The sequence below is a fragment of the Aythya marila genome, assembly GCF_965140915.1.
Source record: "Aythya marila genome assembly, chromosome: 5".
Classification (NCBI taxonomy): Eukaryota; Metazoa; Chordata; class Aves; order Anseriformes; family Anatidae; genus Aythya; species Aythya marila.
Window position 1 is genome coordinate 53,210,957 of NC_139046.1, and position 202,698 is coordinate 53,413,654.

At 48.6% G+C, this 202,698-nt stretch overlaps 10 protein-coding genes and 1 pseudogene across 35 annotated transcripts; 4 read left to right on the plus strand and 7 right to left on the minus strand.

Moving 5' to 3' along the window:
- Nucleotides 1-2,992: 2,992 nt before the first annotated feature.
- MADD (MAP kinase activating death domain) lies at nucleotides 2,993-69,097 on the minus strand (the record flags this gene model as incomplete). Of its 13 annotated transcripts, none has more annotated exons than XM_082761867.1 (36): nucleotides 69,025-69,097; nucleotides 56,197-56,386; nucleotides 52,242-52,856; nucleotides 49,266-49,569; nucleotides 48,787-48,918; nucleotides 47,477-47,590; nucleotides 46,670-46,750; nucleotides 44,838-44,894; nucleotides 43,907-44,085; nucleotides 43,190-43,425; nucleotides 42,449-42,605; nucleotides 41,342-41,448; nucleotides 40,286-40,479; nucleotides 39,336-39,616; nucleotides 38,569-38,708; nucleotides 37,241-37,342; nucleotides 35,391-35,450; nucleotides 34,828-34,930; nucleotides 33,609-33,795; nucleotides 33,280-33,430; nucleotides 32,693-32,899; nucleotides 25,259-25,356; nucleotides 24,823-24,906; nucleotides 23,055-23,213; nucleotides 22,227-22,335; nucleotides 21,582-21,644; nucleotides 21,092-21,212; nucleotides 20,218-20,323; nucleotides 19,001-19,111; nucleotides 17,962-18,069; nucleotides 17,713-17,877; nucleotides 16,300-16,372; nucleotides 15,805-15,911; nucleotides 11,026-11,095; nucleotides 6,161-6,207; nucleotides 2,993-4,506 (listed from the first exon to the last, which is right to left on the minus strand). In XM_082761867.1, exons 2-36 carry the CDS (start codon nucleotides 56,256-56,258, stop codon nucleotides 4,399-4,401), a joined length of 4,998 nt encoding a protein of 1,665 aa, XP_082617993.1. In that variant the 5' UTR covers nucleotides 56,259-56,386; nucleotides 69,025-69,097. The 13 variants fall into 13 exon arrangements, 12 of the variants coding, with proteins under 12 accessions (XP_082617993.1, XP_082617994.1, XP_082617988.1 ...); XM_082761868.1 differs by lacking the exon at nucleotides 69,025-69,097 and adding an exon at nucleotides 68,071-68,207 and having other exon boundaries at nucleotides 41,342-41,445; XM_082761862.1 differs by lacking the exon at nucleotides 69,025-69,097 and adding an exon at nucleotides 68,071-68,207.
- Nucleotides 69,098-69,774: 677 nt separating this feature from the next.
- On the minus strand, nucleotides 69,775-99,600 carry NR1H3 (nuclear receptor subfamily 1 group H member 3). Of its 8 annotated transcripts, XM_082761336.1 has the most exons (10): nucleotides 99,464-99,575; nucleotides 88,729-89,120; nucleotides 82,468-82,715; nucleotides 79,552-79,818; nucleotides 76,450-76,658; nucleotides 76,027-76,206; nucleotides 75,534-75,633; nucleotides 73,014-73,127; nucleotides 72,107-72,201; nucleotides 69,775-71,707 (listed from the first exon to the last, which is right to left on the minus strand). In XM_082761336.1, exons 3-10 carry the CDS (start codon nucleotides 82,583-82,585, stop codon nucleotides 71,561-71,563), a joined length of 1,230 nt encoding a protein of 409 aa, XP_082617462.1. In that variant the 5' UTR covers nucleotides 82,586-82,715; nucleotides 88,729-89,120; nucleotides 99,464-99,575; the 3' UTR covers nucleotides 69,775-71,560. The 8 variants fall into 8 exon arrangements, with proteins under 8 accessions (XP_082617462.1, XP_082617461.1, XP_082617468.1 ...); XM_082761335.1 differs by lacking the exon at nucleotides 88,729-89,120 and having other exon boundaries at nucleotides 99,464-99,600; XM_082761342.1 differs by lacking the exons at nucleotides 88,729-89,120; nucleotides 99,464-99,575 and adding an exon at nucleotides 99,205-99,224.
- On the plus strand, nucleotides 99,492-109,175 carry ACP2 (acid phosphatase 2, lysosomal). The gene is made up of 11 exons (XM_082761334.1): nucleotides 99,492-99,764; nucleotides 99,847-99,942; nucleotides 100,015-100,101; nucleotides 101,651-101,803; nucleotides 102,141-102,239; nucleotides 102,384-102,473; nucleotides 104,517-104,649; nucleotides 104,725-104,813; nucleotides 105,438-105,544; nucleotides 105,767-105,942; nucleotides 106,021-109,175. The coding sequence occupies exons 1-11, from the start codon at nucleotides 99,636-99,638 to the stop codon at nucleotides 106,155-106,157; spliced, it is 1,296 nt and encodes a 431-aa protein (XP_082617460.1). The 5' UTR covers nucleotides 99,492-99,635; the 3' UTR covers nucleotides 106,158-109,175.
- Nucleotides 109,176-109,494: 319 nt separating this feature from the next.
- Nucleotides 109,495-117,231, minus strand: VPS51 (VPS51 subunit of GARP complex). The gene is made up of 10 exons (XM_082761333.1): nucleotides 117,011-117,231; nucleotides 116,238-116,367; nucleotides 115,994-116,140; nucleotides 115,281-115,503; nucleotides 114,222-114,963; nucleotides 113,451-113,669; nucleotides 112,601-112,822; nucleotides 112,023-112,144; nucleotides 111,446-111,533; nucleotides 109,495-111,025 (listed from the first exon to the last, which is right to left on the minus strand). Exons 1-10 carry the CDS (start codon nucleotides 117,224-117,226, stop codon nucleotides 110,765-110,767), a joined length of 2,370 nt encoding a protein of 789 aa, XP_082617459.1. The 5' UTR covers nucleotides 117,227-117,231; the 3' UTR covers nucleotides 109,495-110,764.
- Nucleotides 117,232-118,401: 1,170 nt separating this feature from the next.
- Nucleotides 118,402-118,983, plus strand: LOC309878622 (ciliary microtubule associated protein 1A-like; annotated as a pseudogene). Its single transcript has 2 exons — nucleotides 118,402-118,597; nucleotides 118,889-118,983. The product of its transcript is annotated as a ciliary microtubule associated protein 1A-like (transcript).
- Nucleotides 118,984-124,798: 5,815 nt separating this feature from the next.
- INCENP (inner centromere protein) lies at nucleotides 124,799-149,241 on the minus strand. Of its 3 annotated transcripts, none has more exons than XM_082760821.1 (18): nucleotides 149,086-149,241; nucleotides 148,883-148,987; nucleotides 146,949-147,745; nucleotides 144,737-144,788; nucleotides 144,518-144,551; nucleotides 142,301-142,379; nucleotides 141,694-141,745; nucleotides 141,247-141,364; nucleotides 141,026-141,160; nucleotides 137,537-137,646; nucleotides 136,582-136,702; nucleotides 135,731-135,853; nucleotides 135,144-135,316; nucleotides 134,774-134,864; nucleotides 131,892-132,005; nucleotides 130,524-130,683; nucleotides 129,546-129,761; nucleotides 124,799-124,868 (listed from the first exon to the last, which is right to left on the minus strand). In XM_082760821.1, exons 1-17 carry the CDS (start codon nucleotides 149,211-149,213, stop codon nucleotides 129,547-129,549), a joined length of 2,607 nt encoding a protein of 868 aa, XP_082616947.1. In that variant the 5' UTR covers nucleotides 149,214-149,241; the 3' UTR covers nucleotides 124,799-124,868; nucleotide 129,546. The 3 variants fall into 3 exon arrangements, with proteins under 3 accessions (XP_082616947.1, XP_082616946.1, XP_082616948.1); XM_082760820.1 differs by lacking the exon at nucleotides 124,799-124,868 and adding an exon at nucleotides 129,273-129,294; XM_082760822.1 differs by lacking the exons at nucleotides 124,799-124,868; nucleotides 131,892-132,005 and having other exon boundaries at nucleotides 129,310-129,761.
- Nucleotides 149,242-149,765: 524 nt separating this feature from the next.
- Nucleotides 149,766-167,891, plus strand: LOC309878623 (inner centromere protein B-like; the record flags this gene model as incomplete). Its single annotated transcript, XM_082761371.1, is given in 18 exon segments — nucleotides 149,766-149,896; nucleotides 149,987-150,097; nucleotides 152,682-153,106; nucleotides 154,249-154,300; nucleotides 155,029-155,062; nucleotides 156,238-156,334; nucleotides 156,770-156,860; nucleotides 157,930-158,059; nucleotides 158,135-158,269; nucleotides 159,432-159,507; nucleotides 159,510-159,540; nucleotides 159,925-160,036; nucleotides 161,293-161,403; nucleotides 161,745-161,875; nucleotides 162,096-162,174; nucleotides 163,441-163,548; nucleotides 166,974-167,130; nucleotides 167,686-167,891. Coding segments are annotated over 18 exon segments (2,217 nt in total).
- Nucleotides 167,892-173,530: 5,639 nt separating this feature from the next.
- LRRC55 (leucine rich repeat containing 55) lies at nucleotides 173,531-175,853 on the plus strand (the record flags this gene model as incomplete). Its single annotated transcript, XM_082760694.1, has 3 exons — nucleotides 173,531-174,073; nucleotides 174,577-175,531; nucleotides 175,618-175,853. The coding sequence occupies exons 2-3, from the start codon at nucleotides 174,883-174,885 to the stop codon at nucleotides 175,851-175,853; spliced, it is 885 nt and encodes a 294-aa protein (XP_082616820.1). The 5' UTR covers nucleotides 173,531-174,073; nucleotides 174,577-174,882.
- Nucleotides 175,854-181,447: 5,594 nt separating this feature from the next.
- Nucleotides 181,448-182,762, minus strand: APLNR (apelin receptor). The gene has a single exon (XM_082762465.1). The coding sequence runs from the start codon at nucleotides 182,693-182,695 to the stop codon at nucleotides 181,583-181,585; it is 1,113 nt and encodes a 370-aa protein (XP_082618591.1). The 5' UTR covers nucleotides 182,696-182,762; the 3' UTR covers nucleotides 181,448-181,582.
- Nucleotides 182,763-185,788: 3,026 nt separating this feature from the next.
- Nucleotides 185,789-195,611, minus strand: TNKS1BP1 (tankyrase 1 binding protein 1). 4 transcript variants are annotated; one of them, XM_082761595.1, is made up of 13 exons: nucleotides 195,555-195,611; nucleotides 195,135-195,215; nucleotides 194,399-194,526; nucleotides 193,568-194,213; nucleotides 192,746-192,821; nucleotides 190,715-191,980; nucleotides 188,468-190,284; nucleotides 187,718-188,054; nucleotides 187,383-187,515; nucleotides 187,152-187,291; nucleotides 186,816-186,982; nucleotides 186,286-186,360; nucleotides 185,789-186,144 (listed from the first exon to the last, which is right to left on the minus strand). In XM_082761595.1, exons 3-12 carry the CDS (start codon nucleotides 194,481-194,483, stop codon nucleotides 186,300-186,302), a joined length of 4,728 nt encoding a protein of 1,575 aa, XP_082617721.1. In that variant the 5' UTR covers nucleotides 194,484-194,526; nucleotides 195,135-195,215; nucleotides 195,555-195,611; the 3' UTR covers nucleotides 185,789-186,144; nucleotides 186,286-186,299. The 4 variants fall into 4 exon arrangements, with proteins under 4 accessions (XP_082617721.1, XP_082617723.1, XP_082617722.1 ...); XM_082761597.1 differs by lacking the exon at nucleotides 195,555-195,611 and having other exon boundaries at nucleotides 192,746-192,818; nucleotides 195,135-195,302; XM_082761596.1 differs by lacking the exon at nucleotides 195,555-195,611 and having other exon boundaries at nucleotides 187,718-188,051; nucleotides 195,135-195,302.
- Nucleotides 195,612-196,268: 657 nt separating this feature from the next.
- SSRP1 (structure specific recognition protein 1) lies at nucleotides 196,269-201,922 on the minus strand. Its single transcript, XM_082760823.1, has 16 exons — nucleotides 201,734-201,922; nucleotides 201,295-201,480; nucleotides 200,994-201,099; nucleotides 200,307-200,497; nucleotides 199,990-200,220; nucleotides 199,792-199,895; nucleotides 199,570-199,698; nucleotides 199,257-199,478; nucleotides 199,107-199,179; nucleotides 198,493-198,631; nucleotides 198,296-198,341; nucleotides 197,754-197,877; nucleotides 197,371-197,541; nucleotides 197,075-197,166; nucleotides 196,761-196,944; nucleotides 196,269-196,674 (listed from the first exon to the last, which is right to left on the minus strand). Exons 1-16 carry the CDS (start codon nucleotides 201,785-201,787, stop codon nucleotides 196,606-196,608), a joined length of 2,121 nt encoding a protein of 706 aa, XP_082616949.1. The 5' UTR covers nucleotides 201,788-201,922; the 3' UTR covers nucleotides 196,269-196,605.
- Nucleotides 201,923-202,698: the final 776 nt, after the last annotated feature.

The following is a 202,698-nucleotide window of genomic DNA, read 5'->3' on the forward strand; positions in this document are numbered from 1 at the left end:
TTTCTGCTATTTTATTTCTACTATTTTATTGAATATCAGCACTAGGAACAGCTTTAGGAACTCAAAGCTCTAGCTCACACTGAACATCTTATAAGAGCGTTATAAGACAGGGCTGCACAAAAAGTCATTGCAGCTAGCAGAGGCAAAATAACCCCACTCAGCTGTTTAGAAATGTCTTGTCCTTGTGAGAAGCAAGGCTGGCTAAATTGTAAATTCTGGAAGAGTGAGAAGCTTTTTGGCATTGCCTTGTGTGGCAAGGTCCCTTGCATAAAGTGGCTGCTTCTTGCTTCTACTCCCACATCTTTAGGAGCTAGGAGATGTTTTTCACCAGAACTTTGCTTGTCTAAGAGCAGTGACTTGGAGTTCCTAAATATCACTGCTGCAGTGCAGAAGCCATTTTTCTCACAGAAGCAGGAACTCATTTCACAGGCAACTTCTTCTAACTTCAATCCATTTGGCAATCAAGGGGAAGTGGGATCTAAATATTGCTCTCTTTGTGAGAATTAGATATTAGATGATCTTTAAGGTCTCTTCCTACCCAAACTCTATGCTCTATGAAGCTGAGCTTCTATTTTCATTTAGTTCTGAATTCAGTGGTCAGGGCAGTCTATGCCTGACCCAGTGGCTGGTTTGCTTCCATTCCTTATAAGCAATATTAGCAATTGCTTCCTTATTGGCAGTACACTCAGTGGGAACCAAAAGCCCTTGTCTGGCATAAGTAGCATGGCTCTAGAAATATTTTTATCTTTAGTATATTTATAATATAAAGGCTCCAAAGATGGCTTAGAATCATAGCCACATTTTCCCATCCACTCTGATCACTAAGAATTTTAGTTGTAAAACAAATTCTTCATAATTTCCATCTTCTAGCTATTTAGCTTTTGGGTGCCCAGGAGAACAGCTTATATTTTATCCTACAAGCTCTTCTGTGGTGAAAGTGTCGAAGTAGGATTGCCAGGTGTATCTGAAGCTAGAAATCAGGGTGTAGGAAGTTTTTACAATAGATTTCTTGAAGCAATGAACCCTTTCCTCAATGTTCAACTTCACAATTTTTACCACCACTGTGACACTGACCAATACTAAAACCTTTAATCTTTTAAAATTTAGGTCTACTCATGTTAGAAATCAACACTGCATTTACAAACAAAAACAAAGGTACCTTCTTTTTGGAACACCACAGTGAAGATCTGCAATCCCAAAGAAAGATAATTAGGAACTCCAGCTCCACTTTGAAAAACTGCCAGGAAGACCAGTCACAAACATTAATATTTGCAGGGAATGGTTACTGGTCATTTTGAAAACCAACTTCCACGAACAAAGAATTGTAACAGAGAAAGAAATTTGTTCAGGACAAGCAACTGCCTTAAGGTTTAAGGCAAGTTCATCAATCTTTGTCACATAATTAACGTATTTGCTATTTGTGTAAGGGCCTTGGAAATATCACAAGTGTTAAAATAAAAAGGTTGTCAGCTTAAAATATTGTAACACTAAATCACGAGCTCCTCCTAGTGGTAAAACCGGTAGCTTAAGCCATTTTGTTCCATGAGTATTCTTGCACTATTTGTTATTACCAATATTCAGTATTCCATTTAATTTTGGAAGGCTTAGAAGCCTCTAAGTGCTTATGGCTGCTAAGGAATTCTTACCTAAGGATCAAAATAAGTAGGACATGACAAAACACATGGAAATTGCTGTAATTATTCTTTTCCTACAAAGAAAAGTTTACATACCTTTCAACATTTAGGAGTGATGAAGCTAAGGTGGAAAGGGTAGAAGACTGCGTTCTGAAAGACTTACACTCTTAGGCCAGTTTTAACTGTAACCTCCAGAGCTGTATTAGATTTCCAGGGAACCACAATGAGTATTTAGCAGTGAAAACACTGTACGGCATGCCTTTATCTCAGATGAATGTGCTACATTCCCTCAGTTAGCAGAACAGAACACCTGCCAAGCACAATTACACATCATCAAGTTCCAGAAAGATTTCATACATTTCAAGAATTTCTTTAGTTGCTCTCACCTGAAGGCCAAAAGCCCCATGTCAGCCCATTTGCAGAGTTACTGATTCTTGCCTGTGAACAGCAACGTCTGCAACTTTAGCCACAGCCATTCTGTAACAAAAATGCTGTTGAAAGGGACAGGAGGCGATTTTTCTTGTAAGGCCCATTTAAGTCTTACTTGGGACTTAAGTTTTTCATGAGTCTATAATGCATAGCTCTAAAAGATTATACTTCATGGTTTTCAGTCACACAGAAATACATCCACACAAAGACAGCTCTTAGAGGGAAAAAAGGGTGCTGTAGATAACAATTAAATGCACATCATCAATTGTTATTTAAAACCTTAATCTTCTCTTTATAGCGAGTTTGAGTATGTCAATAGGCCTGTTAACATAATATTTAAAATTTAAAAATTAATATTGTTTGCCTAAGTGGGACCCAGCATTGCAGTTAGTGGAACATTTATGCAGTCTAACATGATTTAAGTCTTAACTGAAGGATTTCAACCTGTAGTACGGTAATATAAAGAATACAACATTTGCTAAAAATTCCAGTATTGCCATAAGAAAACTTAAAGTCTCAAAAGATCAAAGAAAATAAAAAAGCTAAATTCAAGGTTTGTTAGTTTTCGTTTTCTTACTAGCAAAGTGTAAATGATTTTTCATACTTGCTTTCTATTTGTACGTCCACAACCAATATATCAATAATTCAGACGCGTATGTTATTCCTATGTTTTTCACTTTTTTTAAAATACATATTACATGGATGTTACGAAAGAAGAAAACAACAACAAAAATATAAGTTTCAACTACTGATGTGGAAAGAAATGTAATTTTCCATATATGGTTTGCTCTTTTTCATTATTTCACGTATGTGTATGTTGTGTTTTGTATATAGCTACATTAATTTCAGAGTAAGCTGCACGAACAGAAAAGTTAAAGCACAGAAGGATAAAAAACAAGTTGCTGGTTGAATGACATTTTATTTTCACATTCAGACAGCTGTACAGTTTCTATAAATAGATGTGGTACTGTAATATTTACATCTTTTCCTCACGCATTACTAGTTTATTCCATTCAAAACAGTAGAGACCCTGACCAAGCCAAAACAGGGTTATATCTGGGTTCATTTACTCAGAATCCTACATCAAAACATACAATACGTCAGTATGCATCAGAGCATTTTTCCAGGTATTTTACATGTAACATTATTTGCTCCAGACAGTCCCTCCTCGCAGCATCCTAAGAGCTTTCCATACAAGTGCAGTACATTTCAATAACAAAATCAGGATGCAAGAAACATTCATATTCAGTCTACTTAAAATAAGGAATGTGATGGATAATTTTAACTGAAGGAGTTTCATTGCGCATTAACCCAGTATTTGCGAGATTCCTTGATATGCAAGTAGAGATTGAAAAAAAAAGCAATAGCTTAAAAATTTTGGAGACCAGATAATCCTTTGAGCTTCTGAGTATGTTCTGTACATTGCTATAGAAACATCTTGTATAGAATACAGTTACGAACCCAGAATTACATTGGTTTGACATGTGCTTCTGCCAATAATGTTTCCAAATTTTACATTTCCATTTTCCGCCCTCTGTGATTAACTGCTTTCAGTAGTGCTATATGTATCTATTAACTATACTGCTGAGATGTCTACAGATACTATCTAAACTCCGATTTGAAAAACCACATAATTCATGGGGTGCCAGGGTTTTTCACAATATACTACCTTCAGAGTTTCTTTCTTTCTGTCTCTCTCTCTTTTTCCCACTTGAGAAGCAGTCACCTCCACAGACAGAGCAATTTAATAGCCAAACTTCAATTGTCACGTGATATTTTCAGACTACAGTAGCTAAAGTGTTCATTTCTACCAAAAGGGTTTGAAGAACTGTGTGACAAGAACTCCATGTCGGTGGGTAAAAATGAACAACACAGAAGGAAAACAATAAAAACATTACATTTAAACAACATGCAGGACCGGACTGCTTCCACTGTGCACAATGAGAGAATCTGAAAGCAGAAGCCTGCAGTTGTAAAGTGATAAATTTGGAACAAGTACCACTAGAAACAAAAAAACAACTGAACTCAGGCTATGTTAGCCACCTTAAGAAAAAGGGAATTCCAAGGAACGGCCAGAGTAGGTCACTCACAGCTGGATGCTGATGCTCAAAATTGTCTGATGAACAGCTCATATAAAAACTCCGTTAAAGATGAATTCAGAAGGAGACTGAGCAATGAAGTCTTAGATTTTTCTACGGGAAAAGACTTGCAGGGTCATACATAAATAATCAAGTTCTCATAGAAGACAGCAAAGTGAGATCCAGTAACTGCAGTAAAAATGGGAATACTGCAGCACGTCAGTGTGCCGAAGGGTAGGTACTTCCCAATATCATGATCAACTGGAAACTGGCCGAGGTGGTTTGCTTTTGTTTTCTGCCTCTTTCCCACGAATGGCAGCCACATAAGAGAAGAGACACAGCACGGAGTAGCAGATCTCATGAGCCTACGAGGTTAGAAATGGAGATAACAAAATTCAGATGATTTAGCATTTTATAAAATCCACTGCACATTTTGTATTCTGTTGTATGCCTTCATGGGACAAATACTCTTGCTACATAAAAAATTTGGAATAAGTGTCTGATGCTATTTTCTAACTGAAATAGAGAAGACAAGCCTTATAACAAACAAAACACCTTGGGGATAAAAGTGTTAGTTGCTTGATAGTGTGACTACTCATAATTTTTAAGACTAGTACGCTAAGTAAGAAAGTTGGACAGTGCTTTAGCAAAAACATCCTACATAATTGCTTTTGGCCTGTTGCATGAAGTTAAAATCATTTTTCTTGGAGGGGTTGAAAGAATTAACAAAAAACACCTGTAAAACTAAACATCCAATACTATACCTTGACTCAATGAGATGGAAGGATTCTTCCGTATTCACAATGGTAATCTTTTTATGCTCAAAAGTACAAGGACTGGTAATCCCTGTTATCTGTTAACCAAAGCTAGTGAATCCATGGCTAACAAAAGTTGGGATTTTTTTAAATTTATATATATATGTGTGTGTGTGTGTGTGTGTGTGTGTGTGTGTATATATATATATAAACAATACCCAACATTGCATGTTTCATACAAAAAATACCAAACATATTTGTCACTGTCTTAGAGCAGAGGCTTTCACAAACCATTAGAAAGATTTACAAATAATGTTTTTAAATGATTACGTGTACTATTACTTAATAGAAAATCCTTGTCTAGCATGCAACTGGCAGCACAATTCAGTGAAGGTAAGACTAACTCAGTCTATAACCAAGTTTTAATACTGGCTATTCTGATGATCTGAAAAGTTCTTGTCCTGTATACCGAGGCTTATATTTATCATCTTTGTTATACGTGTATGACAGCATGCTTTGTTGTATTGTAGGACAAGCTAAAACGCTTCTGTAAATTATCATTCATTTTCATTGAAATGGCTTGTTAAAAAATATAGCTATCTGCTTCTTAAGTTACATATATTCTAGGAATGTTGTTTATAACACATTTCTTGCTTCTTCAAGTATCTTACTTCTTTTCCCCTTAAAGGACTGTCAGCTTCCATGTAATTACCAAATGTATACACCATACTTCAGAGAAAATAACTGAAGAAATGTCAGTTACGATGATAATCATTGGTGTCTCTTTCTTCCTCCTAAGTACATAAAAGCCTGATTATTATCTCTTGTCTCACTGCTCACTTTTGTGAAGAGAATGGAATTATTCACAAATTCAGATAGCAACCACTTTATGCCCAGAAATTAGTTTCCTTTTCCATCTGATCTGTGGATTATGGATTGTGTTCTGCACTGTCTTCAGTTTAACAGTTTCAATAGCATATTGTGCTGAAGTTAAAGATGCAAGCTAGCTGGTTTGGCTTATCTATTTAATGAAAGAGACCACACTTTCTACATTACCTGCGAGATTCTCTGGTGTCATAGGAACAAGAATCAACAAGTTTCACAAGGGTTTTAATTAAGGGAAGGCTTTAATTAAGAGAAGCTTGTACTTCACTGCAGTGTTAGCATTGCAAATCCTGCAATCTCAATGCATTTCTTTTCTCCATGTGACAATATAAAGATATATCCTCTAAAGAACTACCAGAAGGCATCACAGTTGACTCACCATTGGCGTCTTGTACTTGTGGCTCACCACTTCTTTAGTTTCAGGAACTAAAACCGGACGGGCAAGAGACAAAACAAAAAGTTCAAAAAACGAGAGGAAAAAGGGAAAGAAATAGCACAATGTTCCCATAGGAAAGGGAAGCGATGCACACAGACAGCAGGTGCAGGAACAGGGCATCTCACTATCCCTCACTTCTAGATACTTTTTTTTCCTCTTTTCTTACATTACACATCCTTGACGATAGTGGTAATGTCATAATGAATTACTCAGGTTGGCAAAATATTTCATTGTCTCTGTTTGGAAAATCACAATAGATATTTGATGGTTCTTAAAGACTCTGGCTTTTCTAATAATATTCATTCCTGCTAGCCAGCAACATTAATGGCAAAATATCATTAATGTTTAGTGCAATGAAACAAACCAACAATTCCACAGGAGTTTGTCAGTACTTGATTCCCAAAGATTTTACCCTTTAGACGTTTGAAACCTTCCCTGCTGACTGAATAACAAATCTCAAAACAGCTGTTGGACACTCTGGTAGTAACCTAGTGAAATCCAGAGGGTTAAAAAAAAAAAAAAAAAAGGAAATTAGGGAGTTGTTTTTTTTCTAAACTGGAAGACTGTTTCCCATCTGTCTTTCAAGAGTTTCTCAAAATAGTCTTTTTCCTGTTTAGGAGGTGTGTGTTTGTTCCTTTTAACTTGACATACTCACTGAAAATGTTCTTTGCTTTTGAACAAATTGCCTTAAAGTAAAACATGGATTTCAGTTACATATCCTCATAAAATACCAGGCTTTACTTGTTTTCCAGATTTTATACAAAAAGAGGATTAGGGCACTGATGAAAAATCTATTATCCTGAAAATTTCATGTTGCTCCCTTGCACTGCCTCAAACTAACGGTAAGAAAGAACATAATAAAGCTAAAGAAAAAGTTGTGTTTTGCTCTCACTGTGGAATGCATAAAGTGAGCTGTAACCATCCCATCAGCGTGCACTGCATCCGAACTGTGCCTTTAACCTCACACTTGGTCTACAAATATTGTTGTGAACAGATACCATGGGAAATCACCAGGAGAGAACAAAGACCACATTAAGAACATACAAATGGCAAATTTTAAATGTTAAGATCAGCATAATAACAAGACCAACTCTGAATACTTCCCTTCCAGAATAGCTGAAATTTGCCATGGGATTTCTGTATCACAACAAAAAAAAATTTAGAAGCAGTAGTATAGAAATTATGCAAAACCAAACCATACCAGGTTCATAGAGGAGGGGTAAGTGATTTATTACACACTGTACTAATGACGAGAAAAGAAACAGAGGCAGATGAGTTCAGTATGAGTAACTAGGAAAAATCCACAACAGAGCCTATCCATGCAGATGTCATCTTTTCAACTATATGACACAGCTAAATGTTGGAGAGGGAGACGGATCACGCTCTAGAGGGCCAAAAGTAGGCAGTGCAGACTGGGTTTGGAAAGGTACTCGAAGTACAAACCCGTGCCTACCAATTCTAGTATGCCATGGTATTGTCATTCCTGAAAAAAAATCTAGTGAAAACTACAGAATATGATTTTAAGAAGTAATATAATATTTGTTTGATTTTTCAGTTCTGTTTTCTCGGACAGATGGCTGTTACATTAATGACCGAAAAACGGGAAGTGCACACCCAGGCTGCACTGCCCCAGTGATACCAGTAACTAGAGTTGGGAAGATAAGGAGGTGCACATCCAAGCTACCTTACCCATTGGCACCAGATGTTCCAAATTAACTCCATGTCACCAGGGGGTAAAGGTGGGAGTGAGGCTGGTGCACAGCCAAATAGGGTAGGATTTTTACAGCTGTGTAAGTCTCACTGCCCACTGGATAACATATAACTGTTCATATACTCTTCAAAAAGCAGGAAGGGAAATCTGTAAGGACCTTGGGCCACAAGGGAAGGAGAGAAGGGAAACTGTAAAGTCTCGTATCATAACTGATAACAGGAAGAGAGGGAACAGGAGAGCACCTAGGCAAGGTACCATCTCACTTTGCAGTCAGTAAATTGCCTTTTCTTTAAGTACAGTACTCCTTCACAGCCCTTTCAGTGTGAAAAATTCTCCTGAGAGGACTGGGTTAGGAAGAATAAAAAAGTGGGCTTGGATTTACACCCACAGAAGTCAAAGCACTACCACTGCAGAATACAGAAGGAAAAAAAAAAAAAAAAAAAAAAAAAAGAAAGGCAACCCCACCCAAAACTCAAATTAAGAGATTAGCAGAAGTACTTTTCTTCTAACATTAAAACTTAATCCTAATGCTGTTAACCTAAGTGGATGAAGGGAGTATATTATTAAGCACCATCCTGCAGCCTTTGGTCCTGTGAATGAAAATATGGCACTACCATAGAATGAGTTCAGGGGACATCACTTTACCTGCTGGAGATTGAAGGTTTTCATAGTAGCCGCGATGAAGGGGCCACAAGAAAGTAAAGCACAAGTACACAGCAGTAACTCAAATTCCAGAGGGAAGAACCTCACATTTCCTCACCTACTTTAAATCTCCATTTCCAATTGTGGGCAACAATTCCTGAACTTCTCCTTGCACCCTGCTCTGAAATCATTGTTCCAATTTTCATGCTGTGATATAAACCCAGTGTTACACCAACTGACCTTTCATTTCCTGACATTGTTACAGTTGGAGCACTTACGCTTCACAGAATAACATAAAATCCTGTACTGAAGTATTTCCCATCAGACTGGAGTACCTGTTTAGCACACTCCACATTTCTAAGAGGAGGCACTACTTCAGTATACTCTATAGTGAAATCACATTGCAAGGTTCACAATGTTTAAACACAGCTTTATAACTTCATTTTTAAGAAGGCCATGCAACCTTTTGGTGAACACTATCGATTCACTTCTAAATTAAAATGTTGATTTCTTTTGAACAGATAAGTCTTCTCATCTTTTAACAATCAAAAGAGCAGCCCTCAGATAAACACTCAATTCTGTACTACAAGAGAGCTTGGCTTTTCTGCAACATCTGTCTTCCTTTCTTCTTTTTGTTTATGGATGGCCAAATTGTAAATCTCATTTAGTATCTTTAAAATGGTTCTTGTCTCTGACCTCTATTTTGGGAGTAGGGTATTTTTACTTTATAAGTTATTTAATTTTTCAGCTTTTGGTTGTAGCATTCAGCTCCCAATTTCGTTTCTCTTACTTCTGAAAAATACCCTTCCATAAGTTCCTTATCATACATCTCGATTTTACAGTAGCTCCTTAATTACAAATTTTTCTGTAAAACAACTTTTCTTTTTCTTCCTTACAGTTATTATTTAGTAGCTAAAAGTTGTATCACAGAGTCATCAACAGAAGTTGATTGGGAATACCTAAAACAAACATTGTCTGTCTTCTTGAGCAATTTAAATACATTTTAAAGAACACCTAGAGTTAAGAGAGAACTTTGGGTCTCCAAAAATGACCCAAGATTCATTCCTGATCCAATCTCTTCTCTTGGAAAGGCTGAAGCCATGGTTTGAGCTAATTTTTTGGCTTCTGAACTCTCATATTTGTAAAAGCCATCAATAAAGTTTTACCATCTTAAGCAGTTTGTATGGAAAGTAAAATCAATCATGTCCATCAGGGTAAAAACACAATACTAAAGGAATATGCAACCATATAATGCAGACATCATCGATCATTTAAACTATTAGAAAATTTTCTAGTGGTTACGTTCATTAATCTGATTATTTGAACCATGCATATTTTCAGACAAGGGGAAAAACTGTTCACAGTTTGAAATCCCCAAATTCTGGGAGATTAAATTCATTTATGGAAAAAAACAAGCAAATAATAAATGTCAGAAAGGTTTTACAATTTGAATACCTTATAACTTTGTATCACCAAAAGGAGACAACATATTATTAAGGATGAAGACATTAATTCCAGCACTCTCATACTAAATTTCTTTTACATCGTGAGAGAGAATCCATCAGTCAGAACCTTCTATTCACAGCACCAAAGAACAATCAGTCTTGGTAAACGGAGCTCCAAATATAGATTTTGATTAACAGCCAAAGTATGCTGATCTAGTAAGGAAGCAAAACTGTAAATTGTATCGGAGATGGGTGGAAGAATAAATCAATCCAGGTCTGGGGAGTATTTCAAGAGAACAGTATGTACGGATAAATATTATGGAGAGCCGCATCTACAGTCACTCTTTCTTTTTTTTCAGACAACTATTTAAGTATAGACTGACTGACACTGAATAGAAACCCAGAACTTTCTCCAAACTAGACTGTAGGCAGATTATAGGTAACGGCAATAGCGCGCCTAAATAACACAAATTCTCTATTCTTCTTAATCTTTACCACTCTTTACTAGTTATGCTCTGAAACAAAAGCCACAGCCTAATGTGCAACCTTACAAAAGATGATCTACAACAAAAATTAAACTCCACACAAAGTGAAGAAGAAACTTGTAGCAATGCTTTTTTTTTTTTTTTTTTTGCAATGAAAGCACAGTATTGAGAAAGATCAACTGCAAGTCTTGCGCAGAAAAAGATGATTTCCCAGAATCATAAAAAGGAACATACCAAAGAAAAATCTTAAACAGATCAAAGATAACTGCTGTTTTGTTTGCTTCACAAAACTCAGAACATCTTCTTTGTCTATTAACAAAGAATACCTAGGCCACAAATCTTAATATGATGAAAATGAACACGTAAATTTTTATGCTGTCACTCATCTCCCTGTTAGGCAACTTCTTAGTGCAATCTACATTCTTCTTCTATCTTTGAAACTGCAGTGTAACTCTGAATCTGAAGATTGGAAATTTGAGTTACTGCCATGTGAGTACAGACCTAATATCAAAATAATGTAATTACCAAATTCCTCCAGGACAAAGACTCCTCGCACAGTATTGCACTTTTTAATGTGATTCAGCTCTATGAAAACCTACAAAAACAGGAGAAAAATAACACAAAATTAGTAAGTTTAAAAAATAAATAAATAAAACCCAAAATTAAACAAAAACATCACCACAGCAGATACAACCTGAAGTGTTGTAGCATACACTACCAGTTCATTTACAGTTTAATATATAAATAAAGGGTGAAATAAATATTCAAAAGACAAACTTGCCACAATGCTAGAAATCAACAAATAACTTAAAAGTGCTAAGAAGCGAAGACAGCAGAAGATGAAGTACCTTCCGCTCCTTGCAGGAGGAGAAAGCATGGAAGAGAAACGAAGGAGTTAGTAACTCTGACATATCCAACAATGCTACCCCTTCAGGCACTCAAATGAGTTATTGCAAAAAAAGAATACCAACACACCTGAAATACAACAGAAGAGGGGGACGAGAAAAAAAGCCAGCTCCCAAATTTGACATCATTTGTAGCCTCTGATCCATCCCAGTTTCTGCCCCTCCATGCATCCTCCTCCGGCACAGAGGGCAGGTTATGGACACTACACCTCCCACCCTGACACTGACCCTCCTAACCTATCCAGTAATCAAATTTAATCCAACGAGAAATCAATGAGAAATTACTAATCTCCCTCCTCCCTGACAGCCTTGCACCATTTAAGATTTTACTGCTGTTTATGATATTTAACCTGCTTACTTGCTCACGAAACTGTCTCCTTTAGAAGTCAGCATCAGTGTTCTGCTTTAAGAAGCATGGGAGCATTTCGGCCCTTCTCTATCATATGCTCATTTCACAAATGGCCACTGTCAGCTGGGCAGTCACTTAGAAAACAAACCTGCTTTTTAACTCTTTTTTTTTTTTTTTTTGTACAAACATGAACCCCAAAAGACAAAAAAAAGAACTACACAACTAAGTTTTCCAGCCTAGAACCTAAATGACAAGACTGCATGAATAAACAAGTTCTGAGCATATTAAGTTTGTTCAAAATCCAGTATGTTTCACAACATAAAACAGTCCCTTCACGTATGCACAGTTCCAAAAGGATCAGCAAATACACAGACAAAAGAAGCTGTAGAAAGTGCCATAAAGAATCAAATCCACACATCAGATTCTAATACTTTTGCTTTTTCAAGGCAACAGAAACACCAAGACTAACATTGGCCTAACACTCAGAGTGAGTCTATTTCCAGTACCTTAAAGATGCACTTACAGGACTATATTACAATAGCCTGGACTGACACTTCCTACATGCTTATGAAGCCATAACCTTAGGACCTCATTAAAAAAATTACTAGGTACACTACATTGTCTTGGGAAAAAAGGAAAGGAAATCACTGCAACGCTTCCTAATCCAATAGTAACCAAATGCACGTAGCCCTAGACGATATACTACCCAGGAAAAGCAAAGGAAATCAACACCAGAAACCTCACCAGAAGCCTTTTTTTCTTTATTGAACAGACTTATTTGTATCAATAGAGGTCAGTAAACATGATCACCATATATTTGAGACAAGTCAGGTTATCAAGTCAGGTTTTCAAGTTATTTTTACTACCAGAGAGCTAACAAATAGTCCAAGGATGTTTTCTGATCTGTATCAAAAACTAAACTTCTGATGTACCTAAATAGAAAATCTTAAGCTTGCCTTCTATTTATATTCACACTCTCAAGGAAAGGAGAACTAATCCTATCTTTTTTTTCCCTTTGTCAGTTTTCACCATGTCTGTATCAGTTCAGTTGGTCAAAAACATTTTTTTTGAGGGATGGCAATAAAGAAAACCAGACAATAACAAAACACTTACTTTATTGTACTTAGTTTTCTCTTTCTGTAATATTTTCTGTGAAAAAGTTTTTGCTAGTAGTCAAATTTCAAAAATTAAATAGAAAGGTTCAGGTGAAACACTGCTATTTAGTCTGGTAACAGTAAAGTTGGATGAAAGACTTGACTGCCCCAGATTGTCATAATGTGAGCATAACACTAAGTAGTGCAGCAACAGGAGTTATGGGCCATATGAGAATTTATTTGTCAAAATTATATTAAGTTACCAATTTTCAGAAGACATATCAGTTGACAGGCAATTTGTCACTACTTTAAGGGACAGAGATGCTCTTCTCTCAGTCAGAAAACAAAAAAGCGTGTAAATGAAAAAAGAGTTACTCACCCTGGGGAAAATGGTTCTTCAAGACAGAGCATTCAGTGTGGATCCTACTGTAAGTGGGCATATGCCTGCTACATATTAAACTTCCATTTATTTTTGACACAGACAAATTCTTAACTGGGACAATCACCCAATATTACAACTTGTAGATTTAAACTTGGAATTTTGTGAATAGCCTGCCAATGTCACAGGTACACCTGACTCCTCCTTATTAGGGAAAGACTTCCTCTGACCTGCAAGGCTCAGACAGACTTCAACATTTTTTTCTTCTTAAGCTTATTTACACTGCCAGTATGGTGAGACAATTTGCAAATGCCAAAGACAGCTATCATGCGTCAGTAGTAGGTTGGCCCACCATTCATCTAAAACATTTCCAGAGGAATTCATATGAAACAGTGATAACATACACAAGCTACAGATCAAGAGCCTTAAAAAATAGTTTCACGAAATCCAGCACCATTCTAACACTGAAACCAACTGTATTATTTCTATGACTTCCAACCAAGAGGAGCAACAGAAAACCCTTCTTTTTCCAAGATGTCTTGACAAAAAAGAGTACTTGGAAAGAAGGCTGAAATCAGGGTCTGGATATGGAGTAAAGAACTAAGACAAAGAGAAAGTTGTGTCTGATGAGGTCCTGTAGCCATTGCTTGGTCAGTTTCAACAGTTTTCAACAAAGAAATGGCTATAGGTTCCTGGTTTTAATCATATATGTGCATACTCTGAAATTAACTGCCTTAAGGAGCAATCCATTTAATTTATATGAGAAATGAAAAGGACAGTTTATCTAAAACAGCAGACTTTTTATTAAATCAATCTGATTGACGAGTATTAGAATAAGAATGCAAGCATCCTTCAGCTCCAAAGATGATGGAATTGAAAAGGATATTTTTGTATGGTACAACTAGTAGGAGTACTTTACATAAATGCTGCAGTTGTGTATTCTTTACAGACCCTCAACTGGCAGATTTTTTATGTCTATCTAGACATTATTTTGATATGGAGGAAAACCAGGATGCATCTTACATACTCAATTCCCTTGCCCACTGACAATGTAAATCTAACAGACTCAGGAGTTCAACATATTCAATATCCATACTAAATAACGAGAACTCATCTGGCTGCAGCCTCATTGGAAAGTGGAGGAAGAGAAGGAATAATTTTACAGGTGGGGAAGACAGCTGGCATATTTCCTGGGTCTTATCTGTCAATTTGCACAGACCATCCTTCAGAAAAGATGTACTAATTTTCATCACTGACAGCAAATTAGAACACTGTCAGCAAGGACATGATGAAGCTACTACTCTAGGAGTACTGCTGGTAACACAGGACTCAGTGACTGTAATGCTAAATTCAACCATTAATGGTCCCTTCAGTCCCATAGTAAGAATCAGCACTAGGTTTCCCTAAGGCTTCTTTCAAAATGTCATTCCAGTCTTTCAGTAAAAAAATAAAAAATAAAAAAATAAAGCCATAGAGGCAGACTGTTTCATCACAGAGCAGGTTTGCAATACTACAACAGTAGGTCAGCTGTAGTCCAAGTTCTACCCTGGTAATAGGAAGAAAATTTAAGGAGGCTCACAACACTCCAGTCCTTATACTGCCATATATGAACATGACGATGCCGTGATCTTGAGAGAAGTATTAAATAAAGATTTTGAGATGGACGTGCACTTCCAGTGGGATCTACACTGATGTTTACTCAAAGAAGAACAAAGCTTGTGTGGAGAGAAAAGTCTAGTCAAGAGGAAAGGAAAGGAAAAAGCACTCCACAGAGGACTGACAGAAGCTTTTATTACTTACACACACACACACGCACTCTTTTTCTCCTAAAAGAGGATTCTACCGTCTAGCACAGCATGCATTTAATATCATATGCAAAACAAAAAAACACAAAGCAAAATAAAAAACAAGGATCAAAGGAAGCAACAGAAACTACATCCACAAAAATGAAGAAATGGCAATTCTAGTTGTGTTTCCTCTATGCCTAGAAGATCTGCTCTTTGGAGGGAAAAAAGAATCAATAATTCATTCTTATTTTTGTGAATTACAGCAAGAGCTACTTTCTTGTTCTATTCTCATACTAAATTCTACAGATTCCTCATTTTTTAAAACATGACAGACTACATATAATGTAAGTCACCTTTTGCATCTGCAGTATTCAAACACTGTATCTCTAAGGCTGACAGTTTACACCAGCAGGATATGTTCACAATGTGAGCATTATGGCAGTTTAGATTACCAGTGATCAATTTTTCTCTCCCTTGATATGCCGCTACCATTTGCTTTGTGCTTACACAATTCTGACCACCAGAAACAAGAAGTTGAAACCTGTATCAACTTTTTTTTTTTCCAGTTCATTACAGTTCTCATGAGGATCTCATTTCAGTGTGTTTTTACATATATGTAAAATGTGCATGTGTGCTTTTGTATAAATATACACATCTACTTTTTATTCCCATCAACATCCATCACACTATCCTTTGTTCTTCCTGATACCATGGCAAGAGGAAACACAGATGTAGGTGTGCTGCAAAAAGCTTCATGCTCACATAGTCATCTTATGTATTTCCCTCATACCTGACTGTGCATAAATTTCAGGTTAATTCCTTCCAGTGTGACCTGCAGAAGACCTCCTTCACCAGTTTTCATATCCTGCACAGGAAACTCACCACCCAACTCAGGGCCTGTGATATGTTAAGAAAGAAAAAGAAACACAAACAAACACACACACACAACAGAGAGAGGGTATGGGAAAAGGGGAAGAAAAGAAGAAACAGAAAGCAGTCAGCCAAGTCGTGATATGTTCAAGTATTTTCAAGTATTTTCAAGTTCTGATTTGACTGGTAGTTACTCCTCTTTAAATATGACACTATGCAGATGTTTTGCTTTTGCTTGGATCCAGAGTGAGATATATGGGGGCAAGCTAATGGTAACATTCTGTGCTGTGTACACACCGTACAAAGCTATTCTCAAATTTCCAACTAAAGGCCCTTATATTTAAAGAAATTAGTAATAAAGCCTAGATGATTGCAGATTAAGCAACAAATATTCCCAACAAGTAAGATCTTGTACCTGGTTTAATGCTTTGCTGTCTTGCTGCTGCTCGCTCCATGCTGTCTTTTACACAGTAGTATAATTCCCGACACTAACATATAAAAGAGTAAAACAGCATTATTTTCCCACATTACAAGGGAAGCAAATAGCAAGATTCTACAAAAAAAAAATAAAAACAAGCCTCATGTGGTACACAACAACAAAACCCTGTAAAAATTCAACCACAGCTAATTACTTGATTGTATTTATATATTATTATTATTTTTTAAGTTGACGGAGAAACTACTTCATAGCTAAATTGCCCAAGCTACAGTTCACGCCATGGCACATGGTCATGGAAAATATAACCAATATAACCAAGTTTACTCATTTTCCTAATGCAGAAAAAGCTTAAAAACAATATCACAATCCCTCCCTTTCTCTCGTTGATTCAGAAATCAATGTCACCAGTCATGCTCATTTACATTATCTATTCGTTATTTATGTCAAATAGAAAAATATGGCTTAAGGAAATTATCTAATTCTAACTCCCCTCTCTAATATCAAATAATAGTTAAGCCATAATCTCAGAGTAAAATTTAGGAGAAATTTCTATCCAAGGCCCAAAATACATACAGTTAGCTTTCTGAGTAACTTCTGTAGTGTACTGATTTTGTCATTCTCTTTGTATTTATGCCTGCATTACGATTACCTGGTCCATGTAAAATTATTTTTTTGAAGCAGAAATCTAATTCCTTTGCCTCAGAAATAATAGCTTTTCAACATATCACTTGCAGTTGCAAATCTTTATCTCTTTCTTGCTGGTCATTGTTCAGGCATTACTGGAGTTTAAGAGTGGCTGGATTTTTTGTAATAGGTTTAAAGCTATTTCTTTATATTTGCAAATAATTCTAAGGAGAAGAAAATGGCCTTCAAATCAGTGGAGAAAGTAGACATGCATGAAATCAGCAAAATCATACATGGGCCAAGGAAAAAAAAATCATGTTTTGTCAGTTTGGATTTTCCGTTAAAATCAACGCAATTAAATCCATTACTAAGGTAAAGTATTATTTAGCTTTACCCCATGAATCTACCACAATATTTTGAATATCTTTGTAAGCCTCCATGCTCACTCAATATTTGGTAATTGAAGTGTTTTCCCTCATGGATCGGAATTCAATCAGACACTAGACTCTCTCTGTATTCTTCAAACCAAAAAAAAAAAATCAAGTAAAAGCTACCCTTTTTTAAAATTACATCCTGCTGTACTACTGCCTCCAGGTAAATGACGAAGCATAATGCCAACTTCAGGTATCAATGCTGTTAACAGCCACTGCAGTTTAATAATCAGTACTGGAGAGGGAATACAATTATTTGATTAAAACATGGAATATGACATACCAATATATTTGTTCTGCACTGACTTATCTCATTATTAAATAAAATGTGTACCTTCTTTGTGTAGAACTTGTTCAGTTGCGTCTCCTGACCATTCCTCCGCCAGAGGCACAGCACTTTTGTTTTGGGACAGTAAGTCATGTTTATGAGTTTCTCATACCACCAACGTTCATACACAGTTCCAATGTTGCTTCTCAGCACAATGCAATCATCACACACCTGGGAGCACAAGATGTTAGATGAGATTTCTAATACTATTTACTGAATGCTACTAGTTGCATTATTATTTGTTCTTGTCTCTACCTCCATGAAAAATATGTCTCCTGTTGTGTCTGTCCCAGCATGGACTACAAAAGTCTGCTTCTTGATGTGGCGGCTGCCGCTGGGTCTCACAGGGAGTTCCCGTCCATTCTAGATAAGAAAAAATGCCATCGTGAATGAATTTTGAAAACAATTTTCTTGAAAAATGTCCAGTAGGTGACACTAGAAGCATTTTCAACAAACAATAGAAAAATAAAAGTTTTTAATACAGCTGATCAGAGGCAATTTTGGGCAAAGCCTTAGGCAAGATACTGCACTAAATTCAATTTCAAAAAAAGTTACTATGAGAGTTATCACAGCATAGGAAAACCTTCAAGCCAGTACCACACTCAGTATGTGCTAGTGTGTTGTTTGGGTGCCAACTACTGTTAATATTGCAGTAAAATGGTCTGCTTCTTCCTCCAATTAACTATAAGAGAATTACACATCCTTTCTGTACAGAAAAAAAAAAGTTCCAGAGTTGTAGAAGTGCTCTGGAAAATTAGCTCTCAGAAGGCTTATCATGCATCTACCCTGGTGAAAGCTGTGTTCAAAGCTCTCTAATTTTATTAACTTATCTGTTAGCCTATATTCTTAATGAGCAACACAGAATGTAAAGTTTACTCTGCATTGTAGCTGACAATGTGAATAGTTTTGAATAGAAACTGATCCAGACAAACCTTACAACCTGGTGACCCATGGAAAACTAAACACTGGCTACAGTTTTAGTAAGAACAAAGGTTCCCCTCAATAAAAGTGATATTAAGAAAACATTAGGGTTGCAAAGAACTCTAGTACTGAAATCTCATGTTTATACATATTTATATCATAGTTCCATTTGATTACTGCATATAAGATTACAAATAGGGTCATATCATCATAGTCTTTATGCTGTACTTATAAAGGCAGTTTTTAATAATCCAGTTTGGTTTTAATACTTCTATCTTAGTATTGCAGAGCATTTATAGAAGAATTTTGAGGTATCTTTTTCCCCTTATACTGGAACTCCCACAGATACATCACTCATCACTGTATTACCTACCAGATTGGCAAGCTTGTCTAGAATATCATTTATTTGCTGGCTGTGCACCAATCCAATATGTGATTTTCCCATTAGACGACGCACCTTTTTCCTAATATCATTCTTATTCACCTGGAAAGCACATATAAAGACAGTTACTTTTCTGTAATCACAGACAACTCCTCACGTCTCCCAAATTCAACATATTTTGGTTTCCATTGCTAAGACTACTCATTGCAGCTCAACCATGCTAGGTTCTCTTTAACCCAGCAGTACCAGCAGAAGTTGCACATGCCCAGCGACTGGGAAAAGTGGTGTAAGTGGTACTGTGCTAAACAGATTTCCTGCCTACTCCTGCACAACAAAGCAGCAATTCCATTATCCCCCACTTCCAACTATTGGTATTCCAAATACACTCAAATGCCATCTTAAAACTTACCTTCACATTCCCATTTATATCAGGAAAAAATCAATACCTTGCTTCTCTTTCCCCACCCAAAAATTTAGATAAAATAAGTTTTCAAACTATCACCTGCGTACACCTAGTTTAACTGTCAGGCTGTTGCACAGCATAGTGCATCAAAACTGTTACAAGACTGTCCTGGTAACATGATGTACTACAGGCGGTTCCAAACATGATAAAAATTTTAGAAGATTGATTTTCCAATGATTTTTGATGGAGAATTTGCATTATCTAAGAAGTAACACAAACTAAAAGAAAGATATTATTAGTAGCCACCTACAGTATTAAGGTCCACTGAATGAGAAAAAAAAAAAAAAAAGGTTGCTTAAAAGTCATTGCAAATAATATGTTGAGATGCATATTGATGTGCATATTTGCAACCTGCCCATACCCTCCTTTCACCTCTGACTTCCCTAAGAAGATCTGGAATTTGCAGTTCTAAGGGAATCTGATTAGATGATGCTCTCTACCTATAACTCATGCCCTTGATTGTAAGAATGTCCTCTTAAAGGACATTCTTAAAGGTAGGGCTAAAAAGTTTCTATCTTGAATAGAAGTGTATGTGCATACTCATTGCATAGAACTACTTAAACTCAAACGATGAAACTCAAAGAATCTCCACGTTCTGAAATAATTTCTTCATTAAGATCAGATGTTTTATAATATTATTTTTTACTATACTGTTCTGATCTCTGAAAAGAGATGTATGGTTTCCAAACACCACCAACAAAACATACTGCTTAAATATGAGGAGTAATCTATTAAAAAAAGTTACCTTTATCATAAGCATATAAGCAATCATATTATGTAGCAGCGTAGCCAACAAGCGGTCCTCATCATCCTCCAAACGCTTTCGATCATGTTCTCCCAGGGAAAGATACCTGCAAGAAGAGCTAGAGCTGAAGTAGGCTCACAGGCACTCTTCATCCAACTCACTACAGCACTGGCAGAGAACAGAACACTATTTGTAAAAAGTGCATGGTAAATAAAACCTCCAAATACACTAAGTCAAATGGCCATTTTCCATTAAATTGCTGTGATCACTTTAAACATTGCCATTATCATCTAGTGCAAGTAACTAATATATGCTCAGTGGTAAAGTTCTCAGTGGTCTACTGGACTTACCCATATTCTCTTTTCCACAATTGTAGCTTCATGAGAACTGCTATAAGAAGAACATTCAACTCAAACAACAGCTACCCCCTTTAGAGCTTTACTTCTGCCTTGCAGCTGCATTTAACTCATGAAGGAAGCGTGCAGGCACTCTCTTTTTCTAGTAAGATAGATTTTAAACTGTTTATTTTTCCAAAAACTAGCACCCCGCACACTGGTATCTTTATTCCAGAATACAATCCAAATAAATCCTATGCTTTATTAGTGATCCGGCCTATTGCATCTATTCATAGTGTGATCACGATTACATGACCTATTTCCCTGGAAATACCACCTCTCCATGAGCATTAAGAAAAACTTATCAAACCTGAACACAGTATTTCAGTAGCAGGAGATACTGACCAGCAGAGACAAAAGCCTCCCTTTGGAATTGTCAGTTACAGTAACAAGGTTTACAAAGTGGCAATAGCATTTGCAACAGAACTTAAATTATATTCTTTTTACTGCTTAAGCCCCAGGTCTACTGAGAACTTCACCTGTCAATCATCTCCTGGGGTCCCTGGTCCATCCCCATTCCTTCTCTCTCTAACATCACAGCATCCAAAAAAGCATCTTCCCAGAACTGCATCTGGTCCCACAAAGTTGAGCGCTCTTTACCTATGCAACGCATACAAAAATTGGGCATTTATTCCAGTCAAATACTTTAAGATCAGTTATATTTCCTTCCCACACCTTGAAAATACTATAAGCCAGCACACAAAAAAATCTATTATTAAAATAAAAAAGTAACTTTTAAATCACAAGCAATATCACAACTGAAGTGTACAGTAGAAGAAAAGACATCTCTCATTCTAATTCACAGCATAATTTTTTGAAAACCTTAAAGAAAAGAACCTCTTATCCCTGTTCTTTAAGGAGAATGTTTTCTTCCATATATTGTTAACACTGCCTGAAAGCGACAGGAATATCTCACACAAACACAGATCACAGCAAACACACAGAGAAGTGGAAAGATGAGATTATTACTCATAGAGAAGGTTTCCATTGCAGCATCCTCTAACTGGTCCCAGACAGATCCTTTATCCCTACCTGCACCATTCCATGCAGGTAGGAACAATAAATGGAAAGGATGAAAAACAGAGGAAGAGAGAGCTCTTGATTAACAGCAAGTCAAGATATACATTAAAAAAAAAAAAAAAAAAAACACATAAGAAGCCAATACACTGCTAATTTAAGGTCATGCTCAAAAGCCATGAGTTTAGTAGCCCTCTATTTGAAGACTTAAACTGAACGGTCTTTTGTAAAAGCTCAGCAATACTCAGCAATACTCAGAAAAAAATAATTTCAGCCTTATGTGCATAACTAAGATCTTTCTTCCCTCCTTCCAACAGTTTAAAGAACTAACTCTTATTCAAGAACAAGTGCATGGAATAAGCTACATTTTATGCAAACTAGTCCAGTCACCCATCTTCTCTTATTCCATCTCCCCAGCAAATCCTTTGCTTTACCCTGAATGGCCTGATGTACCCTCCTATTTTATCAGCATGGACAAACAGGAGGTGGTTAAAATGGTCTCTGGTAACACGTAAATTCCAGTCTGAGCCAGACATGACTCCCCTTGAACTTCAGTCTAAACAATCCCCTTGCCCTCCCTCCCCCAAAATAGTTTACCCAAAAGTCCTTCATAGAGATAGACACGCTGGTTCCCATCCTCTTGAACTCTCCCTGGAGTACTGCCTTTGTTATCCTTTACGCTCTGCTTCAGGTTATGAGACTTTGCCTGAAAATGATACAAGAGGTGTCAGACAATTTAATTCTGCAACCTGTAGGGGTTTCTTGCAGTCCACTGCAAGTTTACTTAACAGATAGGGTTCGAAAGTTATATTTCGTAAACACTTCTCCCACAAATGTTGATAAAACAAAAAAATTACTCTGTTAAAAAAAATGAATTGAATTTTACTGCACACATATCTTCCAGTTAGAAGAGGATATTTAAATGCTATGACTACACTTCAGATAGTTTTAAAGTACTGTTTAAAAAACAAAACAAAACAAAAAAAAAAAACAGAAGAGCTGCTAAACCTATGATGATGGGTCATCACTTTCCTGTATCAAAGAGCTGCCAAGATTCTACCAAGCAGGGAATCAGTTCCTTTTAGTTAAGTAAATTCAAACACTATCACCTGAAGCTGTTTCATTTCTGAAGGGTAATTAAATGACAGTTGGGTTGAGAGTAATATTGAATGAGGGTGGTAGAGCCTGTAACATGGCGTGAGATGTGAACTGACTATTCTCAAAGAGCCACATATTGCACAGGGTATGAAGAAAGGTACGTGGATCCATACAAAAAGTAATTAATTCTTTAATATCTTGTTATTGTAAATCATTGTTGATTAACCCTTAGAACAGAATCAAAAAACCTCTTTCACACATTCACTAACATCAACATGATTACTGTACAAAAATTAAAATAAAAAGGAAGGTATGCAGCATCCTTACAAAAATAGAGCTAGTAGCAGAATTTGTCTCAATTTCACTGTCTGACACAGTGCCCCTGGATCCTGTCAGATTGCCACCATTTTCCACACTTGGGCCATCACCAGCATTGCTGCTCAAGTCACTGTCAGCTCCTAATGTCTCTCCAGAGCTGTTACTAACCTGTGGAGAAAAATAAAGCTGTTATCTTCACAGACAAGACACTGTGGAGAGAAAAGTTTTAACATGTTTCCTCTTAAGGCATAAAATAATAAGCTGTGCAACCAAAGGCCACATTTGCCTTTTCTCTTTCAGTGATACTATTCTTGCACAAAATCCCCATAAAAAAATGAAGATATACTCAATACAACCTTCAGAAAAAATACAGAACTGTTTAGTTTGGAAGCAACCCATCAGGATTCTCTATAGTCAAGCCCCCTTGCTCAAGCAGGGTCAGCTAGTGTATGTTGTTGAGAACCATGTCCAAACAAGTTGTGAAAATTTCCACACACAGCAATTCTGTAACCTCTTTGGACATGCTGTTCCAGTGTTTGACTGCCCTGAGAATAAAATAAGTAAGTGTCTTCTTGTGTTCAGATGGAATTTTCTGTGCTTTGACTTTTGTGTTGATTGCCTCTTGTCCTGACAGCAGGTACTACAACTAAGAAGAGTTTGGCTCCCTTATCTTCATTCCCTCCTGTATGGTATTTATACACATCAGTAAGATTCCCCCTGAGCCTTCTCTTCTCCAGGCTGAAGAGTCCCAATTCTCTCAGCTTGTCTGTGTTACGGAAAATGGTGTCAAGAGCTTTACTAAAGTTGTAGTAAACACATCCACTCCTCTCCTCTCATACATCAAGCTAGCTATCTCATTGTCTGAAGTTATCAGCTTGGTTAAATGTGATTGCCTCTTTGTAAATCCACATTGACTTCTCCCAATCACTTTTTCTTTCGTGTATTTGGAAATGTTTTACAGGAGATTTTCTCCATCAACTTCTCTCTTTGCCCTCTTCCAGTCTTCAAGAACCTCTCTCAATCACCATAACTGTTCAGAGACGATCAAATGTGGCCTTGCAGCAGCATCAGCCAGCTCCTTCAACACTCGTAGCTGCAACCCATTAGACCACATGGACTTATGTCAATCCAGTTTGTTGAAGTGCTCTCTAGCCTGATCCTCCTCCACCAACAGTAAATCCTCCTTGCTCCGGACGTTTCCTCTGACTCCATGGGCTGGGAATTCCTGATGGTCAGTTTTACCAGTAAAGATTTGTCTTGGCTTTCCTAACTCTACCCCTGCCAGATGGTACAGCAAGTGCACAGTACAGGTGATCAGTAGAGCTGTACTGGAAGCAAGCAGACGTTTTCATATGGTTCAAACACTTAAAGGTAATACGTCAGAGGTTTTTTCTTGCTTTTAATGCATCAAACCATCTGCATTTTTTGCTCTCAGGTTACATTCCTTTATAGATGGTTTATACACAACTAAGCCATATTTATAAAAGGATTGCAAACCACTAGTTCCACAAATACACCAATATGTACGAATATGTACCAGCAACAAGCATCACATATGATGAATACAATCTGCTAATAAAATAGTATGTATATCCTGGCAGACACACATGCTTGCTACACAGTCAGAGGCTCTGGAGAGAGCACACATCATAGGCACACTACTATGGGTGTGAGATAATATGCAGGCATACTGTACACAAAATGTAGGCATGAAATGCCCTACCCCGCTTTACCAGGAAATGAATTACATCAAGTTTTCACTTTGGACATATCCTACCACTGTGCTAACTTCAGAATCCTGACTGGTACTTCGAACCATAACTGCTGGTCCTCCACTGGGAAGAGAGTCGAAATCACTCTTCTGCAATCAAACATACAGAGGATAGGAAGCAAAGTCACATCAGTTTAGTTTTTATCATCATGAGAACCCCACTTCCCATTCCCTTGGGATCTTAAATCACATGCCTTATACTTCACTGGTTCATGAAGCCAATCAAATAAGATACTACTGCCTGCAAGTCAGAAAGGCCTTGGGGTCCTACAATTGAGGAGCTAGCAAAGACCAGTACCCTAAAGAAAGTGGGGTAAAGGGGAGGGAATTACTAGATGAGCCTATCAAGTATTCTCAAAATCTAGTTTTCCCATAGTTAAGCAGCCAACAGAAGAATCTTCCATCTTACCACATAAATAAAGCAAGTGTAGGAGCAACTCACCTGAGAACCTGAGGCCAAGCTGAGGCCACTGTCTGCACTGATCTGGGATTTTTTCTCATCTGTTTCTCCCAAATCAAAATGTTTCACACCTTCTGGCCCTGAGTAAAGGGAAAAATAAACCGTTATTGTATCAAGAAAAAACAGTCCATCAGAAGGCAGATGACAGACTGAAAGCAGGAACAGTACCAAGAAAACAAACTTGCTTTCTTGTTCCTTGTTTTTTATTCCTTGGTACTGTAAACAACAAGGCCAGCAGGACACATCTGCCATTCTTCAAATGTTAGTTTGAATTTCAAGTATTCAAAAGGCATAGCCCAACAGTGACTATCACTAAACAGTACCTTTGTTAGCCATTCAATAGAGAAAAGAGGACAGACAAAGGTCAAGTAAGCTTCCAGTTACAGTAACACATGCAGAGCAGTTGCCATTCAACTCTAGGAAGCCACTTCCTTTATTCCTGGCAAAAATAAGGGATACCTAATTGCTTGGAGTCATTATCCTTTTTAAAACAGCTAATTTGCTCAATGTCTCACAGTGCGTTTGTTGCTCTGAGGTTGCCCACAGCAACTATCTCGGCAGTAATCAGGCAACACTCTACAAGAAATAATCGGTGATTATCAGTGTCACACTAGTAAGAATATCAAGGAAGAAGCTTGTATGATGCTGTACTTTGTAACGTTTGCCAATTATACAACAAATGGCTCTCCAGAGTTGGCAATCACACAGGTCAGTAGTGAGAGAAGGAAACAGCAAGCCTTTAGTCATGCATTTGTTAACCTGCTCAATTGAAAATAAAAGAGAAAAAAAAAAAAAAAAAAAGAGAAAAAACTTTATGTTCAACTTCCCATGCAGTTCTAGAACCATATCATCTATTGTCCTCTGATGGGATGGCAGAAGGAAAAGAGAATGATGGACAGGTAGAGCCTGAAAAGAAATTTGGATAAGCACTGCATGAAGTAAGTAATGAGGCAGGAAAAGAATGCGTTATAGACTGTACACAGATTATGACTACTCTCAGAAAGGGGAAGAGACTGAATGCAACACTTCTGCCATATCCATATCTGCCAACTATTCAGTAACAGGAAGGCATGATCCGCAGCTGGAATAGTTGTATTAGATACCCATGACTCTATCCAGTATCTCTAAGCAAACAATGCCACAGTCTCTTATAACCACTAATCACAACAACCTGGGAATTATGAACATGTTTGTGTTATGTGTAATATTAGAGAGGGCAAGACAGCGAAAAGGAAAGAAAAAGGGAAGGGAGGCGAGAGAGGGAGAGAGAGAGAGAAGGATAATATACAAAGATTTGTGGGAGTGAGCTTGAGATGGTATGTAAACTCATGAATAGCAAAGCCGTAGGCGGGCTGTGCAGACCATACTAGCTTCCTAATCAACCACAAATTTTCCACGTGAAATGTTTTACAGAAAGTCAATTCCTCATTTATTATAGTAGTCTGCCTATAGAACCATATGCCCTAGTTACTGTAAGTCAAATTGTAAGACCAATGTCAAACTATAAACAAAGTTATGAAAACTAAAAATATCCTTTATAAAATTTGTGATCTTATTTTCCACTGAAACATATATTGCTCACTTCTAACAGCCATTTTTTCTAGTCCTGAATAATCCCGCAGCAAAAACTTTAGCATCTCATTAGTACAGCAAGAATACTAAACTTCAGTTGCACGCTTTAAGCAATTTAAAGAGTTCCCTGTCCCAGCACAATTCAGATATATTTCCAGCAGTTTGATTTTTAACACAAGTGAAGCTGACTGATGCAGTTTAGGTGTTTGACAATTGTGAGCAATAATGGTAATTGAGTTTCAGAAGTACAATAACCACAATCATATTGTTGTAACTGTCACTTTACAGGCACTTAGGAACCTCCCCTCCCCTTTTTAAAAGGTTGTATATCCATTAGACATTTTTTAAAAAAATCTTCCAGTGCAGCCACCTAACTGAAAGGCCTGGTTTGGGAGCGTAGGTGCGTGCATGTGCTGTGTGTCTGTCACACACTCTCCCACCTCAGCAGAAAGCAACTCAGATCTTAAATGCAGTTTGCTGTACTGCAGAGGTATCCCCACTTGCTTCAGAAGCTCCATGCACTTAACTGAAGTATTTAACTGGGGAGCCTGAAAGGAAGGTACCAAATCCAGGCCCAGCCACAATGGCAGGAATTATCACCCGTTCATCTTAGCTGTTAGTTCTCCCCAAACTTCAGTCTGCAAAAAGGGACATTGGGTCTGCAAAGTAGAAATTACACTCATGGTTAGGAAACACCTACTACATCATGGTTTTTATAAACGACCTGTTGTCCTTATGTCATATGTCCCTTTTTATAACAGTGATAACCAAACCAGAAAAATCTGGTACTACAACTGCAGATAACACACATGCATATTTCAACAGATGTTAAGATTTGTGTCAATTTAGACTTCTATTTAGACTCTGCAAACAGACTCAGGTCATTTCACTCCTCCCTTAATATGGGATATAAAAACCAAAATCTGGTTGATTCCTTATTTTGAGGCTGCTCTCTGACAGCCTTCACTAAATACAGTTTTTCACATCCACCTTCTCTCTCCCCCTCTGAAGTGCTTTTTGTTGCACACTGACTGTGGTCAGAAACTGTTCATGGTTGAATGCCAAATAACAACAGTTGCCATTCCAAGACTTGAAAGAACATTGACTTTTTCATTCCAATAACATTCAACCTATATATTCATGTCAAAGACTTGTTAAGCAAAAGTGGTCTTTAACTTGTAAGAAAGGAGATGGAACACCTTCAAATTCTATCTATTTCTGATATGGTGACAATGCAGAGTATCTGCTTCTCCTTCTTTGTAGAAGGTAACATTCAGGGGAAGAAAAAAACAAAGAAAGAAATAAAAAAAGACAAAAGACATTTGAACACAATTTCCCCAGGGCAAACTGATCTGTTTGGACTCCTCTATAAAACAAGATTTCCTGATAAACCTTTGTTCTTATGGGCATAAAAACTTATGTGCCATAGATGCGAGCTCACTCTGCACCTGGGGAGTTGGCAGTTATGGGGAGGCTGGGAAAATCAGTTTTCTATGTTTTATCATTTCCTTACTCGTTTTTTCCAAAGATTTTTGCTTTTTCACTTCCTGGTGCTTGTTCCACAATTCTACCCAAGATGCATTGAAAGCAGGAGAGAAAGAGAAAGAGTCAGTGGCTAGTCAGACAGGTGAAAATGGGGAAAAAAATGAAACAAAAAACCCACCCCCTTCATATAAAAAAAAAAAAATATATATGAGAACTACTGAGTGAAGAGTTAGTTAACACACTTTACAAGAAATCAAAGTCAGGATTTGAGCACTGTATCATCTCTCATTTACAGAATTCACATTAGAGATGACTTCATACAGTTAACCAACTAAGCAAAAAGCAGCTATTACGAACATATACAATGCAATTCATCACCGTTCCTGAGAAAGGCCTTTAAGACTGTCAGATATTTCATCCTCCAAAACATGTGCATCACAATAGCTCTGATTAACATAAATGTTTTCATGTTTCTAGTTTGTATCATTGAAAGGAAAGGCACAAAAATAGCAGCAGCAATTATAAGATAACCTAAACTGTAGGTTAACACAATATTTAACCAAAATAATCTTTTGAAAATTATCACAAAGTTTACAAGTTACTTTTGACCTCACGGTATTCTCAATAAATGCTTGGCTCTGCCTTATCAACTAGTATCTACACACCAAAAAAAAATGAACTTCTTTTCATCCATTTGTTCCTATCAGGGTATGAAGAAAGGAAAACGGAGAAGAAAAACGCACAAAATATTAATCATGCTTAATGCCAACTTCCAAAAGCCTACTTAAGTCCTAACACCCTAAGCTAAGGGATTCCATAACAAGAAAAAATGCAGAGACAAAGGAAAAAAATATCTGGAGTCTGTATGCACTTTCTTCATTTGAAGCTTATACATAAGAAGAATTATTGATGAGACACTTGCACATTTCTAGCATTCTCACTTCTCAACCCTCAGAAATGCACTTAGCTTTTCCGCTTAGTAGCACCAGATCATTCCAAGTGCTGACCCGCTGGAGAAAGGAAACATTACAAGCCAACATGCTGAACTAAGTCTCAATGCAGGGGACTGTCCCCTCTCACTTGAATGGTTAAAGCTGAGAATGCTACAGAGGTAGATAGGCCGAGAAAAGTAGCTAAGGCAAAGGAAAGGAAAAAGCAGCATGATGTTCTTCTATTGCTCTTCAAGGAAAATTCCTGAGGAACTAAAAGGCCACTGAAAGTGTGTCAGGAATCCATCCCGTCCTACAGATGGCAGAAATTAAAGACAGGCTCTAAAAAAAAAAATAAATCTGTTAAGCAATCTATCTACTAAAAATAATAAAAAATGGACTGTTTTACAGTTGTGGAGAAAGGCTCCAAACTATTATCATTAAATGTATCAGGAGCAAGAAAAGTTTAGCAAGGAAGAAGAACTAGAAAGATGGCTGTTGGCCTGATTTCTAAGTCTGCTTCAAGATTTACGGATATTCCTTCAACTTTCATAAGCACGTGGTGGATGAAAAAGATAAAACTGCCTATGGATCCAAACAGCATCCTGTAGGCCTACCTAGCTGACCACACACTGACATATAACAATCTATTCAGAAGTCGTACCAAATCTATTTGTAAAAAGGCTCTTGAATTCTCAGCCTATATGGTTCTATACTAAAAACCAGCAGGCTGAAAGTTACAATACCTGTCATTAAATGACTTTTAGTTGATGTGTCTGTTAATTGATCATTACAGTTACTCAAGTTTAGCCTATGCCATAGGAACATTTGAGAGCCTACAGTATATCCTAGCACATTAAAAACAGCCTAGATTTTACTCTCATCTTCTCTGTGAAAGAGGAAAAGAACAATCTGGACAGCAGGTCCAGAAAGGATTTGATGCAAACAACGTAGGTAGTGTAATCTTTTCTGTTTCAAAAAACAAAAAAATATAGAGTGATCTGCAAGCATTAAACAATTACTAAAAGAGTAGTAATGGAGACTTCAGTAAATACTGAAATTTTCATCAAGATTTACTACAACGAATCAGTAAAACCAAACAAATGACTGACATAAGGTGGGAAACTATTAGCTATCAATTTTAAGGCCACTAGTATCCAAATAAAAAGGTCAACGCTACATTAATAACCAAGGACCCTGGAAGCAAGCAAATAACTGATGAGCTTTTTGGAAAGAAAGGATCAGGAAGCACTGTCTTCACAACAAATTTCCCAGCTATGCAATAAAAAAATATCTGTCATCGTTCACCTTAGAAATACGAATATTGCATACGAACAGACTTCCCTGTTATAAGGAATTATCTTACATACTTCAGATGTACATAAGTGGTCGACAACTTTCTGAAAGATGAACAAGAAAAGGAGCTCAAGCAGGAACACATCCACCCTAAACTTCTGAAAACGTGGTGAAGCTCCTGACCATGGTTCCTCTAGTACAAGAAAACCACAAACATTCAACTACTGTACCTCTAGATCCCAGAGATCCAGTTTAATTACCACATTAATACATACTGCAGGCATGGCTATTGCACACAATGTTGTACAAGATTTTACTCCTTCATGTTGATTACTTACATTGCTATTTCCTCTGTCAGACTTGGTCAAAAGGGTAGCAGCTGAATTTGTATTTTGTCCATAGAACACCAACAAGTTCACTGAGATTTCCATTTACATATCTGCAACCTGAGGCTGTAAATACCTTCCAGATTTCATTGAATCAATGAATTGCTTAGGTTGGAAGGAGCCTCTGGAGATCATCTAGTTGAACCTCCCCACTCCAAGCAGGTTTCATATGAGCAGGCTGCTCAGGACCACATCCCAGTCAGGTTTTGAATATCTACACAGATAGAGCACCCACAGCCTCTCTGGGCAACCTGTTCCAATGTCATCTCATCTTCACTTTAAAAAAAAAAAAACACCATTTTTTCCTCAAGTTGTTTAAATGAAGTTCCTTAAAAATACTTTGTTATTTCAGCAATATATAAATGTTTACCAAATGCTTCTTCCCTAAAGAAGTTAGTCTGGCATAGGAAAGCCTGCATTTCGCTCCAGAAGGAATTCAGTCTAGCCATGACTAACTCTGCTCCTGAATATCCAAAGCATTATCTTATATGAAAGCTTTATTTTTAGTTCTGTCAGCAGCATACCTCCTTTCTTCTCTTCTATGGAAAAGAAAAACACTTAAGTAACCCAAAGCAAGCTAAACTGAAATGCTGGAAATTTGAATCTCATAGCTCCTTGGGAGATTTCCAGATAGAATGTAAGATCAGCTTCTGAGCATTTACCTCAACAGATTACCTCTTGAAACAAGAAAGCAAAGAAAATCAGAGGTGATTGCTATCAGCTCTGAAGGACTTAACACCACTCAGCCTGCAGCTATTATTATTGACTGCAGCCTGCAGTCAGTATAAGAATGTCTGCACCCTTTCAGCCACATAACTACCCAGTACACTCATTCCTGTTGCTTTATGCCACATACTGGAGGTACAGCCTCACAGCAGCACACTGCTTTCAGAAGACTAATATTTCATGCTATGATTTCATTAAAAAGTTCTTTTAAACAGGCTAGAAGAAGCAATGGCTGAAATTTAACACAGAATATTTGTGGAGCTGATGAAATATTTTCCTCATATGCTGATTGTACATCTATCTTGCTAACAATCCACAGCAGGTTGGATCTAACCTAAATATTTTTTCTTTTTTCTATTTAATCTATAAAGCCCTTTTAATGTAAAACAATCTAATGTTTGTCTTTTTTTCCCAGACATGGACAAAAGCCATTCCGGTTATGAAATAAGAGTGGGAAAATTTCTAGAGACCAGCCTAGCAGACACTGTAAAGAAGGACATGAATTCCATTTGCTGTTGCATAGAAGGAAGATCCATCAGTACTGCTTACTGAAACTATAACACCACAATTTAAACCTTTTGTCAGTTCTTATTACTAACAGTTAGCAGATCCTTGGTCCCACTTCTATCAATCTATATAATCCAGATGTAGTAAGCAATGATTTAAAAAATGTTTGTTTCATGTAGTCCCTTCCATGGTTGCCCTTTCCAAAGTCCTGCTGGCCCTGTTTCTCTTGACATTTCCTGTTACTTGAAAACATCAATCACAGCAAAAAATGAAAGTTGACTGAAGTGTAATGATATTCAGAAAAAATTAAGATTAGAAAGCTTCTCGGAGAAAACTGTCCTGGACAGTTTAACCAAGAGCAAGTGAAAACACTTATGATTGTTCCTTGGGATCCAAGGTGTAAATGAGGCATGTTACAGCAGCAAATGTATTGTGTTAAAATGGAGACAATGCAAATAGAACCTAATGCCAAAACAGAAGCCCCTCCCACACCTCACATGTATCTCAATACACACCAATGGAAGCGATAAAATTTTCTTCCTTTAGACTCCTTGTGTCGAACTCCCTTGGCCCTTTGCCTGCAGGGCCCAGTCCCTTTGACATCAACTGAGGTACTGGCAGCTGCATCGCAGGTTTCAGCTCCACTCTTGGAGATGATGCAGGATCCTTGCCAACTGGAGTAATGGATCCATCTGTTGGACTTCGTTTTCTCTTTTCTGGTTCTTTAGAGAGAAAGAACAAAGAGTTGCCAAAAGAAAAAAGAACAAAGAAAAAAAAAAGACATAAGGAAAAAGGAAATGAAAGCAGCAGACCTCTTCTATCATTCTCTGAGACTTCATCTAATCATATGTCCCCAAAGGCAGTTTGGATTATTTTTCTGCATCAAACTGCATGATTTGAATTACAGTTAAACCTTCAGAAGAGAATACTTAAATTATAATTAGGTTCCCAGTAAAGAACCTTCTGCAATTCTGCACAAACAATTCCAACAGCCGATTAAGCTTATAGTGAAAATTTCATATCCAAACGATATGAAATCCGGACTTCAAGAGCATACAGTGATAAAAGAGTCACTGCGTAAAGCAGCAAACACTTTTCTTACCTTTGTTGTAATAGTGAGTATGTGCTATTTCTAGAAGGCCAAAAACACTGGCCATGCCTCCCAGGCCAGCATTTGCATATGACTGCTCCAGGCTCAACACAGTACACTTCAGCAAGTCCAGCATGCCTTTATAAACTTTGCGGCTGATCTCCTGCAATGAAAATCCCATTAGTGTCAATATTTCAGAAGTAAGAAAGTAATTCGAGAACATAATATTCTAAAATTGCTGTAATATCAGCCTGTAGAAAGTAATTTGATAACAAAAATCTTCTATGAATTGAACCTAAGCATTCACTAGGTATGAAGACCCTGCTGAGTTCAGCACTGACCACATCCTGTATGACATCCTGCCGCGCATCTTCTTCTGACTGGATCGTGCGATTTAGCTTGCTTAGTACAAAGACTCGGAGCTGCTCACTCTCCAGCAGGCGACGGACTCTTTTCATGTTCAGCCAGCCGACACCTTGCCCGTCGAGAACATTGTGTACCACCTCCTTCAGGAACTGCTGGTTCTCACTGATGGATTTTTAGAAAGGAAACAAGAAGGCAAGAGTTAATGTTCTGCTTACCTTAGCTTGCATGGGTATAGAGGTCTGGCCAGGACAAACCCATAGATGCATTTCCAAAACTAAATTTACAAGAAAACCTCAAATCTTGCTAGATTTGCTGCTAACCACTGCTCGCAGCCCAAGCTGTGTTCTAGGGGTGTAGCATCAAACATTTTTGTTTGTCCCTTATTTCCTGTAATAAGCTGTAATCAGCTTTTTCTCTAGTCCCACTATCTACCACTCTACGGCCCACTTTCATAGCACTCCTTAGAATCCATCGGAAGTCTCTATGCCACAACATTCTTCCCTTGGCTGCCTTGTCCCACCTGTAGACTTTCTTTGCATTCATAGCACTAGTGCTGCAGCCCTAGCATGCATACTGTTTCAGCTCATTTTGCTACAGGGGAGGGAATGGTAAAAAGGGAACACCTGTGCAGCCTGCTGTATCCCCAGTCTGAGCCATGCTTTTTGTCCTTAGTTATCTCCTATCCCCTTAGCTCAAAGTAAATTTTACTCTACATACAGCTGCTATGCAAGAAGGGAGGAGAATGAGAAAGCACAGGTCAGAAAATGTTTACTTCAGCATTCCAAGTCCATTTCCAAGCTTGAAAAAAGTTCATGATTTCTGATGAACTCATGTAATCAAACTGCTTCACATGACTCAGCTGATCCCCCGCTTGGCACACTAAACTGCTGGCTAGACTAGCCTGATCAGATTAGACTTGACTACAAAGAATAAATACTGTGTAAAGCAGGGTCTTTCATGAGCTGGAATATTTTGGATCTCAGACAGGAAGAGGAAACATTTTGAAGGACAGAAAAACACAAATATGTGCTATTAACTGAAAGGCCGTCTGTACCAAATCTTCTCAATGTGTGCAAGCTTGGGGCCATAGAGAAGTACTATGCTATTTTCAACAGCTAGACTTCTAAGGGAATGTTTGACAAGTATGACACCACTAACACCACTCTATGCTCAGAAAGCAATTAAAAATATTACCTGGAATTGCTACTTCGTCCCTGAGGTGATGGAGATTCTCTCTTCACTGTTGGGCTGTGCTTAATGACTGAAGACTTTTGATCTACCAGGGCTCGTCTGTTTCCTAAACAGGAGAGGAAAAAGGATGAGAAGAAGGGGGTGGGAGGAAAACAGTCTGCTCCCAGGACAGTAACAAGCAATACTATGGTCGGCTAACACACCTATTCAGGTTACAAGTAACGAACTTCAAACAAAATGGAAACTCCAAAAAAGCAGCAGCATATATCATATTCTAGCATCACACATCGGCAGAAAACAGTAATGGGAGTAATGCGGAGAGAAAAAGAGAAGATGGTAATGGGAGCAGAAGGTGAAAGGCAGGAAAAATTTGGCTGCTCTGCATGCAGTTGGACAACAAGAACCATCTTCAAATTAGTCACTGTATGTAAAAGCATAATGCATCGGGGGTGACTAGTATAGATTAGGTGATACTGGTTACCCAATGAGAAAGGGAGCCCAAAGTCAGGCATAGGGAATGCTGGAAATTGTTACATCATGCACAGCTCATGCTGTAGGGAACCCACCTTCATTGCTTACTGGGCCAGCTTCAGTAATAATCTCCATTATAGTATTTAACCCAAATACTGGGACACAAAATATACAATTAGTAGTGTACTACAATATCTATGCTCCCCACCATCAGCATCAAAAAATAAATAAATAAATAAAAATAAAAATAAACTACCAGCTTTTTCCCAGCCCTCCCTCAAAACAAAACCCAAATGACGCTAGAGCAGGAAGGATGCTTGAAAGCCCAAGACAAGGGCCAGCGTAATTAATCTAACAGATAGTGCTTGACTTGAAATTTGGCATCGTGGAACCACTGTACTGCATCTTCATGGATACTATTGCACATATCGAATTTCAAGGGCACTATCAAAAACATCTGCATCACTGAAGAAAAACAATGTAAATGGATGTGCATGAAATAAAAACTAAAAAGGAGGATGGAGAGTGATAAAACAGCAGCAATGAGATGGAGTCCCAGCATCATTTCCCATTACAGTTACAAACACAGAGTACCACACACACTTGGTAAGAACGGGTTAACGCAGCAATTTTATACCTGTACAACAGAGACAAAAACATTTAAAAAACAGAGAAGTGCCCAGTGGAAATCCCAATGAGCCAGCATGCACACACAAATGAACACGAACACACACGCACACACACTGGCACATGCACAGAACAAACTGAGCTACTCCATGAATATCAGACCCTCGTATGCACACAGTAACACTGAAGGCCCTGCACAATTACAACCGTCAAGAAAAGAACACCAAAGTGCAGAAGATGAGGCGCAAAGCACGAACATGGAATGGCAAACCCCATCACTGTTTTCTTCCAATGTATGGAATTAATCGTTAAGTTTACCCATGGAAATAACCCTGATATGAAGCATGTTTCGTATCCTGCACAATTGGACATGAGAATGTAACCAACTGGTAAAAGGTTGTCAAAAACAGCTGCGCAGAATCTCTGCTAGTGTTTTCACCATACCAGTCCTGTTCCTCCTCATTTTACACACAGGGAATGATTACTTGTCTCAAAAACAAAGTCCAAAGCAGAAACACAAAAACAGCTTTTGGCCTTTGTTTCTACAAGGTCAAAGGTCAGCAAAACATCATACCAACCTTCATCCACATCCCTTCCCACTTCCAGATTAAAGTAATCTTTACCGATGAAAATGATGAGGAGGAAAAAATAAATAAAATCAACATATTAAAACAAAAGCAGCAACTTCTAATTAGATAGAGTAACTCAAAAAATTTTATGAAAAGAAACCTTCCCTGATTTAGCAACTATTACCACATCCAGTGCAAGGATGACCAGGCTGTCTAATTTGAATGTAAGAGGGTCATTTCTCTAGTCCCTGGTTCAGTCATGCTATCTAACAAGAGATGTCCCAATTGGAAGATTGTGCACCTAAGTTAAAGATGGATCTTTACTCTCAATGAGCTGAAGCATGTTTATAATTTGAGGCTGATTGGAAAATTTCCATATAGTGAATTGAAAGGAACCCAAGTTACCGAGGGTTAATCATGAAGACAGTGGCAGTACAACAGTAGAACCTACCTCTTAGTTCCCATTCCATAAACTAAGGACTTAAAAATAATACAAAATAAAACGCAAAACAAAACCAACATTCACAGCATACCCATTAACACAGGGTAGACTAGCTATTTTCCCAACCCAACACAGTCCGGTTGTTGGGAGGAAGTCTGACTGAGAAATATCAAGACAAATTATTGTCTTGATAACTAACCCAAACTACCAAAAGGCTTCACCACCAGAATTCCTTTTAGGGATAACACCTCAGACTGCCCAGTAACAAGAATAGTAAAGGCTGTAAGGCAAAGGGAAAAATGGTTACCTTTCAAGCTGGGAAAGGGGGTATTCTTGTCTCTCCCAACTTTGGTTGGTAGGGCTAAGTTGGACAGACTGAAACTTGTGCTGTGGTTTCTATACAAGCTGCCTATGACAAAATGGAAAAAACAACAACAGAAAACACAATTAAATGCCTAATACTCATTGCACACATCCAGCTTCCTGTAATTCACCTTCTTATTCAAGATCCATAATGATGGGAGTACTTTTTTTTTAATCCAACAACATTACAAGCATCATACCGTTTTATTTACAATACACCCGCATCTGTAATCAGATTATTCTTAATTATATAAAACATAATTCTTGGCTCTCATCTTACAATCACTGCCGTTGTGCCTTTGAGTCTTAAATGTACCACCAATATACACTTATCTCCCTGCACTTACACAGGTAACTTCACATCAACTGTGTCTTCTAGTTTGAGACTCCTCTTAGGAGTAAATAAATGGCAGGTGTCACATGAGAAAACAGGATGATGAAAGATCTCTAAAATACATAAGCTTGAAGTGAGAACTGTGCAGAGAGCCTTATGCAACTCTCTAAATGTGACACAAAGGATTGCTTTAAAATAGCAGCTTTCAATTTATGAGGAGAAAACAAGAGCTTTTCATAGCACCAGCATATTTTTAATAGCATTAAGAAAACAAAAATGCACTGTCATCTGTTTAAGATTCCCACATAGCAAACCTCAAATAGTTCATTTTAAATGTCAGTGTACTATTCCAATTTGCTTTCTTTTGTTTCCCCTCAGCCTTATCTTAGTAACAATCTTTTTAGCAGAAACATCCAATATACTTTCCCCACTGCTACAAACTTCTTGCCCTGCTCCCTACAGCAGCAGAAGATTCAACTGGCTATATCTTCTCTCACACATTAAAATAATTTAGATTAGTTTTCCATACTTGTGGGTTTTATTATTAAAATACAATCGAAAATAGTCAAGAATTTAATTTAGCACCTAAACACAAGACATGGTAGCATGGAAAGCATACTACTGGTAAGACTTTTGTATCAATTTCATAAAATTACCCTTTTTTGTTTAATTTAACTGACATTTGCTGATTTGTGCCCTGAAGTGTCATATAACTCAACAGCCTAATGACATAACCAAAGTCCTTCTTACTGAAAAATATCTAACACGGTAGTTATCAGCAACGTAAGTAAAAAAGTTCCTATGGTTCCCAGCACGGCTTCTGAAGTCCTGCTAACAATTTGACAACCAAGTTATCCTCTTGACTAGTCATCCCTCTACTCCATCTCCCTGTAAACTCTAATAAATAATAGCAGTTTAATGAATGCATTAGTACATACTTGCAAAAGACATGATGCCCCCAAAACCTTCACTGCTGTTGTTAGAGACAGTAGAGTTTGGGGAGCTGGCCCTGGAGTCCGAATCTGCATCAGAATCATTGGCCAGTTTTAAACTGTTTGGACGGAGTAGCTTCTGAGACCTTTGAAGAAATAAATACAAATGCTATTAGCTTTTTCTCCACCCAAAACCTTGTAGAATTATGAGAGGTCAATGCTGGTCTTGTTCCTTGACTGTTTTCACCACACTACCTTTACCTTGTGGGGAAAATTAAGGAAGAAAAAAGTGAGGGAAGCATCTTTACATTCAAGCTTTCATTACCTTTCAGGACATGTTGAAAATTTGTTGGCAGAACTGCATTGGTGGATTTGTGCGTGAAAAAGTTGTGCTTTGAAAGCAACAAGAAGAAAACCCAATGTCTTCAAACACAGTAGTAACAAAGCCCCTCACATTTCACCGCCAAATACAAAGCTTCACAACCAAATTCCCTCAAAGGTTTCCAGGAATCAGTAGGTGATATACTAGAATGTTTCTAAGAAGAACTGGTAATTCTGTTAGCTCCTACTATTTAAATAAAAGCAAATACCTGAGGGAACTGAGCAAGTGCCTTTACTCAAACCAGAATGGTTTGCAGAATTGGAACATTAAATAGAGATGACCAATGCTACATTTCAGCTGCAAAAGACATTGGAATGAATGTTAAACTACATGAAACAGATGGAAACCCCAACAGAGCTGTGCAGAAGGGCAGGAGATGGGGAGGACTCACCTGCTTCCATTAAGATTCTGGTTAAATCTTGGGGTGTAGCTCTCTTCCTGCTCATCATCTTCATCCTCTGTAGGAAAACCATACTGTGGCTCAAAGTATGGATTGTCATACTCTCGTTTCCTCACCACCCCTTCTGAGGAGGTCATGCTGACAGCTGGGCTGTCACTCTCGCGACGATCCAAGCTCATCTTGGGAAAGCTTGTTTGCAGTGGCAAGGAAGGGAGATGGTTTGAAAACCCAGCAGCCAGCTTCTCTTCCATCTCTGCTGAATCTGCAGACTCCTGTGGACCAGTCAAATCATAGATTTGTTTGAGAATTTGTATTACGTACAACTGAAGGGTGGGACAAGGACAGCTATTTCAAACTGGGAAGTCTGTAGGGTCCTTGCAGATCCTGGCTCTCCACCCAAATCCCACTATTAGTCCCTCTGACCTAGGATTTTAGAAATACCGCAGTATTTGTGCATCGTTCTAGGGACTTTTTCCCCTGTAAAACAGATCTTACTGTTAAGTGTTAGCTTAACTTACTGTTAAGTGACAGCTCCAACATCTCTGTTGTCCTGCTTTGACGTTATGGAATCAACTCCCACATTTCCCAAATAACCACAGATTCACGAGTTTCCCCACCCCATTCCCTGTTCTTCCAATGCATTAGATTTTTCCATACTGATTAAAAGACATTCCTGCAGCCACACCCTGGACCATCACCCTCTGTTAATAGTGTTTTTCAATACATGGGAGCTTGTAAGCACAGGAATGACCTGTCCCAGTATAGGAAGCTACCAGTAAACTCCACCTTGCTCAAAGTCCAGAAAGAGCATGCAATTTAATCTGTGTGTAGTTTCACAGTCCCATTAGCTTTTGACCTTCTCAAAACGAACTACATGAATTCTCCCTCTCTTTATATCTTAATAACACCAATCTTGGGGCTGAATTAGTCTCAGTACACACATGATTCACTCCGTGGATGACAGTGCTGGGGCTGCTACTGGCTGTAGTACTGGAACTTGAACGAGGCTGGTTGTTCTCTTGGGAGTTCTCACTGTCCATGGCTTGTTCATCCAGATCCCCTGAGTATTCTTGAAAATCATCAAATTCCACTTCACTAGCATCACCGAGGGCTGCATGTGTCAGGGGGTCAACATCTGTAAACACATCATTTTGCATTAAAGAACACTGCCTTCCTCAGCCTTTTGCTCATCTAAATAAAGATCACTGGCAGATGGGGACTGCTGATCAGTAGAATACAGAATCATGTAAGAAGCTTCGTTGTGAAGGGGTTTTGGAGGTCATCTATTCCAAATCCCTACTCAAAGCAGGACTAACTTCAAAATTAGAGCAGATTGCTCAGGTCTTGTGCCACCTAGTTATGTAAGACTCAAAGGCTTGAAACTCCACTTTGACCCTCAGAACCTGTTTAACCATGCTCACTATGGACAGCCTTGCCTTGGGTCCAGGCAGAACTTAGGATTGTTACCTCTTGCCCTTGGGATATAGGAAATGCATCAGCATTCCTGTATTTGGTTTATTGAAAATAGTAATCATTTCCCAGTCTCGAAAGAGACACTGATGCTGCAGGCTCCATATAAACCACAGAGAATGTATTGTCCTGTCCCCAAGAGAACAGAATGACTCATTAAAGTCAGCACTAAGAATCAAAAGCAGGGGCAGGAGAAAATTCATAAGCTGCTGCCCATATTGCATCTTATCTACTGGCAGGTTGTTTCCAAATCAAGAGAGACAGTTTTGTTCAGCAGCACATATTTCTGTTCTTCTTCCTCCCAGTGTCATTTGGAGGGCACTGTACATGAGCAGAAACAAGGTCTTTCTTCAGCCTACCACTGGAAATTGAAGGTGTATGCTCTTTTTCCTCAGAGCAACACTACAATGGAACAAAACTTTGCTCTGATTAAGGGATTTAGGAGAGTCATTTCCCCCCTCAGTGCAGATGAATGAGGAAGAGGAGCCTATGTGGACACTGTGAAAATGAAGCTCAAAGTTACTCACTTGGAGTATCGCCATTAATGTCACATTTCATCATCTCACTGACAAAGTCACCAAGGGAGGAATAGGAGGAACTTGAGTCGTCATAGTCAACACTGTCACTGCCACTGCCACAACAGGTAAAAAAGAGAGATGAGTGGTAGCAGCATAGCAACAGCAGGGCCCAGTATTTCAAAGATGAGCATCAGCACACACTGTTTTCAAGGACATCTTAGAAATCTTGTGATATTACAGTTTCCACACAAACAAAAAAAAAAAGATTCCTGGCAAGAGTGAGGGGCCGGCTTCATGAAAAGTCAGAGCAAATGAAATTAATTTTGAGATAGGTAACAAGACAATACGGTATAGCATTTACAGGCTCTCAGCAAAGTTAACAAGGTCAACCACAGGTGGACAGGAAGTAGTATATGAATTCTCTGTGTGTGCCAGAGGGGTGGAAGAAGCTTCAAGAGAAGTAGAGATCAAAGGAAAAGCATTCTCTTTTAATACTAATGATAAATCCCACTGTGAGGACCACTGGTGCTATGTAGAACATAAAAGATAAGCAATTCCAAGCCTGAGAGCCTCATAGGCTAAAAGAAAAGAAGGATAATAAAACTAGATGAAAAATTCTGGAAAACTTGGTCAAAAACACATTAACAAAAAATTATTCTAACTTTACTGAACACACAAGAAGGTCTCAGGCAGTGGGTAGTACTGGCAAGCTCTGCATAACCATGTGCTGATTAGAGATTTGAAAGAATGGTAGGATGGGTGGGAGTAGTTATAGTACTGCAACACAAATAACCTGAGAGAGAACAGCATGGAAGAAAAAAGCATAAGGGTGGGAAGAAATACCAAATGACAAGTAGCAAAAGAAAACAGCAAAGTACAAATACAGAATCATGTTAAGCGAAGGCTTGAGAAAACACAAGCAAAGGGATAAGCTGCTGCTATGATGATGACAGTGCAGCAAGACAATTTACTTCAATGTCAGTGTTCTGACCAGACAGAAGAAAAAAACATCAGCATGGAAGGCTAGAGGAAAAAGCTGCAAACAAGAAGTTGGAGGAAAGGCCCAGAATAATTTGAAGTAACTATCATGTGGCTAGAGTTTTGTTCTCCACCAACCTGTCATCAGTGTGGTCAGAGTCTGTTTCTTTCTCTACTGGTACATTCAGTGCTTCAGCCAGTTGTGAATTACTGTCATAGACACGATAGTGGATGGGCTGCAGCTGGTGGGCATACCACTTAGGTTTGTCACCAATCAGTGCTGGATCAAACATGTCTGCACAAAAAGGAAAAAAAAACAAACAAACAAACAAACAAAAAAAAAAAAAAAAAAAAAAAAAAACACAAGGAGAGTTAATTGAACTCATTTATTTATGTTGAAGGCTTCATTCACAGTGAGGCTGTTCCTTACTAAGTCTTACACAAAGAGAGAGGCAGACTTCTTCTCTGTAAGCAAACAATTATCTGGAAAAACAAGGGGCAAACAGCAGTGCTAATTTGGTAGAAACCCATCAATATATATAAATAGACATATGTAAATATAAATAGAAAAATGTTCCTTCAACTGGATTTCCCTACCCAGCAGGAATGCTGAACTGGAACAGGCTCCCCAGGGAAGTGGTCATGGCACCAAGCCTACCGATGTTCAAAAAGCATTTGGACAACGCTCTCAAACATACAGTTTGATATGATCCTGTGCAGAACCAGGAGTTGGACTCAACCCTTGTGGGTCCCTTTCAACTTGGGATATTCTACGATTCTATGAATAGTATGGCATTAAGCGAAGTTCATCCCTAGAATCTCTCTACATTTTAAGAGACAAGACATCAAAAGTGCAGGAAACTTACGACCAAAACTTACTGTTATGAATCCTTTGAAAAGCATAGTTAGTAGGGTTGAGTGACCATTCTCCAAAATACTCTACTGCCTGTGTCCTGGAAAGCTTATCTGCAAAAGGCGTTTGCTTTGGCCTAGAGGCAAGAAAGGAGTTTGCCTGGAAGGCCACCACTGGTCGTGGAAAAAGACGAAGAGTGCGAGTATGCATCTGGAAACCCTGCAAAACATTTGGTGAGTTGAAGAATCTCACCATAGCAACCCTAAAAAGAAGCAGAGAATATATATCAGATAAAAAAGACACAACCTTTAAAATGTATGCATTAGGCAATGTTTCAAACCTTCAGAGAATGGTAACCTAATGCAAAAAGCTGTCTTAGAAAACTTCTTAAAATTAAAAAAAAAAAAGCGCACACACAAGAAATCACTTGGTTTTAATTCACCACCTTGAAACCAAGACCCCCCCAAGGAGAGACGTTGCTCTTGGATCCGCTAGCTTAAGTTATGACTAAGTTTCCAGATTTTTTTTTCCCCTCAAGACATATAATGTTATTCATGCACTTAATGGATCTGATACAAACGCTGTAATTCCTTCTCTTTTTATTTTTTTCTATGTAGACTAGAACCTGCGGTAGAACCTGGAAGACCCTGCTTCCATCACAGGACTTGCTTACAGCAGCATTTGTGCTGCCTTTAAGTGCAAACTTTAAGAAGACTCAACACTACCTTCCTGTTCAGCCTCACCTGGTAGCCACATCCACAGAGTCCACATCATTTCCATAGATCAGAGGGTTAAATTCCGTGGAGGGGGTAGACTGCAAATCATTCTGCGGTCTTCCCAGCAGGAGTGGCACCTCCTGCCCTTCGTGGAACTTCTCTAGGTTAAGAATGGGCTGAGTATTCAGACTCATGCTGGCCAGTGCCTAACAAAGGACAACATGATGCACACATTCAGCAATAAATTATTCAAGGAACAAGAGTGAGATCAGAGCTACTCTGCCTCTAAGCAATCACACCGATTATGCATGCTCCATTAGTTTGTCTTAAACTCCTTCTTCGACACTGAGTCAAGAAGTATCTCCAGGCCCTCCTTTATGTGGACAGTCCAAATGAGCTCCTCAATGACAAAACAGTCTTGGAGCTACCTAAGGGTTAGCATGGAAGTCTGTCATTCATGACGCGGGAACAGACAATCCAAATCTGACCACTGCTTGTATGGCACTGTACAATACATCTGAGAGTGATTCCCACGTGTAATTTGAATACACACTGGGACCTGGAGGCCTTGAAACTTGCCTTGCAACTTGGCCATTCAGCCAGTGAGTTTGGTATCCTACAACAGTGCAGACACCTCTTACAGAGGCATCTGCCTGCACCTATCCCTGCAAACCTACACTTCTCATCTGAATGATGTCTTCATCTCTCCATAAAGCCACCATCCTCTTCAACCCTCATAACATCCTCAGTAAAATGCACTGGAGCAGCATGACTGGCAAGTCGGTCCTTAACACCCAGATCCAACCTAAATTGGACCTCCCTCATTTCTCCCATTTGCCCACTGAGTCTTCACTGTTTTATTTCAAAAATAAACAATCATATAAAATAAAGTACAATCAAAACACCAAAGGAAAAGGGTAAAATGGAAAATCGAGGGGAAAAGAATAAAATAAAGAACCTTGTTGTCAGGAGTGAGCAGCTGTTGCTGAGTGATTGCAGTCATGCTAACCAGACACTGGAGGCATGATGGAAGATCATATGATAACACCAGCAGCCCATCAGAGCCAAGACGAACACATGACCACAGAGAAACAGATGGAGGGGGAAACAAAACAAAAATAAAATCTATTACTACCAAATATCACAAATAAGAGGAAATAAAAAGGACCACAAAATAGGCACGTGGAGAGAGGTCCAACTGCACCACCCCCAAACATCCACATTTGGCTACAGTTCCTCTGGAAAGTGGAAAGGTTCCTGTCCTTATTGGTACAGCAAATTACTTTCCACTGCAGTTTAAAATCGGGTATCTTGAATTTTATTCATTGACACTAAGACCCAAAAGTAAACAAGGGTGTTAACCTTAGTGACATGGGCCACAATTTAATCTTCTCTACTTTGTAAAGCAATCAGTAGCCCTCCTGTTCTGCCAATAGTCAACTGCTGATGATAATGGACACAGGAATATATAGGGATGTACAGAATTTTGGTGAATACTCTGCCAATTTTAAATAGAAAGTGTTCACGGAAATTGCAATTTGTTCTTCTGATATTCAAATTTGCTGTAGTAAGACAGTTTTGCTGAATAGTGCCTGAAATTGCAAGGGGGTGAGGCAGAAGTAAGGGGAAGGTGGATCTAACAAAACTCCAAGCAACACATTGCTTCCATCAGTGCCGACAGCAGGTACTGGGGTATCACAGAGGTCACACACTTTGCTCTCCAGGTCTACAAGGAGAGAGAGAGCAGACCTCATCAGGTCAGTAATACACTTTACCTTTAGATACTGCATGCAGCGTGCATAAGGAAAACAGAAATAAAGAGATAAAACCTGCTTGACATGATCAGCAAGGCTGACCCAAGCTGATTAATGGCTTAGCAGGACCTGAGAGAAGAGACAGACCTCACACAGATCTGTGAATGGAGGGGAAACAAAGATGATCATTGCTAGATGGACTGGGTCAGAGTTTAAGCCTGTGTGGCAAATGTAAAGGAGGAATCTGGAACTTTCTGCACCAAGCAGAAACAAGTTAGCCCCAAACAACAGTGAGAAACAAAAACCATCTACTGCATCCAAGAGCATTTTGAATTACCTTTCACTAGGCTAAGAAATTAACTGCAGTCATAGGCCTTAGTGAGCACTTGCTTTTCCAAATTAGCTCTCTGCTTTAGAGAGAAAAGCCAGCAGCTAGATAGCTAACCCTTAACATCTGTATCAATTAACACCACTTTTAAAGCTTAACATGTTGCTCATTTCTAACATAGGGGATATTCTATCTGGACACCCATATGTAAGTGGTGCCTTAAATACCTTGACAGAAAATCCCTAGTCCTGTGCTTCCCGACAAAAGTGGAAGCAGCGGAGACAGTAGAAGATAAATAGGCAATAAAAATGAGCATGAAATTCCTTGGAAAAACTAAAGATCTCAAATGAGATAAAAGTCTCAGATTTAGGGTTGTCAGAGGAAGGCAATGTTAGAAAATCACAGAGGTGCTCACGGGGCTCAGAAGAAAACATCCCAGTAACTTCTTCCCCTATTGATTAGCCCACCTCCACATCCAGAGCAGATCTTGCCATGACTGGCCAAGGGGCACCTTCTTGAACAAGCTCACTCTAGCATCCTCATATCTTATTCACATCCATCTGATGTGCCAGGATACACACCTGCTTTTAACACCTTTTGCTTTACATTTGCTGACTGCATTCTTGTCCAGCACAGCAAAAGAGCTGTGCAAGACTACATCTGCTAAGCTCTACCGAACCTGAGTCCTTCTCCCAAAATGCTTATTACCTGTTTCAGATGCTTTTTCAGCTCTGATGCTTCTGGTTCTGGTAGTGCTGGCAAAGATTCTGCATTTGTAGGAACAATCACCTGGAATAAAGCACAAACAACAAACTAAAAGTTACCCAGCTGTAGCCATTTCAAAACCAGAATCCCCTACATCACATCTCCACTGCTCCTGAGACTGGATAAAAGTCATAATATCAAATTTAAAAAAAAAAAAAAAAAAAAAAACCTCAATCAATACTTTGATTTTCACTTCTTTATGACTGTGTAAATAGTATTTACACAGGAGAGGATTTCGCAAACAAGAGAGGATTTACTCTGTCATAAACCACAAAAAAGGAAAGTTTGAATGAACCTATACTCATCCTTCAGAATTTCCATTAAGTGTAAGATGTTAAACACATTTCCCTTGAAATAGCCTTGCTCATGCCACAATAGAAAGCAAGATATGTGGCCCCATTTGAATTGTGACAACCAGTGCTGCTGGAAGGCTCTTATCAGACCTAGATTCTTACCTAGGGCTATAGCAGACAGGGTCAAGTTACCCAGTGAGACAGCTTTATCATTTATTGAGGATTTATCTTCCTATAAAACAGCCAGACGGATTAACTGAAAAAGAATGCCTTATGAATAAAAGAAACGGGGACTTTGTGACAAGGAAACAGAATCCTGAAATTTAGGACAGTAGTAGCAGGGGCAGACTGAGGCCAGCCTATAAGCATAGACATTCTTAAATTCTCAGTATGCACATTGATGAAAGCGCACAGTTCCCTGGAAACAAAGCCAAAAGTCCTTATGGGCATCACTTACCTTATTGGTATCCAGGTCAATAAGCCATACATCATCAGGCATTTTAAAATCCAGTTTGTAAAGGAAGAAACTTGCTGGAACACCAATGATGTAAGGTGTAGGGGCTAGAAGCAACTGAGAGAGACAGTCATCTTAAAAACGACAAGATCTGAATTTGTTATCGCCATATTCTTTTTTTTTTTTTTTTTTAAATAAATAACAATACAGTAGGTTTACATCAGAAGAGAAAACATGCAAGGCTTTGATAAATAAGTCACTAACTCCACACAACAGAAGCATTTTAAAACAAACAAACGAACAAAACCAATCCTGCTCCAAGAGCTTCAATTCTCATCAAGAAGAAAATCAGTGCTTTTTTCTGCCAGGGATGTACTTTTATATGGCTGCATGGCTCTAAGGGAAAAAAAAGAGCTCAACTAATAGCTTGCTATGTCATGGACCAAGAAAAAAAGATGTTCAGAATAAAAGCTTAACTGGAGAAGCAGAAAGCAGCAAGTAAATACACCCTCGGCTCAAACCAAGACTGTGCTGTTGAGAAGATGTCATCAGGCTTAAAGGGCTTTACCATCTCTAGGAAGCCTAAGAAATAGGTTTTCCACATGTTTGTGTAAAAAGCATCCAACAAGAAATTCTTGTTGTTTCTGAGCATCAGCAGAGGGAAAAGGTTTAAATCAATAAGCCACGTAGCAGCTTGAGATCCACTGTTTGGGAGGCAAAGTTATCCTTTAAATCTAGAACACCTGGTTACCTGCATGGGGAAAAACAAACCTGCAGCATCATTTGCAGGATAGCACTGAATTAATAATATGGCCTCAATTCTATCTTTCCAAGCAAAATAATGAGCTCCTGCAGAGCTGACTGTTATGAAACCCAGGCTTCCAAATGAAGTAACTTGACATTTCATATTTCTGAGGAAAATAAACTGCAGGCAGTAGTTTCTAAACTCTGAATCAACAGCCCTCAAGATTCCTTAACTACTATGGACCCTCCCCAACAAACCTTAATACTCAGTTGGGAGGGCAAAGAGGGGAAAAGTAAATTCTTGCCATAATATTGTAGATGTGTGGCCTTTCAGTCCATTGCTTGTAAGGTACGGCTTTGAATCACATTATTCACTATGCAGGCTTTGCGAATGTTCTACATAAAAGGTGTTACCTACAATTTAGTCAGTGGTGCTCAAAAAACATCCTTTGCAAGGCAGTGTTACAGCCCCTGAGAAAGCGTGAGGAAGGTAACAAGGGCTGCTTCTGTATGTTTCAGACATCACAGAAACATCCTTTGCAAAAGACTAATGAAGGCAAAATACGTACCTGTTCTGCAGAGGCCATGCAGGTGGGAAGCAGAGGGATCACTGGAAACATGTACTCTAAGGGGTAGATCATAGCCACAAAGGCCATCACAGACATGGAGAGAGCGTTATAATCTCGGGACTGCAACACAACCTGCAACCACAGGAACTCCCATTAGCACTGCAGCAACCCTTCTCTTCTGGTACTCCCCCCAGAGCCATACAAATATCACAGCCTGCAGGACTCTGTTTTAACAGCTGTGAACTGGATGACCCTTCAACTCATCTGTCTGAAAGCAAACTTCAGAAGCTTCCTACAACAAGATCAAAACTTTTCAGAACAGGACCCTGAGAAGGAGCTATTCCTTCCCGCCTCCAGACAAACTGATCCCAAAGAACGCAGCCTACGGCCGTTCCACACACCCAGCCTACCCTGGCTGTGGAGAAGGCAGAGCTTCCTAAGCTCTACGTTGGTCCAAAGACCAACTCTTCCCTTCCTACCTTGTGCTCCAGAAGGATGCAGGTCAGCACCTGCAGACAGGCATCCACTCCCAGCAACTCCAAAGGCAGATGCAATGGAAAATCCACCAAGGTGAAGCGGGACGGATCAGGAAGAGCAAAAGTCAAAGCTGGCTGCAACTCATGCGGCAAGACTTCCACATCCACCCGCTTCTGACCAGCGACGGGCATCGGCGAACGCAGCAGCCTGTATATCCAGGCCTCAATCTCACGCAAGTCGTGCAGCAACGCGCTGGACTTCTCCTCCACAAGGAGCGAGCCTGTGAAAATCCGCCACATTGTGTCCCTGCACATGGGGAACAAGAAGATTAACACTCCACAGCTTCACTTGACAGCCGTTCCTCTTCAGGGTTGCATGGCTCTTTGAGGGCAAGGGAAGAGTCACCAAGAAATAAAAGGTGCAGCTAACACATTTGGCCACTCAAGGGAAGGGAAGACAGGGGTTTAACCTTGCTGAAACAACAACTGGGGGGAATAATAGATCTTTCTGAAGCAGAAGTCAACACAAGTATGTCACGTTAGTCCGAGAGGTCATGCATTCATTTAAATGATCTGGTAAGGTCCAGATCTCTGAAGACACATCCTGCATTGCCCTGGGGCTTAAAATTCAGCCTGCAACTGGGATACTCTCACATCTTGTCCAGCCCAGTTGACTGTAGGATTGCGTCTAGCAGTTCTGCAGACTTTTTCAAGAATATGAAATAATAACTTGAGATAATAAAAATATGCCACACCAAGATCTCGTAGGTGTTTTGGCATCATTAAGTATTTTTACATCCTCTCTTAAATTGCATTTTATCATTCTGACAAGCTGAACGACCCACAGCAGAAGTGGCTGCAATTTCTGCCGAGAATATAAATTTCTAAAAGCTGTCTGGGAAGCAGATAGGTACCTTAGCAAAACAAGCAGGCATTTTTCTATGCATTAAGCTAGCAAACTGCAAACTTCTAGCTCAGAGGCAGGCTGGCCAAAAACATGTACAGCATTGCTCAAGCCTTCAGTGCTTCAAAACTTGAAACTGGATCAGACAAGTGAAGCAAAGTGGATAGCCCATTTGATCCCTTAATGCTGTAGCACAGTATGCATGATGGCTGTGAACCTGTTATAGCCACTGGGCACAAATTTCAGGTTGATAAATATTTTTGGTTACTGTAATAGGTCTGTTAGAATGGTATAGCTCAAATTAGAGCTCAAATAGCTCAATTTAAAAAAAAAAAAAAAAAAAAAAAAAGGATGACACTGGAGACCTCTTATCTCTTAAAGAACAAAAATTACATAATTTTGGAGGGGTCAAAACAAGAGCAATTTGAGATTACACTGGCTGATATACCTCTCAGAAACTGTGATGCTTCGCATCCTCTGCTCCTCCCTCAGCCACTTGTAACGCACAGGACATTAAGTTGTTAACAGGCACACTCAACCTTTCGCAAGCTGTAAGCTGGCATTTTTATTCTGCCACCACTTCAAAACCACTCTACTTTTCCAGGTCACAGCTTGCAAACCACACGGTAATTCAAACCAGCAGCTTTACTCGTCCCCCTGATGGATGCTTAGCCTCCTCCTCTTGCCTTCCTCATCTGTCACTGAGTTCTTCTCCTCTTAACTCTAAGAATTACGGTCAACAACAGCACATTTTTAAAATACTACATGCCACTCAAACACTGGAATGCATCAGCTCTCCTTTCAAAATTCAGTTGAGTTCACAGAGTTGAAGAAAGTCATGAAATTTAGCTCTTTTCTGCCTTGGAAATGATCAGACTAAACCAAGTGATGAAATAAGCTTCCTTAAAGCATACTTCCATTTAAAAAAATATTTTTTGTTCTGAGAGAAACATTTTCTCCTCACCATCAGTGGATTCAGGTGATAAATCTGTTAATGCAGGAATTGACACAAGCCCAGCACAATCTCCTAGAGCTGTTCTGAGGCAGGAACCCACCAAGTAGGTCACCACTCTCTGAACAGGGGCAGACTTCCTCTTTCATAACAAGCATACAAAGATGCAAGTGTCAGATGTCCTGTCAATTTTTGCTTTTGAGAAGATTAAGCTGGAGTGTAACAAGCTACAAACTCACATTACGAGCTATCTCACAGCTCAATCCCTCCTGATAGTAAGATAATCCCCTCTTTCTCCAGAGATTCATTTTATATTTGCTCTTATTAGTTCATGTATTGAAAAGGGAAAAAAATCTTCCTGGCACGTAGGCGTCAGGCACAATAAACAAATATAGATCCATAACTGATACACATACAGACCTTGGTCCTTCTGTACCCTACAGTGCAACAGCTTTTGTTACATACCCAGCATTACAATAGCAGATATGTAAGATTACCACATTACATAAAAAAGATACCAAGATCCTATTTAATTTGCTGTTGCAAACCTCCATTCCCATTTGCTTCATAATCAGCTTCTTCTTTTCCTACCTCTCCTCTCTCTCCTCTTCAGAGTACTTTGATCTCCTTGAGCCATTCCTGCTGCTCTAGTCTTCTCTCTCCCACGCTGAAGTTCAGATTGTGTTTAATGAGCTTATGAAAAATACTTTCATCATTTCCCTCTGGCCCCAAGTTGAAATTCTCCCTGCCATTTCTCAACTGTTTCTAATCTGCCAGAGAACCACCAGCCCTGACACGCACTGCCACGGAGCTTATGCACCAAAGCAACAATCGCAGCATCAGTGCTCAGCTTCACAAAGATCACGTTCAGTCAGTTGTTAGCAGTGCCTCCACAGGCATATCAAAAATTAATATCATACCAGGAGACAGAACCAGATAGAGAAGTTTTACACAAATCATCACAAAAATTTCCTTTTCCTAGTGTGATTCTGGGTTAAAACAGCAGAAAAATCAGCCACCAGTTTCTGCAGCTACACCTATGGAGACAATTTGCCATGACAGTTTGCCAATTGGAAAAAAAAAAAGCAGTGGGAGAAAAAAGTTTTCTCCCCCCTCAACATACCTCTGCACTCCACGAGGAATCCCCAACTTCTTGCCCAACAATCTTTCACTACAGCAGTCCACGAGTCTCTTGAGGGTGTACAAACATTCACGGAAGGTGGAAAAGAAGGGATAGTGACTAAGGATGCACAGAGAAGTCAGGGTGCTGTTCCGAGAGCGATGGCTGCCTTTGGCCAGCCGCTTGCTGCGTGGTGATCGATTCACATCTGGGGTAGACTCTGTACTTGGGACCTGCAGCGAAGAACCACTCTCTGAACTCTCAGCGCCCGCATCCTCTTGGGGCGCAGGCACATCCCCAGATTTGGTGATTTTCTGTCCCTCCCGAGCTCGGTGTCCTCCCGTGCCTTCTCCCTTCTCCTTAGGTACTCGCTTCTGGAAGGAGCGGTAGAAGTTGACACAGATTCCATAGCGAATGACTCCTGTATCCTTGTCTGTGAGGGTGAAGACGAAGGAAGTGTCATCACGGAAGCTCATGCGTTTCTGCCGCACACTCAGGCATCCTTCTGGCTGGCAAAAGAACACAACGTCGGGAGGTAGAGGAAAGTCCACGTGGTCTTCTAGAGGATAACGTCGGAGCAGCTCAGGAGTCTGAGCAACACTATCACTGCTTGGCTGCCTACAAAAACAAACACACAAAAAAAAACCAACACATGCTTACTTGATTAATGCTGCTAAAATCTTTGGTATCTCCCTAATGACATGTCAGGGGCCTGCAAGTTCAGCTTCATCTTTGGTTGTCCTCAACCCTAATACCCAGGGGAAGAGCAGCACCTCAATCGCTAGCCACAGTTCTCAGTCACTAGCACAAGCCCAGGAACTGCAGAAAGCTTAAATAAAAGTCTACACCATCATTACCAAGGCCCAACAAGGAGCCCCTCTATTCAAATTTGACTCAGAAAATGAGTTTCAAGAGCATAATATCCCCAGGGGAATAACATATTGCTATGTTTCCCTGACTTTGATTTCCAAAATGAGTTTAACTGCATGGGTCTCTGGGGAATACTCGGGTAGGAAAGACACTGCTCAGCAGATGAACAAAATGAAAAAGTTAAGAGAAAGCCCTCTACCAGGGCCTTGTGCACCTATTGCATGTCCATGGAATTTATGTAGACCTATAATGAAGACATACTGACAACATTTGGACTGTTCCTAGAGAGGTTTCTACGAAAATAATAATTTTTAATATCCTGCCAAGGCAAATAAAGGGGGGCCATGGTATAGGTTAAAACATTATGTCAGTCTTGAAAGCAACACCACAATTTTGCCAGGCAGGAAGCAGCTGTGACAGAAGTATAACACAGCTAACAATACTGTGAAATGATGTATAACATATAATAAGTTTTAACAAGTCCAGCAGAAATGCATTGTAACCACAGGCTGAAAAGTAGATTTAAAAACAAGAATGGTAACGCTTCTCCTGTATAAGTGTGGGAAGAGGATGAAAACAAACAAAAACAGCAAAAATAAAGCTGCCTTTAGTCAGATTAACAGTCAACTGACCAAGTGATCCAAGTAATACAAAAAAATATTTTAGTTTATTTGGTGAAGCGCATTACAACCTGTTGTTGATTTTATTAACCCTAAATGACATTGGCTTCCATTAAGTTAGCAACAGTTTTTGACAAGCTCCATGAACGCAAAACCTCATCCTGTAAAATTCTTATTAAAAGGTTTTAACAAACGTGTGTGTTTGGTTTTTTTTGTGCTTTTTTTTTTTAGTTGGATTTAGAGTGTAAGCTACTACAAAAGCTGTGTAGTCGTATGCAGGCCTACTTAATACCATGTCTCACCAATCTTTGTACAGCAAATCACTAATGGAACACAAAGACAAGCAACACTATCTATACCTGATTCCTCACCGAAGGAACAGCTTGTTTCAAGGCATTAACTAATCTTCCTACCACCACTTTCCCATGAAAGTTACCCAAATAACTGCCAGAGAAATAATATTGTGAAAACCAGAAAGCAAGGGAAGAAAAATATTCCCAAAACAATCTCTTTCTGGCTTGACCCCTTTGCTATAAAGTCTGTCCTCTTGCCATTTTCTACAGTAATTAGGATTTAGTAAGCACAATACTAAATGGGATGCAGGAGCCCTGGCTCTACCATCACTCTCTTGAGGGACCTCATGCGAGACATTTTCTCACCTTAATACTTTAGATTTGCCCATTTCAAAATAGAGATGAAACTTATTCGTCTCTTATCTAAGAACTGCTGGATTTAAAACCAAAACAAGCAAAAAAATAAAAAAGCACCACCAAAACAAAACAAAACAAAAAAAAAAAAACCAGACAAATAGCAATAGAATGTTTTTAATTTACAAAAGAAAATCACTGGCATAAATAGTTCTGCTGAACATAGTTCTTCCAAACAAAAAACTGTATTAAACTAAAAATAAACATGCTTTAGTAAGACATAAATTGGTAACAAAATCTATACTGTCTGAATGGTTAAGTACTGAAATATTGTAAAAAAACAAGAGCCCTAAAATCTTTTGTGTATCAGTATCCACTAATGCATCATCTGTTAAGAAAAATGTCAAATAATATTGGTACTGTTTAAAAAGTCTACTTGTAAATAAACGGTTATAAAAAGTCATCAACAAAGTACCAGTTAATATATCCTAAGGTCATGTCTTTGCAATACTATGAGCTACAGACAGAAAGACAGAGTCTTCTCAGACATTTAGAAGAATTCTCTCTAATAAAAAGGAGTACTTCCAGAAGACATTGCCACTTGTGCGCTGTGGATAACAAGATGTGATGGTAAAGCCACACGGAGCTCCTAAGGAACCTGCAGTGGAAGTTACTTCAGTCAACTGCATCTCTTACCAGAGGCACTTGTTGAAGTGCCTAATAAGACAACAGACCTCTAAGCAGTAGCAATCTAGCTATTGTTGCCTAGCAAAAAACAGAATTGATGCTAGCAAGTCCTTAAGTGAGGACATCAGACACTGTGAGCATCACTGGAGGAGGCAGTTAACATTTCTTCCCTCTTCTTTACCTAGTTACGTTCCACCTCTCACAGAAAAATCATGGTTGTTTCTACAGACAATAAGAAATAATTAAACTATTGAATTATTCTGTCCAGAAAACACAATAATAAAACAATTACTACTTAGGAAATTACTTCATTTCCTCCACTTAGCCTATTTCAATATTGCACTCAAAGCATTTTTGAAAAGAAAGTAGGAGGTAAAGCAACAGGCTGATGCACATAAAATGCTGATATTTAGAAACGGAAGTACAAACATTTCAGAACACACCATTAAAGAAACTGGCAGAAAGTTACCACATGAACTCTGAACAGAGAAAAAGAACATTTGCTGAGCATCTGTGTATTAGATATAGGGTATATGAAATGTGGGCTTGATGTGTGTGCTGTTTAAGTAGACAAACATAACATGTTATTTATTGATGACTAAGACACAAAAAAAAAAAAAGGAATAAAATATTAAAAGGATTCATGTAGTTCCTAATAGGACAAATGAGTATTAGGAGGAAACGTGGCCAAGTAAGGTAAGTTTCAGACTCGTTTTAAAACTGGGTTTACAGACTACAGTCCAAAAGCTAGAGAAGTAAACCCAACCAGCATTTTACTTCCGTGTGGCTTTCAGTGTTTTCAGTTTGTGAATCACCCTGTCCTGATGTCAGTGGAAGCAAAGCTGTTCAGACTCACAAGCTATCAGTCATACATAAACCAGCTACTCTTAGTCACTCTTTGCAGACCCTTGTAAAGGTCTGAAGACCACAAATAAAAAGCCTCTGACTGCAGCAGTATCTTTCAGAAAGTGGCCTAGGCAAGTACATGCCCCCTTTTTGCACACATTCCAGTCAACTCTTCTTCAGCACAAAGCATGGCCTCATCACTAGATGCCAGGCTATTTGTTGTGCTGCCCCCCACCCCACCACCTCTACTGCCTACAGAAAAGCACAGCTGAGAATCTTCTCCCTTACCTGGCTCCAATGATAACAAGGTAGTCAAGTAACCGAGGGCAGCTTTTCTTTTTCTGCACCATTGTCCTTGACCCCCTCCCTATGTCATCTCAGTGAGTTCCTGTTCATGGATCCAGCAATCGGTTGTCCAGTCAGCCGTGACCAAGTGCCCTGGGGAGCAATTCGCTTGGAAATGTCTGGCCAGTTCAACCTACGATCAAGAAAAGCAAAAGTGTCAAAGGCACAATCAGGAACACCAATTACACATATGTATTAATTACATTCCCCCAAAGCCTGTGTTCTGGGTAGCTACCGCCATCCCCAGACCTCCCTCTCTTCACGAGTATAAATACACAAAATGAGATTTACTTCCACTTCACCTGTTTTGAATTGCTCATATCAATAATGCATAGGCTCAGAAAGTCCTAACCCCAAGCTGGGGCATCCTTTCTGAACCTGCACAGACATCAGAATGAGCAGCTCTCCTTAACGCGCTGGGAGAAATCTCTACCAAGGCCTGGCTCTCAGCATAGCAACAAGATGCAGTTTACGGAGGGAAGCTCAATTACAGCACGAGTTGCTAATGGGAAGACAGGAAATAAAGAGTAAACAGAGAGTTATTCTCAGCACCAGCTGATACTTTGCTTAAGGTGGAAGTAGGAGGTGCTTTCCAGAGGACACAGAGGCACCAGAAAGTGAGACTGTAGTTAGAGCAAGATGACGAAGAAAAGGCACGATCCAGAGTGTCCACCACATGCAGAAACACAGCAGGGACTGAATGAGGCATTTCCTCTCAGGTGTGATGGAAAGCAAAAATATAAAAAGGAACCCAGGGTGGTTTTGTTGCTTTATTATTATTAATAAATAATAGTAATACAGGAAGTGTTTACATGTAGCCACAGAAGCAAAGCAAGATGAACCACACAATAAACAAGAGGATCACAAGAATGACCACAGACAAGCAAAGAAGCCTGTCGCTGGCAAAGAGCCATTCATGAAATGGTTTGAGGCAACACTGTCGTCTAGGCAAAACCCTGGGATTCCCATGTGCTTGGGAAAGCAGCCTTAAATGGCAGCTAAACACAACTGAAGCAAAAACTGCCACCTGCACTTTAGGTGTCTGGTAAGCAACGTAGCTAAAGAAGGGGTAATATCAAGAGAAGCCCAGTTGGATGTACTGCACCTTACCCTCCCAAACCCAATGATCTCCACGGCCCCAAACGACCGCGATCCCACCACTTTTTCCTGTGACGATACAGACCTGCATGCTGCAGCTTGCAAGAGCAGAAGCACTCCTTGTAAATCATACTCAAGTTTTTTTTCACTGACTTTATTCCATTTCCTTGATCTTGTACATCTCATCTTGTACAGATGCTCAAACTGTACAAGTTAACAGAGCAGCCCACTAAAAGCATTAATAAAGCTATTTTATGTTTAAAAAGAACAAACAGATTGCCTTCTGGTGTGTATTGATAACAAGGTTTCTATTTTGATTTATCTTTACCTCCTAGAGCTAACACAGAATACAGAGAATTATGACTGTACTAAAACCTTTCAGGTCTGCAACATAACACTTAGATTTTATTTGTATAAAAGTATAACAAATTTTCTGAAAACCTGAGTAAATTTAGGTAATTTTCTTGATGTTTCTCTCATTACTTCACAACCAAAAGCTAGGTAAAGGTACTGTAACATCAGTGTCTCATAACCTCATTCAAAGCCTAGCAACACATCAGCTTTTTTTCCAGCGCTTCGTATTTCATGCACAGTTGTGGAAGTTCATTCATTATCCCTCCAAATAGCATTAAGAATAATACAAAAAATCTACGAACAGGTAAGATTTCCTGAAAATGAAATGCATACTAGAAAGCATTAATTATGGAGTAAAAAAAAATTAAAAGAAATCTTACACATCCTCTCCACTCCCAAATATTTTTTAAGACTTCATGGTCGGGTTTCAGTAGATCCTAAATTACAGTTGGGGTAAGGTCTGTAAATGACAGCGATATGAAACACCTTCTGCAATATTTTTTATAAATTATCTTCTCTGAACAACAGACACAGGAAGCAAAGCTCCTGTTTATTCATTTTAATGGTATCACTGAAAGCCTTGCAGAATCTGTCCTGTGACAGCTCTTGATCCAACACACACTGTGAGTATCTTGCTGTACACAAACTTGAGAGGAACAAGATGAAATCAGGATGATCATATGGTTATTTTGCCTTCAGTTTTGAATGACAACAGAGTAAGTGAGAGGCTACAAGAACAGAAGAACAGAACTTTAGCTTACCCCTTGGTGACCTGTCCATATCCTGTGTTTTTTCTTCAGTTGTGTAGCCTGGAAAACATTTCTTATGATTGCAATTCATAAGAGCACAAAGAGGATATCTCGTCTGGAAGATGAAGTTTTGGTGAATTGGAGCAAGAGCTAGAAGAATCAGAATGAAGTTTAGGTATTTTTTGCCTTCCTCTATTCAATCTCAACTTCACAGATTTAGTATTTAGAAGGGTGATAACAACTAAAGAGCATCAGATCAGCATTTGCTGGAACTCACCTTCCTGCTCCTGGTTGCCACTGGACACCAGGGTTAACTTGCAGGAGCCAACACAAACAGGCTCCACAGTCCTGCCTCTCGCCCTGCAGCTGCCCAAAGCTCACTTTCAGGCCACACTTTGTGCTGGTACAAGAGTTTGTGCAGTGACATGATGAATCAGATCAGGGAACTGATAAGGACTAAAATTAACACCCTTCTTTCTTTCTTCTTCCTTTCCCATGCCACTTTAGTTTTTACTGGGTTATTTCTATGACTAGATTCACCAAGTGGCCACACAAGTGCTCGTGAAGGCACAAGGAAGAGGTAGGAGTGGGTAGCTCAGGGATCATGAACTACTACTGAGCTCACTTCTCTGCAGGCAATGAGGAGGTGAAGTAGCTTCTTCCTCAGGAATTTGCTATCATCCTTCCTCTAGCTTTTACAAACTGAGTACATTAGAACAAAATGAGACCAAAGATTGAGGAAGATCTCAGTTGCTTCTCTCGCTTCTTCATGTTACTTCATGTTACCACTGGGACCTGAGAGTTACCTCTGTTACTGTTACCTCTGAACTGAGAGTATCTTGGTAGTATCTTGGTACAGGTTTTGACATCGATGGCCTGCTCTCCCTCTCAAGCTCCTTGAACTTTAGGTTGCTTTTTCTGAACATGTCTTCTGCAGCATGTTCTCTTTGTACGAATATCTTGGATGCTGCCCTTCGAAGGCTGCACTGTCAAGCAGCATTTGAGAAGAAACTGCCTGTAACTGCGGCTCCAGGAAGGGGAAAGAAGAAGCGAAGGCCACCACAGACGCATACTGCACAAACACATTATGCTTCGGAGATCAGCACTGTTTAAGCAAGCACTCAGAGGGACAATAAACAGGTTGGTGAGAATGAGCACTACCCATGCACCGCAGCAGCTATCAGCAACCCTCATGAGCTGGTACAAACTGACACAGTAGCCCAGACACAAAGACACAGGCCAGAGCCAGCACTAACCCATGGTTTTCCACTAACTGAGGCAAAAAGTGTTCAAAACAACACTTCTATTATTGGTGCTACACTACTCTTCAAAATTCCCCAAACACCCACGTCTCGGTTGTGGCAGAACTTCTACAGGACAAGCTGTGTGGTATCCTGCAAGCTGAAGTCCTCCCAGAAATAAAAATCTCTGTGAACACAGCAGGGAAAGCACCACACCACAGGACGGATATAGTAACAGGACAGAACTGCAGAAGCCTCCTTATCAGTTTAGAGGCATCCGTGTCAGACCGATACCCCGGCATTAGTCCCCCATGTACATGAACAGTGCGGCACCCGTCTCATCCACACCTCGGAGTCTCCAGCCTTTGCTAAAACATCTTTTCTTTCTAGATGCACAGCTAGAGCAACAAAGACATTTAGTCAAAGATAACTTGAACTCCAGCTCTGACAGACCAGCCTTACACTCACCTCTATGATAGCCAGCATGCATTTAAACGGCTCCTTTGCTCCAAAGGATGATACAAAGACAGCAGCAGATTATTTTCCAACAGGCAGATGCTAAGCCCTCCTGCCTGGTGCTTCCTCACCAGTTTAGGATGGGAGCAGAATGAGGTCTGTCCTTCTCTTATCTCTGGCTTTTATCTGACACAAGAAACATACTCAATTACAAGTACATGGATCTTAGAATATAAATTGGGGTCAGACAATTCAATTTAGTAAATGCATAAGTAAAGAGCATACAGAGGGGCGTTGATATCTAAGAGAAAAAGGAGGAAGCTCATGAAGAAGACAGCAAGAATTACAGGACAGAAGCCATATGAATTCTGGTTCACTGAAGCCTCATCTTGCAAAAGACCAGATTTCCAACCATGTCCAGAAGGAACACTTTTCAGTTCTAAAATATCATCGGAACATCTTGAATTTCTATTTATATTCAGCCAAGACAGTGTGTACTCAGCTCAGATCTATAGCCAACCTTACCGAGTTGTTTACTGAGAAATCAAGACATTACACATGAATTGAACTGAACTGAAAGCTGAAGCAAACACAGATATGGCCAGAAGCTTCAATGCCCCCTTTTTGGTTGACTTATGTTTCATTTTCTCATGTTACACACCTTGAGTACACTGAGGGAGCTACTTCCAGCCGTGACCTGTTTTAGCACATCCTACTTGTGCTTGTATTAAGCTTTTAAAGAAGCAGACAAGCAGTCCCCGTTTCGTATTAGCCATTTTATACCTTTGCTGCTTAACAGCTATATTCAACACCGCTGTAGTTTTATACTCAAAACTATGCAACATCCTTCGGAAGCCCATTGTGCTGTTTCTCCCCTATCCAGGCACTATGGTGGCTCCACGAGCACAACGAACACAGACAGGAGTGCACGCGGCTTGAGAACACCCCCTCCTCCCGAGCCTGATGGAAGAGCTTGACAGAAGATGGAACAATTTCTGAAGTCAGACCTGGATGGACTTGCTGTACTGGTGCAGCTGCTTTGCTTGTGCTACCTTGCCAAGAAAGCAGTGCATGCCAATGCTGTGACTCCCCAACAGATACTAGCACTGACACAACTTGGGGAGAAAAAAAAAAGGTATTTTCAAAGCATTGCAGACATACCTAAGGCAGACAATGGCACACTCATCTAGCATAGGTAGCCTACAATGTAGGTGTGGCTCCATGAAACGCAGTGGTTCCAGGTATCAGAACCCCAGCAGGGAACGGGACTGCAGGGTGGTTCTGAAAGCATCCTCCCCAGGGCACAGGCATCACTGGGGTTAGTAAGAGCTCTTACAGATAAAACAGCAGATGAATCCCAACTGCTTCCACTTCTCACACGTATATAAACGGTTGAGAGACAGGATGTGCCAAGCTAGATTAAAGAAAATTATAGTATCAAGTGTGAAAACAGGTTTTGGTGGTACAAAAAGATGTCCTTAGAAGCCCTTCTGATGAATGTGAGTAACCCAAAGACCTCTTTCTCCTACTGAAGGATGATATTACCTCGCTGCGTCCTGCACACGTGCCTGACACTACCGACACAGCCAAACATCTTCAGCCTGCACATCGGTTTCTAGCAAAATGGAGGTGGCTTGCACAGCCAAAAATAGGCCTAATGTGACCAGAGTGGTTTCACAAGCAGAAGCATCGCACAGCACAGCCAGGAGCCTTCTCACAGCACCACAAGACCGAAGCTGGGCTGGTTCAGGGTCTCAGTTGCCATGGTAACAGATTTTGGTGTCCTTGTCATATGCTGGCCCTCCAGCTGCCTCCCTCCTTGCTTCGCCCCGCTTCGGCCAAACGTCTGTGTGAAGCAACCGGCTGCTGTACACGCGAGGCCACGCCACACATGCACAGGCTGTGAGCAGAGCCACGGGTAATCTGATTCAGATCAATCTCCATAGCAACCCAGCCTGCAGTCCCCAGATCCCGGCTGCTGGCCCTATTTATAGAGCAGCGGCCGCGCTCCACCGCCACGGCTCCCAGTGCTGCCGCTGCCACCGGCGGCACAAGAACCGCCTTGGGGTGCCCTCAGATGTGCCCCAGCAGCTGCAGGCCCCTGAGCTGGATGGCAGACTGGTGTCTGCAATGCATTAAGAGCCTCCCAGGCGGTTGGGTTCTCCGTGTGTGTGAGCACGGAGCATCAGCAGTGGTTACTGCTCACCTAACGTGAGGCCCTGCCGTGGCTGATGAAATCCTCTCGTCTAGGTACGCACACGATGCTGCCACGGATGGCTGCTGCCACCAGTTCCTTACTCATGTGCAGAAAGGACGTGCAAAGTGTGCCAGCCCGACCAGGCAATCCTAACGGGAACTGGCAGGCAGCAGAAAACACAAAGGAGTTGTCCCAGCTGTCCCCGTCCCAGAGGCACGGCTGTACCCAGCGGCAGCTACTTGAAAAGCACGGGGCTCAGGTGTCTAACTGCTGTTTCCAAAAAGAAAACAGAAGGAAAGAAAAGCCAAGACCAAGGCCTTGCTTTAGCCATGAGAAACCAGAAGGTGAGGATGAGCGGCACGCGAACACTGTGATCCATTTTATTCTACTGCACTCTTGGGGAAAGGCATCAGTGATACACTAATGCAGGAGAAGCACATGCTTTTACTTTTCTCCAGCTGCTAACAGAAAGGAAATGTCCGAATGTAGCCGCAGCCCTGCCTTCATTTTAAGCACTTCAGTTTAGGTTACAGACCCTATTCGCCTCTCCTCCCTTACTGCCCAAAACAACCCTTTCATACCCGCGCTGCAGATCACGACTAACCATCCTTGTGCAGAACACAAATTCTGGCATAAAAACCCTCTCGTAACCCAGCCAGCCCTCTGTACAACAGCACTATCACAAAACACAAGAGTTATTTCTACCTTCAGCCTTTCATCAGTCCTCAAGTCTCCACTAGCATCTGCTCAAACACTTTGCAAGAACAAAAAAAAAAAAAAAAAAAAAAGAGAAAAAGCCAACCCAAAACTACAGAATGCCCCTGAAATAAATTGGCTTCATCTTCTGCAGCCACTACGGGATTCTCATTCTTTTCCAAACTGGAATTGCTTCCAGCTTGAGTTTTGAGCTGGGAAACCTCCTCAGGGCACTGGAAGTGGGTGCAGACCCCCGCCCGCCCTCGCCCCTCCATCCAGCTCAGCGTGTGACGAGCCGGCCACGGTTCCCGTAACGCGGCCACCTGCGGGTTTTTTCCACAATCCCAACACTGCAAACGCACGGCCATAAAAAATTAACCAGAAGACAACAAAGCACACGGCATCTGAATTGAGGAAACTGCTGGACGCAACTGCTAAATTATTCAGTCTCGCTGTTGCCCCAGGGCCTCCCCCAGGCATGGGAAGCAGCGCTGGGTGCGCCCAGAAGAGCCTCCTGCAAGAGGCAGCAGAGCTGCGGGGCCAGAAGCAGCGAGCAGCACACCGGCATGCAGGGTTCGAGCTGTGACACTACCCACTGAGCAGGTGACATCTCTGGTGATGCCACCACCAGCAGGCACGGGAATTCAGTCCTTTCCTGGACATGGGCCGTGACGGCACAAGTGATGGGCACCCCCAGATCCTGACAATAAATTCAAGTGGCAAACTCACAGCCAGCACAGAAACACCGAAACGCTGCTCAGGATAATGAGAACTGGAAAATAAGCAGAAGCATTTGAAATAATTGAGTTACTCGGCTGCTCTCAGAGCCACAGAAGTGGCGCCCAGAAGCTCCTCCTGTCTCTTCTGTCTTATCTGAGAAATGCTCAGTCTGTCTCCCTCCATGTGCCACCCACCTTAATTACTCCTTCCGCCTCCGTGCCTTCCCCTCTTTTTCATAAACACTGGGACACAGCTAAAATTCCTACTCTAAACTGAACCTACTATTAATCTGCGTGACAAGCGACAGCACCAGCTGGTCCAAACTGCAGGGAAAGCAAAGAGAAAAGCCCGCTCCCTCCTTGCCAGAGCTGTGGCAGGTGGGAAGCACAACGCCTGCCGGCTGCATTTGACGACTGACACGAGAGAAAGGGAGAAAGGAGATGGTGCGGAGGACAGAAGACAAACGCCCCAAGCACCAGCCCCAGCAGAGCAGGGTTCAACCACTATCAAGAGGAAACAGATGCAAATGCTGCAGCAGAGCGGCTCGGTGTTCGTGTGTGAAGCAATTCTGGTGAGTACCAGGGAGGATCGTTATCACCAACCCACCTCCTCTTATCTGATGAGCTTCACCAAGGCGAAGGAGGCAGAGCTTCCCAGCCTGTGCCACAGGACACGGAGCAAGCAGCACAGAGCTCAGCAAGCAGAGACGTGGGGGAGCTGGTGTCAAAGCTGCACGTAAGGTGGAGAACAGCCACTTGGTACCAGCAGTGGGAAATTCGGCTAGACTGGATGGGAAGCAGGATGCTCTGCTGTTGCTGAACTCACAGACACGACAAAGAAAGTGCAGAGATTAAGAGAAAATTTTAAGACTCTGCTCGTAAGACAACGCACAGTTCTGGAGGCCACCAGGAAAGATACCATCAGCCCAGCTGTCTCTGTCCCATGTGTACTAAAAACAAGGCTGATTTCCTGATCCTCACAAACACCACTGAGAGCGAGTGTTCAGAAATTAAGTCTTAAACAAACCAGAAAAGGCAGATCGTGACAAACATCACAGGACAGATCCAAGGCTAGGTGATGACCAGCTCTTTTTTGGGGACTGCCCCAGATGGAAAACCACAAGACTTTGTTCCTCCCTGCGACACTGAGGTGTTATTTCTCGTACTGATGTGGAAGAACACCAGTCTCTCACTTGACACAGCATCTCACAACCCGCTGGCCTCTGGGCCCCAAAAGGGAGCCACCCCATTTGGGTGCCCTCGGCCACAAGGAAACACCAAGCTCCTGGCAGTGCGTGGGTCGTGTCTGCAGTGCTGCGGGGTTTGTGGGTTTAGCAGCTACCCTAGTGCCAAGAAACAAACGTGGAGCACATCTCTCGATTATCAACAGTAATACTCACGTGGTCGTGACAGATTTAAAGGCCTCCAGTGACAGAGAACCTGATCTCTCTAAAATTAGTTTCTATCTCAGCCAGCAGAGCGCAGACTAGCTGAATTGCACAGGGCCAGTTACAGATGGCAGTAACTTTGAGCAGCAGGTCATTATAACAGGCTTTCATAGCTCCTGAGGTACAGAAGGAAAAGCCACAAACCCTTCCAGGATCAAACAAATACCACAATTACTCCACAGATTAGCAGATTATCCCATTAAAAATGCTCCCTTCCAACCAGTGCCTCACGCTACTTATTTTTATTCCACTTCTTCTCTCGGTAGGTCGCTGACAATGCTTTTCCTTCACAAGAATTTATACCTTGAGGTAGATGGAGATTGTTTAAGCAGTGGAAATGGCATTAATCTTACATATTAAGCTTTCCTTCCTGTTTCTAAATGCTTTCTTACACACTAGTATCGCATTCTGGTTGCTAAATCCTTTCCTCACTCCTACAAATCCCCACGCAGGAGCTGCAGTCTGTATTTCCTACCTTTGCGTTGAATAATGATGTCAAAGCCCTTCTACTAAGGGGCTCAGAAATGTAACACAGTACACCTTAAACGTCACCACAGCAAGGCCAGAGGACATCTGCAGGAATTAATCCAGGCTCTAACATATGCACGGCGGAAAGTAACGCTCGGCTCTGCACCTAGCTGTGACAGAAAAGTGTCAGCTTCCATCTTGTGGGCAGGTTGGCGCTACCCACCTAGTTAAAACACCACAGCGTGGAGCGATAACGTGACTAAATGTAATGTCAGATGACTAAATTTTGCATCATTCGCTATCCATACTCAGGCACTGAATCTCAAATAGTATTATTCCCCCCAAAAGAAAGTAATTTCTCTAACAGATTTTTTTTCCTGCTATTTCTCCCCAGACAGATTACCTCAGGCACTGTACATTAAGATCTGTAAGGAGATTTCTCCCTGAATTCTGTAGTACTTGTGACTTTCTAGTTTAATACCAGAAATTTTCATTAATATGTTTTTTTTCAACTGACTCATTGCAAAAGATATTAAACAGACCAGACGGAATACCTCTGCAAAGATATTTTCTAACACATCCCACTACACCCGACTTGATGATTCAGTAAGGTGAGGGAATGAGCGATAAATTAGGAGCCTCTGTACCCCTCTCCCCAAGCCAGATCGAATCAAAGCCAATGTTAACTCAACGCTGACATCCTGTAATTAGCTACCGTGACTAGGTGGGCACAGCTCACTGTTAAAAGTCTCTGAAACTTCCATTTCTCATCTCCAACAACCTTCTGAAGCAGACTGAAGTTGGACTTCATCATAGACACAGCCTGTCTGCATGCAAAGGAATTACAGGACGGTACCAAGGTTGAAGAAGAGGTTTCCCCAGTAGAATATCTACGTACATTTCTTCTGTAAAAGCTTTAAACTAGAGGACCTATCTTTCTGCCACTTGCTACACAGCTCACCGCCATTCCTAATTTTACCACATAACACATGCATCATCAAAACATACCCTGGCCACGTTATGCATCTTGTACAGAAATCATTCTTTCTGCTGGGACATGATTTCCCTTTTCCTTTTAGTCCATCCAGTAAAACTAGAACTGCTTTAAAAGTAGTAACAGTATGGAGAGCAATGCAAACTCACAGCTTGGAAGAGGAAGACGTTAATTTGGTAGAATCGCAAGCGGCCAGACTTTCAGTACATCCACAGCACTGCTAGAGGTGCGTACAAGATCTGCTCGTGCAGACAAGATGTGTTATTTTCCAACCAAAAGCGTGCTGGAGACTTTCTAACGATTTTCCATTTTATTAAGCACACAGTAAGATGCATAAGGAGCATATAATTCATTGTAGGGTGTATTAAACTGGGTCCAAAAGCTATAAAATTTCTAATAATATGACAGTAAAGCAGAAGGACAATTTTATAGCCGGAACGATCGATCTGTTCCAGAGTTACGCAACACGCTATCAGATGATGGCAAGCTCAGATCTTGCAAAAACTGCATTTTCACCACGCTGGCTGTCTTGGACACTCTCTCTGATGTGTCAGTGCTGCAGATTTTCATTAGTGCTGAAAACAGCCAGCACGTCTTGTGCCTGTCCAAAATAGTACCCAAGGTTCGAGCAGCAGAAAGGCCAAAAACAGAGGCGCCTCCCAAATAATCAGCGTTTGGATGACATTGGCTCGGTTACATGACCCTCAGGACACCACAACACATCCTCCCTCCCTCACTCCTGTCCGGCGGTGCCCAGCTTTTGGCAGATAAGCGATGCTGCAAGGCGCAGAGCAAGGACACGGGCGAGCACGGCAGCCCAGAGGCTGACCGTGGAGAAAATGGCTGGCCTGCCGGGTAAAGCAGGGCGTGCGGCCAGCTTCACAGCCACCTCTCCACCACGGGCACCCAGGGGCTCGGTGTGGTACCCGGGGGGAAAGGGGAAAGAGGAATCGCTTCCCTGTGGCGCTTATCGTTCCTCCCAGCGCCTCGTTACCGTGACTGCACACCGCCAGGAAGGCAGCGCTCTGCCTCAGGAGGCGAGCCACCGAGCAAAGCGGCCATTTCCAAGCGGGATTCGACATTATTTCCCCAGAAATTGCCTGACGCCGAGCGGATTTCCTACCCCCATTGTCTGGAGGCGCAGCAGGACGCGCTGCCCTCAAGCCGAGGGGCACGGAGGCGCCTTCCCAGCGGCGTTACCGCAGCCATCTCCTCCTCAGCGCCTCCCTCCCACCTGCCCCTGCCCTTCCCGGCCGGGAAGGACCCAAACCCGCTGCCGGCACCGGCTCGGCCCGGGAGAGGTGCAGGCGGCCCCCGCGGTGCCCCGGAGCCGCGGGCGGCCCCTCAGCGCCGCGCCGAGATCACCTCACGGCCCCCGCCGCGCCTCCCGCGCTCACCTGCGCCGCCACAGCCACAGCCACGGCCACAGCCTCCACCGCCGCCCCCCGGCCGCTCTGCGCCGCCCGGGCAGTTCCGCATCGAGCCCCGGGAGCCGCGGGGAGGGACGGGGGGAAGGAGGGAGGCAGGGCAGGGCGGAGCGGAGCCGCACACCGGCCGCGGGGGGGCGGCAGGTGCCGCCCGCAGCAGGGCGCAGCCGCGGGGCGGAGCGCGGGAAGGCGCTGAGGGGAGGCTGAGGGGCCGGGCGCTGAGGGCAGGTGGGGAAGGGAGACCCCAAAATGCCGGCCTTGGCGCCCCTACAGGTAGCCCCCAGGTGAAAGCTCGTAGCAGGCGAGGCCCGGGGCTGCCGGCCTCACGGGGTTGTGACAAGATCGAGGTGGGGCTTCAAGGACTTCTTCCAAGCGCTCACACGCTGCATCACCACCTCCCTTTAACAGCAAACGAACAAAATCCTAAACGCAACTGCTACCGCCACTGGCATCCCAGTGGTTTAAAAAACTACAATAAAGTGCAAAATGGTTAAAGAAAACTGATTTGTTTTTGTTTTTACACAGCACAAAACATCTGCGCTCTCCCCTCATAGAGGAATTGGGATTTCAGAAATCAGCCCGTCTGCTCCTGCTGCCCCCATCCATTTGAGCCGATTGTGCAAACAGCTTCCTTCCTTCCTTCCCTCCCTCCCTCCCTGTCACACACCAGTGACACTTCCAGCACCCCACAACCTCTCCAGCAGCCAAATTAGCAGCAAACCTGAAACAGGTCAGGGACAGAGACTGAGAGCAGTAGGTAGCATTTGGCAAATATTAAAGCACCGCTGAGCTCAAGGCAAGTTTTTCCCTCACACTTGCTTATTTCACCTCCTCAGGCTAACGTGGGAAGTGGCTGTAAAACTAAAAACCAATTCTGTACTCATTTGCACTAAGAAAAATAAAGAATGTTAACTAAGGACTTACCTTTGCTTACAGGATCCTGCACGAAAGCATAGAGAAGCCAGAGTCAAGGAAATTCACTGTTTTCACAGCTGCCATCAACAGCAGCATTACTGGTTGTAACTTGAAAATCCTTCATGCTTCTATGCAGCTTTTATCTTCAGATTAATAAAAAATGAGATGGCAGATAGCTGCTCAAGCTGCAGCTTCAAAGCAGTGCCTGTTACTGGGCAGCAGCTTCACTGCCATTGCCTCTTCTGGCTGTTGACAGCCTCGTTTGTCAGCAAATCCTTGCAGCAGGGCCCAGCTGTCCTCTAATCCATGCAGGGCTGGCTTGAGCTCTTGAGGTCTGCTCATTACGCCCCACCTCACATCCTGCTGAGTCTCCTGTGGCTAGTTAATAGTTAGGACCCATATTTCAATTTTGTTGAGCTTGGCTATGCAGAAAGTGGAGTGGAGCACGTGGAATAAAAGGCTCAAATTCTGAGTGTAGCTCAAATTAAGGTAAAATATGTATGGATAATCAATAGCCTCACAACATTTGCTTAAATTCACTCATTTGCCAGCTACAGCACAAAGAAGGGTACATTGTGGGCTAAAATCTCACACTAGAGGTTAAAGGAAACTGCCTGGGTTTGCGCTGTTATTTTTATTTTGCTATTTCCTGCTTCTCCCCAACCTATATTCTCACTTTCTTATCAATTTAGAGTTTGTTACATCAAAAACATTCCGCCTTCCTCCAGTCTAATGAAGGAACAACAGAGAACGCCAAAATCCCGTATTAGGCTTTATTCTTTTATATAAACATTAACATTTCTCAAACAGATTAGTTAAAAATACAGATTTTAACAAGATTTTTTGCAATTGCAATGAGTTATAAAAAACAACAGATTATTTTACAGATTGTTACAAGTGCTTTACAAAGGTGCAGAGTGAAGGCCAGTGGCAGGGGACCAACCTCAAGTGCAAAATGGACACAATACCCTCACCACGGGCATAGCGCTCAGATACACAGCCAAAAAACAAACAAACAAACAAAAAACAACGAGCCATTGTGAACCTAGGCTCTTGGGATGCTCACCGGGCAAGCAAACAGACCCCTATGACAGAGAAGGCTCATGAGACTAAGCTACCAGGATACTTCAGGTTACATCTCTGAGATCTGCCATAAGATGTTATTTCTTGGAAAATAAGGAACAGGTTTTGGAACAGTGTATTTCTCTTCTGTCAGACAAAATATTGCTGTAAATCCTAGAATACTTGAGGATGTGGATACTTAAGAATGTAGGGCATAAATCCAGCGTGGATCTCACTGTGCCCAAAGCGAAAAAAGATACAAGACCCAAGTGTCCTTCTAAAGCAGTTGGCACTCCTCACACAGCAGGAACCTCCATATCCCATGACAATCACTAGAACCTTGAGCAAGTACCTTGGAAAGACTTTGGCATAAGGAAGAAGATGCAAGCGGATCTGGTTACACTCAATGTTCCTGCAACCCACGATCTGAGTTGTGCAGCCCATAGCTTACGCAATGCCCACATATTTCACTAAATGCAGCATGTCCTCTTCTCCTTGGCAAATACATCTTCACACTCACCTTGGAACACATGCCACATGCTCCAAATTCTTGGAAGTTTCTGAGATCCTTCCACCACACCTACCTTGTCTAGGTACCAGTCCTTCCCACCTTCCTCTCTTCTCTTCCACTCCTAAAGATCAAAATCTACTCCCTGATTTGTTATGAACTAAAGTTTTCCAGGTGTTAGCAAATCAAAGGTAAAGTAAACTGTTTGAGAACCATCATGAGATAAAATTGCAATATATTATGTTAAAAAAAGTCCACTGCTTTATGCCTGACGTCTTCCTGATGTACAAATGTTCCCTACCCAGAGGACCTCCCTGTTAGACAAAGGGCATCACACATTAGAGGAATCCTCTTTCCAAAAAGGGTCAGAATGAAAGGGGCAACTCTAGAGATGAAGTCTCATAATAAAGAAATAACAGCTACTTCTCTTGGAATCTTTGTAAAGGGCAGTACGTACAAGAGATTTTATTTATCGGAAACCCAGTGAAACCCCTAGAACATCCACATTGACTTCCCTGAGCTCCTCAGATCCAGGTACACTGGGGACCCTGCAGAAGCCTTTTGAGCTGGGTTACTCTCAACAGAGATGGTTTGGCAAGTTCCTGCAAATTCATTTTCATAATCAACAAGAGAGGAAAGGATCAATGGGCCAATCCCCAGGACATGCTTAGAAAAGAGAAAGAGACTCTGAAGAAAGAGGTGTATGTGCGTGGGGAGGGTCTTCATTTCTACCGTTTTCAGATGTTTCATGCTACTCATTTGGGGCGTGGGCACTACATCAAAACCAACCCCCCCATCTGATCTACCCCAGCTGCCTCCTGCATAATCTCGTGATAACACTGCAACCCCAGGCTCATCACTCCCTGCACTGCCTAGCCCAGAGTTCAGTGCTTTGGAGAGGGGAGGCTGGCTTCTTGTTAGCAAAGGCTGGGACATGGCGTTATGTCGGCATATCAGTGCCCTGGGAGCATGCAGTCACTCATGCACATCCCAGATTTCTGAGAGCAGGGGAGGGAGTTTCTTGTCCTGCAGCCGAAGGGCAAACACCTGTTCAGAGTGGACGTTACTTAGTGTCCGAAGACTGACCAGCTTCATTAACATCCGTGGAAACATCAGGTGGTCCTGCAGGGTCAGAGGAATTGGCAGCTGTTAGTAAATACAGACTAAAACTTTAAAAAGAAAAAAAAAAACAAAACAAAACAAAAAAACAGATGATGCATTGTAAACACAATTCCAATTTCCTCTAGAACTGGCATCCTCCAGCATGCGGCAGTGTAGAGGAACACAAATACTACACCGTGTCCCAAAACATGCTTGCTAACTATGGAACATGATACAGGACAGCAGGCTGTGACAGCTCACAAATCCTCCATTTACGGCTGCCACCACACAGCCACAGAAGGGAACAGCGTGACAGTACAGGCAGTAACGGATCTGCTACAGACATCACTGCAGGGACTGTGCCTGCATAAACCCACAATCAGTTTGCATCATCACCAAGGACGTTGGTGAGACACTTACGTTTGGTCTGTTGATGCAGATGTAAGAATGAAGGGCTTCCACATAGGTGTGCTGCAGTCTCTCCACCAGGGACTGGTCCTGCACATTCGGTCGGTCTGCCAAAAAGCAGGTTAGAAGTAAGCAGGTTGCTACAGGCAGCATCACTGGACTTGACCCTAACTGTAGTATGGTTTCTCCCCAAAACCTCATCGAGAATTCACCCAGGACATCTGGGAGTCATCCATGACTGCAGCAGCTGTGCCAGTTTTCTGTTACTGTTCCTTCTCAATCATACCTAATGCACATGGGGAGTCAGATCTGACTCCTCTAAAGGTGAAAGGTTACAGAGACCAAACACCACTAAATAGATGTGTTTGGCATCACGTTTCTGTTCCAGTGAAGATGAGAAGCTGCAGTTATTCAAAGAAAATGGGAGAGTTTCTCCAGCAGCTAAAAAAGTCCGATAACAGGAACAAAGACATATTCTTGATCTTACAGGTTACAAGACAGAAAACAGAAGCAAAGAGTAGAGGCGATTTCTTTGCAGAGCCCTTTCCTGACCCAGAGCTATATTGGTCTCTGATCAAGAGCATCTTTCCTTGACCACTAGATGTCGCTCATGCAGCGCGACCTGCCTCAAACCAGAGACCTGCCAAGCACCTTAAGGGGACAGTAAAATAGCAATTTCTAAGTGAGGAAGATTAATATTGGCTGATTTTGCTATATGCTTTTTCATCAGCAGGGAATCTGATTTTGTCTGGAGGTAGCACTGGAAGATTCGGTGTATAATGAATACCCTCAGCAGAAATAACACTGTTTTATCACAAGACCCTCTATTACTCCTCTGCTGTTCACTACCTTCCTTAATTCTATTTTCTTTACCCTGCAACTTAGTGCTGCAGGCTTTCAGACCTGCCTGGCATTTTACCTGCAGAGAAAATGTTGATGGCGATTAAAAGTGCATATTCAGCATCGTTGAGTTGTAGCTCATTCATTCCCTTTGAGAATTCAAAGATGGGGTTAATGAACTCAAACTGCAGACCTACAACAAAAAGAAGAGGGTAAGTGTCAACAATGGCAACTGTCTCCTCTATCTCCCTCTCCCTCTTACAGGATAAGCTGTCAGAAACACACTCAGTATGCCAGGGAGCAGGGAAGGCAGGTAGGCAGGCAAATACCCTTATATTATATCCCAAGTATGGTTGAAAACACCCTTCACATTGTACCACCAGTGAACACCAACAACAGCAGGTGAGGAGTCAGGCCCTAACCTTAACTTCTTAGTTTCCTTGAGCCTTATGTGTCCCTCAACACATTAGTAGGCAATATCTATATCTAAAGAAAAACGTCATCAGTTCTCAGGTAAATCCATCACAAAGGCAGAAACCCACAATCACAAAATCTACACTTTCCACTCTCAAACCATCTCTTTCAAGCCTGGCAGCCTTCCTGCTTCCACAGAAGCTTTCATCCCATGCTGCTGATTCATCTGTAGTCGGTCTGAGCCAAAAAAAAAAAAAGAAATACAGTTCCAAGAGGTCTGAACTATTTCAAATCATTTCAAAGTGATAGAGATGAAGAAGAGCCTGACCTATGCCTCCTATCACCTTGCTCTATCTCTGGAAGTGTTCAAGGCCAGGTTGGACGGGGCTTTGACCAACCTGGTATAGCAGAAGATTTTCCTGTCCACAGCAGAGGGGTTGGAACCAGATGATCTTTAAATTCTCTTCTAATCCAAACCATTCTATGATTTTTCAATAAACACAGCCTGGCAGAAGTGCAATGATACTTCTGTCACAACATAGAGGACACCGTCACATCAAGCCTCCATGTGCTACATGCTACACAAACATGCTGAAATCTTAAAGCCCAAAATAGCATCTAAGTTTCTCATTTCCTGTAGTACAACTGCATCAGAGCAAAGAAGAGCAAGATGGATGAAACCCCTCTGGCTGCCTGCTTTTTGCCTTCCTAATAATCTGAAGAAAAGGCTAACAGTGAGAGCATCAAGGAACAATAGTGTTTATTAAAACCTGAAAAAAATAAAAAAAAAAAAAACAACAACAAGTTCAGCTCCCTAGAGTTCTGAACCCTTGTTATGAGAAACAGCATCACAACTTCAAAGTGAAGTTAGGTGGCATGCTGAGGCAGTAAGCTCCTAGAAGGCCATCAGGGGCCTGGAGGGCTGGAGCACCCTGAACTTGGCCCATGCAAGGTACAAAGAATCCATGGTTTGCAATGAGCCTTTGAGTCACGCAATGAAAGCATCACCTGGCAGGGCAAGATGATGAGAAGTGGAGGAGAGAAGGAAGAACAGCACGTACCTGAAAAGCCACCCTACAATTCAATTACCAGTGAGCAAGACCAAAGACAGTTCTGAACAGAAACCATGACAGTAAGACTTAAAGGGCTGAGGCCTAACTCTTCTAGACTAGTCCTTACTGACACTGCAAGAGAACTTGGACAACCTGACACTGCTCCCCTATTTCATATGGTCTCTCAGCAAACCAAATGCATGGTAAGGCTTAGAAAACCTTACCAAGCAAGAGTCGTATCACTGAGTGAGATTAAACTGCTGAGAAGGGCCACTGTCAGGAATTCCTGGCTATACAAGGATGGGAAAGTAATGAAGGACACCTTGAATACAAGATGTTAAATAGCTACACAAGAAACCCCCAAAATCACATGAAGAACAGCCAAAATCTCCTTTTCAGAAATGCTGAAGATATGCACTTCCTTTCACTTAATTTGAAATCACAAATATTCAATGCTCCTGGAAAAACACAATTCACAAGTCACGTCACCGCTGATCATCACATACCAAGCCAGTGACACGTCTGCAGCATTCTGCAGGGATCTCCAACACACATTATAGACTTCATAACAACTTGAACATACTCACACTAACGTCATCACTCAAAGCAAGGCTCTACATTGCCAAGTGATACAGTGCAAAGGGGAAAAGTCTGGGGTTTGATTTGCTGTGATCTGATAGAGCCCTAAGAACACATCCATGTCAGCTCTTTACCAGTAAGTTCACACCAGCTGCCAGCCCTAGGTGCACACCACCCTCACACAGTGAGCTAAGGGGAGCATCCACACCAGAAGTGGGGTACCCCAGAAAGTGAACACAACCTTGGTTCCCCCAGCAAACAGGGCTAAGCTCGAGTGCATGCTGCAAGACTGCAGACATCCACACAGCAAGACTGTCACGCTGTAAGTGTCCGAATTTTCCAAAGCAAGTTCACACCTAAAAAAAAAGACATTAACTGAAGCAATATCACATGTTAAAAGCAAAGAACGTTTGTGGGGACATTGGTCTAGCCCTGTTCTAAACTCCTCACCTAAGTCCAAGGCCCCAGATACCATTTCCACCAGCTCATATTGAAAAGGAAAAGATGAAACAACACAAGACAGAGAAGGAAGAAACACCTGTCTAATGCACCACCTGCTTTGGCGAAGTCATCCCGATTATAGCTCAGGTCCTTAAGAAAAGTGATGCTCTCAATCTCTGGATTGTAGCGTCGAGACGTCTCCAATAACATCACCTGAAACCAGAGATCAGGGATAGATACACTTGACTTGAATACAAGAAAGAACATTGCAACATTGATAATTTAATGATGGTTAGAGCATCACCAAAGGGAAAAAATACATATAAAAACTACACTTCTCCAAGAGTGCTTCAAAATTCCAGTGTAAATTCTGCTGCATCCTTTGCACTGTTTCCTTCTGGGAAGGGAATTAGTTGCTTTCCACTACCAAGGCTCTTGCCTCATTCTCCTCCACGGCCCTTTGCCAGGAGAGCCCGGCACTGCAGTAACAGCCCCATAGCTGTTAAATAGGTCTTTCAATCTAGGGTGTAAAATCAGTTCTGCATGTGGGTGCTCCAAACTCTTTCTTCTCTTCTACTACGCATTGTGGTGGAGCCAAACTCTCACCTCTATCGTAGATGTCTTCAATAAAGCGATCTGATCTTCCCTGGTGAGCTCCAGGAAGCCGGGCAGTTGCTTGGCAAAGTCCACAATCTCTTGCACAGAGATAATTGCAAGTTCTGTAAAGTGAGCAAAACGCTGCTGCCTCGCTTCACGGTTATTAGGGTCAGGAACTTGGGGCCATGGCTGTGGGGATGGAAAGAGACAGTGTGTATATGTGAAAGATGGAGAGAGAGCAGAAGGATGAGAAGATAAAGTGAACAGAGAAAAAGAGACACATTGGACTATTAGCCTTTGCTATTCACAGAATGTTAGCCCACAGATACAATGCCTCAAACATTTAAATTCCCCCAAAATGCTTCACCCACAACCTCAACTCCCCACACTTCCACTTTTTCTTATCACGGTTCCACTGGTAAGAGTTATTACCGTCACTTTGAGCCTGTCTGTGAACGAGCGCTGGTTGCACTGCTGCTGAGCGGCCACGAGCTTCTCTATCATGCTTAACTGTTCAGGCGTCAGTTTGTGGGAAGGGCTTGGTGGGTGTGGAGGGTTTGGACGCACCACGACTGTCCGAGCCTGATCGTCCTCCTGTTTCTTCAGCTTCTTCAGCCGGATTTGCTCTTCAGACAGAACATCTAAAATAGAAATGGCCAGAGATCAACCTTGACACAGGGGAATGCCAAAAACTGCACAGAGGGTAGCATGCAGTGGATGGAGAGGCAGAGATTACAGCTGCTTGCATCTGGCTTATCAGAGTGTACATAATATAGACAGCAGGCAGTGATACCTATAATTTGTTTCTCCCTCTTTTTTCCACTTTAAGTTGTTCCATTGCTTTTCTTTTAATCATACTGCACTGCAAAACATTCACAAAGGACAGTGAACACATGAAGCTCCCTTCATGCTGCCCTGCAGATGTCAGAAACACATCAGTGGCTTTTCCCCTTGAGCGATTCCCCAGAATATCATATTGTAACATATTCCAAGGGGTGATTTCTCCACATCATGATGTGTCCATTATATTGTTATAGTATCCTGTTGTTTTGTCTTTTCCTCACATTGCTAAATTAAGAGTTTGTGGCATTTCATCTTCCTCTTAAGACGTCAAAGTCAGTACTGGATGGAGATTGAGCATGAAAGGACAATTCTCTACACAGCCCATCTGCAGCAGACTGTAGAGCAGTAACATGCAGCAAGATGAGTAATTAAAGGATAGCTTTACATAAATCCTGCTGAGGAGGAATGCAAGTCTTTCCGGAGCAGGGCTGGAAGCCTTCTTCAGTCATGAACTCAAAGGGTGATGCCATTTAGATTTAACGTAGGGAATAAAACAAGCCAGAGGCATGTGTTATGAAATATCCTACTGAATCAGCGGTTCATTAGTTAATTTAAATAGAAAGACCTGTTAGAGGCCTGTAACTAAGTTAACTGAAGAACTTACTGGTTTGAACACAGGTAAGGCTGGTTGTGTCTTTAGGTCAAAGCTGTAAAAACTATCTGCATGCTGTATCCAAGCAAAAGGAGACTATCAGACATACTTGGATTCAGGGATTATCTTCAAGAAGGTCACCCCCATGAGCTACTGATCAATGAACAAAACGCAGAAAATGGATTGACTGGAAAGTAAACTTCAAAAACAGAGGAAAAAAAGCTCGACCTTGCAAAAAAGAATTTAAGAGGTGCTGAAAAAGCCTTTGGCCATTTTTTATGTAGCGGTAACAAGGAAACATAGGTGCTCCCCAAGAAGGCAGTTCCCAAAGCACAACAAGTATACACTTGCACTTCTCAGAAGAATTGCGTTAAACATGAAGGCAAGAAGTAGACAGCTATTGTGAAAGTGTGTTCTGAGGGGCACAACACACAGGATTGGAGGGAAAGCCAAAGAACATATAACATTCAAGCTGAGATGAACCTGTATCCCAAACTTCCAACAACAAGGGTGCACATGTATGCACGCACATGCAAACCAGAATTCTAATGGCAAAGGCATTCAATCCAGTAGCCATATTAAAGGTGACCTGTAAGATTGGAGAATGCCAGTCACAGTAGGAGTTTGAAAAGGGAAGTCATTGATTCAGGCAATTGCAATCTTAGGTCTCAGATGCATGAAGAATTTACATCCAAGTTACAAGTTACTAAATATTGGAGAACCCTGAAAACTGCCTATGTTAAAGCTCCTACACCATGCTAAATTCAAAATTATCTGAGTTACTCAGTTTTCTATTAAGATGATATTTAACCTCATGGTGCACACTGTTACAAGAAAGATAAATAGTCTGTGAATAACTTCAGTCTGAGAATTAGAAGAATGTTTCCATCAATTAGAGGGAAGTTCTGAAATGACCTTCCAAGTGAAACAGTTGGAAAAAAAAACACTCCGTTTTTGTCAAGATTAGCAAGGCAAATTTCCAGTGAGGATTCATGTTGACAAGAATTGCCAAGCAGTTGATAATAGCAACCTGAAGATTCCTCTTGGCATAATTTCTCTGAGCTGAAGCATATCCTCTGTCCTCACCATAAGACAACAAGTAAACAGCAAACCACGTAGAGGCTCTCTAATATCTACCTGCAACCAAAGAGGAACACAGTGGACAGACAGCCTCACTACATAACTTTTCAAATACATCTGTTTTGTAGCTCTCAAAAGCAAGGGGAAATGGTGCAAAGTCAGTATATACAGAGCTGATGCAAACCACTCTGGCAAAGATATAGATTACATATGTTAGGCGTGCTGTGTTTCAACTTGAAAAACATGAAAAGCACATTTCCTTGCTGCAAGTTAACAGGGCTTATTCTTATTGCACAAGTGTATTTTGAAGATGTTTCTGAAATACTTTGCGTTCCTCACTGCTCTGAGTACTGGATGTCAGAAAAGGAGACTTCACACAGAATTAACTGAGCACTCATTTGGCCAGTCTTGGCCAGAAGGATGAAATCTAGGTGCCATGGCAGAGGATTGCTGTTCCTGATATGCAAGCAGGAGTACTCTTGAATATTCAGCAAATAGCAGCCTAATGACTCCTGTGAGAAAAATAACTGAGCTCGCTAAAGGCCTCAACAAGGTTGGGTCTGCACAAACACAGCTGCAGCACTCTGGTGCTGCCCTTGACTTCTGTCACGAGGCGCATAGGGAAAACGCCTTCTGGCATTCAAAGAGCACAGTGACAAACCTCACAGTGCAGACCACGAGCCAGACAGAAGCCCAAGTTTACTGTGGCAGTCGACAACATACTGAAGAATGTGTAAATCTTAGTTGTGAGTCTTTCCCTTGATGCCATTCTCCATGAATTCTTACCAAACAGTGTGTTCAGGAAACAAAGCGGGGCTCATCAGCACATCAGCATTGTTTCACCAACAGACACCTCTCCACGTAACACCGACTAAGCCCTCAGTGACTTCCCAAACACAATCCAGCATGCTGAGCGACCCCCCAGCACTCACACTGTCTCCTTATTACACCACCCGTTGGCCCCCAGCCCACTCCCACAGCACCACGGTGCGCCCAGCAGCACCCCTGGGTGCACTCACACTGCTCCCGCATGCCCGCCTCCTGGCACTTGCGCAGCCGGCACTCCTGGCACTTGCGGCGCATGTACATGTCCATCTCACACTTGCCGCCGTTCTTGCAGACGTACTGGGCACCCTTGATGACGCTGCGGCGGAAGAAGCCCTTGCAGCCTTCGCAGCTCAGCACGTTGTAGTGGAAGCCCGAGGCCTTGTCGCCACACACGCTGCACACTTCGTTTCCCAGCATCTTTGGGGCTGGGCCCTTCTTCCGCTTCAAGGGGGGATTTTCTATTGAGAACAGCATCAAGAAAAAAAAAAAAATCACACATGGCGTTTGCAGCTGACTGTCCCATTCCTCACAGTTACTGATATCCTCATTCAAACCCACTACCTCCCAAACATATGGATGAAAAGATCAAGTCCTCCATTCCACAGCCTTTTCTTCTGGGCAAGTATATCCTCTAAAGCAAGTCAAATACTGACATAATCCAAACAGTTCCATGCTAAATGTATAAGCAGATATAGCGTTGCATTTGATCCACTTAAAAACAGGCAGAGAGAAAACTGGTTCAGGTCAGACATTCTTCTGCACTTCCCATCAGCAGGAATGACACTAAGCCACGTAAGAAATTGTGACAAAAAATCTGAGTGGAAATCCAAAATTGCATAGAAAATATTTTTTTTTTCTTTTTTTTTAAATTCACCTTCAGTGTTCTAACTTCTATTCTCTGCCATTCTCATACACAAAGGTAAAGTAAAATGGTTCGGCAGTCAAACAGTCACAGAGAAACAGTACCTAAACTGCGGCACTACAAACAAAACAGACTGAGTAGGCAATCCCCGTAACTAGAACACCTGGGGAAACCTTCAAGATAGAAAACGCCAGCTTCATGGAGTTAGGGGCAAGAAGCAGACAACCACTGCATGAGCTCTGGGAACCTTTGGAACCCCACAGCCATAATTTCTTTTTCAAGACACCTCCTCCTGACTCCTACAACTAAAGCATTTCCACATTGACATTTCATTTACTAAACGTGGTTACGCCATTTGAAACACTGGGCCTTCGCTACTGTCTTGCATTTTAGATGGTCTTGTGCAGCAGCTCCCTGTTCTTCCTACATCATTCTTAGGGATCTGAATCTTGTCACCAACTGTACATTGTGAAAACATTTTTAAGACTGTCTCACTTAAGAGCACACTGTCTCTCTTAAGCATTCTACTCAAATGTTTGCTGAGGTTATTTGTGTATTCCCTCCCTATTAGCCATCTCTGTTTTCATTCCAATAATTCTAGCCACGTTGACATCTGGCACGTCTTCCTGCACAGCTCAGTGCATATAATTCTTCTGTCAGATATTATAGATCCTTCCATGACAGATGTTCATAAAGATCACAAACAGCACGGTCTTGATAAGTCTCCAGATAAGTTTAGATATGCCTGGAAAGCCTTTATACTGCATTTATACTGCAGTCAATTTATAGGGTTTGGTTTGCAGGACAACGCTGCTGCGTTTCCTGATCAGCACCAAGCTTACAACAGCACGGTTCATTTTCATGCTTACGGTTTTAATGCTTCTCTCTATTCTCAGCTTTGGTTACTATTCTGCTCAGGTACCCCAAATAGTAAACAGCTAGGAAGTTTTAGATCAGTCTCAGCAATTATTATTAGTGTTCTTCACTCCATATTGGTTTTCAGTCTTAAGTATCTTGGTGTTGATTTTCAATCCCATTGACTTTACTAAGGTCTAGAGGTCATTCATTTTGGCCTGCACATCTCATTGCAGACTGGACAGCAGGAAAATGTCAGTGGAAAGGTTAAGTCTCTGATATTCACCTCTCTTGATTTACTGTACTTCTCTTCACACGATCAGTTACAAACAAGTTATGCAATGCCTATTATTTATCTCATATTACTTAGTCCCTTCATACATATGCATTAACTGGTGTGATAATTTTGCAGAAGGCTCGAATCCCATTCACGTTTCTGACAGACAGCAGAGTAACCCAATGACTTCCACAAGTTGCACCTGTTCAGTGCATACTGGATTTCTTCACAGTCTTTAAGGAGCTACATAAAGGCCTGATAACCATCCTTACGATTGTTTTATTGAGACAAATATGCTTATTCTTCCATCTAAAGAAACTATTTTCCAGTTTTAACACTAGCCATTTTAGTTATACAGTTTATTATTGCTATTTTGCGTAACCAAAGATCAAGATGTATCAAGCTTAAACCCTCCTCTGGTACCTTGGGCTCTCATTACAGTCCTCCTTTAGTACATACACTATTTAATCATTTTCCTCACATTTGGTGATGCTTTTTCTTGCAACCTTTGTATTTTTTAAGTTTGAAGATACAGGATTCTGTGTGTCAGTGACAATTATAACTGCAAAACTTCAGTTCTCTTTCCTGATACGCTTTTAACTTCCATTCCTTGTGGCAGATTACTCTGTTTAATTCTGGTGCCTGTCTTGTTTTTATGCCGTGTAGCTTCAAAACATCATGGCCTATTATGTCTCATTACTGTGAATACACACATTCAGGAGAAAAAAAAAATGTGTAGAGGAAAACTCTACTCTCCTGTTATATGAATCTGCAAGAACCTAGTACTTCATTGCATCACTAACCCTTGTAGGACTGTCACATACAGTAAAGCTTTGTTGTTCAGCAGCTTTTGATAAGGCAAACAAAAAGAACTCCATTTTACTGCCACGGACCTTGCCTCCAGGAGGTCAAATAAGCAAAGCATTCAACACGTTTATCAGCTGTATAAACCTGGTCATCTTCAACTACCAGTAAAGGATTCTAGTCTTAGACACTGGCTGCCTCAAGCGTAGCAGTAATCACCCTAAAATTTTGTTAAGTGTTAATTCTTTTTGCAGCTCAAAGAATGGAATTCACTTAGCTTGTGTGGACTGAATAAGAATTTTTCCATACCTGCATGCTCAGGGGGGTTCTCTGAGCCAGAGAAGAGTGAAAGCCCTTCCTCCTCCATCTCAAATACACTTGCCACCCTCTTCCCATGATCTTGTGTGCTGAGTTGAGTGGGACCCATGGAGGCCACACAGGAAGGGCTCGCTATAATCTCATTGCTGCAGCATGGTTACTGCAGAGCAAGAGGCAGCCGGCGTCTTCCTTCAACGTCTTCAGTTTCTTTCTGCTACTGCAAGTCAGAAAGGAAGTACCTGTGAAGAAAAACAGATGCAAAAGAGGCAAGAGTTCAACTACTGAGGCTGTTAACTCCCCAAAGCTATTACAAACTGCATCACAAGCAAAATTAAGATTTTGTTTCCTTATTTATTAAAAAGGGACAATTAACTTTGTTTTATCAGTGTTTATTCCCTTGAAACACAACATTTTAACAAACTGTGGTAAAGGTACAAGGATTAGCGCATTCAGACACAAAATTGCCTGTTTATTGCCAGAATATTTATCAAAGCAGGACACATCTCCATTACTGCTACCACCACCAGGGGAATTGAGCGCTGACCCCTCCCAAGTGTGTGAAAGGGAAGTTCCAGACTTTACAACGGGTGGCCTTTGCTGAAGCTTCCAGTAACAAATGACTCGTTACTGCCAGTTGTGCTGGATTTTGTGTCACGCACTGCAGAACACAAAGAAAATTGTAAAAGACAATTTTGACGCAACGATTTAGCAAAGACTAATTTCCCTATTACTAGCAACAGCCGAAGGCTATGCCAAAGATCAATGATGCATCAAATATGAGGATTACAAATCCTTCCTGGACCTACAAAAAGAACTGAATAGCCAGCATCACACCTAAGGGAAACAACCCTTATGCCACCCTCAGGAAACAGACTCAGCACCAACCTTCTGAGGATCCAGCACTAACTCCACGCTACAGAAACTGAACCTCGAAAGTGAATCCAATCACTGTTTTTCCCAAAAGCTCTACACCTGCACAGAAAAAGCCTTACCAGTTTGACTGCACAGACTTAGTGAAACCGATGTAAACTGCTAGTGTAAACACGCCTAATCTGACTAAGCATGCATTTAGATCAGTTGATCTCAATTCAGTGATTTATCAATGCAAGCTAAAGGGATTAACTGATTTAAAAAGCAACTGTGTTAAAGGCCTGTACCAGTTGAGTTTGGGACCAGAGGACTGTGACTCTCTGCAAGAGAGGAGGTGACAGAAGGCTGGGCAGCAGCCCAAATACAAACGCATCAGGTAGCCAGGGGCATGCTTCACACACCGCACTGCTGACTGGGAAAAGGCAGAGGGCTGCTGTCCCCCGTCCCTTCTTCCCTCCTGTATGTTTGGACCAGACCACGAAGCTTCTCTCGGAATGCCAAAGACAAAGACAAAAGCAATAGTCCCACAAACCACCCCCTCCCAGGACTCCGAGAGCAACAGTCATCAAGTATAAATCCAGTCATACTGTCAAGCCTGCTGGACTCCTGCCATGTCCCATTACACGCCGGCAGATAATGAATGCAGGTCTAAAAAACCACAGGACGTATTAATTTATGTGACCTTTATAAACACAGACTCAGACCGTATAAGGAATTCAAAGCTCTCTTCCCTTTGGTGCACGCAGCCCTGAATCACTGGCAAAACAGACCATCTATGATGAACGCAGTGGCAGCAAATACGAGACCCGAAGCCATAGGAAAAGTAAAAATCCTAATGTGGGAGACTGCTACATAACAGATCTGATTTGCCAACAATTCAAGAAGTCTCATAGTTCGCAAAGGAACAGAGTGGCCATCACAATCAACTTTAAAAAAAAACTCCACAGTAAATACTGCAGCCTTGTGGAGAGGCACAGAGCACCACTTGGAGAGAGGAACTTCAATGAAACAAACCCAAATGTGCCTTGTACTCCGAGTCCTGTGCAAGCTCCTCATTGATGCAGATTACCAGATGTCTCTGGGCACGTTTGGGCACGAAACAGTGATCTAAGTGTACTGCCTAGATGCATCTCCACATTCCTTTAAACCACGCAAAAGATTCATTCAAACGGTAATTATTGTGAAGAATGAATCACTACCAGCAGCACTGCAGTGCTTTTTGAAGCAAAAGTTTGATCCTCCAGCTGAGGCATTGAGTGACTGAGCTCAGGTCCTGCTGCATCCCAGCCATAAACTGTGATGTATCCCGGAAGGTAAAAAGAGGAGGGCGCATCCTGATGGGATTCTGAAACTCTCATCCACGATTGACATGGCAGGAGTGAAACTTGCTGTCAGCAGGACATCTGGAGCCCAAAGGGGAGTTTCTAAAAACATACACACAACCACAAGACTGCAGACTTCCTGGCGATGTCTGACTAGTCTGCAGTTAGCACCAGGGAGGGGAGTATAAAGCTGCGTGCACACCCAGGACACGGCAAGGGGCAAGGCCTATCAGCCACTATCTTCGTGCTGCGAAACCAGCCCACATGCTCCTACCTCCTGCACCAGCTTCCCTAGCCCTCCCCCAGCGGAACAGGCCAGACAGGAGCAGGGCAGATGAGAAGCCTCTCCTACGAGCCAGCATTTTTTAGTTTCGTAGCTGCAGTAACAGGCTGTGGAAAACTGACCGAACTGCAAACAGCAGCACGCTGGTGGGGCTAGGTAAAGAAAACTAAATCAGCATTTTCCACACAGGCACACATATATATGAGAGGCTGTATGATTAGGCCAGCAAGTCAGTTTTTGTAGAAATATACAAGAATAGTTTCCAAATGACTAAAACCCTTGAGTTCTGTACTAACAGCCACGTTATTAGAGGTTCGTATCTCCCAATTTGCACCACCACTTCAACTTGAGATAAAGAAGGGTAATGCAAGCTCTAATTGCAAAAGGGAACAGAGCCTTCCTGACATCATCTGCTGTGCTGCCTCCCACCGTCTGTCTCAGCTTTGTTAGTTTTAGAAGCCAGGACTGGCCAAGTGACAGAAGATGGGGCAATCGCTTCTCTCTAACACAGCATCCAGGGCAGAGAAACCTAGTGAACATACTCCAGCAAGGAAGCCCATACAGATGAAAGGCTGATGGAAACAATTCTCTACCAGCCCTTGCCATTCACATCTCAAACAAGACACTAAACACCTCTGAAATGTGTTGCCACCAGGTTCTCCCTACTCCATTTCTTTCCTCTTTCTTCCTTTTCTGAGACAACTGAACAACTCTGAGACCAGTGGTTTCAACACCAGTGCTCCTGCAACAGAAAATTCTGTAACAAAGACCAGAGGTGGCAGCCCTGGCTCTTGCACTTCATGTTAACTGCCAGAAACCTTCATTACTTCCTCCAGCAACAGCCTTGTCTCAACCCATATGCTCAGCTGAAAGTCTTCTTCCAAGCCCAGCTAAAGCATTTATGCACTCTTCTGGAAGTCTTTGACCTGGCCTGTCATCAACAGCCACAAAGCTGCAGAATATGCCTCATTTCTGTCCCATAGTCATACAGGGTAAATAAAGGATAAAAGGTAAAGGCTCTGAGCAGCACAGCACATGGGTAAAGAAACCAAGTGAGCCAGGTGCAGTTATTGCGACTCCTGCTAAAAACGTCTGTCCTCTCCTTGCCATTTCTTGTCTGGTGCTTTCTGGGAGAAGTTTAAGAGCCAGGAAGCAGACCAGATGCAAGTGCATCTCCAGAGAACCTGTACTGTGGAGCGCAGGAATAATGGGAGGAATAGCACAACAAGCCTTTTACCTCCAAGCACTGGAAGCTCCGATGAAACGGTAGCTTTTTAGGAAGTTTGCGCAAGCCTCTGGTATCTTTCAAAAGAAGAGTTACTGGTCAGAGTCCTGGTAAGTTACAAAATCCTACAGCCTTCTGCCAAGAAAAAAATAAATGGTTAGGTTTCAGTTCCAAAATGAATCACAAGTGCGCTCTCTGCAGCACGTCAGCATCAGCAGAAGAGACCTTGCATTTATATCCTTGTGTTAACATGACTGTGCTCGTGTGTCACACACCTGCGTGGCAGCAGGACTGGGTTTTTTTGGAGGGGGCCTAAAAAAGCAGGCTGTTGGTGAACTACTGTGTCTGATAGGAAGGTTTATCCTTCACAGGTACTTAAAACAGGGATCTAATTTGGCATTTGGGCTTCTAAATGCATTGTGACATGCAAGAGGAGTGCTGGCACCCATTCTGGAACTACCCCTAAGAGCTGGGTCAAAACAATGCTTAACGGTCTCTGCTGAAATCTAAATGCACAGTGTGTACACCACTGGTGCTATCTTTGGTACCAAAAGTTGGCTGCAGATATAAATGGCTGAGGGAAAAAAAGACTGACATTTCACGGACCCTACAGCACTAGCAGGGAACAAAGCCCCCCAGGAGACACTGCTGTTCCAATTCTTTCATAAGGACTAACCTAACGCTCTTCCTATCCCTCCTCTGGTGTGGCAGCCAGAGCATTTTCACAGAATTCCCCAAAGAACACGGCAGTACCTTGCAGTTGGCCCAGAGAAACAAAAGAAGAAACATCCTAGCTCATTCCTCTGCAACACTGCATTTCTCAAGAAGTACCGACACAACTAAGAGGTCCATAGGAGGGTCAGAAGTACATATATAACAGGTTTCGCTTTGTAAAAAGTGGAAAGAGCCACTTGTACCTTTCAGAGCAGAAGAAGAAATCTATGCAAATCTGTCATGTTGAGAATAAAGTAAGATTCTGTGTGAAAAACATGAAAAAAAAAATCAACTGGATTGTCAATGGGAGAAAACATGAAAATGCAAGGCATGTAAAGCAGTGCAACCGGATAGCATAAGGAGTAGTTCTGAACATTATGTTTACAAATAAGGCAAAGAGCTGTACCGTGACTCTGAGGAAAAAGAAACTAGCTGGGCCCCAGCTGTAAGAGCCCTCTCCACAGAGAATTGCAGCGACCCCGGCTGAAATTGCATTATCCATTTTGATGCCACAGAAGCACGAAGACATCCACAGACTGGAAGGAGTCCACAAGCCACCATCAGTCTTGACGATCCTGGTAAGAAAGCTGCTGCCTCGTGATTGCTTCAATTCGCGACCAAGCTAAGCTTCAGCTGACTGCTACAAGTTGCCCAAGTGCGTGGCACCTGCCTGTGAGCCTCACAAGCTGCTGCCACCTCTGGTCCTACCAGCTGCTCCTAACCGTGCAGCCTGCTACACTTAGGTCTCCTGTCCCCAGTGATACAGTCTTATTCCCACCTCTGCCCCTCTGGCTCTGAGTCTGAGAGCCCCCATCCTCTTACCTTGGCTCTGACTCCTGCTGCTGACCAGCTTCCTTACTACCTGTGACTTTGCTGACGTGTGGCGTGAGCTTTGCTTACAGCATTTGTCTCCCTTTGAAGTGGTGCATCCCTGAATTCGCTTCAGTTCTCGCTGCAGCACCCGGCTCTCATGGTGAAGCCTTCCTCTGGGCTGTGTCTCCACCCCTGGCTTCAGTCTGGTCTCAGCACACAGCGAGATGTCTCCTAACCTGCTCAGCTATGGATGCCGTGGCAGTATTCAGAGGGCAACAGCCAAAGTGACTAACAACCAGACAGACTAAAATATTTCTGTGTGTCACTTGGTCGAAAGAGTACAGGGAAGAGAAGCAGGAAGGTCTAATGATGGTGTACAGCAGGACGGGAGGGATTATTCTGAAAGACGGATTCCACCTATTCCTCATAGGCTTGACAAGGAAGGGATGGTCAGGCTCTTACAGGCAAACCTCCTAACGCTGTGTTTAGCTCCCCAAGACTGGAGGGCAGACTTGCTAATTTTCCTTCCAAAATCAGACTTTTTATTACAACAATGCAAATATTTCTGCAGACATTTATCAATCTGTATCCAACGTGACTTAGATGCTCCTGCCGTACAGAATATGCCTCTATAAGCAAACGATTGCAGCAGCAGAAATTGGAAGCCAGTTCCACCCACCTCAGGGAAAAAAGAAAACGGGAGTGAAGCAAAAGAGAAATCTTTCTCCAGTGAAAATTGTGGGGTTTTTTTTGCAAATTGGTTAGAAAAGTGAATTAGGGTCCTAAGCCACAAATGTACAACCAAACAGAACACCCTAATTCGGAGCAGAATCAGTCCCAAGCACTTCTGCTCTGTTCTGCATCAAAAACCAAATTCACTGTGTCTTCACAACACAGTATGTGTTTCTTTCCCACACAGGGCAATTTGGGAACAGAGCTTCACAAACTGTCCCTGAGAAGACGACAGAATGTGCTGACTGCAAGAACGCCCAAGAACTTACAAGTTCTGCAAAAGAGCTTCTCACCCCAACAGCAATCGTTTTGCAAGAAGTCAGCTCTTCCGTTCACGCCTCATCCAGCAGGAGATGCTCCCTCCCCTCTCTCGTTACCTATCTCTCATTATTCCTTGCCTGTCAAAGGCTGAGGTTTGGGTTTTGCCCTCGTCTTCACCTCTTGGTTTCTGCCTGATCAAAGCGTGCCGTGTCAACACAAGGAGCTAGGGGAAAAGAGTTACACCGTGTCTGTTTTCAGGGTGGGTAAGATCCTGAAGTGGGCCGTGCCTTTCTGCTTCCTCCCACCCCACAGCCAGATGCCCTTGATCCCGCAGCTGAGAGGAGAAGGGAGGTTACTGCCGTTCATTCACACCGAGCACAGGGAGCTCGCGCCTCTCTTCCTGTTTGCACCGAGGCAGCAGTCCCTGTGACAAAGGAGGAGAGTAAGAGGCAGAAAGGGAGAGAGAAGACAGATGCTGGTTAGAAAGGATGGACTATTTTCTGGTTAATTACCTGGAAATGAATAACAAGTGCTATCAGGCCTGGTGTGTCCACCTTGCTGACATGAAATTCCCCTAAAGGCCATTGACACAAGTTTCCTTGAACTCTGGCAAACAGCACCAGCCAGGCCTGGGTAACAAAGCTCATCCCTTCCACTCCTCCCAGGCTTTCTACTGTCACCGCCACCTCAGCTTTCAAGCTTCTGGCTAACCTAGACTAGAACCATCCCCCAAATAGCAAAAACTAGAGCACGCACTGGGTTATGGCAAAGTGCCAAGCCATTTATCCCCAGCTCTGTGCAGCCAGGTGAGCTGGGGACTGGTGCCCCAACGTGAGGAGCGGGCAGAGCCCTGCCACCTGGAGCACCATCGACTTGTGCGGCACCTGTGGGGGAGAACAGGAGCAGAACTTGCCGTTCGGGGCTGAACTGCAGTAATCCTCAGCATCTGGCTGCAAATCCAGCTCCAACAGTCTAATGACAGTTTGACGCCGCTATCAGCATCGACCTTCAGATGGCAGGAAGCACGACTGAGGCTTTGACAGAAGCTTCAAACAGGAAAAATCGCCTCTGCGCTCCTCCCAGGAGGATGGAGCGCACGAAGCCGAGCAGCTGCCCCCTCCTGCTATCACGGGAGCAAAGGGCAGCTCCCTGCTGCTCCTCGGGAAGAAGGGCAAGGAGGGGATCCAGGCTGCTGCCCCGTCCGTACGAATGGTTGTTAGCACCAGCAGTAACAGCAAGTTCTCCCTATGGAAATTCTCTTTATAAGAGCAGCAGCTTTCTTCCACCAGTGCCACTCACAATTTCCCCATGCAAATTAAGCTAGCAGCAAGTCTTTTTTTTCCCCTAAGCATATCTACACCAATGGCAATTTTGCTTTGTTTTTCTTCCTAGGACACATGCAACAGCTAGCATAATTCTTCTGTACTTTTACCCACACCACCAGACAAAATCAATAAATAAATGAAATCATACGTGGAAAGTATTCAAGCAACCTAGGAAACTTCCTCCAATTAAATTATCTGCTAAGCAGCAAGACCCTGCTGTGGGAAACCAACACTGAGCTGTTTGCAGCTCGCTATTTCTGCTGCTGACCTGCTCTTACGCATCCCACGTGCAACAACAGTTCATCACATCCTACTGAAGGCTGGAAACGAGAACAGATCTCACCTCAGTTCCCTTCTAAATGCCACTGCATGGCAGCACAGAAAACACATCCGGAGCGTCTGCTGTCTCTGGATTCTCTCTCCAGCTTTATACAGCCGCCAGTACCTTGTTCTGCAATAGCTACCCCAAACCTAACAGCCAGCCACTCTTTAAAGTTTTCAAGTAACAGCTTCAAGATGTAGTTTCCTCAGCCTTGTCAGAGAACGTGGCCCAAAAAAAGACAGGAAATACCCAGCGTCATCTAGATCAGAGGTAATGGCAACAACTAGCTAGGTTCAAAAAGCCTGATCGTGTTTTTTTTTGTTTGTTTTCTTAAATGGGGCTTGCACTGAAGTGAAAAAAATAAGAGTGAAAGAAATCTGTCTCTCCAGCCAGTGTGGAGCACTGCATTGGCACCATATTGCAGAGAGCAGAACAAAACTCTACCTCGGAGTCTTTATGACCCCCAACCCCACAGAGGTTAGACCTCTGCTACAGGGAACACAAGTCTGAGGGATTTGGGATGTTATCCCAATGCTGACTCCAAACTGGAGAGAGATCAGAACTAAGAAATAAAACAACACAAGAACAAACAACAAGGATGACTACCTAAAGTAACAACCTGATAGAGGACGTCAGGGAAAAGGACTAAACCCAGTCCCCAGCCAGTAAGAGGATCAAAGAAATTATGGCTAGAGAAGTTGGCCTTTTTCTGCATGCAGAAAGCAATAATGATAAATAATAACAGAACATACTGCTTACCTGGTTGTTTCCTTAAAAATAATTTAATCTCTGCAAAACCCTATGAGGTCAGGGAATACCATCTGACTGCCCATGCCTATTCTAACCAAATGCCTTTAGCAGCTAGCAGCATTAAAGGGAAACCTGCTCAGCTTGCCAGCTTGTCTCAGCCCATCTCCTCAACATCAGCATCCCAAAGTGCTCTGAGCAGGAACATGGCCCAGTCCGCTGTCAGCACTGAACTGCTGCTAGAGCAGATAACAGCAGTAAGAAACAGCAGCAACGTTTTACCAGCAAGACAAGAGGACGAAGGAGAAGTTCCCAAAGCTGTAAGATGAATCACAGCAAAGCCTGAAAGAAAACTTAAAAGCACTCAGCTCGCAGGCTCTTACCCAGCCCACACTCTCTTTGACACTGCTCTCCATCCTCTAGCAGATACGAAATAAAAGAACATGAGGCAAGAGAGGGAAGACGGGAATAAAGGAGCGGGCTGTTAATGGCGCAGTTGTTTGTTCATCGTTCTGATTTCCTCCTTTCCTCCCACCCCAAGAGCACTTCCATCAGCACGCTGCACACCGCCGTAACCGGAACAGGAGTGTTTCTGGGAAACAGCCTTTTTATGGAGTATCTGTACAGCACTTAGTATCCAAGCACCGTCCCACCTAAAAGCATCTATCAAAACAAATACTACCGCTCACAGGCAAAACAGAAATACAGTACTGGATTGCAAAACAGGCAGGAAAATCATTTAGATTCCCTTAAGGGCAGTAGGGGAAAAGCAGCGTTTCCCATTCATAGAAATCTCATCCCTAGATGTAGCACAGAGGGCAGGAAGAAACGACAGCGCTACAGAAATACCCATATAAAACAGACACTGGGACCGGGTCTAAATTGCTTCAAAGAAAGCTTGACCGTTCCACATGTTGGCTTATTCCCCACTCATCCATTACCTGCGATGCGTTTTGGCAAGTTTTGCTACCACTGCTTTTGAAAAAAGGAGAGAGGAGAGGCAGGGCCTCCCACCCCACAGCAGATCTACGCACCCAAACCTACATCAGCAAGAAGACTGCAGCCGAGCAGGGAAAGAGAGGAGAAGTAGTGCCAAGAAACACAGTAAAGACTGGCATCGCAGCAGGGTGCAGGTCAGAAGAAAAGACCATTACGGGCTCTGTCATAAGGCAAACTTGCCCTGCTTTTGACTTCACTATTCCAGGCCCTGGTCTGCACGGGCTATTTTTGCTTTGGGGGTCATTTCTGCTGAACACTTCCAAGGTACGACATCAGCAGGATAAGGGAGGGAATTATTTTCCTTTTTAAATAAATCCAGAGAGTGAAAGCTACAAGGGAAGGGTTAAAGGCCTGAAAATGAGAGAAAGAGGATCCGTGTGACAGGAAGGGAGCATGTGAGAGGGCGTGTGACAGCCTGAGCGGCAGAATGTGTGTGTGTGTGTGTGTGTGTGTGTGTGTGTGGATCTCATTCCCTCCGAGGCTCTTGGCCAAATGTGGAGCTGAACTTTCTGCAGACTTTGTCCTGCCAAGTCATGTTCCCTTCTCACACGGCCTGACATCACCACAAATGCTCAGCTGGAAAACAGTCCAGAGCCGGACAGAGTCCGGGACTCAAACAGCAGCCAGTGAAATGGCCGCGCGGGCGGCACACCCACCGGCCGGCACAGCAGCCCCCGGTCCTGCAGGTGATCTCCATCCAGAAAGAGCCCTAACGAAGCACAAAAGGGCCGAGGTGCTAACAGCCCGATGCTTTTTTACAGCCCCAAACAGGTTGAAAAAAGCAGAACGTAACCATGAGATTGTCAGGGTTTGTCATAAGGAACATACTGCACGGAGCCCACTCCGTTCCCAGCTCCTGCGCAATCTTGCCACGAGGAGGAGGAGGAGGAGGAGGAAGCCAATGGCAGAATTCACAAGCAACCCACGGAAAAAAACACAAGCCAGCGGTTCTGCCCAGCTTAATGCCCTGGCAGGGGCTGTATGAAGCAAGCAAGCAAACATTGCACAGGTCAGCGAGCTCCTACCACCCAGCCGGTCAGGAATAGCTGCAGAGCCAAGTTCAGTTCTGGAAAGCGTGAGCACGTGTACGAGCAGGCAGCGGGGCTGAGCCAGCAGGTGGCTGGCCTTCTTCTTCTGCTCCTTGCACCAAGGGAGGAGGGTGGGGATGGCCGCTGATTCTGGGACACTGCAGAAGGCACCACCCAGAGCAAGTATCAGGCAGTACCAGTTGGAGTTGATACCGAAGTGAGGCAGGACAAAGTCTCCAGGCTCTCCTTGGTTTTACCTCTTCGTGCCCAAACTGCTGTTAGAAGAAGCATGATAGGAAAATAGTGCTGGTAATAGAGAGAAAAATCACGTTTTCTTCAGGAAAAGGCTTCTGCATTCACCACACCTGTGCTACTTGAAGAAAAACAAATAGCAACTTGGCAGCTTTCTACAGACCGAGGGAAAATTTTTCTTCAGTCCCATGTAACCCAGCAAGTTAATCCCCTTCTTCTCAGACACGCTTAGATAACAGGAGCTACACCGCATGACCTAAGCTCATCTGTATGTTACATTTGAAAAGACTCCTCACAACTCGAGTTCCCTCTTCCCTCACTAAAGGAATCCGACACCTTTCACCAGCGCAACTTCGCCTGCCCATGCGCTACACGGACCTTGAATCACAGCCCTAGGGCTTCCTGCCCACACCTGCTGATGCCCAGGAACGTTTCCCTCACCAACTGCAAACACAGGAGCCATCTGTCACATTTCTTCCTTGCCCTTCCACCGAGACCAGAAAACTGTTCCTCTCCCACAGAGGAGTTGGGAAGCAGTTGATGAGCAGAAGAGCAGAATGGCCAAGTCGATACTGGGAGGCAGGACGACAAATTCTCCTTCAGCTTCCCGAGCATGCAGCTGGGCGAGCTGCCCTGCCTCAGTGGCAGCACTCCTGCAAGCTGCAGCACGCTGGCGAGGGCTCCGTGTGTGGATGCAAGTCAAGGCAAGAGCCACCAGGGCAAGCCTCAAAGGCTCTTGCAGTGCACCGTCAAGTGCCCGCAAACATTCCCCGTGGGTGCTCAAGGAGCCACTACATGTGCGTTACCTGACAACGTGACAATGGAACAACGTCCAGGAAAAGTCACTGCCGTAGCATGTGGAGTCCTTTGGGGACTGGCACATTTCTGCATGCATGGCCCTGGCAACCGAGACACACCACAGAGTTGTTTCAGAAGCCTACCTCTTTGCCCTCGTTTCATAAGGGCCCTAAATAGACTGCTTAAATTCCAAACATTTCTGTTTAAGTAGGAATTTACACGCATTGGTCAAAGCTTACACTCAGTAAATTTATTTTCTGAGACAATGAGAAATTATGATAAAGCCTAAAACAATCATTACAACAAAAGCAGGAATGCTCTCCAAGCAGAGAGAGCACACGGTTGCAGTGGAATGCTTAAAGAACGTGATTCCTAAACTTGAAGAAGTTCTTAAGGCCACGGAACCAGAGTCCACTGAAGTACTGGTGGAAAAAGGACAGAAAGATTAGTTTCATCAATTCGATTATTAAATTAGTTCAGTTCACTGAACGCTGGGGGAGGGAAGCATAAAAGAGGGGGGAGATGTTTTCTCTCTTCTAATCTCTGAATAAAAACAACACAAGGGAGGATGAGTTATGCTCACTCTAAGATCTGGAAGGACACAATGACCAAAAACAACCAGTTCGTTTTGCTGAGTACAGATAACACTGCCTTGTTACACTAAAACAGTTTCAACAACAACACACTCCAGCAAGCATATTTTCTCTTCGGTATCGAGCCCTTGATTATAGTCTAGTTATAAAATATTTAGTTTTGCATGTTTTTAATTTGACCTTTTTATTCAAATGCAGTTTTGCACAAATCATAAGGAAAGGAATTACTCATCCAGTAAATCCAAGTGACTATTTTCTAATGTAAACATTTACTGTGATATAATAGCATAACGCGGATGCATGTATACACTATCATCCTGCTTAGCAAGAAATATTAATAAATTAGCTTTGCCAATTAGAAGGTACCTTCCTTTTAGGAAAACACCAAACGCAAAACCAGGCTTACGTGAATAACTTAAATCACCCACCGAGATTTGAAAGCAGCAAGTTGGAAGCCTGGCTTTAAACCACTCAGCCTTGTTTGTTTCACAGCTGGCCAAGAGGGCCCCTCTCCCCAGAGAGGGAGAGGATGCAACTCCTCTGCCCCATTCATTTCAAGAAATTGTACAAGTTTATTTACCCATATATATTTCTAAACCTTTAAATAAACTACAGAACCTAATATGCCAGGGAACACCTACTCTCTTGTCAGTCACCTGCTTTAGCAACCAGTGCAATACTCACCAAACATCTTTTATTTACATCCCAGAGAGGTATAATTCAGCTTGGCTCTGCAGCATGGCTTTGAAAGCCCTTCAATCCTCCCATCCCCGTTCTCCCGCTTAATCCTACAGACAATGGCTTTGGTCTGATCAAAACAAGAATTAGATTTCTAATTCTCTAACATCGTTCTCTCCATTTCACCATCAACTTCACACTAATAAACACGTATTTCCCCCCCCCTTCCCTTAAACACAAAGGACAGGTTTTCACTCTGCCCTCCTATGTGCACTACCTGAATCAGCCTTTGCCCTCCCCAGATAAGACACTTAAAAGCTTGGCAGTGTAGATTTCAACTCACGTTACGAAATGAGGCTGCTATCACCTTAACATTTTCTTTTGGATGCTCCATAAAGCGAGTGATTTTACCTTACAGGAAATCTGGTTTTGAGATCTCCAGGTCTAAAACTGCAAGCCACGCTGGCTCCCAGGATGCCTCCTTGTTAGCGAGGACACCAGCGAGGAGTTCGTCCGTGCTCCAAAAATTGGAGAAAAAAGATATTTTGTCTTAAGCAGCAAGTCACAGATGGCCACCACCACACAGGGGGGCTAGAACTTTTAACAGAGAAATGAATGCCAGAACACGTAAAGCCTGATCTAATTTAACAATATCATACCCATCAGTCAAACCAAAGCTCGTTCCAATACAGCTTGCCAGCTGCCATAACCGCCGTGGAAATGCTGGGTCAAACATTGTACTTACATACGAGCAGAAGCAGAAGCATGACCAAGTTGAACCTGTTTGTGGCCTAGATGCAGAACTGTGCCTGACTGCAGGAAGCACTCCCCTGAATTCCCTCCCAAGATGAGGCTCCTTCCCACAGAGACGGTTTCCACAGCAAGGAGGATGCGATTCTGCCTTCCTGAATTATCATGCGGCGAGGAACACACAGTAACACTCTGTAGCAGAGCAATTTTCCCCAGTGAAACAAAATATCCTCACATGTTAAGTTTCACCTCAATTCTGAAACAGTTGCTTTTCTCCAAGATTGTCAGATCTGCAGGTCTTATTGTTGGGGGTTACATCAATCTGACAAGTTTTCCTATTCCATATACAAAGACTCACAGAGCTGTGGCAATGAGACTTTGACAGCAGCTGCTTCCAGAGCAGCAAGCAGGATCGCCCTTCAACACGTTCAAGACAAGGCACCTTATATTCTATATTCTTCCCTGGGAACATGACTTCTGGAAAACAGCGACAGCTAAAGGCCTTAAAATCAAAGCTTGACATTTTGAAAAAAGTCCTTGCTGATAGCCAGATGCTCACATACCAGATCTAATTAGAAAAGATGCAACTTTTGTGGTCTGAGACCATCCCCACTTCTAAAGACCGGATCGCAAGTCTAAAGACAGCAGAGCATTCATCCTTCTCTGTACCAAAGAATGAGCGCTCTGAGAGTCCTAAGGGCTATTCCTAGAGAAAGCACCCTTCCTGAAAAACTTCTCTGAACAGAGATAGCAGCGCTGGAAACGCCACTCTCCCTACAGGTGTGAGATGGGGATGAGGCAGCAAGCTGCACTTGTGCAGCAATAACTGCTCCCCAGCGACAAGGGTAACCCAAGGCACATGGCCAGGATGCAACAAGTCAGTGATAAAGTTTCCTGTTTGTTAGTTTTTGCTTTTTTCTTTTTTTGGATTAGGCAATTTATATATAACTAGGCCCTGCTACAATACTTCTGCTGCTGTTCTTCACTACACAAACAGCTGCGGGGTTCCTCGAGGAGCCACAGAGCTCCTGAGCAGCTCCACACTCTCCACACTCTGCCTCAGGTTTATTCTCCCAGCTATTTTGCTGGCCTCCTTCTGCAAAGAAGAACACACATGTGTAAACACAGGAGAAAGAAACACTAAGCTCCACGCCAGATTTCGACAAGGGATTAGGCCGGGAAGCCGGGCAGCCTGCTCTCAGGCCTTGCAGCAGGAGGAACCTTCTGGTGAGCACGTTGCAGGTGTGGTGGCAGAGAACTGTGGCAAGGCCAAACTCCATCCTGCCCTGGCACAACGCGTACTGTCTCCAATGCCCTCTTCCCACAGCCCAAAGGAGGGAAGGCGGAGCTCAGCAACACACGGCTGGAATTCTCAAGCCAAATCCGCTCTCTTAATTAGAAGGGGAGACCACTACTCGCTAGGGGAAGGAGCAAACAGCTTTTCCTTTTTCTGCCTGCCCTCATGTACAGTCTTCTCCCAGACACCCAGGGAGCAGCAGATGCTCTATGTTCCTCAGGACGAGCAGCAGAGCTCAGAGGTTTGTCTTCCCTGCAAACATAACCTGCAGTCATAGCCAGGAACTGGCTGACACACAGTGATCCAAACGGTTAGTCACGAATGTGAGTCAGGGCTGGAGACTCCCGCAGAAGCAGCTTTGCAGTGAGGAGCCCAATGGTGCCTTTAGGGGAAAAAAAAAAATAAATAAAAAAAGGCAGGGGGGTGGGAAATCTGTGGTGGAAAGTATCTCTCAGCAGCGATCCGAGGTTTGTTGTGCTGTAACGAAATACCTGTTGCTGCACATCTCCGGACCTCAGCACAACATGTGGCAACGAAATGGCACACAGAGAAATCACCCCCAGCAGAAGCCCAGTCACCCTCTCATGGTGCAGTGTGAACCGATGGCCCTGCAGGTGAGCCTGTGCCCCGGAACGCTCGCGATGCAGGCTGACAGGACGCGGCAGGTGAAGGGGACAGCAAAACGCTGAGCAGAGCAGCACAGACGAGGACAGGCGACGAGCAGGCACAAAACAAGCAAACACCTCCCCATCCTGCACTCCGCAGCACCTCCAGCAGAGCTCGGGGCTCTCTGGGCACACAGCAACAGCCACAATCACCCGACCCTTCCCACCTCCTGCCCCATCCGCTCAGAGGGGGGAAACCTTTTCCAGCGCTGTCCCAAAGCAGAGCCCTCTCTGCTCTGTGATCCCAGTGGGCGAATGGCTCCTTCCTGCGCTGCTGGGGCCCCGTATCCTTCCAGCACCTTCCAGCGCCTCCCCAGCCCTGGGAGGAAAGTTACCGGTGCTGCTGGCCTGCCGCTCCGACCCGGCCGCCCACGCCACGCATGTCTCGCCCCGCCTCGCCCCACTCCACCCAGCAGCCGCCCACTCAGGGAAGTGGGGGCTCGGTGCCCACCAGAGCAAGCCCCCGGTGCAAAATCCACCCCGAGTGCTGCGGGAGGCCGGGAGCAAAACGAAAGCTGGGGTTTGTGCCAGCAAACAGCTGAACCGAAGTCGGTTCCACACGCGTGGCTCCGAGCTGAAGGCAAGGCGGTGGCTTGCAGCCACGCCATGCGCTCGTGTGGCCGATGGCTCAGGGCGGGCGAGACCTCAGAGACCTCGCTCAAGGACGAGGAGCCCCTTCTGTAAAAGGGGCCGGATCGCTCCCCGGCACGGTACGGGGCAGCGTGCGGTGACTGGTAATTGAGGCCGTGACCAATCCTTTTCTTTCCGCATCGGTTGGAGCTGGGAGAGCTGGCCCGACGTGCAAATTACCAGTTAGGGGCTGGGGTCAAGGCGAGCTCGCCCGGCACTGCCTTTACATCACAGCTCTGACCCAAACTTCTGCCTGACGCCTGCTCCGGCCCCAGCGGCGCTCAAACCTCTGCTTCATCACCGGTTTCCTGCCAGCTTTCTCAGATCAGAAAAGAGAAGCAAAACCAATACAAAATACCACAACCAAGTAGGTGGGCGCCTGCTGCGAACAACACCCGCTCCTCATCCGCGAATAACTTCTTACCGGGCAGGAAGGCTAGAAAAACACACAGCAAGGCGACCCTTCCCAAGAAAGACGAAATATCCTCCGGTCCATGCAGCATCCAGGCGCAAGCGGATTAAACAAACCGTTCCGCCCAGCTGAACCTTGGCCGCTGCACGCAGCGGGCGCGGACACAGCCCCCTTTATACCACAAATAACACAGCACCCACGCAGCTCCGAAGGGATGGCAGCCGGGAGAGCCCCCCTCAGCCCGCTTAGGGCACCGCGGTCGCCCCCTTACCTCACGCGGCCGCTGTGAGGGGCGCAGGGCCCTGCCCGCCGCCTCAGGGCCGCCACCGGCCCGGCCGGGCGCCGCCTCAGCCGGGCCCCGGGCAGGCCGCGCGCGCGCAGTGCTGAGGGGAGGCGGAGGCAGCGCCGGGCGGGCCCGGGGTGGACGGAGGGGGGGGAGCGCGATGGCGGCTGAGGCGCTGCGGGGCTGCTGGAGGGGGTGCTGCGGGTGCAGGGCGGGCGCCGCGCTGCTGCTGCTCCTGGCGCTGTGCCTGCAGCCCGCCCGGCCCCGCAGCCTCCGCTTCGTGACGCTGGTGAGGGGAGGGAGAGGAGAGGAGAGGAGGGGAGGGGAGGGGACGGGGAGCGGGGCTTGCTCTGACCGCCCGCCGCCCGCAGGTGTACCGGCACGGGGACCGCTCGCCCATCAAGGCCTACCCGCGGGACCCCTTCCAGGAGGCCGCCTGGCCGCAGGGCTTCGGGCAGCTGACGCAGGTGGGTGCGGGCAGCGCGAAGCGGGCCCGGGGAGGGGGAGCGGGGCTCAGGGTAACGCCGCTGCCGTTGCAGGTGGGGATGCGGCAGCAGTGGGAGCTGGGCCAGGCCCTGCGGCGGCGCTACCGAGGCTTCCTGGGCGCCGCGTACCGGCGGCAGGAGGTGAGTGCTTATTTCATCCGGCTCTGCCTCGGGTGGTCGGCCAAACGAGGCAAACTGAGAGCCCTGTAGGGTTGTCTGTCCTGTTTGCCGCCTCTGTGGGCTCCCCAGGAAGTACACAGCTGGACGTGGTTCGGATCACACCCCCTCTTTGTCGTCTGCTGCTTCAACAAAACTTCCAGTGTCAGCTCAAACGTGGATCCTTTAACCCTCCTCAGTAGTTCCTTTCCAAACGTACTTCGCTCTTACAAAGCTTTTGCCAGCTGAAGCTGTTTCTCTTCCCTTGGCTGAGAAGGAAAAACAAACCGTGGCATATGCAAACAGGAACAGTTCCGCTAACCAAGCCCATACCAGCTTGAGTTGAGCAAGCTCTCTTATGAGAAGCGTTGCCTCTGGTTGACACTGTGTGACCATCTGTCACCTGACTCAGCGACAAGCTGGAGCCGTGGCAAAAGGTGCTGAAGAAAGCAAATATGCCCAGGGCTTAACTGTTGTGTGTTTTTTTTTATGACACTTGTAAAATTAGATGCTTATCTTTTAAAATAGTTCCTTTTTTCAGAGCTTGCCTAGGATGAAGGCAATCCTGTCTAGCATGTACAGGATCAGTTGTTTTCAGGCCACAGTTGGGAGGTAAAAGTGGGTAGGAATTGTCAGACTTATTTGCCATGACTGGTAAGTTTTGAGATATGGGGGATGCTATACAGGGTGAGCATATGTGGCGGTTTTTTAGCATTTAAAACCCCAAGCTTGACATTCTGTTTGATTCCTCTGGTTTTCAGTTCTTGTTTCAGATCCAGTATGCTGGGGTTAAGGGCATTCTTTCACACGTGTTCCTGCTCTTTTGCACTAATTTTCTCCCAATCTCCTCCCAGTGATTTTAGCACACAGATACCGGAACAGCAAAGTTTTGCCATTTTGACCTTCTGAACTCTTTAGTATTTTCCCTTTTCTTTCCTTTCTGGCTCAGATCTCTCTCTCTGAGCTCTGGAATGGTAAGTCTTGGCCCATTAATCCCAAGAGCCCACACTGATCAAATGATATCTCAGCTCTCCCCTTCTCTTTCTTAGACCACAGATTATTATTAATTATTTCTCAGATGGCAAAGCTGAGGCTTGGAGAAGCCGGGTTTCTGCAGGAGCAGCAGCTTGTTCCTGGAACAGAGAACTGAACACAGCAGTTTGCCCCAGTCCTGCTCTGTAAATACGGCGCATTTCCTATCTGTGCCCATCGTTATCTACATCTCTGTCTTGCTCTTCTCTGACTCGTTTATTTTCAGACTCCCTTCTTCCTATCTGTAACATCCACACAGTGCTTCTCGCTATTTCACTTACCCAGAACAGACTGCTGTAGCATTGCACAGCGAAGCATCTTTCACATCCATCCTTAAAGTTTCGTCCAGGTTGACGCCAGCAGGCCCCGTCACTTCAGTTCCTGTTGTCCACAAGCAGCTGCAGGGCACGTGGCGATGTTCCTCAGCACGTGCGTTGTCCTGCGTCCCAGCGGCACCGCTTACAGTGGCGTTACTAACGGTGCGCTGTCCCTGTCCTGGCAGATCTTCATCCGCAGCACAGATTACGATCGGACGTTGATGAGTGCGGAGGCCAATCTGGCAGGCCTGTATCCCCCAGAGAGACAACAGATGTTCAACCCTAACATTTCCTGGCAGCCGATCCCCGTACACACAGTGCCAGAGTCCGGGGAAAGGGTAAGTTAGTCCCGAGGATACATCCTGACTACCCAAGTGGCATGTTGTGCTGACCTCTCCAAAAGTCTTTACTTCAGGCTCGATTCAGATTGTTTTGAGCTTCTCCTGGGACCTGCCTTGCAAAGATTCGTTTGTTCTCTGAATGAGATGAGAACTGAGGGGCTGTGTTTGTTCACTCCCTATATTAGCTGCACCAGGCCACACACAGGCTGGCTGGAGCATGTTAGAGGGCAGAACTCGAAGCTGTAGATGGTCGGGGTTTCATTACCATTCTGTATGTTTTAAATCCTGTACATATGGAATTCCCAGTGACTTACCTGCTCTCATCTCTGCCCAGCTACTGAAGTTCCCATTGAACCCCTGCCCACGGTACGAACAACTACAGAACGAAACACGGCACTCGGCAGAATACGTAAATAAGACCAGAGACAATTTGGTAAGTGATGGTGTGAGATAAAGCGGCCCTGTAGTTAAAATATCACTTCTACATAATCAGAGCTCTGACAATATCATGTAGTGCATATCATGCAGCACGAAACTGGAAAATTGAAGGCCTCTCTCTTTCTGTTCATACCTACAGCAATTCCTGCAGATGGTGGCAAATGAGACTGGGATTCGGGATGTCTCTCTGGAGACTGTCTGGAGTGTGTATGACACACTGTTCTGCGAAGTAAGTTTCCGCATAAATGCGCATGGATTTGCACTTTGCTATGTAAACCTCCTGCTTTGTAGCTTAAATATCATGCCAAAGCCAGGAAAAAAGGCCAATAGCACAATAAATACCTCATTTGAAAGAGACTAGAAAATTACCACAATCTGAAATCTTCAGATGTCTGTGGACAATTCTGAATTAAGTAAGGTAGAAATGAGATCTCTGGAAGCTGAAGGAGTGCTAACTTTATGATTCAAATCGGAGGTTTTAAATTTGGACTGTTCCTGATTCTGCTTCTGTTAATTTGGATCAGTCACTTCTTTGCTTCTGTTAATGCCCTCTCTAAAGAAGTGCTCCACCGGGTTAAGTGGGGTTCACCAACATTTGTTTTTTGACCTATTATGAGGTCCTGTGACAAAGGCTCTAGAGACAGACGTTACTGTTTTGCTATCTGGGGCAAAGCACAAAACTCATACGGAATTTTCTTGAAAGCACATCTCCTGAAAGCTTAAAAATAAAAATCGATTTAGCAGTGCTAATGCCAAAGTAAAGGTCGTGCATCCAGGAGACTTACAGCTGTGGCACAGGTTTGTGTACAACCATATAGCACAATGAAAAAAATTAAAGAGATCTTTAATATCAAACTGGTTAGTGATAGAAGAAAGTGTAAACCCTGACACTGACGTGCTGCTTTTGACACTGTCCGTGTTGGTCTTATGGAGATGCAAGGGTAGTGAGATTGCTGGCAATGGTACAGTAATGCAGTATATACTACACTAGGGATGCAAAGCATAAATCTGCATGGCATTGCACTTTGCTACATAAAGTAGTTGCCTGAGTTGCTGCAACCTGAGAATATTCTAGCCCAGAGCTGCATTGCACTGTGTAAATGTGCCCTTTGTATCACAAAGCCAATCTCCTATCTTGTAACAGTGACAGTGAAGCAAGTTCTGTCAGTAACAAAAACTCCTAGTCAGAGAGATCAAGAATTTCAAAACTGCGCTTTCAAGACTCACTTAAAGAGCTTCAAATTGGGCCCGGAAGCCCAGCTGACAGCCATCATATCTCTGAGAACCTGGCTGACAGCTCACTGTCCCAAAATGAAACTACACCATAGTAAGGAAGGGGAGAGTTACTGTAAAAACTATACCCTCAGCCTGACTAATGGCTGTGGCCACTTTGAGCTTCCTCCTTTTTTCTCACTTTTACAAACAGTGCCCTGAAGAGGAATGTTTTTTCTCACCTGAGCCAGCAGGTTCGCTCTACCATCTGGATGGGGAAAAAAAAAAAAAAAAAAAAAAAGGTCCAAGAAATACCTGAACTTTCCAGCTACTCTCTTTGTAAATTAATGAAAACCTAACTAAATACCTAGGTTGCTGATGGGAATTTCTGTGAACTGCTGAGGCAGAATGGGCCCTTAAGGATATTCAAACTCGTCTTCTGGCAGTTTAACAGGATGTGGCATACAAAATTGCTCCATCCGAGCAATGCCAGGGAACCACAACTTTTGTTTGTCTGCCAGTATAACTAATCCTTTCTTGTAAAGGGTTGGCTGCAAAGCAAATTCTTCTCTTGGTTCCCAGTTCTGTGTGTTCTAGGTTTGATTACCGGGCTCTGTCAGTGGTGCATCCCACTACTACGTCTGCTAACACTAAGTGCTTGCTAACTTTTCCAACATCTTTCAGTGGCCCACAGAGCCTCCTGGGGAATTGTGCTGCAGGTAAACCAGAAACCAAATGCCCCAAGATTACTGTACTGTCCTAACACTCTAACCCTGCGCTCCAGGTGTGCATTCACAGAAAAGTAGCTCCTAGATTCTAGTCTTGATGCTTCTCACAATTAGTTTCTGAAACAACATTTTAAAAGGAATGACATGAACTACGTGTATTCTCTGTATGCAGCGTGACAGGGTGAGGACAGAATCCTAACTAGACAAGGTTCCTACTTAAACAATACAAAAAATCAGCAGCAGTAAATCAACTCCAGACACCCTGACTCCCATTCTCTGATTAGATTGTGGTCCGTGCTGCCTCCAGATGAGTACTCTCTTTCTCTTCCTAGCAAGCACACAAAATGGATTTGCCATCATGGGTTACGCCAGATGTCATGTCCCGGTTGAAGCAACTGAAAGACTTTGGCTTTGAATTTCTGTTTGGAATCCACCACCGGGTAGAAAAAGCTCGTTTGCAAGGCGGTGAGTGCAGTAGGGAAGGAGCTTTGTGTTGCTCTGCCTAGATTTTGAATCTTACTGGCTGTTCCCTTTCCCCAGGGGTCCTGCTGGATCACATTAGGAAAAACCTAACCAAAGCAGCAAATGCCTCTGCTCACCAGCACCTGAAACTTCTTGCCTATTCAGCGGTAAGTCAGAGGTTGGGTATGAACTTTGCTCCATCTCCTCCTCCTCACACTTGGGGTTGGGGCTTGCTAATGGTTTTTACCCTTTCTGGCTTCTCTCCAGTCTGTGCAGTGAGCAGGAGATGCATCTTTGCCTCTGGCTGGGTGGGATATGCAATACCTGGCATCGTTCCTCTGGGGCCCCCGAGGAAAATTCCCAAGCTGCACTTAGTTCCTGGTATAGCTTAGGCTCATGGATAAGACCGGCAGTCTTTGGGGAGCCACTGCTGTATTTATTTGGTAGATGGGTTGCTGCTACTCCAACGTGATGTTTCAGCAGTACAGCTAAAGAGAGTCACCCCCCTTTCCAGCAGCCTGCTGGCTGGAAAGTCAAGCATCTCCCAGATTGCTCCCTAGAGATTAATCCTTAAAAGAACGATGCAGGATAGATACGGCTGTGTTTCACCTCCTCCCCTTCTCTGGCACCATCACAGATCACCTTTCCGACTACTGCTCCTTTCCCTTCTTTCAATGGAAGTTACAAAGGTGGCTTCCCTTCTGCACTGCCCTGCCCATTGCTGGTATGGTCTGAGCTGCCCTGCCACATTCATGAGGGTGACTGATTTGGTTTTTTTCCCTCTTTCTCAGCATGACACCACACTTGTGGCACTGCAGATGGCTCTAGATGTCTACAACAAGATTCAAGCACCATACGCCTCATGTCATTTATTTGAGCTGTACCAAGAGGATGATGGGTGAGGGCTGCAGTAAAGATGTCTGCTGTGATTTCACCTCAAGGGTTAGATACCTAGGCTAGGTGCAATCCAGGGGGATGCAAGCTTGCTCCTAGTGGCAGACTCTTAGGAGGAAAACTGTGACCAGACTGAAGGAAATGGTGTGCACTCTAAGATTTTTTTTTGGGAAGGGGTGACTTGAGCTGGAGGAAAAAAAAAAATCTAGCTGTGTTTCGTTTTCAGTGACTTCTCTGTGGAGATGTTTTTCCGGAATGAGAGCGGGAAGGAACCTTTCCCACTGACGATCCCTGGCTGTCAGCACAAATGTCCCCTGCATAAATTCTTGGAACTCACAGATCCTGTTGTGCCTCAAAACTGGGAGCAAGAATGTCAGGTAGCAAGCAGCATGCAAGAGACAGGTGAGCCCAGGCTGGAGCAGGACGTGGCAGAAGGGGAAAGCTTGGAATTACTGTGACCACTTATTTTCTCCCTTGCAGGACTGTTTGTGGGTCTGGCTGTGTGTGGATCTGTTCTCCTTCTCCTTATAATCCTCCTCGTGATTGTACTTCTTCGCGTACAGTCTCAGCCCCCTGGCTACCGGCACGTTTCCAATGAGGGAGAAGAGCAGGCCTGACAGTTGCTTCAACTGCTTCCCAGGCAGTAGGGGGGAGCAGCGTTGCCCCTAAGGATGATCGGGCACCTTCAGTAACTGAGCATTCTTCTGCTTTGGCCATTGCTTCCCAGAACGAAGCTGAACTGTGATTTTTTTGGACATTTTTTAAAGGTGATGACCCAGAGAGAGGACTGACCTACCCTAATGGAAGTGACGCATTTTACTTCTGAGAAGCCAGGGTACTGTGTGGTGCCTCCAGCCCTCATACAGTCAGCCTGGGATTCTCACCAAGGCCAGTTGGAGCAGCAGGCTCCTTGTGAAGAATTTTCCTCCTTTCAGTGATTGTAAATGTTACCACTCACCCTTCCTGTGGCAGGGGGACTTGGGCCTCCAGAAGGTGCCACGTGGAGCATAATTAAGAATTACATCTCTCTTCGGGTTCAACTTGCTTTGTGTGCTTTTCTCTCAAGTCCTTGGACTCATGGTGGTGAGAAGGCTGGGCTTGGAGCAGAAGGTCCAGCTCCCCCATGATGCACAGACACTCATCTGCTGACCATGCAGAGGGAGATGCTGCAGAGATGGCAGGTGGTGAAAAGCATTTCTTGAGGCTGCTGCTAAGTAGTGGTTCATGGTCTCCTTTTCCCCTCATCAAAGTGTAGTTCAAGAGAGAACTGGCCTGTAATCAGGACAGGACTGCAAACCTGGCAGTGCTTTCTAGCATTCAGCTCAAAGTAGGTTATGTATGATCCACAGAGTAAAGAGCTTCGTAAAGGAGATGAATTCCTATAGTCACAGTGCACCCCATTTCTTGTGCAATGGTGGCTCTAGAAAGGAGGAAGTCCTTGTAGATAGGAAACGTTTTCTATGTTTCTAAAGATTCTTTCTAAAGAATTCTGAAGTTTCTTTTCTAAAGATTCAGTCTTTGAATTTGCCCTCTGCACTTCAAGTACCTACTACAGGGGACTATCCTGTACTGCAGGCGGTCCAGATTTCAGCTGGAGCCTAAGGAACATGCCTTACTGGCAGAAAGTTTTTATGCTATAATTAAAGAAATGTAGCAGAGCTGTTTACCTAAGACTAGACTGAATCCCAACTTCCAGAGTTTTGGATTGTTTTTTTCCCATCCTCCCTACTGCACAGCCTTACCCAGAAAAAAATGGAAAACAAACAAACAAAAAAAAAAAAGGATCAGACTTTGCAGGTAAATATGGGCCCCTTCATCTGTCACTCTTTAGCATTTTATACAAAATGTGATTTTCTCCCAGCAAGCTGGATGGAAGCCACAATCTTCTCACCTGTCCCCATGATACCGAGTTGACAGGACAAACGGTCTCTTCCTTGATAGAACCATCGGATCAGATTTGAAGTCCTTCGTTAGACGATAGGTGAAACCTTATTATGTTTGGCTGGATAGCAGGGAGTTTAGAAACTTTGTATTACTTAGCCAGCTTCATCTGTATGAAAATAGAGACTTGTATCTTTCTCAAAGTGAGGGCAAGATGACCCAAGCCTGCAGGATGTGTCAGCAGATTAGGTGAGAAAGTCATGCTGTGCAGGTGTGCTTGCGTGTGTAACCAACTACGCTCAGTGTGCTGGCCTAAGTAGAGAGAACACGATCAGAGAGAAGGACAGGGCCTGAGCATGCACTAGGACTGGGTTCAAGCAGGGAACACGGTGAGGAAGTATACTGACCACCACCAGAGACCCCCAGAGACCATGAGTGGAAACAAATGTGGATGTGTCAGAGAACTTTAAAGAGCTTAATGAGTTATGGGAAACAGTATGACTATGTTATTAATTGGAAACCTAAAGAATGGTTATAACTGTATATAACCCCTGAAATGTGAACAATTTGGAGCACACGCTAGGTGGAGCAATCCTCTCTGTGTCCTGTGCCACAGGTAAAGAATGCCTGCTCCCTAAAACTCCAAACTGAGACTTAGAGAGTCTTTGACTGACGTTCACGCTATCACCCAAGGACAGGGCCCAGCTCCACACCCCCTCTGGGGGACACAGGGTTGGCATCTCCCCAGGCTGAGGCCAGAAACACGGCCGCTGCTGCTCTGCCTCATCTCTTGTCATGGCTGTGCCCCAGTGCCACAGCCCAGGCTGCAGCATGCTGACAGTTCCGGAAAGTTCCTCTGGAGTCGGGGCTGGAGGGCTGCCCCCTGCCCCTCTCAGCTCCTCCCTGCCCTGTCCCTGGGCTCTCCAGGAGCCACGGACCCCAGCCTTGGCGCGGGTTCCTCCCCAGGGCGCGGGGGGCCGCCCCCTTCCCTCAGCTCGCCTCAGCCCGCTCCCTGCTCTGGCCTGGCCGTTAGCAGCCGCCATGGCAGCAGCAGCACCTGGGAGCGTTGGGAAGCCGGCTGGAACCGGCTGGAACCAGCTGGAACTGGCTGCAACCGGCTGCAACCAGCTGGAACCGGCTGCAACCAGCACCAGGCTGCCCGGCTGCGTCCTCCATCTTGTCTCGCTCTGTGCCCAGTGCCCGGGCGTTGTGCTTGTCACCGCTCACAGCCTTCGCTTCTTTGGCTCGCCTGTCCTCCTGTGCCCTCGGCAGGACTGAGGCATTCCCCCTCGGCTTTCACAGCCTCCTCCTGCCCAACACGCCCGTGCTGGCAAGAGATTTCCTGAGCTCTTGTCCTGGAATCACTCAGAGATTCCCGTGCCCTTGGGCTCAGCCGGGTCCAGATCTGGAAACGGGGGGTGGTGGCCTTTGTCCAGCTGTGCCAAAATGCCAGCCGAGTGCTCCTGGGACTAGTTTGGGTGGTTATTTGCCACGTCTGAGGAAGAACGTGCGGGGAAGAAGAGCGGGAATGGCGGCACCAAGGACTTTGGTTCTTCAGCTGCTTCTCTGTTAAATGTGGCAGCTCCCAGCAGTGTCTCTGTGTGGAAGAACGATGGGGGAACTGACAGACTGCTTTGAGTTCAGAAGCGGACGACTTGATGAAAGGCCACTGCAACAGCCCGGTCTTCATGAGGGTGGCCATCTCAGTTTGCTTTAGCTGTTGTAAATAAAGACCTGGTTTTACAATTTTTTGCCCATGTGTTGTGTTTTTTTATTTCTCCTCCAGCTCTGGGCCTTGCCCTGGCCTCCTGCCTCAGGCTGCTTCATCCTGTTTCTCCCGGCTGCTTCCCGTGCCCCTCTTGTGCCTGTTGACATGAGGTGCTAGCATGGGGCTGGAACAGCAGCTTCCATGTGTCAGCACTGCCAGGCAGTGATTTCCATCACGAGGATTTATCCGTCTATGGAATCTCTTATCAGGAAGCAGAAGCACTCTCTTATCAGGAAGCACCACATAACCACACTTAACCCTCTGAAACTTAAAACTGCAACATTTGGAAGTTCTTGGAAAACCTGAGAATGTATAATCTGTACGCATGCTGGAAAATAGCCTCCCTCACCAGTAAATATTCTGAGAAAGTGCCGTACCTGAGACAATTTACAAGTACGAATTCAAAGCGGGTATGCAGGGTAGTAACAGCAGTAACAACACAGTAGTTGGAATGATGATAGGGTGTGCGTTCAAATCTATAACAGTATTGCCACTCGGACATGAAGATATTCCCTTGAAGGTACCCTGCTGCCCAGGCCTTCAACATTATCTTCAGCATTATTACTACATTTGTTTATTTGAGCGACTCCTTTATATTGGTTCCAGTGCCCTCCCATAGTCCTAATACTGCAAATTTTTTGTTGACACAAACATTAGAGAAAACAGCGTGTACCCTCCTTCCCCCCAATGCTGAATCAACAAAATACTTGCAGGTACCTTGATTGAAGTTCTAACAAAGTGAGAATTTGAATTAAGCTGTGAGCTGTTGTTTTAAATATGGTTTTCCAGCGCCATCTAAAGGTGAATAAATGTTGTGAATTTGTAACTTCCAGTTGCTCTGCCCACAGTCAATAGCGACGGGAGATGTTTGCTCCTGAAGAGTTGATAATGTCGAGGATTCAGCTTGTGCTTCGTATCTTTTGGTGCTTTACCAAAAGCTCAGTATCAAGATCTTACTGTTACAGCGAGGCAGAGAGACAAAAAGTTCTCATTTTGGTTGCTTTGGCCTCTCCATTAGGGACCACAGTATCTGCAACACTCCCTCATCCTCCTGATCCCTTCCAGCAGGAGTATCTGTCCATCCATCGCTGTCCAGCTTATTTAGGGAGTTTATGGTAACCAAGCTTTTCAATTTAGGTTCCCCAGAGATGCCCCCACCCCACCATCCTCCAGCTGTCCAGGCACAGGGACAAGGCACAGCTCACATGCATTTTATTTATTGTCCTCAACCATGACACAGGGGCTGCACCCGGCATGCCCCAGGCATCAGGGGAAGTCACCAAGGTAGTGAAACAACGTGGCATGGCACTGGGGTGGCAGGTACAACACGGGATTGGCATCACCAGGACGCGGGGGGGACAACATGGGGTTTCACCAGGACTGGTGGGGGGACAGGGGATGTCCTCATGTGTTGCTGCATGTGTGGGAACATATGGGGTGCCCCAGGACCCATGACACAGCCCTCCCAAAGACATCCCCATCTCCACTGCGCCCCACAGCAACACAGATGTCCTATGTCCCAGTGCCCCCCCCCATCCTACATGTCCCCACGTGTCCCCCTGGCATCTTCAGGTCCTACCCGCGCTCGCAGATGAGCTCGACGACGCTGTGCTCCATGGGGACAGGGTCGAGGCAGCGGTGGGCAGCGCTGGCGGCCACCTCGTCCAGCAGCCCCTGCACCACACGCTCATCAGCGGCGAAGCGCCAGAGGTAGAGCTGCAGGTAGTGGCCGTCCACCTGCACCTGCTGCAGCCCGAAGCGCCCCAACGTCCGCAGCCGCACGCACTCCAGCAGCGTCTTCAGGCTGATCTTGATGATCCCCGTCAGCACCGACACCTGGGACGCAGGGACAGCAGGGACAAGTGGCACGGTGGGGATGGGGACAGCCAGCGCAAGGAGGACTCAAGTCGTGTCCGCACAGGGATGCGGAGAAATTAGGGATGCCCCTCTGGGGTCACCAGCACTTATGACACCCTAATCCTCATCCTAACATGTGTTAGGACACGGGGACATGTCACACGGGGGTTACAGAGACCTCAAGCCACATCAGTGTGGGGACACAGGAACACTGACACTCACCCCTGCCATCTGCCCCAAGAACCAACGCCCCTTGTCTTAGCCATCAGCCCCTGAGGAACCCCCAAACCCCAGCACTGGGGACACGGGGACACAAGGGACACGTGACAGGTGGGAAGATGGACAGCTTAGGGTCTTCGGGGACACCTGAGGGACACTGGGACATCCCTACGGCCTCACCTTGTTGAACTCGACAGGGCTGAAGATGTCGATGCGTTCGGAGAAGAGCTTCTGGATGTTGCTGAGCAGGTGGGTGTCCATCGGGGCACTGGGGACAACGAAAGCAGGACAATCAGGTGGGCACGGGACTGGCAGGGGAGGAAGGAGGGCACAGGGACGGTCAGGGGACACGGTGACAGATGGGATGGGAGGGCTGTATGGGGACACAACGGCAGGAGAACATGGGGATGAGCGGGGGATGTGGGGAGAGTCACAGCACGGGGACTTAAGGTACATGGGGATCATCAAGAGATATTGGCATCTGGAGACACAAGGACAGTAGGGGAAGATGGGAATAATCAGGGGATACTGGGATGGTGTGGGGACACAGGGACTGCCAAAGGATGTGGGGACCATGGGTGGATACTGGGACAATTTGGGATATGAAGATTGTCACAGGGACACGGGGACTGTAGGGGAACATTGGGATCATTTGGAGCCATGAGGACAGCCAGGAGGACGCGGGGCTGGTCACGAATGTGGGGACAACGGGGTGACCCCGGGCTGATAGGGAGGTGACCCAGGTGACAGGGCTGACCTGGGGGTGTAGCTGGGGGCATAGCGCCCAGGCGCCCGTGAGCTGCTGTAGACGGAGAAGGCGCGCCGGCTCGAGTCGCTGCTCTGCGCCCGTCGCACGCCCTCCTCGAAGAGCTGCCCCACCTGCAGCATCGCACCGTGCTCAGTGCCAGCGTCCCCCAAACCCACCCCAAATACCCCCCTGGGGACTCCCAAAACAAGCCAGGATCCCTCAAAACCCTCTAAGACTTCCCAGTCCATTTGAGATCCTCTCAGACCCCTCTGGTCTCTCCCTAAAATCCTTATGGACACCTCAGGGAGTCTCCTCTTGGCCCTTCAGAGACTTCAGCCCCCCTGCAAGGGACCCTCTGGGACTCCAAAACCCTCTCAGGAACCCTCTGGGACCCCTGAGGGTGCTTTAGGGAACCCCACAGGGACCACCTGCAACATCCTAAAATTCTCAATGACTTTATAAAGGACAGCAGGCATGATTTCTGGCCCCTTCAGGGATCCCCAGGAACCCTCTGGCACATCTGGGACCCCTCTACGGGTCTCCAGCCCCCACCCCAAGCCCCTACAGGGGCCCGGTGCTGCCCCAACCTGGACGTCGATGGCAGTGATGTCCTCGACCACGCGCTTCATGACGGCGCGGACGTTGCGGGGCTCGACGGTGCCCAACCAGTCGCGCGTCTCCACGCTCTTCCGCAGCATCTGCGCCACCGCCGCCCCCTGCACCTGCACGTAGTGGTCGAGCAGCCGCTGCGCCGCCCCCCGAGCCTCCGCGCACAGCGCCGGGCCTGGCGTCACCGCTGGCCCCGTGTCCTGGGGGCACAAAGGACATGGGGACACTTCCACACGCAGCCTTGGCACCGTGTCCTTGGGATTTGGGGACACAGGGAGATGGCTCCTTGGTGGCACAGGGATGTGAGGACATCTAGAGGCCTCCCCCAGTGCCCCCATGCACAGCACCATCCGTTGTGAGGGTACACAGAGACGTCGGGGGGTACATGGGATGCTCTGGGCTGTCCCAAAGTGCTGCATCCCTATTGTCCTCACGTCCTTGTAGCATTTGGAGGGACTCAGGGATGTGCCAAGGCCTCCTGGGGACGTTCTGTGGAGCTCCCACCCCTTAGGGACACTGAGACGGGCAGGGACCCTTCTGCCTCCATGCGTACTGCTGTTCTTGGGGCCACATTCTGGACAGACATGGGGCCGTAGCAGGACACAGGGAGGGGCTTGGGGACATTCAAGATCCCTTTGGGGACATTTCAGGGTCCCTCGTGGACATTTGGGGGCACACAAAGTTCGAAGGAAGATCCCCATGCTTCCACACACACTCCCACGTTCTGGACAGACACCAGGACTCGGGGCCGCTCTGTGGCACCTCGGGGACATTCAGGGCCCCCTCCGAGCCATTTTGGGGCCAACGAGGGTGGGTTTTGGGGCTCACCTCAGGAGGAAACTGCTCGTCGGTAAGGGTGAGGATGTAGCTGATGGTGGTGGCCTCGTAGTCGAGGCAGAGGCGGGCGAGGAGCAGCAGCAGTGCCGGGGGTGCTGCGGGGGCTCCCCTCTCCGTGGGGCTGTCGGCAAAGCCCCGGGCGGTGCGGCAGAGCCAGCGCACGAAGGCCACCACCAGCCCTTCGCGCACCGCCTCTACGCAGAACTCCCCCTGTGGCCAAAAGCAGAGGGTTACACCTCCCAAAATACCAAACCGCCACCCCTGCCTGCTTAAAAGCTGCCACTGCACCGTAAAAGCCTCGGCTGCACCCCAAAGAACTGCTGCTGGGCACCGCTGTCGCACCCATGTCACCCTGTAGAACAGCCCCGTGACCAAATCTGGAGGGTTACATCCCAAAAATACCACCCTGGGTCTCCCAAAAACCTCCTCTGTATCCCCAAAACTGCCCCTGGAGCCTGATATGTTCCCCATGGCCCCCAGCAGCCCCTCACACTCCACTGCCATGCACAACGCAAAGCACAACTGCCCCGTGCGACCCCAAAACAAACCCAGTTCCACCAAGCTGTGCTGTACAACCCCAAAACCACCCCAACAACCCCTACAGGGACTGCCAGCCTGCCCCATACGACCTGCGAAGTAAACCCACGCTTATTTTAAGCCCATGCAACCTCCACCCTTCCCTGTGCAGCCCCCTGCCACCCCCAGGTCACCCCAGCGACCCCCATACTCCCCACAAGGCTCCCCCCACTGCCCCCAGCCCACCTTGAAGTAGGGCAAGCTGGCGAAGGCCACGTCCTTGGCGGTGAAGAGCTGCACGTAGGCCAGGACGGCCTTGAGCTGGCCGAGAACGGAGGAGGACAGCGTGGCCAGGAGGTCGGGGAGCCCGGGCCCCTCTTTGCCGGGGGGCCGGGGGGCTGCCAGCGCCTGGCGCACGTCACCCAGGCACCCCAGGAAGAAGGTCTGCAGCGCCCGCAGGTAGCGGGCCACCCGCTCGCCCGCTGCCCGGGCCACCAGCGCGGCGCCTGCTTCGGCCCCGGCCGTGGGCAGCAGCTCGAGGAGGGCGCGGAGGCGGCGGTGGAAGCGGTCGAGTGCCCGCACCAGCAGCGAGGTGTCGCCCAGGCCCCGCTCCAGCGCCAGGCGCCGCTCCAGCAGCTCGAAGTAGCGGGCGGTGAGGGCGGCGGCGAAAGCCTCCAGGCGGCCTTCCCCCACCCCCGGGCAGCCCTCGAAGAGGCTGCGGTACGAGGCTGCAAGCAGGCACAGGTTGCCCACGAAGGCCGAGCTGCCGCGGTCAACGAAGTCCAGGATGTCGGAGGCCGGGGGAGGAGTGGTGGCAGCACCGGAGGGATCGGCTGGGGGCAGCTCAGCCTCCAGCGCCGCCAGCTCGGTCTCCAGGCGAGCACCGGCATGGCTCAGGAACTCCTCGCACAGCTCCTCGGGCGGCTCCTCCAGCTGCAGCAGCATCTCCACACATTCTGTGAGCTCCTTGGGGTCCAAGGTGTCATCCCTAGAGAGATGGGAGGGGTTAGCTGGGTGCTACGAGGTTCTGAGGTTAATAGCGGCACAGCAAAACAGGAAAAAACAATAAAGGTCATCAGTAGGCTTCAGAGTTAACGATAATTATTGAAAAACGAAGGAGAAATGAGGACTTCATAGCATCAGCATGTTCCAGAGTTACCAGTGGAATAAAGTTGTGAGGGGAACTGCTATAATTACCCCCAAAAGGAACACCCTCTGTTCTCCAGACCCGCCACCAGTAGGCTCCAGAGTGAACACCCCCACAACCCCACCTCCTGCTGGCAGCGGGCTGCGGGGTGACCGTACCGGAGGCGTGCCCGCAGGCGCTGGGCCAGCTCGGCCATGATGGCGTGGCTCTCGTCCTCGATGGCACGGAAGGAAGGCAGGTGGCGGTAGTGGCGCAGCACGGCCCGGGCGCGGGCGTAGCAGTGCAGGGCCCGTGCAGGGTCTGCCCCCGGTGCCGCCCAGCGCCGCAGCCGCCCCGGCACCTCCACGAGGGACTGCAGCTTCCGCAGGAGCGCCTGCACGCCTGGAGGGGCCACAACGTCAGGAAGGAGTCGGGCATGGGGGAAAGGATCGGGCACCGAGGTGGGGGGAGCAAGGACCAAGGGGAAGGGCTACGGATGAGGCAGGGCCTGATCGGCCCCCTCTGGGATCCCATTTCTCCCCCCCGCATTTGACTCTCAGCCCCTTTCCCCGTCATCTGCCTCCTCTGCTCCCCCCACACCATTATCTGCCCACCCCACAAAACCCAGGTCTGCCCCCAGATGGGCTCCCCCAATTCCCCCCAGCCTCCCCCAGTCTACACTCTGAACCACAAGAACCCTACACCCCAACATCTGTCTCCTCACCCCCTCATATTTACCCCTAAAAGGCCAAAATCTAATCCCCAGGCCCCTCCAAACCCCAGATCTGACCCCCAACCCCACAATCTGCCCTCCCCGAGTCCCCCAACCCCACAATCTGTCCCCAAACCCCACACATCTGCCCTCCTGGGCTCCATCCCTCCCTCCCCGTACCAGCCAGCTGGGCGCCCCGGCGGTGACGGTCCTGCAGCGCCGCGCTGACACGGGCGCTGGAGGTGCTGATGGCTGCCATGTTGGCAGCCAGATCGTCCATCTCTGCCTCCATGCGGCGGAAATCGACCTTCATCTTTCGGATAGTGTCTGGGGGGAGGGAAAAAAATGAGACCCATGGGTCCCTGAGCCACTTGGGATCCCACAGGTTCCCCCCCAAATGCTTGTGTCCTCCCTGAGAACCCACCTGTGGCAGAAATGAACTTGTTATAGTTCTCGTAGAGCAGCGTCTGCATGTCGCTGTCGAGAGCGCGGATCTCCCGCCCCAGCGCAGCTTCGCGGGCCAACAACTGCCCCAGGGGGCACTCGCTGCGCACCTGAAAGGGGGAAATCATGATAGAACCGCACCCTGGCCCTATGGCACCCCAACAACTCTCCTGCAGCTGGAACAACCCCCTCCCAGGCCCCTACATCCCTCCACGGTGGTTCTTGGCTCCTGAGCTGCCCCCCAATTGCATGGTAGAGCCCTCCAGTTGTCCCCCTCACCCGACGTGCTGCTCAGGGAGCCCTGCCTGCCACACAACCACTTAAATGGCACCCTGGCATTGGGAGAAGGAACCCTAAGAGCTTCCAGCTGCACGCCAGGGCCCTACTGGGATCCACGACGGCCCCCAATAGCCCCATATGGCCCCTACACAGGGGACATACAGGATCCCAAAGAGCGCCTAGGGAGGAAGATCTGTTGGGTACCCAGAGAACCCCTCTGTGGGGATCTGAAGGGGGTTGGAAGGTCTCTCTGGGACCCAGCACAGCCTGACGGTGGGGTTAATGGGGTCCCCACAGGGCTCTGGGGGCGGGGTACAGATTGCACGGCACCGCTCGCCCCATGAAGGCTGCGAGATCCCCATAGAAACCCCTTGGGATCTCCATAGGAACCCCTTGGGGTCCCCCCAGGCGGGCACCCAAACTTCAGAGGGTCCCCGGGGTGGGGGTGCGGGTCACGGCGGGGTCAAAGGTCACCTTCGCGAGGAAAACTTCCGGGTCAAAGTGAGGCCCGTTGATGTCGATGGGGTCCGGGGCGGCCTCCGCTGCCTCGGCGGCGGGCAGCCCGTAGTAGCGCTGCAGCGGGCCATGAGGCCGGCGCCAAGAGGGGCCGGTGCCGCTGCCAGAGCCGGTGTCGGTCTCGGTCCCGGTGTCGGTCCCGGTGTCGGTCCCCGCCGCCTCCCCGTCCGCCATCACGCCGCCACTTCCGTGCCAGCGCCTGACTTCCTGCCCAGCCCCCGGCGTCACTTCCGGGCGGGGCCGTCACCATGGTTACCGGCCCCCGGCCCCTCCCCAGCCCCAGCCCCACTAGGCCGCACGGCGCCGCCTCACGGGCCCGCTGCGAATAAAGCGCATAAAGCGCATAAAGCACATAAAGCACATAAAGCACAAGTCATTAAAGGAAATAAAGCACATAAAGCACATGGCCTCAGTCAGTAAAGGAAATAAAGCACATAAAGCAGGTGGCCTCAGTCAGTAAATACAGCACATAAAGCCCATGGCGTCCGTCAATAACGTAAATAAAGCACATAAAGCAATGGCATCAGCCGTGTTCATGACTTGTGGAAAACGGACTCCACAATCAGAAAGATTGTAAATTAGCTATGTTTATTCAGTGCTGGGCAGCACGGGGGGTAGTCCCGCCAAAGTCGTGCGCACCTGACGCTGCAACTTGCCTTGGTTATATGCAGAAAAGAGTTACATATGCATGGAGTTTCACACTACGCCTATACATATTCATAACATGCCCCTGCTTCATATTAAAATTAGCTCCAAGGAGTCATTTCCATAAACTGCTCCCATCTGCGCTTGCGCAGTGTATGCTGGTGGTGGTCTTTCGGGGTTATGGGGATGAAGATTGATGACTCTTCCTTGTCACCGCTCCTTGACCTCTTGTCTCTGCGCAGACTCAGTTGCTCCTTGGCTCTTGTCCATCCGCAGGACCAGTTTCTTAAAACAGGCTCACACTCTTATTAGGAGACTGACCTTGGTAAAGGGGCCCAAGGCTTCTTGCTTTAATTAATTTGAGCATCCTAGTTTCATGCTGCCTATCACTCTATCTCTACTCGATAAGATTCCCCTAACGTCCTCTCTCAGTTGCCCCTTTTCTAAAAGTTAGTAAATTCTTTTCTAAAAGGTTAGTGATTTATTGTATTCTCCTAGCTCCCTCTCTCATTCAGGATCCAACATGGCTATGTACCACACAACCACTCAGTCAGACATAACTGTATTTGTAGTAGTCTTGGAGGAAAACGTCCCATGGTAGGAGAATTTATGGGGGCTGGCAACTCCAATTGTGCCTCTTCCAGTGGAGCGTGAATGTGCAGCCGGCTGGAGGTGTCCTTTCCTTTGCTTGCTTCCTAGGTTTCATGGCCCACAGTCCCACCAAAAGCCAAGCCCCTGCTTACACCTGCAGAGGGACCAAACCGCCCATGGCAGGCAGCTGCGGTCCTGGTCCTCGATACCTTGTGGAGCCTGCCATCACCAGGTCTGGGAAGTATGTGCCTCCAGGCACTCAGATCTAGGGACTTCCCAAAATAAACACAACTGTCACACCCGGATCAAGTGAGTACCAGTTCTCCAGCTCTTCATCCCAGCAAGAACACAACACTGGGCCTAGCAGGGGAACCACTGTGAGCAGCCATAAATGCCCTCTGAGAAGGACAGCTGCCAAGGACCATGGGCTATGGGCACAAGGGGGCAGGACCCAAAGTCCAGAAATAATGGGGCATGGGCAGGGGGCTGACAAGACAGACACCAAGGCAGGACAAAGCTGCAATGTGCAGAAAAATCCCCCTTGAGAAAAATCTCACTCAGGACTCCATCGCCCACCCTCTCTTCCAACTCCTCTTGCAGGCCCCGGCACCTACACCTTACCCAGGCTGATGGGACCCAACACAGCCTACACAACTGCCAGCACGATCGCTTCGATGCAGACCTCTCTAGCGTGAGCAATGCTTCCCCTTCTTTTCTGCATTGCCTAGTGAACCTCAGGTGTTCTTCTCGTGCCACAAGGACTTCAAAGCCCACTGCATCCTTGCTTAGCACAGGCTTCTGTACACCAGGAGCAAAGCCAGTGAATCCACTGAGGCATACTCCAAGTCCTGGTGATGGAAGCTCCACAAGGTATCGAGGAGCAGGACCAGAGCTACTTATCACAGCCAGCTTGGACAGTGTAGGGATGGAACAGTGGCTTCCAAGCTCAAATCCCAAACCTCCCCTCAGACATCAGGTATTTAGGCACAGACATGACAAGAGATGATGCAGAAATACAGTGGCTGTGTTTCTGCCCTCAGCCTACGGAGATGCCAAGCCTTTGTTCCCAGAGGGTCAATCAAAGCAGTCTGTCAGTTCCCCCATCGTTCTTCCACACAGAGACACTGCTGGGAGCTGCCACATTTAACAGAGAAGCAGCTGAAGAACCAAAGTCCTTGGCGCCGCCATTCCTGCTCTTCTTCCCCGCACGTTCTTCCTCAAACTTGACAAATAAGACCCCAAACTAGTCCCAGGAGCACTTGGCTGGCATTTTGGCACAGCTGGACAAAGGCCACCACCCCCCGTTTCCAGATCTGGACCCGGCTGAGCCCAAGGGCACGGGAATCTCTGAGTGATTCCAGGACAAGAGCTCAGGAAATCTCTTGCCAGCACGGGCGTGTTGGGCAGGAGGAGGCTGTGAAAGCCGAGGGGGAATGCCTCAGTCCTGCCGAGGGCACAGGAGGACAGGCGAGCCAAAGAAGCGAAGGCTGTGAGCGGTGACAAGCACAACGCCCAGGCACTGGGCACAGAGCGAGACAAGATGGAGGACGCAGCCGGGCAGCCTGGTGCTGGTTGCAGCCGGTTCCAGCTGGTTGCAGCCGGTTGCAGCCAGTTCCAGCTGGTTCCAGCCGGTTCCAGCCGGCTTCCCAACGCTCCCAGGTGCTGCTGCTGCCATGGCGGCTGCTAACGGCCAGGCCAGAGCAGGGAGCGGGCTGAGGCGAGCTGAGGGAAGGGGGCGGCCCCCCGCGCCCTGGGGAGGAACCCGCGCCAAGGCTGGGGTCAGTGGCTCCTGGAGAGCCCAGGGACAGGGCAGGGAGGAGCTGAGAGGGGCAGGGGGCAGCCCTCCAGCCCCGACTCCAGAGGAACTTTCCGGAACTGTCAGCATGCTGCAGCCTGGGCTGTGGCACTGGGGCACAGCCATGACAAGAGATGAGGCAGAGCAGCAGCGGCCGTGTTTCTGGCCTCAGCCTGGGGAGATGCCAACCCTGTGTCCCCTACAGGGGGTGTGGAGCTGGGCCCTGTCCTTGGGTGATAGCGTGAAAGTCAGTCAAAGAAACTCTAAGACTCAATTTGGAGTTTTAGGGAACAGGCATTCTTTATTTGCAGCACTGGGTGCACAGCAGATTGCTCCACCTAGTGTGTGTGCCAAATTGTTCACGCTACTGGGGTAATACACATTTGGAAGCACTGAATAAATTTCCAATAAATATAGTATTCATACTATTTGCTGTGAATCAATAAAACCTTTCAAGTTTTCTGGTACCCTGCACACTGCTTTTCCTTGTCCACAGGGGGAGATAGGAGCAGGGGTTGCACCCCTAAGGATGAAGGGCGGTAAATCCTTTCTCCTGCTCTAGAAACTCCTTCCAGCCTAGCGCCGAAAGGCTCCTCGGGCACCCAGGAACTAATCCTTGATCCTCAAATCTGGCCCTGCAGCTCTGAAAGCTGCCTCCCCCTGCGGGAGGAGCCCGACTTCACCTTTCTTAGCCTTGGAAGGCAAAGTCGATGAGGATGAGCTTTGCTGCTGCTGCGGCTGCTCACAGTCACAGGGCACAGAGAGCTGCTGCGGGCAGGCAGAGCTCGCGACAGACACTGACTCCAGGGGGGCAGCTGCCAGCTTTTATGGGGGGGGCACGGCATCATCATGGAAACGTATTATGACAGCATAGAGGCTTTGGGAGCCTGGGGGATGGCATGTGGGCTGTTACCTCCTTGCGCCTTGCCCAGCTGGAATTCCTGCTTCTTTTTGTGGAGTTTTCTTTCATTTGGGGTCTTGGCTGTGGCATTTAGGCATTTAGAGCATATATTTATTTACGTATTTAGGTATTTAGGAATATTTAGAATAGCAATGGCCATGTTTCTGGCCTCAGCCTGGGGAGATGCCAACGTTGTGACCCCCAGAGTGGAACAGCTCTTGGGGACAGGTCTCTGTCTCCAGGCTGCTCTGCTGTGGGGTGCAAGTGGGTAGGGAAGGCCCTGAGTGCTGTCACGGCGCAGCGTTGAGCTCTGATGGCTCTTTGTGGGGCTGGCATCCCTCCTCAGCCAGGAGCTCCGTAGCTTGCACCTGAGGCATGCTCCTGGGGCAGGGTGAAGGGAGCAATCGGGATGCAAGCCCCATTGGGTTGAAGGCAAGCAGGTGACAAGGTGCTGGCAGAGCTGGCTAGACAGCCGGACAGCTGACAGACGTGCCCTTTGCATTGCAGGGCTCTCCTCTGGCGATTCTTTTGCTGCGGCCTTAATCTTACAGAGAGAAAAGGCACCTTCCTCACTCACACCCCTCTTCCCTTCCTTCCCGTTCCCCTCCTCACAGCTCAAGAACAAACAAGGTCTTTGGGGGAATCTTTTTTTATTCCACTATGAGCGGGGTGGTGTAGATGGAGTGCCGGATTCCAAAAGTGGTTTCGGGTGCCTGGGGCTTGATCAGCGTCACCTGGAAGGGGAAAAGATTAAGGAAAAAAAAAGAAAAGGAGTTTCATTAAGGGCGCTCGGCATTTCTCATCCGCAGCGAGAAGCCTGCTTGTTCTGCAAAGCCCCAGCTGCAGGGGGAGATGCTTGAGGGCTGCTTGTTGCAAAACAGGGCAGGAGAGGTGAGCAGGCTGCCCTACCTTGCCTGTGCGGTAGTCCGCGGGCCCAGGCTTGACAGTTCTGTCCTCTCCAAGTTTGGTTTGGGCTCCCGTGGTGTAGATGGGAGCCTTTCTTTTGTAGGTATCCACCTCAATCTTTGGGAATGCAGCGGGACCTGGAGTCTGTGAGAGAGACAGGGACCTTGTTGGGCACAAATCTGCAGATTTCTCCTTCCTGAGTCCCCTCGAGGGCTACATGCCAGTGGCTCAACAGAGGAGGGGTGCGGGAGGCCTGGGACAACGTCAGCGGTGGCCCAGTCTGTTCCCCTCCAAAGAGGGGCATTTTCCAGAGTGGCAGGCAGGTGACCATTAGGTCTGATGAGCTCTTGTTCATCCAACCTGCCAGAGCAGGAACACGAGGCACTTGCAGGTGTGGGCAGAGCCTCCCTGCGCTCCCTTCTCCTGCTGGAGCACTGGGAGAGCTCTGTGGCCCCACGAGCATAGCCATGGATACTCTGGCTTTGCTCCTGGTGTGGGGAAGGCAGCTGAGGTTCACTAGGCAGTGTGGAAAAGAAGGGAAGCATCACTCTCCTTCGAGAGGTCCGCGTCGAAGCGCTCGTGCTTGCTCTTCCGTTTCATGGAGTAGCACGGGCTGGCATTTGTGTAGGCTGTGTTGGGTCCCATCAGCCTGGGTAAGGTGTAGGTGCCAGGGCCTGCACGAGGAGTTGGAAGAGAGGGTGGGCGATGGAGTCCCGAGTGAGAAGCTGCTGCTTCTGGCAGCACAGGTCACAGGGAGGCTTTGGAAGCAGGCCCCTTGCCAAGGCTGAGCAGCAGGCTGTCCCTGGAGCTCGCTCAGGCTGCAATTATTTGCCTTGCTCAGGGTTGCCTTGCCTGGAGGGTGGTCTGCTCTGAAGGCCTCGTGCCAGAAGGCCATGGACTGCACAAGCGCGCACTTAAAGACGTGCTTGTTGGATGCCTTGGTGTGGTAATCACCTGGGGCTGAGGGGGAGAGAAGAAAATCAGTCAAGTGCCGGTCTTTTTCTGCAGCCACAGAGGCAATATCCCGTGAAGGGGCTCTTCAGCAGGGCTGTGAAATTCCTGGCTCTCTGGCAGCTCCTCCTGTGCTGTGCTGGAGGGCACAGGCAGCACCAACGGGGAATTTCCTGCTCCCCGCAGCTTTCTCCTGCCTTGCTTCACACTTGTTCTCCAGCTAGAACAGGGCCATAGTGAGGTGTTGGCGTCTTGTTGGGATGAAGAGCTGGAGAACCGTTCTGTGCCAAGCAGGCCAAGGCCTTTGTGCCTCACTGCTTCTGGCCTCGTCCCACTGGAATTCCTGCTGCTTCTTCTGGAGTTGTCTGCCATTTGGGGTGTTGGCTGTGGTATTTAGGCACAGCCATGACAAGAGATGAGGCAGAGCAGCAGCGGCCATGTTTCTGGCCTCAGCCTGGGGAGATGCCAACGTTGTGCCCCCCAGAGGAGGGTGTGGAGCTGGGCTCTGTCTCCGTCTCCAGGCTGCTGTGCTGTGGGGTGTGAGAGGGTAGGGAAGGCCTAGCAGAACTCAGTAGCATGGTTTAGTGGTGAACCTGTCAGGACTTGCTTAAAGGTGGGAGTAAAAGGTCTTTTCCTGTCCCGAATGACTTTATGATTCCGTGTAATGCAAAGTTTTGTTCTGAGAATACTGGAGAGACAAGTCCTCTTCTGAAACCTCTGTGCAGAGCAATGACTGATCTTCAGCTTCAGAGCTTGGACAGCTCTGCTCACATCCCTGTATTTCAGTTCATGGAAGAAGCACTGTTTCTCCAGAAAACAGGGAAATTGGGCTCTGAGGCAGCAGGTTCTCTCAAGTTTCAAAAGAACAATAGAGTGAATTCATCTTGGGTTTTAGCCATGATAGCATATGCACAAAAATAAATAAATAAATAAATAAAAATGGATAAAAGAACTCTAAAACCTGGTGTTTATTTACATCAGCTAAGGAAAACTGAGATGGCCACCCTCATGAAGACCGGGCTGTTGCAGTGGCCTTTCATCAAGTCGTCCGCTTCTGAACTCAAAGCAGTCTGTCAGTTCCCCCATCGTTCTTCCACACAGAGACACTGCTGGGAGCTGCCACATTTAACAGAGAAGCAGCTGAAGAACCAAAGTCCTTGGTGCCGCCATTCCCGCTCTTCTTCCCCGCACGTTCTTCCTCAGACGTGGCAAATAACCCCCCAAACTAGTCCCAGGAGCACTCGGCTGGCATTTTGGCACAGCTGGACAAAGGCCACCACCCCCCGTTTCCAGATCTGGACCCGGCTGAGCCCAAGGGCACGGGAATCTCTGAGTGATTCCAGGACAAGAGCTCAGGAAATCTCTTGCCAGCACGGGCGTGTTGGGCAGGAGGAGGCTGTGAAAGCCGAGGGGGAATGCCTCAGTCCTGCCGAGGGCACAGGAGGACAGGCGAGCCAAAGAAGCGAAGGCTGTGAGCGGTGACAAGCACAACGCCCGGGCACTGGGCACAGAGCGAGACAAGATGGAGGACGCAGCCGGGCAGCCTGGTGCTGGTTCCAGCCGGTTGCAGCCGGTTGCAGCCAGTTCCAGCCGGCTTCCCAACGCTCCCAGGCGCTACTGCTGCCATGGCGGCTGCTAACGGCCAGGCCAGAGCAGGGCATGGGCTGAGGCGAGCTGAGGGAAGGGGGCGGCCCCCCGCGCCCTGGGGAGGAACCCACACCAAGGCTCGGCTCCGTGGCTCCTGGAGATCCCAGGGACAGGGCAGGGAGCTGAGAGAGGCAGGGGGCAGCCCTCCAGCCCCAACTCCAGAGGAACTTTCCAGAACTGTCAGCATGCTGCAGCCTGGGCTGTGGCACTGGGGCACAGCCATGACAAGAGATGAGGCAGAGCAGCAGCGGCCGTGTTTCTGGCCTCAGCCTGGGGAGATGCCCAGGGCTGGTGAACTGGGCCATGATCGGGCCCCATGGGCGATGAGGTCTCCACGTCCCCACAAAGGCTCCGTCCATGCTGGCAGGTGTCTCCAAAGCCTAAAGGCAGAAGAGCAGAAGAGTTATGGATGGGCTGCCCTGACAGAGCCTGGAGTTCAGCTCTGCCCCTCGCTTTCTGCTGCTGAAGCTCCACTTGGTACACAGGACTGAAACGCAGCCCCACTTCTCAACCGTCCCCTTTGTGCCTTGGTACTTCAGAGGAAACAAAGCTACTGCTGCTTCTTTCACCAGCACTCCCACATCTGAATCTCCAGTCCCAAAACCCAGCTCTGAAAGCTGCCTCCCCCTGCGGGAGGAGCCCGACTTCACCTTTCTTAGCCTTGGAAGGAAAATTCAATGAGGATGAGTTTGTCTGACTCTGCTGCGGCTGCTCACAGTCACAGGGCACAGAGAGCTGCTGCGGGCAGGCAGAGCTCGTGACAGACACTGACTGGAGGGGTCAGCTGCCAGCTTTTGTAGGGGTCATGGCATCGCCATGGAAATGCATTATGACAGCATAGAGGCTTTGGGAGCCTGGGGGACAGCATCTGGGCTGTTACCTCCTTGTCTTGGTCTGGAGCTGTGGTCTCTGAAATATATGGATCATGCCCCCCAGCTGGTAAAAACCTGTAGCGCACTGTCATACTTTTGGCTGAGCTTGGGTTAATTGCCTTTGTAGAGGCTTATACGATGCTTTTTTTCTTTTTTTGTTGGCTTTTAATGAAAATAGTGGTGAGACTACACCAATGGTTTTAGTTGTTTTCAGAGCGGTGCTTATCTCGAGCTAAGGACTTGTCTGCTTCTTATGCTGCCCTGACAGTGAGGATGCCACTTGCCAAGGCGATCGGCTCCAGGGCAGACGTGTTCTACAGTGGAGCGGGGGATTGGACAGGCAGGGCTGATTTTTCCAGCACCGAGCCCACTTGAGGGAGCCACCAGGACCTAGCAGCCCTCATGAGGGAGGTGAACGAGGCAAGAAGGAGGCATAGGCCGAGCAAGCCGCGCCCCCTCCCAGGCCGTTCAAAAGCTGCTCCAGGAAGTCTGTACACACCCAGACTGACTGCCTGCTCAAAACTGCATCACTTCAGGTCTCTGGGTGCAGGGAGTGCCTGAGCCTGTTGCTACCACCTGCGGGGGCAGAGACTGTGTATGTGAAGTGTGAGCAGGTGGACGACCTGGTCCGCCTCGTGGCAGAACTCAAGGAGGAGGTTGAGAGGTTGAGGGATATCAGGGAGTGTGAGCGGGAGATAGACTTGTAGAGCAACTCCCTGTGCGGCCTGAAGCTGGCTGTTGGCTGTACTAGTGCCAGAGATCCCTGAGATCTGCAACCCAGCAGCGTGCTTTTTCAGTGATCCTGAAAAGCTGTTGAAAAGCCCTGGTTCATGTGTCATGTACTACTGAGCCCTGGTAAGAAATAGCAGAGGCCCTCTCCTCTTCACCGTCCCCCCAGTTATTCTAAGCAAAGCTGAACCGCAACAGCTTATCTCAGAGGAGGTGGCTGCTTTTTCTCTGTACTTGAAACATGGAAGTAGTCCCACTCTGCCTACCTTAAAGGATGAGTCTTAAGCAAAAATCTCAGGTATTTTTGTTGAAATTGGTGGCATATGAATAAAAATGGATCAAGAATAGTCCTAGGAGTGTTTGCATTGGGTCTTGTTAAGGTCAGAATCTGTCTCGTCATTGCAAAGATAATGATGGCAAAAGTCAGTTTTGGATTTTTACCCATTGTTGCTCAGCAACATAATTGGAAATTACATTTCTTTGTCAAGAATGCACCTTCTCAACCTCTTTTTTGGCTTTTCGAAGTGCCAGTATTCCTTGTTCACTAACCCCAATTAGTGTTAGATATGTTTAAGAGACCATTAACACCCACCCCACCCAGCCCGTTGGGGTCTTGTCAGTAGCTATCAGCAAACTGGTTGGTACTGGGAAAGATTCCAGTATCTCAAGAATACTTACAGTGCTTAAGCCCTAGGAGTTTTAGGCTGTCATCACCTGTCCCTCAGTTCTGTGGTGGAGAGCACCACTTGCCCTTCCTGCATTACACCTGTGCAAGCCTCTGATGAAGTGACCTACCTGCTTTTTGTCAGCAGCTGCTCAGAGAAGACTGTTCAGTGTGGGCCATTGCTTCCCGAATATGTTAAGTGAGTATCCTGAAGCCAGAGGGATTGGCACAGCAGCCTGGTTGTTAGAGCCAGAATAATTTCTTGGTACCAACTGGTAATAGTTCTTGGAGGTCCTGTGTTTGTACAGACCTGCAGAGCTCTGCTGTCTTCCCAGTCCTGCTCTTCTCGAGTGCTCTGAGCCAGAGCAGTGTGCTGGAAAAGGCATCACCGCTGGATTACCGCTGGCTCCCAACCTACAGGTACCTGTGGCAACGCAGGCCTTCTGCACAGGTGGTGTCTGAAAAGCCTCAGGTGCAAAAGTTTTGCTCATTGAGCCAAAAGCAAGAACAACACACCCCTTAGCGTTCTCATCAAGAAACACTTATTTACTGAAATTTAGACCACAACCAGGACACTCACAAGGGAGGCCCAGCTCAGGGTCAGGTGTGAGCCTAGAGTCAGACTGTACCAGAAAACACAGGCGCTTAGAGCTCAGGGAAGGGTGCCTGGGTAATCAGGAGTTGTAACCAAGAAAAATGAAAATCCAGAGCCAAAATAGCTTTCTTGAAATCTTGAGGTTGTTTCTCTTGAATTTCTGCTTGTGTTTTTTGTTTTTAGCACTCTGTATACTGTGGCTGAAGTTCCTGCTCCATCTGGTAGTAGCTATTGTGAATATTTTTAAGTTATACAGCGATATAAGTGAATTACAGGGATGTAGGTCAGTTCAAGATGCACTCAAGTCAGGTATTCCTTAGGAAAGGTTTATGGGAACACATCATCATGCAAAATGTCTCTTTACCAGTTTCTGGGAACAAAAGAACAGCAAACTAGTTGGCAAGTTCTGCAGGCCTACCAAAGCATGAGTATTTTTTACCACATGAGGAATTTCTTCATAGACAAAACACTTCTGGCTTAAGGAAACAGTGTAAAATGTGACCCGTGAGGGCAGGTTCCAAAATACCGTACTTCTTTATTTAATAAAAAGCTACGATGAGGCCAGAGGAAAATCCAGAGATGATTTAACTCACTTTTATCAAATTAGCAAGCATTCAGACAGCATTCAACATCAGTGTTTTTGCCATTTCAGCAAGCCCTTTCATCTAAGATAATAGTACAAAACTACAGAGCATCTACCAAGTACAATCATCTCACATACATAACGCCGATCAAGAGCATAACATCTGCAATTGATGTGTTTCAGTATAAAAACCCACATCATTTCAAAATACATTTGCTTGAAAAAAGTTAAGTACGTGCACGAGGAAAGGTGCAATTCTCCTTAGACGCTGTACAGTCGCCACACGTTTTTTTTAAATTGCCGAGAAGTATGTACACTGTGTTCCTCAGTCTGCTGAGTGAAACCGCAGCCATGAACACTCACCTATGTTTAAAACACATCAAGCTCCAAGAAAAAGATGATTCTGAGGTAAGAACCATATAGGTCACCTTCTTTACAGAAGACAGACTTTCACAGCTACCTGCAGAAACTAATGTAACTGTTGCCTTGAAGTTTTCCTTGAAGTTTTTTCTAACAAGTGCTGCTCTACGAAGACCTCTATTCTCCCTGTAAGGGAGCTTGTTACAGAGAAAACACAAATGCCTGTGCCATTTGTGAATTAGGTGTAGAAAGCCTAAACCAGAAAGTGATCTTGGAGCTGAAGTTCTGAACTGATATTCTTTCTTGTGAGGAAATTTTTAATAAGTCCTGTTGAACCTGTTACTGAACCTGAAGTGTAAAACAATAGCCTAAAAATAAAACCAGCTTTAATGCTGAATAAATGAAATAACCAAAGGGAGAAAGGAGCAAGACAAGGATTAAAAAAACCCACCATCCTTTCAATCCAGTCTCTGCCACAAACATGGTAATTAAATTAGACAAACAAAATTATATCAGAACCTTTGTATAATTTACCTGAAGGAAGCCTAGAACTATAAAGCCTGCTTATGCTACTCTGGGTATTCCTAGAGACGTGATTAACACTAGGGTCACATCTATGTCCAACAACTGAAAAAGGTCGATCAAGTCCTCAGGATGTTTCCATCCCAGCTGCGGTAACATCACCATCAATATCGCTTATGCACAGAAGTGCACTCGTGTTGGAATAAAGCGTGCTACTGAGAACTGAAATACCCAAATTATTTTGCAATTTGCAGGCAACGAAGCCCACACCTGCTAATATCTTTATTCTTGAGAACATCAGTAGTGCGTATTTGGACTTTTCTCAAGATGCATGCAGAGGTCATCCTGCCATACAACCTTTGTTCACTATGTGCAGCAGTGGTTGCATACTGTTGCACGCTCGCCAGAAAAGAGGAGCCTCACGTTGCTTTAGATGATGCATCCTCCTGACGTATAGGTCTAAATCTTTGCCAACTTAAAGCTAAGATTAAAAAAAAAAAAAAAAAAAAAAAAAAAAGAAACATCTTTCAGAAGCAAGGCCTCCCAAAAGTCTGCAACTTTGCTCAACAGTGAGAAAATAAACCCCAAAAATGGAAAATGCAAGAGACCCAGTAAGAGCTGACATTTAATCCAAAGATAATACCTAAAGATTTCAGGATACTGAATACTACCTCTCACCTAGAGAGGCAGAAACGTATGCCCATTGCTCCACAGGAGACAGCCACTGCTCACCTCAGTACTTTTTCAGGCTATATGGCAGACCGAGAACCGATTTGGAACCTGTGAAGGGCGGGGAATTCCACACAGCCGAGCTCGTGCGCTTGAAGTAGCGTGGTTTGCTTTTGTAAAAGATGTCCTCCAACTTGGGGCTTACAATTCTCCCGAAGAGCGCATCGATGTTGGGAGGGTTGTAGTACTGCCGGATTACTGCTTGGTTAAGCTGATTCCCTGGAGAAACAAAAGTTAGCGCTCTTTATTTATTTATTTTTAACTGAAATTGCTGTGCAGGCTGGTTGTATGCAGCACGCGCTGGCTCCCTTCATCTCTAATCACACAAATATTGCAACAGGAGAAACTCTTGTAGTTCTATGACATTTTAAAGCTCCCTATTAATGCTTAGAGCTTCAGCATAGATCCCTTCCTTGGTGGGTAAGTATTGCACGAACTGAATTCTGCCCAGGAACTAGAATATATTTGCGAGAAGCGAGGTTTCTATGCTTCTCTTCCTACAGGTAAAATTAGTTTCAACACAAACTTTTAGCTCCCCTTGGGTAGGTGGAATATGAAACAATAATGGAAGCGAGTACTTCAGAACCAGGACAATAGCCTGCTGCAACCTGGCCTATAACATCTGGCGATATTTTTATTATTTATTTTTTTAAGCCAATGGTTGTCGAGCACACTTTGAGGCCTAGTTCAGAATTCCTCCATTCCCAATGGCAAAATGACACTTGGAGCAGTTAGGGTGGTTTTAAAAAGTTTTAAAAAGTGTTTTTCCCCAGTGTTGTCCCATGAAGCTCCCAGCTGGTAAAAGAGCCCTCGACTCCACACTCCAGCCACGTCACTGCACTGGTTAGGATTTTTAACTGTACAAGGTGCGTGTAGGAGAAGTCGGGCAGAATCTTACACCAGGTCTTATTATGCATCAGAACAAAGCTGCAGGAGGGATAGGCTGGGGGCACGGAGGATATTTTAACCCACTACACATACCACTGGCCCAGGCAGGGATGGGCTTGCGAGGCTGGCTTTCGTCATCAGTAGAATCATCGCTGTTCAGATCCATGCCATAATTATTGGGATTTATCTTGGGGGGCTTTGGATCTTTCTGGAACTGTGGAGTCATCTGGTATGAATTGCAGACAGGTGAATTCTAGAAGATGAACATATTAGCACGTGTTAGATGCAATAGCACTGTTACGCTTCCAAGTTGTTCCATGACACTTACAGATTAGAATACCTCAGTATTCCACCTCTTGCTGTCTCACAGTTGCAAAACTTAACATTTGGTGCTTTTCAAGCTTTGGTCAAAGAACTTGACCCAAGTTCTACAGTTCTGACCCAAATACAACTTCTCCTGTTTGCTTAGGCTGCTTAATCAGCTATGGATGACACAGACAAACCAGCAGTACGCGTACCTAATGTAGATTCAGCACTTCCATTCGTTATAAGCACGCCTTAAATAGATTTGTTACATCCTCAAAGCTGGTGCTGAGTAATGCCCTTTAAATATTTTGCAACCAAGCTCCTAGGGTTATTAAATAATTTTAAACTGAATATTACCTTGCAGAGAAAATGCATATAGAACAACCTGCACTGTAATTTTGATGTGAACAATAAGACCGCTTAAAATGCAAGTCATGAGGGAAAACAAACAAAGAAAAACTTAAAACTGCAGATTTCACCAACCATTTGGTGTAAGTCAGTCCTTAATTAGAGGGACAAGTATCTCTGAAGAGTTGAGAACAGTTTTGCTTTTGTCATGGCGTTGTACACATTAAAGTTATCTCATAGTTTGCTGGTTTTGCATTTAAAGATTGAAATACGTAGCTTTACAGGGAGATAAAGATTCATATATTTGTCTTTGATATTCAAGCACTACATTCACCTCCAGCATCATCTTAAGTTCCATCAGCTGTGCAGCACAGCTGCAATCCTGTTTATACCAGACTCTGCTGCCACCCCGTGGCTGCTTCCAACTTTGAGTTTCAATACCACTATTTCAGCGTACCTGCTGCCAGCAAGGTTTGCTCACTATTTACACAGGTGGAGTTCAGAGGGGGCAAGGCAACTTTGACTTTAACCACTGCCTTATCCTGACAACTAGAAAACACTGACAAATACTTGCTGCTTCCTTTCCCTTCTTTTCACTCCCCAGAAATCATCTAAGTACTCCAGACCACCAGGAGTCAACTTCAGATACCCGTGGAAAAAAAAAAATTACAGAATCCCTTTTTTACTGAAAGGGAATAAAAAAGCAGACGGTAATACAGCCCACAGTTATTATAGCACGCCAGTGCTGGAATCAAAGTTCTCTGATGTAATCTCTTGAAGAAATTTCACCAGAGGGAGCAGAGTTACCTCTTTTTTTTCTGGGTGCTGTGTTTGGGCTACATCTTTAGCCTTTTGTTCCTCTGGTAGTTTCTTCTGTTCTTGCTCCTGCCTCTTTGTCTCTGCTAGCAACTGCTCCTCCTGCTGGCAAGCCGATGTCACAAATGAATTAAGTTTACCTTACAAGCTAAACTATGCTGTTAATCCAGGGATTCACAATTTTTATACACAAAAGAAATCTAAACATCTAATTACAAGTTTTCGTTGCTAGTGGTGCTTTCTATAAGGAGCAGTCTGAACGCAGCGCAGACACTAAACAATGCTGATGCAACGCTTTGAGCTTTCCTCACCAAGTGGCACAACCTGACCTTCCTATTTAAGAACACGATAACGTGATGACCTCCTGCCTTGAAAAACTTGCTGCTGGCTTCTTCAGGACACACACATCAGGTACCAGCTGACCTCTGAGATGGGCAAGTCCGTGCTACTGACTTACTATATCTTAGCCTCTCTTCAGACTAATAAACGTACAAATACAGTATTTGTAGAGCCCAAGTCATCCTATTCTACAGCAACCATCCAGAACAAGCCAAAAGAATCTGCCCCTAGGCATGCTTACTCTTTCCCTCTGGATGCAAATAAACCAAGAGACTGCTAAGGCAAATGGCACACATCTGAAGTTGATAAATCCCACCCAGTCTTAGCAGCAGGACAAGTTATACACGGGTCGGGCACCTGCTGTCAGTGTGCTAACACCACAGCTCTGCCAAGTAAAGACCTAGTGGACGAGACCCCCTGGAACACTGTCCTTAGGGACAAAGGAGCTGAACAGAGCTGGCAACTTTAAGGGTGTTTTCCTTAGAGCACAAGAACTCTCCACCCCGCTGTGTAAAAAAGCAGGCAGGAGGGCAGAAAACCAGGATGACTGAGCAAGGACCTGCAGGTCAGACTGAGGCAGAAGGAGATGCACAAGCAGCAGAAGCAGGGACATGTGGCCTGGGAAGAGTCACAGGAGAGGTTTCACTGGCCAGAAGACATAGGCCAAGGAGATTGCCCCCTCCTCTGATAAATGAGAAGGGAGAACTGGTAACAGACATGGAGAAGGCTGAGGGACTCAGCTTCTTTGCCTCAGCCTTCACTGCCAGCCAGGCTTCCCACATCTCATTTCCCTAAACCCACAGATGAGGGCTGGGGAAGCAAAGTTCCCCCCACTGTAAGCAAAGAGCGGGTTGGAGGCCACCTGATGGAACTGAACAGGTACAAATCTGTGGGGCCCGACACCATGCGTCCTAGGGTCATGAAGGAGTCGGCTAATGCAGTTGCCAAGCCTCTCTCCATCATATTTGAGAAGTCCTGGCAGTCAGGTGAAGTCCTGGTGACTGGAAAACGGGAAACATCACTGCCATTTTTAAACAGGGTAGAAAGGAGGACCTGGTGAACTACAGACCAGTGAGCCTCACTCCTGTGCCTGGGGAGATCATGGAACAGATGCTCCTGGAGGCAATGGTAAGGTACATGCAAGAAAAGGGGGCGACCCGAGACAGCCAGCACAGCTTCACCAAGGGCATTTGAAGGGCAGACTGCTCAGTGGATAAGGAACAGACTGGGTGGCTGCACCCAGAGAGCGGTGGTCAACAGCTCCACGTCCAGGTGCAGGCCAGTGATGAGTGGTGTCCCTCAGGGGCCTGTTTTGGGACCAGTGCTGTTTAATATCTTTGTCAGTGACATAGGCAATGGGATTAGGTGCACCCTCAGCAAGTTTGCAGATGACCCCAAGCTGAGTGGTGCAGCCAACACACCAGAAGGAAGGGGTGCCACCCAAAGGGATCTGGATGAGCCTGAGAAGAGGGCCCTTGTGAGCCTAACGAGGTTCAACAAGGCCAAGTGCAAGGTGCTGCACCTGGATCGGGGCAATCCCAGACAGGAGCACAGGCTGGGAGAAGAACTCACCGAGAGCAGCCCTGCAGAGAAGGACCTGGGGGTTTAGGTGGATAAAAAGCTCGGCAGGAGCCAGCAGTGTGTGCCTGCAGCCCAGGTGGCCACCTGCATCCTGGGCTGCATCAGCAGAGGGGTGGCAGCAGGGCAGGGGGGGGATTGTGCCACTCTGCTTTGCCCTCCTGAGGCCCCACCTGGAGCCCTGCGTCCTGGTCTGGGGCTCCAGCACAAGGATGTGGGGCTGTAAGAGTGAGCCCAGAGGAGCCACAAAGATGCTCAGAGGGCTGGAGCACCTCTCCTATGGAGAAAGGCTGAGAAAGATGGGAACGTTCAGCCTGAAGAAGGCTCCAGGGAGACCTCATTGCAGCTTTTCAATACTTAAAGGGGGCTTATAAAAATGGAGAGCACCTTTTTGCTCAGTCGGATGATGGTAGGACAAGGGGGAATGGTTTTAAACTAAAAGGGGAGATTTAGATTAGAGGTTAGGAGGAAATTGTTCACTCAGAGTGTGGTAAGACACTGGCACAGGCTGCTCAGGGAAGCTGTGGATGCCCCATCCCTGTTTAGTTAATCTACGCCAGAATGACCAGTGCAGAAAATAACCTTATAAAGTCTACAGCCTGTACTTGTGTTTCTGCCAAAAGTGGTATAAACATAAAATTGGGATGTTGCTTCTGAAAAATCTGGAATTGTTTTTTGACATCAGAGAAGTACAGATACACCCAGGCACAAAGAGAAAAGCCAAAGCCTTCAATTCAACAGGTGCATTATCTGTCTTTTCTTCTTGCTCTGCTGCCATCTAGACAGCAAGCACAGCTGCTGTCCATTCCAAAACAAACCGAGGACACACTTGACAGAAGTGCTTTAGCTGGCTCTAGTTCAGAAGTGCAATTGCTCGCTCATCAGGGTTCTTAGCAGCTTCAGAGCTCAGCTGCTTCAAACAAGAGGCCACTGAAGCCAGAGGCATGTCTACTTACTTTTTTCTTCTCCGTTTCCTTCTGGAGCTGTTCTTTAGCAGCCAGTACTTCCTTCTGGAGGCGAGCTGCCTTCTCTTGCTGTTCACGTTGCCTGAGAACCAAAGCAACGGACCGTTACGCTCAACATTGTACAGGGGTACCCTGCCATCCACAGAGCTTGCTGCAAACCCCAGCTTTTCAAGGCGCTCCCCATCGTACTTCCTGTCCTGAGCTCCGAACTACTTCTTGGCAGCTCAGTACCCCCAACAGTCCAGAAGCACCTGGTACAAAACAGCTCTTTGGTGCTCAGACCTTTCACTAATGCCCTCTGTTCCTGCTTCTTTTCAAAGTCCCAGCACAGAATTTAATGCATAAGTGGATATTAGCTTACTTTTCTGCTTGGATCCTCTCCTGTTCCTTCCTCTTCTCCAGCTCTCTCTCGGCAGCCAGCTGTTTCTCCCTCTCCTGTTCTGCCTGCCTCTGCTCAGCAATCTTCCTGGCACGTTCCTGCTCCTCTTCCTTCTTCTTCTGCATTAGCTCTTTGTGCCGACGGTCCTCTTCCTCCTGGTAAGCAGAAGGGAACCACTTACACCCCACTGTACTGGAACAGGCTCCGGAACAAAGAATCAGGACCACCTTATCTGACCAGTAGCCACCACCATGTTCTTCATCTTTGAGACACAGGGTTAACTGAGAAATTTAACACTCGCTGATTCCTAACATAAGGCCTTCAGTAAGAATCTGTACGGAACTGTGGAAGAAATGCAGGTCACAAACACCACTAACAGCTCACAGGATAGCGCAAGAGGAAGCACAACACTGCAGACAGCTTTGAGGACAAAGAGCTTCTCCGCTACCCTAATTTTTACTCATTTGGGTCGTTAGTACTCCTGGCCGGATTCCTTGCTCACAAAGACCACGGCAGACCACAGCCATTCTAACTGCACGCAGGACAACAGGATGGGCTCCAGCACAAACCTGCAGCAGTGCTTTTTGTTTCCTGGCCTCTTCATCCTGCCTGCGCCGGGCCTCCGCTTCTTCCATTTTCTTGGCAGCTGCTTTCTTTTTGATCTTCTCTTCTGCCAGCCTTTCTTCCCGCACCTAAAACACGCACAGCTGGCTGAATACTTAAGTCTCAGATGGGACAGTGCTCTGTGAACGTGAATTACCATAGCAGTAAGGCTTAAAGATGCAAAGCTCCCATCCTCTTATGAAGTGAAGATATATTTTTTAGCCACCAGGAATCAATGGGACCTGTGCTTTATTTTAAAAAGGGAACATTTAGGGAAATTACCTTCTTTTACATCTTCACAGGAACCTATGACTACTATTCTGGTACTTATACGTCTAATATCACAAGTCACGAGGACATATTGTAAGAAGCACAAAATAAATAAAGCAGATGGAAATACTGAAAGCAAAACAAATGATTGCTGCAGCCACATCTGCAAATTGTCTGAAAATCTCAGGCACAAGATAAGGTCTGGAGAAAGTATGTTTATTTTCACATCTTCATCCAGTAGTCAAATAAGAGAACGACTTTAAGTAGATAAAGCCAGACTAATGGTTTTATCTACTTGAAGTTGTTTCCCTACATGACTAGTAAAGCCCTAGCACAGCCCACTTAACTTCATAACTCTAGAAAATAAAGGTTTTCACCTGCCATTTGCTGTAACCAAGAGAAAGCTCAGAATCACTAAGCGCTATGTTTCTGGAAGCGTCTTCATTCAAATGTTCTCCAGTTCATTCTCTGAATTTCAGCAGCCTCAATTCCTCTTTCTGGAAGGCACACTGACATAGCATCACTGTTCAAGCAGAACGGTCCTTACCTTCTCAGTCTTCTCATCAAGCAGAGCCAGCTTCTGCTCAATGCGCCTTTTCCTCTCCTCCTCCATTTGCTCTGCCCGTTCCCGAGCTTGCAGCACTTTACGGAGGCGCTCTTCACGCTTCCTGTAGGACACAGCCCAACGTTAGCGGTGTCAGCTAGCTGGATGAGTTTCTTATGTAGAGTTTGTAACTCAAATATAAGGCAACAGAGACAGTTCTTGGGCAGCACAATATTCAATGTACCGGTGCCCTGGTTTTGGCTAGGATAGAGTTAATTTTCCTCCTAGTAGCTGGAAGGGTGCTATGTTCTGGATTTAGGATAAAAATGACACCCTGATGTTTTAATTGCTGCAGAGCAGTGCTTACACCAAGCCAAGGACTTTTCAGCTTCTTGCTCTGTCCTGCCAGCAGGCAGGCTGGGGGTGCAGCAGGAGCTGGGAGGGGACAGACCCAGGACAGCTGACCCAAAGTGGCCAAAGGGGTATTCCATGCCATCTAGGGTCATGCTGAACAATAGATAGGGGTGGCTAGCCGGGGTGGGGGGCCGGCTGCTCAGGGTTAGGTTGGGCATCCGTCAGCGGGTGGTGAACAATTGCATTGTGCATCACTTGTTTGTACACATTATTAGTAGTAGTACTGTTATCGTTATCATCACGTGGTGCTTAGCTGCCGGCCAGGTTAAAGTGCAACAACCAGGTAAGCTGTTTAAACATTGGCAGTATCTTTAAGCTCCATCTGAAATACAGGACTTGAGGCAGAAAGCTGAAAAAGCAGTCAACTACAAAAGTTAACTTTTTAGTAGCATCTTAAACACTATGCAAACAAATACTGTCTTCACAGTGTACGCAGACAAGAATTTTTGCTGCGCATCTGGAATTTGCGAGACAAATAGCCTAGATACAGGGCCCTGCAGGACCAGAGAGAACAGTTCAGAGAAGGCAGAAGGCTTATACTCACATCTTTGCCTCTTCTAGTCGCCGTTTCCTTTCTTCCTCCACTTTTTGTTTTCTCAGCTGTTCGGCCTCTTGCTTTTTCCTCAGAGTCTCTAGCTTCTGTCTCTCCTTTTCCTGAGATGGATTGAAACATGATTATACTCAGCTGACAGGGCTTCTTTCTACCTCAGCCTGCTCAGATTAATTAAGGACCCAGAGATAACACCATGGAACTGCAGCTGCAGCCACAACCAAGGGATGGTAAGAAGCCTGAAATAGAGCTCAGGTAACCTGTGATGTGGTCACGGATGTCTGGGAACCGATATGATGGACAATGAGGAAGTGGTATTAATCCTTGAAAGCAAGAAAAGAAGCTGAGTTGTTGGAACCAAAGCATCAGCTCCTAAAGTTCAGGCAGCTTCCACAGATTGCGGACAGAAAACACCGTGATTTATGTTGGTAAAAAGAACTAAAAAAGCAGTGCTAATGCTTGGCAATAACACTAACATCCTGCAGAGAGCGAAGAGGACAGATGGTGCTCTAGGAAACACATTGCTTGCTTCAGCTCAGAGCTCTCACAGTCTTCTTTGCTTCCCACAAAGATTTATCTCGTGGTAAACCACCACCATTTAGACAGAGTGCTTGCAGCTTGTTTCAAGCACACAGTTGGCCCCATATATCATCTACACAGAAATGCAGGGCGTTTTTCTCATTTCCCCAAACAATCCAGCTAACTCAGCCGAAGCCTGCTGTCAATTAGAAGAGCAAGATCCAACCATCATTACAGTCATGGCAAACACATTAAGATAAAGTAATTTAATGCCAGACTGCACACTGCAAATGCCTCGTTATGACAACTCTAGTCTCATTGCAAGCAAAGCCATTGATAAGCAGAGGGAAATACTCAGACTAATTACCTTATGCTGAGCTTCATGTTGTAAATGATTGGTAACTAATATCCAAACTAAGTTAGAGCTATTAATTATATCTTTCTGCTCTCATTTTTCTTAATTATGTTAGCCCCCAAATGGAAAAAGTCTTAAGGGGAAGGTTGCCCACAGTGGAACAAAACCTAAGATATAATTTTCAATGCAATCACAGCAAAGGATCCACAGAGCAGAGAGACTTTTCTTATCACACCAGCTCCTTTGCCAATACAGACAGTAACGTCAGCAGGAATACCACTGAGATTAGAGGTTGAATACTTCACTACCTCTTAATGATAGGCTTCTCTTAGCTGCTGGAGTACAGCAAGACTCCGAGCAGTGCAACCATGACAGCTTTAAGCAATACAAGTTCAGATATTAGATTCCCAAGATATAAGCTAGACGCAGGAAAAAGCTTCAGCAGTGTTCCCTCCTCTCCCTTCCCAGCTTTCTTGCAAGTGAAAACAAGCCCTAGGTCTACCTTATTTTGCAGGCAAGTTGTTGGGTATGAGAAGTACGAGCAATCTATGCTCAGCACGCTAGTTTCTAGTGCATCCCTAGGTACATCAGTGAAGCTACACCCCTGTCCCAGCATTACACTGTCAGAGCTGTATTCTGGAACAAACACTACAGCACGCTGATTGAAACCGGCTTTTCACAAACACTGACTTCTCTTCCAAGTCAAACAGCAAATCTAAATCTAGAGCTGGTATAGGAGAGGGGTGCCCACCTGGTGCAGGCATATTCCTACTGTAAGTCCAGCCTATGCAATTAAATGGACATTACTTATGACAAAATTGTTTTTCTCTGTGTTCTGATTGCATGGAACAACTCCTTTTGCAAATATAGAACCTCATACACCCCAAAAAACACTCTGCTTGGGTTCTTGTGATGCTGTAAACTTCACTGTAGTAACACCTAGGTAGAGGCATCTGCCTGCAGACACAAAGGCATGCCACCCGTCTTCACTAAGAGCTGGCTGCAACAAGTACACTCCCCCTTGACAGTGGTGCTTATTAGATTTGGGGACTCAAATGCCTGTCTCATTGACACAGCAGTCTCCTATTAGACAAGCTCATGTTTCTTTCTGTAAGAGCCTCCAAAAGTCTGATAAGTCTGATAAACCTCAGAATCCTAGAACATCCCGAGTTGGAAGGGACCCACCAGGATCACGGAGTCCAACTCCTAGGTTCCCAAAGGACCACCCCGAAAAAATACAAATAAAAAAAATCAGACCACGTCTGAGAGCACTGTCCAAAAGCTGCTTAAACTCCAGCAGCTCGGTGCTGTGACCACTGCCCTGGGGAGCCTGTCCCAGTGCCCAACCACCTTCTGGGTGACGAACCTTTTCCTGATTTCCAGCCTGAACTGCCCCTGTCACAGCTCCATGCTGTTTCGCAGAGCACAGTGGGACAACTGACCAGCAAGCAATGCCCTTCTTGATGCACCCCAGGATACGGTTAGCTCTCTTGGCTGCCAGGACATGCTGCTTGCTCACGTTCAACTTGCTGTCAACCAAAAGCCCTAGATCCCTTTCTGCAGGGCTGTTCTCCAGCATCTCATCCCCCAGTCTGTACAGATAGTCAGGGTTGCTCCTTCCCAGGTGCAGAATCAGGTACTTGTTCTTGTTAAACTTCATATCACTGGGGGATTGCCCAGCTCTCCAGTTTGTCCAGAGGCAAGGCCTCTCCACCCTCAATAGGGTCAACAGCTCTGCCCAATTTGGTATCATCTGTGAACTAGCTCAGAAACCTTAAAGCCCTTCATCCAAATCATTTATGAAAACATCAAAGAGGACTGGTCCTAAAACAGAGCTCTGGGGAACTCCACTAGTGACAGGTTGCCAGCCTGATGTAACCCCATTTACAAGAACCCTCTGGGCCTGACCCATCAGCCAATTGTTCACCCATCTTATTATGTTTTTATCTGACTGCATTCTGGTCCTTTTGTCCAGAAGGATACTATGACAGACAGTATAAAAAGCTTTACTGAAACCCAGAAAGATCACATCAGCTGGCTTCCTTTGGTCAACCTAGATGGGTGATCTTGTCATAAAAGGAAATTAAGTTTGTTAAACATGACCTTCCCCTTGTGAAGCCATGTTGGCTGCATTGTTCTTCAGGTGCTTTTCAATAACTCCCAAAATAATCCTCTCCATAGTTTTACCAGGCACTGAAGTGAGACTGACAGAACATCAGGAGCATGGATTTAAAAGGCATTTGCTAAGTTCTCACTCGTTAAAAAAAAGTCCTTTCTAGGAGTCTTTGGACATGGAGACTTGAGCTATACACCCAAACTGCAGTATTCAAAATCCTCTTTGTTTTCATTTCCCAGTTATTTCCAGTTTTCCTTCCCTTGTTAGTTGCCAGTACCACAGGGGAATGCCAGAGAAATAAAGCTTAGAGTCTGAATCAGAAATATTTAGAAAGCTGAATAGTAACTAGTTTACTTAATTTATGTAAATGTAAACAGAGAGCTTGAAGTTGCTGCTTAGTTTAATATGGGTGGGAAAGGTTGTTTTGCATCTGTGCTTTACCTTAGACACTCTTTAGACCATCACCTACCAGCTTACAACAGTCTTTACTTACCTTGGGATCAATTTGGAGAGGAGCGTTGTGCCTGATGAAAGACTTGATTACTCCGTTTCTCCCCACAGAACTTGGGGTCATTAGGAGCTGGTTCTTCTGCACAGTGTGCAAAAACGTTTTGAAAGGACGTACAACCTAAGAGAAGAATGGCAAAAAACAATGTTCAGGTGTCAGTAGGAAACAATTCTTGGGGAAGTACAGCAGGGTTGTAAGGATCTTACTTTGCTGGCTGGACAGGTAGGGGATGGGGTCTTTCTTCTGGGAGGAGAAAGCCCTCCATCTTCTGCTTGCTGATTGTCATAGCGGTGATCCACAGCTCTTTTGTAACTTGTTTTTCTCCTGCAAGGAAAATACAATCTATGGTACACCACAAATTCTCCCGATTGTCTCAAGTTCAGGTTTTAAACAAAGATCATAAAACTACCCTATCTTTAAAGGTACTTCATTGTGTATACTTAAGTAGTTATCTAACAAAATTTCCAACGTGATAGAAGATACAAATTAAATCATCTTTTCACAGAGGCAGAGAAAACTTATTGCAAGAGTTCCATAGTCACAAATCACTGAAGCCCTTTAACAGTGGTTCAGTGTTGAACCTGTTTTGAACAGGAGACTGGATTACAGACCTCCACAGGTACCTTCCAACCTGAGCAATTCTGTGAGTATACCTGGCACTTTGGGGTGGTTCCTGGGTCTCCCCATTCTTATTTACGTTGCTTTCTGAAAGAAAACAGTTCAACAGTTAGTTCTAGTCCCCCCCAAAATCCCTTCTAACACTGCTTTGAAAGCAAACAACAGATTTAGAAGCTAGCAAAATAAGGAAAAAAAAGGCCGCCATGCAATATGCACAGCAGGATCTTGTTGCTTGCTTTCAGAAGTAACCATACAGTATCATATGAACCTAGAAATACACAATAAAGCAAAGCTGTCTGGAGTTACGTACACAGTTTGCACCAATACACTATTGAGTTTTGCACAGATACAGTGCAACAGCTTGCTTCAGAAACAGGATGCAGCTAGGTCTCCCATGACCTGAGCACATGTAACCCTTCATCTTCATGACATCCCAGCCTGTTTCCATACATTTCCCAGAGTGGAAAATGGCAAGTCCAGTACAGGTTCCTAGCTGCTTATCTCTTCAAACAAAATGTGTTTCAAATATTTGATTAGTTTTTCAGATTGGGCTTTCAAATTGACTAGCAAGCCTTTCAAATTTCCAGTCTCCCAAAGTCATGACTATTTAAAATTCTGCCACAAAAAGCCTCTGGCAGTTACCGTTGTTGTTCATCTCCTGCGGCTGTTCATTTCTGTTGACAGTCCGAGAGCGAAGCGACATTCGTGGACCTTCAAAGTCCTGCAGGAAAAACAAATGAGTTTCAACACAGTTCTCGCACAGAAACAGGCAATTACTGCTTCAAATCATGTCGTCACGCTGGCACAGATGCTGTAATATTACCAGAGGATATAAAGATACCAGAAAGTATTAGAACCAGCACCCAGAGTGACGCCTTGACCTCCAGCTGTGAAAAATATCTTGGGACACCATCCTAGCAAATCCCTTGATGTCACGTCATCAGCAGAAGCACAGACGTTAACACAGAGCATGAGCATCTGCAACGAGGGATTGACTGCTCAAACTGAATGGATGAACTCAGACTACTGAGGACAAAAGCATTCCTAGATGGAAACCTGTTTATGTTCGCTGGTCTTCTGGCAAAGAACCAGGCAATGCCCATTTTACTTCGCAATGATGAACAAACAAGACAGCCACAACAAACAGCTCATTTCCTGGGTTTATCTATTTCTATTATTAATGAGATATGCGCTGCTGCTTGCCGCCTTTGCACTTACACAAAAACAAAGTTACTTCTTTGACAGAAGAGCTGTCAACGCCCTTTGAAATCTACACTCTGCTTGCAGTGCAAGCATTAATTCCCAAATAAAATTCCCATAAATCCCCAAACCCACCTTGGTCAGCAGGTAGGCTGGCAGCCATAAAGGATTTGGGTACGCAAGGAAAAAAAGAAGGATGAATATTTCATCCTCCGCATTTTTTGTTCTTTTTTTTTAGCATCACATCCTAAGGCTAGGTATAGGAAACATCTTGCTGGCCAACAGAATCACGTGGATCTGGTTAATTTGATGTCAGGCCTAACAAAAACCTGACCTTTTAGTAACAGCATGCATAAAGGTATCATCTTTGTCTATAGGAACGCATAAAGACATTTTCGGTTTTGAAAAGGCTGCTGAGTAGCCACATTTTCCTGCTGCTCACAGCTCACAAAGGAAGCCTCTGGAGGGAACCAAACCACAGTCAGTTTGCTCTGAAAATTGCCAATAGATAGATCAAGGTACAGAAACACAAGATAAAGATCCTCTTCTCGCAGTCTGCAAAACTGTGGGTTCATTTTTTTCCTCTCCACATTTGCACTTTAAGCTTTTCCACACCTGAAATTCAGGCACGTAAGGTCCACAAGCACTACAAGAAATTAATTTATTTGAACTTGTGCAGATCTGCTGAGAAGGACAGCCATACAAGTACATATAAGCCTGTCCTTGCTTACAGAAGTTCGAAGGCCACAGAGCTCAACTCCATTAATTCAGTCTTTTATTGAAAATTATTCTCAGCAGTACACTGACAAAATCCTGGGAATTCTTCCTCATGAAGGCAGTGACAATTCTGGAGGGATATGTTTTGACCTGAATGAGATTTACAGATTTCTGTGGTTGTCAAAGACAAGCTGACAACCTTTCAGCAATCTGCAGGACTCGTGAAAAGGTCAAAGGAGCTTTAAAAACACAGAAACCTTAGAGAAACAGCAACAGCGTACCAACTCCGCCCAACTCAAAAAAAATATTAAATTATAAGGAGATTGTTTAACCGTCTACGTATGAATTCAGGACTAAATTTTCATACAATATATCTCTAGCAAATGGATAAGAAACAGCCAACAGAAAGCAGGCCTCTACTTAGAATGCCAACAATACCAAGGACTGAATTTAGTGCTTGTATGCAATCATTTACATCACTAAAATGCACACACTTAAATATATTTATAAAAGATAGGGATGTTATTTTTGAAATTTGCCTTAGCTTTGAAATATTAGAGATTGTAACACCATACAGGATGCCTACCTTTGCTTGCATCCAAAATAAGCCTCGGGTCAGCTGCGCTCATTTTCTGAAGTAAAACTTGACTGGCTTTTATTCTGATAATTTTGAACACTGTGATTAAAACAGACCTGACAGCATCAGACTTCTCTCTAGTCTGTTGATCAGAACCGGGTGTGCTATGGATAGGCTCACACCTGTATCTGAACTCAGTGCTCTGCACTTGCTTTATTCAAGTGGTGTGCACGAGGTTGGCTGAGCCTGGCTGCCTCTCGTCAGAGCTCCCCAGTCCCTCAGTGATGAATTAGAGATGTACTCTACACATTCTGCTCACAAACCAGTGCAAACAGGAACACTTTTAACCTCTGCGCAAAACTTACCAACTTTGAGGGGGTAGAAGGTCCAGGAGGAGGTCTAGAATAAAAAAAAAAAAGGAGGTAGCTATGGTTAATAACATTGAGGAAACTGGGAAGAGGCACGGTAGACACAAGCCATGCTTTTTATATTAAGAGTTACTGCTGGAAAGGAAACAAAAGCAAACAAAAAACCCTCCACAAGAATGATATTGATTGGTTAAAAAAAAATCTTGAAGCACTCACCCAGTTTTGACAACTGTTTCTTCATCCTCTGGTACCTCTTCAGAGCTGGAGCCTAGAGAAAAGAAAAAAGGGTGCCAAAGTTATAACGTACAGGCCAGGACACTCTGCAAGGTTCACTCAGGACTGGTGTCTGCTCTGCCTCCTGAGTCACTGCCTGCAATTCAAATGCACGCCTCTTCAAGCAAGGGCAGCTTAATACAAAGTAGTACGAGGGGAAAAAAAAAAAGTTGCCTGCGATTTTAATATATTTTCAATTACAGGTGAGTTCAAAGCGATATTCAAAGCGCTGACATTAGGAGTGGCCAGGTTTGGGCTCCGACTCGTTTTGCATGGCCGTGTCCAGGTATCAGCAGCAGTAAAACCAGCGTTATTTGCAGAGTGCTGCTCCCTGCTAAGCACTCCAGCTGGCGCAGCGGTAGCTGGCTTTCCAGTACCAACACAGGCTGGGAAATGCTGTTAATAATTAAGGCAGATATGCAGCTCCAGACTGAGAGGAGTAAACACGGCCAGACATCTCACGGAAAGGGAAAATCAGGAGTCTGCTCCGCAACATCCTTCACTGCTGGTACTGAAGGAAACCCAAGCCCAGGGGCTGTTCACATAGCCAGTGCAAGAACTTATGCATAGAGATGCAGCAGGCATCATGTTGTTGATTAACACCTACGCAATTAGCCATTTGCTTTGGGCTTTCAGACATTAAGAAGCTCGCCTGGAGCTGTCTGAAGCACCTAATTTCCTCTCCTTAAACCCCAAAAGTTTGACTGAGCAAGAGATCAGTCATGTCAAGCAGTGCTGAGGGAAGACATAATGCCTTCCTTAAGCCTCCCAGACAATCCAGACCTGGACAGCACAGATCGATATTTAATCTGTGCAGAAAATGTTATTTGGGTGTCTCTTCAAAAGTTACTGGTAAGAACAGTTCCCTACAGCTTCATTTTTACAGAGGGGGCCCTCGACACAGAGCTAGAAACTTGGCCAGAACTCCGCACTGCCTGGTTAACTGTACAGGAAATCCTACAGGAACTGCAGCACTCTGATTCTGCAAAAACATTTAACTAGAGCAGTTAAGCTGAAGTGGAGGAAAACCCCTTGTCCAGATACATCCTTCCCCAGCTAAACTGTATAATTCACACAAAGTCTGTTTTAGACAATACAAACACCACGCGGCTGTAACACGACCGATGAACACGTCACTGTAGCATTATTTCAGCTGTCCCAGTTCTCCCACCAAGCAAACAAACAGTTTTACAGAAGAGCCAACCTTGCCTCGAATTCTAACACCCTGAACTTCTCTCATCTCGCTTGCATTTCAGGAGCCATTTACTAGCCCACCAGTTACTAGCCACTTCACTGAGCTTGCAAAAAGGAGAGGTTACATCCAGCACTTTGTTCTCCTGCACCAAAACCAACGCTTGCATTCCAGCAGCACAGAGCAACACTTAAACCACCGAGTGGCCCCTCGCAGAAACCTGCCTCTGTTACAGACTAAGCATGAAACACTGTTTTAAGAAATTTGAGAAGCTCAGTCTCCAAATTTCTTTCTCAAAAGGGAGGCTCTGGAAGAAGCAGGTTATTTGTAAAAAGCAGTGAATACACACACGACAGCTACCTTGTTTCCCAGAAAACAGGCAGGACATGGCCCATGCCACTCTTAGAGAGCTACAAAAAGCAACAAACCCCGTTTGCCAGCTTTCTCCTCAACTTCATCAGCTATCACCACAGAAACAGATGTTAAGACCGTTCTCTCACACGATTTAAAAGGCTGAACTGGCAAGCCACAAACTTGATTCCCAGTTCTTTAAGCTCACCCCTGTGTAGGAATGTAGCTTTCCCGGCCGCAGAACCCAATCACGCAGGGTGGTTGCTGTAAAAGCGCCCCCATTCGGCTGCCTGCCATGACCAGGATGTGAATATGCAAGAACTGTTAGCAGAAAACTGCTGCCTCCTGAAGCAGGAGCAAGCCTCAACCACTGGGCAATGTTCTGCAGTGCCTGGCTGTTCCCCTGCTCCTGGCAAGGCTCCTGGGACTTCCCCTACAGCTTTTGGGGCTGTCTGGAGGGACAATACATTGTGCTTTATCTGCTGGCTACTGTGTGGATTCTCACAACTAACAAGCCCTGGAGCTATGGCCCCACACAACTGGAAAGCAGTACCTCAACAAAACGAGCAGGAACAGTGCAAAAGAAACTTATTTGGTGACATCCAAACTTACCGTTCATGCCACTGGAGGACACGGACAGCTTCTGAGGTGCCCTGCTCTTGACTGCTGTCCTGGCACTGGATTTCCGGATCTGACTTTCCCTCTTCCAGGCTCGTGAGTATTTCTCTGCCAGCGAGGTTCTGGAAGTCAGGGAAGTTTTACCCAGCAGGCTTCTGCGCACAGAGCGCCGGCTCTTCCGAGAGCCTTTAGGAGTCTCTGGGCTGTCCCTCACACACTGGGCAGGTTCTTTGTCAGCCTCTTCGTGAGCAGAGACATCCATCTCCTCCAGCCTGGGCTCTTCACTTAAAATGATCAAAGCATCAGCTGAAGCATCAGCTGCTTTTGCTGTCTCCCCCTTCGACACAGTCTCGCTTTTTCCTGCATCTTTTGCCTCGGGGGTGGGAGGGACCAGCAGCTCAGGTGATGCTGGCCCAGGCTGTGGCTGGGGAACACTGCTCTCCTCCGGATGATCAGCATCAGGGCTCAACAGGATGCTTGCAGAGGGCTTCTCTGCTGGTTTAGAGGCACTCTTCTGGATGCACAGCTCAGCACTGTTACGATCGCTGAGGCCAATTTCTACTACGGGAATCATCCCTGCACTCAGACGGTCAGGAAGTAACTCTGAGCACTTAGCGGGTGCTGCAGCCTTGGAGCTCGTCAGCTGCTGGGAGACAGTTTGAGCTGAAGACAAGCGCGAGGCTTCTTTGACCTCAGTGCTGAGTGGTTCCACGTTTTCTTTGTTTTGGAATTGCTGGGAAGATCGCTTGGAGGGTACCAGTTTGAGACTGCTAGTCCTCCTTCTAGATAATCTAACAACAGAGACAGCACGTTAGAGCGGGACTGGGCACAGGAGCAGACCAGAACTCCTATCACAACAGTCCCTTTGCAAGTCAGAGCAGAGTGTACCCAGACTGAAGCAGCAATAAGTACAGATAGCTTGCCTGTGTCTCTATTTGTAAGGTTGCTGATTACAGTTAGGTTATGTTTGCGTTGGAGGCTTCGTGTGTCTGAAAGCCCTTCTGTGAGAAGCTAAGTTGTGGTTTTGCAGTAGAAAGCTAACCTTCTGTATTCAAAGGTAGTTGTGTAGGCATAAGAAGGAGAAATGCTAAGGAGGCAAGCGGACAGTAGAAGGCCTCACTGTTCCAGAATAAGGTAGGAGACTGAGAGAAACAGGATGAGCAGTGTGAGAACAAAGATCACAACTTCTCAAAACATAAGAAAGGAAGAAAAAAAAAAAGAAAAAGAAGAAAACAAAGGGTTGAAGAAAAAAAAGTACATATATGGTATAGAGGAGTGTCGAGTAGCTTGTGAACCTGCAGTACTCAGCCAATGAGGAACGAGGGGAGGTGATCAGGTGTCGGGTAATAGAGAACAGAAGGTTATGATATGTTCACTACAATGTGCTCCTATTTGGCAGGATGCCCGCCATTGCAATCCCAAATAAAATAGCTTCACAGAAGGTCCCGTCTGAAGAAAATAACAGATTTGTCTCATGCTTCCATGCACAGACAGGAACGTGCAGAGAAACAAAGGTAAAAGCAGGTTTAACATATACAGAGCTGCAGAAAGGAACTAAAATGACACGATCGTATTAGTGAGAGAAGGAAGAAGTGGGAGACACAGAAGGGACCCAGATGAGGGAAAGAACAAACAGGATGCATGAAAGGGACACGGCTGAGGGAGACAAAATCGGGAGACACGAAAGGTGGGAGAAAAGAGAAACGGGGCACACGACAGGGACCCCGATGAGCGATAATGGCCCACCCCCAGCCGAACACCCGCTGCTGCAGCACACTCAGCCCACGGGCTGCAAAACACGACGCACACCCGGCCCTTTAACACTACACGCAGGCGATGCAGGCCGATAGCCGCCTTGGCAGCCCGTTATCTCCGAGATTCCCCCCTCAGCCCCCAGAGGAGCCCTCAGCGGCCCGGGCGCTGCCCACCTCCTCCTGCCGCCATCCCCCTGCAGCACCGAGGCCCTCTTCTTCCTCTGCCGGCTCTTCTGCGACGGCGTCTTGGGCAGCAGCTCCGGCTCGTCGCTGTAGTGGCTGCGGGGAGAGGCGAGGGGAGAGGTGAGGTGAGGTGAGGCGAGGTGAGGGGGAGCCGCGGGCGGGCCGCTGTGAGGGGGCGGCAGCGCGGCCGTTACCTGCCGAACATGCGCGCCGCCTCGTCGCGGATCTCCCGCAGCCACAGCAGCTCGGTGTCGTCCACCTGCCGCAGGAAGTTGGCCAGCAGCCGGCCGCAGGCCGCGGGGAGCTGCTCAGGGCCCGGCATGGCGGCGAAGGGGCCCAGCGCAGCCGTCATGGCCGCCATCGCCTCAGCGCCAACCGCTCCCGGGCCGCCGAGAATTCAAACGCAACGCCCGCCCCCCGCCTCGGCGACGCGGCGCCCTCAGCCTATCGGCGCCGCGCTCGCCGCCGCGCGCCCGCTCCTATTGGCTGAGAGGTGGTGGAAGGCGGGGAGGTCTTTGTGGTGGGGAGGCGGGGTTCGGGGGGCGTGATGGACGTGGAGGGCAGCCAGTGAGAAGGCAGGGAGCGGTGGGGGCGCGCTGTGATTGGTGGGGGAGAGTATTTAAAGCGGGGAGGGAGCGGGTGGCGTGAGGGTGAGGCTGAGCCTCGAGGCTGTGAGGTGGGGGCTCCCATCTCCCCTCACAGGTCCTGGGGGCAGCCTCCTGTGGGGGGACCATTAGCATCCTTCCCTTACTTTATTTTCCCTTGGGGGGTCCTCATCTTCTCTCCTAGGTCTAAGCCTCCTTAGGGAGTTCTCCCCTATCTCAGGGAGGCGGCGTTGCCCCCCTCAACTCCCCTCCTGTGTTTCAGGGCAGCCATGGAGGAGGGTCCCTGGCGCCTGCTGGAGGTGTGCGAGCAGAGGTTCTCCCAGTTCCTCCACAGTGCCCAGCACAAGCACCTGGCCTGGCTGCGGGAGGTGGAGGAGCAGGGCAGGAGGCTGCTGGAGAGGTAGGGGGGCTCTGGGACACCTCTCGGGTCACCCATAATATGGGATTGCTGGGGCTCAACCTCTGTTTTCTGTATTTGTCTCCTCAACAGCAACTTCCAGGCTGAGCCTGGGTTAATGCCCAAGAAGCCGTCCCAGCGGAGACGCCTGAGGAAGCGGCAGTCCTCATCCCTGAGAGAGGAGAGCGAGCTGACCAGGAGGAGGTGGGTGAGGTGCCTTGTGCTGGGGCTGCAGGGAGAAATAAGAATTTAACCATTTAAGCATGTACACAGGTGAAGTAGCCACTCCTTGAGTCAGCAAACACTGATTTCAAAAGGGTACGTCAAAACTATTCAACGCTGATTCTTGTGAAAGTTTGGAATGCAGTTGGTTATTGTCCTTCATGTTCATGATAACTTCTTTTGGTTGGAAACCAAAATATTCTCTTTTGTTTGAATTTTCTTTTCGTTTGCTTTATTATTTTTTTCAGCACACATTTAAGCCTGATGTTGCTCCTGGTGTTTGCTCGCCTGAGAATGCAGCTTGCCACCAGTAACATGCAAAAGCGTCGCGTCTGTTGTCACAGCTTAAGTGAACAGGCAGAAAGGCTCAAAGGGATTAGGAGTGGAGCTGAAGTGGAAGTGCCAAGTGACTTGCTTATAAACACTCATGCTAGAGGCCTCTAAAACTAGCCCTAATTAGATAAAAATGTTAAAACTATCAGGGGAAGTGTCTGCATCTTGTGACCATGAAGGTTTTTTGTGGGCTGTTTCCTTTTTAGCAAAAGAAGGCAGGAACAGCAGCGGTAATGTCAAGCAGCCAAACTTTCTTTTCTTTTTTCCCTCTTCTCTATCAGTCACAGATTCACCTGAAAGCAAGCCAGGACTCATTACATAGAAGACCTGCTTATTTTGGGAAGGTTTATGGGGAAACTCTTGACAACATTTGCAAATGGATGCTGGTGCATGATGGCATTGGGCATGATGCTACTTAATTTCCTTGGTGCTGTATCTTCATGGTAGCTGACTGTATCCACTCTAACCCTAAGATGAGTGGCAATGTGGTTGCAAGAACCTTTCCTTTGGAGAAACATTTGTTAAGCTCTAAGGGTAGATGTGCAAGTAATTGCTGTAGTGTGACCCAAACCTAGGAACTGAACACAGGGTAATAAGCAGTGGTTTTTACCTTATATTTTGATAACCGTGGTGAAAAAACACAGAAGTTGGACAGGAAGTTAGAACTGAAAGACTGTCAAACTAGAAATGGAGGATGGAGAGAACAGCAAGAATAGTAAGGAAGCGTGGGAAGCTAGTGAGCGTGTGAGTGGTGAGGGAGGGCAGGGGAAGAAAATGCTGTGGATCTAAACAGGGAGAGCTCTGAGGACATACTGCTAGCTTTCAGGTAGCAGCTGGATGTCAGCTTGGCTGCTTCCCTAAAGGAGATGAATCTCGTGCATTTGTCTTCATTTAAACTTAGTTTTGAGAAAGACCTGCTGATGTGACAAAAAGGCTGGAAGGTTAGGTGGTCATTTGTCAACAGGAAGTCCATGCTGAAGCCTAGCACATCTGTCCTGCAGGGTTGTGCTATTGCTGTTTCCCTTGCCCTGTTTTCCCTCAGTATGTATTTTAGAACTGATCTCTTAGCATATTGTTACAGATCTCCCAATGAATAGTTCATTTTTGCTAACTTGAGCAAGAAGTCTGCCTTCTTGCTAGGGGTCAGAATGAGAAATTAAGAGAACAAACCTGGAAGGAGAGCAAGGGTATTACTTGATTACTGGCAGTAAGACAAATAGCTGCTGGTAGGCTTTCCCCGGGGATTGTAAGCCATCACCCACTTAAGTGGTTTATGGGGCAGTGGGTTTTCTTAGCTGTGTTTCAGCTGCTGTGCATTTCCACACTGATTCTCTTTTGTCTTTGTTTCCAATCCCCACCCTTGAGCTACTTCCAGGTCACTTTGGTGATGGAGGCTTCATTTCTGTGGAGTGCTGAGGTTGTTTTTGGGCTTTGTCCAGCTCATCTCCTTGACTTGCTGATAAAGTATAAGGCTTCATCCTCTTGTGTCAAAATAGCTGATGCAGAGGAGAGGATTTCAGTGTTGAATTTCACTGGGGACCTTCCCCAAGCCTCTGTGGAGTTGGTGGGGATTAACTGAAGCAGCGGAGCTAGAGATGCTCCCTGAACCTAGCATTTTTCACTCTGCAGAGTGAAATTTTCATTTTTCACTTGCTGCAGAGTGACAACATTCAGAAAAAAGTAATCTTGAGGGCAGTGAAGAGCAATAAGGAGTAACTCCTAAATTATTCCAACAAGTTCTGCCAAAACACATGTGAGAGCTTCCAAGGTTCAGCTCCGGTGTTTAGCCAGTGATAAAAGGTGGGTTGTGAGAGGGAACAGGTGGAGGGAAGCATCCTGTAGGTACGCTTCAAAGCTTCTCTGCTGCTTGTTCTGAGATCACTTGGGAGCAGGAGACCTGTGTCACTTCACTGCAGGTTGTTTTTTATCTCAGGTTGTCCAGAAGGAGAAGCAGTGTCAAACTAGCACCTTCCAGGCCGGCTTCCCAAAGATGCCACAGCAAAGAGCAGCCCCAGGACCCCAGTGGGCAGGAAGAAGCAGTCTCTGCACCAGACTGTGCAGCAAAGCCTCAGCTCAATGTTGAAACTGAACTTCCAGCACCGCCTGGGAAACAGCCTGCAGAAGCACAAGGTCCTGTGGCAAAAGAGGGGTGTGATGGTGATCCTCAGGCTGAGCTATCCCCAAAGGGAGATGGTGCTGATGGTGGTGGTGCAGCCTTTAAAACTCTCACCAGGGAGCAAGTGCCCGAGGGGGATGCAGCTGCTGAGCAGCATGATGCATCTGCTGTGATCCCTGGTGAGCAGACAGCAAGGGAGGGTGAAGAGGCCTCCCAAAGAAGATCAAGTACCCCCACAACAGAGGCTGCTAGAAAAAGAGGTTCTGCCATGCTCCAAGGAGACCTGTCTCCTCCAGATCTTGAAAAGGTGCTTTTCCAGGACCCTGACAACAAGAGGACTACAACAAAATCCAAAACACGCCGCTGCTCTGGACGCCAAAGCTTTGTGGGTGGCCTCCACAAGAACCGTAGGACTTCCTTGTCAGAAAAATATTCCCTGGCCAGCAGAAGAGAGAACATGATTCAGAAGTCCATCAGCAGGGCCATCTCAAAGAAGGCAGCAGCAGCACGAGAATCATCCTCTGCCTCCAGCAGAGTGAGCTGTAAGTTTCTTTCTGTTACCGAGCATGTTCATTTTGCTAAATCAGCTTCTCAGCTTTGCAGTAAGTAGCTGTGGAGTTGCTCATCCACATTAACTCCAGCTCCTCCTAGTCTCCTCAGCAATCAGTTTCGTGGCTTCCATCACTTAGAGTGCATGCTCCAGCTCCTCATCGCTGTGTCTCAGGCTTTGCTGTGTGCTTTGCCACAGCAGATGAAGGGAATGTCTGAGGTGCAGGGACTGGAGGCTGGGTTGCACAGGTTGCAGATGGGTTTTTAAAAGTGAAATGGAAAATGCAGCCTGCCTTCTGCTAGCTATGGCTTGGCTGCTCAGTGGGTTGATCAGATGAGGCTATTGCATTGCCTGGGGAGGGGCTTTAACTCGAGTATCTTCTGCCAGCTCCTCAAAAAGTCCCCAGGAACTATGTGTCTCTGCTTCCTGAACTTTGGCTGAAGTTGGCAGAGGATCTTGAATGCTTTTTGGGTGAAGATAGCATAGACGAATAGAGAACTAAATAGCACAGTCATCCGAGGAAACGACATCCAGAAATCCAGACTGTTCCAGGTAGCACTGAACTCCTCATGTCCCTTGTTTTTGCTGTTCCTGGGAAGGCTTTCAAATTAGAGCTTTTTAAAATCATCACTTCTGGAGTCAGACTAGCTTCTAATAAAGCACTAATGCCTTTTGGTATTTAGTTTTGTCAGCTTTGAGTCACACCGTATCTAGGCATTTGTTAAAAACACTTCCATCCAAGAGGTGTTGTGGAGGGGGGGGAACAGAGTCGGTGAAAATTCACCAAATCTCCGCATAAAACCGCAGGGAGGCAGAAGCTGAAGTCTATTGACGGGGAAATGCTATCGCAGTGACACAGGCGTGAGCATGTTTGTGCAGCTGGAGCAGCCTGCAGCCAGGAGGATCTGCTGCTTTGGTTCCCTGCCTCCCCAGCCTACCTCAGCTCCTCAGTGACACTCGAGGGAGGTGGTGGTGCTGGTGTGGAAAGCTGAGATGAGCAATCAGCGTGTTCCCTGGGAGAAGCCTGTACAGAGACCAGAGCTCTACCACGCACGCACTGCCACTGTTGAGAAGCCTCAGACTGAGATCCCCAAGCTAGTTTATCTTATGCTGGCTTCTGTTTTTCTCCTTCAGGTCAAAGCTCCTTGGAGGTTTTTGTGGAAGGAGATGGGCCCAGCAATGTGAGGTGAGCATGGCACATGAAGCAGGCAGGAAAAAAAACACAAAGCACACAAGGAAGCTATACAAGTTGCTTCCCTATTACAGATGACTATTTTAGGTGGTGGTGTCACTTGGGCTCTGATATTCTGATGTTTGTGCTGTTCAGATGCAGCCCCTCCTTTTCAGAAGCCTCGTCAGGGTACAGTGAGGCTGATGGCTGTGTGAGTGCAGGATCTGTCCCTGTGCCACAAGCCCTGAGAGCCTGCTAGCCGTTGCTCTGCCTGGTGTTGGCTGCCATCACCTGAATAATGTCCTGGATTTCTGGCTGTAACCAGCCTCTGGGTGCCTGGTGGCGCTGGAGGTTACTCTGCCTGTCTGACAGGTGAACAGGTAGCACTTGGTCTTCAAAAGGTTCACAGCACTTCCTTTTGACCTGCAGTGTAGAAGTTCTGCAGACAAAGGAGAGGACAAAGTTCATTATGTTCAGCAGTGTGAATTCATCAGAATTCACTTCACATCAGAAGAATTTACATCTCTGTCACTGTGTGGCCTGGCTCAAACAGGCTTGTGCCTCTGTCTGGATGTACTTAAATTTCCTGTACTTTCCTTGGTCCTGTAGGCTAGGTCTGTATTTTTATTGCCTGTAACTCACACTTCTGAATGCTGTCCTGGTAGAGATGCCCCAAGAACAAAGTAGTGTTTCTTTTATTTCACAGGGAATTGACAAAATTAAAATAGACTTTATTTTTACAGATCTGGACCAGAACTGAACTCCCAAAGTGACCAGGTGAGTCCTAAGGAACGAACTATCTTCCAACTGCTCACCAAAAGAAGCATTATGAATGGAAGCAGGGAATGTGGCCGAGGTGTTATTCACACACAACTTCAAGCTCAGCAAAGGAGCTGCTGAGGTGGACACCATGGCCATTCAGGCACCTAGGCAGCTGGTTACGCCTGTTGGCTCACTGGCTCCTGGGAGACAGAGACCTTTTGACCCTTGATAACTCTAGGATGGAGTTTTCAGAGCTGTTTGGGCAGGTTCCGAAAAGTCAGCAAGCTTTTGCCTGTCATCTGGGCGTGGTAATTGTGTGTATTCTTGGCTTGTCTCTATTGCCTGGCTGCTTTGAGCTACAGAAGTCAGAAGGGCGGTTCAACTTACTATGCTTTACCAGTAAAGTTATGTATGCTACCAGCTTGTGTAATTCTGCAGTGCTAGTAAGATAAAGAAACCCATCCCATCCTCTGAGCTGGCAAAAACACCTTGTATGATTGTGCTGTGAACCAGCTTGTGTGAAAACTGGCCTAGCAGAGAGGGGCTGCCTGCCTCGGAGCAGTTCACTGGTGCCACTGGGAAGCAGCAGCAGTGGGAATGCTGCTGTGGGTGGTGGTGGTGCAGCTGGTAGTGGCTTAACAGGTAGGGGAAAGCCTGTCCTGGGTGTGTGTGCAGGCACCCTGGGTGCTGTGCTTCAGTGACTTCTGTGGTTTATCCTCATGTGAATGTACCATAATGGCATTTGAAGTGCACAGGGATACCATAACCTGAGATGCTTTAAAAGGGATTTATCTCTCTAGAATATATAGAATTTGAAGGACAAAAATATCAGTGCAGACTAGATATTTGTAGCTTGAAATGTCTCTTCAAAGTGTATAGAAGCTGCCTGTCCCTCCTGAGGCACTTGGATTAGACTTCATCATCCAGGTTCAATGAAGTGTCCTGCTCTGGATGAGAAATACTGGGTAGCTGTTGTTTTACCTGCAGGGGCTGGTGTTTCTTGAGCAGAACCCCTGTCACTGCAGTGAGTCAGTTGCTGTACATACAGCATGACTCCAGCTGAGAGGAAGAGTCCCTGGGCTAGCAGTAGGGTTGTATCTGGGAGCTTTTTTTAGGGCAGTGGGTGCATGACAGCCTTGCTCCTTTGAAGGAACTGTGCTGAGATAACACTTTGTTTCCTTTTCCTATAGGTTCCTGAAAACTTAATCACTTCAAGCGAAGATGGAAAAGCTGCCAGCCCTCCTGCACAGTGCTCATCTCCTGAACAACAGACAGGGAATAAAGAAGGTAACGTTGAATTACTCTTGAAAGAATGCTCATGGGCTTGGAGTCTCCCATGTGTTAAAGGGCCTCAACATCCCTTTCCTCTTTGGGTTGATGTTACATGAGGATATGTCACACTTCTTTACTGTGCCTCAAAGCAAGGGGACATCCAGGCTTTTTGTCTGTCCCCTGTGACAGCTGTAGGATCCCATAAGCAGCTCTAGCTGGAGTGGAAGTAAGAGGACCTGGAGTCCTTTTGGTGGGGAGGTTGTGCCTGTGCAGAAGCCTCTCTACAAGAGGCACGCTTCATGATGTACATGTACAACACTGATACTTGAGGTAGAAACCCAGGCTTCTGTGGGTTGGTTACATGCTGTGGGGCTCAGAGCACACGAGCTGCAGACAGGTAAGCCCTGCAGGATGCCTTGCACACAGTGCTGACTACAGATTTCTTCACAGGCAGCTGTGTAAATCCAACAAGTGAACCCCAGAACATGAACCAGGAACAAGCCCACGGTGCCAAGTCCCAGGGGAGTCCTTCATGCATCTGGTACGAGACGCTTGCAAGGGGGAAGAGGAATGAACCAGTGGCATGGGAGGAGTTAGGCTTGGCATTTTAAGTAACTTGTTTAAAACCTTTGGGTGTTTTTCCTTCCCTGCCCTGCAGTGAAGTTTTGAAATCTCCTTTGACCATTTGCCTGTGGAAGTTCCTTGTGACTTGAGCCTTCTTTGCTTCCCAGGCCAGGCTTGGGTCCCAGACACATTAGTTCATGCACAGACCAGTGCAGATGACTAAGATAGTGCTGTTATCTCACAGCTTAGATGTGACTGAGTGGTTCATAAAGGGGTGGCCTGGGAGTAGTTTCAGAAGGCAACATGAGCAGGTGACCGACCTATTTATTTTTATCTTGTGCAAGTGTCTGGAATGTCTGACTTGTTTCCTCACTGATTATATTATTGGTGTTTCATGTGAGATTTCAGCTGTTTTTAGCTTTGTCCTCAGCCTGTCTGCCATCCCTGTTTTGCTGGGGTGAATTTACTGTGGGTAGTGGGTGGGAAGGGGGAGCAGCAGTATCCTCTGTTCTCATGTGGTTAGTTAATGATGTCTCAGGAGCTGCAGCCTTCCTTGGAACTGCTGGGCTGGGTCACAAAGTGAGGTAGCCCCCTTGTTTCCTGCTTGGAATTAGAAATGCCTTTATGTGTACCCCCTGACTTAGGTAAATCTGTGAGAGTCCAAGGTATTTATAAAGCAAATAAAACTCTGCCAGTGAGGTGGACTAGACTGGCTAGTTGGAAACATGTGAATTACATCCATCTTGTGCTGGTGGTAATACCAGCAGTGACAGATACCTTGCTTGCTGGGGATCAGAGTATTGAATGAGAGTGGGAGTGATGTTGTGTATTTATGGTCTGGAACTTGCATATTCCCCTTCTAAGCTGCTGTGTGTCCCCTGTCCTCATTTCTGGTGCTCCTCCTGCTCCAGGGCTGGCTGGCTTCCTAGGAGGCCCGGTTCCTCTGGTGGCAGCGAGCAGGCAGAGGGAGCTGTGTAACAGCAAGTCAACTCTGATAAGACTAAGGAAGTGTGATGGTCAGCTAATGCTCTTCCTGGTGCCAACAGGACACGGAGCTGTAAACAAAGAATGGGCATTGTACGGAATGGGCAGCAGCCAGGAGGTCGTGCCCCTCTGGAAGACAAGCACATCAATTCTACCAACCAGGCTCCGCATTCTGCCTCTCCAGCTAGTAAGGTGAGTGGGTCCCACTGTCTTCTTTGTCTCCCTTTCCCTGGCAAGTACTTACTTCCCTCTGTCTTTCCCTCTTAGGTTGTCAGACCACTGAAAAACTTCCTGCAGGCAGTGCAGAGAAGCCAGCTACTCGCAAGCCCTGGGCCTACAGGACGTGGGAGTGTGATAAAGAACTTCATCAAACACAACACTCCCACCCGACCTGATCCGAAGGTGTGTCAGAGTCCCACCTCCCCTCACAGGGGTGAAGGACAGGATCATGTATAGGGGAGTGGCAAGACAACTGCTTGCTTAGAAAAGCATGAATGTATTCCTTGTTTCGTTGGCTCCCATGGGCCAATGTAGGTCCTAACAAACAAGTTGTCCTCGTGATTCTACCATTTTCCCAGGGGAAGGGAAAATGGTCTTGCCTAGCTAGCATCACCTGTCCACAAACACTGTTATCAGCCTGGGGTTTTTAGCACCAATCCTCACTGTCCTCAGATGCAGAGAATTTTCAGCTGCTCTGTCTATGCTTAGCAAAAACACTTTATTCTAGGATGGTGGGGAAAATGGGAAGCTTTTCTCTTTGCAATGGGGCTCTGCCCTTGTGTATTGCACAGTTGGCTGCTGTAGAGCTGAGAAATGAGTAGTATTGGGTCAGGCAGTGTGTTCCTACCACCTTACTGACAAGGAACTGCAGCTGGGAATAGGGTTAGTGTGCAGTGGGGGTTCTAGTGCTTCATCCAAATGCTTAATAATTTGTCTTTTTTTTTTTTTTTTACAGGGAGACTTTGTTGTAAGTAACAACACCTTCAACTGTGGGGTTAGAGGACTGTAAGGGCTGTGCTTCTTGCCTCACAAGCACTGACAGCTCTTTCCCCTCACACTGGCATCCACACAGCTCTCCTGTTCTCTGTCCAAAACTGTAAACTGGCCGTGCCAGGATCTCTGTAGGTGTGTTCTGCTGGGGAAGGGAACTGCTAAGAAATCTTTTGGCCTCTAAACATGACTACTTGCATTCTGCATGTTCTCCCAGCTGCTGGTGTAGGTAGCCCTGTCCCAGGCCAGCAGTGTTTGCTGCAGGTGGCCACCCACAGCAGCAGCGTGCCAGCTAACTTTCTTGCCTGAGCACACTCTGTACAGATGAAGGACTGAAGTGTTTCTATCCCACCCCAATGACTCTTCTGCTCTAGGAAGATGGTGCACCTGAATAAGTGCTGCATTGTTTCTTCCCTACTACTCACTTCCCATCCCTGTGTGTGGGTGAATATGACTCTGACAGTGACTTCTTTGTTTAGCAGGCTGCCTAGCCTCTAGCTGCATGTGCACAAGCAGCCTGAGGGCAGAAACAGGTCCCAGCAATTATTACAGTCTGAAATCATCTCCTTTTCAGAAGAAGGAGCGACAGAGACTGGAAAGCCTGAGGAAGAAGCAGGAGGCTGAGGAACAAAGGAGAAAGAAAGTGGAGGAGGAAAGAGACGGCGGCAGGCAGAAATGAAGCAGTGAGTTGGATCCCTTACCTGCTTCTTCCCAGGCTCAGCACAGAATTGCCTTGAAGGCTTTTCCTGTGAGACAGGCAGCACTGCTGTACTGTGCTTTGTCTTTCCCACTTGGAAGGGACACTTAGCATGTTCCTGTGCACCCTGAGCAGTGCTGCTCATGGCTCACTGCAGTAAGAACTGGATCGGTGCAAAGCACATGCTCATTTCTGGTGGACCTAATGCAGATACGTGTTGAGGTTAACCTCAACCAAAGCAAAATAACTCTTTGCATGATCTGTGGCAGGCTGCTCTGCCAGAAAATGAGCCACAAGTCCTTGTCCCTGTTGTCCTCTGTGTTAGAGGACAAAACCAAGCTAACAGGCCCCTCTTGCACCCCCTCTCCAGAAAGAGGGAAGAGCGTCTGAGGAAGGCACTTCAGGCTCGAGAGCGGGTGGAACAACTGGAAGAAGAGAAGAAGAAGCGAATGCAGCAGAAGACTTTACAGAATGATGAGAAGGTAAGAAGCCTGGCCAAGCTTTGGGCCACTCAGAACAATGGTGTTATGTTAGGGAGTTGTGAGATGGAGCGGGTGCAGACAGGCCACTGGCATGATGTGTGCAAGCACTGGGTTGGTGCTGATGGTGACTAATCAGGTGGTGGGTAAGTCTGCATCTAAAATAGACTTTGAAATTCTCTGTCTAACAAGGGGAGGGCTTTGTTCTCCATACCTCTGTAGTGATTCTAACCGTTCCTGTTCTGACATGCAGCATTTACGGTGCTCTGCATTCAAGGAATGTGGTAGCATCCCTTGACTGTCTTGTGAAAAGGCCCTGCAGGTGAGACTGTTACTGGGCTTACAGTGCACTCAGTTGTTTGCACAGCATTGCAGACAGCAAAGCCATGGTGATTGTAGGGGGCTGCAGAAGCATGGCAGGAAGAATAGCTACCAAATAAACAAGGAATGCTCGTGACTAGTAGATGTGGTGGCGGCTGTGTGTGTTTGTGTAGTCCCTGCTTTTAAAGCTTTGCCCTTACCCTTTTTTTGAGGACCTGTAGAAGTTGAGTTTGCCAGGATCAGCTGTTGATGGCTGAGTGCAGGTGGTGCTGCTGCTTCTGTACAGCAGTGCAGGTTCTGCAGGGCTGAGGGACACTGTGCCTGGCTGACCTGGGTAGAGCTCCAGGGAAAGGGATGGCTGAGTGGACCAGCCTTTTGGGGGGTGGGCTAAGGTGAGCTTTGGAAGAGTCAGCCCTGGAAGAAGAGGAATTGTGCTCCTTTCAGCTTTTCCCAAAACCTGAGCAGCCAAAATTACTTGTAGCCCTGGCTAGTCTCCTGCTGTGCATGTGTCAGTGCTTTTATTGGGATAGACAGCTCAGGTAAAGGAACAGTGTCTGGGGCTCAGTCAGCTCTCAGATCCCCAATTTGCAGTTCAGTTGCCAGCAGCACTGCAGGCAAAACATAAACCAGAACCTTGTTCTGCAGAGAATCTCACACGGGATGAAAGCATGTATTTTGGAGTTGGGTAACTGTCTGTTCTTTTTTCCAGACTCTCCAGGTGGTGGGTGTCTCTTCACATGACCTGTAGTAAGTGTTGGACTTGGTGCACAAGGTTGGTGCTAACTTCAGGGCACGTTTGCTTCTTGCTGGATGCTGAGTTCTCAGTCTCTAAGTCTCAGACCTGAAGTATCAGACTTAGAGGCTCTCCTCATCCTCTATTTGGGAAAGGCTGTGGTGTGCATCCTCGGGGCAGTGGAGCAGACACATGTCTTTCTCAGGTGCGCCTCTCACAAGTGCGGGAAGAGAGAGTGTCAGAGGAATGGAGCAAGAAAAAACTGTTAAAGAAACCTGGAGAAACTGATGCACGGAAACAGAAAACGCTGAAGGTGGTAAGAGCAACTTGAGGTTCCTTCTGTGTGTAGAAAAGGAAAGGAGTAGCAGGGAACCTGTGTATTGGTCTGCCTGGTGGAACAGGGAGAAATTACTGCCAGGATCTGCAGAGATTTGGGGAAACAGAAGCATCTGTGCTGCAAGACTTCTGTCTAGACAGTTGATGTTGAGTTTGAGCGTGAGGGAACTTGTGGAGACAGAAGGGAAATACTGTTCAACAGGTGGGCAGGCTGTGGAAGGTAAGAATGGGATATAATGAGAATGGGTTGTCTCAAAGCAGTCACTTCGTATCTAATCTTTCCATGTGTGAGCTGGAGGGTTACAAGGGTTTTTTCCTCAGGAGGAAGATGAATTTGAGCAGCATGAACTACTGCAGAAAAGGAGAGAAGATAGAGTGAAAGAAAAAGGAAAGAAAGCTTTGGAACTGAGAAGTCCTGTAGAGCAGCGACAGGTGGAGCAAGTAAAGGAGAGGTATTATCCTGTTTCTATTCTGGAGAAGGGGACTTAGCAACAGGCATGGTGAAGCAGTAAATATAAACAGTGTTGCTGGAACTGGGAGGTTGATGTGAGTCAGCCATGTGATGTGATGTCCCAAAGGTATGGGGTGCTAAAGCAAGAGGCTATAAGAATGCTAGCAGGGAGGGATGGAACATGCTTTCCTGTATAACTAAACTGTGGCTTTGTTCCCCAGGGTTCTCAAACAGCAGAGGGGAGAGAAGTCCCCACAACCTCAGCTGGAGCCAGTGGTGTTTACTGAAAAATGCATAAAGGTGGGGAGTGAGAGGTCTTGTGACAAATTCTGTTGTAAAGCAGTAAGGCCTGGAATAAGTAGACTTTCAAAGATCAGGCTTGCTTTCCAAGTCCTGTGTTACTACTTGAAGTTTTCTAATTTGTTACAACTTTATTTAGAGGAAACAGACACAGTAAAACTGAGTCAGGCATGATATTTTTCTAAATACTTTGTTTGTACAAGAATAAGTTAGTTCTGCTACAAGGTCACTTTCTGGTCAACAGATGAGCATTGTCAGCCTCCTAACATTACTGTTGCGGAAGATTTATGACCTACAACCACACTATGAGGAGCATCTCCAAATCATGTTCACTGATATTTAAATGAACATGGAAATTAGTAAGAGATGCTTCTAAAAATATACATATTCCTTTCCTCTGTTTGGAGATTGATCTCCATAACAAGCTTCAGGTATCATATAGCTTCATGTAACTTCACTTGCACAAAGAATATCATGGCTTAGTCTGCTTGTCTCAAAATATCACAGTAACATTTTCTTTCCACTCTTAAGTTAATGTCACTTTCTTCTGCCTTGTTCATTGGTTTAAAAAAAAAAAGTACCAAATGCTGCTACTCTTAAGGATAAATTCTTCCTTTCCTTTTTGCTCTTGCTGCCCTTATTCACTAGGCTAATGACTTCCAAACTTGTATTTTTTCCTATATAATTTTAATGAAGGTCTGAATTATTTATGTATAACCAGCAACTGGGCTGGAGTGAGACACAGCAAAACTCCTCCAGAAAGGGAGAAGCTGAATCTAATTCGAAGTGGCTACAGTTCCTGCCTTTGTTAGCTATGTGTTGTTCTTCCCTGCTAAGGAGAGTGGCAGGAGAAGCTTCTGGATAAAGTTCTTCGGGCTGAAAGGGAGCTTTAGCAGTGAAAGGCTTTCTTCTTTATTAGGCCAGAGAGAGCCCAAAAGAGCTGTACCAGCTGCTTGGGCAGGAGGAGAGAGTCAGGCAACCAGAATCCATTTCAATGACTCCTGATACCTGGGTGAGCATGGTAAAGGTGATAAAGGTGAGTATGGGCTCTAGAGACATTGCTGATCTGAATGCAAGATTTACTTGATCTCACTGACCAAAGCCAGTTCTCAGTTCATCTGCATCATTTTTGATTCTTTTTTGTCCCTGCAGAAGAAGACAGGGACAGAGGATTTTATCAAGGGCCCCAGAAAATATGGCTAAATTCCAGAGAGTCTGGTTGTTTTGTTTCAGTGAATGAATGACTGAATTCTTACGTCTTAACAGGAAGAAGATCTGGAGGAGCCCTGGCAGCAGCTGGCAGAGGAGAAAAAAATCAAGCAACCAGAATCATCCTCTGCTGCCTCCAACATGTGTCTGAGCAAAACCGTAAAGGTGAGCTTAGGTTCTAGTGGAGCCCTTGAAATGGGTCTATCATATCTAATTGAATTCAGTGGTTTGGAATCAGCTTGCAAATTGCTTCAGCAGTAGTGAAGCAGTGAGGTGAAGAGAGGTGAGCAGGAGGTGAAATCATTTAATGTATGTTGTAGGGGGTTAACTGGAGTTTGTGCAGAGTGAGGACCAGGAAGCCTTTCTTCTCTGGTGCTTGGCCAAGAGCTCAGCACAGGAGAACCTGAAGGCAAAGCAAATCTTATCTTTGAACAGCTGTTGGGAATGACCACATGATGGCAGCACATCATGAGGTGTCAGTTCAGTGTGCAGAGCATTTAGCTGCACTATAGCAAAACACATTCAGACCTGCCTGTAAAGTCTTGCTGTCATCTGTTTAAGTGTCCAGGAGTTTGAATTGGAGCTGCTTAGACCTAAAATCTGTAAGGGTGCAGAGAACAGTGCTCAAAGAGCCAAACTGCCTTGAGTACAGCTTCTCCCAGTTAACTCCCCTTCCTAGGCTCTCTTGTCCTGTGTCTGACCAGTACCTCTTCATCTTGCTGGACTTCTTTCTTCTGTGACTAATTTGAGAGTTTTAAAGAATAGAAATTAGATCTACCATGAAACGTGTGAGTGGTAGGCCCATGTGTACAAAAGTCAAGTACTTGAAGGTATGTGGTATGTTCTCCTGGGGCTTTTCTACAAAACCAGGGGAGGAAAACTCCTAAAAAGAGTGATTAAGTCAAAGTACAGTGATGCTGCTTGTATTTCTACAGATGTATACTTCTACATCCTCTTATTCTTGTTTTACATTCAATCCAATTACCGTGCAGATTTAGGGCTCATAGAATCCCAGAGTGGTGAAGGTAGGACGGGATGTCTGGAGGTTTTCTGGTCCAACTCCCCTGCTCAAGCAGAGCCACCTGGAGCGGTTAGCCTGGGACTGTTTTCAGACAGCTTTTGAATCCCTCCAAGGAGGGAGACTGCCACCTCTCTGGACAGCCTGTTCAGTACTCAGTCATCCTCATAGCAAAGAAGTAATTCCTGATGCTCATATGGAACCTTCTGGATTTTAGTTCATGCCCACTGGGCACCACTAGAGAGAGCCTGCTTCCATCTTCTTTGCATACTCCCTTCAGGTATTTATATATGTGGATAAGATTGCCACTTTGAGCTTTCAAACACTCTTGACTTGAAAAGTCCTGACTCTTTTGGCCATTCTTCAGGGGGAGAGGTTCCAGTTCCTTCATCTCTGTGGCCCTTCTCTCCAGCCTGTCCAGGTTTCTTCTGGTTTGGTGTCATCTGTAAACTCACTGAGGGTGAGCTCTGACACATTTTTTACAATATTAATGAAGATCTTGAATAAGATTGCCCCAAGCATTGGCCCCATGGGGCACACCACAGGTTACTGGCCTCCAGCTAGACTTTGTACCACTCACCCCCTTTCTCCTTGGTCTCTGGGACCTGGGCTGTCTGGAGGCCAAGCTTGCAGGTGAAAACTGAGGCAAAGAAGGCAGTCACTACCTCAGCCTCTCATTGTCCTGTGTAACTAGGTACCCCATCCTGCTCAGCAATGGGCCCATGTTTTCCACAGCCTTCTCTTCATCACTGATGTATTTAGAGGTGCCCTTCTTGTCCTGTACATCCTTAGCCAGATCCAATTTCATTTAGGTTTCAGTTTCCTGGATGCTCAGACAGTCTCTGCATTCCTCTCGGGTTACCTGTCCTTGCTTCTGCCCTCTGTACGCTTCCATCCTGTGTGTGTTTGGCCAGGAGTGCCTTGCTCAACCATGCAGGCCTCCTGGCATCGTTGCTTGATTTCTTTGTTAGGATGCACCAATCCTGAGTCTGGAGGAGGTGATCCTTGAATATTAACCAGCTTTCTTGGGCTCCTCTTCTCTCCAGGGCCTTGTGCTGTGGGACTCTTCTGAGCAGATCCTTGGAGAGGCTGAAGCCCACTCTGCTGAAGTGTGGGGCTGTCAGTTTGCTGTGTGCCCACCTTGCTCCCCTCAGGAACCTGAATGTCACCATCTCCTGCGTGCTGCCCCCAAGGCTGTGACCTTCACATTCCCAACAAGCCACTGCCTGGTGGTGAATGTGAGGTCCAGAGTACCTCTCCGCCTTGGTTCCTCTGCCTCTTGGAAGCTGCCCTCACTATAGTTCGGTAACCTCCTGGATTGCTTATATCCTGCTGTGTTGTGCCTCCAGCAGGTATTGGGATCTTAAGCCCCCCATCTGGTTGTCAGAAGGCATCCTGGTCAGGCAGGCTGCAGCAGACCCCCACCAGAAGGTATATCCCTGCCCTCTTTAACCCTGTCCCAAAAGCTCTCAGTTAGCTCCTTGTCTACCCATCCCAGGCAGAGCTCTGTGCGCTCTTTAGCCCATCTTTCATATAAGGGGCGAGTTCTTTTCCATCTTTTCATAGCCTGTCCTTCCCAAGGAGCCTGTAGCCTTCCGCTGCAGCTCTCCAGCCATGGGAGACATCCTACCACATCTCCATGATCCCAACAATGCTGTAGTCCTGTTACACCTCTGTTTCATCAGGCTCATGTCCTGTACTGCATGCATTAGGATGCAGGCACTTCAGAGAGGTCCCCCAGCATGTTGAGCTCTTAAAGTTTGGGGAGGATTTCTCTGTAATGATGCCTTCTTGGTTCCTCTGTCAGTTCTGTGCTACATACAGCTGTCAGGTCTCCTGGTCATCTTCTGTTCCTCAGCACAAAGCCAGGGGGTCCCTTCAAGCTTTGACTTGTGCTGTTCCAGCCTGCAGCTTCAAAATGAAATGGAGCCCTAGCTTTTTTTCTGGTCAGGTACTGGGAAGCCCTACATCACAGCTTGGGGGCTGCAGGTTGAGCAAGCAGTTGGCATTGCCTGCTGCAGTGTGCAGTCCTGGGCTCTAGCTTGGCTTCCAGCAAGATAAGGTTTCAAAACAGATCAGACAGAAGAGGGAGGGATGTGAGCACTTCTGGATGTTACAGGAAATCTCCACCCAAGTTACCTGTAAGTAAGAATATTACAGATAATGTGTCAAAGGTATCTCATACACAGTTGAATAACCTTTATGGTCTCATTACTTTGAACTAAGGATGAAAATGAATGTGAAATCTGCTTTGGAAGCCTGCTCTCTTTCTGGCTACCTTCCCTTTACTGCAAAATTCCTTGCCCAACATTGGGCATTGCCAAGGTACCTTTTAACTTTTGGCTTATGGTCAGTGTGAGGGTACTGCCTAGGTATCTTAATGCTATATTGCTGTGGGATCTCATCTGGGATCTTGGTGCAGTCTGTTGGCCTCCTTAACGCCGGAGCTTTGAGGTGCCTGCAGGGGGTCAGGCTGCACGGGTCTGGGTAGCCTGTCCTAGCAAAGCAACCTCTTCTGTCAGACTGCAAGGTCTGCTTCCTGCCCTAGTAAGTGCCTTCTCTGTGCTTTCAGAAATCTATCTCCACATCCTGCTTAAAGCCCCCGAAGAGCATGAAGATATTCAGGTCCCCCAAGGTAAGCGAAAATAACTACGGGATGGATCTGAACAGCGATGATTCCACAGATGATGAGAGTGCGCCTCGGAAGCCTGTCCCTGCCTGGGCTGACGGTAGGTGCCAAGTGTTGTTTGGGCTCTAATTCCTTCCTTGGGAAGCTGGAGCTTTCTGGACTTGCTCAGTGTCATCTCAGCTTCCCTAAAGTGCGGTTCAGGAGTGTGTGAGACTGCAGTGCTGGCAGCTGCTGGCTGGGGGGGGTGGCTGGATCTGTTTTCTTGCAAGTGCCGTTGTGTTGGAGTTAAACCAGAGTCCTGTGTGTGTGTTTGGATTTGGGGAGGGGGGGTGAAAGAATGGTGGGAGCTCACTGCTGATGGAGCAGCCCATCCTCCTGAGGGGAAACCAAGATGTGGTAGGTTTGGGATATTTTTAGTGTGGTGAAGAGTGACTTAAAACAAGTACTGTTGGCAACCTGAAGATGGGTTTGGAATTCAGAGCTCTGCAATGAATAGGAAAGCTGTTAATCATACTCACTGTATGGGTTGCAACAGTTTTTTTTCAGGTATGGATGGAGAAGAGTGACTATCCTGTTGGCCCTGACGGAAGGGATACCATAAGCAGAGCACTGAAAACCTGTTCATAAGTCTGCTTCTGTATTTTATTTTATTTAGGGTCTCAGCTTAATCAAGCTATTATCCACCAATACTATCACCCAGTGGATGTTGATGAGCTCTTTGGGTTAATTGCAAGCCCTAAGCTGGAGGACATCTTTGGCAAGAGCAAGCCTCGATACTTCAAACGCACAAGCTCAGCAGTTTGGCATTCCCCACCCGGGACCAAATTTGCTTGTGGCCCCACCTGCAACTTCAAGAACTGAGAAAATGCGAAGAAACGTTTTCTTGAGTGGGATATATCAGGTTATGTGTTTTTAGCAGACATTTACAATTTTAAACCTTTTTTTTGTATAAAAATATTAAAGTTCTGTTGCATTAAACATTCTGTCAGTGCTTGTCTCCTTTCTCCCTCACTATGGGAGGATGGTGCTGCCTTGCAGCTGGTGGCTATAGCCACTGTGCTCTGAGGTCTTTGAGGTTGATGGCTGTGGTTTGTGCACGTATTTGGAGACATCCTGTTCTCTTACCCATTTCCTCAGCTTACCTGCAGAATCTTACCCAAGAAAGCTATGAAATTGCTGTAGGGAAGATCAAAAATCTTAAATCAACACAGGGGATTCAGGAGTTTCGTAACTTATTTGGTAAAATACTTACGAATTTAACAATGTTTCTATCAGCAGGTATCTTTTGACCCTGCATTCTTTGTCTTTTTTCCTTCTCAAGGAAAAATAGAGCCCCAGCTAAGTTCTTGGTGCTGTTCTTTTAGGAGGGGTGAGGGTACAGTCTTGCTTGGGCAGGAGGTAGATGTGTTTTGCAGCTCTCACTTGGAAAAGGGTAAGCAGCAAAATGATTTCCTCAGGACTGCATTCATAGCACCTGTTTGGTGCCCCCTGCCTGTGCATGCCCTGGGATGTGCTCGGTGGTGGCAGGCTGCCTGCAGTGCAGCCAGAGGCCCTGGGAAGTGGTTGCCTAGGGACTGCTGCAGTGTGCTGGGGCAGCTGCAGAGCATCCTGAGGTCCTGCAGTGCTGTGTGGGGCCAGCTGTGGCTCCATGCTGTGATCTCAGCTGCCCCTGCAGGGCTTGTCCTCAATTGTGTTCAGAAATCAGTTCAGGTAGAAGTTCGACCTTTACTGAGTGTAGCAATAAGGAAGATGCTTGGGTGAAAAGGGAAAGCCCCTGACTTATACCTAAGTCCCACAAAGGCCATAATAACCACTCCTTCCCCTTTCCTCAGTTCTTCCCCTCTTGGGCTGTGTTTATGAGCACCAGAGCCTCTGTAATTAAGTAATATGTTGTGTTGCTTTGGGATCCCTTGTGCATCAGGCTAGCAGGTACAGAGCTGGGCTTCCTTTCCCCAAATGACCAGGGTTGTGTGTCCCCAACCCTTACCAGCTTACCAGTACAGCCCTGCACTGTTCCAGCACCAGACTGGTGCCACTGACCCCACGGGGCAGGTGCCTGAGGATGAATACAGAAATGTGGCCACAGATGGGTTGAGAGCTGTTTAGGCCTGCCTACAAGTGTTTGAAGGAGGTTTTGAGCTGGTCAGTGTGGTTTTGAGGAGCTCTGTAGCAGGTGTGGGGTGGTTTCGATCAGCTCAGGAGAGTTTTCAAGTGGTGTAATAGAATAGGATTACAGGTGGTTAGAGATCTGTCAAAAGCTCTGGTTTTGAGCTCTGTGGAGCTCTTGCTTGTGGGTGAGACAAGTGGTTGAGACTCACAAGAGCGAGCGAGCAAAGCTTTGTAGTGGTTAAAGGCTGTTCAAAGCTGCTCACCAGGAGCTCAGAGCTCCATCCTGGCTTCTAGGCTGCCCCAGGACCTCTGGATTCCCCCAGCTTTTCTGGTTCCTCTCAGGCTCTCTGTGTCACTCTCAGTGCCTGTGGGTCTTGCACTGAGTCTTGCCTTTCTGGCCAGCCTGGGGGCTTTCTGAGGTGCCTTCAGGGTCTCTGTGGTGTCCCTGAGCTTTCTTGTTCTCCACAGCCCATCTGGGACTCTCATGTTCCCTAGGCTCTCTTGGGCACAGATCCAGGCTGTCCCCTGCCAGCTGGCCTCTGTCCCTCATGGGTTTTCTTGGATTTAACATCGTGTTTGGGGTCGAACTGGTTTTGTTTGAGCCCAAACCCTGTGCCAGAGCAAGCAGTACCCATCGAGCGGCAGCCTTGATGTTCTGGTAATGAGTAGAAAGTTCACAGGAGGCCCCTTGCCAAAACCACAGCTGCTGTCAGAGCATTTCCAGTCCAGGATGGATAATCAATAAAAAGCACGAAGCCATTTCAGAGCCCTGCCAGGCTGTGAGGGGTCCTTGGGGCATCTGGTTCCCTGCACAGCCCCAGCTCGGGCATCAGGCTGGTGCTGCTGGCCTGAGGCTGGGTCAAAGTCCCTCACAGACAATGCCAGCCTGGCCACAACAGGCCCTCGAAAGCAATCTGATTTTTTTTTTTTTTTCCAGGCTGACTGCTGAGTAATTGACCAGAGCACAGTCCCCGGTGTCATCTCAGCAGATGCAGGGCTCTGGAGCTCAGGATATGAGCTGAGAGTCAGAACTGAGTTATGGAGGGGAAAAACGTATGTTTTCCATGACGAGAGCTGTGCTGGGCCTGGAGTAACCAGGAAGCTGAAGCAGATTTGTGCTTAATTAATCTAAGCTCTCTGCTTGGCTCCATAGTAGTGCTCCCAGTAATGGGAGAGGCCAGGCCACGGGCACTGAGTCTGCACAATCAGCATCTGGCCATGCACATTAGAAGGTCCTTTCATCATTAAAAGGAGAAAATATGTCCTAAAGGGAGAAAGTATCTCCTGTACCTGTCATCTCTTGATACGTGTGCAAGCTCCAGAGCCCCTCACTGAGGAGTCCTGCTTGTCAGACACGTCCTGTATCCACATTGTGTTTTCCTTCTTTCGGAGCAGCCAGCATCTGGAACGTCTCCACTTAATCTGGATTTCTTCAGCTTTTGAGAAGGAAAGAGGTTTAATCTACCCAAGCTGTTCACAGTTGGCTGTGCCATTGTGGAGCCAGAGACACAAAAAAAAAAAAAAAAGTGAGCTTTTTTTTCCTGGTTTTTGTTTGTTTGTTTGTTTGTTTTCCTGGTGTTGTCTGGCCTGTTATCCATCTCTTTCTATTCTAGCAATCAGAGCACAGGGAGACTTGAGGCTCTGGGCCAAGGCAGCCTCTGCTTCACGACGTCCTTGACCACAGCCTCTGCAGGAGGCAGGCGGGGTGCCCGAGCATCCCGCAGGGCAGCTGTGTGCTGTTTCCCAGGTCATTCTCACCCAGGTGCCACCACTTGTCCACCTGGACCCACCAGCATCTGTCCCCCACAGCACACATTGGGGCTTACAGTGCCGACCATCCCTCCCCCTCCAGCCAAAGGACTGCCCTCGGGGGGCTGGCAGAAGCCCTCCAGTGCAGACCTCCAGCTCACAAACTGCTGTGGTTTCCTACATCAGAAGAGCTAAGGCCATTTTTCGGCTGTTTTGAAGCCATGCTGATAGTTCCTGTCCCCACCACGACAGCACTGTCCCCAGCAGGAGCACCACATCCCCATGAGGACATCCATGTCCCCACCAGAAGCGTAATGGCCCGTGGAGATCGCAGCCAGCAAGGCTGCTTCAGCCCCTGTGGGACCAAAACAGCTGCGGCTGGGCCAGGTGGAGGTGCTGTTAGGATGGCCTTTGCTGACATTAAAGCTTTTGGTCAAACAAAAAAAAGCTTCAAAAGCCCAGGTAGCCTCAGGGTGACAGAGCTGTGGTGCAGCAGGATCTGCCCAGCTGCTGCTGGGTGGTGGGGTAGGGTGAGGAGCAGCCCTGGGGGGCTGAAATTTGGGCTAAACCCAGGCTGCAATCTCCTCCGAGCAGTTTGCACGCTCCCAGCGATGAGCAATAGCCGTGCTGTGTTGTCGGCATGGGAAGGAAGTAGGCAAGGGCAGCCCATGGAGGAAAACCATACACATCCTTACAGAAGCCACGTCCCTTGCAGCTTGGAGACAAATCCCACGAGAGCGAAACCTGCTTAACCGATTACAAAGCGTTTGGAAGTTGTAAAACCCTACCTTGGCACGAATGTGCCGCGTTCGGCTCAGAAAGCAGATTTGGGTTTTGGCTCTCTGCCACCAGCTGGTAATTACAAAGAGTGTCAGCCAAACTAAAAATGTATCTTGGATGGAAAGAGACCCAAAACAAAGTCAAATAAAGCCCTTTGTAAGTGCTGCTGCCAGGATCCTGGCACGGCTCCGATCTTCCTGAGCCTTACCAGTCCTACCGTGACAGCACTCAGGCCGGGTTGACTTAGTGTAAGCACGTTAATGGCTGCAGAGTAGTTAAAAAGTAATTATTAAGGATCGGTCTGCTATATCGAGAATGGTGCCGAGGAAACTGGAGGTCAGCTGCACTCCGCGCTGCTTTTATTACTTAAATACCCGCAGCTCAAGAGCTGGGCACATCCTGTGAGCAGCGAGGGAGCTGAGATCCGGTGGCTCCCATGTGAGTGATAAAGCCCAATCTGAATATGAGGCAAATTTACTGAGCTGGGCTGCCCAAAGTCACCTCAGGATCTAAGGGACTGGGGTGAGCCTGGCCAGTGGCTGTGCAGAGCTGGATGCAAGGGGCAGCCCACGCTGCTGCCTTGCTGCTGCTGCCTCCCCAAAAAATGTAGGGAGGGAGAAAAGCATCATCTGGAGCAGTCATCTGAAAAATCAGCAGCCTTCTGCATGTGGTTTTGTACCAGAAATGCTCTTTTTATGGGGCTGGACATCGCAGAGGTGCTCTGGCCACCTGTGGGTGAGCTGGTAAAGAGCAGGAGGGCAGCCCCAGGTGTTTCCCAGCCCCAGAGGAGAGGGAGGAGGTGAGCACATCGTCCCCCAGCTCCAGGAGAGCAGTTTGCATCTCCTTCGGGGGTGCTCATAACCATCTCGGTAGTCCACAGCACCTTCATGACGTCTCCAGCAGGCTGCTGGGCTGCTAACACCCCTTCATTTGGGGAGGGAGATGGTTGGTGAGGGCGGCCACAAGCCAAGCTCTGACGCTTGGCCTTGAGAGCCATTAGAAATGAGCCCTGGTGGGGCTTATTTGCTCATTTATTTGCTGCAAATGCAGCCATAAATGGTGTACTAATAGATCCTCTGGAAGAGATTTGCAGCCAGGCATGGGTCTTATCTCTAATTACGTGTCTGGCTGAGCTGCATCTGGCTCCAGGGACGTCTGGGTGTATTTGGTTCCTGGAGCTCCTCTTGAAGCCCGCTGGGACCCTGGGCGACGAGCAGCGCCAATTAATACCCACCCCGGGGAGAGGCAGCCGCGGCCACGCGCCGTCTGGCTGCGGGCTGCCGTGGCTAGGAGGAGCTGTCCCACGGGGAACAAAGAGCCCCCAGCATCTGGGAGATGCCACCAGGCCGAAATAGGGAAAAAACTGGGTCGATCGGGCTGGCGTTTTCAGCTGGGATGGAGGCAACTCCGCCAAAACAGCGGGAGAAGGCTGGAAAAGAAAGGGAAGGGAATACAGGCAGGCTCGGTTTTGAAAGTGCCTCCTTTCCCAAATGTCATGCCCGTGTTATCGCAATGTTTCCAGTGTTGCCAGAGCAGCCTTTTGTTCCAAAAGCTTCATTTGCATTTAAAGAAGCCAGCTGCAAGGGGGGGGGGGGGCACTAAAGATGGCTTTGCCCCCTCCCCGTATGAAATGAGCGGAGAACCAGAAATGATTGCTTCACGTGGAGCAAAAACAACCAGCTGCGGCTCGAGGCGTTTCCCAGGTCTGCAAACAAATAAATACAAAATAAATAAATAAATAAAAAGGGAAAAGAAACAAAACCAACCCAACATTTCAGCTGGGTGCAGTCGCTCCTGGCTTAGCTCTGGAGCACCTCGTTTTCCCCTCCTGCTGGCCCGTATTCGGTTTCTGTTTGCAGAGCCCGGCAAACCCTGCTTCACCCCATCCCATGGGGGTGCTCCCTGGGGCCGGGGGGCGTGCTGAGGGCAGCCGGTGGGCTGGGGAGCAGCCGAGCCCCCCGTGGGTGGTGGGATGCCACCCGCTGCCCCTCGTCCCGCTTCGTCCCCCCGGGTGGGGTGTCCCCGGAGCGGGGGCATTGCTCTCCTCCACCGTCTCCATCGCTCTGGCGGCTCCACATCCCGCTCTCCTGTTGCTCAGAGATGTGGAGGCAGTTGCTAAGAGACACCGAAACGTCAGTATCTGGCCCTCAAGGAAAAAAAAAAAAAAGGGAAAAAAAAAAAAAAAAAAACGAGAGACAGAGAAAGAGAGAGACAAGGGAGGACGAGGAGGAGGAGGGGAGGAAGGAGGTGGGGAAAGACCTGCTCCGATTGCCAGGCTCGGCAGCAGCCCTGGCTGCGGCTGCAGGAGCCACTTGCCCAACTTGGTGGCCACCTGAGGACCCCTGCCTGGCCACCCAGGCCTCGCGGTGGCGGGGAGCCGAGCCCTGCTTCGTCCCCCGGGCAGCGTGAGTATCCCGGGGACCCCCACGTCCCCCCGGCGCCACCGGAGGGATCGGCAACCATGGCGGGGAAGGGCTGGGGGGGCGGCTGGGGCGGCAATTCCCCCGGCAAAAACCGGCTGAGGTGGGGAAAAGATGGAGATGTGGGGAGGGCACGGGGCGAGGGAGGAAGGAGCAAAGATGGCCAGGCAGCGGGGCCGCCTGGGCGAGGGATGCTGTGGCGGAGGGAGGGCCGGGCGTGGGGATGAGGTTCTTTCTGCGGGGGCCAGGCCAGGAGGGTGTCCCCGGCCGCGGGCAGAGCTGACGGCGGCGGCTGCTACGCCCCTGGCTCTGCCCACCGCCTGCCAGGATGAGCCGAGCCCAGCCGGTGGGCTCGGGGCCCTCTTTGTGCTCTGCTGGCGGAGGCACGGCGAGGGCTGGGGGTGGCGTGGACACCCCGTGAGCCACAGCCCCCCCCCTCAGCAGGGCGTACCGCTAGCTTGGGTTTCTCTCACCCCTCTTCTCCACAGGCGGCTGAGAACGGCCTGACGGCAGCCCTGTGCCGGGGGGGGACTCGCTGAGCCCCCCGAATGTCTCCGGGACACCCCAAGCACTGCTTGGCTAGCTCGGAGCCCACCTCCGCTCCCCAAATCTTCCTCAGCCACCACCAGCAGCCCTCGGTGTGAGCGGAGGGGTGACACCCCCCCCCCAAGCATGGTCCCCGCCGGGCTGTGACGGGCAGAGGATGCCGCTGCGGTGCGGCCGGCGGGCTGTCCCCGCGCTGAGGCCGGCTGGCCGCCCCGTTCCCCGCGGCATGGCACTCGCCGGGCTCTGAGATGGGCCCGGGGGCTGGCCGCCGGCCCGCCATGCTGCTGGGCCCCTGGGTGGTGGCGGCGGTGGTGGCGGTGGTGGCGGCGGCGGGCGCCGGGGCGGGCTGCCCGGTGCTGTGCACGTGCCGCGGGCAGGCGGTGGACTGCAGCGGGCAGCGGCTCTTCTCGGTGCCCGCCGAGCTGCCGCTGGACACCGGCAACCTCAGCCTGGCCCACAACCGCATCGCCAGCATCCCGCTGGGCTACCTGGCCTGCTACGCCCAGCTGCGCGTCCTCGACCTCCGCAACAACTCGCTGGAGACCCTGCCCACCAGGCTGTTCCTCGGCGCCCGGCGCCTCACCCACCTGGACCTGAGCTACAACAACTTCAGCCTGGTGACGGCCGACATGTTCCTGGAGGCCAGCGAGCTGCTGCGCCTCGACCTGAGCCACAACCCCTGGCTGTGCAAGGTGCACCCCAAGGCGTTCCGGGGGCTGGCGCAGCTGCGGGAGCTGGACCTCAGCTACGGGGGGCTGTCGGCGCTCAGCCTCGATGCCCTGGAGGGGCTGACGGGGCTGGTGACCCTGCGCATCGGCGGCAACCCCTGGGTGTGCGGCTGCGCCATGGAGCCCTTCCTCAAATGGCTGAAGAGCCGCATCCAGCTCTGCGCCTCAGGTAAGGCGGCCCCCTGTTCCCCACCGCATCCCCTCCTATCCCCCAACCCCAAATTTGCGGCATCCTGACGCCGCTCCCCTTGCCAGATTCACAGCTGGCCAAGTGCCAGGCCCCCCTGGAGGTGAAAGGGGTCCCCCTCTTCTCCCTGACGGAGGAGAGCTTCAAGGCCTGCCACCTCACCCTGACCCTGGACGACTATCTCTTCATCGCCTTCGTGGGCTTCGTGGTCTCCATCGCCTCGGTGGCCACCAACTTCCTGCTGGGCATCACGGCCAACTGTTGCCACCGCTGGAGCAAAGCCAGCGAGGACGAGGAGGTTTAGGTACGGCCGGGGAGGCTGGGACGCGGGGCTCGCCCCCGTTGCCCCCAGCCACCCCCAGCCTCCCCCGCTCCCCACCCCGGCCCCCACCGCCTGGTGGGGACACCGGACTGTGCCTTGTCCTTGTCCCCTCCCGCTGTCCCCCCCCGTGCCTGGCCGTCCTGGGGAGACCGGGGGACGGTTCCCCTCTTCTTTTGCCCAGAAATGGGGAATTTTCACCCCAGGACCAACACCAATACCACTGCCATGAACCCCAGCGGAGTCTGGAGCCCCCCCCCCCAGCTCCTGGGGCTGGTGGAGGTGGTGGCACAGGGGGCTCACGGGGGGGTCCCGGGGCCAGGAGCCTCCACGCGGTGCCAGTCAGTGGGAGATGGGGCAGGGGCTGCAGCTGGGGGGGAAAGGGACCTCCATTTGGGAGAGAGACCCCCCGAAAGCAGCGTGTGCCTTGAGGGATGCCCGCACCCACTGCCTTGGGGGGAAAAACATGGAAATCCTCACTTTCACCCCGTAAACAGCACCGGTGGAGCAAGAGCCCGGCAGCCTCCAGCTCCCTGAACCCTGCCCGTGCTCTGCGACCTTGCCAAAATGTGGGGGCCAAGCCCAGGACATGGCACTGCCACCTGGCCCAGTGCCACCGCCCGCTGGGGGACAGACCTGCGCCTCGCTGGTGACCCTGGCTGCCGCTCGGACTCACAGACAGCCCCAGGGCCATCGTTCCTGGCACTGGGACAAGAGTCAAAGCCCCACGAGCAGCTCCCGGGCACGGCGTTCACCAGCCACCTTTTTGCTCCTTTCCCTCCTCCTCCGAAGTTTTGCACAGGTTCGGGGCCATTCCAGGTGCCAGATGGCTTGGGGAACCCGTCCTGATCTCGTCATTAGGAGGCAGAAGGAACTCCAAAGGAATAAAAAAAAAAAGGAAGAAAAAAATAAAGCCAACAGCCCCTCTGCCCAGCCAGGGTGGCCGCTGCTCCCACGTGCGTTTTCCACCGTCTTTGTGGCCGTTCCTGCAGCATGCAGGGCCGAGGACTACGGCCTCCACCCCAGCTGTAAAACCCCTGTGGCCACATAGCACTTTGCTGCCAAGAAGCATTTGCTCCCATCCTCGGCCTCCCGGGGTGGGTTTTGCTTGGGGAAAGCCCCCCCCACCCCCCTTGCCCCTTCCCTGGGGCTGCTTGCCTGCCGGATGCATCCCGAGGAGGGGCCTCCCGTGAGTTGTTTTATTTTCTTACCATGTTTCCATGCCTGTAGCTGGAGTGTAGATGCACAGTTTAGAAACAAATCAACCAACCAAAAAAAAAAAAAAAAAAAAAAGAAAAAAAAAAAAAAAAAAAAAGAAAAACGGGGAAAAATAAGGCAATGTGCTGGCTTGATGACTCCACCCCCAGCACCGAGTCTCTCCCGGGGCTGGTAGCAGCGTGAGGGCAGAAGGCTGGGTGCAAATCACTGCGGGCCCCGTGGCAGAGCCCCCCAGGCCCGCAGGAGAGCAGAGCCCAGTGATGTTGCCTCCGGGGATAGAGGCACTGGGGGGTCTCTTTTTTCTTTTCGGTGTCTGCCCCTGCCCCACCAAAACAGCCTCTGGATACCAAGGACCAAATATGTGTTTTCCCCAGCAGTTTCTGACCCTGTTATTGGGTGACGGAGGAGAAAGTGCGAATTCAAAGCTCCCCAGCATCCCTGAATTCATCCAGACCAATTTTCTGCCTTTCTGAAGCAAAAGGGCCTTCCCTCACGCTTCACTGCCCTGCATGGGGAGGGCAGGGACCTGCCTGAGGGTGCCAGCCCCACGCCAGGTGCCCCCACACCACAGCCACGGCCAGTCCTGCAGCGAGCTGGGGAGCGCCCGGGCGTGGAGGCAGCTGCCCTGCCCTCCTGTTGTCCTCTCCTTCCCTCAGCCATACCCTCATCCTCTTTTCTTTTTCCTTTCCTTTCCTTTCCTTTCCTTTCCTTTCCTTTCCTTTCCTTTCCTTTCCTTTCCTTTCCTTTCCTTTCCTTTCCTTTCCTTTCCTTTCCTTTCCTTTCCTTTCCTTTCTTCTTCTCTTCTCTTCTCTTCTCTTCTCTTCTCTTCTCTTCTCTTCTCTTCTCTTCTCTTCTCTTCTCTTCTCTTCTCTTCTCTTCTCTTCTCTTCTCTTCTCTTCTCTTCTCTTCTCTTCTCTTCTCTTCTCTTCCCTTCTCTTCCCTTCTCTTCCCTTCTCTTCCCTTCTCTTTTCTCTTCCCTTCTCTTCCTTTCTCTCTCTCTCTTTCCTCCTTTCCCCCTTTCTTTCCCCCTTCCCCATGCTACACCAAGCGCTGCTGGATGGGGAAGGCGAAGTGGGAAGCGCCAAGTTCGACCCCACAACCCGGTCTTTGTACGGAGCACATTTTATAAACGTGTACTTTTGTAACAGTGAGCACTTTTTCAGAGCTGAACCTCAACAATAAAGAACACCAGTGCAGCCTGTCTCGGGGCTGGGGCGGGGGGCGCGTGAGTGCGGTCCCAGGGCCACGGGCATGCAGTGGTGGCGGCGGGGACACGCGGGACCGGCCGGGAAGGAGGTGGAAAACAACCTGCAGAAGGCATCAGCCGTGTTTTCCCCTCCTGAGCTTCCTGTTATTCCTCCAGCAGCACCTCCCGGCGCGGCGGGGCCCAGCTGCTGGCGGCCAGGTCACTGCGGTGTCACCCGGCTCCCCGGGGCGGCCGGGGGCTGCTCCTTCGGGCTGGGGCCCAGAGGTCGGGCAGCAGCTGTGTCGTGTCCTGCCGGCACGCGTGGCCCTGGGGACACCCAAGCCTCGCCCCAGCACCCCCATTTTCATTCCACCCATCCGTCTCCAACCCCTCTTTCCCTCCTCGTCCTCCCTCCCTCCATCTCCTGCCCTCCCCAGGAGCTGTGGGGCCAGCCAGACCCTCCAAGCCTTTCACCCCTCAGCTGGCTGAAGGCACAGGGGCTGCTGGAAACATGAAAAAAAAAAAAAGTCTCCTTCCATTTCAAGCCATTTTAACCCCTTTAAGCCCATCCCCTCATTATTTATCGCCTAAACTCTGCCTTTCCAAGGTCCACGGAGCTTTCCACCAACTCCTGAAGCTCTCTCTCCTCCTAACACACACCACCTGGTGAAGGGCCCAGGGCTCACTGCCCACCACGGGGACAGATTTTGGGTGGGTAGCCCAGGGACTCATGTGCTGGGGACACAACAGGGCAGCGAAGGACTGAAATCTCCCCCCTTGCCCTCTCCCTGGGGGCTGAGCAGAGGAAGGCAGACGTTTCTCACCCCATAATTATTTTCTCAGTTATTTCTGAGCTGCGAGGTCTGGCGAAACCTCCTCTGCCCAATGAGTAAGCCAAGTTTGGACAAATTCAGGTGTTTCCAGCACAAACTGGGGCCGTGCCCCACCTCGCCACGGCACCGCAGCCCCTCCAGCAGGGACTGAGGGTGACGTGGGGTCCCCTCCCTGCCACCGTTTGCTTTGGGGAGGAAAGCGTGAAAGTGTAAACAAGGAGGTGACTTCAAAGGCAAGCTGGCCTCACGGGACACCTGGGGACATCAGCCGGGCTCGGCACGCCGTGACATTATTTTTGCACCTCCGGTGGGACGCAGAGCTGGGAGCTGGGAGCTGGGGGCTGAGCCTCCCGTCCTGGGCTGGGAGGCTCCTGAGGGTCCTATCCCCATCCGTGCTGGCTTCTCCACTGCCCCCATCTCCCTGTGCAGACTGCCCTTGTCCCAGTGCCACGTCCCCACTGTGCCCGTGTCCCCACTGGGGCCACCCACGCCATGCTGGAGCCCTGCAGCCAGCCAGGCCCCGCAGCAAGGCACGGCGTCGCTCCTCAAGGATCCCATCGCACCCAAATTCACCCCCAGTTCCCCATTATTTTTTTTCCGAGGATGCTCCTGGCCGTGGCAGGGATTTGGCAGGGCTCCCCACCCCCCTCCATCCCCTCTATCTTCCCTCCTCATCTTTCCGCAGCCGCCTTTCCCCCTGCGCTGCCGCAGGAAGGCAACACCTTCCTTATCTCCTTCCGACCGTTGGTCCGGACCCGCTGCCCCTTCCCCCCCTCTCTCCGGCCTTGTTTTTCTGAAGTGTCCCTGCATTTCCCCCCTGAGACTCCTCGGCTCAGCATTTCCCTCCTCCGAGGGAAAAGGGAAATCTCCAGCAGCCGGATAGAAAGTCCACAGCTCCCGCCGCCGCTGGCGAGGTGCCCCGTGCCTATATCCGTGCCTGGGAGGAAGCTGCCCATGCCTGGGCTCCTAAAAAAAAACACAAATCAGGGCTCCCTCTGCCCCCCTTTGGGGCCAGCTTATTTAGGGGTGGTGGCCAGGAGGATGGAGAGGGGGGCCGAGTGGATAAGCAGGAGCCAGGAGCTCTTTTCCTTGCGTTTTCCAGCAGGGCACCTTGACTCTACACACCCCAAATTTCCCTTTGGGCCATGGTCTCGGATGCAGCATTTCCAGCATCCCAACCCCCTGGCTCTTAGCCCAAGCCAGAAACCATGGGGAAACCCCAAAAAAGCCCCAGCCAGGGTGCAAAGAGCCCCAGTAGGCTCACCTCCACGGCTGCACCCCCTTTGCTGTTACCCAAACCAAGTCTCCTCCCCGGCCACCTTCCTGATTTACTGCATCGAGACAAAGGGCTGTCCCTAAGGGGTGATGAGCGAGGCTCAGCTGGTCCCAAATCGAAGACGGGGCAGGCAGCAAGGTCGCCCCAGCCCTCCTCCCCCCCTCGAAACAACGGGAAGCTCCGCGAGGAACCAAGTAATGATCCCGCATCCTTTCCAAGTGGGAACAAAGGCCAAGGAGACAGGATAGTTAATCGCGAGTAAATGAAGGATGTAAATAGCAAATAGGGGGAAGATTTATTTAGAGCGAAGCCTCAGGAAGCGGCTGGGCCTGGAGATGGAAACGGGAGAAGAGCGTTTTGGTGGGTCATCAAAATCCCCGGCTAGCGCAGGCCATTGTCCTGCTGGCGCCACGGGAGGATGGGGAAGGGGATGGGGTCCCCAAAACGCCGTCCAGCCCCAAACTGGCCCCGAGCCCACACCACGGGGGTGCCCTCGGTGCTGGCCTGGGGCACGGGCAGCGGTCCCTGGCTGCTTGATGGCATCCACGGCCCCAGGGGGGAACCACTCAGGGTGTATCTGGCCTGAGATAAGGAGGATAAAAACCTCAAACGGGGATTTGGGAGAAGGGGACAGCTGCCTGATGCAATCAGAGCCTCCCACTGGGGCGGGCTGAGCTCCCACCCCGTGCACCAGAGGATTTTTATTTTTTTTGGGGGGGGGGAGGTTCTTTTTCTGGTTTTCACTCCGGTCTCACCGTGCTGCGGTGCGGCAAAGCGGCGCTCAGGGGTGGGAATTTTTGCACTTCCCAAAGCGTGTGGGGATGCACAGCGTGCACCCAAAATGTGGGGGGCGTGGGAGGGGGCACACACACACACAACAAATCCCCCCCCAACCCATGCAGCCCCCCCACACCCCCTCCATCACCCCAGAGGGACTCGCATACTCCGCTCCTTTGTTTTTGTAACCAAAATTCATTTATTTGTCACAAATCTCGCGGCCGCTGCCCCTGCCCAACCCACCCACCCATGCTTTGGTATCCCCCCCCCCCCACAAAAGTATCCCACAAGCAGAGGCTCCCCAAAGCAAGCCAGGCTCTGGGGCGCTGAGAAAACAGGAGGGGGGGGTCCCCCAAAAAAAACACAGGGGCCTCTCCCCGAGGAGACCAGCTCAGGGGGGGTGCTGGGGTCGGGATGGGGGGGCTCAGGCGCGGAAGAGCGTCTCCTGGGTGGCGGGGTCCAGCTTGCCCCCCCCGGGCGGCCCCGCTTTGCCCCCCGGGGGGTGGCTGTGCCCCGAGGAGAAGCTGCCCGAGCGCTCGGCCCCGGGGCCGGGGGGGCGACAGCAGAGGAGGGCGGCGCAGGCCCGTCGGAAGCGAGGGTCGAAGAAGGCGTAGAGGAAAGGGTTGAGGCAGCTGTTGATGTAGGCGATGCCGGTGCAGTAGGGGTGGAGGTTGTTGAGGAAGGCGTGGAGGCCGCAGGACCAGGGCAGCACCTCCAGGTCCATCAGGACGTAGAGGGTCTTGACCAGGTGGAAGGGCAGCCAGCAGCCCCCGAAGGCGGCCACCAGCACGGCGATGATGGTCAGCAGGCGCTTGCGCTTGCGGGGCCCCTCGGCCCGCTCCCGACGAAAGTGGCTGGCCACGGTGCGGGCGATGAAGAAGTAGCAGGTCAGCATGATGGCGAAGGGGGCCACGAAGCCCAGGGCGGTGGACGACAGCCCCAACCCCACCTCCCAGGCGCTCTCGGTGCCCGGCGCGGCCAGGTCCCCGTAGTCCATGTAGCAGGTCACCTTGGCGTCCCCCCCCAGCGCCGCCGCCCGCCGCAGCACCAGGGCAGGCAGGGCCAGCAGGGCGGCCAGCACCCACAGGGCCACGGTGGCCAGCAGCCCGCTGACCCGCGAGCGCAGCTTGGCCGTGGCCAGGGGCCGCACGATGGCCAGGTAGCGGTCGAAGCTCAGCCCCGTCAGGCAGAAGACGCTGGCGTACATGTTGACGAAGACCAGGTAGCTGCTCACCTTGCAGGCGGCCGTGCCGAAGGGCCAGTGGTAGCCCAGCCAGGCGTAGGCGGCCCACAGCGGCAGGGTGGCCACGAAGGTGAGGTCGGCGGCGGCCAGGTTGGCGATGAAGGTGTCGGCGGAGCGCCGCCGCTCGCGGCCGCCCTTGAAGATGGTCCAGAGGACCAGCCCGTTGCCCGCCGTGCCCAGCAGGAAGACCAGCAGGTAGATGGTGGGCAGCAGGGACAGCGAGGGGCCCCACTCCTCATACTCGCACTCCGTCTCGTTGTCCCCGTAGGCATAGCTCTCTGCCAGCTCCTCCATGCTGCCGGGCTCAGCTCAGCTCATCCCCGGCGCCCTGGGCTCAGCACCGACCTCCTCCGGCCCTCTGAGCCCAGCCCGACGAATCCCACCTCGTTACCTCCCCTTCCTACCCGCCCTCCGCCCTCCTCCTCCTCCTCCTCCTCCTCCTGCTCAGTGGGACGGGACAGGATGGGGAGCCCCCGTGGGAAATTTCACAGCTCCCCTCCCCACACACACACACCTCCCATCTGGCTGCCCCGGCCCCCTCCGAGGGGTTTTACCAGGCTCTCACCCAAGTGTCAAAGCGTCAGCCCGCGAGATAACCCCGCTGCCCCCCACCGCGGCCACCCCAGCGCCCAGGCTGGGTGCAGGGACACGGAGAACCAGCTCCTGGGGGGGGGCACGGGCAGGCACCCCCCAGGGACGTGGGAATTGGATTTCACATCTCAGAGGGCGCCTTCGGTAGCTGGGGTGTCGCACCCCAGGGTTTGGGCATTTTGCAGCTTGGGGCTTCGCAGCTGGGACCTCACAGCGGGCGTTTGGCACTTGGGGTTTTACTTTTGGCATCCCAAACTGCCTGGGCCCTCTTCTGAGTGCTGGGGGAGCCATTTATGCATTTAGCCAAAATCTGGAGCGGGGAAGTGGCCGCTTGGGTTAGCGAAGGAACATTTTAAGGCATCTTCTGCGCCGGTACAGCGTAACACAGAGCCCCCAGGGACCTCACTGTGTGTTGATCCTGTGCTGACTATTTTTGTAAGGCGAAGGAGCAGAAAGCAGCCCTGCCTTGATGAGAAATCACCTCCAAACCCAGAAACGCTGGAGGGAGCAGGGCTGAGGTGCAGGACGCTGTCCCACCGAGGCTCAGCTCTCGCAGCTGCGGCTTTGGGCAGAGCCCTTTGACAAGCTGAGTGTTTGCAAAACGCAGCCTGATAAAGCCACGAGCCTCTGCAGAGGCTGAGACAAGCACGGAGCTCGGCTGCCCACAGCACGGAGACAAGAGGTGCCTTTTGCCATTAAAAATCGATAAATCACCAGTCGGAGGGATTCAGAGCGAAGCGAAGGCACGCTGGGGACAGCAGCAGCGCGGACACCGAGCCAGGCACAGCGGTGACACCACCACCCCCCTGCCAGCACGGCCAGCCCCTCAAACCAGTGTTAAAACCAAAAAAAAAAGAGCTGGTGGCGAGGTAATTGGGTTGCTGAAATACAGGGCAGCCCTAAGGGGGCTCCGAAATAAGGCTGGGGGAGGAGAAGCCCCAAATCTGAAGCAGCTCTCAGCCCCGTGAGAACAAATGGGGGGCTTCGCCAGGCTTGGGAGGGGGGTGATGAATAATAAAATATTCTGATTACCTGGGACAGGGTCAACTGGGAGAGCCAAACGTTAACCCTGTAAGGAGCTGCAAAGGTCAGCATTTCGTGGAAGAATTAGAGAAAAAGCTGTTAAAATTCAGTGCCTAAATGTGAGGGCTGCTAACTTCATATTGCAAGTTTTTTTGTTTTTTTTTTTTTTTTAAAAAAAAAAGAAGAGGAGACAGAACCACACAAAACCCCAAGACTGATGAAGCCGTTACTTAAGACAGCTAATGAATTGAATAAAAGAGGGAAATAAAAAAAATGCTAATTAGACCCTTGGTATTGCCAGAAACTGCTACAAAGGGAGATGTTCCAGCCCGGGTAATGAAGATCACTATTAATAACAATCCCCACTATTTTTGTCTTCTGTGGGTAGCGCAGGAGAACAGGTAACCCTTTGCAGCCTGGCGAAGGCGATGCCTGGCCGAAAAGCAGTGGATGGGGAGGGAGGGGGCTGAGCAGTGCCCCCGCTGCTCCATCCCACCGGGGGACAGCAGGAATGTGCAGAGGGGCCCCGGGGGGAAGGGGAAGCAGGAGGAGCTGAGCCCACGGTGAGGGGCTGTGCGAGGAGCGGTTTTCTCCTGCTGGGTGCTGGGCTCAGACGCCTGCAGCCCCATCTGCGAGCCCATCAGGTAACCTTGCTCTTAGTCCCCCTAATTCGCGAGGCCCCGTAGCCGGAGCTGAAGTGCTGGAGCAAATCCCACATCCCTGTGGCAGCACCGGGAGGCTCGGAGGGGGCAGCGACAACTGGATGCAATCAGAGATAAGCAGCTGAGATTCCTCTGCAATTCAGCAGGAGCCGGAGCATCTGCCGGCCCCAAGCCCCTGATAAAGCCAAGGGCTCAGCGGCACAAGGGGCGAGGGGACCTCAGCTCTGCTAACAGCTGAAAGCTGTCCCAAGGCATGCCGTGGGTCAGGGCACCCGTGGGGACGTAGAACCCATTAATAGCCACCCAGTACCCAAAAATCTCCCTCTGGCTCGGACCAGGGTGCTGTCCCCGTGTGATGTTTGTCCCAGCCCGCACAAAAACCTTGCATGTGCGTGGCAGAGGGCCCCGGAGCCAGGGCTGGCAGCGTCCTGTGCAGCTCCAGGGGGGCACTCAGCGGTGCCATGGGGCCGAGCTCCCCACGTACCCAAACGGCGTGCCAGGAAGAGCAGAGCTGGACTGTACCCCGGCACGGGATTTGGTGACTTCCTCCAAAGTCGCTTGGAGTTACTCATATCCTACCAGGGAAGCAACAGCTCCTTGGCTCCATCTCTCCATCTGTCTCTCCCCCTTTCCGCTAGGCTCTGCCGGGAAGAAACCGCTTGGGGTTCCTCATGGCGGGGAGGGGACAGGGCCCGGGGCACAGCCAGCTCTGGGAGGGGAGCAGGGAGTGCATTTTGCAGGAGAAGGTGCCCGGGGAGACTCAAACTCTTTCAGTCTTCCCTGGGATTGCACGGGGAAAGAAATCCCAGCAGGAACACAGGCACAAGCAGCTCGACTGGGATTGCGGCCGGACTCACAGATGGAGGCTGGGTTCCTGGGTTTCTCAGGAAGCTTTGGGGCCAGGACTGTCCCTCCAGGCAGGCTGCAGGGACGTGGGGACAGTGGAGGTGTCCCCAGGCACCCCCCACACACGGCGCTGAGCTCCCCACGCCGGCTGCAGGCATGCGAGGGCAGAGAGCTCCTCCTGGTGGCTGTCCCCGCAGCATGGGGACACGGACACCCCCTTCCCCGAGCCCCAGGGAGCCCGCAGAAGAAGGAAGGACACCCCGAGAACCAACCAACAAAGTTTTATTGTCCTGAAAAGTGGCACCAAAATAATGACCTGCTGCTCTTGGTCTGGAGGGTGGTAGGAGGGTGACGGGGAGGGAACGGGGCTTGTGGGTTTCCACCGCCGCCCCCAGCCCCCGGGAAATGTGGGGGGCTGAGGGGGTGGGCAGAGGAAGAGAGACCCCCGGGGAGTCCCTCGGGGCTCGGAGGGGGGCGGGAGGTGAGTGGGGAGGGACCCTGCGAGCATCATACAAAGTGCATAGATGTGTGTGTGTGTGTCCTGCCTCGGGGAGGGGGCGAGCTGCTCCGGGGGGAGCTGGCCGGGAGCCTCCCGGGGGCCACGCTGGCAGGAGAGCGAGCCTAAAAAAGAGACACGGGGAGGGGGGAGACACGATCAGGAGCCAAGCAGGGAGCCCCAGCCCCTGGGGGGACCCGGAGCCGGAGGGACGTCCCCTCTGGTCCTCGTCCCAGCCGTCCCCGCGGTGTCACCCCCGTACTCACCCCGCGGGATCAGTTCATGATTTCTTCTTCTTCAGCTTCAGCGCTTGCAGCCAGTGTGGCGGGGAGCCGTCCGACCTGGGAGGATGGAGCTGCATCACCAAAATCCCCCCGAAACGCACCCAAAGCCCTGGTGGCTTCTCCCAAAGCCCTGGGGGGACCCGGTCCCACTCCCCAGAGGGGCCAGGCAGGCAGGGAGCCGGGCTGCGGCCAGCTGCGGAGGCAGCCTCCAAGCTGTGGCTTTAAGGGCTTCGTCCCAAGCACTGTTTAGGGTGGAGCAGCTCAACTCTCCCAGGCAACGGGGCCTTGGGAATGCCGGTCCCAGCAAGCCTCCCTCCCCGCTCCAGCTCCAGCCCCGAGGCCGGCTGCCAGCAGCAGAAACACCAGCCCGGGGCACCGGGTTCCTTGGGGCCGTGGGACGCCAGCACAGCCCCACAGGCACCTTGGCACGTCCACCCCGCACCCCACAGGTCCCCATCACACCCACAGGGGGATTTCACACCCCTTTCCCCCCCAGGACCCCCGGCACTCACCCTGAGGACTTGTCCGGCTTGGGGGGCAGCGCCAGGGGCTTTCCCCCCAGGCCGGGGATCTTGCAGGACTTGGAGCGCTGCACGTGGGGGTCCTTCGGGGGGGCTGCCTTGCTGTCTGCTGGCAGCGCCCCCTCCTCGGCAGAGCGGTTTCGGCCCCTCAGCTTGGCCTGGGCGTGAGGGGTGCAGTCAGAGGGGTGCATCCCGCCACCCCCAGGGCCCCCCGTCGCACCCTTTTCCCTCCCCAGCCACCCCAATATCCACACGCTGCCTCTGTGGAGGGGTCGGGTCCCCTCCTCCCGGCTGGGACACGTCCCTGGGGTCCTGCCGGGCCCGTACCTTGAGGGCAGACGTGTTGAGGCCGGGGAAGAGCGGCACCTTGACGCCTTTTCCCGACGGGGACGCTCGCACCCGCCGGCTCTTGGGCTCCTCTGCTGCCTCCTCGTCGGAGGACACGGCCGCACGAGCTGGACGGGGCTCTGTGGGGACAGCACGGCCGTGAGGCGCCTCTGCCAAAGCCACAGCACCCCGCTGTCCCTGCCCCGCCGTCCCCAGCCGCAGGGATCTGACCTGTGGAGTCCTGGAAGATCCAGCTGTCCCCCTCGGAGGTGGCCCCGGGGCGGAGGGCGGGCGCCCGGTGCCTCCGCTTGCGGCCCAGGCTGGCTTTGCTGCGGTACACCGTGCTGTCCAGGACCTCTGTGTCCTGCACAACCCACGGGGGGAAGGTCAGCACCCAGCACAGGGGGTCCCAGGGCCCCAACAGCCCCCCCAGTCCATCCCACGGGGCTTTATGGCCCCCCCAGGGCAGCAGTGACCCTACAGCGCAGGGCAGCCCGGTGCCCGCAGTGCATTTGGATTGGGGCTGCCACGAGGGGGGGGTCAGCAGCTTCTCCCCACCCACTCACCTCCAAAAAGGTGAATTCCTGCCCGGAGAGCTCCGCGGGTCCCTCGGGCTGAGCGGGTTTTTCCTCGCTGCTCTGCGGTCTCTTCCCATCCGGGTGCTCCCAGGGGGTCTCCTCCTGGCTCTCCGCTTCTGGGGGGGTCCCGCCGCCAGCCTCCGGCAGCAGGGGGGCTGCAGCCACGTCCCCGTCCTCTGCGGGGCTGGGCTCGGCCTCGTCTTCATCCTCATCCTCGTCCCGGGGGGCCTCTGAGGCTGGGGGCTGGGAGCTCGGCCCCGTGGGCTCAGCATCGGCACCCAAGGGTGGGCTGGGGTCCAAGAGGTGGGCGTCCATGGGGGTCCTGCTGGGGGAGACGAGAGGAGAGCCTGCAGTTCCCCCAGCTGCAAGAAGGAAGGCAAGGAGGGTCCCCGACTCGCAGGGGACTCAGGTCACCGCTCCCCACCGGGTTTTATGGGGGCAGGGGTGCAGAGAAAGGTGTCAGACCCCCCCTGCGCTCTCACAGTCCCAGGCAAAGGTGACCAAGGGGCAGGAGGAGGAGGATGGGGGCCGCTCACAGCCCTCCTGCCTGGCAAAACAGCCCCAGGGATGTGGTGGAGAGGGGCAGAGGAGACAGTGATCCCCAGAGGATCCTCCCGATCCTCGCCTTCAGCCTGGCCGAGATGAGGCTGCGAGGTTCCCTCAGCTTGGCCACATGAGGGCACGGAGCTAAACTCTGCCAGATCCTCCAAATCCCCCCCCCGCCAGCTCCCTCCTTACCCTGGTGCCGAAGCCCCGTGGTCTCCTGGGCTCGGCTCCCCAGCACTGAAATCCCGGCTGCGTGCGGCGCAGCGGGCGTCGAAGGCACTGGCCCACTCCTGGCGCCTGGCCTCAGCCTCGCTCAGCTCCGTGCTCCATCCGCCTGCCTCCTGGGGCTGCCTCCAGCCTGCTTCCTCCTCCTCCTCCTCATCCTCCTGGGGCTGTGCGGAGCTGCCCGGGGCTGCCCCGTCCTCATCCCAGGCCATCTGTCCTGGTCCACCATCACCGGTACCAGCGGTAGGAGCCGAGGGGAGGTCGCCGTGCCAGCCTCCCGGGGGCTCCCCGCGCTCCTGCAGGTCCCCGGGGCTCATTTCGGTGCTCCAGGACATGGGGCCTCCTTCTGGCACTGTAGTGCTGGCAGGGTCGGGCCCCTGCTCCATCCCAATGGCACCGAACTGGTTACGGTGCTCAGCTGCCCCGCGGCACAGCTCCTCCATCCAGCCCACGGCGCCGCTCTCCTGCTGCTTGCTGCTGCCCCAGCCCGGCTCCGGGGCCGGGTGCCCGGGGGCAGAGGAGCCGGGCAGCTCTTCTGTTCTGACCCCAGAGGCACTGCCCGCTTCTGTCTGGGCTGTGCCGCGTTCTCCAGCCCAGCTCAGCCGGCTGGGGCCAAACTCTTCCTTCCTGGTGGCCACGGAGCCGAACTCGCTGGCCCACACTGGCCTGCCGGGGCTAAACTCCCTGTCCTGGCTCTCCATGGCCCTGCTGCTGTACTCATCGTCCCAGGCCGGCCTGCTGGGGCTGAACTCCCTCTCCTGGGTCTCCTCCTCTCCGGCGCCGTAGCCGCTGCCTTCAGCCGGCCTGCTGGGGCTGAACTCCCTGTCCTGGCTCTCCATGGCCCTGCTGCTGTACTCGCTGTCCCAGGCGGGCCTGCTGGGGCTGAACTCCCTGTCCTGGCTCTCCATGGCCCTCGTGCTGTAGTCGCTGCCTTCAGCCGGCCTGCTGGGGCTAAACTCCCTGTCCTGGCTCTCCATGTCTTGGGTGCTGTATTCGCCAGACCAGGCGGGCCTGCTGGGGCTGAACTCCCTGTCCTGGCTCTCCATGGCACTGCTGCTGTATTTGCTGTCCCAGGCCGACCTGCTGGGGCAAAACTCCTTCTCCAGGCTGCCAGCATCCCCGGTGCTGGATCTGCCAGCCCAGCCCAGCGTCAAGTCCTCGTCCTTGCTCTCAGCGTCCCTGCTGCTGTATTTGCTGGCCCAGTCTGCGCCCAGCTCCCTGTCCTTCATCTCGGCGTCGCCGGTGCCGTACTCGCCGGCCCACACGGGTGCGAGCTCCCCGGCTGGGCTCTCCAGGTCCCCAGAGCCGTACCTGCCAGCCCAGCTGGGCTGCCTGGAGCTCAGCTCTTTGTCCTCCTGCTGGCCCACGCCATAGCTCCTGCTCCACTCGGTCTTCCCAGAGCTCGCCTCCTCTCTGCCGCCGGCACCGTCCAAGCCGTAGCCGGCGCCCCAGCTGGCTTTGCCAAAATCTTGGTCCTGCAGGCAGCTTTCCCCCAGGCCGTGGGGTTTGGGCCAGGTCCCGCAGCCCAGCCCCGCATCCCCCAGCAGCTCTGTCCCTTTGTAACTGCTGCTCCAGTCCCTCTCGGCAGTGCCGAAGGCCCTGTCCTGCCGCTCCACGTCCCCCACGCTGTGCCCGGTGTCCCAGCTGGATTTGGTCCCCACCTCGCCGGGCCAGTCCCTGTCTCTGGCCACAGCCTCGTGGCTCCAGTCAAAAGCAGCAGCCCGCTGGGACCTCCCGATGCCGAATTCGCTGCACAGGTCCTTCCGCGACCAGCCCAGCAGGTCCTGGGGGAAAGGGAGCCAGAAAAGCAGAGAGAGCGTCAGAGAAACACCGCGGGGGGCGAGCGGCCACCCTCAGCCCCCCTCCCGGAGCGAGCCCAGCGCCCACCACCCGCAGCCGCTGCACCCACCCAGGGCTCCTCCGAGCCTCGTGTGCTCTGAGCCCTCCCCAGCTCGTCCCGCAGCCGCAGGTTGGCCAGCAGCCTGCGCAGCACGGCCGCGGTGCCCGGCTCGGCCATGGCTCTCCGTGCCGGCGCACGCGGCGGGGCTCCCGGCGCCCGGCCCCACCCCGGCTCTCCCCGCTCAGCCTCCACCCAACCCGTTGGACGGCTCCGACGCAGGGGAAAAAAAAAAAAAGAAGAAAAAAAAAAAAAAGCAGAAGCACGCAGCCGGGTTTTAACCCTTGCTGCCTCGCCTCCTTCCCTTGAGTCCTCACCTCCGAGCCGTCGGCCTGCGCTGAGCCGCGTCCCGCTGCCTGAGCCCCCGGCGATGCCAGCAGCTCGGTCAGCCAGCCCGGGTCGGGGTGGGTGTCGGGAGCCCTGGAGGAGCCTTCCTCCCGGCCCGGCCCGCCGGGGCCCTGCAGGTTGGAGGCAGAGCCGCCCGCTGACCCCGGCTCCCAGCAGGATTCGGCCTCCGGAGAGGCTGCATCCGCCCGGGTGGCCTCCACAGGGGGCTGGGGCTCAGCGGGGTCCTGCTCGGGCTCTGTGACGTGCAGCACGGTGCTGTTCCACTCTGCCTCCTCCTCCTCCTCCTCCTCCTCCTCCTCTGCCGAGCCCTCGGCCTCCAGCTTGGCTACGGGCCCCCCCGGGCACGGATCCCCCTCCTCCAGCCAGCCGCCAGCCCCGTGGGATCCACCGTCCCCTCGGGAACCCGCAGCCTCCCCGTCCGACCCGTTGTCCTCTTCGGAGAGCCCCGAGTCGGCCGCCTCCCGGATGGGGGAGCTGGGGGGGGACGGCAGCCCCCTGCCCCCCCGGGAGGGGAACGTCCACTCGAAGGAGTGCGAGAGGCTCCAGCTGGACTCGCTGCCCAGCGAGCGCTGTGCCGCCGGCTCCCCGGGCTGGGGCAGGGCGCTCAGCGAGCCCCCCAGCTCCCCCATGCCCTGCCCTTCGCTGAGGGGGGGCCGCAGGACCCCCTCGGAGCAACGTCGGAGCCCCGAGTCCCTGCTGGGGGGAGGGAGGCTGAAATCGGGACCCTCGGGGGACCGCGGGGATGCAGGGGAGTCATCGGGTCCCTCCGGGGAGCCCGGGGGACGAGAGGCTCTGGAAGGGGGCTCTGGGGAGGGGCTGGGGGGGGACGGGGGCTCGGCGGCAGCCTCGGGGGAGCCGGGGGGGTAGGTGGCTCGGGGGGGCAGCTGGGGGGTGCCCGGTGTTGGGGGGCTGGAGGTGGCGGGGGACCCTTCACTGGGGGTGTGCGGGGAGCCGGGGGAGCGGGAGGCAGCGGGCTGGGCTTCGGCCGGGGCGCCCGGAGCCTGGATGGAGGCAGCAGGGAGATCCTGGGCCGGGGGCTGAGCGGGGGAACTGGGGGAGCCGGGGGCCAGGGTGGGGGAGCCGGGGGGCAGCAGCTCCGGGGGGGCTTTGGGAGAGCCGGGGGCCAAGGCGGAGGGCTCGGCGGGCTGGAAAGGGGCGCCCGGGGCTGGAGGCGGGCAGGAGGGGGGTCTCGGGGAGCCGGGGGGTCCGGGGGTGCCCAGCTGGAGAGAGGAGAGCTGCGGAAAGAACGGGGTGGGGGGCACGGGGAGGGGGCACAGTCACTCAGGAGGAACCCCCCGGGCATCTCGCCCCGTTCCCAGAGCCCCGTCCCCTCCAAATCCCGGGGCAGGAGGCGCCCACGCTTCCTGCCAGCTCCGGGGCCGCTTCCTGCCTGACTCAGCCTCGGCTGCTCCCCGTGAGCCCCGGCCCCGCTCCGTGCCCCGTGGGCAGGGCCAGGCAGCACCCGGAGCCCCCCCAGAGCCCCTGCCCCTGCCCCAGCCCCCCGCCAGAGGCGTGCAGAGAGACACGGAGAGGAAGACCCGAAGCAAGAGGAAGCAGAAACGCCCCCAGCCCCAACCCGCACCCCCCGGGGCACGCCAGCACCGCCCTGGCACCGAGGGCCCGGCCCTGCCCACGGCCGGCGGGGTTCCTTCTCCTCCCCCCCGGCCCCGGCACGCCGCTCGGTGTCCCCGCCACCACCCAAAATCCTGGCTGGTGACTCACGGCTGCTCCTCGTCCCCACCTCGGCACCGCGGCGGGGCTGGCACCTGCCGAGCCCGCCCCAGGAGCCTGGCACCCCGAGCACAGGGGGGAGCAGGGGGGAACCCGCCTTCCCCCGAGGGATGCGGGGAGGGATGGAGGGAGGGGGCTGAGCACCAGAAAGGAGGAAGGAGAGACACGCACCCCGCAGAGAGGGAGCCCCGGAGGAGACAGGAGAGCCCCAAAGGAGAGAGCCCAGGAGCGGAGCAGCCGCGGCACAGGAGGGGGCGGCGAGAACTCACGTCAGGGGGGGACGGCGGCCTCCAGAGTCGGCGGGGGTCCCCGGCACAGCTCAGGCCGGCTGGGGAGGAGCCGCTGCTGCGGGGAGACGGGAGGGTGGGTGAATGCCACGGGCACCCCGCTCTCCTCTCCCACCACCAGCCCCACCGGCCCCAACCCAACCCCGCGGGGCGACCTGCAGCCACCCCTCACTCCCTGCCGGGTTCAGTCAGGGGGCTGATAGCAGAAGGGAGAGGGGAGAATGGGCTGCAAAGCCCTCGCTGGGAAGTTTTTCATCCTTCGCAGAGCGAGTTTCTCACACTCTGGATGAAAATAGCCCCTGCCCTGCTCCCAGAGGTGCCCGGCTTGCGGGAGCACGGCCAAGGGCTGGCTTGCCACCAGCCCGTCCCGCAGCCAGGAGTCCCACAGATCCGGCGCCTCTGCCCCGGCGTGGACCAGCAGGAAAAAAAAAACAACGAGGGTGGGAAAAAGGGAGAAAAGGGAGTGTTTCCCAGGGGCAGCGAGCCCCCGAAATGCCCTGCTCGGGCAGCGGCAGGGCGGGCTGGCAGCTCTCCCAGCCGGCAGAGGGCTGCGAGCACGGTTCCTTAACCGGGCCAGCCCGTTCCTGCGGTTTCCACAAACCACCGGGGCTGTCGCGGGTGACCCAGCCTTCCCACGAAGGCAGCTCAAGGCACTGTTGGTTAGGAGGAACCCCGGCCTCGTGCCGGAGCCCAGACCTCAGCTCCCTCCCAGCCCCGTTATTCCCTTCCCATCGCGTGCGGCGCCGCCCCCAGCCCACGGCCCCACGGCCCCTCGTCCCCAGGGAGCGGCCCCGCGCCCCTCACCTCATTTCAGCCACTGAACTCCTCTCGCCCCCCGTCCCCGGCTCCCCCCCGGCGTGCTGAGGGGGCTGCAGGGCTTCACCGGGGGGGGCTCCCTCCGCCTCCCCGCCGGGGCGCCTCCTGAAGACGGCGGCGAAGGGCTTGGAGCCGAAGCGGCTTGGAGAGGCGGCGTCGGGGCAGAAGGGAGAGAGCCGGGCCCGCTCGGGGCTTCCCGGGCCCTCCTTGCTGTCCATTTTGGCCAGGATCTCCTCCACCGTGGTGCCCGGGAAGCGCTCCGGCTTGGCCGCCACGGGCACCGGGGTCACCTTAAAGGGAGCCGGGCCCTTGCGGGAAGGCGTCGGGGGGGCCGCAGGCGCCTCGCTGGCAGGGCTCGCGCCCGGGTCTTCGGGGGCCGAGGGCGGCGGGGAGGGGAGCCCCTTCCCGTTGGGGGTCTCGGGAGACTTGAGGGTGAAGGAGGGGCGCCTGAGGGCCCCCCCGGAGCTGCCCCCGCCGTAGGGCTGGGGCCCCGCCAGGCGGTTCATCTTCTCGGCCGAGGGCAGCTCGGGGCGAGGGTGCCGCGGGGCCGGCGGCGGGTGAGGCTTGGCGGGCACGGACGGCTTGGGCAGCACGCGGGGCTTGGGCCGGATGGGAGGTTTGGGGCGAGCGGTGCCTGCGGGAGGGAGACACGGAGAGAGACGGCACGTTACAGAAACCCTACAGCCCCGAGAAAGGCCCTAAAGCGCTGACAGAAACCCTACAGCCCCGAGAGATGCCCTGCTCCAGGCTGAGGGCAGCACAACCCAGGTGTGAGCGGGTGTGGGTAAGGGTCCGGGCCGGTGCCCGAGGGGCTCTCACCTTTCTCGGGGCTGCCGGCCGCCAGTCCTGCCCCCCCCGAGGCGCAGGGCAAGGGGGGGTGCAGGGGCTGAGGCTGGGAGGCCATGGCGGTGGCTGGGGCCGGGCAGATCTCAGCGCGCGGTCAGCCCCTGGGGGAAGAGAAAAGGGAGAAGCGTTACGGGGGGTGGGGGAAAAAAACAGCGCCTGGGCTATCCGCCGGGGCCCACGGCCCCTAAAACCTCCCGGATCCTGCCCCGGCACCACGCCAGCCCCGCCGGGCACCTGCAGCAGCACCCACGCCGCGTGCCAGCCTGCTATCGCGCTGCCCGGCCCCGTGCCCGCCCTTGGCACAGCCGGGGCACCCCGGCAGCCGCTCCCCACGCCCCAAATCACCACCGGGTCCCCACAGGTTCCCCTATTCGCCCTACAACACCCCCACCTGCTCGCGCCACCCCGTTTTCTCCCCCACTGCCCCCAAACCCTTCGGGCAGGCCCTGTGGGGTACGTCACACCGCGAGGCGCCCGTCCCAGCCCCAAAGCAGCAGCGTGGGGGCAGCGTGCCGGCCCCCAGCCCCCTCCCCGACACCGCAGGCCTGCCGCCAGCCCCCCGGCACCCGCACCGAGCCCCCCAGCGCCCCGACCCCGTGCCGTGGGCTCCGCCGGGTGCCGCTGGCACGGAGGCGGGTTAAGGGGTGCCCCATGGCGGGGGTGCCCATGGGGCAGGGGGTGCCCATGGGGCAGGGGGTGCCCCCCTCACCTTCCCCTCTGCGGCCTCATGTCCGGGCCGGGGGGCGCGGGGGCTCCTGGGGCTCGGGCCGCTGCCGTGACTCAGGGTGCGCTGCGGGGACAGGAAAAACTCGCTCCCTGCCTCCTCCTCCGCTCCTCCCGGCCCTGCCCTGCCTCCCCCCCCCCATCCCTCCTCCTCCTCCTCCTCCTCCTCCTCCTCTTCCTCACTCCCCATTCACCCCACACCCCCCCATCCCCCCCCCGCCCCTTTTAGCCCCCCATCTCCCCCCGCCCTCCCCCTGGGGCCCAGCCGGCGCTGCGGAGCCCACATCTGGAAGACATCTCCCCCCCCAGCCCCAGCCCCAGCCCCTCCCCAGCCCTCCTCCCTCCGCCATCTTCCCCCCCCCCCCCTTCTTCCCTCCCCCCCCCCGTGCCCCCTTCCCTTCCCCACCCGGCGGCAGCCCCGGGCCCAGCTCCCGGTGGCGAGGCCGGAGGGCGGAGAGGAAGGGCCGGAGGGGGAGGAGGAGGGGAGGGGAGGAAGAGGAGGGGAGGAAGAGGAGGGCAAGGGGCGCCCCCCCCCCCCTTCTTCCCCCTTCCCCCATCCCCCGGGCCCCGCTCCCGTCGCCATGGCAACGCGGGCAGGCCTCGGGCCGTCGCCATGGCAACGCGCCCCCCCCCCCCGTTGCCATAGCGACCCTCCCCGGAGCCCCCCGCTGATGAATATTCATGCGCTCGGCCACGCCCACTCACAGACCACGCCCACTCCTCCCCGCGGGGTGCGGTCCCAGCGCCGCGTGGCGGGGAGCGCCGGGGGGCGGGGCCAAAGGGGCGGGACCATAGAGACGCGCTACCATAGAGACTAAGAGGGGAGGGAAAGGGGGTGGGGGGGGACGGCGCCATGTTGAGGCCGCGCGGTCCTCCGAGCCTCCCTCAGGGCCTCCAGCGCGCCGCCCAGTGCCCGTAAATTGGCGTTTGGCGGTAGCTGATAACGGCTGCAACGGGCCCTCCCCGGGGAGCCTCGGGTGGAGGCTGGGAGGCGAGGCCGAGAAACGGAGGCGCGAGGCCAGGAAGCGAGGCCGGGGCCCACTGAGGCCTCCCCGCGCCTCAGGCCGCAGCGCCCGGCCTCCCGCCCCCCGCCACAGCCAGACGCAGGGCCCCCGGCCGCTGTTTGTTTTTTTTTTTTATTCAAGGCGAATGGACCCAAGATACAAAACGGAACCAACAAAAAGAGAGAGAGCAAACCAAACCCGAGCGGTTAAAAAAAAAATCATCACTGGGTGAGGAGCGGGGCTGAGGCTCCGCGCCCCCGCCTCCCGCCCCGGCCAGGCACTGAGGGCACGGGGCTGGGTGGGCGCCCTCCTGCCCTGCCCTGCCCTGCCCCTGCCCCTGCCCCTGCCCCTGAGCGGAGGCCGGGAGGGGCAGGCGCCCGCTGCAGCCCCGCAGCCCAGCCCCTCGGTCCTCCCGCTGATCTGGGAACCAGCCTGGAGCCAGCGGGGACAGCGCTAATCCGAGCCCGAGGCGGAATCCTCCGAGCTGGCGGGGGGGCTGGCGCCTCCCTCCTCCTCCGAGTCCTGCGGGAACAAGAAGGGGGCGTCAGGGGGGCGAGCGGAGCACCCCGCGGGTGCCGGGCTCTCCCCCACCCTGCTGTGGGGCCTACCTCCTTCTTGCTCTCCGCGGAGGAGCTCTCGTCGCTGGAGACGAATTCCTTGCTCTTGAAGCTCTCGCTCAGGCTCTTGGCAGAGGACTTGGTGGAGGACGAAGACCTGGAGGCAGCGCCCTTCTTCTCCGCTTTCCCCTTCATCTGCTTCTCCTGCTTCTTCTTCTTCTTTTTAGACCTCTCCCTGTGACGGGCAGAAGGGATATGAGCCTAACCTTGCTGAGAGAGAGGCCCGGCCACCGTGAAGGCAGCAGAACTGGATCCCAGAGGCATGAAGCCCGGCCGCCGCCCTCCTGCCTGCTCAGCACACTCACGTCTTGGAGCTCTCGGACCTGCTGCCCACGCTGTACTCCTTCATGGCCTTCTCGTAGTCCCTCCTGGCATCTTCTGCCTTGCGATCCCACTCCTGCAGCAAGCGCACGAGGTCAGCAGGGCCTTCTCCTGACCACGCTCAGCCCCACCAGTCCCCACCCCACTGCTGTTACACCTCCCCGCTGCTGAGATCAAGGGTCCTGAGGCCAAGGAAGAGCCAAGCAGGGCTCCTGGAGTCCACTCTTCCCCTCCTCGAGCAGCCATTCTCACCCCTTGCTTCTTTTTCCAAGCAACCCACCTCTTTCTTCTCCTTGGACATGGCTTTCCAGAGCTCCCCAGCCTTCTTGGACAGGTCCGTGATGCTGATGCCGGGGTGGTCGGACTTGATCTTCTCGCGGTTGGCGTTCAGCCAGAGCATGTAGGCGGACATGGGCCTCTTGGGGGCGTTGGGGTCTTTCCCCTTCTTGCTCTGGGCGGCAGGGAGTGGAGAGAACCAGCGTGAGAGCCTCCCAAGACCCCAAGCACTCGACCTTGCCTCATCTGCAGGGTGAGTACGAGCCCAAAGGAGGCAGAGCGTGGGCTTGGACAAGCAGCTCAGAGCTGGGTCCCTCAAAGGATCAGCGATCCACGCTCAGGGGAAGCGGGTCCCGCCCTGCAACCCCTCCAGCCACCCCCTCTCACCTCCACCTGCTTCTTGCGGGGCTTGCGGTCCTTGACGATCTTGGCCTTCTTGGCCGGCTTCTTCTCATCCCGGTCGCTGTCGCCGTCGCCGCTGGAGGAGCTGGCCGAGGCGTTGCTGTCAAACCTGCGCGAGGAAACACAGATTCGGGAACAGCCCGAGCACGCGGCAAGACCTGCCCCGAATTCTCCCAGCCCCCAGCATCCTGCAGGCCGAGCTGAAGCGGTTGTGCTGGCACTCAGCAGCCCTCCAGGGGTTTTCCTTTATACGAACGTGGCTGATGCTTTCCTGAGTTCCCGTAAACTTTGGGCATCAACGCCGCTCAGATCAACCCCTCCCCTCCCAACAGGGCAGGCGGTGCCCCCGAGCGCCTGTCAGCCCAGGGGTCAGCCCAGAAGCGTGCCCACGGCTCCAGAATTCAGGGCCGGGGATTTATAACAATCCTACCCGGACCTGGCGCTCCCCCAGCCCCGTCCCACCACTGCCCCGACACAAATCCCTTCCAAAAGCGAGCCCTGGAGACCCCTGCCCTGCCCCTACTCACTCTTCAGCCACGTCATCGTCCTCTTCGACAGGGTTGAAGGATTCATCTGGAAGGAGAGCACGGGGGGCGGGTGAGGATGGGACCTCTCAGGGCTCAGACCCTGCCCAGGAGCGGGGCAGGACGTAACCAGAGGGGGAAGAGGCCTGGGGACAGCCCCCCAGGGTGGCCCCTCACGCCCCCCCGGCCCCTGCACCCACCCGTCTCCTCCCCGGAGCCGTCGCTGCTGTCGTTGGCGTTCTCCTCGCGGATCTTGCCCTCCTCCTTCATCCTCTCCAGGTAGGCATCGTGCTGGTCCTCGTCGGAGTCGGCGTACTCGTCGTAGCTCTGCTTCATTCCCTGCGGGAGGGACGGAGTCAGAGCGCTCCCCGCGCCCCCCACGGCTGCACACACGCCACCTCTGGAAGCCAAAACTGCTGGGGTGCTCCGGGCAGGCCCCACACGCATGCACGGACACCCCCCGTGTCCCCTCCCCGTCAGGGAGCCAGGGATGGGGACAGCCAAGGTCCCCCAGGAGTGTTATCGGGGTTAGGGGGCCCCTCTCGCAACCCATGCTGGCGTTACTGGGTTTAGTCAGGGAGCACCACGGCCATGCAGAGGAAACCTGCACCAGGAGGAGGAAGAGGAGAGAGAGGAAGGGGAATCGCACGGACCTTTTTCCTCTACAAGGGCAAGGAAAGAAAAGAGAGGTGAAAAAAAAGGGGAAAAAGAGGAGGAAAAAAAAAAAAAGGCAGCAGAATCTCGGAGAAAAAGGCCGCGGCCCTGTCCCAGCCCGGCCAGCAGGGCGCAGAGGAGCGGGTCGGTGGGTGGGTACCTCCTTCAGGCCCCGGTTCTTGATGTTCAGCTTCTTGGCGTTGACGAAGTCGAAGAGCTTCCCGTACTCCTCCCTGCGGGACACAGACAGCCCTTGGGAAACCGCCCGGCGCGAGGGGCCGAGGAGGGGCTGAGCCGGCCCCGTGCCCACCTCTCGATGCTGCTGAAGGTGTACTGCGTGCCCTGCTTGGTCTCGATCTCGAAGTCGAAGGAGCGGGTGGTGGTGGTGCCGCGGGCGAAGTTGACGAAGGAGATCTCGTCGAAGCGGATGTGCACGGGCGGCTTGTGCACGTAGATGAAGCCGCGCTCCAGCGGGTACAGCAGCCCCGAGCTGGCCTTGTAGGAGCAGGTGATGCACTGCGCTCCCGAGTGCCTGGGGGGGGCAAACGCGGCCACGTCGCAGCGCTTTGGGGGGCGAACACCCGAAATTTCCCCGCCCGCCCGAGGCCGCGGCGTGCCCTCACCCCTGGAAGTTGCCAGGCACGGTGATCTTGCGGTTGACCAGCGCCTTCATGACGCGGCTGACCATCTCGTAGAGGGAGCCGGACATGTTCTTGGTCAGCCGGCCCTCGAAGCGCTTCTCCACCTCCTCCCTGCGTGGAAAAAAGGAGGAGGAGGCTGAGGATTTGGGGCCGGGGGGTTCCTCGCCTGCCCCCGCGGCCCCCATAAGCAGGAGGGGAGCTCACTCGTTCATGTTGAGGGTCAGCGAGATGTCCTCGTCCTTGGAGAAGAGCAGGATGAGGAAGTGGTAGCGGGTCTGGCCCTGCTTTATGGGGGGATCCAGGCTGATCTGAAAGGACACGAGGAGCTGAGGACCACGAAACCCCAAAACCCATCGCCCTTCCCCGAGGGAGGACCCGCCGGCCCTGCCCCTCCCTCCTCACCACGAAGAACATCTGCCGCTGGTCCTTGTGTGGCAGCAGGAAGAGGCGCAGCACGGTGGTGTAGGGGATCTTGTAGTCGAAGGTCTTGCCGTGCAGGTGCAGGAAGGTGGGGTAGATGCGGATGTCGTAGCGCCCGCGGGGCGTCAGGCACTGCAGCTCCCGGAAGATGCAGATGGCATCGCCCGTGGCCTGGATCACGTCCGCCTTGGAGAGGACGTTCTGCGCGAAGGCCTGCGAGGAAAAGGGAGCCTCGGGCACGGATCCGGCCACGCGGAGACCCCCGGGGTGCTCCCTCTGTCCCCCAGCCCCCGGCTCACCTCCACGGGGTCCACGCCGTCCTCCTGGGTGGGGGGCACGTAGAAGCGCACCTCCATGAGCGAGACCTCGGCGTCGTCGTTCTGGTGGAACTCCAGCGTCACCTCGTTCTTGCCCGTGGTGCACTGCGAGACGTTGCTGAGGGGGATCTCGAACACCGGCTGCTCCCCGATGTCGAAGGAGAGGAGCTGCCCTGCACGGGGCCGGGGGGTGAGAACCCGAGGCCCACCCCGCGAGGCCACTCTCCTCCCAGACCCAGCAGTGCCTCTCCCCTTCGCATTTCCACGCTTTCCACCACCATCCCCAGGCTTTCTCCTCCCAGCTGGGGCTCCGGAGGATGGCATTGACCAGAGATAAAAAGGAGGGACATTTTTTTTCCCATTTTGCCCGCTCTCAGAGCAGGGAGGAGCACCCAGCAGCCCCCCTCTGCCAGACACAGCTCCCATGCAGGCTTCTCTTCACGCTGGGCATCCTCTGCCTATAAAACCTTCCCCCAGAGAATTTGGGATTTGCGTGGACATCTCCTGCTCTCCTGGGATGGAAGATGCCCAAAACCAGGGCTAGGAAGGGGACAGCTGCCCGGAGGAGCCCCCTGAAGCTGGGAGCTGCAGGAACAAGCACGGGGTGGGACGGGACCCCCCCGGCCCCACCGCCTGGAGGCAGCCCCTGCCCCAATTACCGCAACTCACCTCCGAACCTCACCGTGCCCCAGTTCCAGCCCTTCACACACAGGTCCTTCTCCGCCAGCTCCAGGCGATAGTGGGCCTTGAAGAAATCCGACAGCTTGTCGAACTCCTGCCAACAGGGAACGCTGTCAGAGAGCCCCGCGGGCACCGTCCGGAGCCCCCACAGGGGACAGAGCCCCCAGAAACGAGGCAAACGGGGAGAAAAACGGGGGTCAGCTGTCGCTGGGGGGGAAGGGGGTGTTGTAGGGCGATGCCCGGACACACAGAGGAGGAAGGCCGGGAGCAAACGGCGCCGGGGGCTCACCGATTCCCGGAACCCATCGTATTTGTAGACGTGGCCGTTCTTGGTGAGCAGCTTGAGGCCATGGCCGAGGGCCACGCGGCGCCACACGCCCTCGGCCAGCTCCGAGGCCTGGATGTTGTCCACCTTCCCCGTCTTGCTGTTCTTGAAGATCACGCCCTGGCGGCTCAGCCGCAGCCGGCCGTCGTTCTGGGGGGGGGAACAGGCATCAGGCTCCCCCCCGACACCCCCAGGGGCTGCCCCGCCGGGCACGGAGCCCCCCCACGGGGCGACCTCCCCAAATCCTGGCAGGTTTTGTTCTCCACACGCCCCTGCCCACCCTCGTTTGGGGTTTGGGTGGCCCAAAAGACCCCCAGGCGGGAAGGACAGGGTGGGATTGGGGTGGGATTGGGGTGGGATTGGGGTGGGATTGGGGTGGGATGGGCCCCCCCGCGCTGCTCACCATAGAGCCCTTCACCTCCTGGTAGATCTCGTTGAACTCCAGCGTGTCGGCCATGGCCAACGGGGCCGGGGGGAGCCGGCGGCGGCCCCGGGGGCTTTTTGGGGGGAGGAGGAGGGGGCCCGGGCCAGGCTCTGCTCAGATCCCCCCCGGCGGGGCCGGCATGCCCTGGCGCGGGGACGCTGAGCACTGAGGAGCTGCTGGGGGGGGGAGAAACCACAGGGGTGAGCACAGCAAGGAGGAGGCGCCCCGGCGGCACCGCGTGGCCCTACAGCACCCCATGGCCCCATACAGCACCACCATGTCCCCATACAGCACCCCGTGGCCCCATACAGCCCCCCCATGTCCCCATACAGCACCTCGTGTCCCCATACAGCACCCCGTGGCCCTACAGCCCCCCCGTGGCCCTACAGCACCCTCATGGCCCCATACAGCCCCCCATGGCCCCATACAGCCCCCCCACGACCCCATGCAGTCCCCTGTGGCCCCATACGGCCCCCCGTGGCCCCATACGGCCCCATCTGTCCCCCTACAACCCCATATCCCCCCCCACGGCCCCATAACCCCCCCCAGCTCCCCCCCCATCCCAGGGCCCTCCCCACATCCACCACCCCCTTACCCCACCCCCCCCCGGCCCCATAAACCCGCCCCCCACCCCAAAAAACGCCCCCCCCCAAAAAAAAATCCCGCCCCCACCCCAAAACCTCCCCCCCCTCCCCCAAAATTAAACCTCACCCCCCACCCTTGGGGGTCCCCCCCCCCCAAAATCCACTCCCCCCCCCCCGCACCGCCGCCACTTTTCCCGCCTGCGCAACACGCACCTCCCCCCCCGGCCTTCCTCCTCCTCCTCCTCCTCTTCCCCCCCCCCCCCCCGCCGGAACCCGCCCCCGCTTCCGCCATAGAGAGGGCGCCGCGCCGTGGAGGACTAGAGCGGCACCCCCCCCCCCCCCAAAAATAATTCGGGGGGG

What these genes read in the sequence shown, in the direction of transcription:
- NR1H3 (XM_082761335.1), bottom strand. Translation starts at nt 82,585, where the DNA reads ATGGGTCCCACTCAACTCAGCACACAAGATCATGGGAAGAGGGTGGCA. An exon ending in GAACCCCCCTGAGCATGCAG is followed by an intron (nt 79,819 to 82,467) that starts GTATGGAAAAAT and finishes TGTTCTCAATAG; the next exon opens with AAAATCCCCCCTTGAAGCGG. An exon ending in TGAAGACATCTACGATAGAG is followed by an intron (nt 75,634 to 76,026) that starts GTGAGAGTTTGG and finishes CTCTGGTTTCAG; the next exon opens with GTGATGTTATTGGAGACGTC.
- ACP2 (XM_082761334.1), top strand. Translation starts at nt 99,636, where the DNA reads ATGGCGGCTGAGGCGCTGCGGGGCTGCTGGAGGGGGTGCTGCGGGTGC. An exon ending in GCTTCGGGCAGCTGACGCAG is followed by an intron (nt 99,943 to 100,014) that starts GTGGGTGCGGGC and finishes CTGCCGTTGCAG; the next exon opens with GTGGGGATGCGGCAGCAGTG. An exon ending in AACTTCTTGCCTATTCAGCG is followed by an intron (nt 104,814 to 105,437) that starts GTAAGTCAGAGG and finishes CCTCTTTCTCAG; the next exon opens with CATGACACCACACTTGTGGC.
- VPS51 (XM_082761333.1), bottom strand. Translation starts at nt 117,226, where the DNA reads ATGGCGGACGGGGAGGCGGCGGGGACCGACACCGGGACCGACACCGGG. An exon ending in ACGAGCAGTTTCCTCCTGAG is followed by an intron (nt 112,823 to 113,450) that starts GTGAGCCCCAAA and finishes TTGTGCCCCCAG; the next exon opens with GACACGGGGCCAGCGGTGAC. An exon ending in GCCCCCAGCTACACCCCCAG is followed by an intron (nt 111,534 to 112,022) that starts GTCAGCCCTGTC and finishes CGTTGTCCCCAG; the next exon opens with TGCCCCGATGGACACCCACC.
- INCENP (XM_082760821.1), bottom strand. Translation starts at nt 149,213, where the DNA reads ATGCCGGGCCCTGAGCAGCTCCCCGCGGCCTGCGGCCGGCTGCTGGCC. An exon ending in CTCTCCAAATTGATCCCAAG is followed by an intron (nt 137,647 to 141,025) that starts GTAAGTAAAGAC and finishes AATCCATCTCAG; the next exon opens with GAAAAGGAGAGACAGAAGCT. An exon ending in AGCACCCAGAAAAAAAAGAG is followed by an intron (nt 130,684 to 131,891) that starts GTAACTCTGCTC and finishes TTCATCTTCTAG; the next exon opens with AATTCACCTGTCTGCAATTC.
- APLNR (XM_082762465.1), bottom strand. Translation starts at nt 182,695, where the DNA reads ATGGAGGAGCTGGCAGAGAGCTATGCCTACGGGGACAACGAGACGGAG.
- TNKS1BP1 (XM_082761595.1), bottom strand. Translation starts at nt 194,483, where the DNA reads ATGGCCTCCCAGCCTCAGCCCCTGCACCCCCCCTTGCCCTGCGCCTCG. An exon ending in TCAACACGTCTGCCCTCAAG is followed by an intron (nt 186,983 to 187,151) that starts GTACGGGCCCGG and finishes CCTCACGCCCAG; the next exon opens with GCCAAGCTGAGGGGCCGAAA. An exon ending in AAGCCGGACAAGTCCTCAGG is followed by an intron (nt 186,361 to 186,815) that starts GTGAGTGCCGGG and finishes CCATCCTCCCAG; the next exon opens with GTCGGACGGCTCCCCGCCAC.
- SSRP1 (XM_082760823.1), bottom strand. Translation starts at nt 201,787, where the DNA reads ATGGCCGACACGCTGGAGTTCAACGAGATCTACCAGGAGGTGAAGGGC. An exon ending in CTGACCCTCAACATGAACGA is followed by an intron (nt 199,699 to 199,791) that starts GTGAGCTCCCCT and finishes TTTTCCACGCAG; the next exon opens with GGAGGAGGTGGAGAAGCGCT. An exon ending in CGGCTCCGGGGAGGAGACGG is followed by an intron (nt 198,342 to 198,492) that starts GTGGGTGCAGGG and finishes CTCTCCTTCCAG; the next exon opens with ATGAATCCTTCAACCCTGTC.